General features: G+C 39.2%; 3 long non-coding RNA genes and 1 pseudogene across 4 annotated transcripts; 2 read left to right on the forward strand and 2 right to left on the reverse strand.

Annotated features, from left to right (window-relative positions):
- The first annotated feature begins 15,901 nt into the window (after positions 1 to 15,901).
- Positions 15,902 to 223,698, forward strand: LOC145528820 (uncharacterized). Of its 2 annotated transcripts, XR_014070730.1 has the most exons (3): positions 15,902 to 16,248; positions 28,939 to 29,134; positions 222,581 to 223,698. It is a non-coding gene; the product is annotated as an uncharacterized LOC145528820 (long non-coding RNA). The 2 variants fall into 2 exon arrangements; XR_014070732.1 differs by lacking the exons at positions 15,902 to 16,248; positions 28,939 to 29,134 and adding an exon at positions 29,139 to 29,250.
- LOC145528997 (uncharacterized) lies at positions 29,194 to 36,619 on the reverse strand. The gene is made up of 3 exons (XR_014070832.1): positions 33,091 to 36,619; positions 30,322 to 30,587; positions 29,194 to 29,338 (listed from the first exon to the last, which is right to left on the reverse strand). It is a non-coding gene; the product is annotated as an uncharacterized LOC145528997 (long non-coding RNA).
- Positions 223,699 to 234,528: 10,830 nt separating the features above from the next.
- On the forward strand, positions 234,529 to 237,244 carry LOC145528934 (uncharacterized). The gene is made up of 2 exons (XR_014070808.1): positions 234,529 to 234,887; positions 235,033 to 237,244. It is a non-coding gene; the product is annotated as an uncharacterized LOC145528934 (long non-coding RNA).
- Positions 237,245 to 274,386: 37,142 nt separating this feature from the next.
- Positions 274,387 to 275,040, reverse strand: LOC145528778 (large ribosomal subunit protein uL1 pseudogene; annotated as a pseudogene).
- Positions 275,041 to 288,358: the final 13,318 nt, after the last annotated feature.

Genomic DNA, 288,358 nt, shown 5'->3' on the forward strand with positions numbered 1-288,358 from the left:
AGATGACTGCCTTCTGATGCCTTGGTGGTTTGATCCATGTTAAAACTGCGGGATCAGGCAAACAAGTACTATATTAAAATCCTCTTATACAACAATTAAGAATGATTCACTCTTTATAATTGAAGGGCACTGCAGTAGGCAACGGGGTTGCAAATAATAATAATGATCATCATCATCATTGTGATAATAGTAACAAAAATAGCTCGCACTCCCATAGAGCTTACTTGTATGGTGTATATTATATGCCAGATTCTTCCCTAAGGGCTTCACATATAGTAACTCCTTGCAACAACTCTGTGGGGGTGCTTCCATTCTCTTATTTATTTACTTTTTTGTTTTTCAGGTGCTACTGTTCTTACCATCTTACGCATGATGAATCAGAAATACAAAGAGGTGAAGCACTTTGCTTAGTGTCACTCAGCAGGTAAGAAGCAGAGCCACAATTTAAATCCCAGGAAGTATGGATTCAGGATCTGCAATAAACTGCCTTCAAATAAGGTGCTGTTAGATGGAGAGGCAGGAAATATCCATAACCATATAAATGACCATAAAACTCATTTTGTCCTAAATACTAAATTAATGCTACACACAGTGGATGCCTCAGAGGTCTGGAGCTGGGAGCCGATGTTGTGGGTGCCTACTTGTATAAGTTATAGAACATCCAGGAGTCAAATACCAAACCCAGACTTTCAGAAACAAAAGGGGTTCACTAGTGACATAATTTAAAAACCCCAGAGTTTTGGCACGACTGTCATAGAATGCAAATGATGTTATCAAAATATTCTCTCCCTTATTTTGGATTTTTTTTCTTCTTTCAGCTTAATCTCAGCAAAGTCCTCTTCATGTGGGCCAGATTGCTCCTAGCAACTTCAGAATTACATTCTGCCTGTTTACCAGTAAGGATGTTGTCCTCTTCTGTGTTTCTAGAAACATTTCCAGGATTGATACAGATTCTAATTTCCATGGCTTTAGTGATGTATCTGCTTCCTGAACCAATTACTGTACATGGTCTGGGTTATTTATTCATTCCTTACACCAGAAGTGTGCTCCTCTGAAACTCTATGGATTAATTGCCTAGGAGAGATGGTTTCCCAAAGGAAAATCTAAGTGCAGTTGCTGAAGGAAAGGGAAATGATGAACTTTGGAAGAAAATAGAGCAAAACAACAGATCCCTTGTCCCTATATTAACATGGGGTGTATTGACTAAGCAGGTTAAGTACACAGATAACTATAGAGAAGGTAAAGCTGAAAATTTTTATTTTGGCTAGATTATGGAGAGACTAAGATATATGTAGATTTTATTTTTTGGCAATGGATAGATAACCATTGCACATATTTCTGTAGAGAAGTAAGTAAATCCAACACTAATATAAGAGAATTAATCTAGAAGAGATAGCTAGGCAATGACGGGTTCCCAAATCATTTACTAATTTCATGAGATTTTTAGAGGAAATCACATAATATATCAGATTGATATATTGATAAATTCATGTTCATCAAACTCAAGTGGATACACAACACTGCTCTGAAAATCTTATTTCACTGTCTTGAGCAATGGTCACTTTCTGAGATGGGTATTTCATACCATTCTCTCCATTGTCTAAACTCTAATCCTTTCTCTTGCCCTTCAGGCCTTTCTGAAGGCCTCCATCCTCACTGCCACCACATCAATTCAAATTCCCTTTCACTTCCACTTGAACTATTGCAGTATCTCATTAGAGGCTGATGCAACCCTTGCTTTGTTATGGCCCCATTCCATGGCTGTAGCCCATGGTGATGGGTACTAGGTCCTAGGGGTGATGTGGTGGAGTCAGTCATTAAAAAATCATTTAATGAAGTCCCACAGTAGAGGAAAGGAAAGGAACAAAAAGATGAATGAGGGACTATTGAGCTTGTTTTTCTGGCTGAAGAGAGGAAACCAGTAGAGAGAATTATGACGCATAGAAAAAGAAGGGGAATAATTAATGGATCAAGGCCCCAGAGTGTAGAAATGTGTTTCAATAAAGACATCTTCTTACTCTGAAACAGGTGAGAGGTAACAAGGGCTTATTGAGTGTTGTATTGACAAATCGATGCACTTACCTGTTCTGCTGGCTTCCTACCCTGAACTCAAATCTGAAGATGCTATGGGGGTGAGTAGGTACTAGACAAATTTATTCAGTACTTTGTTTAATCACTTCCTAAGCCTTTCTATGCCTATTGGAATTTGACTATGACCCAATGAATGTGAATCATTGTAGAATGTATATTGTATTAGAAACTGAAAGACTAAAGGAAATTTAAGTCAAAACCACAATGAGTTATTACATCTGTCAGAATGGCTGTCATCATAAAAAACACATAACAAATATTAGGGAGGATGGGGAGGAAAGGGAACCCTCTCTCGCTGTTTGTAGGGATGTGAATTGGTGTAGTCACTGTGTAAAACAGTAGAGAGGTTTCTCAAAAAAACTAAAAATAGGACTACCACGTGATCCAGCAACTCCACTCCTGGGTATATATCTGAAAAATGCAAAAAGAATAACTAAAAAAGATACATATACCCCAGTGTTCATAGCAGTATTATTTACAATTGCAATGAAGTGGAAGCAAACTAAGTGTGTATCAACAGATGAGTAGATAAAGAAGATGTAATATGACAATGGAATACTACTCAGTCATACAAAGGAATGAAATCTTACCATTTGCATCAACATGGATGAACTTAGAGTTCATTATTCTAAAAGAAATGTCAGACAGAGAAGAACAAATACTGTATGATATTGCTTATATGTAGAATCTAAAAAATACAACAAACTACCCTTATTAACTTGATGGCTTATTGTTTATGCTTGAACCATTGCAAAGCCCCAATCCCACAGATTCAGTTCATCTTTGGGCAGGGTTCTTGGTGTACTGTTTTTTGTAAACAACATGCATGAACCTTTAGTTTTGGAGTAAAAGTTGTAATGCTTAAATGGTGCTGAATTTCAGCTTAGTTTGGGAGTACTGAACATCAGAACCAGGCAAAGAGATTGGGATCAACAGCAACATTGCATATAAAAGGACAGTAGAGTTGTAAATCCACTCTACTTCAGTTTCAAAAACAACAGATAGTATATTAGTACATGTTTCTTAGAAACTTATTGATCAAGCAGACATTAGCAAGTTAGAATGTTTGAATAACATAGTTAATATACCCAGGATAATAGATTTATACAGAAATAGAAATGTAAAATATGCGTAGAAAATTTTTAGTATTGTTAAATCTTCATAAACCATTAACAAAACTGTATAAATACTATGTGACAAAGAAATTTCAATAAATAAAAGAATACCACACAAAATAATTCAATCAGATTAGAAATCAATAGCAAAAGGAAAAATAGAAAATTCACACATGTTTAGAAACTAAAATCATACCATTCAACATCCTTGTGTAGATATTTCATAATTAGAATAATTATGAAGTATCATTCATAAATTATTAGTACTAATAATTTCATAATCAGAAAAAATATATGAAATTGTTACATGATAAAATTTATGGTATGTAGTTACAGGTAGTATTCAGTAGAAAATTTAGAGCTTTAAAACATTTACTACAGTAAAAACAAAAGTCGAATGAACTGATTGGTCTTCTATAAAAAGAATTAACAATGAATGAAAGAGTTAAGCCTGAGTAAGAAGTAAACAAGAAAATTAAAATTATGACAATAATTTTTATATGTAGCATTTATTGACCCATTTTAATGTTTTACTCACTTGAGTCACAAAAATAAAGACAAATGCAGAAATTAATGAGATTGAGTAAAAATGATAGAGAACATTAATCAAACCAAAAGTTTAGCCATTTAAAAATATAAATGAATTTAAATTGAATAAAATCATTTTTCTGTTGAGTTTAATCAAATTATCAAGGAAAAGATAATTCCTACCCTACTAATTTTTTTTAGAAAGCAGATATATACCCAATTCATAGTATAACTGGCTAGAAAAACCATTCTTCCAAACATGAAGATGATATGAAAAAGAAAATTTTAGGCCCCTTGAACTTAGAAATGTAAGTGCTAAAATGTAATAAGATACTAATTAAATCTAACAATGTAACATATCATGATTAAGTAGAATTTATTCTAGGAATTCGAATGTGATTTGATAACAGAGTTTCTACGCTAATGGATTAAAGAAAAAATCACATTAATTGAAATAAAAATGTTATAGAAAATGTATTTGATAGCATCCAGTTACTGTTTGTGATTTAAAAAGTCTGGACAACTAGATATAAATGGAAAATTATATAACTCAATAAAAATCAATAAACATTACTTATTGGTGTTTAGTAATACAAAATTCCCCACTTCCATCATTGCTCTTCATCACTGTATTGGAAGTGCTGACCAATGCCCAAGATAAGATAAACAAGTAAGAGCCATGTCAATCAGGATAGGTTAGATTATTCTGGAAGTCATAATAACTAAACATTTTAGTTGCTTAAAAGCCACAAGAGTTTATTTCTTGCTCATGCTAAATGTTCTTTACGGGTTGGCAGAAAGTCTGGACTCATTGATGCTCAAAGAGGCAGACTGGTGGGATAGCTATCATCTTAAACATTGCTAGTCATTGTATCTGAGGGAACAGGGCAACTTGGGAGAGTCTGGTGAAAGTATTAGTCACTCAGTCGTGTCCGACTCTTTGCAATCCCATGGACTATAGCCCACTAGGCTCCTCTGTCCATGAAAAGGTCTGGTATCCACAGGTAAATGTTTTGATTACAAACTGATAATATGTCACCTGCCTCAGAACTCAGTTGGCCAGAAATAGTCATATGGTTCCACTCAAGAAGGCCCAGAGAGGTAAGATGTGGAAATATTGGTGGATATTACTAATAACTACCACAGAAGCATATTAATTGAAAAAGAAGACAAAAAACTGTCTTTTTTTTTTTTTTGTAGATTTAAGAGTGTTTACATAAACCAACAAGAAATACAAGGAAATTGACAGTCCAATTATCATAACTAATAAGATCTTGCAGCAATGTTGCTGAAAATACATGATCAGTTTACAAAAGCAAATAGTAGTGCTAAATATCACCTGTGCATAGGTCCATTGCCTTTTCTTCACTAACTGTGGATGAATATTTATGTTTCATGGCCACTTTAGAGCCAAATTCTAATTTCTCTCACTTATTCAAACAGATTACAACTCTCTATTTTTACTCATTCTGGAATATTTCCAGAACTCAAACATTCTACAAGTTCTTGCAAATTTTAAAATAATCAGCAAACTTCTCAAACATTCTACAAATGCTCGCATCTTAAGAATAATCCTCTGTTTGTTGATTGCACATTCACCTCTAACTCCCTTCCCATTTTACTGTTATTGCTGCTGCTGCTAAGTCGCTTCAGTAGTGTCTGACTCTGGGTGACTCCATAGACAGCAGCCCACCAGGCTCTTTGGGAGTATACCAGGATCATTCCTTGGACCTCTTTTTTCTCCTTTTCTCTGTTCCTTGGTGATTTACTATGGTCTTTTAAGTTACATGGTAATGTTACTCAAATTTATATCTTAGAGACAGATCTTACCTCTGAACTCCAGACTCACATATACAACTGTCTATTCCAGTCTCACTTGAGTGTTTAATGACATCTAAAATGATCTTTTAGATCCTTTTTTAAAAAGACATCTAAAAGATGAAAGGAATTTTTCTCCCTTAATTTGTTCTTTAAGTAGTCTTCCATTCTGTACATGGAAACTCGATTCTGTAAGTCATTCAGGATAAAAACTTTGAGATCATCAATGATCCTTCTTTCTCTCCCATACTCCACTGATGAGTTGTCAATGAATCCAGAATCTGACCCCTTCTCTCCTCTTCCATTTCTACTAAATCATCCAGATCACCGTCATCTCTTATTTACCGTGTTGAAATGTCCCTGCTGCTAAGTTACGTCAGTCGTGTCTAACTCTGTGCGATCCCAAAGACATCAGCCCACCAGGCTCCCCGTCCCTGGGATTCTCCAGGCAAGAACACTGGAGTGGGTTGCCATTTCCTTCTCCAATTGAAACGTCCCTAACTGGTCTCTTTTTTTCTACCCTTGCCCCACTTACAGCTTAATTTCAACACAAAGTAAATCTGATAGGTTGGTCAGTCGTAGTTCTTCTCCTATGTCCCAGCCCACTCAAAGGCAGTACAGGGCAGTGTGTAAGAGCAGAGGCTCTAGAATTAGACTGTTGGGTTGGAATCCCAGTTCTGTCACTCACCTGCTGCGTGACCTCAGGCAAATTCCTTAAGCTATGAATGTATGTGCGTGGTTTCTTCACCTGTAAAGTAGGGAATAATAGTAGTTAAGTATCTCACAGTGTTGTTGAGGGGATTCAGTTCAGTTCAGTTGCTCAGTTGTGTCCAACTCTTTGCGACCCCATGGACTGCAGCACGCCAGGCTTCCCTGTCCATCACCAACTCCCGGAGCCTACTCAGACTCATGTCCATTATGTTGGTGATGCCATCCAATGATCTCATCCTCTGTCATCCCCTTCTCCTCCAGCCTTCAATCTTTCCCAGCATCAGGGTCTTTTCAAATGAGTCAGTTCTTCTCATCAGGTGGCCAAAGTATTGGAGTTTCAGCTTCGACATCAGTCCTTCCAATGAATATTCATTTATTTCACTGATCTCCTTTATGATGGACTGGTTGTATCTCCGTGCAGTCCAAGGGGCTCTCAAGAGTTTTCTCCAACACCACAGTTCAAAAGCATCAATTCTTCAGCACTCAGCTTTCTTTATAGTCCAACTCTCACATCTATACATGACTGGAAAAGCCATAGCTCTGACTAGATGGACCTTTGTTGGTAAAGTAATGTCTCTGCCTTTTTAATATGTTGAGGGGATTAAATAAATTAAAATGTTTAAAACCCTTAGAATAATGCCTGGCAAACAATACAGGATATGTGTTAGCTGTTACTGCTATTTTAATAAATACTTATATTGACTTTTAAGACTTAATACCATCTACCCATCCTAAGATAAGCTCTGTGGTAGTCAGAAACTTTTGTCTGTTTTCCCAGTACACAAAATAATGTCTGGATAATAAAAGGTGCTCAATAAATATTTGCTAAGTGAATTAATGGGTAATAGAAGAAATGAATTCAAAAGAGCCAGTTCAATATAATGGAGATTCCAGAATCTAGTCCTTATTAAATGCTATAAATTGCACCATGAATCACAGGAAACAGAAGGACCTTTTAATTAATATTGTTGAAGGCATTGGCTTTTCATGTAGAAAAAAATGAACATTGGTATTTTTAAAACCTACACCAAATAGAAAGCTAAATTTAAAAACTGTGATTTTTTTAGATAACCCCCTAAATCACAAACCCTAACAATCAAAAGTGGGTTTGGCAAAACTAGCAAAAGTAAGAAAATAATGATTAAAGCATAAATAAATAGAGAATAGAAAATGGCAGGAAAAAATAGCAGTGAAACCAAGACTGGTTCTGTGAGAAAATCAGCAAAACTGACATTGAGTAAAGTCACTGAGGAATCTCGGGGCAGGAGACCTAAGAAGGAAAATTGTATGTTCTGTTGGTGTTAGTTGCTCAGTTGTGTCCGACTCTTTATGACCCTGGTCTGTAGCCCATCAGACTCCTCTGTTCATGAAATTCTCCAGGCAAGAATATTGGCGTAGGTAGCCATCCCCTTCTCCAGGGGATCTTCCTGGCCCAGGGATTGAACCTGGGTCTCCTGCATTGTAGCAGATTTCTGTCTGAGCCACTGAATAGGATGGGGGTTATTATAATTTGAGCAATAAAAGAAAATGATTTTTTATATCCAAACTGATGAAGGAATACTGTTACTGATCTTGTGAGTCATTTTATATAAATAAGATCATAATATGCATACTGTTTTATAACTTACTTTTTTTCTTTAACAATATGTTGTGAACATATTTCCATGAAGTAAATATATATAACTGTGAAAAAATTAAGGATCTCAGAAAAAAAGTAGGTTGGATTGACTACATTTAAATTTAAGAGCTTTGTTTGTCAGTGAAGGACATTGAAGGTAGCAGGCAACTGACAAATTGGGAGCTGAGAACCATAATCAGAACACTGGAAACCAAGGGACTATTATCTAGAACATAATAGAAATATCTGAGTATCTGTGATCTGCAGTTAAAATAAAATGGAAAATAATTCACAAACAAGGAAATCTGAATGTTTTATAAGAGATTCTTACCCTCATTAATAATCAGAGAAATATAAGTTAAAAATGACATAATCCTTTATACTTTTCAGATTGGTGATATAATACTGATACCATCATTAAAATTCCTCAGATTGGTAATTAGACATTAGGATACTAGCAAACACTGGTGGTGGTAATGAAATGGGAACCCTCATATTCTGCTGGAGAAAGTATTCAGTTCAGTTCTGTTGCTCAGTCGTGTCTGACTCTTTGCGACCCCATGGACTTCAGCGTGGGATCCATGGGGAAAGTATAAACTGGTAGAAACCTTGAGAGGAGAGAAATCTGACAGTAGCTCATGAAATAATATATGTGTATCCTCTAAAACTCCCACAACCCTGTTCTTGGTTACAGACTCCTCTTCAACATGTCTAAGGATGTTGCCTGCATCAGTCACTATTTGTGGTGGAAACAGGAGGAAATTGTCACTGGAGAAATAACAGGTAAAATGAGGCTGATGCACACAGGGATCTGTTGTGTAGCATTTAGGAGCAATAATTAAGTAGCTATCGATGTATCTATCTATACATATACACACATATATAATATACATTTAACTGTGTGTTATAGTTATTTGTATATATCTATGTATTTTGAAAGCATATTATTGAGTGGAAAATTATAGAGAGAACCAGATTCAATGCAATTTATTTAAAGTAAAACCATATATTCACATGAAATAATCCCTATTATCTTATAAAAATATATACATATCCAAGGTAACATGTTAGAGATGCAGAGACCAGAGAAAGGAGAAGGAATGTGGTGAAGGGGAAATTCCCAAGTTGAGAAAGCCCTTTGGAGATCTATGGTGATGGCAGGGTGATTCCTACTCTGGAGGAATGAAAGGCGAAAATGAAGATCATCTCATGGCAATAATTCTCCTGATTCTTCTTCAGTGATTTTTCACTGACTACTTCCCTGTGTGTGTGTGTGTGTGTGTGTGTGTGTGTGAGAGAGAGAGAGAGAGAGAGAGAGAAAGAGAGAAGAGGGAGGGGGAGAGAGAGAGAGAAAATGGTGCCTCCAACACTAGACCAGGCTGCAAGGCCAGTGCTGTATCTGATGTGCTTATTATGGCTGGAGACATGAAGACCATTGAGAAGACCTCTGCCCATCAGTGTAAATAACACACCTGGATCCTCCAAATGTCTTAGTTTGGAATTCCTTCAGGAATGAGGATAAGAAGTACAGATTCACAAGAAATCACATTTCGGGCCAGAAAAGAAATTGAAAGCATAAGGAAAAAAGACCTCTACCTTTTCATGTAAGTAATTAAAAAGGGCAACAATTTCAAATCTTTACAAAGTTCAATATCTAAAAATACCACCACCATGTCTTAGATTTTTCACATCAGACATTAACCACAGTTTTGGACTTTATCATTCTTAAGATATAGCCACTATTGCTTAAGTTCTTACTATACTCTGGGATACACAAGCTAAAAGCCATCCCTTCTGCCCATATTTCAATAAAATCAATGTAAACAGTTCATAAATTGCCTAGAATACCTGTCAGAACACATCTTTGCCAGCTTGACCTGTGATTGGGCTTGTGTTTAAAAATTTGAGGCCCTAGTATTATAGGCAACCCCCAAATATTAAATCAATTTTATTTCAAAATTTATTTTATGACCTTATTGTTTTGAAATGAGATTGTCTTATCACATAAAAGGATTGTTATAAATGGTGTAACCCACTTTCCTTGGCACTGGGCCTGCTCTGAGCAGAATTCTGAAAGTATGAATCTTGGCAGTTCCCCTGCAATAGTCACAGGTGATGCTTCACGTGCTTGGCACACCCATCCATGCACACACCTACCCAAGGGGAAATCACACTGATGCTTCAGCTAAAGAGCTGTTCCAGAGGAATTGCAGGTGAAGAATTGGGATGTACTGTTTTTCTAGATCTCTGGATCTCAACCCTGCTTTTCAAAAGAGGAGATGAGAATCCTGGCAGGTGGGTGTTAGGTGCAGAAGCTGCCCAGGTGATTCAGGGTCCCACCGTGTTGCCAACTAGCACCATAGTCGTTCACCACTGTTCTCTCTCCTCCACACCTGTGGTGTCCACCTGGGCTGTAGGAGTAGCAGGCAGCTCAGGGGACCTCTGGCCTGAAACCCAGTATGCAAGGGAATTTAAGACCTGACCCTTACTGGCTGTGGAATCTGTCATGTGTCCAGAATGACAAACTCTTATCCACAACTTTACCCTCACTTTATTGTCTAGTATAACACTGAGGTTCTCAGAACACGACACCTTCTCTGGTTTTAGAAATAGGTGATCAGGATGTGACTTTTGTTTCTTTTTCTTAGTTTTTTATTGGAATATAATTGCTTTACAATGTTGTAAAACATATATATCCCCTCCCTCTTAAACTACCTCCTTCCCACTCCACTTTCCCACCCCTCTGGGTTATCACTGCAGGTTCCCACAAGAAATCTATTTTATGCATGGTATTGTATTTATGCTAATCCTAATCTCTCAATTCATCCCATATTCCCCTTCCCCTTGCCCCCATGTCCACAAGTCCATTCTCTACATCTTCTCTATTCCTACCCTGCAAGTAGGTTCATCTGTACCATTTCTCTAGATCCCACATATATGTGTTAATATATCATAGTTGTTTTTCTCTCTCTGACTTACTTCACTCTGTATGACAGACTCTAGGTCCATCATAGAGTCTGACCTTTGATTCTGATGAACAGAAAAAAGAAAAGTCAGACCACATTGTCTGAAATGAGAGGGAAGGGGTCAAATTCTGATACGGGCTCCCAGTGGACAGCCAGGTCACCATTTGTGCGTTCATTTATGCAGTCTGTCAACAAGCCATGAGATAAACAAAAAGTGCTCTGGCCAGACATTTCTCTAAGTTCTGGCACTATGGAGGGGAGCAAAGCAGATGCAAGTCTGCTTATAAGCAGGTAAAATACGTAAAATATATATCAGGCAGCACTAAGTGATAAACAGAAAAATAAGAAAGGCCCCCAGGAATTTCCCATGTTGGGGGGAGTGATAAAGAAGGCCTTGCAAGAGGGTGACATTTGTGTAAAGACTTAAGAGGGTGAAAGTGAACCATGTTGCAAAGGCAGGTGGCATGTCTGATATAGGGGAGGGACATCAAGGAACCTGGAGTGGCCTGAGTGGGAGCGAGTGAGGAAGAATCTGAATAGAAATAATGAGAAAGGAAGTTTATTTGATTCTGAAAAAAAAAACCTGCCGTGACAGCGAAAGGACACGATCCCCTTTCTCTTGCTGCTATCTTGAGTTCTGGAGCTTTTGCAGCAAGATGGTCTGCATCCCTATTTCCCCATCCCCTGAAAATGCACTGTATTAGTTTTTACCAGGACTCAAACTTTCTTCCTCCAATACCCCCATATCCCCAAATATGTTCTCTTCACATTAAACAATATTCCTTGCTTCCATGAAGATGAAAACAGCTATGTGTTAGAAGAAACCAGTAAAATAGAGTTCTTACTTATGAGCTTGTCAGTAAGAGTAAATCTCTAATTGATGTACCATCCAGCACCAGGAGGAACAGAGTCCCTGACCCATTGCCTTCACCTGTGAGTTGTTTCTGAATCAGGGGCTATAACTGGTGGTTCGGTATATTTTCCTGTTGTTTACTCTGGAACCCCCAGGCTCATCAGGAACCCTGCTTGATGTCTTTTGGAAGTGATGGCGCGCATTTTGTGGCAGGAAGGGGCAAAGATGACAGGGCTTGGACAAAAAAGGAAGCTCACCTGTCAGTTGGCATTTGCAGTTTGCTGTCTGCTGTGCTTGCCAAGCTAAAGGCAGGGCCTAGGGGAATTCAGGGCCCCATGCGCCTCCTGAGAGCAGACTTCCCAGAAGGAATGCCCTGGACCTTTACTGTTACGGTGATGAGTCAGGGAGCAGGAGGTGGGGGGCACAGCTGGGGTGAAAGCAGAGAGGATAAATTAGTCTAGGAAACAGCAGGCCAAGGTTTCCAGAGGAGCTGCTACTGCTGCTACCTACTGCTTTGAAGTGAAAGAAGGCCGACGAGAGTCAGATGGGTTGAAGGGACCCAGAGGTGAGAGAAGAAACATTCTCAGGAGCCTCAGCACCAAAATAGTTTCATTCAGGATGACCCAACCCAGATTTAGAGTCAGCCAGGTCACACCTACCCCTGCCACACACACACACACACACACACACACCCCTCACTCTTTTCCTCTCTTCTATTATCTATCAGTTATCTCTCTGTCTGTCTGTCTACCTACCTACCTACCTACTTAGCTACCTATCTATCAAGCTATGAAAAGACATAGTCAAACCTACATTGTCAAACCTAGAATGAGGAGAAATAGGTCAAATCCTGAAATCTGTTCCTTTGGCATCTAGACTGGAATTAAGAGATTCATTATTATGTCAACAAATATTTATTAAGTGACTAATGCATGTCAGTAAACACACACACAAAGATGTATCATTTTTCAGTATGATATCAGTGGAACACACACACATTTATAAAGACTCAAGGTCAAGAATCCGCCTGCAATGTGGGAGACCTGGGTTTGATCCCTGAGTTGGGAAGATCCCGTGGAGAAGGGAAAGGCTATCCACTCCAGTATTCTGGCCTGGAGAATCCCATGGACTGTATAGTCCATGGGGTTGCAAAAAGTCAAACACGACTGAGTGACTTTCACTCACTCAAGGTCACTTTTGAGCCTCAAGTGAAGAGCTGTTTTCCTAAATTGGATTTTAAACTCAAGGCTTTAGCCAGGTTAAGCAGAGGGCTGGAGGGACACTGCATGCAGGAATGAAGACATTTCAGAGCCTTATCTCCTGGGGGTGTTGTGAATTATTAGCAGGAAATACACTTGGGGTTTGTGATCTAAGATAATTTGGGGAAAATATACGAAGTGTATGGAAGGACTTTTGATAATGAGAGAAAAAATATGTTGGAAGATCATGAGTAAACATGCTGAATAGTTGTTTTCACAATAGTAAAGGACTGGAGAAGGCAATGGCACCCCACTCCAGTACTCTTGCCTGGAAAACCCCATGGATGGAGGAGCCTGGTAGGCCACAGTCCGTGGGGTCACTAAGAGTCAGACACGACTGAGCGACTTCACTTTCACTTTTCCCTTTCATGCACTGGAGAAGGAAATGGCAACCCACTCCAGTATTCTTGCCTGGAGAATCCCAGGGACGGCGGAGCCTGGTGGGCTGCTGTCTATGGGGTCGCACAGAGTCGGACACGACTGAAGTGACTTAGCAGCAGCAGCAGCAGTTATGCATAAAAACTTTAGATTATTCACCATACTTAATAACAGATTTGAGGTAAGAAACTTGGTTTAATTGAGTTCCTTAATATTCCCTCCTCCAACATACTCCTTATCCAGAATTCCATACTTTGAATAGAATCTCTGAACTTAACCTAAAAATACAACCTCAACTCAGCAGTCAGGCAGTGAAAGTGAGGGAGGGGACAGGTGTGCAGGCTAGAAAGCTAGTGACCCTCATGTGCTGTGGCAAAGAGTGGGCATAATAACTTCCTTGTGATACCTTGGAAAACTGACCACAGTCGGACTAAGCCTGCAGGTTTAGGGAAAAGGAAAACATTCAGAATTATGGTGTGTGTTCTTGTTGGTCATTTCAGCGAAGACCTACCAGAGCAATGCACTGAGGCCAGAGCACAGAGCGGGGAGAGCAGAGCTCAGGGAGGAAGGAGGTTTTCCTCCCGCAGATTAAATCCTCAGTGACAGAATTAAGTCATGTGAGGTGCAGCCGAGTTCCACACCTCAAAAGAAACAGTTAACAGTTGGCTCTGAAGAGTTTACTGAGCAGAATTGGGGTCCCTAACCTTTTCCCCAAACCTCTTGTTAAAATCTCTGGAAGGCCAGATGAGACAAGCTTGCAGCAAACATCAGATTTAGGAAGCTTCCTTTTCTATCAAGCCTAATTTTTCACATAGCCTTTGGGTGCTTAGTTGTTATGGCCTTTGGGTACTCACATGAAAAGCCAAAGGGTCAGAGAACAGGCAGATCTTAGAGTCTAGCAAATCAAAGGGCAGCACTATCCCTGGTGGCTCAGAGGGTAAAAGCTCTGCCTACAATGCGGGAGATCAGGGTTTGATCCCTGGGTTGGAAAGACCTCCTGGAGAAGGAAATGGCAACCCACTCCAGTACTCTTGCCTCGAAAATCCCATGGACGGAGGAGCCTGGTAGGCAACAGTCCATGGGGTTACAAAGAGTCGGACACGACTGAGCGACTTCACTTTCACTTTCAATCCTAATACGTTGTGAAGATACAGGTGGCTATGAGAGGGGGGTTTAATCCACTTTGAAATTCAGGAATGTCCTGACGCTCCATCCTGTTTCCATGTTTAACTTCTTGATGAATTAATGCTTGAGCTGAAACCCGAAAGACAAGTTATTAATAGAAATTAGCCAAGGGAAAAGTAGGAAGAAGGCTTTCCTGGCGAAGGACACACTGCAAAGAGGGGCACACCTAAGACCAGAGACCTGCTCCAGCATATCGGATTTTCTTGTTGGCTCTGGTTCTAAGGCTGGCTGTGGTATAGTGCATCACCCTGGCCTTGAGAGTGCTCCCGCTCCTGGAAGACTGGAAATGGCACAAGGATTTCAGATAATTATGACCATTGGCCAAGGTCATAATTTTCACTTCAATATCATCTGTCAAATGGAATAGTAATAACTACCTTGTGAGATTTAAGGGAAATTACATGAAGGGTGCAGAAAAGTGGAAGGTTCAAAGCAGCTGCTCAGTAACTGTTCGTATCTTTTTTTTTTTGCTGTGCTGGGTCTTGGTTGTTGCGAGAGCTTTCTTTAGTTGCAGCGAGTGGGGGCTACTCTCTAGTTGTGGTGTGCGGGCTTCTCACTACGATGGCTTCTCTTGTTGCAGAGCACAGGTTATAGGCACACAGGCTTCAGTAGCTGTGGCACATGGACTTAGTTGCCCCACGCTATGTGGGATCTTCCCAGACCAAGGATTGAACCAATGTCCCCTGCATTACAAGGTGGATTCTTAACTAAACCACTAGGGAAGCCCAGTAAGTGTTAATATCTTCATAATATCACCCATCCCTACCCATTTTTCACAGCCAAGGTGAACCTTACTGCTTTCATAAATCCTTCCTTCTCTGATAATTCCAACTCCTTCCTCCCAACCCCTTCTTTAAACTCCTGTATTCCCTTATCTTATTGTCAACAAATTTCATTTTTATTCATACTTTTTCTTTTTCATTAAAAAAAGCTGATATAGAAGTTTGAGATGTGCAACATAGTGATTCAGTGTTCTTATACTCTATTTAAAGTTATTGTAAAATAATGGCTTTATTCCCTGTGTTGTATAGCTTTTTAACATTAGCCTTTATTCACCAACATGATTGTAACCCTCTAAGAAAAACTTGTCATAAACTCCAGGGTACCTAGAAAGTTTATGAGCACAGAGTGAGTGATTTATAAGTTTTCAGGGCTAGAAATACCCATAACAGTATGGTTGTTGAATTACCATAAATGCTGAACTTCATGGTTTTCATATAACTCTCAACCAGAGTACCTGGAAAATGGACCAGAAACACACTCAGAGAATGCATTCCCACAGAAAATATTTTGGTGTGAACATGTATGCATGCCCGCTCAGTTGCTAAGTTGCATCTGATTCTTTGTGACCTCATGGACTGTAGCTTGCCAGGACCCTCTGTCCCTGGGATTTTCCAGGCAAAAAATATTGGAGTGGTTTGCTATTTCCTCCTCCAGGGCATCTTCCCAACCCACGGATCCAACCTGCATCTCCTGCATTGCCAGGCAGATTCTTTACCACTGAGCCACCTGGGAAGCCCCGTGAACACATATGTGCACGTGTTCATGCTTAGTCACTTCAGCTGTGTATGACTCTTTGGGACCCTATGGACTGTAGCCCTCCAGGCTCCTCTGTCCATGGGATTCTCCAGGCAAGAATACTGGAGTGGGTTGCCATTTCCTCCTCCAAGGGATCTTCCTGACCCTGGGATCGAACTGGCATCGCTTATGTCTCTTGCACTGTCAGGTAGGTTCTTTACCACTAGCGCCACCTGGGAAGTCCTGTGAACATGTATACATAGATGCTAAATGCTACAGACATTTAATAAATTTGGGTGGAGAGGAAGAATAATGTTATCCATTCAAACATATGGCACACAGGTAACAGTGGACTCTCTACACTGAGGGGGTCTGCTTATCTGATCTGCCCCTCTGGGAATGAGAACCCAGCTGCCATGATCAGGTGGGTTAGTTCATTTCACGTGCACATCTCAATAACACCCCAAATGGTGGTTTGCTTGGTACCTTATAAAGACAGCAAGGATTAGTTGAGAAAGAAACTGTATTTACTGAATAAATAAATGAATCATAGCAAGTACTCTAGCACATACCTGTTCTCAGGATGGTTTACTTCTAGGAACTGGTAAAACCCTTAATAGATGTGGCTAAGGGCGGTGTTTCTATTCTGATTGTTGCTTGGGCTCTCAGACATAATTTGTTTCTGCATCATTCACTACTTCAGGGTATTGTATTTGGATCCAGGTGTATTTGTGTTTGAATTCTGGCCTGCTTTTTACTAGAAATTAAGTTTTGAGCAAGTTTATCCACCATTTTTGAATTGTTGTTTCTTTCAGTCAAAGTGGGAGAAATATATCTACCTTATGGGATGATTGTGGGAATTAGTGATAAGAAATACACAGCTACAGTGATGTGTATGATACAAAGATCATGTTTATACAAAGATCTCACGAATGATGCTGTTGTTTATTATCATTGTGGTTGTTCCTTTCCTCTTCATCCTTTTCTGTGGCCCACCTACTCCCTGGTAGATCAGTCAGGTCCTGATAGACAGGAAAGTAGCCTGTCTAAAGGTAAATCACAGCCTGATTTACTCACATTTCCAACTCTTAACCACAGAGTCATCATCAGCCCTATTTCCCCATCTTGGCTCTTGTATTTCTTGTCCATTAACTACCGTGATGTTGACACTAGAGGAAAACCAATATTTTTTTAAATGTGTTCCCTACTGCAATCAGGAAATTATTTCTCTCTGTGCTTTCTGGTAGTAGTTGTGTGAGAGGGAATTTTATAGAACACTGTAAGACAGGAAAGGGAAAAAAATCAAGGTTGCATGCTACCTCGAAATTTCTCCCATTAATCAAAAACTGACTTATTATTTATTTCAGTATCACACTTCCTTTTATACCTGTCAGCTGAACCTCTTGGGATTTTGTGTTTTAAACATCTCATTTTCTTATAAGTCAGAGACATGGTGAAGTATAACAACAACAAAAACAGTAAGTTACACAGATGAACACCATACAGAAATAGCAAATGCAGTATGGTTCCAGAAAGTACAATCTCCAGTGGTCAGTTCACATGAAAAGTGATTGTTTGACTTGTGGACACAGTGGGGGAAGGAAAGGGTGGGACGAACTGAGAGAGTAGCGTTGGAACATATACATTATAATACCATATGTAAAATAGATAGCCAGTGCGAATTTGCTGTATGACTCGGGGAACACAAACCAGGGCTCCATGACAACCTAGAGGGGTAGAATGGGGTGGGAGGGAGGTTCAAGAGGGAGGGGACAAATCTCTATCTATGGCTAGTTCATGTTAATGTATGGCAGAAACCAATACAACATTGTAAATCAATTATCCTCCAATTAAAAATAAATTTATAAAAAGTGACTGTTTCCTTACAAGGACCTTTAAATATAAATAGCTCTCTCTCCCAATGTATTAAATTCCTGATATTTCAATAGTTTATTCCAAAGGATTTTGCTCATATATAATTTTTATGGACCAATGGAGACTTTTAGGTAAAATACTCTATTGTATTCAATCTCATTTCGTAAATATATATGTTGTGAAACCCTACTAAATTCAGAGGGACTAGCTTAAACCCCTACAGGGCTCCAAAGATTTCCTGTTCATAAACAACTTATTTGGTTTCTTCTCTACATGAAATACAGTCTATTTTACATATAAATAGAAGTTTCTTTTAATTATGGCACATCCAAATTGCAATCATAGCTCTTTTTATTTTATACAGCATGTATTTCCCAGGGTGAATAAAATACATCATAAATCAGAGTAGAAGTATATACTCAATTACGCAAGATGCTACTTTTCCAAAAATGCAAGCAGTTGAATTTTAAATATTTTACTACAATTTTTACATATATTAAATAAGTATATTTTAGCACCTACTATGTGTCAGACACTTTGATAGTATTTGGATTATGAATAAAACAAAATCCTTACTCTCTAAGGACTCAAAATCCATTAAACATACAAATTACAGTTGGCTTAGATAGTAAAGAATCTTCCTATAATGCAGGAGACCTGGGTTTGATACCTGGGTCAGGAAGATCCCCTGGAGAAGGGATTGGCTACCTACTCCAGTATTCTTGCCTTGAGAATTCAATGGACAGAGAAGCCTAATGGGCTACAGTCCATGGGGCCACAAAAAGTCGGCCACAATTGAGCGACTAACACTTTCATATGGTATATACAGTAACAAAGTTGTGTTTAAAGTGTGGAGGAGGCTACTGCTGATATAGAAGAGAGAGTTGGGGAGGGATCTCTTGATTTCCTGCTGCATCTTCTCCAAACAACCTATTACTCCAGTTGGTGAAGCCAAAAATCTAGGCATCATCTGTGAATCAGTCCTTTCCTTGATCTCCCACATTTAGTCCACCAGATGGTCCAACCAAACCTTCCCCTAAGCTGTATTTTAAACCTGCCAAGATTTCTCTCTCCCGACTGTTTTATCCCTCAAATGTAAGCTCCCATCCAATCTCCTCTGGTTCTCTTCAATAGCCAGTTTCCCTGGACTCCCTGCTTCCATTTTTGCCATCGTACAAAGCATTCTCTACACAGCAGCAAACATATAAATCAAATGATGTCATTCGATTGCCTAAAGTTCTTCAGTGGCTTCCTGTCACACTTAAAATTCAACCCAACATCAGACTTTGGCCTGCAAGACCCAACGCGATTTGTCCTGAGCCTTCTTTTCCTTCTTCATCTCCTTTCCTTTCCCACTCAGTTCCACTTTGTAATAGCTGTGAAATTTACAATTAGTGCACCATCTTGATTGCTACAAGATATATTAATTACTATATTATTTTCATATATTAATGTAGCTGTGTACATCAACCTTCTTTCTGTTTTTGAATACATCGAGCTTGCTCTCACTTCCAACTTTCTGAATGAAACTCTCTTCCCCAGATATGCCCATGGAGGGATCCTTGTTTTTTTTTGCAGATCTTAGCTCAGAAGTCACCTCCTCACTCTCCCTCAACTCACTCTTTTCAATTCTCTGCAACACTTTTTTTATCTGAAATTATCTTAGTCTATCATTTCTTTATCTTTTCTTCCCAACCCCTCCTTACCCTTACCTTCTACATATACACTCAAATATGATTCACAAGATCAAGGACCTCTATCCACCCAGTGCTTAGCATTAGATATTTATTGAATGAATAAATGAATGATTTCATAGGGAAGATGACATTAGAACTAGATAAGATTTTGTTATCTAAAGGAAACCAGTCCTGAATATTCATTGGAAGAACTGATGTTGAAGCTGAAGCTCCAATACTTTGGCCACCTGATGCGAAGAACTGACTCATTGGAAAAGACCCTGATGCTGGGAAAGATTGAGGGCAGGAGGAGAGGGGACAACAGAAGATGAAATGATTGGATGGCATCACTGACTCGATAGACATGAGTTTGAGCAAGCTCCAGGAGTTGGGTGATGGACACGGAAGAAGCCTGGCATGCTGCAGTCCATGGGGTCGCAAAGAGTTGGACATGACAGTGACTGAACTAAACTGAAGATTTTGCCAGACCAAGAAGGTGGAGTAATCGAAAACTATGAACTGTTGTTTGTTCCCAAATTGCCTCATGAGAGAGAAATGTAAAGATAAGGAACTGGCAGTACCATGGCTAATATTCCAATTGGGAATAATTTCCTGATCAGTAGGCATAGTATTGATTGAAATATGCTTCACTCTTAGCCAGACTAAGAGTGCTAACACTTAGAACATGTTTCCATTTTTTAAAAATTTAGGGTGTTAGAACTGGAGTTTATACTCAGTAGTTATCACATGGTTTATATTTTTCCAATGATACAGTCACTCTCTGGTATTTTTTTAAAGTAAAATTGTAATTTAAATACTTTTGTGGGGGTTGTGTGTGTGTATGTGTGTTTGTGATTGAGAAAAGGGGTCATGAGCATTCACTGGCAAATCTGGTATCAATGGAACATACTCAATGACAAGATCACAAATTGTTTGCAAGAGTCTCAGAAATAAAATCTCATTTAATTTTCTGTCACTAAAGCTTTTAACATAGGGAGACTTGAGCTAACAGTGAAAAGAATCTGCAAAAAAAAAACCCTATCACCTTCATTACATTTTCAGGGAGCCATTCCTATTCTTAATTGAATCTTTCAAGTTTTCTTATGATTTATGGGGCTTTTGGAAATAAATCAGTTTCCATCTTCTCATTGCCTTTATGGGGAGTTTACCAGTTTCCCAGGAATTGTGAGAATTTGTCAGGTAATTATGGAATCTGACCTCTTCCAAGTCCAAAGTGTTGACCTCTCTAGAAATCACAAAATTAGAATGTGGACAACTTAATGAAGAGATTTTTTTCCCCCTTCAAATTAGCATTTACATTTACCCAAGAAATTTATAACCATAATAAGTGTCTGATGTTAATGGATGGCATAGACATTCTTATCATCTGAATTCTAATTATTCTATTTTCTTGTTTCTAGTAGATAATTAGTTATTGCTAGCTTTTAAATGTTTTCTGAGAGCTTGGGTTTGTCTTTGCATCCCCTCATCCATAGAGCTCATCCGTTTTCAGAGCTACACAATCACTTCTGTCTCAATGACATTCTCAATTTTTAGGCCAGACTTCTTACCCAAGCACCAGACTTTAAATGACCTAGACATTTTCATGCAAAAGCTCAACTGCTGTGTAAAATTCAACAAACCCAACTTAACCAAAACTCCTCTGCCATTCTCTTGTGTTTATCTTTCACACCTTCATCCCCCACACTCCCTCGCCTACATTACCTTCCATAATTCCCTCATCCCTTCTGTTCAGATTGTGGCTCTGTCTTACATATTATCTCTTGGATTTGTTTTTTCTAGTCCTATTGGGTACACACATGTACAGACATCATCACACCTAAATCAAGTCATTAATGTCCCCATCTGTCTCCCTGCCTCTTATTCCTTTGCCCTTCAAATCCAGATACATTTTCAAAAATAACATTTGCAGCATAAAAATGATAGAAAAGGATCCAAGAAGTCTTTCACTTACCACAAAAAGGAGAACTTTGCATTATCTGTCAAAATAATTTTTAACAACTTATTATAGCACTTAAGGCCCTCCTCCCTTGTTTTTGGCAAGCTTGCAATCTAGACAATCAGGTCTCTTTGGCATCCTCTCCCCAACCTTCTCAGGCAATCTTGTGCCATTTTTCACCTTGGATGACCTCTCTCTCCTAATTACTTTTCCAAATTTACTTTTCCCTCAAGTCACTTTTCAAACCTCATCTTTACAAAGAGTCTTCCCTGGACACTCAACTCTGTCATCTTTTCTTTTTTGACAATGTATTCTCACATGTTTTTTGTGTGCCTCGATCTTATCTCCCGCCTAAGAACATGGGTTCTGCAAGGCAGAGATGTTACTTTTTGCAATCTCTGTGTCTTTCACAGTGCTGGGCATTTTGTTAAACCTTAGTAAATACAGCAACAAAGAGTTAGTCTAGTATGGACTTTCCATGAGTACTGGCGTCATGCCTGCTCTGTTCCCAGATGTGTATCCTGTAGATAACACAATGCCTGGTCCATAACAGGTGTCCAATATATATTTTTTCAATTGAGAGAATGAATGAATAAGAGCTGAGAGTGAGAATCACAAGTCGCTGTGAAAACCTTCCTATGTCAATTTTTACCCATAAAAATTGTAAGGGTAATTAAGAGGAATAAACAAGTAAGGGTAATTAACAGAAAGAACACCCAGGATAGAATCTCAAATTCAAGGCTATGTATCCATGGGTTAAAATAGAAGCCACAACACATACATAACGGTTAAAAAACTACCATAGGAGGATGACTCAACACAGTCAGAATCCAGTCACTTCAGTTCAGTTCAGTTCAGTCGCTCAGTCGTGTCCGACTCTTTGCGACCCCATGAACTGCAGCACGCCAGGCCTCTCTGTCCATCACCAACTCCCAGAGTCTACCCAAACCCATGTTCATTGAGTCGGTGATGCCATCCAACCATCTCATCCTCTGTCGTCCCCTTCTCCTCCTGCCCCCAATCCTACCCAGCATTAGGGTCTTTTCCAATAAGTCAACCCTTCGCATGAGGTGGCCAAAGGATTGGAGTTTCAGCTTCAACATCAGACCTTCCAATGAACACCCAGGATTGATCTCTTTTAGGATGGATTGATTGGATCTCCTTGCAGTCCAAGGGACTCTCAAGAGTCTTCTCCAACACCACAGTTCAAAAGCATCAATTCTGCGGAGCTCAGCTTTCTTCACCGTCCAACTCTCACATCCATACATGACCACTGGAAAAACCATAGCCTGGACTAGACGGACTTTTGTTGGCAAAGTAATGTCTCTGCTTTTAAATATGCTATCTAGGTCGGCCATAACCTTCCTTCCAAGGAGTAAGTGTCTTTTAATTTCATGGCTGCAGTCACCATCAGCAGTGATTCTGGAGCCCAGAAAAATAAAGTCTGACACTGTTTCCACTGTTTCCCCATCTATTTCCCATGGAGTGATGGGACCAGATGCCATGATCTTAGTTTTCTGAATGTTGAGCTTTAAGCCAACTTTTTCACTCTCCTCCTTCACCTTCATCAAGAGGCTCTTTAGTTCTTCTTCACTCTCTGTCATAAGGGTGGTGTCATCCGCATATCTGAGGTTATTGATATTTCTTCCAGCAATCTTGATTCCAGCTTGTGTTTCTTCCAGCCCAGCGTTTCTCATGATGTACTCTGCATATAAGTTAAATAAGCTGGGTGACAATATACAGCCTTGACGTACTCCTTTTCCTATTTGGAACCAGTCTGTTGTTCCATGTCCAGTTCTAATTGTTGCTTCCTGACCTGCATACAGGTTTCTCAAGAGACAGGTCAGGTGGTCTGGTATTCCCATCTCTTTCAGAATTGTCCACAGTTTATTGTGATCCACACAGTCAAAGGCTTTGGCATAGTCAATAAAGCAGAAATAGATGTTTTTCTGGAACTCTCTTGCTTTTTCGATGATCCAGAGGATATTGGCAATTTGATCTCTGGTTCCTCTGCCTTTTCTAAAACCAGCTTGAACATCTGGAAGTTCACGGTTCACGTATTGCTGAAGCCTGGCTTGGAGAATTTTGAGCATTATTTTACTAGCATGTGAGATGAGTGCAATTGTGCGGTAGTTTGAGCATTCTTTGGCATTGCCTTTCTTTGGGATTGGAACGAAAACTGAGCTTTTCTAGTCCTGTGGCCACTGCTGAGTTTTCCAAATTTGCTGGCATATTGAGTGTAGCACTTTCACAGCATCACCTTTGAGGATTTGAAATAGCTCAACTGGGATTCCATCACCTCCACTAGCTTTGTTCATAGTGATGCTTCCTAAGGCCCACTTGACTTCACATTCCAGGATGTCTGGATCTAGGTGAGTGATCACACCATCGTGATTATCTGGGTCATGAAGATCTTTTTTGTACAGTTCTTCTGTGTATTCTTGCCACCTCCTCTTAATATCTTCTGCTTCTGTTAGGTCCATACCATTTCTGTCCTTTATCGAGCCCATCTTTGCATGAAATGTTCCTTTGGTATCTCTAATTTTCTTGAAGAGATCTCTAGTCTTTCCCAATCTGTTGTTTTCCTCTATTTCTTTGCACTGATCACTGAGGAAGGCTTTCTTATCTCTCCTTGCTATTCTTTGGAACTCTGCGTTCAGATGGGAATATCTTTCCTTTTCTCGTTTGCTTTTCACTTCTCTTCTCTTCCCAGCTATCTGTAAGGCCTCCTCAGACAGCCATTTTGCTTTTTTGCATTTTCTTTTCCATGGGGATTTTCTTGATCCCTGTCTCTTGTACAATGTCATGAACCTCTGTCCATAGTTCATCAGGCACTCTGTCTATCAGGTCTAGTCCCTTAAATCTATTTGTCACTTCCACTGTATACTCATAAGGGATTTGATCTAGGTCATACCTGAATGGTCTAGTGGTTTTCCCTACTTTCTTCAATTTAAGTCTGAATTTGGCAATAAGCAGTTCATGATCTGAGCCACAGTCTGCTCCTGGTCTTGTTTTTGCTGACTGTATAGAGCTTCTCCATCTTTGGCTGCAAAGAATATAATCAATCTGATTTCGGTGTTGACCGCCTGGTGATGTCCACGTGTAGAGTCTTCTCTTGTGTTGTTGGAATAGGGTGTTTGCTATTACCAGTGCGTTCTCGTGGCAAAACTCTGTTAGCCTTTGCCCTGCTTCATTCTGTACTCCAAGGCCAAACTTGCCTGTTACGCCAGGTGTTTCTTGACTTCCTACTTTTGCATTCCAGTCCCCTATAATGAAAAGGACATCTTTTTTGGATGTTATTTCTAGAAGGTCTTGTAGGTCTTCATAGAACCGTTCAACTTCAGCTTCTTCGGCGTTACTGGTCGGGGCATAGACTTGGATTACCGTGATATTGAATGGTTTGCCTTGGAAACGAACAGAGATCATTCTGTCGTTTTTGAGATTGCATCCAAGTACTGCATTTTGGACTCTTTTGTTGACCATGATGGCTACTCCATTTCTTCGAAGGGATTCTTGCCCACAGTAGTAGATATAATGGTCATCTGAGTTAAATTCACCCATTTCAGTCCATCTTAGTTCGCTGATTCCTAGAATGTCGACGTTCACTCTTGCCATCTCCTGTTTGACCACTTCCAACTTGCCTTAATTCATGGACCTAACATTCCAGGTTCCTATGCAATATTGCTCTTTACAGCATCGGACTTTGCGTCTATCACCAGTCATATCCACAGCTGGGTATCGTTTTTGCTTTGGCTCCATCCCATCATTCTTTCTGGAGTTATTTCTCCACTGATCTCCATTAGCATATTGGGCACCTACTGACCTGGGGAGTTCATCTTTCAGTGTCCTATCCTTTTGTCTTTTCATACTGTTCATGGGGTTCTCAAGGCAAGAATACTGAAGTGGTTTGCCATGCCCTTCTCCAGTGGACCACAATCTGTCAAACCTCTCCACCATGACCCATCTGTCTTGGGTGGCCCCACACGGCATGGCTTAGTTTCATTGAGATAGACAAGGCTGTGGTCCGTGTGATCAGATTAGCTAGTTTTCTGTAATTTTAGTTTTAGTGTGTCTGCCCTTTGATGCCCTCTTGCAACATTTAGGCCTTGGGTAATTTCTCTTGCCCCAGCCCCCTGCCGGGCCTAGGCCCTGTCAGCCGCCATCCCGTGCACGCGGCCCGGCCTAGCCCCTCTCGGCCGCCGCCCCCGGCCCCTGGCCCGGCCTAGCCCCTCTCGGCCGCCACCACCAGCCCCCGGCCCCCGGCCCGGCCTAGCCCCTCTCGGCCACCGCCCCCGGCCCCCGGCCTGGCCTAGCCCCTCTCAGCTGCCGTCACTTCAGCAAGCTCCAAAACTTTGAGATTTCTGTTACTTTTGGTCTGTCATGGAGGACAAAATGTCACAGAACAAGAATGTACAGTTGCTTCAGGCAGTTGGAAACCAAGGGGTAGGGGAACTAGTTCTCACTGTCAGGAAGCAGGCAGGTCTTCCCACAGAGCAATCTCTGCAATATGTTCTTAACAAAGATGATATTTGAATTTTCTTCTTCTCAGTCTTAGTGTTAGGTCCCCATGTTAGTAGCTGTCATTTCATACTATGTTCTACATTTGTTACAAATATAATAAGATGATTTATTTGTGTGTGTGCTGTTTCTTTAATATCTGTTATTTCTGCAAAGTGCAAGCTTCAAGAAGGCTTCTCGTGTTTCACATGCCTGGACTAGAGCTCACAGCATAACAGGTACTCAGTGTAGATCTGTTAAATGAATGAGGAACTCTACGTCTGTACTCAAATGAGTGCGCATATGTGTGTATGTACACTCATGCATGTGAGAGACATATAGACAGATATTAAGGTGCTGGATAATTAAGAGGATAGACTTGAAAACTGTGGGATAGTCTCAAAGAAAAACACTGAAATCCATTAAGGGAATGGAAAAGAGGTGTTAAGAGAAGAAAATGTCACGTTGAAGTTGCAAAATTTAGAGATAAGAATGTTTATTAATAGAGTGAGGCAGCTCTGTGACATGACACAACTCTTAGCTATCTTATTTCATTTATATTTATAAAATGGGGATGATAGCCATTTTTTCTTACATTAGAGTTAATTGGGGTTATGTATGTGAGGCATTAACCCAGTCCCTGGTTCCTACACAAGAAATTACTCACCCTCTGGACAATTTTTCTTTAAACTGAAGTAGAGTTGATTTACAATATTATGTAAGTTTCAGGTATACAGCACAGTGATTCATATATATTCATATATATATATATTCATATATATATACATATATACACACACATATATATTCTTTTCAGATTCTTTTCCCTTATCTGTTATTATAAAATATTGAGTATAGTTTTCTGTTCTACACAGTAGGTACTTGTTTATTATCTATTTTATACATAGTTGTGTTTATATGTTAATCCCAGCCTCCTAATTTATCCTTTTCCCCAGCCCCCTTTTCCTTTTGCTAACCATGAATTTGTTTTCTATGTCTGTGAGTATCTTTCAGATTTGGAAATAAGTTCATTTTTGTCATTTTTTTTTCAGAGTCCAAATATAAGCAATGTCATATGATATTTGTCTTTGATTTATTTCATTTAGTATGATAATCTCTAGGTCCATTCGCGTTGCTGTAAATGGCATTATTTCATTCTTTTTTGTGGCTCAGTAATACTCCATCGTATATATGTCCTGTATCTTCTTTATCTGTTCCTCTATCGATGGACTTTTAGGTTACTTCTGTGTCTTGGCTATTATAAACAGTGTTGTTATGAACACTGGAGTGCACGTATCTTTTCAAATTATGGTTTTCTCCAGAGGTATGCCCAGGAGTGGGATTGCAGGATCATATGGTAGTTCTATTTTCAGTTTTTTAAAGAACTTAAAATGGCAACTCACTCCAGTCCTCTTGCCTGGAAAATCCCGTGGATGGAGGAGCCTGGTAGGCTGCAGTCCATGGGGTCGCTGGGAGTCGGACACGACTGAGTGATTTCACTTTCACTTTTCACTTTCATGCATTGGAGAAGGAAATGGCAACCCACTCCTGTACTCTTGCCTGGAGAATCCCAGGGACGGGGGAGCCTGGTGGGTGGCCGTCTCTGGGGTCGCACAGAGTCGGACACGACTGAAGCGACTTAGCAGCAGCAGCACATACTGTTCTCCATAGTGGCTACACCAATGTACATTCCCATCAACAGTGCAGGAGGGTCCCTTTTTCCTTCACACCCTCTCCAGCAATTATTGTTTGCAGTCTTTTTAATGATGGCCATTCTGACTACTGTGAGGTGATACCTCATTGCAGTTTTGATTTGCATTTCTCTGATAGTTAGCAGTGTTGAGCATTTTTTCATGTGCATTTTGGCTGTCTGTGAGTCTTTCTTTGAGAAATGTCTATTTAGGTCTTCTCCCCACTTTTTGATTGGGTTGTTTGTTTGTTTGTTTTTTGATATTGAGCTGTATGAGATGTTTGTATATTTTGGAAATTAAACCCTTGTCAGTTGCATCGTTTGTAAATATTTTCTTTCATTCTGTAGGTAGTCTTGTCATTTTGTTGATACTTTTCTCTTAATTCATAAACTCATAGGCTATTCTTTTTAAAAAATTATTTATTACTTATTTTCATTTTTGTCTGTACTGGGTCTTCTTTGCTATATGGGCTTTTCACTAGTTGTGGTGAGCAGGGACTATACTCCAGTTACAGTACATGGGCTTCTCATTGTGGGGGTTTCTCTTATAGTGGAGCACAGGCTCCAGGGTGCATGGGTTCAGCAGTTGTGAGGTACGGGCCTAGCTGCCTCACAGCATGTGGGATCTTCCTGGACCAGAGATTGAACCCATGTACCCTGCCCTGCAAGACAGACTCCCAACAACTAGATCACCAGGGAAACCCCCATAGTCTATTGTTTAAGAGAATATGATGAAACAAACCTGAGAAAAACAAAAAAGCAGGAAATACAAAACATAGTGTAACTGAATTGATTGTACATATTTAAAAATCATTCAAAGCCTGCAAAAGAAACGAGAAAATGTTTCTTCTGATGTCATTGCAGCCTAAATACCATATCTGTGTGTGCTTATGTATCTCTATCTATTTCTCCATTTATATCTCAGACAGCATGTGCCCATATCGGTTCATGTATTTTAATTAGGAGTAGAATTTTTAGCAACTGACATGGTAAATAAGTAAAAATCAACATTTTGTGAAAAATTTGAAATCTCTTCCTTCTCTTCCTCCTCATTCATAGTTTTTTTTGAAATGATCAGATATCAAAACAGATTTTTCCTGTAGCTTTGGAATTGCTTATACTGTGTTGATGAATTTAAAATTTACCTTTAGGTACTAAGGGCCATGATGAAGTTTTTATTTTTATTTTATTTTTTTTGAGGTTTTAATTTTGGAATCAGCAGTACATAAATATAACGGACAGGCAGACTGCAGAAAAGAATGAAAGGAAGAATCTGAGTAAGGATAATGTCTGGGGGAGTTGATGTCAAGAAGTCCTAGGGAGGATTCAACCAGAGAATCCTAGAGAATTCTAACCAGTGACATCAGAACTGTCAAATGGTGGAAAGTCCAGTAAGGTAAGACCTAGAAAAGAGTCTCTTGGTAACAACTAGAATGCTGCCAGCCACCTAACTTAGAGCACATGATGAAGTTTTTAAACTGCCAAGGTAACTTCTGCAGACTTTGACATCTGGTAAGTGCTAGGTATTTTCCTTTACTCTTCATAAAGATATTCCTCTATGACCCAAGTGGCCAGAGTGATGGTGTGAAACATCAGGTAACTGTTGAACAGCCACCTTCCAACAGGGAGTCAACCAGAACTTGTGCTGGGATCTTTTCCTTAAGTGTATAGGTAGGGACTTGAAATCTCCCTCTTAAAATTAAAATCATTGAATAAATGTTGGGATTTAAAAAATATCTCAGTGGTAAAACTGACTGTATCAATTCAAAGCTCCTTTCTACCAAGATCCCAAATGAAGCTCCTCTGTGCTATCAAAACAACAATGGTTAGAGTTCAATATTAGGAGAGGGTAAAATGTGAGCAAAACTTATAAAATAAGAACATTTCCCTTCTAATAGCTTCTATTAGATTTTGTTATATAACAATAAGGTAACAATATTTATTGCACATATAACATGAGTTAGGAATTTTGGATATTATTTAACCTTTGCATCAACTTTATGAAGTCTTATCTTTCTTATTGGTCTTTTACAGATGAGCAGACTAGGGCACTGTGAGGTCAAGAAACAGTCTCATGTAAGGCCAGTAAGTGGTTAAGCCAGGTTTTAAGCCCAGGTAAATGGGTTCCTCAGGCCATGAGCTATGCAGGGTGCCATTGCTGTTTCATCTCGTTAACAAAATCTCTCCTTAGGACAGGGGTTACCAGTAGACTGATTATACATAAATGGGAGATTTAAATTTTTTTTTATATTTATTTTTACTTTTTTTCTTCTAGTTTTATTGAGATATCATTGACATACAGCACTGTATAAGTTTAGGTTGTACCTATGACCCTGCTATTCCACTCCTGGATATTTATCTGAAGAAAATAAAAACACTAATTGTAAAGATACGTGTACCTCTATGTTCACAGAAGCATTATTTACAATAGCAAAGACATGAAAGCAACCAAAGTGGCCATCAACAGATGAATGGAGAAAGAAGATTCTATTCTAATAGAATCTATTAGAAGGGAAATGTTCTTATTTTACAAGTTTTGCTCACATTTCAACCTCTCCTAAAATGCTGGAATGGATGAAGTACAAGCTGGAATCAAAATTGCCGGGAGAAATATCAAAAACCTCAAATATGTAGATGACATCACACTTATGGCAGAAGGTGAAGAAGAACTAAAGAGCCTCTTGATGAAAGTGAAAAAAGAGAGTGAAAAAGTTAGCTTAAAACTCAACATTCAGAAAACTAAGATCATGGCACCTGGTCCCATCACTTCATGGTAAATAGATGGGAAAACAATGGAAACAGTGAGACACTTTAGTTTTTTTGGGCTCCAAAATCACTGCAGATAGTGACTGCAGCCATGAAATTAAAAGACACTTGCTCCTTGGAAGAAAAGTTACGATCAACCTAGACAGCATATTAAAAAGCAGAGACATTACTTTGCCAACAAAGGTCTGTCTAGTCAAAGCTATGGGTTTTCCAACAGTCATGTATGGATGTGAGAGTTGGACTATAATGAAAGCTGAGCACCAAAAATTTGATGCTTTTGAACTGTAGTGTTGGAGAAGACTTGGACAGCAAGGAGATCCAATCAGTTCATCCAAAAGGAAATCAGTCCTGAATATTCATTGGAATGACTGATGCTGAAGCTGAAACTCCAATACTTTGGCCCCCTGATGAGAAGAACTGACTCATTTGAAAAGACCCTATGCTGGGAATGATTGAAGGTGGGAGGAGAAGGGGATGACAGAGGATGAGATGGTTGGATGGCATCACTGATTCAATGGACATGAGTTTGAGTAAGCTCTGGGAGTTGGTGATGGACAGGGAAGCCTGGCGTGCTGCAGTCCATGGGGTCACAAAGGGTAGGACACGACTGAGTGACTGGAGAGAAGTGAACTGAAAATTGACCTCTAACCATTGTTGTTTTGATAATACAATGGAGCTTTATTTGGGATCTTGGTTGAATGGAGTTTTGAACTGATTCAGTCAACTTTTCCATTCATCTGTTGATTGCCACATTGGTTGATACACACACACACACACACACACACAATAGGATATCATTCAGCCTTAAAAATAGTGAAATCTTTCCATTTGTGACAACATGAATGCACCAAAAGGGTATTATGCTTAGTGAAATGTCAGGCAGAGAAAGACAAATAATGTGTGACTTCACTTATGTGTAGAATCTAAAAAACAAAACAAATTCACAAACAAAAGAAAACTGTAACAGAATCATAGATACAGAGAACAAACAGGTGGTTGTCAAAGGGAAAGGAGATATGGGGAGGAGAGAAATAGGTGAGGGGGATTAAGAGGTACAAAATTTCAGTTGCAAAATAAATGAGTCATGGGCATGAAATGTACAGTGTGGACAATATAATAATAATGTGTGGGGAATATAGTAATAATTACTATGTAATATCTTTGTATGGTGACAGATGGTTACTAGACTTGTGATGATTGTGAAATGTATGGAAATATTGAATCACTATGTTGTGTAACAGGAACTATCATAGTGTTGTGGGTCGACTGTGTGATTTCTTTTGCGATCCAGACAGATGACTGACATGTCTTTATTCACTTCTGATGGAAAACAAGTGTGTTTTATACTGAAGAATGAAGAACCTCAACCTCACCAAAGGCTTTGCTACCTGATGTGGCCTGTGTGATAATTTACTTTATTTGCACTTTCCTTGTCACTGACCTACAGTAATAGCACCTGGTTTTGCTTACCAAAAAGCAACAATTCATGATTAACTGACTTTGACTGTTCTTTTCCCAAAGTCATCTGCATCTGTGGTGCTTTGCAACTGAAATTTCCAAAAAGTAGCCCCTCTTGACATGGAAGTCAGGTTTCATGCAAACAGGAGTTCCACCTCCAGAAAGAAAATGAGTGGAGGGTGAGGGTGTAATAATTTAGTGCTAGATGTTCAAGGAAGCAGGACCCCAAATATCACGTAGACTGAATCTGTTTAGGTCACATACCTAAAACAGTATTTTGTCAGATGAAATGACTTTCCTTTTCTGGTTTCCCTGAACATGTGACATTACTGACAACCCTGTTAGAGTGCATTTGAGAATGTGGGAGTGATCTAATAGAAATCAGTAAGACCTTCCCAGAGGGTTTTTGATGGAAGAGGACTTGTCATGGCTAAAATGTGAGAGGGGTGATGTGCTTTTAGGCAGAGGGAGAACATGAGAAAAAAAGATAAAGATATTGGAAGAAATAAAGTTTTTGAAGGCTGGAATGCCAACTATGAGAGGTGGAGTATCTAGTCAGGTAACTCAGAGGCAGCTTGGAAAATCATATGCACTACACGAAGAAGACTAACTTCATTCTTCAGTCAAAAGGAAACCATGAAAAATGTTAAGTAGAGTAGTAACATGATTAGTTTCAGATTTTAGAAAGCTCACTAGAATTATGGTAGCCATTGGATTAGAAAGAAGTAAGAATGGAATAAGGGAGGGCTAGAAATGGCAACCTACTCCAGTGTTCTTGCCTGGAGAATTCCAGGGACGGGGGAGCCTTGGTGGGCTGCCGTCTATGGGGTCGCACAGAGTCGTACACGACTGAAGCAACTTAGCAACAACAGCAGTCAAGAGGTTATTGGAATAATTCTTGTAAGAGAGAATGCTGGCTTGAATTGAGGCTGCTGCTGCTGCTAAGTCGCTTCAGTCGTGTCCGAGTCTGTACGACCCCATAGACGGCAGCCCACCAGGCTCCGCCGTCCCTGGGATTCTCCAGGAAAGAACACTGGAGTGGGTTGCCATTTCTTTCTCCAGTGCATGAAAGTGAAAAGTGAAAGTGAAGTCGCTCAGTCGTGTCCGACTCTTAGCGACCCCATGGACTGCAGTCTACCAGGCTCCTCCGTCCATGGGATTGTCCAGGCAAGAGTAATGGAGTGGGGTGCCATTGCCTTCTCTGAGTAGCAATGAATTAGACAAAGGAGTAGATATAAGAGGTCTTCAAATCTATAAATATGATGACTGATTGTGTGTGGAAGTAGAAGAGCTCGTGATAACTATTAGGTTTCTGACTTGGATACCAGAAGAGAGACTTGCATCTGTTTGTCTGCTAATAGAGCAAATAACCAGGTGTGGCGAAAATGTTGGATAGACAGGACAGATGGAGGCTGATGTCTTGAGGTCCTGGAGAAGTAAATGGAAGGAGAAATACCCCTTCCATTGAGGATGGAAAACGGAAGATAAAGAAAGAGGATGCGGGTAAGTTTGTGCTGGCTTAGCAGATAGGGTAGCAGTGCTCAAAAGGTTGAGAGACTAACAGACAAGATTTTTGGACCAACATGTTTGATAACAGACTTGGAGAGAGTGAAGATGTGAACTGTTGGCACACAAGAAAGGAATGTTGCCAAGGAAGAGACAGAGAGTGGCTCTGAAAGGGCCAAAGGAAACCATAAACTGGCAGTGGTATCATTCTGCTCAGTTGATGATGCATAACTTGATCCTATAGTGTGTTATAACTATTATCTTTAGGGCCGCAATGATGGCAGGGACCATGTTTCATTTAACCTGAAGACTCTCCAGTGTTCAGAAAGGGCATGATCCATATTAAATGCTCAATATACTTTTGTTGACTTGAAATCTGTAGAGCTATGGAGCAGTAGACATGAAATATTATTAGCAAACAGAACTTTTTTTTTCCAAGCGGATTAAATGGCAGTACCTTGGAGAACACTAAAAGTAGAAGAGTCAATATTTTAGGATGGTTCTCCCAGGAGTGATGGTTCTTTGTGTGAACAGGTGTATCTGGAAAGACCAATTTGCTGCCAATAGTCACTTTCCTGCTACAGACTCCGGGTTTAATGATTTAAGGTGAGAAAGAACACCTGGCCATTATTTACAGCACTCTTTCTTCACAGTGACAATCTCAAAGAGTCTATAGCGATTTCAGAGAGAAAAGTGAAGCGAATTGGAAAAATAGTGATGCAAAGGGATAATGAAGGAGAAGAGTGAGCTGAGGTCAAGTGCCAAGTGGAACATTGCTGCCTGACACTTAGTATATGTTTTAAGGCAAGAGCACAAAGCTGGACTTGAAAAAAGGAAAACATCTAGACTCTCGTTTGAGCTCAACCTCTAACTAATCAAATCACCTATGATCTTTTATCAGTTTTCTGCGACTCAAGGTTTTTTGTTATCCAAGGGAAGTCACATTTTTTGGATCAGATGACTCCTTTAATAAATATTCTGTAAACTGCCCAGCATTCTACACATGTGTAGAAGGCTACAGAGGAGAAACCTGATGCAAAGCTGACTTTTATATTGCATGCATGGGATCTTTGCCTCATCGCTTTAACTTTGCTTCTGGCCACCTCAGCCTAAGTTGTCTATTTTTCTTTCTTAAATCTCTTCAGAATTTTATCTCCAGAAAATCCTTATGTACAAGGAGGATTTATGCTGCAACTTAAACCTAATACAGTGTTTACTCCCCAAGGTATCCTTTTCAGTGTACCCAGTATGTTTATTGACATCATTCTTCCAGTCTCTAAGTATTTGCAAATATGAGTTCATTTGTCAATGCAATTCAATGAGTGCTTATTGAGTAGCTATTACATGCCAAGCCTTGTATTAGGTTCAGGGAATTCAGGGATGAGGTACAATAGAGGAGATGCTCTTACTGATTCTACTCAAATGGATGCTAAATGTTCATATTAATGTAGATTAATAGAGACACAGAAGAGAAATTGACAAGTTTTATCTGGGCAGTTTAGAGAAAGCTTTCTAAAAGCTGTGATATTTGACCTTGGCCATGAAGAATGAACATTATCAACACAATTTCACCAGATAGAGAAGGAGGGAAAAGACAATTCAGGTAGAAAAAGCAGCCTAGTTGAAGCCTAGAGTTGGAAAAGGATGCTGTGTGTTGGGTGAATGACAAGTGGCCCAGCCCTGGGCCACTCATTCTCCAACAGGAAATTCTTTGCTGTTCAGTCGCCCAATCATGTCCAACTCTTTGCAACCCTATGGACTGCAGCATACCAGGCCTCTCTGTCCCTCACCATCTCTTGGAGGTTGCCCAAGTTTACATCCATTGAAATTCTTACCAGAAGTTACAAATCAGATATGGACACAGTGACCTCAAAAAATGGTTATTCCCATTGCTTTTGGAGAGTTTTGGCTTTCCAGAGACTTTGGAACTATGGTACAGAAGGGTAGTGATAATTGCTATTAAACATATAAAAAGAGCTGTCACTTGGGAGAGCAGAGATTGTGAAGGGCAGTGTTAATAACTTATGAACATATAATCAGAGTCATCCCACCAGCAGATGTTAACTTGACTCCTTATGGAGACCATTTCTCAGTATATGCAAATATAGGATCATTATGTTGTACACCTGAAACTAATATAATGTTACATGTCAATTATATCTCAATTTTTTAAAAAGTAGCATTGCACAAGACCAGTGGACTAATTAGTTCCATGTTTTGTGGAGCAACCAAAGATAGCTGAAGATTTGCCATGATTTAGGAAATGACTAACAAAGGAGAAGAAGGCATACGAGTTGATGTTTTACAGACAGCACACGTAAATTCCTAATCACTTGAGATGTTCAGATACCGGCAAGGTGCATGAAGCCCTCTTCTTCCACCTAAATCTCATGTCTATTGATTACATAGCTATAACTTGTTTATAAGAGTCAGAAGGAAGCTGGATTAATCACAGCCTATGCTACTTGGTCTATGTGGAAACTTGGCCAAAGTATTTGATATCTATAAATACTATAAATCTCAGTTGGTTCATCTGTTTGAAAAGGTGAGAATAAGAATACTTATTTCATGAGTTGACAGGATTTACAAGGATGTACGTAAGGCAACCTGTAGAATGCCTTGAATTTGCAACATATGCATGATGAATGGTTTCCATTGTTACTTTTGTCTTAATTCTATTGCCTTTTCTCTATATTTAAGTATTGCGATGGTTTAATTTAGCAAATTTCACCACCAGATCTCAAACTGTATTTTAAGTGCTGTTATTCCCACCTAACTGGCCTTGTCGGAGCCAGGCCTCCTGAATAGAAATTGATGTGGGTAATAATTTTCTTGTGAGAAGATAGATGAAGAGTTGTGCTTTACCTATTTTATATGTGCCCACATTGAGGCAGAAACCTTGGATGTGTCCCAAGAAATTCAGACTCTGAACTAAAACTATAATTAAATGCCTTTATCTCCAAGCCTGCAGAGTCAGTCATTTGCTTCTGCAGTCTTGTCCATACGACCGTAAGTCATCAGAGTGCTGAAAGAAACAACTCTCATAAAGCTGTCTGGGCACCAGACAGCACTGCCATGGCTAGCATGTCACAAAGATCGAGTCCCTTAGAAAAATCCAATTTGATAGGAGGAAGAAAAATAACAAAACAAAGGATTGTAATTTAATCATATCAAATCAAAGATATATATATATATATATGCAGATATATATGCATGCATTATATGGTAATGGCAAAAGGAAAAAGTAATTCATTTTTGTGGTTCTAAAATTGGATTTTTCCCAAAGATCAAAATAGAGCTCAATTTTTTGGACTTGGGTTAACGATGCTGTCACTAACAGAGAATGCTGGGAGCAAAAGCTGAAACCATTGCATGTTGAATAGCTTCCCTAAAATTGATTGTCCCATTTATGCATTTGAAAATCTGAATTGTAAAAGAAATGATATATGTCTCAGTTAGGTATGGCCTTATGGAAGATTTTTCATTTTAGAAATTTATTAATATTCCTTAGGCAATTCTTCCTTTATGAGAAAGGCAGCAGTAGCATGGCATTTAATAAGTTTGCGGCAACATTAAGCTCTATTGATCTGAATTAGTATATCTACCTTTTGCTTTGATAGTTTATTATTGTGACTCACAGGTAGAGAAATGTACAGTCACCCAGTTTCTTTCAACTATGCTAGAAAATGTATTGCATGCCACTGACTATATTGCAAGTCTTTGGGATAATTTACACAGTGTATTTTGTTTTTGTATATTAAATTTTTTGTCCTGGCATTAATATCAGTACATAGACATGTAAAACGATGCTGTGAACATTGAGTGAGTGAATGATTGAGTTAATAGCTTGTATGACATCAAAGAAAGTAAATGGTGGATTCAACATTCAAGTTTTAAGCTTGAGAACATTCAAGTCTTCTGGCTAAGGAGAATGAGGTGGATTGGTTAGGCCAGAATTAAGCCCAGCAGCTCACAACTCAGATGTTGATGTACTCATTTTGGCTGTATCTCTTAATTAGTTGTTCTAAGTTGGGAGGCTGATGGAGTGGATTTGAGTCAGATTCTCTGAGGCAGCATTAAGAGCTAGAGAGCAAAATGATAGAACATGATCCTCAATAAGAAACTGGACTTATGAACTGGGACCATGGTGCAACCGATTTAGAATGGCTTAATCTAGGAGGGTTCCAGGAAATTGCTGTTTTCAGGGGTGTGTGTTGTAGTTTATGCTTCTTAATATATGTACATGGGTGGCAGAGCATGAGATGGTTGGATGGTATAAACTTGAGCAAACTCTGGGAAATAGTGGAGGACAGGGAAGCTTGCCATATTGCAGTCCATGGAGTTACAAAGAATCAGACACAACTTAGCAACTGAACAACAACATATGTACATAGTTATATTCTGTTGGCTGAAAGTTTATCAGGTTGCAATGGACTGAAAATGTTTTAGAATTTAGTTTAAACAAATGATGATAATGGTGATTGCTATATACCAGGAAGAGTTCTAGGCTTTTACATAGATTATCTTACTTAAACCTGGTATTTTTACCCTCATTTTATAAATGGAGCATTGAGGCCTAGAGATTTTAGGTATCATACACAAACTAAGGAAAGTTATAGACTCAGGACTTTTATCTTTGGAACCTGATGCTAAAGTCTGGGCTCTAAAGAAGCAGTCTACAAAAGTAGGGTGTACCATGGCCTCCTTATTACAAAATTCAAACTTAAAGAAAATAGGAAAACCATTAGGCCATTCAGATATGACCTAAATCAAATCCTTTATGATTATACAGTGGAAGTGACAAATAGATTCAAGGGATTAGATCTGATAGAGTGCCTGAAGAACTATGGATGGAGTTTTGTGACATTTTATAAGAGGCAGTGATCAAGACCATCCCTAGGAAAAAGAAATGCAAAAAGGCAAAATGGTTGTCTAAGGAGGCCTTACAAATAGCTGAGAAGAAGAGAAGCAAAAGGCAAAAGAGAAAAGGAAAGATACATCCATCAGAATGCAGAGTTCCAAAGAATAGTAAGGAGAGATAAGAAAGCCTTCCTAAGTGAACAATGCAAAGAAACAGAGGAAAACAACGGAATGGGAAAGACTAGTGATCTCTTCAAGAAAATTAGAGATACCCAGGGAACATTTCATGCAAAGATGGGAACAATAAAGGACAGAAATGGTATGGACCTAACAGAAGCAGAAGGTATTAAGAAGAGGTGACAAGAATACACAGAAGAACTATACAAAAGAGATCTTCATGACCCAGATAACCATGATGGTGTGATTACTCACTCACCTAGAGCCAGACATCCTGGAGTGTGAAGTCAAATGGCCCTTAAGAAGCATCACTACAAACAAAGCTAGTGGAGGTGATGGAATTCCAGCTGAGCTATCTCAAATCCTAAAAGATGATGCTGTGAAAGTGCTGCAGTCAACATGCCAGCAAATTTGGAAAACTCAGCAGTGGCCACAGGACTAGAAAAGGTCAGTTTCCATTCCAATCCCAAAGAAAGGCTATGTCAAAGAATGCTCAAACTACCTCACAATTGCACTCATTTCACATGCTAGCAAGATCATGCCCATAATTCTCCAAGCTAGGCTTCAACATACATAAACTGAGAACTTCCAGATATACAAGCTGGATTTAGAAAAGGCAGAGGAACCAGAAATCAAATTGCCAACATCCATTGGATCATAGAAAAAGCAAGGGAATTTCAGAAAAACATCTGCTTCACTGACTACGCCAAAGCCTTGACTGTGTAGATCACAAAATCTGTGGAAAATTCTTCAAGAGATGGGAATACCAGACCACATTACCTGCCTCCAGAGAAACCTGTATTCAGGTCAAGAAGCAACAGTTAGAATCCAACACGGAACAACAGACTGGCTCAAAATTGGGAAAGGAGTATGCCATGGCTGTATATTGTCACTCTGTTTATTTAATTTATATGTAGAGTACGTCATGCGAAAAGCCAGGCTAGATGAAGTACAAGCTGGAATCAAGATTCCCAGGAGAAATATCAGTAACCTCAGATATGCAGATGATGCCACCGTTATGGCAGAAAGTGAAGAAGAACTAAAGAGCCTCTTGATGAAAGTTAAAGAGGAGAGTGAAAAAGTTGGCTTAAAGCTCAACATTTTTAAAACAAAGATCATGGCATCCAATCCCATCATTTCATGGCATATAGATGGGGAAACAATGGAAACAGAGACAGATTGTTTTCTTGGGCTCCAAAATCATTGTGGACAGTGACTGCAGCCATGAAATTAAAAGATGCTTGCTCCTTGGAAGAAAAGCTGTGACAAAGCTAGACAGTGTATTAAAAAGCAGAGACATTACTTTTCCAACAAAGGTCCATGAAGTCAAAGCTATGGTTTTTCCAGTAGTCATGTATGGATGTGCGAGTTGGACCATAAAGAAAGCTGAGCACCAAAAAATTGATGCTTTTGAACTGGTGCTGGAGAAGACTCCTGAGAGTCCCTTAGACTGAAAGGAGATCAAACCAGTCAATCTTAAGGGAAATCAACCCTGAATATTCATTGGAAGAACTGATGCTAAAGCTCCAATAATTTGGCCACTTGAAGCTAAGAGCTGGCTCATTGGGAAAGACCCTGATGCTAGGAAAGGCAGGAGGCAGAGGAGAAGAGGATGACAAAGAATGAGATGGTTGGATGGTATCACCGACTCAATGGATGCCAGCTTGTGCAAGGTCCAGGAGATAGTGAAGGACAGGGAAGCCTGGCATGCTGCAGTTCATGGGGTCACAAAGAGTTAGACACAGCTGAGTGACTTTTACTTTTACTTTTCCTTCTCTCACCAACACTGTCCCACCCCCTAAATATTCTGACTTTCTCTTCCTCTGAGATGTTGAAGCCTAGGACTATCTTAGACCTTGGAGCTACAGGTTGGAGGTTTTTGGTAAAAAGTACATTAACTCAGAATGAAAATACTGATGACCTGTTGCTAAATGCAGTCTCTGATGGTATTTACTTGGATCTGCAATTAATAAAAATAATGAATGATTACTTTGCAAATATAATATAGAGGACTAAATATTTCAAAACCTGTCTTCTTTGAAGGGAATACCCATCAATCAGATGAGGGCAGCTTCCATTTCAGTTTACAAGGTTTATTACCGTTCTCTTTCTTTAATCACTGCAGCTTTTGTCTTCAGTTGGTGCTGGCTATTTGTCTGCCAAGTCATGGAATCAGAATAAAAGCTAGCACTGGCAACAAGATAGTCATAACAGGGTCACTTCTCTGTTGAGTTTGGGTTGACAATCCAGGAGAAGAGATTTTTCCTTTGCAGAAACTTTTATTCCAAACCTAGCCTTCCTGACACAGGTTTGTTCAGCTGCAGGCAGTTGTCAAGTACCAGCAAAGCCTCTGAAGAATGCTGACATGGACCCTGTTCAGGACCATCAACACTTAGTGTCGAGCAGATTAAAATGGATTTTTTTTTAATGTGTGCAGTTAGGCAGCAACTTTACTGATTGTCAAAGCTGAGTTTTAGTTATTCATAAACTCTTCTGTGAATAAATAGAGTGCATGTGTGTAGTATTTTGGGTTTGAATCTCTGATGAAATCTTGTATTAGAGCCACTCAGGATAAAATGGAGAGCTTCCTGTCTCAGATGTGGTTGACAAGATGGATATCATGGTTGATGGAAAGGAGAGATATTGGAGTCAGGCAAAAACTGACTTCAAAGGACAGACCATGTTTTAGACCTACCTGCTTTGTGACCATGCGCAAATTGCTTAAATAAACTGCAGTTCCCTGATTTCTAAGAATCAGTATTGCAATACCTCCCACCCTGTAGTCTTCTTAGAAAGAATAAGTGAGAGTAGATACGAGTAACAAGGTAAAAAAAAACATGAACTCATCCAAGGCTCTTAATTTATGATTGAGAAAACTGCAGCTGACTTGTTTATAACGTGCAAACCCAGGACTCCATCTTCCTGTGTTTAACTCGGAGCACAGTAGTCTTTCTGCTGCAACATGCTCAAGCAAAGGAAACACTTATAAAGAGCACATGTTATATAACGTAACTATATATAACTGTGCTCAAAAGAACCCACGTTATCTATATAATTCTGACTATATGAAGCTGGATTCCAACAGGCTAAAAGGATGTAGGATGTGACCACAGCCAGCTGGGTTTCTAAATGATGCATCATGGACATGGGATGAGATAGTGGTTTGAGTCGTGGCCTCCAAAAAGATGTCTATGACCAATCCCCAGAACAAGTGAGTGCAACCTTATTTGGAAATGGCTCTTTGAAGATGTAATTAAGATAAGGATCTTGAGATAAAGAGATCATCCTAGATTATCCAAGTCCTAAATCTAATGACAAGTATCTTAATAAGAGACAGAGGAATGACATAAGAAGAAAAGGAGGAGGCAGTGTGACCGTGGAGGCAGAGACTGGAGTCATGCAATCCCCAAGCCCAGAAATGCCACGGCCGCCACCAGAAGTTAAAAGAAGCAAGGAGCAGAAAGTTCCCTAGATCCTTTGGGGGGACCTCAGCCCTGCCAGCATTTTGATTTCAGTCCTGTTATATGGATTTCAGACATCAGGCCTCCAGAACTCAGAGAGAGTCGATTTCTGTTAAGTCACCAAGACGGTTTGAATTTTGCAATACATTATAGCAGTTCTAGAAAACTAATGCAAGTGGTTAAAAATCTGAGACAAAGAATTGAAAACAAGTTGTGTGCCAGCTAGGATGTAATTCACATGCAGATGCTGGCATGTGGAGAGGATGAAAATGCCCTGCTTTTTAAATCTCTCCTTGTTTACACTCACCAAGTTGTTGTATGCTTTATCAGAACTCTGTATTGGTGCATTAATTCAATCACTATTTGAGAAATACAGGATGCTTGCCTCCATGTAACTTAAGTCGTTGATGAGTGAACAAACCAACCAACAAATAAGTTGTAGGACCATGTGCTGAGGCCCCCAGAGAGTGGTTAGGTGAATGCTGTGGGTCTCATAGAGGAGGGATGCTCAGACTCTGTTTAGGGCAGGGCAGCCCCCAGGACAGACTTCTGACGGGCATGGCTGTCTGAGCTGGACCTCCCCTTGGTTTGGAGACAGGGAAATTTTGCTGACAAAAGGAGCAAGAGTGCTATTTTCCCCACCCCTGAGGTGGAAGTCATGAAGGCTAGAATTCTATTATTATCGTGTCTGCTTTCCTCTTCTCCGTGACCTGGCGTGTATATATACAGAATGCTGTAGGTGCTGGCTGAGTTAAGATAAATGTTAGACAAGGAAGTGTGTGGTTAACCCATGTGAGCCAGGTGTTCTGGAAAGATAAGCTCAGAAGTTGGTAAGGACAATGTGGTTGGGATGCAGGACTTCCCACTTTCGTGGGCCAGGTGGGAGCATGTCCAGCTCTGAAGTCATCAGCTCTGCCTGTGGCTTAATTATTCCTGCCTCAGAGGCTACCCCTGGCCCCCGCCACAACTCACCTCTGACTGCCCTTCAATTCATCACCCTAATTCCCGACAAGGAGCCGAGTAGGAGAAAGGGAACAAACCTCTTTTTATATATGACAAGCACTGTGCTAATTTCTTTACATATGTGATCTGATTTAGCCCTGGCCATATTCCACTGGGAAACGTATTGCTATTCCCATTTTTCATAAGAGGAAACCACTCCTGTTAGGTGAAGTCACTTTCCTGGAGCTGAAAGGCATAAAGACCTTTGAAGACCTGGCTTTTGCTTACTTCTCCATCTTCAACACCAGTCATTCTCTGTCTCCAGAGTGACCCTCTGACTACACTAACCTGCTTCAAGCTCTTCCTTCCATGTTTAATGTGATGGCTCTCAACTGGGGGCAAATTCGTTCTCCAGGGAATTTGAGATTTGACAATGTCTGGAGACATATATGTTTGTCACAGGAGAGGGAGGGGATGCTACTGTCACGTACTGAATAGAAGCCAGGGATGCTGCTGCTAAAACTGAACTGGACAGGACAGCCCCTCCCCCAACCAGAAAAGAATTATCTGCCCCCAAAATGTCAGTGATGCTGAGCCTGAGAAATCTTGCCTCGGTGTTTATCATTCCCTCGCCTGAGCTTTTCTTATTTCCTTCCTCTCTTGGCTGGAGTTCTCCTACTCATTTATGACCTAGCCAGGGTGTCATCTCCTCTAGGAAGCCCTTTCTGATTTCTCCAGGGTGGGCCAGGTGCTACCCTTCTGTCCTCCCACAGGCATCCTACCTGCTATTGTACCTGTTATTTATTCTCTGCTGTCCTGTTCATGAACCTGAGGCTCCTCCTGGGCAAGGAACCACATCCCATCTAACTTTATAGCCCTGGAAGATAGTGCAGATCCTGGTAGGTCTTAAAGGATATTGCTGCATGAATGAAGTGGTGATTTGAGATTTATACACTATATGGAAAGGGAAATGAGGAGAATTGAGATTGTTGTTCTCGGTGCATAGTGACTGGCAGGAATTTCTGCTGCAGAGATGGAGACGTATTTCTTATTGATTTTAGCTCTGTTTTCCTGAGTCAGAACAGAAAGAGTCTCAAAACTCCAAGAAAGAGACAGAGGGCTTCTCAGAGAAAGGAAATAGTAGCCAAATATAAAGATGCAAGTCCTTTTCTTCTTAAAATCCACTTCCTCCCCCAAGTTGTGAGAATTAAAATAATGATAAAAACAACTTAACTTGAACTGAACAAAAATTAGGCCTGGCTGTTGTAGCTTGAACAGCTCTCAGATCCAGTGGAGGGAGCATGGGGAATGACAGTGTTTGTGCAAGGTCACGGATGCAAGAAAACCTAGTTGGCCTTTCCTTGCTTCCCTCAGAGAAATTCAAGTGACAATAGCACTTACGCTGGCTGCCAAAGGAATTGGCTGAAAGCAGGAGATGTTTGAGGCACTTGACATGCTATTTTTTCTAAAAGGGAGTGTCCCTGACAACCTTCCAACTCCTTAGCTTTCTTCAGCACTCAGAAGCAATGGCAATCAAAGAAAAGTTGAGGACAAATCCTCACTGCTTTTTATCTGCACAGTCTTAGGATTTAGAATAGCACATGCATGGATAAAAAAGGTGGCTGCAACTGCCTTAGTTAAGCTCTTCTACCTGTAGCAGAAGAGACTCCAAAGATAAAACAGGACTTGCTTAAACATAAACACCCAGGAGTCTCCGCAGGTGCAGACTAAATTGAAATCTGGATCTAGGAATTCTTACAGTATTTTAAATGTAGGAATCTTTGGATATTATCTTTTATATTTTAAATTCATTGCTATTTCTAAACAGGAGCTTAAATGAGGAACATAAAGCGATCATTGAAAACTCTTAATTTAGTGTCAGAGCAGCCTGATGGAAAAGATAGATGAAAATGTGTATCTTTTCTCCCATACCGATTTTTCCCTTTGATTCCAAATATACCATTTTCCAATATTCTTTTTCTTCCTGAAGCAAAAACCTCATAGGGAAATTATTATGAGACTAGCCAAAACAATTCTTTCATAGACAGTATGCTACATGGAGCAGGCGCTGCCCAGCAGTCCTGAGAAGGAAATGATTATACAGTATGACTTTGAGTGCCTTCTGTCAGGGAGGATGTTGAACAGTGTTGAGTGGGCAGTGCGTGCTGTCCATCTCCTATACAGTGGACCATCTGTCTTTATCATATAGCCAGCCCTGAACTGATTACTTCTGGGAGGACAGCATTTGACAGTCTGCTCCCTCCTGTGGCACTGACAGAGAGGCCAGATCAGTGGGGCATGGGCTGAATGCAGATACAGCTAAGTACAAGTCAAAGGGCAAAACCAGAGTTTAACGGTTTAATAAAAGATTAAAATTTTAATGTGGTTAACGTTTCAAAATCTTCTTTAGGATATGCACTTAAAAAATCCCTCCGTATCCCAAGGTTATGAGAATATTTTCCTGTATTTTCATCTAAATGTTTTGAAATTTTGTGTTATCTGTATTTTTAATTTACTGGAAAAGGGATAGGCTACCCACTCCAGTATTCTTGGGCTTCCCTGGTAGCTCAGCTGGTAAAGAATCTGCCTGCAATGTGGGAGACCTGCGTTCAATCCCTGGGTTGAGAAGATCCTCCAGAGAAGGGAAAAGCTACCCACTCCAGTATTCTGGCCTGGAGAATTTCATGGACTGTATAGTCCATGGGGTTGCAAAGAGTCAGACATGACTGAGTGACTTTCACTTCACTTTAATTTACTGGAGTTTGGGGGGTATTTTGGTAGTGGTGATATAGTCATTTATTTATTGATATATAGTTGATTTACAATGTTGTGTCAATTTCAGGTATATAGCACGATGTTTCAGCTATATATATATGTACATACATACACACACACATATATATATATTCTTTTCCAGATTCTTTTCCCTTATAGGTTGTTACAAAATATTGACTAGAGTTCCCCTTGCTATACAGTAGGTTCTTGGCTATGTTATATATAGTAGTGTATACATAGTAAGCCATCTATCCCTGTGCTGGTATCAAACTGCCTCAATTACTGTAACTTAGTAATGATGCTTTGAATGATTGCCAAACCAAGAACAGAGAAATGTACTCATACTCCCATACCCCCCTCCTCCATGGCTAGTTTGGAGTAAGCAATAAAATTTTACTGTGTTCAAATGAGACTTTTTAAAAAGTTTCTTACTGCAGAATAAATTAGCCTGTTTGTTAATACAATCAATGAACATGTCTCCATTGGATTATTCTTATTGGACTGATCATGTAGTCATTAATATTGTTCTTCCACGAAATACCCTTTATTTTGGCCTCTGAATATCCTCTAGCCCATTTCTCTGTTCAATGAACAGTTTTGTGAGTCTTCTTCACTCAGTCTCTGTTTCCATTCTCTTCCATTAACTCCCAACCTAGTGGTCATTTCTCTGTCTTATTTAATTCTAATTCCTAGCAGCATTTTTAATGGTTGACCATGCTCTTTTCTTTATTTTTCTTCTTACTGTATTGACCAGTTCTTCTTTATCTCCCATGCTGGCTTTATCCCTTCATCAGATATCAAGATACGGATGTGACCCAGAGCTTCTACTCTTGGCTATCAAAGTCATGTGATCTCATCCATGTCTGTGCCTCTAGAGCATGCCATATTTGTGCTAGTAGAATCCAAACCTATAGATTTAGTCTAAAATTCTAACCTGAGCACAAGATTCATACATTCAACTGTTTATTTAATATCTCTATGTGGAGGCCTAAGTGGTATCTCAAACTTAACCTGAACAAGACAGAACTATTAATAGCCCTTTCCATCATATCTGTTTTCCATCTCTGTAAATGGTATTGCTATTCTCAGCCCCTAAACCTAGGATTTCTCTTTGACTTTACTATAATTTATCTTTTCCTTATATCCCTTGGTCAATTAACAATTTATCCTCACCATCATCCCTAACCAAACTATAATTCAAGCCACCCTCATCCTTTGATTTGAAAATGCTTCATAACTGGTCTTGTTGCTTTCTTTGCAATTTCCGTAGAGCAGCCAGTGGGATCTTTTGGAAAGAGAAGACATATAATGTCACCCTCTTGCTAAAGGTCTCTAGGATTCTCTGATTGTAACTAGAATAAAATCCAGATTCTTTACTTCACCTCACAGTGTCCTGCATATACTACCCCTTCCTTGACTTTCCACTCTCATCGTCCCCTATTACCCCCCACACACTAAAGTTTAGTCTGACTATTCTTATTGTTGCCCAGTCATGTCAAATTCACTCCTACCTCAGGGCCTTTGCACTTCCTTTTTCTTCTTGGTGGAATGATTTTCTTTTGGATCTTTTTATGGCTTCATCCTTCTCATTATTCTGGTCTTTACTCAAATGTCCTTGTCCTAGAGAAGCAAACAGACAATCCTTGAGTCATTTTCTATGCTTTTAACTAGTTCTGTTTTCTTTATAACATGAATCTGGATATGAAATTATTATTTTTTTCTTTATGTGTGACTGATTCTCTCTAAGGAGGTTTGGCTATATTTTAATAAGTGATACATTTCCAGTATTTTAAACTATTATATTAATATTTATAAACAAGTAAAAGAAACTGGATATTTAGCTTTTCTGCTAGGAAATGTCATGCAGGAGCTAAATATAATGAATGTAGCAGGAATTGAAAAGAGGTGCTGGCTTTTGTGTGGAGAAACTTATTAAAACCATTGGTTCAAATCATTACTTAATTATAGCATGCCAGAGTTAGAATGGCCCCTGATTATGTCTCCATTTCAGTTTACCACCAAGATTCTGGTACAATTAGCATTTTGAAATGCCATTGCAGCATTGCCTGCTGGAGTATCTTATTCTTGGTGAAAAAAATTTTTTTTTCCTTTCTGGTTGCTTGAGCACCACTTTCATTAAATTGCAATCAAGTCTTTGCCCTACACTGCGTCTATTTTCAGAACCGGTCCCACCCTTTAAACATCCATCCTCTGCTTGGTAGAACACACTTTCTCTCTCTTTAAAGAGACTTATGCAGCCTGTCTGTGATGGAGCTGTTAGGTCTGACTTAAGTGCCCACTCTCCTTTGTAGACCTCCCCATTGGCAGCTCTTCCTTTTATTCCTATTCCTGCTTTTGTCCCCCACCCCAAGTCCTAATGAACATGTGACTCAGTTTTCTCAGCTGCAGCCCTCTCTTGCTGGCCAGGTACTTCCAAGGGTATAGCATGAGTCTAGTCACCAAGCTCCTCTTTGTCACAACCCTGGCACCTCTTATTCTTAGATGCCAATTCTCGAGCAGTTCCTACTGAACACACCCTGGAGGGTTAGGCTCAGAAATGGTCTGATTTTCAGCATCATGTCCTCCAACCCAAAGTCTGGGGACCTCATGATGATAAGAGAAATGAAAGTCTTTGGTGGCTTACCAGAGGACTGTTACATATTCTTTCTACAGAGCTCAATCCATTCATGAGAAAACTTACTCCTGCTGGTTAGGAAGCTTTCAAAGATGTCAACTGGGCCCCAACTCCCAAAGAACTACTTTGCTTCTAGACTTCTTCCCATTTGACCAACCTACTTGGTGAAAGTCCTGGGTGTCTAATCCAAATTAGCACTTACTATCCTTTTGAGTAGACCAAAATCTTCTAACTTTTAAATTTGAATAATAAGTAGATCCACCTGAAGAATTCTTTTTATTCTTGAGAATGATATCTGTATTTAGTTTGCTTGGGTTGCCATCACGAAGTACCACAGATCAACTTAAACTACAGAAATGTATTTTCTCACCATTCTGGAGGCTTGAAGTTCAAGATCAAAGTGTTGGACTGAGTTTATTTCTTCTGAGGGCTATGAGGTAAGGATCTATTCTAGGCCTCTCTCCTTGGCCTGTCTCCTCTGTCTTTCCATTGTCTTCCCTCTGTACGTGTGTACATGTCTGAGTCCAAATTTTCAGTCATATTGGATTAGGGTCCACCCTAATAACTTCATTTTAACTCAGTTATCCCTGTGAAAATTCTATATCCAAATATAAGCACATTCTGAAGTACTGGAAGTTAGGCTTTCATCATACAAACAGGGTATATGTGCAGAATCCATTCCACAGTAAGAATTTTAGCCTTTTGAGAAACACTCCATCAAAAGTTACATTCTGTCCCATGATCACCTATAACTAAATGAGTGAAGGAGTACGAACACCTTAGTTTATTCCTGCTTAAGAGTGTTTCATTGGCCTTTTCCCTCACCTAGAAAGTTCTTCTCTACACAGCTATGTAGCTTGCTTCATCACTCTACTTAGGCCTTTGATTAAATATCACTAAAATAGAGAGGCCCACCCAGGTCACCAAGTAGAGCTCTTATCATACCTCCATTGCCTTCCACTGTTTTGTTCATGAGAAATATAATACTTAGTACTTGAGTACTTAGTACTAAGAAATATAGTACTTAGTACTACATGAAGTTTAGAACTTTTGTTTACTCTAAAGAATAAAGGATAGCAATAAGAAAAACTATACCTAACATTCATTGAGTCTTTACCAAATGTTATACCCCTCTAAGTACTTTTCATTAACTTTCATAGCAAACCTGTCAGATTGTCATGATTTTTAACACTTTTGCAAATGAGGAAATGTGCTTATTGCCTTACTTACCATGCTAGGAATTACATAATTTGTTGTGTGAATAAATTCATGATTACAAATACAAAGCTGAAATAAATAGAAAAGAACAAATTCAGCTAGCAGGGTGTGGTTATCCAGATCAAGAATTAACTTAAAGAGTAATTTTTAAAAATTTTTATTGAAGTGAGACTACAACCTTTAAATTTTCTGGGTATCTCCAAGGATATCTGAGAAGGTGTACATGAACTCCAATGTAACAGGATTACTAAATTATGTGATCAGATTTTTTTTAAATTGAAGTATATTTTATTTAAAGTTCTATGTTAGTTTCAGATGTACAATGAAGTGATTCAGCTTCAGATTTTTTTTCTTTTTCAGATTTTTTCCCATTTTTCCATTATAGGTTATTACAAGATATTGACTATTTTTTCCTATGCTATACAGTAGATCCTTGTTGTTTATCTATTTTATATATAGTAGTATGTATCTGTTAATCCCAAACTCCTAATTTATCCCTCCTCACCTTTCTTCTTGGTAACTGTAAATTTTTCTGTGTCTGTCAGTCTATTTCTGTTTTGTAAATTGTGTCACTATCATATTTTTTAGATCCCACTTATAAGTGATATCAGTAGTTCTTTTTTTTTATTGCCAATTTCTTTTTTTTAATTAGTTTATTTATCTATTTTTTAGCTTTACAATATTGTATTTGTTTTGCCATACATTGACATGAATCCACCATGGGTGTACATGATTTCCCCTTCCAGAACCCCCCTCCCACCTCCCTCCTTGATGGAGAGTGTGCATTGGAATCAACTGAAGAACTTTTGAAAACTCGACCTGCCTAGCTCCCAGGCCCATTGCTTAGAATCCTTTGAGGAAAGGTCCAAGCATGTAAGTTTTGAATTCTAGACTAACACTTCAAACTAAACCTAGGAGTAGAGGAACAAACTTTACCTCCTTGGAGATCAGGGTGATCATAATTATTTCTTGTTATGCAGAACATAGAGTAGTATATCAGTACAAGCATGGATTTTGAAAGTCATTCAGACCAGGGTTCAAATCCTAGCTTTGTCCTTATTTATGATGTAAATAGAGGCTTCCCAGGTGGCACTAGTGGTAAAGACCCGCCTGCCAATGCAGGAGACATGAGAGATGCATGTTCTATCCCTGGGTCAGGAAGATCTCCTGGAGGAGGGCATGGCAAACCACTCCAGTACTCTTGCCTGGAGAATCCCATGGACAGAGGAGCCTGTTGGGCTATAGTCCATAGCGTCAAAAATAATCAGACACAACTGAAGTGACTTAGCATGTGTGTGTGAAGTAAAATAACTTAAACTCTCTAAGCCAAAGATTCCTTAAATGTAACACAAATACAATGATTCCTATTTCATAATATTATTTTGAAGATTAAATGAAATTAAATACAGTTCAGTACAGTGTCTGGCCCAGAAGTAAGTCCTCAATAAAGAACCTCTAAATAGAAAGCCCTTGGGAGAGTTAAGAATGGTATAACTTTTTTTTTTTTTGTAAATGCATTAAACCCAGAGATATTCAAAAGAAATTTCTGTGTCAGAATTTGGTACTCTAAGCATATCACATCCTTCATGATGTCCTCAATACTGGTATCACCTGACTGGAGTTTTCAGCTATGGAATTATCTTTCTGGTCATTATTAATGGAATCTCAAATCTCACAAGAAGTCAGGAGTGATTTTTGTTCTAATTCAGAGATTCTTTTTCTTTCCACTAGCAAAAGCCAGTATCTCCCCTTTAGTTAACAAGGACCAATGGTGGTTTCAGCCACAGTTGCAAGGTGATTACAACCACTTTTTTCATTTGGTCCAAGTTGAATAATTTGAGAAAGATCATCAAGTATTATTTTATCATCCGAATATCCCAGCAGAGGAAAAAGCCGTCCATGAGGTAGATTCCAGGGAGGAACTCCTAGCAGCCGTATTGGTTCTCCATCATGTGAGTGATCTGACAGGGCTCCATCCTCAGGATACTGTCATTCTAGAAGCCTGCAGAAAATCTGACCTTGTCAGCCTTGGCTTTCCTGGAGCTCTGTAAATGTGAAGGTGATTAACAAGCAATTTGAATTGCTTACTCTTTCTGTTGCTCACTGGGCAGAGTTTAAATGGGTATCATTTGCATAACTGAATTTTCCCTTCTTCCGTGTTGTGGAGGGAGCTTCTCCTTGTGAGTTACTCCATAAGGTGAATTATCTTAATGGATTCAGTGTGTGAAAATTAACAGATGTTTGTGGAAGTCTAAATCTATTTTGCTTTGTTTAAAGATGTGATTTAAACTCATCTGTCTTCAAATAGCTCCTAAATGATTCAAATAACTATCAACTATAAAGCATGTTACTAACAGAAGGCTCTGCCCTGAGAAATGTATGCCAAATTGTATTTTAATTTTTCAAGGAAATGGATGACTTTTATTGTTTGAGGTGTTTACCATTTCTAAGGGAAGGCTTGAGCCTGTTCCCATCCTTTTCTGTAGCTTCTAGAAAATTGAGAAAATGAATTTGCCAGCAGGAGCAGTGTTCTATATTAAGAAACACACAAGTTGGCAGATTGTCAAGGGAGTGCTACCTGGGTGCTGACAGCCATTTAGGACTATTCAAATTTAAATTTCCAATTGGAGCTGAACACAGTTGAGCAATAAACCTATTTGTTGCATTTAAGCTTGGCTGAAGTTAGAGGAAACGAGATACTGGTAATATCTAGTTATGGACATACACGTTTGTAAATGGGTCATTGTTTGAAAGTACTTGTATAGTAATGAAAGTGTAATCTTGTACTGAAAAACTTAATGCAGATAATAATAATAATGTTTGTGTGTGTGTGTTCAGTCACTCAGTCATGTCTGACTCTTTGCAACCATATTGACTGTGGCCTTCCAGGCTCCTCTGTCGGTGGGGTTCTCCAGACAAGAATACTGGAGTGGGTTGCCATGACCTCCTCCAGGGAATGTCCTGACCCAGGGATTGAAACTGCCTTTCCTGAATTGAAGGCAAATTCTTTACCACTGAGCCACATGGGAAGCCCAATAATAATAGTGTTTATCATACTTCTATTGCAGGATATTTATTGTGTGGTCGGTGTAACTTGGAAACAGGGTTATATAATCTAGGAAATTGTTTCACAATATTTTATACATCTCCATGGTTGTACTGGCCTAGGAAATATATGCTGAGCACTTTTAGATCTATAGAAATGAACAACCTACTTTTCTTTGAAAGCACATTTCTATTAGTCAGTCTATAAAAACTTCTGAAGCAAGCAGTTTAAAAATGGAATAGTTAGCTATTTTTTAAACCTTCCGAAATTCAAAAAAAGGTTTTTAAGGCAATTCGACTGTATGTAACTAGGCAGTATATCTTGGACTTTTTGCCAATAATAGACAAATAGGCAATTGTGAAATTCACATTTAATCAAATAAGATAGCAATTTTTCATTTACCTCCTTCTCTGAACTAAACTGAAACATTTTCTCTGCTGTTTAGAGTTTATTAGCAATTTTGTTAATATACTTAGTATTGTGGGATAAAGGAAATTCAACATGTAGTTAGATTATAACTAAATTTAAATCCTTGCTTCAGAAACACAAACATTATTGGAGCTGAAAGGAAACTTAACAGCTTTCTAGTTCAACTTCATCTTAGACAGGTAAAGATAAAGAGTGAATCACAGAAGGTCAAATCACTGATTAATGGCAGAACCAGAAGACAGATCTAGGAGAGCCCAGATTAATTAGGATAATTAAACTTAACAGCAAAAACAAGGCCTATCAATAATTTTCCTGACAATATTTCATTCTATCAGCTTTCTTTTCTTACACAAGTTTTATTGAAAAGCAAAATTACAAATGAGATCATCACAATGTCCATTGTAAAATCATGTGTAATTATATGAATGTGTTGAACTAACTAGAATTCCTGAATAAATAAGGCTTTCTTAAGATATACACAAAAGCACTGTATTGAAGTGACATGGTTTCCTGATGTAGCTTTCTGGGGACTTCCTTCTAGGCTTTTTTTCTCAAGGTGAGCACAACATACTGAACAGCATCTTCAGGGAATAAGAGCCTGAGCTTGCCTAAAAGTTGGAAGGTTTGTATAGCACTATGGACTCTTGATAGGCATAAATAAGGAAGATGGACTCGGAGCTAGTTATGTCTGTATGTGTGCATGTTTGTGTGTTTCTTCCTTTTTCAAGGGTGAATATGGTAAGTCTCCAGCCAAAGGTATGATCACGCTCTTAGAATCCCAAAGTATACATATTCAAGCTCATACAGTAACTCAGTCTCTGTACCCTCCACCAGTAACACTTTTTAAATCAGATTTTTCTCTATGTGACTATTTTAATATTATTCCACTCAGGATATATTTAGGATGTATGTGTACATCTTTTACTTCATACATGATTTGAAGAGCAGCCAAAAGATTAATATTTGTAATGATTAAAGCTTCCTGATGGACTGATCCTTTTATAATGATGAACTTTCTTTGTCTCTAGAAATAATTTTTATCTTAAAGTCTGTTTTGTCTGATATTAATATGGTCATTTGACTCTCTTTTGGTAATTGTTTGCATGCTATTCTTTTACTTACAACCTATTTCTGTCTTTCAATTTAAAGTGTATCCCTTATAGAAAGTCAATAGTTGGATAATATTTTTGTATCCATTCTGTCAAAGCCTGCCTTTTGGTTATTTATTCTATTTGAGTTCAGTTCAGTCGCTCAGTCGTGTCCAGCTCTTTGTGAACCCATGAATTGCAGCACACCAGGCTTCCCTGTCCACCATCAACTCCCGGAGTCCACCCAAACCCATGTCCATTGAGTCAGTGATACCATCCATCCATCTCATGCTCTGTCGTCCCCTTCTCCTCCTGTCCTCAATCTTTCCCAACATCAGGGTCTTTTCAAATGAGTCAGCACTTCGCATCAGGTGGCCAAAGTATTGGAGATTCAGCTTCAACATCAGTCCTTCCAGTGAACACCCAGGACTGATCTCCTTTAGGATGGACTGGTTGGATCTCCTTGCAGTCCAAGGGACTCTCAAGAGTCTTCTTCAACACCACAGTTCAAAAGCATCAATTCTTCGGTGCTCAGCTTTCTTCACAGTCCAACTCTCACATGCATACATGACTACTGGAAAAACCATAGCCTTGACTAGATGGACCTTTGCTGACAAAGTAATGTCTCTGCTTTTTAATATGCTGTCTAGATTGGTCATAACATTCCTTCCAAGGAGTAAACGTCTTTTAATTTCATGGTTGCAATCACCATCTGCAGTGATTTTGGAGCCCAGAAAAATAAAGTCAGCCACTGTTTCCACTGTTTCCCCATCTATTTGCTATGAAATGATGGGACCAGATGCCATGATCTTAGTTTTCTGAATGTTGAGCTTTAAGCCAACTTTTTCACTCTCCTCTTTCACTTTCATCAAGAGGCTCTTTAGGTCTTCTTTACTTTCTGCCATAAGGGTGGTGTCATCTGCATATCTGAGGTTATTGATATTTCTCCCGGCAATCTTGATTCCAGCTTGTGCTTCCTCCAGCCAAGCATTTCTCATGATGTACTCTGCATAGAAGTTAAATAAGCAGGGTGACAATATACAGCCTTGACATACCCCTTTTCCTGTTTGGAACCAGTTTGTTGTTCCATGTCCAGTTCTAACTGTTGCTTCCTGACCTGCATACAGGTTTCTCAAGAGACTGGTCAGGTGGTCTGGTATTCCCATCTCTTTCAGAATTTTCCACAGTTTATTGTGATCCACACAGTCAAAGGCTTTGGCATAGTCAATAAAGCAGAAATAGATGTTTTTCTGGAACTCTCTTGGTTTTTTGATGATCCAGAGAACATTGGCAATTTGATCTCTGGTTCCTCTGCCTTTTCTAAAACCAGCTTGAACATCTGGAAGTTCCTGGTTCACGTATAGCTGAAGCCTGGCTTGGAGACTTTTGAGCATTACTTTACTAGCGTGTGAGATGAGTGCAATTTGCGGTAGTTTGAGCATTCCTTGCCATTGCCTTTCTTTGGGATTGGAATGAAAACTGACCTTTTCCAGTCCTGTGGCCACTGCTGAGTTTTCCAAATTTGCTGGCATATGGAGTGTAGCACTTTCACAGCATCATCTTTCAGGGTTTGAAATAGCTCAACTGGAATTCCATCACCTCCACTAGCTTTGTTTGTCGTGATGCTTCCTAAGGCCAACTTGACTTCACATTCCAGGATGTCTGGCTCTAGGTGAGTGATCACACCGTCGTGATTATCTGTGTCATGAAGATCTTTTTTATACAGTTCTTCTGTGTATTCTTGCCACCTCTTCTTAATATCTTCTGCTTCTGTTAGGTCCCTTCCATTTCTGTCCTTTATTGAGCCCGTCTTTGCATGAAATGTTCCCTTGGTATCTCCAATTTTCTTGAAGAGATCTCTACTCTTTCCCATTCTGTTGTTTTCCTCTATTCCTTTGCACTGATTGCTGAGGAAGGCTTTCTTGTCTTGCTATTCTTTGGAACTCTGCATTCAAATGGGAATATCTTTCCTTTTCTCCTTTGCTTTTCGCTTCCCTTATTTTCACAGTTATTTGTAAGGCCTCCTCAGACAGCCATTTTGCTTTTTTGTATTTCTTTTTCTTGGGAATGGTCTTGATTCCTGTCTCCTGTACAATATCATGAACCTCCTTCCATAGTTCATCAGACACTCTGTCTGTCAGATCTAGTCCCTTAAATCTATTTCTCACTTCCACTGTATAGTCATAAGGGATTTGATTTTGGTCATACCTGAATGGTCTGGTGGTTTTCTCCACTTTCTTCAGTATAAGTCTGTATTTGGCAGTAAGGAGTTCATGATCTGAGCCACAGTCAGCCCCCAGTCTTGTTTTTGCTGACTGTATAGAGCTTCTCCATCTTTGGCTGCAAAGAATATAATCAATATGATTTCAGTGTTGGCCATCTGGTGATGTTCATGTGTAAAGTCTTCTCTTGTGTTGTTGGAAGAAGGTGTTTGCTATCACCAGTGCGTTCTCTTGGGAAAACTCTACTAGCCTTTGCCCTGCTTCATTCTGTACTCCAAGGTCAAATTTGCCTGTTACTCCAGGTGTTTCTTGAATTCCTACTTTTGCATTCCAGTCCCCTATAATGAAAAGGACATCTTTTTTGGATGTTATTTCTAGAAGGTCTTGTAGGTCTTCATAGAACTGTTCAACTTCAGCCTCTTCAGTATTACTAGTCGGGGCATAGACTTGGATTACCGTGATATTGAATGGTTTGCCTTAGAAACAAACAGAGATCATTCTGTCATTTTTGAGATTGCAATTTAATATTATTTCTATTTCAATTTAATTATTTATTTCACTTTAATTATTATTTCTATTTCAATTTAATGTTATTACTGTTAAGGTAGGGTTTACATTTTCCATTTTATTTCTTTTCTATATGATTTATATTTCATTTCTCTATGTTGCCATTATCTTCTTCTTCTTCTTTTTGAACACTCCATTGCCATAAGGTAGAACTTTATTAAAGCATTATAAGGTGAAATGGTTCCTTTAAAACTGTAAATTCTTAGATAATTGCACAGTTAGAGAAAATTTACTTGGTCAAGTATGATAGTATTTTTCAGTGTTTTATAATACATTTACATTTTAGTTCCATTATCTTTTATTGTGTCAAATAGATATTTTCTAGTAATGACTTTAATTGTGATTTTTCTGTATATTTATTGAGTTCTTGTCTTATTGGTACCTTTGGAAATCTGGTACTTCCCCTACCTAGAGTTTGTTGTTTAATTCCTTTTCTGAAATAATTTTGTTAATGTCTGTATCATTTGTTGTATGTGCTCATTAAAGTCTTTGCCCAGTCAGCCTAGGGGACAAGTCATCACTGGATAGAGATTTCCTTAAACACCTTTAGCAATAATTCTCCGTCTCTTTAGGTTGCTATAGTATGTCTTCAGCACTTTGGCAATTTATGACTTATTTCTCACTTACTGCTTGCAAAGAACCCCAAGATTAGCCAGGGGTGAGAGCTTAGGTTTTCTCAGTTCTATATTGGCATGCACATGGCAGTTGTAGATCCCCAGGAATATGTGACAACATTTCAAAGCCTTCTGTAGACATTTCATTCCCTAGAATTTCCTCTTATATTCTTTGGGAAGCCTCTTATTTCCCAACTTACATCCGTGGCTCAGGCAGCTGTGATGTTAAAAAATTGCTGCTGATTGCTTTTGCAAATGCTCTGGGGTTAGGAATTTTCCCTTACTGCAGGGTTGCCTGAAGATAAATCCTGTGAATGGGCTCTTATAGGGAGCTGCCAGAGAAGACAAACAGTGACAGTTCTCCAGGATGGGGCTTTTTGCGGTACTTCACATTCTGCTTCCTCCAGGGTCCACTAGGCTGCTGTGTTTCACAACTACCTTGGTAGTCAGAGTGTTATTAAAATTTTTAAGGCTGCTGCAGAGCTAATGCGGAGAAGGCAATGGCACCCCACTCCAGTACTCTTGCCTGGAAAATCCCATGGACGGAGGAGCCTGGTAGGCTACAGTCCATGGGGTCGCTAAGAGTTGGACACGACTGAGCGACTTCACTTTCACTTTTCCCTTTCATGCACTGGAGAAGGAAATGGCAACCCACTCCAGTATTCTTGCCTGGAGAATCCTAGGGACGGAGGAGCCTGGTGAGCTGCCGTCTATGGGGTCGCACAGAGTCGGACACGACTGAAGCGACTTAGCAGCAGCAGCAGCAGCAGCAGAGCTAATGAGAGGCAGATGGGAGTACATAAGCCCAGCAAATCTCACTGTTGTTACTGATACCCCGTTTCTGAACCCTCATTACATCCAGGCTATATCTTTGCCTAGCACTTGCCATATTATGGTGAAACTATATGTTTACCTGTTTCTGGTTTTCTCTCATTAGTCTGTAAATTCTTCTTGAACAGGGACAGTGTCTCATTACTCTTCGTGGCCCTGACTCCTTTTGCCATGTCTGACTCATTTAATTTTTTCATTTGTGTTCTCTCCTTTAGGCATATGGTATCTTCCCTGATTCTAAAATCATTCAAAGCAAATAAGAACATAATGGTGAAGGTTAAAATAGATGTTTGAGGGGTCTTAAAACTAGGGAAATAAATTTAGGGCTAAGATTCATACTCTATATGGCTGCCTACACTTATTAGGTTTAGAATAAAAGTTGGCCTTGAGATTCCTAGCTATGACCTTCTGAAAATCTCTCTTTCTGGTTTTGAATGTGGGGTTATAAGTATAAAACACAAAGATTTGAAAAGTATTATAACATATCTCAGATATCTGTTATTGTTTTTCATGGTCACTTTAGGAGCTGGACTTATTTTCAGTAATATTTTCCAAGCTCAGATCTCCCTTGGGAACCAGCTCTTGCCAATATATTCTCATTATAAAAGTCCCCTGCATCATCAGCCTTGGTTCAGATTGATTTTTCCCAGTTTCCTGTGCTCAGTCCTTCCCTTCAAAGGATGAAGATTTACTTATGTCAGAGAGTTAAGGGTGAAATACATGTCACCCTGGATGAAATCTGTGGTCAAAGAGCCTCATGGGGGACAGTCCTCTAAGCTGCTCTTGGGGGCCTCTGCTCTGCTTTAAGTTGGGAATCAGGAAGCTTTTTCTACTCAGAGTGATATGCCCAAAACTGCTAAATATCTTTATCTTAAATTGGTGACACTAAATGGATTGCAAAGACATTAAGACAAAGTGAAACAAATGGGAAAAGGCACTTGCAGGAAGACTTAATTTCCTATTCTCACACGAAACTGCATACTTATCTACACAGGAAGGCTACAGTGGTATTTTAATGGGCATAAAACCCTTTGAGATGCTGATGAAAGGATGTGTAATATGATCTGTCTTTATTTTGTGCAACCCTGTTCCTGAGCTCAGCAATTCAGAACCTAGAGTCTGTCTTTTATGGAAAAATGGAAAGAATATAAATTAACCCTTTCCTTCTTTAGAAGAAAATTGAAAGGCTGGTGACTCAGAGTCAAGAGATTTTTCCATTTAATAAAGATGACTACCTGGCCACCTGCTATTCCATATCTCTTTAATGAAACAGCTAGTTTTTAGGAAGAATTCATGAGATGAGCATACAATCCCTTTGAATTTTCCTTTAAAAATGAATAGTACATAAACATAATGCTATACTTAATTTCCATTTCTTTTAAAATCAAATTTTCTTAAAAAGTTATTACATCTCAAGCAGAATTCTCCATCCTCACTTTGAAACTATAATGAAACTGCCCTTGGGGTGAAGGATTAAGGAAATGCTTTTCTTATTAATAACAGCAACTGACAGGTATTGGGGAGTTTTAAGACTCTTTCCCATAGCTAATGGTAAGTGAGTGAGGTGAAGCAGGTCAGATCCAGCTAAATTTAGAACTTTGTCTCTAATTTCTGTAAAACAGGATTAAAAAATGGAATAGTTTTATGTCTGGAACATTCTGAATATTTTTCTCTTTTTTACAGAAAAGGCTTGGTATGTTTGATTGACTGGAAATGCTTTTTTCCTTGGTATATAGCCCAAGGCATAAAACAAAGAAATGTTAAGCAGTAAACAATCTCTTTTGAATTTAGTAAGATCTAGGAATAAGACAGAGGACCAAGAAGAAAGGAGCAAGAAATCCAATGAGAAAGAAGAACATACAGCCAATTAAAATAGTCTTGTTTTCTCTCACATGAAAGATGATTATGTGGTGACATTTCTGCAGTTCAGAGTTCACATTGTATCTGAACCAAATTCCAATGATGCTCTCTATATCTAGTAATAATCCACAAATATTGGCAAATGGCAAACTCGAGTAAATTGAATAGTTGAACTAGCTCATTAATCCATGGTATCTCATTTTTCAAAAAGATTGTGGCAAGAAATTGTCACTTGTAGAGACAGGAGCTCAAAAAGAAGTGCTGTGACTGTTTCAGATTTGGCCATAGCTGTGTCCTTCCTTGAATTCCTAAATGCTTGGGTACAGAGGAGTGATGAAGGGAGTCTATTTGTCTTAAGAGCAGGAGCACCTCCTGTGTAGAATTGTGATGAAGGAAAGAACGCATGAGAAGTACTAGCTTGACTCAAGAATCATACCTTAGAATTAGAAAGGAGGGAGATTTGGGGTGCAATGTATTTTTCTCAAGTTCTCTTCCAGCCCAGTGTCATGGACTCATATCTGAGTGTTCTGAATAAAGGGCTACACATAAGGGTCAGAAGAACAAGCCCATCAAAGCCTCACTAAGAAGTAGGGGCACTAGAAGCCCAGTATCAAGACCGACAGAGCTAGCAGAGTGTGACACGAAGCTGGTGAGAGCCAACCCTCCCTTCATAACGGAGGTGACAGCTGACGGCACTCTCATCTAAGACTGATGTCCCATAATAATAACATGTACTAGGTAAAAAGAAAACAATGGGGACAATTTTCAAACAGAAAAATAGCTGAACTACTCTAAGAAGGTGGCAGCAGAGGCCAGAGAACCAAAGGCCAGAGAACTTGTAATTTAGCAGCATCTTCCATATTTGTTTTAGGTCACTCTGTTCTCCTAGAGAGGTGACCCTAATAGTGGTGACAGCTTTGTGGGCCTCGGAGGCTTGGGAGATGACCAGAGAGGGGAAGAGCAAGAATAACCGCAGTAAAAGCAACCTACTGTCTGAAGGGACTAAAATGGTGAGCAGACAGGTAACACCTCCGAGAACCCCCCAGGAGTTGATAAAGAGTTGATATCCAATAAGGGGAAATGGGAGTCTTATAACCTCAGGCAGAGGCAGAATCAGAAGACACATTATGAAGCTCTGAATACAACCGTCCTTTTTTTTTTTTTTAAGAAAAACAAAATATTTATTTTTTATTTGGCTGCACCTGGGCTTAGTTGTGGGCACATGGGATCTTTGATCTTCGTTGTAGCATGCAAACTTCTTAGTTGCAGCATGTGGGATCCAGTTCCCCAACTGGGGTTTGAACCCAGGCCCTCTGCATTGGGAGCTCCATTCTTAGCCACTGGACCCCCAGGGAACTCCCGCAGTCCATCCGCTGTTTATCATCAGTATGACGCAGCCAGCGGAAACTGCAGAACTTAAGAAATTGCTGTGCCTAAATCCCTACAGACCTTAAGCTTAAGGACGAGTAAGAACTGGAAAAAAATACCCGTTACTTATGAGTGGGGATAACTTTCACATTTAAAAAATATTGTATTGGAGTATAGTTGATTTACAATGCTGTGCTGGTCGCAGGTGAACAGCAAGTCGGAAAAGACAAATATCCTATGATATTGCTTATATGTGAAATCTTAAAGAGTACACATGAACTTATCTACAAAGCAGAAATAGAGTTACAGATGTAGAAAACAAACCTATGGTTACCAGGGGGTAAGGTGGGAGCGGTGGATAAATTGGGAGATTGGGACTGAGATAGGCACAGTACTATATATAAAATATACAACTAATAAGAACCTACTGTATAGCACAGGGCACTCTATTTGATACCCTATAACGGCCTATATGGGAAAAGAATCTTAAAAAGAATATATATATATATACATATATATGTGTGTGTGTGTATGTATAACTGATTCACTTCACTTATGTTTTGAAGCATCCTTCACTAAGGGTGGTTTTAGAGAACTTATTATTATCATCACTGTTTAAATAAAGGAGATGGGCCTCAGTTGCCTCAAGGTCTTAGGATTTCAAAGCTTACGAGTGGGAGAGTTTGCATCAGCCTTCAAGGTTAATGAGTCTTCTCTGAGACACTCTGTTCTGGTAAATCCTTTGAGTCTTCAGTACTGTCTCATCTGCAAGAGGGCAGGTGCCATTTGCTAGCCTGGGGCTTCAGGTTAGGGAGGAGTCTAAAATTTTCAAGAAGAAAGGAATAATGACAAAATCAGATTCTATTAAATTGTGCATGATATTCTTTAAAAAGACCTAGGTCGGGAAGATGTGCTGGAGAAGGGATAGGCTACCCACTCCAGTATTCTTGGGCCTCCCTTGTGGCTCAGCTGGTAAAGAATCTGCCTGCAATGTGGGAGACCTGGGTCCAATCCCTGGGTCCAGTATTCTGGCCTGGAGAATTCCATGTACTGTATAGTCCATGGGGTTGCACAGAGTCGGACACAACTGAGCAACTTTCACTTTATCACCCACTTCCCATCTCTGAAGTTTGGAAGCAGAACCTGTGGGAACAGTGGGCATGCCTGCTGGCCCCTGGCAGCCCCTACAGCACAGGTGAGATAAGATGGGCAGTGCTAGGAACTGTTGTTGTGTAGTCTCTAAGTCATGTCTGACTCTTCTGTGACCCCATAAACTATAGCTCTCCAGGCTCCTCTGTCCAGGGGATTTCCCAGGCAAGAATACTGGAATGAGTTGCCATTTTCTTCTCCAGGGGATCTTTCCGACCCAGGGATTGAAACTTTGTCTCTTGCATCACAGACAGATTCTTTACCACTGAGCCACCTGGGAAGTCCGTGGTGGAAATAGCCTGGATTAAAAATTATCTGTTGGAAACAGAATCCTCACTCCAGGTATTTGTATCCACCCTGGAGTCACCAGCATGACATATAGAGATTGAGAAATTTTAAAGAAATATCAGGTCAGCATTTTGTTTATTTCTGCTTTTGTGCTGGCGGCTGGCTCAGATGAAGGCGAGTCAGTACTGCATTGGTGATCCACCTCTTCAGGAGTTCTGAAAAGCCAAATAAAGCCCACATCCCTTTCTGCCCTGTGTTGATGTCTAGGCCAGCTCAGCTTTGGCTGCTGTTTCTCACGGGGCTGTGGCTCCCTAGTGTTGTGGACTGCAGCTGGGCCACTAGGACGGCTTCACTCACACGTGGTAGGCAGCAAACTATCAGCTGACACACCTCTGTTCTCTTCACGGACTCATCCTTCAGAAGTCTAGCTCAGCTTCACATCTCCAAGTGCAGCAAGAGGCGGAAAACTAGGAGCAAGTGCTTTTAAGCACTTCTAACCCTCTATTTGCTAACCATTTGCTTACTGAACCTTGCCAAATCCTATTTCTCAAACATCAACAAGTCCCATAATATACGCTGATGGAATTAATTTTTTAGAACTCTTACTATGAAATTTTCAAACCTAAACAAATAGAGAAAGTAGTATAATGAACTTCCGGGTATGTGTGATCCAGCTTCAATAATTATTTACAGTCTGTGTTAGTGCTAAATGATTATTTTAAACTAAATGCTGTGGCACAGACTGCTAGTTTTCCCACAAATCTGTTCACCTCTTCTTCTATAACAATAGAAGCCCAGATTTGTAGTCCAAAATAGAGACTGTGTTTCCAATTCTAACTTGTAGCTAGGTGTGACTATGTGATTCATTTCTAAGGAGGCGTGAGTAGCCAGGGTAGCAGGTGTCACTCTCAGGTGTGTCCTTTATTGGGAGGAACATGGCACCTTCTTCCCTTTTCCCCATCCACTTGTCTTTTCTGTGGACAAGGAAAGGAAGCTGTGCTAAATCAGAGCCAAAGTTGTGCCTTGATGGGAAAGAAGCAAAATAGAAAGTGTCTAGTTCTCTGAAGATTTGCAGAATTGAACTGTGACACCAGGTGGGATGTTATGTGAGAGAGCAACAGACATCTGTCTATTTTATGATGTTTGGCCCTCTAGTTTAAACCATACTTTACCGGAGTCTCTGTTACCAGCACAAAAATGAATGTCCTAACCAATAATCTTAATAAACTATCGTATAAGGTTTGGAGAGTAAAAATCTGATCACATATATTAATACCACATCCTTGACATGGTGGTGTCTATTACATTTGAGCTCAGTAGTCGTATTACAGACAATTTCTCCTGCTCTTGTTTAACAAATATTTCCCTAGTGATCTCTCGCTTGAAAACTAGCTGTATTTGCTCATTATCACAGCATTTCTTTTTCTATCTTGTTCAACTCTAAATATCGTCCCTACAAAGCAACCCTTTCCATAGTCCTTGGGCAAATGCACATTGTTTTGGAAGAGTAGCGTGGCTGGTACTATGGAAGCAAAATCTGATTTGATGATCTGATGGGTGAGTTTGAAGCCAGACGAGGTGGCAACAGTGAAGAGATGAAGTACATGAAAGAAGAGCAGGAAGTGAGGCATCATGGAACCAGAGGTTTTTGGATGTGGGCAGTGAGCGGGGTCAGATGCCAGCAGCCTCTTACTAGTACCAGCATTTTGTGGTGGGTAGGATTTCTTGCTCAGAAGAATGGTGATACTTAGGGAGGGTGAAAGCATCAAGGAGATAACTTGGGAATTCTTTGTATAAAATGTTCAAGTTAGATCTTGTGGAGAGAGAAACATAAAACAGACTGACAATAGTTCACATACTTGTAATCATGTGGGTGAGAGGAGATGAGAGTACAGAACGATTGACCAAAGTGAGGGGAAGGGCTTGGCCAAAGCTCCCCTGTAGCCTTGGCTTTAAGAGACATGAGCTGATTATAATAGCACTATAATGAGAAAAATGTCTGCAAGGGACGTAAAGAGTAATTAGAAGTAGGGCCACCTGTTCTTGTTAGTTTTTCCCCTGAGGGAAGGTCTAGAAAAGAGTTTGAAAGAAACCTCACTATCAGGGAAAAGGGAGGAATTTGAGTTGGTATTACGGGCTTTGGGTGCTGAGTTCTGGAGAGAGCTGACTTTTCACTTCTGCTGACTTTGACTGGAGCCTGTGCCGGGAACAAGCAAGGTAGCGGCACGTCCGTGTTCTGTTGCGTGGTCCACTGTGGCAATGCTGCTTGGAGGGAACCCTGAACCGTGGGCTATAAAAGGTGCATCTGCCCTCCTGGCAGCTCGGAATCCTGTCGCTGCCCTAATGGATTGGACTTGTCAAGAGGGAGCAGCAGAAGAGGGAGGCAACTACAGAATGTAAAGACAGGGTGAGTCAATCAAAGGAGGGATGAAAATAGGTGATAGGAAAGGGAAAATCTCCCCATGTTTTCTACCCATCTTGCTCTATACCTTGTGTCTGCCCTAAGTGCTGTTTGAGTACAAGGCTGAGGCTGTCGAGCTCAACAGAACGGAGTAGCGCGTGTGGCTGATTAGTCCGATCTGCTGTGAGCGTTCCAGGGAGGCTGTCTGTATGGACATATTTGCCGTCTCTGCTCTAACTTATTTATGTTTTAATAATAGAGACTGAAATATTTCAGATAAATTTTCCTTTTATAATTGAACATAGAAAGGGCTTCCCAGATGGCGCTAGTGGTAAAGAATCTGCCTGCCAATATAGGCGACAAAAGAGAGATGGGTTCAAGCCCTGGGTCTGGAAGATCCCCTGGAGAAGAAAATGGCAACCCACTGCAGTATTGTTGCCTGGAAAATTCCATGGACAGAGGAGCCTGGCAGGTTACAGTCCATGGGGTCACAAAGAGACACAATGGAAAGACTGAACACACAACACACACACAAAGATTGAACATACTTTAAATTTAAGAACAGTGGAATTCTGTCCAAAGAAAAGATTGGATATACCAATATCAAAAAGTATATATATGTAATTTAGAGAAAGGATTTAATTATTTTATTTACAAATTTCATCCAGTAACCTTTTCCTTAAATTCACTGAAATTGTGATTCAGTTTTTATCAAATAGGAGCAAATGAAATAACATCTTTATATAAAATTATTAGGGTGAGAACTCTAGGGCAATGAGTATGCCTCCTCAGAACCAGAAGCAAGAATATTCTTTGTAGTTTTAAAATGTGTAATTGAATTATAACATATATAGGGAAAGTGTGGAATTTAGATAAGTGGAATCAAAGAGCAGGGACCCATCTGTGTCTGATCACTTTCGCCCATTATTATGTCAGTGAGATACATCAACACTGTTATGTGTTATTTGTATTTCTTTTATTCTCACTTGCTATGTATTGTAGTTTTCTGTGGTGTGATTATTCTACAGTTTAATGAAGCACTCTTTCATTGATGGACACTTTGGTTTTTTGTTTTTGTAAACATATACATCAAATTTTGTTGGCATATACACCAAATTTAATGGAATTTCTGGGTCATACAATAAACTTTAGCTTAATAGATACTGTCAAACATTTTATCCAGCGTATTTGTACAGACTTACTTTACAGTCTCAATTGTGACAATTCATTTTTTTCCCACATTTTACTAACATTTGATATTGTCTGCTTTTTAAAAATTTAGTCACTCTGTTTGGTGTATAGTAATTTTGCACTGTGGTTTTGATTTACATTTTTCTGCAAATTAATAAAATTGACTCCCATTTTTAAAAAAGTGTGTATAGCAAGTTTGATTTCCTAAATACGAGGCAAAATAATTTCATTGTGTTACAAGTGAAGATATGACATTGAGATTTCAGTCTATTACATTGAGATTTCAGCTAGTACATTGATTTCAGTACAATTTCAGACTCATGGGTGAATCTGAGGTCTGAAGATGAGGTGATTTGCCCTACGAGGTCACATTTTCTCTGTGCCAGTAGAGGTCAAAGGTAATCACTTAAAGGGAAATATAGAAGAGATTCCAGTGGTGTTTGTTCTTCAAATCCATTTCAATGCCTAGTTCAATTGTCTCTTTAAAATGTAAACCTGCTGTTTCATTTTTCTTAAAATCACAATTTATTTTAATGTCGTCTTGATTTTTTTAAGGTCATGGTCACATAAGCAGATATTCATTTTAATGGCTCAATATTCATTTTAGTGGCTCAATAAAGCCTGAATTAGTAAAAAAAAATGATTCAACTTAGAGAAAGCTTATAATAGTAAAACACGTTACATGCATATATGGCAGAAATAATGAAAATGGTTCATGAACGTTCTTGTAATATTTAAAGAGAAATGAAACCTTCAAGGGCTCTGTTAATGTTGCAAATGCTGCTGCTGCTGCTGCTAAGTTGCTTCAGTCGTGTCCGACTCTGTGTGACCCCATAGACGGCAGCCCACCAGGCTCCGCAGTCCCTGGGATTCTCCAGGCAAGAATACTGGAGTGGGTTGCCATTTCCTTCTCCAGTGCATGAAAGGGAAAAGTGAAAGTGAAGTCGCTCAGTCATGTCCGACTCTTAGCGACTCCATGGACTGCAGCCTACCAGGCTCCTCCATCCATGGGATTTTCCTGGCAAGAGTACTGGAGTGGGGTGCCATTGCCTTCTCCGAATGTTGCAAATGAGGAACCCTTTATAGCATATAAAGGGCATTATACCTCTTTCTAGGGCCTAAAGTTCTTTAACTGATGCTATACCTTCATTTAGTGTTAAAAACTGCTCATTGGTGATTGTGGTTATGATTCATGAAACTTTGGAGACTGTATTAAATGCTGTTCAGATGCTACATCAAATAAATGCTGCTTCCTGAGGAAAAATTTAGTTTTATTTCAATTTGCTTCCAAGTCAAAATTCAGGTAGCTTTTGATCTAAGTGAAAGCTCTGCTTAGGTGCTTGCCTCTGTTTTCAGCCTTAACTCCTTTTACATGATTTTTACATAATATAAAGCCTCCCACCAAATGAAAATGAATTGTGCCAAAGGTGCTGTGCTAAACATGCTTCACCTATTATTTGATGTAATCCCATGAGAGCCCAATGATAGAGGTATTGCTTTTATCTCATTTCACAGATAGAGAAACCGAGGCACCTGGAATGTAGATTACTTACCCAAAGTCATATAGCTAGAAGATTTTGAAGCAGAGATTTGAATTCAGTCTTGGCTGGCTCTGACAAGTACTAACTTGTACTTGGGTTTCTTGGGTTCGTTAATTTAATTATCTTGGTCTCTGTTTCTTCATCTGAAGAAATGAGATAATATTGACAACACTGGATTTTTGTGAAAATGATTACAGACGAAGATAGCTCTAAAGGGCTTAATATGTGCATGTGAGCACTGTACAAGAACTCTACTCATTATTATTGTTATTATTACTATTTACTATTAGTAGTATTATTACTATTATCATCAGTTATCATTATGGATCAGGTAAATTTCCAGGTGCTCACTAGGACTCAACAAGGAAGTTGTTACTTGCCCATTGTCTTATCAATTAGTTAGTGTGAAACCATTCTCTCCCAGAACTGGCTTACTCAAAAGGTTTCTCCTTCTTATACCCAATGTTGTAACCCTGTCTCTTCATTTACTAGCTATTTATTAACTCAACTGAAGATGTCTCCAGCCAGAAACTAAGAGAATCTTTGTATTCCAAGGCAGATGGGAGTCCACTTTGAGCTCTCTGTTTCCCAGCTCCAAACAGAGGTCCTCCTGAAAGAAGATGTACCTGGGGGCTGGATGAGTGGAGCCCGCATTCCGTCTCCCCTCCCAGGCAGTCTGCATTCTGTCATTCTATCTGGTGGGACCACCAGGACACGACACACCTGACATTAGCTTTTTTAGGCTTTTGGGAATTGCTGTCCCTGTATCACTGTGTGGCTTTCAAAGATCTATGAAGATCCCTTCAAGACCTTTTGAAATTTATCATCGCTTTTGTTTCTGAGAACATGTCCCTCCAAAGCACTTGGTGTCCTTTTATAGAGTCCTACTCGAGACAGTTTTTCTGGGAAAAACTTTGCTTGTGCTAAGGAACTGGTAAGTCTCCTTCTTTCTCATACTAAGAATTTTGTAATTGCTTGTCTTATGCTTTTCAATAACGAAGCTTAGAATCACATTTCAAGCTAAACTATGACCATTATCTTAGAATATTAGGTTATAAGTGTTCTTGTAACAGGCTGCTGGAGAAGGAGGTAAACAAAGACAGTAGAACTTCGTGAAAGCTTTCTTGAGCATAAACTTTTGCTTGGGATGTTATGTTATGATATTTTATCTTATGTTACTTTGTTTTTTTATCTTATGTTACTTTGTTGTTTGGGGCTATCTTATGTTGCTCTGTGCAACTTGTGAGTCTTAGTTCCCCAACCAGAGATTGAACCTGGGCCCTTGGCAATGAGAGTGTGGAGTCCTAACCACTGAACTGCCAAGGAATTCCCTGGAATAAATTTATTTGTATGGAAGTTTCAAAGATCACATGACCTGCACAATAAGACCTTGTGTCATAGTTCACCCTGCTGCACTGTGTGGTATGTTGTATTCCAACATGTGTGATAGTTCCCTCTATCACATGGTATGTAGTTCACATGATACCATTGTGTAGAGTAAGTGGCTTACCGTACATATGACTGCTCTGTGTGTTAGCTCGATATTGTGTACAGTTTATATTATGTGTAACTCACACAGCTACACTGGGTATTAGTTTATACCATGTGCAGTTCACAAAACTACATTGTGTAGTGATTTTCACAGTACATAGTTGAGAGGTGCTGGATTTAGCACTATTATATGTGGCAGAGTCAAGAGCAGACAGAGCTCTTAAACAAACTGATTGTAGGAAAAAGAGAGCCTTTCCAGTTTATACCTTGAAGAGGCTTGTGGACAGAACAGTTATTTTTAGCATTTATATAGTTTTTTCTGCCAAATCCGTAAGTCACAATTTCAAAATACAACTAAGCACCAGGCATTCTTCAGGGAGCTCCCAGGTGAAAGCTTCTAGGTTAAATCATCCGTGTATGGCCTAGGAGAAGCTGTTGTGTAGAACCTCACTGAGGGACAAGGAAGGGAACCATTATTTTTGAATTTGTGATCATCCAAGGCTTATTCATAGGGTTTTAGGGGTCCATCCGCAACACAAGGTCTGAATTTGGCTCTGACTATGTTGACTGCATAAGCTATGGCCGAAGCTTTGTACTTCTGGCACCCAAACCATGGCCTCACCCACAAGGGCTGGAATATTTGGTTACTAGCCATCCCAACAATTTGGGATGGAAAATAGAATACAAAATGGGTACAGAGAGGTCTATGGGTTAGTTTTATTAGTACATTAAGATTCACTGAAAGACCTTCCAGGGGCAAAGTCTGAAGTGTCCTAGAGGTGCACGAGGAGACATTCAAAGAAGCAGAGGTTGGTGCTGAATTTGGTCCTGTTTCCTTACCCTATCTGTTCAGTGCAATGAGGCTGCATAAGGTTGCCTTTTCTGCAGCTTGAACCTCATGGCAGCTGTAGCAAGGCAGCCTATTGTTGCTATGCACCTAACCCCATACTCCAGGCCAGCTTTTAAATCAGTCTCCATCTACCTGAATCCTCTGTGTCTTGCAAAGATTCAGTTTCAGATATTGAGGATATGGCTTTAAGGTATTGGCTTTCTAAAGTTCCAGGGCTTCATGTAGCTTACTGTAGTTTTAATTTTGACCTATATATGGCTTGAGTATAATTAATATCTGTTTTCCTGATTAGTAAATAAGTTCCATGGGGAGTGAGGTGATGAGCACACATGTGTTTTGATTCCCAGTGCCTGGCCCAATGTTACAAGAGTACACATACAATTTGTCAAAGAAAATGAGTCAGTAAGTCTTAGAAACCCTTGTCTTCTCTTTGGACTTGGCTTCCTTCGCCTCTCTTGGAGTCCTCTTGCCAAGGTTTGTCGAGTTCCCTTGACCACTCCACCAAAGTAACCAACTCTGAATCAGTCCTTCAACCAAGATTTCTAACCCCAGTAAAGCCAACCACACATCACAGCGTCCCCACCTGAGTAAATGTAGCCCTGTGTAACTGCATCCCATTCCAAGAAAAGCCCTGAGTTTTCCTATTTTTTCCCCTTGACTCCTCACTTCGTGCTTTGTGATTGTGTCTTTATTGCAAAATCTGGCTGTGAGCTTGTTTCTCCCAAATACCCTTAGCATGCCTTCATAAACAAACTTATATGCATTTTTAAAAAAGCATTTATTTTATATTGGGATATAGTTGATTTATAATGTGTTGCTTTCAGGTATACAGCAGTGATTCAGTTATAATTTACATATATCCATTCTATTTCAGACTTTTTCCCATATAGGTTATTACAGAATATTTAGTAGTGTTCCCCTGTGCCATATAGTAGGTCCTTGTTGATTATCTACTTTATATATAGTAGTGTATATATGTTAACCCCAAGCTCCTGATTTAACCTCTCCCTTCCATCTTTCCCCTTTAGTAACCATAAGATTGTTTTCTATGTCTGTGAGTCTGTTTCTGTTTTGTAAATAAGTTCGTTTGTATAATTATTTTAGATTCCACATATCAGTGATATCATATGACAGTTGTCTTTCTCAATCTGACTTCCTTCATTTGGTATGGCAATCTCTAGGTGTGTCCACATTGCTGCAAATGACATTATTTCATTCTTTTTTATGGCTAAGTAATACTGTATTGCATACATGTACCACACTTTCTTTATCCATTCATCAGTCAATGGACATTTAGGTTGCTTCCATGTCTTGTCTATGGTAAATAGTGCTGCAATGAACACTGAGGTGTAGGTATCTTTTCAAATTATGGTTTTCTCTGGATATATGCCCAGGAGTGGGATTACTGGGTCATATGGTAGCTCTGTTTTTAGTTTTTTAAGGCACCTCCATACTATTCTCCATAGTGACTGCACCAACTTAGATTCCCACCAAGAGTGTAGGAGGCTACATGCTTTCTCTATCACTAGATGTCCCAGGAAAGTCCTGGGGCCTGAGACTGAATTGCAGGGGTCATGGGCTGATATTCTCTTTCCCTCACTCCTCTTCCTTATTTTTCTTGGTATGCTGTTTCTTCAAAGCAATACACCAATATTGGTGTCACAGAACACCTGGAATCACATTACACTGAATCTTGGATGCTCTGGTCCTCTCACCTTCTTGGTTTAGGAAAGCTTTCTCACAGCACACTGGTGAACATCATCTTATTTAGAGAGATTGAACTGGGGGCTCAGTGGAAGTTGGAACCAGTCTCTAGCACAGGTCAGTGAAGGAAGTTTTGTTCGTAGATTTTTTTGGAGGGTGGTGGGAGTAGGAGGTAGGGGAAGAAAATGTTTACTGATAAAAGAAATTTTCACCTGTTGAGGTCTAGGGAAGTCATTCTGGCTTATACATGAGATAACTTGAATATTATGCATATTATGCTAGCTGAACTAACCTATTTGTGGTCCATCAAACATACATTGTACATCTGCTCTAATCATTAAGGAAAAGGGCACATTGACCTAAAGTAAAAAATGTTCGAGTTGAAAATAAAAATTAAATGCCTCCCTTCCTGGGACGCCCATGTTGGCCCTCCTTTGATGATAAGACTTATCAGGTGAAAGGCCATGAAGAAAGGCATCCCTGCCTTGTTTAATGGTCTTTGTTCTGACAAGATAAAACTGTGCTGAAGACCAGGCTTCTCTGGAGCAATTTCTCAGAGTAATCTAGGAAGCTGGCTTCTGGGCTGTAGTCCACCAACTATAGAAAGCTATTTTCTATTCTTAGTATAGGTGGTTTATTGATTATTTTTGTTGACATTACAAAAGGGAAACAAAAGGGTTGCCTTGCCTTTTTTGCAACTATTGCTTTTCCCATTTTAAATACAAGATAATATTCCCTCTCTCTCTTGGCTGGATTTTTCTGGGCTTTCTTACTTCATCTTGACACGTTATTTTCTTTGGGTTTATCACTGGGGCTCCTCCCCCTGCTAACTATTTTATGGGAGGCAGGCAAAGTCAGCACAAAGGAAACAGAACCCAGTGGTCTGTGAGAGGCCTTCTGGTGCTGGCCACCTGCCGGAGGCATTGAGGCTGAGCCCAGTGACACTTCCTTTGAAACAGAGCGATGTGCCTGCAATCCGAATCAAAGGTGCTTATAAAAAGAATTCCCTCTTTTGGGTCTAGGGTTTTTTTTTTCTCCCAGCTTCAGGTCCTGCTGTCTTCCTGCTGTCACAAGGGAAGGACCCACAGTCTTGTTCCTGCTTTGAATGGCAAAAGCTTTAAATGGTAGTACCTGTTCCTGCTCATCTCACTAAAGCCAGTTCTGTGTGTGGCTACAAAATCTGGCCTGGAGCTGTTACCTACAACTTTCTTTCCTGTTTTACTTTCTTTTCAGATACAGTGTTTTCTCCTCCACAATAAAAGTAATACCTGTTTCCTATAAGAAGTCACTAATATATACAGGCTGAGAGGAAAAACAACCACTTCTGGTGCCGCCCCGTAAAGACAAACAATTGTAAGCAAGATAGTACATTTCTCTCTACATGTTTTTCTTATCTTTAGGAAGATTCCTTGCCTATGTCCATTATTTTCTTATTTATCAGATATTGAGGATTCCCAAGTAGGATTTTATTTTTTGGTAAGAATGTTCTAAGGGAGCGAGAAAGGGAGAAAAACGTCAGATAGCGAAGCAGCATAAACCCAAGTACCCATTGATGAACAGTGATTCATCTTCATAAACTCCCAGATTGGTGGTTCATTACAATATTTCCTATTTAGATTCATCTAATAATTAAGGAGAGAAGTGATGAGTCAGCAACCTCTTGAGGGCTCACAATTTTTCCTTCTGAGATAAACAGCTTTTCAGCGCCTTTAGCTACTCTTCTGAATACTCCAGTGTCCAAGAGCCTGGAAATGGTTCATTTCTAGACATTAGGGTTCTCCAAGGAGAACTAGTTAAAAAAGAGCTGGCAGGCGGTTTAATAAGGTGCATAATGGACAACAGCGCCCCCTCTAGGCATGCACAGGCTGGTGCAGGTAGGTGCACAGTGTGAAGAGCTCAGTATGGCTGGAGTCCAGCCTCTCCCCAATTGTCCTTTTTACACCTCTGGGTAGGGCACAGCCATCTATGTTGGCTGGTTTCATGGGATGGGGAGTTAGAGAAACACAGTTTGAGATTCACTTTTGCCTTTGGCCAGTCTCTGTCTCTTTGTAGGTTGGCTTGTTCCCTAGTGGCTTCCCTGGTGGCTCAGATGGTAAAGAACCCACCTATAACGCAAGAGACCCAGGTCGTATCCCTGGGTGGGGAAGATCGCTTGGACAAGGGAATGGCTACCTGCTCCAGTATTCTTGCCTGGAGAATTCCATGGTCAGAGGAACCTGGCAAGCTCTAGTCCATGAGGTTTCAAACAGTCTGACGTGACTGAGTGACTGACACTTTCATACTGTTACTAGTACAGTTCAGCTCAGTTCAGTCACTCAGTCGTGTCCGACTCTTTGCGATCCCATGAATCGCAGCACTCCAGGCCTCCAACTCCCTAAGTCCACCCAAACCCATGTCCATTGAGTCGGTGATGCCATCCAACCATCTCATCCTCTGTCGTCCCCTTCTCCTCGTGCCCCCAATCCTTCCCAGCATTAGGGTCTTTTCCAATGAGTCAACTCTTTGCATGAGGTGGCCAAAGGATTGGAGTTTCAGCTTCAACATCAGTCCTTCCAATGAACACCCAGGAATGATCTCCTTTAGGATGGACTGATTGGATCTCCTTGCAGTCCAAGGGACTCTCAAGAGTCTTCTCCAACACCACAGTTCAAAAGCATCAATTCTTTGGTGCTCAGCTTTCTTCACAGTCCAACTCTCACATCCATACATGACTACTGGAAAAACCATAGCCTTGACTAGACGGACCTTTGTTGGCAAAGTAATGTCTCTGCTTTTTAATATGCTATCTAGGTTGGTCATAACTTTCCTTCTAAGGAATAAGCGTCTTTTAATTTCATGGCTGCAATCACCATCAGCAGTGATTTTGGAGCCCCAAAATTAAAATCTGACACTGTTTCCACTGTTTCCCCATCTATTTCCCATGAAGTGGTGGGACCAGATGCCATGATCTTAGTTTTCTGAACATTGAGCTTTAAGCCAACTTTTTCACTCTCCTCTTTCATTTTCATCAAGAGGCTCTTTAGTTCTTCACTTTCTGCCATAAGGATGGTGTCATCTGCATATCTGAGGTTATCGATATTTCTCCTGGCAATCTTGATTCCAGCTTGTGTTTCTTCCAGCCCAGCATTTCTCATAACGTACTCTGCATATAAGTTAAATAAGCAGGGTGACAATATACAGCCTTGACGTACTCCTTTTCCTATTTGGAACCAGTCTGTTGTTCCATGTCCAGTTCTAACTGTTGCTTCCTGACCTGCATACAGGCTTCTCAAGAGACAGGTCAGATGGTCTGGTATTCCCATCTCTTTCAGAATTTTCCACAGTTTATTGTGATCCACACAGTCAAAGGCTTTGTCATAGTCAATAAAGCAGAAATAGATGTTTTTCTGAACTCGCTTGCTTTTTGAATGATCCAGCAGAGTTGTTCCCTACTACAATGATGGTACAAAATGAAATGATCTCTAAGATCTAGGTTGCACATTCCAGGTACAGAGAAAAATCTCAGCCACAGATGGCATAGACATACACTAACCCGTTTTCACATTGCAACTGAGGTCTCACACGCTAGAGTTTGCAGTCAGTTGGGATCCTGAACCTGTTTGTACTAAATTTGAGTGAATTTGGAGACGTTATTCAATTTCTAAATGTCCCTTTACTCGTTTGTAAAAAGCAAATAATGATGTGTATAACTTTAAGATTATCATGAGGATGCAATGGGGAAAAAAGAATTAATAATTAATTAATCCAAGAAATATTCGTTTGAGCACCCACCATCTGCTGGGCACAGTTCCAGGCACTGTGTTCAAGCAGTGAGCCAGCAGCAGAAAGTCTCATCCTGGGGAGCTGCCATTCTAGTCGGGGATGAGGGAGACAGGAAATAAACAGCTAAATATATCAGTGCTGTGCAGACAGGTAAAATGGGGTGATGTGACAGAAAGTGACGAGGTGGCCACTTCAGTTTGAGTCGTCAGGGAGGTGACATCTGGGCTGAGACATGACTGACAGGAGGGAGCCAGGCACACGCAGTGGCTGGGAGAAGAGCATGGCAGGAGGAGGGAACAGTGCACAGAAGGAAGGCAATGGGCTGGGCATGTTTAGGACCCGAAAGGAAACAATATGGCTGGAATATGGAAGGATAGGAGAGTGAAGGTTTGAGAAGCAGGAAAGGCCAGGTCACCGAGGGCTTGATAAATCACGAAGGCAAATTGGACAAGGCAGAGCCTACACAGCTCCTGGCCCTGAGGTATACCTGAGTGAGTGACTTGTCTAAAAATGAGAAGAAAAGCATGTGCTGGAGAAACCCGTTTCCTCCATCCCTCAAACATGAAGGGGAAAGCGTTATCAAACGTGACTGTGCCAGATGGTTTCCCTCACAGAGTGTGTCTGCCTACGTCAAACAGAAGCCCTGGGGAGAGACGGGCCCTCCCTGTCCACAGAGGAGACCAGTCAGCCCCTGAGAGTGGGGAAGTGACTACAGAGAGCCATTAGGTTCACAAAGAAACCTTAAAATAGATTCAGTTAGAGATGCAAATTCAGTTCAGAGCCAGTCTCCTGAAGTCCTGAAGCTTCAAAGATTCCTCCAGGAGGACAGAGCAGATGGCTTGATGAACAGAAGAGGAACACTTCAGGCTGCTCCAGGAAAGGAAGTCTTAATTAAGGGGAAAAAGCCCCAAGTAGCAGACTTGTTTGCCTTCCATTATTAACAGTATTATTCTTTTACTCATGAGCTGCTAACAGATCCATCCCAGGCCTTTCAGGTCTGAGAGGAAGAGAACCTTGCCCCTCTTCTTATTTACAAAGTCCCCCGGAGCTGCCCCTCGGTCATCTCCTAGGATTTAAAGGAAGGCTAATGTTCCAGATGATAAGTAATTACAGCTCTTGGTGTCCCCTTGTCCTAGTGACAGCTCAGATGGTTAATTGGCCCTGCTGTCTCGGCCTCTTTGCCTGAGGCTTTCTAAAGCTTCCTGCTCCCCCTGCTCCAGTGAGAGGCAAGGGGAATTTTCACAGTCCAGCAAGCTCTGCATATTTAGGTTGTCTTGAAAGGTGGGTTAACCATCAGGCAACAATTGATTTCCAAGCCTCTGCAGCTACTTCAGCTGGTTGTTTGAGGAGTGAAAGAGGGCCAGGTGTTCGCTAGTATCTGTGACACTTTCAAGGGCCTCAAGGAGGCCCATATGAAGGCCTCAGGCTCCAGTGAGGGGAATTATTCTGCACCCCAGGAAGCGATCAGGGAAATGTCCCTGGTTCACTGAGGCTCTAGTTAAGACCAAAGGAGCATCATATTTGTTCCAAGATGTTAATAGTATTACTTGAAAAGAGAAGTCCTGAAAGCTTGGAAAATAATATTTTCAAGATATTTTATATTGAAATGTAAGTCGGAGAAGGAGAAATATCCTTACATGCAGAATCTAAAAAGTAATAATACAAATGAACCTATTTACAAAACAGAAACAGACTCATAGACTTAGAAAACGAACTTATGATTGCCGGGGGAAAGGATAGTTATGGAGTTTGGGATGGACAAGTACACACTGCTCTATTGGGTAACCAACAGGGACCTACTGCATCGCACAGGGAACCCTGCTCAATGTTATATGGCAGCCTGGATGGGAGGGGAGTTTGGGGGGGAATGGATACATGCATAGGTATGGCTGAGTTCCTTTGATGTTTGCCTGAAACTGTGTGAACACTGTTAATTGGCTATTCAGTTCAGTTCAGTTCAGTCGCTCAGTCGTGTCTGACTCTTTGCAACCCCGTGAATTGCAGCACACCAGGCCTCCCTGTCCATCGCCAACTCCCGGAGTTTACACAAATCCATGTCCATCGAGTCAGTGATGCCATCCAACCATCTCATCCTCTGTCATCCCCTTCTCCTCCTGCCCCCAATCCTTCCCAGCATCACGGTCTTTTCCAATGAGTCAGCTCTTCTCACGAGGTGGCCAAAGTATTGGAGTTTCAGCTTCAACATCAGTCCTTCCAATGAACACACAGGACTAATCTCCTTTAGGATGGATTGATTGGATCTCCTTGCAGTCCAAGGGACTCTCAAGAGTCTTCTCCAACACCACAGTTCAAAAGCATCAATTCTGTGGAGCTCAGCTTTCTTCACCGTCCAACTCTCACATCCATACATGACCACTGGAAAAGCCATAGCCTTGACTAGATGGACTTTTGTTGGCAAAGTAATGTCTCTGCTTTTTAATATGCTATCTAGGTTGGCCATAACCTTCCTTCCAAGGAGTAAGTGTCTTTTAATTTCATGGCTGCAATCACCATCTGCAGTGATTTTGGAGCCCAGAAAAATAAAGTCAGCCACTGTTTCCACTGTTTCCCCATCTATTTCCCATGAAGAGGTGGGACCAGATGCCATGATCTTAGTTTTCTGAACGTTGAGCTTAAAGCCAACTTTTTCACTCTCCTCTTTCACTTTCATCAAGAGGCTCTTTAGTTCTTCTTCACTTTCTGCCATAAGGGTGGTATCATCTGTATATCTGAGATTATTGATATTTCTCCCAGAAATCTTGATTCCAGCTTGTGTTTCTTACTCCAATATAAAATAAAAAGTTAAAAAAAATCACTTTATATTGGAGAATTTCAAACACATACACACACATTAAAGAGTAACGTTACAAGGAAATTCCATGTGCTCCTTGGTTAGTCTCAATAATTATTAACATTTTGCCAATCTTCTTCATCTATTTCCTGCTACCCCTTTTTTTGCTTTGCAATTGTAAGACGTAATTAGGGAAAACCATTAGACCATTCAGGTATGACCTAAATCAAATCCCTTCTGGCTATACAGTGGAAGTGAGAAATAGATCTAAGGGACTAGATCTGATAGACAGAGTGCCTGATGAACTATGGACGGAGGTTCGTGACATTGTACAGGAGACAGGGATCAAGATCATCCACATGGAAAAGAAATGCAAAAAAGCAAAGTGGCTGTCTGAGGAGGCCTTAAAAATAGCTGTGAAAAGAAGAGAACTGAAAAGCAAAGGAGAAAAGGAAAGATATTCCCATCTGAATGCAGAGTTCCAAAGAATAGCAAGGAGAGATAAGAAAGCCTTCCTCAGCGATCAGTGCAAAGAAATAGAGGAAAACAACAGAATGGCAAAGACTAAAGATCTCTTCAAGAAAATTGGAGATACCAAGGGAATATTTCATGCAAAGATGGGCTCAATAAAGGACAGAAATGGAAGGGATCTAACAGAAGCAGAAGATATTAAGAAGAGGTGGCAAGAATACACAAAAGGACTGTGTAAAAAAGATCTTCATGACCCAGATAATCACAACGGTGTGATCACTCACCTAGAGCCAGACATCCTGGAATGTGAAGTCAAGTGGGCCTTAGGAAGCATCATTACGAACAAAGCTAGTGGAGGTGATAGAATTCCAGTCGAGCTATTTCAAATCCTGAAAGATGATGCTGTGAAAGTGCTACACTCCATATGCCAGCAAATTTGGAAAACTCAGCAGTGGCCACAGGACTGGAAAAGGTCAGTTTTCATTTCAATCCCAAAGAAAGGCAATGCCAAAGAATGCTCAAACTACTGCACAATTGCACTCATCTCACATGCTAGTAAAGTAATGCTCAAAATTCTCCAAGCCAGGCTTCAGCTATACGTGAACCAGGAACTTCCAGATGTTCAAGCTGGTTTTAGAAAAGGCAGAAGAACCAGAGATCAAATTGCCAATATCTGCTGGATCATCGAAAAAGCAAGAGAGTTCCAGAAAAACATCTATTTCTGCTTTATTGACTATGCCAAAGCCTTTGACTGTGTGGATCACAATAAACTGTGGAAAATTCTGAAAGAGATGGGAATACCAGACCACCTGACCTGTCTCTTGAGAAATCTGTATGCAGGTCAGGAAGCAACAGTTAGAACTGGACATGGAACAACAGACTGGTTCCAAATAAGAAAAAGGAGTGAGTCAAGGCTGTATATTGTCACCCTGCTTATTTAACTTCTATGCAGAGTACATCATGAGAAACACTGGGCTGGAGGAAGCACAAGCTGGAATCAAGATTTCTGGGAGAAATATCAATAACCTCAGATATGCAGATGATACCACCCTTATGGCAGAAAGTGAAGAGGAACTAAAAAGCCTCTTGATGAAAGTGAAAGAGGAGAATGAAAAAATTGGCTTAAAGCTCAACATTCAGAAAACTAAGATCATGGCATCTGGTCCCACCACTTCATGGGAAATAGATGGAGAAACAATGGAAACAGTGTCAGACTTTATATTTTTGGGCTCCAAAATCACTGCTGATGGTGATTACAGCCATGAAATGAAAAGACGCTTACTCCTTGGAAGGAAAGTTATGACCAACCTCGATAGCATATTAAAAAGCAGAGACATTACTTTGCCAACAAAGATCTGTCTAGTCAAGGCTATGGTTTTTCCAGTAGTCATGTATGGATGTGAGAGTTGGACTATGAAGAAAGCTGAGCCCTGATGAATTGATGCTTTTGAACTGTGGTGTTGAAGAAGACTCTTGAGAGTCCCTCTCACTGCAAGGAGATCCAACCAGTCCATCCTAAAGGAGATCAGTCCTGGGTGTTCATTGGAAGGACTGATGTTGAAGCTGAAACTCCAATCCTTTTGCCACCTCATGCGAAGAGTTGACTCATTGAAAAAGACCCTGATGCTGGGAAGGATTGGGGGCACGAGGAGAAGGGGATGACAGAGGATCAGATTGCTGGATGGCATCACTGCTTCGATGGACATGAGTTTGGGTAAACTCCTGGAGTTGGTGATGGACAGGGAGGCCTGGTGTGCTGCAATTCACGGGGTCACAAAGAGCTGGACATAACTGAGCGACTGAGCGACTGAACTGAACTGAACTTATCCTCTCATTCTTAAATCTTCAGGGCATATCTGCAATAGATAGAAAGTTTACCCTGTGACATTGATGCAGGTTGGGTTCACTAGAAAGCAAACTCTGAGATGAGAAGTAGTGGGCAGAAAGTTTGTTAGAAGTTGCAGGCTTTGCATTTGTAGGAAGAAAGGAGAGGGTGTGAATTGGGCCGTTAGGCAGGATCTATGAAGCACTTGGCTGGGCCCATGGAAAGCTGCAAAGCAGAGCACTTCTTTGTTGGCCAGAGTCTGGGGGAAGGCTGGGCCTTTATATTCCCGTAATTCTCCCATGTTGACCAGGCTGTTTGTGGAAAGCAGGTATAACCTTGGAGTAGGTGTCTCTCTTCAGTCTTCGGCAATTTGAAGGCAGTTTCTGGGTGAATAATAGGTGTGTTAGCTGGCTGTGCTCCCAACAGCACAGGAGATGATCTGTAATTTCTGAAGGGGTGTGAGGGTGGCCCATCCCAGGACCCATGAAGACATTGTTACCCCTAACAAACTGAACAGTAATTGTTTACTGTTATCTAATATTATCTAAGCAATGTCCACAAAGGGAAGAAGAGTTATGTTAAATTTATTTTTTATTATTTTTTTTAAATAAATTTATTTATTTTAGTTGGGGGCTAATTACTTTACAATATTGTAATAGTTTTTGCCATACATTGACATGAATCAGCCATGGGTTTACATGTGTTCCCCATCCTGAACCCCCCTCCCACCTCCCTCCCCATCCCATCCCTCTGGGTCATCCCATTGCCCCGGTCCTGAGCCCTTGTCTCATGCATCGAACATGGAATGGTGTTCTGTTTCACATATGATAATATACATGTTTCAATGCTATTCTCCCAGAACAGGAGAATAAAGATTCCTTTAAAACAGTTCCCCTAGAGACGGAAATGGCAACCCACTCCAGTATTCTTGCCTGGAGAATCCCAGGGACAGAGGAGCCTGGCAGGCTACAGTCTATGGGGTCGCAAGAGTTGGACACAACTGAGCGACAACTAGACTAGAGATTATGAGTTTTAAATATGCAAATAGACACCATGACTCCCCTAAGAGGGTTCTTAAACATGCAACATTTCCAAAATTTCTTTCGTCACCTAATAAATTTTGGTTTTGCTTTCATTATTAGTATTTGGAACCTATCTCAACAAACAACGCCCTGGAAATTTTAATAAACAGGGAAGTAGCACTTTCTACTTTACAGTGTTGAAGAATAGCTAAGGCCAAGACAATCTTGCAAGGGGAAGAAGATGACTGGAGTGAAACCACCGTAAGAATGACAGGAGCAAAGGCTGCCTGATGCTGCAGTCCCTACTATGACAGCCACACATTACACGAACATCCAGAGATACTTGCAGTTCAAACAGGATGTGTGCCAAAAATAATGTGTATTTTATCACATCGACAGCCTTTCACTAACAGCTTTTTGATATGGTTAGTTCTGCTCAGCAAAATGGTGGCAGAAAATGTTGTAACTATCGAGTCTCCCTGTGTATACTTTTTTAGGTTGTTACAAAGCCTCATTTATAAATGCTACCTCATTTTTAAGAGGCTGGTGTTGGAGACCAAGGAATTAGAAAGAAGTCCAGGGTTTTTAGTGAAAGCTTCATAAATCGATAGATTCCAGTTGTGCATACAACATGAGTCCAGGCACTGGAACTGATAAAGGAAATATCAATTCCTAAGAAAGGAGTTGCTTCCGTAGGAATTTTTTTAACTTTTTATTTTATATTAGAGTATAGTTAACAATGTTGTGTTAGTTTCAAGTGTACAGCATAGTGATTTAGTTAAACATTTATCTTTTTTCTCAAATTCTTTTCCCATTTGTGTTGTTACATAATATCTCGCAGAGTTCCCTGTGCAACACACTGGGTCCTAGTTGGTTTTTCATTTTAAACATAGCAGTGTGTACATGTTCATTCCAAGTTCCCTAACTATCCCTTTCTCTCTCTTTCTACCCTAATAACCATAAGTTCATTTTCTAAGTCTGTGAGTCTCTTTCTATCTTGTAAATAACTTCGTTTGCATCATTTTCTATTTTAGATTCCTCATATAAGTGATATCATAGGATATTTGTCTTTCTGTGTCTGACTTACTTCACATAGTATGACAATCTCTAGGTCCACCCATGTTTCTGCAAAAGGCATTATTTCATTCTTTTTTTATGACTGTGTAGTATTCCATTGTATATATGTATCACATCTTCTTTATCTGCTCATCTGTCAATGGCCATTTAAATTGTTTCCATGTCCTGGCTATTGTAAATAGTGCTGCTATGAACATTGGGGATGCATGAATTTATACCATAATGATGAAGGGAAAGATGTGGTTAATACAGTGGAACAATACAAGTAAACATATATATAATTCCCATTTTGTTGTATAGTTTTATTGATAACTTTTTTTTAGGACTACTTTTAAGTTGTAGCCCTACTTACTAGCAGCGTGTCTTTGTGCATTACATTCAGAACTCTAGTTTTCTGATCTGTGAAATGGATGTAACAAGGCCTGCATCCTTGTAGGGATTAAATGATGTGTTGTTTAGGATAGTGCCTAGGATGAGCTTGATACCAGGTAGATATTCAGTAAATATAAATTTTCTTCCCTTTGTATTTTTGTTCAGTTGCTAAGTTGTGTCCAACTCTCTGTGACCCCATGGACTGCAGCACGCCAGGCTTCCCTGTCCTTTACCATCTCCCAGAGTTTGCTCAAACTCACGTCCATTGAAGTGGTGATGCCATCTAACCATCTCATCCTCTGTCACCCCCTATTCCTCCTGCCCTCAGTCTTTCCCAGCATCAGTGTCTTTTCCAAAGAGTTGGCTCTTTGCATCAGGTGGCCAAAGTATTGGAGCTTCGGCTTCAGCATCAGTCCTTCTAATGCATATTCAGTGTTGATTTCCTTTAGTATTGACTGGTTCTTTCCTTTATCCATCGTTAAATCATTTCTCTTTAACAGAAGAACTTTTCAGTGTCAGAAACATTGAATGAATAGTCTTTCCAATAAAGCCTAGAATTTCTTCCCCTCTCCCATCCCATTTCCAGGGAATCCATGCAATCTGCACTTGTAAAGGTCAGTGCTGTGCATACTGAATTATATATTCTATATATTGGTAGATGAGTCTCTGAAAGGTTCATATTTTTCTGCCTTATCTCATTCAAAGCCTCTTATTCAATAGTGAATAATAATAATAGAAGCTACAATTTCCTGGGTGCTTACTATGTGCCAGTAAAGTACATGACAGACAGTAATAACTTTATGAAATTGATTCTGTTGTTATTCCCATTATATCGATGATACTTTTGAATCTTGGGTTGAGTAATTTGCCCCAGATCATAGAGCTCATAAATGATGGAACAGGTCTTCAAACCAGAGGTTTGTGATAGCAAAATATGAGAGATAGAACCTTTGAATGACAAAAACTTGTGACTTGGACTCAAGATCCTAGAGGGCTAAAATCACTTTAGTTCAGTTCAGTCACTCAGTCATGTCTGACTCTTTGCAACCCCATGGACTGTAGCATGCTAGGCCTCCCTGTCCATCACCAACTCCCAGAGTTTAGTCAAACTCACATCCATTGAGTTGGTGATGCCATCCAACTATGTCATCCTCTGTCATCTCCTTCTCCTCCTGCTTTCAATCTTTCCCAGCATCACTTGGGTGTAGTGAAGAGAGAGTTGGCTATTGGAGACCTGGATTTGAGTCTTATCTAAGTATACTCTGGCCAGACCCCTTGGACAGTAATCCAGCTCAGGTTTGCTTTATCAAATAAATAAAATTTACTGACTTTAATCTTTCTATCTAACTCTGCTTCTGTTGGTCAGCCCTTTTCTCATATTGAAGATATTGTCATAACCTAGGAAATTTGCCAGAAATAGCTTTGGTTTAACTTTCCCTTAAGCTTGTGATCACAGAGAAAGAGGATGTATTTCCATAAGACCCACCAATTTTGGGTTTCCAAGCTAGCTGGACAGGAGAATGAGGACTCTCATTTGCTTGGTCATGTCATGTTCCTATAACACTCTATTGAGTAGAATGGAGGGTAGGTTAAATCCCATTGAAAATACATGGAATGGGACATGAAAGGAAGAGACACTGAGCAGAAAAAAACCTCTTTTCCTTAATATTGTGTTATTTAAAACTTGTCTAAGCTTAAGTGTTGGTTTATACCCTCAGAAGTTCCCTGGGTAAATTTAGAAATTGGGCCCCGGGCACAGAGGCAAGAAGAGATGGAAGAAATAGGCAGCCACTCTGAATTGGCAGGTGGCAGACTTAATAAACAAGGGGACTCACATACAACGCTTGTACTGGGTGGCCCTGAGATGAGTAAATCTTTGCACCCACTACTGGAATTTTAAAGTTTATATAGTCACATATACCATCCAGATGGTCTCAACAACACATATTCTTTCAAGGCTGCCTTCTTGAAAACAGCTCCCATGTGGGCAAGGTGGGTAGAGTGTAATTACCAAGGGGAGGGGAGAGGGTGAGGCCTGCATTTGTCCAGGTTCCACTCATGGGTCAGCTAGTGGTCATGTCCTCTCAAGGACCTTCTCCAACCTCATATAAGTCATTTATCTCTAAATTCCAGGCTTTTCATCTGTACAATAAGAGCAGTATTTTTCTTTGTAAAGTTGTGAGGGAGAAATGAAATAATAGATTAGAAGGGAGGTCCTTTGTAAACTTTACAGGCCTGTAGAAACATGACTGCAAACTAGAACCTCTGAAAACCTGCTGTTTCTCTAGAAACCTTTGCGTTGACACATGATTTAGTTTTAGGAGCTTTCTTGCCATTCAGTGACAGCAAGTCGTAAACCACACTAAATTAATGCAAATGTATATATCACCATTGAGATACATATACTCACAGTCTTTAGCCTGAAGAAACATAAAAATGGGAGCATTGAAAAATCTGGCATACTCTTATTTCTATCTCATTCCTGCCATATTTGCCACCAATAGACAGTGTAATTTCAGGTTTACCTTAAAACGTCTCTGCTAGAAGGCAAAAGCTGGGGAACAAGCTGATGGATAAAAATAAACAGAGGGTTTGTACAAAATGAAAATACAAAGCAAGAATAATAAGCTCAGGGTCACGTGGGTGAGAACTGAGCCATGGGTGGCTTGTGTGCTTGAAGGTAAGTCGGAACTTTGCCAAAGGTATGAACCAAGGAGAGAAAGCGGTGCTTTTTTCTTACACGAGTAAAACTTAACATTGTCTTTTATACAATACTGCAGCTAATCTGAGTAAATCTTCAGTGCTTGGCCTCACAATCAAGAAGGAAATCTTGAATTTCTGTAGCTATAACTTCCTCTTCTAAGTGAAGAATTCTGAAACCCATCTATGAGAAAGCCATCTTCAGAGAATTCCTCAGTTGATGAATTATTTTCCCTGGCTCTATACTTCTGAAAATATATTAAATTCACATAGGAAACTGTATGTATCTTTACATTGTAGCCTTGTTTTTTTGTTGTTAATCAGTCACTAAGTCATGACCGACTCTTTGCAACCACATAGACTGTAGCATGGCAGGCTTCCCTGTCCTTCACTATCTCCTGGAGTTTGCTCAAACTCATGTCCATTGAATCAGTGATGCCATCCAACCATCTCATCCTCTGTAGCCCCCTTCTTCTCCTGCCCTTAATCTTTCCCAGCATCAGGGTCTTTTCCAATGAGTCAGCTCTTTGCATCAGGTAGCCAAAGTATTGAAGCTTCAGCTTCAGCATCAGTCCTTCTGATGAATATTTAGGGTTGATTTCCTCTAGGATTTACTAGTCTGAGTTCCTTGCTATCCAAGGGACTCTCAAGAGTTTTCTCCAGCACTATAGTTTGAAAGCATCAGTTTTTTGGTGCTCAGTCTTCTTTATGTCCAAATCTCATATCTGTGCATGACTACTGGGAAAACCATAGCTTTGACTATATGAACCTTTTTTGGCACCTAGAATTTTCTAGGTCCTTTAATGTTAATGGAAAGAGTGAACAATTGAAGAAGAAAAAAATGACCAAGTACTGGGGATAAGGAGACCTACATTCTAACTCTCATTCAGTCAATATTCACTCAAAGAATAAGTATTTGAGCATCAGGCTCCATCCTGAGTGCCAGGAATACTTTTGAACCAAATATCATTCTTGCCTTCAAGAAGCTCATGCTTATGTGAGGGAGATGCATAATAAAGATAGTATCACATGAGTGGCAGTTATATGATGAAAAACCAGGTAGGGTAAGAGAATTAAAAGGGGTGTTGAGTACTCCTTTAGGGGGTGATCAAAGAAGAGGTGTCTAAGGGGTTAGTAACTGAAATAAATCTTGAAGAAACTGAGAGAACAAAACTTGAGAATTTGTTGGAAGGATGTTTTCAGAAGTGAGGCTAGTGTGTGCAAAGGCTCTGAGGCAGGAGAGTATTTGACTTATTTGAAGAACCAAATAGAAGCCAGAAAGGTTAGAGAGAATTAATCTAGGACACTAGGAATGATAGATAAGAAACAAATTGGAGAGCAAGCTAGAGGCTCTATTACATGGGGCCCTATAGGCCTTGGTAAAATTTTCTTTTCATTGCTGTGTAATGAAAAACCATTGGGGAGGCTTAAACAGAGGAATGACACAATGCGGGTAGCTGTTATATGGACCACAGATAGTAAAGAGTAAAGTTAGCAGCAGGGAGATCAGCAGATGGCTGTTATAATAATTTAGAATGTGTACAGTTGTGGGGAGAATGGTTTTACTTGATATATTTGATGTGGGTAGGGCCAAAGGATTGATCTAGTTTGTGTGAGTGTGTTGTGGAACTATAGTCATATGTGTGACTTGATAAAATATAGTGGACATTATTTTAAAAGTTTTCAGACATACACTAAAGTGAATAATATGTGAACTGTGGATCCACCACTCAGATTTAACATTTACTAAGATTTTACCAATCTTGTTTCGCCTGTTTCTTTCCAACTCTCTTTTTTCTCTTTCTGGGCTAAAATAAACCCTGGACATCATATCATTTTACCCCTTAATATTTTAGTATGCATCTTCAACAAATAAGAACTTAAAAAAAACCCATAATATCATATATAAAACCCCCATAATATTAACCTATCAAAGTTAATTATTTATTGCCATCTAAAATCAATGTGTGTTCGAGTTTTCCCAAAGTCTAAGAAAATGTATTTTTACAGTTGGTTTGATTAAATTACATTCCAAAGAAGGTCCACCTATTGCAATTTGTCTCATAAATCTCTTTAATTTATAATCACCTACACTATCCCACACATTTATTTATTTATAATTTTTTGGTTTTATTTTATCTTTTTAATATGACTGTATTTTTTTAAAAAGCATTTTTAGTTTTACAGCAAGATTGAGAGGAAGGTACAGAGATTTCTTGTAAACCCTCTGCTCCAGCATAGCCTTCCCTATTATCAACATCACCCACCAGATGGATACATTTGTTATAACTGATGAATTTACATTGACACATCATAATCACTCAAGGTCATAGGTTACCTTGCAGTTCATTCTTGGCATTGTACCCATTCTGTGGATTTGGACAAATATGTAATGACATGCATCTATCATTATGATGTCACAGAGCATATTTTCATTATCCTAAACACCCTCTGTGATCTTCCTTTCCATCCCCTCTGCCCTTCCCCAGCCTCTCACAACCACCATCTTTTTACTATCTCCCTAGTTTGCTTTTCCCAGAATGTCATATAGTTGGAATCAAATAGTTTGTAGCTTTTTCAGATTGGTTCCTTTTAGTTAGTAATGTGCACTTAAAGTTCTTCCATGTCTGTTCATGCCTCGAAAGCTTCTGTAATTTTAGTTCTGAATAATATTTCATTGTCTGGATGTATCACAGCTTATTTATCTATTTAACCTAATGAAGAATATCTTGGTTGCTTCCAAGTTTTGGAAGTTGTGAATCAAGCTGCTAGAAATATTCATGTGAAGGCTTTTGTATGGATATACATTTTCAGCTGCTGATCATATGGTAAGAATGTGTCTAGTTTTGTAAGAAAGCACCAAACTGTCTTCTAAAGTGGCTGTATCATTGTGATTCCCCATTAGTGATAAATGAGAATTCCTGTCGCTCTATATGCTCACTGGTATTTGGTATTGTCAGTGTTCTAGATCTGGGCCATGCTTTTGTTTTTGTCTGCCATTTTTTGGTTGGGAATCCTGAGTTTTTTGCCCTTTTAGAATTTCTCACATACTAGATTTGGCTAGTAACACCACATGGCATTGAAAATATTATTTATCCTTCTAATTTACTGCAAAACCGTTAGCTAAATCTGGAGGCTTGATTTTCTCTATATATGGCCATATATATATGGTTTCCATGTGGCGCAGAGGTAAAGAATCCACCTGCTAATGCAGGAGACGCAGGTTCGATCCCTGGGTCGGGAAGATCCCCTGGAGGAGGAAATGGCAACTCACCCCATTATTCTTGTGACAGAGTTCCCTGGGAGGCTACAGTCCATAAGGTCACAAAGAGTCAGACGTGACAGAGCACGCCTATGTATGTGTATGTATGTATATATATATATATATATATATATATATAGAGAGAGAGAGAGAGAGAGAGAGAGAGAGAGAGAGAGAGAGACAAGGACAGAATAATTTATAGTTGGCACCGTGTACTGGTGTATCATTGCATCGTCAACTTAGATAAAGAGGTAAACTAAGGCAAGTCAGTCGTGTCTGACGCTTTGCGACCCCATTACAGTCCATGGAATTTTCCAGGCCAGAATACTGGAGTGGGTATTCTCCATTCCAGGGGATCTTCCCAACCCAGGGATTGAACCCATGTCTCGCTGCATTGTGGGAGGATTCTTTACCAGCTGAGCCACAAAGGAAGCCCAAGAATACTGGCGTGGGTAGCCTATCCCTTCTCCAGCGGATCTTTCCGACCCAGGAATGGAACCGGGGTCTCCTGCACTGCAAGCAGAGTCTTTACCAACTGAGCGATCAGGGAAGGCCGTTTTTATGGAAGGAGAGCCCTGTCTCTTCAAAGATATCCAAACCCTCATCCTGGAACCTGGGAATATGTTACCAATGGGACAAAAGGGACTCTGTATCATAGATGTAATTTTACCGACCTTCAGCTGGAAGAGAGAAGCTAGGGTTGCCCAGGTGGATTCTATCAAGACAAATGAGCCTTTAAAGGTCAGAGCGCTTTCCCAGCAGAACGAAGAAGCGGAGAATGGCTGTAGGAGCCGAGTCGGAGAGCTGCGAGCTTGACCGAAGTGCGCTGAGCTGTGGCTGCCAGTGAGAGGAGGAGGGACTGAGTAAGGCCTGAGTAAGGCCTCCAGGAGCTCAGGGTGGTACCCAACTGCCAGCCAGCAGGAAACCCAACTTCAGGCCTTCCACTCCAAGAAACTTTATTCGGCCAACAGCCCGAGGAACTTGTGAGCAGATTCTTCCAGGGCCTCCCAACTACAACCCAGGCTGGCTAACGCCTTGGATCTGGCCTAAAACCTGCAGCAGAGACCAGTCAAGCTGACCCAGACTCTTCACCTACAGAATGGTGAGATATATTTATGTTTTTTTTTTTTAAAGCTGCTAATTTTGAGGTATTTGGTACAGTAGCAGTAGATGACTCTTCAAGTGGATGCAGGTGTTGTGAGCCTAGTCCCTCTTAAGTTCTCCATGAATCTTTCTCCTCCTAGTTTCAGCAACTGTTGATAATTGTTATTTAGAGCTGTTGTCCTTAATAGTTACCAGATGGTGATTTTTAAAATTCTATCAGTCCTCTGCATTTATTAGCTGTAATTCTCTAAAGGAGAACCTTTCTTTATAAATAATTTAGGTTCCCTGAAAAAAGATTTTATATGAAAAATGGATCAATGCCTTGTATTTTCTCTTTATTAGTTTTCAGAATACTGAGGTGATGGTTTTACTATAATTTGAAGTGACCAATTCATTGTTTCATTTTTTGTTTTGTATTGTTATGAATTTCTGGAGTGTTACATATTGGTGTGTTTCGACTGCATAGTGTTGTTAATTACTTTTTAATGCTCAAATGGTCCCCTTTTGGCCAATGGAAGTCCTTTCAAGTTCAACCCTGTGTCTTTTTGTAAAGGCCTCATCGTTTGTGGTAGCATTCTTACTTTCTGACACTACAAATTCTCCTTTATCTTGTTTATCTCATACATTTTATGCCCCAGACTGTTTCCCCAAGAGCCGTTTATGTTTTTGTGTTTAGAATCTACAAGCTGGGCCCTTAGGGGTACTTTTGTTACTGCTTTAAGGCCATCTTGGAAGACAGGACATGTTGTTTAGAAAATTAATAAGTTGGTATTAAATTTCCAAATCAAAGCTTACAATATACAGTTTATACGTTGATTTTTATGCTTGAATCTCTGCTAAAAATTTTAGTTTCAGACACTTTTTTGCTCTCTTATCTTACAGTGTAAATATTATTATACCTACTAGGATTGCTGCATATGGTTTGATTTCTCTGCAGGTTGTTGTGGTTGTTAGAATTTATCCCTTTAGGGAAATACAGTGAAAATACTGTACTTTAAAGTATCAAAGTATTCTTCACTGAGTGGTTATGTGGTTATGCCATCAATTTCCTATTCATTTTTTTAAAAAAATTTGGGTTGTGGGTATTTTTTAAAATTTTACTCAAATGTGTAAATATCTGTAATTTTAGATTAAAAAATATAATGAAACCAGGGGCATTCTGGGAGTTCTAGCTTCTTGTCTCCTTCCCTGCTTTCACTGTCTTTTCTCTGTAGGTAGACTTCTGAGTAGTTCTTTGTTTTAGATCCATCAGTTTTTAAATCAGAAAATTATGATTAAATACATGTATTTGCATGTATACATATGTGTCTATACATATAATCACAGTTTTCTTACCTAAATAAAAATGAGCCTTTTTTAGAACACCATTTACCTTGCTTTTTTTTTTTTAACTTAACCTATCCTGGAGATCACTTCATGGCAGTATAGAGAAGTTTTTCTCATTATTTTTTCATAGCTATATGATGTTTCATAACTTACAATAGGTTTATTCAGCCTTCCCCCTTTTGTTGGACCCTTGATTTGTCTCCAGACTTTTGTTATTATAAATAATGCTGTAATGGGTTCTGTGTGTTCCCCTATTTACTTGGGTATACTCAGTATATATTTATAGAAATGGGGTTGCTGGGCCAAAGTGTAAATGTACCCTTTTCAATGAAAAAGAAATCATAGCTACTTTTGATTATAACAATTGAAAGCAGAACCGAAAAAGTATTATTTTGGTCGATTTCCCCAAATTCCTCTTCATAGACGTCATGCGTTTTGCAGTCCACAACAGTTATTAAGAGTTTGCCAGCTATTCATGGAGATTTCCTTGTAATTATTGCCTCAGAACCATTCACACTCTGAGTGCTGATTCTTCGTGTGTAAATTATGGGTAACAATTCCTTTCTTGAACAGTAGGAGGATAATCTAAGAAGTACAAAAAACAAAAAAAGTGCCTGATACAGAGCAGGCACTCTGTATCTGCCTGTTCAGTAGATATAAGCTTGCTTCCCTCCCTTCTTTCTTGGGCACATCATTCCAGTAGTTCATTTAATAAATGTGCTAGAATCTTGCAGGAACTAAAGATCAGTAATAAACAGACTAATAAGCTCTTCCTCAGAAAAACTACACGAGACAGAATTTGGTTAGCAGATAAAAAAAGATGCATTCTAGCAGTGCTTTGATGCAGAAACACAAAGAAAATAATGAGAGAGAAAGGGAGAGTGGAGGTTGTCACGGGCAATTTTGTACCTCGATCTTCTCATTTTTAAGAAAATACATACTGTTTATGTCACAACGATACTTGGAAACTGAAATAAATTTCTGGGTATTTAAGTGTTTTAAAAAAGTTGTTTAGCACTTTTTTATTCTTGAGGAAAGGAACAAAAAGAAAGATGCTCTGTCAGTTTCCTAGGGCTGTCATGGCCAAGTGCCACAAACCAGGTGGCTTGAAACAACGTAAGTGTATTTTCTTTCAGTTCTGGAGGCTACAACTCTGAAATCAAGGTGGCAGGAGGGCCATGCTCTCTTTTGAAATCTGGAGAGGAATCCTCCCTTGCCTCTTCCCACCTGTGCATGGTTGGTGGGCAGCTTTGGCATTCATTGCTTACAACTGCATCACTCTAATCTCTGCCTCCATTGTTAATGGCGTTTTCCCTGGACATCTTTGTGTCTTCACATGTTTTCTGTTGTTGACATGCTTTATGGTATTGATGGGGCTTCCCTGGTGGCTCAGTGATAAAGAACCCACCCGCCAATGCAGAGGACATGGATTCGATCCCTGGGTTGGGAAGATCCTTTGGAGAAAGAAATGGCAACCCATTCCAATATTCTTGCCTGGAGAACCCTATGGACAGAGGAGCGTGGTAGGCTACAGCCCATGGGGTCACAAAGAGTTGGTCACGACTGAGCGATTAAACAACAACAACATTGCATTGATAGCTTGGGGTCCATTTGACTCCAGTATGACTTCACCTTAAATAATACATCTCAGTGTATTTGCAAAAAAGTTCAGGTAGCAAGGTGCTGGTGATTTGTAGTTTAACATGTATTTTTTTGGGGTGAGTGGGGAGTGCACAATTCAACCCATAACAGATGCTAATATGCAAAATTCAGCACTCAAAATAAGCTCCAACTCTGTCCTGGCAAAGTAACAGGGATATAGATGAACGAAGTGGGAGGAAATTCTGACTCTTCTTTGTAAGAGTTATGAGTGAGGAGCTTCCCAACAGAACTACTATTACTGTGTCATTTCAGTGCCCAAGTGACTGGCCATTTGCCTGGTTCTTCTTCCTTCACAACCAGATCTTTAAATCCGCCTGGGTTTCTTTTTTCCTACACAAACCTGAGATTTTTAGGGAATTAGTTGGTTTTTCTTGTGAACTTATCAGCAGATAAAGCCCAAACAATTAAAATTTGCTTGCTCTCTCTTCTTAGAGTAAAAAAAAATATGTGGTTTTTGGTTATAACAATAGTAAGGCAGAGCAGAAAAATATAAAGAGACCACCAAACACTTGGGACAGAGTTGAAGACTGTTAACACTTTGAAGATGCTTCAGTACCTGCCTTGTGTGTCAGCGTGTGCCTCTGTGTTACTGTGTGTGTGTGTGTATTTTGTATCAATTAGGAATGCATCTGTCTGAAAGTAGTAGAAAGCCAAACTAGGGTGGGTTTAATAAATAGGGGTTTACTTGTCTCATACTTTAAAAACTCTTATTGTTGTTCAGTCACCCAGTTCTGTCTCTAGAGGTAGGTAATTTCTGAAGCTGGATCAGGGATTCAGTGGTGTCAGACTGAGACTCAGCTATTCTCTTATATATTTATAGCATATTCTCTTATTCCTTCCCATTGTGGTCTCACAGTGGCTGCCACAGCTCTTGATATTACTGGTAATCCAGAAAAGTAGAAAAAGAAAACTGTCATCCCTCCTCTTTTGTTAGGAAAGCAATAGCTTTTCCTGAAACCGTCCTGTGCCTCTCTCCCACCTTTAGCCATTAGAGTCACCCGTGTCATTGTTGATGAATCACATGACTGTTTCTTATTGTATGGGACACTGAGAATGTGAGGAGCAGGATTGCTTAGACCAGGGATTGGCCAACTATGTTTCATGGGCCAATTCTGCCTGTTTTTGTAAATAAAGTTTTATTGGAACAAAGCCACACCCATTCATTTTACCTGTTTTCTACAGCTACACATAGAAACATCATAGCAACACAATTGATTACCTGTGACAGCAAACACACGGCTCAAAATTCTGATATTATTTATTATTTGGTCCTGGACAGAAAAGCTTACCAACACCTAGGTTAGATAAAGTAATAATCCATGGACCAAGGCTGGAAACATGTTGTTCTAAAGAAAAATGGGTTTTATTCAGTTCAGTCGCTCAGTCGTGTCCGACTCTTTGCGACCCCATGAATTGCAGCACGCCAGGCCTCTCTGTCCATCACCAACTCCGGGAGTCTACCAAAACCCATGTCCATCGAGTCGGTGATGCCATCCAACTGTCTCATCCTCTGTCGTCCCCTTCTCCTCCCGCCTCCAATCCTACCCAGCATTAGGGTCTTTTCCAATGAGTCAACCCTTCGCATGAGGTGGCCAAAGTATTGGAGTTTCAGCTTCAACATCAGACCTTCCAATGAACACCCAGGATTGATCTCTTTTAGGATGGATTGATTGGATCTCCTTGCAGTCCAAGGGACTCTCAAGAGTCTTCTCCAACACCACAGTTCAAAACCATCAATTCTTCGGCACTCAGCTTTCTTCACCGTCCAATTCTCACATCCATACATGACCACTGGAAAAACTATAGCCTGGACTAGATGGACTTTTGTTGGCAAAGTAATGTCTCTGCTTTTAAATATGCTATCTAGGTCGGCCATAACCTTCCTTCCAAGGAGTAAGCGTCTTTTAATTTCATGGCTGCAGTCACCATCAGCAGTGATTCTGGAGCCCAAAAAAATAAAGTCTGACACTGTTTCCACTGTTTCCCCATCTATTTTCCATGGAGTGATGGGAACAGATGCCATGATCTTAGTTTTCTGAACGTTGAGCTTTAAGCCAACTTTTTCACTCTCCTCCTTCACCTTCATCAAGAGGCTCTTTAGTTCTTCTTCACTCTCTGCCATAAGGGTGGTGTCATCCGCATATCTGAGGTTATTGATATTTCTCCCAGAAATCTTGATTCCAGCTTGTGCTTCCTCCAGCCCAGCGTTTCTCATGATGTTCTCTGCATATAAGTTAAATAAGCAGGGTGACAATATACAGCCTTGACATACTCCTTTTCCTATTTGGAACCAGTCTGTTGTTCCATGTCCAGTTCTAACTGTTGCTTCCTGACCTGCATACAGGTTTCTCAAGAGACAGGTCAGATGGTCTGGTATTCCCATCTCTTTCAGAATTTTCCACAGTTTATTGTGATCCACACAGTCAAAGGCCTTGGAATAGTCAATAAAGCAGAAATAGATGTTTTTCTGGAACTCTCTTGGTTTTTTGATGATCCAGCGGATGTTGGCAATTTGATCTCTGGTTCCTCTGCCTTTTCTAAAACCAGCTTGAACATCTGGAAGTTCACAGTTCACGTATTGCTGAAGCCTGGCTTGGAGAATTTTGAGCATTACTTTACTAGCGTGTGAGATGAGTGCAATTGTGCAGTAGTTTGAGCATTCTTTGGCATTGCCTTTCTTTGGGATTGGAACGAAAACTGACCTTTTCCAGTCCTGTGGCCACTGGTGAGTTTTCCAAATTTGCTGGCATATTGAGTGTAGCACTTGCACAGCATCCCCTTTGAGGATTTGAAATAGCTCAACTGGAATTCCATCACCTCCACTAGCTTTGTTCGTAGTGATGCTTTCTAAGGCCCACTTGACTTCACATTCTAGGATGTCTGGCTCTAGGTGAGTGATCACACCATCGTGACTATCTGTGTCATGAAGACCTTTTTTGTACAGTTCTTCTGTGTATTCTTGCCACCTCTTCTTAATATCTTCTGCTTCTGTTAGGTCCATACCATTTCTGTCCTTTATCGAGCCCATCTTTGCATGAAATGTTCCTTTGGTATCTCTAATTTTCTTGAAGAGATCTCTAGTCTTTCCCAATCTGTTGTTTTCCTCTATTTCTTTTCACTGATTGCTGAGGAAGGCTTTCTTATGTCTCCTTGCTATTCTTTGGAACTCTGCATTCAGATGGGAATATCTCCTTTTCTCCTTTGCTTTTCACTTCTCTTCTCTTCCCAGCTATCTGTAAGGCCTCCTCAGACAGCCATTTTGCTTTTTTGCATTTCTTTTCCATGGGGATTTTCTTGATCCCTGTCTCCTGTACAATGTCACGAACCTCTGTCCATAGTTCATCAGGCACTCTGTCTATCAGGTCTAGTCCCTTAAATCTATTTGTCACTTCCACTGTATACTCATAAGGGATTTGATCTAGGTCATACCTGAATGGTCTCATGGTTTTCCCTACTTTCTTCAATTTAAGTCTGAATTTGGCAATAAGCAGTTCATTAGCAAGGGAAAAAATAGGAATGGATGTTGGGTGGGCAATTAAGTGTCTATCTTAATGGTATTGGGGCTGAAAAGACCAGGTAAAACTAATCTTTATATGAACTAAAATTCTTAGTCATGTGTTCCTTCAATAGTTTCTTCCACTTGTAGCCTTTTTTTCTTAGGTATCATCCTTTAACCCACTCCTTCAGTGGCAAGCAACTCTTCCACCATCTCTGAATATCTTAAGTTTGTCAAAAGGTTCTGATTTCTCTTATGTGTACAAGGACAAGTTGAAGGAAATATATCCTTTTCCATGAAGCATGTATATGGTAAGCCTTCATCTTACAGGGAAAGTAGACTGACCAATGAAGAAGAATTTCAGGCTCAAGTATGTATGTAGAAGTCTTCCTTCTCCATCCCTTCTTTTCTTCCACAGATATTTAATAAGCTTCTACATATTTTAGGCTTTGTTCTAGATTCTGAGAATACAAAAGAGAAGACAGGCAAAGTCCTTGCCCTCGAAAAACTTAACATCAGTTATACTGGTAAATATGGAGTGTAAATAAACCATAAATAAATATAATAAAGTATCAAATGAGTACTTAGAAAACTTAAAGGCCTAGAGAGTGACAAGTGACCAGGAAAGGCTTTTCTCAGGAGGAGACTCTCCAGCCTGGGGAAAGTCATGCAGGAAACTCTGCATATAGCTGAAGAAAGGATTCCAGACAAAGAGAAGTATCAGTGCATAGGCCTTGAGATAGAGCTTTGATTGGAACTGTCATGACCAGCAAGGATACCAGTGCTCAATTAACAATGAACAAGAGGAGTGCTCCAACATGAGACTGAGGTTCCAGCCAGATGTCACATCACATAGGACTTGTAAGTCATGGAGAGGACTTGAGTGTTTGTTCTAACTGTGGTAGCCAGTCATTAGAAGATTTTGATCAGGAACATAAAGTGCTCTGACTGATACTTTAAAAGATCCCCTTGGAGTACTCTGGACAGAAAGCTTACATTTCCAGTTGATTTGTACAAAAATAGATAATTTGTTGAATTATAAAAGTTCTTTGTAAACAGTGAGTTTCTAGTCATTTTAATAAGTAAAAAATTAACAACTATACTGTGGGCACCTTTTAAGCTTTCAGGATACAATGATGAATGAGACATAATCCCTAACCTTGTAGAAAATATAATCTAGTGGTTGAGCTTTAGAAGTAAAGAGATAAGTGTAAATACTGTAGTAAGTTCTATAAAAATGAAGAACATAGTGGGACATTAAGTCCAGTGGAGAAGCCACACAAACTTAGTTGTACCAAGAAGGAAGGAAGATGTGTTCATTTAAGCTCTGTCCTTGAGGATGGGCCAGTAGGGAGGAAGGTGGCAAAGGCTGCCATATAAAATACAGGATGACCAGTTAAATTTGAACTTTATGCAAACAATGGATTTTTTTAAAAAGATAAGTGTGTCCTAAATATTGCATTTCTTGTTGTTCGGTCGCTCAGTTGTGTCTGACTCTTTACACACACCAGGCTTCCCTGTCCTTTGCCATCTCCCAAAACTTGCTCAAATTCACGTCCATGGAGTCGGTGATACCATCCAAGTATCTCATCCTCTGTCATCCCCTTCTCCTCCTGCCTTCAGTCTTTCCCAGCATCAGGGTCTTTTCCAATGAGTTGGTTCTTCGCATCAGGTGGCCAAAGTATTGGAGTTTCAGCTTCAGCATCAGTCCTTCCAATGAATACTCAGGACTGATTTCCTTTAGGATTGACTGGTTGGATCAGTCTTCTCCAACCCCACAGTTCAAAAGCATCAGTTCTTCAGTACTCAGCCTTCTTTATGGTAAAGCTCTCTCATCCATACATGACTGCTGGAAAAAACATAGCTTTGACTTTATGGCAAACGGCAACTTTGTTGGCAAAGTAATGTCTCTGCTTTTTAATATGCTGTCTAGGTTGGTCATAGCTTTTCTTTCAAGATGCAAGCGCCTTTTAAATTCATAGCTACAGTCATCATCTGCAGTCATTTTGGAGCCCAAGAAAATAAAGTCTGTCACTGTTTCTATTGTTTCTCCATCTATTTGCCATGAAGTGATGGGACCGGATACCATGGTCTTTAGTTTTTTGAATGTTGAGTTTTAAGCCAGCTTTTTCACTCTCCTCTTTCACCTTCATCAAGAGGCTCTTTAGTTCTTCTTTGCTTTCTGCCATAAGGGTGGTGTCATCTGCATATCTGAGGTTATTGATATTTCTCCCTGCAGTCTTGATTCCAGCTTGTGCTTCATCCAGCCTGGCATTTTGCATGATGTACTCTGTATGTAAGTTAAATAAGCAGGGTGACAATATACAGCCTTGATGTACTTTCCCAATTTTGAACCAATCCATTGTTCCATGTCCAGTTCTAACTGTTGCTTCTTGACCTGCATACAGGTTTCTCAGGAGGCAGGTTAAGTGGTCTGGTTAAAAAGATGTTCAGCTGAAATTCAGATTTAACTTGGCATCATGTATTTTAATTTCTTACATCTGGCAAACCTGGAGGATATCCTTTGGGGGCATTGCAAGTGGGTGGATAAGCATGGAGTCCAGAGTTGAAAACAGAAGTGCTGAGAGGTAAGTAGGTGGGGCTAAACTGCATCCTGCTGTCAGAATAAAGTCCAGAGGACGGCCAGCAAAGAGTTTTAAATAGGAAAGTGACAGGTTTGGGTTTCAAATTTAGGAGAAAGCACAATATTCTGGATCTGAAGTGCAGAAGATAAAATGAGAGCTGTCTTAGTAGCCTGAAGAGAAGAGGCAGTATAAAGGTCATTTTTAGGCATTAGCTTTCATTTTTATAACCTGAAGCTTTACTTTAAAAATATTCTGAAATTTGAATTTTTCAAGAATCGCCATCTGCTTTCCTTTCACACACGTTTGGTCCTAATAGGCCCTTTGTGTGCGTGTGTTCAGTCGCTCAGTTGTGTCTGACTCTCTCAGACTCCATGGACTGTAGCCTGCCAGGCTCCTCTGTCCATGGAACTTTCCAGGCAAGAATACTGGAGTGGGTTGCCATTTCCTACTTCATAGGTGTTAGCTTTTGAATTTCATTTTTTTAAAACTGCTTGTGTATTCCTCTGAGCAAGGGTTTGATATTCTTTCTCATTAGTCCATACTGTTTTTAATCCTAAACCAGCAGAAAAGAATCTGGGAGAGAAAAGTCCTTAAGAAATACAGTCAGATTTTCATAAAGTGAGCACTTCTTTACAAAACTCCCAGACTGTGTTCACAGGCTTTATCTCGTGCACCCTCAGGATCACTCCTCACTGTCCATGTTAGGGGTGAGGCAGGGATGTGTCAGAGCTTCATCTTTTGACTTGCTCATTCTAACCTCAAGCAAGGATCCCTGAGGGCTTCTCTGACAAGCAGGACGCTAAGATGTTCTTATGAGGCTGAGAGGACAGAGCTCTGGGGAAAGGCCATGCTCTCTCTCCAGTTGGTGGGAAGAGATGGGCCTTATCTCTTCAACAACAGCCCAAAATCAAAGTTCAGTCTGACTTTGAAACAGATTCTAGAAGGCAGGATGAAATTTCTTCAGAAAGAAAATGCAAAAGGGAGTTTCTGGTCAAACACCACAGGCCACAGTAATTCTGAAGCATGCTTCTCTTCTTCTAATTTTACATCTATATTATCTTCCTGTTAGAATTTGTTGGCTTATAGAACTTTTTTTTTTCTTAATCCAAATGTTGTTCTCTCTTCTCTGCTTCCAGCTATTCTTGGTCATCCACCTCATCCTCCCAGTTCTTCTGGTTTGTTCTTTAGACATTCATCCCTCATTTATTCATTATGTATTACTGAGTATCTACAATGAATTCCTATTTTTGCATTTCAATCCCCTATATGGAAAGAACATCTTTTTTTGGTGGTAGTTCTAGAAGGTCTTGTAGGTCTTCATAGAACTAGTCAACTTAAGCTTCTTTGGTGTCAGTGATTGGACCAGACTTGGTTAACTGTGATGTTGAATGGTTTCCCTTGGAAACAAACCGAGATCATTCTGTCATTTTTGAGACTGCACCCAAGTACTGCATTTCAGGTGCTTCTGTTGACTATGAGGGCTACTCCATTTCTTCTAAGGGATTTTTGCCCAACGGTAGTAGATATAATTGTCATCTGAATTAAATTTTCCCATTCCTGTCCATTTTAGTTCACAGATTCCTAAGATGTCAGTTTTTACTTTTGCCATCTCCTGCTTGGCCATGTCCAATTTATCTTGATTCATGGACCTAACGTTTCAGGTTCCTCTACCATATTGTTCTTTACAGCATAGGACTTTATTTTCACCACCAGATTCATCCATGACTGGACGTCATGTTTCTGCTTTGGCCAAGCCATTTCATTCTTTCTGGGTCTATTAGTAATTACCCTCTGCTCTTCCCCAGTAGCATATTGGACATGTTCAGACCTGGGGAACTCATCTTCTAGTGTCATATCTTTTTGCCTTTTCATACTGTTCATGGGGTTCTGGCTGCAAGAATACTGGAGTGGTTTACCGTTTCCCCCTCCAGTGGACCGCATTTTCTCAGAACTCTCCACTATGACTCATCTGTCTTGGGTGGCCTTGCTCAGCATGGCTCATACTTTCATTAAATTACTCAAGCCCCTTCATCATGACAAGGCTGTGATCCATGAAGGATGAGATGTTTAGATAGCATCACCAATGCAACGGACATGAATTTGAGCAAAGTGCGGGAGACAGCAAAGGACAAGAAAGCATGGCATGCTGCAGTCCATGGGGTTGCAAAGAATTGGACATGACTTAATGACTGAACAACAATAATCTACAATGAAGCTTATTTCATTGGAGTTGCTAAAGAATGATTAGATGGACCAAAGACTGTCTTTTTCCAAAACATACTTACAGTATTTGAGAAGAGGGAAAGTGGGGGGGAAAGTAACAATATTGTAAAATATTAGAGTAGTAATCTAATTAGAAGTAATGATAATGGTAACAATGCAGTAAATTCTTGCTAGATGCTGAGTTCTTCAAGAACTTTATACATGTTTACTTATCCAATAGTAACAAAAGTTCCATGAGAAAATTATGATTACTGTCTCCATTTTGTAAGAAAACCAAGATGCAGTTTTCATTCATTTGCTTGCTGTCTCCAGGTTAGTCGAAGAGCTGGGCAGAGATCAGAAGTCTGCCTCTAGAGTTTGTGTTCCTAACAGTGTTAAGTTTGTACTGTTTATTATATATAGACAAGTGTATTTTATATAATTTATATAATTTGAATTGATTAAAGACCATTTTCAATGGTATGAATCCCCATTGGGTAAGTACAGGGATAGATGTAGCCTGATATATTCTTGGCAGTAGACCATCTACTTCAGGTATGACCTGGTTCAACTGCATCTGCTGGCCTGAAGTTATAATGAAGTTTTTGACTGAATATTCAGATTAGGGAGTCTTCTCTAATAGGAATTTAAAACAATGGAATAAACAGGGTCAAGCAGAAGGAATATGTTTTGAGCATGATGAGAATAAAACCCTCAACTTTTGGAGGGTGGGCAGAAGAAGGACCACTAGTAGTAAAGAGAAGAAAGAGTGAGAGGCAGGAGGAGAACAGGGAGAGAAGGCAGGGAAGACTGAGTGATGGAGTTCCGAGGATGGAATCATCGGTGTCAGTTGCAGCACTTGATTTCCTTCACTGCCTGAGTCGGTACCACTTGACAAGCCGAGTCCCAGGGCCTCCGGCAGCTGGCCAAAGATGACACACGCTCTCCCATCCGGGGCTGGTGCTCTTTTCCTCCACTGTGTCCGGCTCTTCTCTTTCTCGAAGCGCTTTCATGTGGCTGGAGGCCACATGGCCTCCACCTGCTCCATCCTGTCTGGATTAGTCCCCTGAACAAAAAAAGGCACACCTGGGCCTTTGATTTTGCTTCTGTTTTGAGCTCACTTTTGATGGAGAAAATGAGATTAAATGACTCAGCCCTAGAGAGAGGATGGACTGCACTGAACTCCTGTTAAGGAAATAAAAAAGGGAGAAGATGGAAGTCTCAGGAGGAATGACACTGTTTAAAAAGGAAACAATGTTTCAAATAAAGCTGAGGAAAGAGTCAATGTTTGAGGAAGTGCTGGAAGGTGACAGTTCCAATCTTAGCCCTTTGAAGTCACCACCACATTTCTCTAAAAATTCTCAGGGAGGCTGATTTTATTATTTACTTTTCTTCTAATTCTACCAAGTACCCTTCGGGTATAGTGAGGCAAGAAGAGCTTCAAGAAGAATGAGTCACCATTATATCCTTCTCCTGATAGCAGGGGCTAGGTAGGGTGAGGGGGACGCTAAATTTACTTCAGGAATAAAGATGGCAGAAAGTAGACCAGGCTCCCAGTGATTGTTTCAGAAGGGGGTCCAAGCCTCTAGATGAAAGAGTAGCTTCTAGGTATTTGTGAAATTCACGAAACAATGTACCTTCCCACCTCTGTTATTTTGGTTTTCCTTTGTATATTCCTCCCAGTGATTAGCAATAGAAGCTTTCAATCATAAAGACTCATGTCCTTGCTTTGAGAAAGGAAGTGTGATGACGGCAAAGAAAAGAGGTACTGTATCTGACTCCATGGCCAATTTTTAGGGGAGAAGAAACCCAACAGGTACAGATAGCAGCAATTTAATTTATTTATCTTTAAATTTTTTATTGAAGTATAGTAAATTTACAGTGTTTCAAGTGTACAGTCAAGTGATTGTTATGTATGTGCTGAGTCATGTCTGACTCTTTGCGACCCCCATGGACTGTACCCACCAGCAACTGAGGCAAGAATACTGGAGTGGGTTGTCATTTCCTACTCCAGGGGATCTTCCCAACTCAGGCATCAAACCCGCATCTTCTGCAGCTCCTGCATTGACAGACAGATTCTTTACCACTGGGCTACCTAGGAAGTGTGTATAAATAGATGTTTTTGCTTTATTGATGAGGAATATGTGTTGGAGATACAGGGTTATACAGTAGAGGGAGCAGGTCTCTGGGGCTTGTCCTGACCTTTCAAGAAGCTGTATGTATGCTTCTGGGCACTCCCTTCCTCTGGCTGTAGCCTAATTTCTCTACTCTTTAATTAAGGAGTATATAAAGCTGCTTTCAACTCTGGTATCTCATAGCCTAGAATTAAGAGGACAGTAGGGAAGCAGGATAGAGAGATGCAACTTTCCCCGAGAAATTCCTGTTGAGAGCAGCTTCTCCTCGTGGTTTCATTCAGTGGGTCCAGCTTGTCTGAGTCTGAAATTGGGTTGGGAGTTTGAACAGACCTCTCACCCATGGAGAAACATAACTCATCTATGAGAAGACGTACAGGTGGGAAAAGGCTTTAAAGTGTTTCTGGCCCTAAAACTGGAGATGTTTTTGTCCTGAAAGCTGCTGAACAAAGTGCAGATTGTATAAAACCATGGGGCTTCAGAAACATCTTTATGAAGATTTTTCCAGTAATGAAATTACTTTGGATAATGCATTTGTTGGATATGTTTTTGGTAAGAAGGGGAAAATAAACTTGTGCCAATTAAAAAACAAAAATGAACTAGATGAACTGAAGCTATTAAACATTTAAAAGGTCTAAGCAATGATAACACTTTATTTTTGTTTTGTCTTAACAGAAATAATAAAGATGTTTAATAAAGTGTTAACATAAATGTGTGAACATTTCTGCAAATATGTAATTTATTAAGGCAGTTTGCATTAGGGTAGATTCACTTCGTTTTGCTGCTTAGAAGTTTGTTTGTTGGGGTATGTGTGTGTGTGTGTATGTGTGTCCAAATGCCATGTCTAGGTTTACTTCATTGATAGCTTCCAAAACATGATGGATGCCAAGTAATATGCTTGCAAATGTCAACTTGTGACATAATCTTTAATTCTGCTTTTCCGTAAGTGACTTATAATATCTGGTGGTGGTGGTGGTATAGTTGCTAAGTTGTGTCTGACTCTGCGACCCCATGGACTTTAGATGGATTGAAGCCCACTAGGCTCTTCGGTCCATGGGACTTTCCAGGCAAGAATACTGGAGTGGGTTGCCATTTCCTTCTCCAAGGGATCTCCCAAACCAGGGATTGAACCTGGGTTTCCCACATTGCAGGCTCCCAACTGAGCCACCAGAGAAAACCCTAGAATATCTGGGACAGATAATAATAAAAGCAACCACAGTAATGTTTATTGAGTGTTTATTTTCTGGCAGGCACTGTCCTGAGCATTTCTTATTTAGGTCTTCCAAGATCCTTTATGGTGTAGGTATTATTATCATCACTGTTGTCTCACAGAGGAGGAACTGGAGGATCAGAAACATTAAGGTCACGTGGCTGCTAAGAGCCAGCAGAGCCAGGGTTTGACTCCGCCTCAGTCAGAATCTAGAGCACAGGTTCTTACCCACCAGACAACACTAGCATCCCCGGGTGTCCTTTTGGTCCTGTGTTATTTGTTGCACTGATCTTAGGGTCATGCTCTGTTTCTATTCTGAAATGTGCGATTTTTCTTTCTTGTACATAATTGTATCAGCTGCCTGCTGTCCATGAAACCAAGTATTATAGACTGAATGTTTGTGTCCCCTACGCCCATCTCATATGTTGAAGCCTTAACCCTCAAGGTGATGTATTTAGAGGTGGGATCTTTTGTAGGTAGTTTGGTTTTGATGAGGTTGTGGTGATGAAACTAGTGTCTTTAGAAGGAGAGGAAGAGCAGGAAAAACTATCTCTCTGTGACATGTGGGGACACAAAGAGAAGTTGGCAAGCCAGGCAGAGGGACCCCCACCAGGAATTGGATCTTCTGACACCTTGACTTTAGACTTCTCAGCCTCCAAAACGGAGAGAAATAAAAGTCTGTTGTTTATTTGTGATAATTTGTTACAGCAGCTCAAGCATAGATCCCAGGGCTTGTGCTGTCTCAAGCACGAGCTTTATGATGAGAATGTCTCAGCTTGGTGCACCTGGTCCCACATTTGCTTCCTCTCCAACTCAGCAGACCCCTCTTTGGCAGTGCCTGATGCCAGCTCTGTGCTAGCTTCTGGAACTCCTTACACCAACCCAAGGCCTTCACTGCATCATACCTTTTGGCCTGGACCCTTTCCCCTCCCATCTTCATGCCTGGTAAACTGCTATGATCGCTCCTCTTCAGGAAGGCCTCCTTGATCTCCCAGGTAGAGCCTCGTGCTCCCTCCATTGGCCTGATGCTCCAGCCTGTACGTTGAGTGTTTCTCTAACAGTGCTATCCTGTTTTGTTGCTGTTATGTCTTATATTTTATTGTAGCAAAACCCCCCACATCACATGAAATCACCCTCCCAAGTTTCCAAGTGTACAGCACAGAATTGTCAACCACAGGCACGTCATTGTGCCACGGACCCCCAAGGAACCCCAATGCTGTGTGACTGAAACACCATACACATATAACAACTCCCTGCTTCCCTTCCCCCTGCCCCTGGAAACCACCACTTTATTGTCTGTTTCTATGAGTTTAACTACTTTGAATACCTAGGTAAGTGGAATCCTGCAGTATATGAGTGTCTGTCATTTTGTGACTGGCTTTTTTAACTTAGCATAATAGCCTCAAGATTCATCCATGTTATGACATATGACACGGTTGTCTTTATTTTAAGGCTGAATAATATTCTATTGTATGTATATCCCCTATTTTTCTTTGTCCATTCATTCACCCATCCATGGGTATATTTTTATTTTAGGTAAGCATTTTAAGTATGTAATTAATTCATAATTATTGAGATATAATTGAAATATAACATTATAAGTTAGTGTTAATTTGGTACATTTTTTTATATCACAATACGATGCTCACTGTAGCATTAGCTAACAGCTCTATTGTGTCACATAATTATTTCTTTTTCGTGGTGAGAACTATTAAGATCTAGTTTCTAATTTTTGAACTTAAAATTATTTATCACAATTTGCTTAGAACTAGTTATTTTTTTACCCCCAACAAACTGTGAATTTTTGGAGAGCAGGGATGGTATTTTTTAATCTTTGCATGCTATCAGTGAATTAAACTTTGTTGTGCAACACTTTCTGATACATTTTAATGACAAGTGAGCTCAGGCATTTTTTATCACCTATCTATGATCTATTTGTCATGTAAAATATATTTCGCTATTGTTGAGGACAGTTATTTAAAACATTAAAACAGTGGTTTAAAGATTTTTTAAAAAGATCTGGTTTCTTAGCATCTTTGACATTTATAACACAGTACTGCTGGTTGTAATTACTATGCCATATATGAGATCTTCAGGACTTATTTATTGACTAGTTGCAACCTAGTTTAAACAAACTCTTCCCATTTCCCCTGCCTCTAGCCCCTGGTAATCACCATTCTACTCTGTTTTTATGAGTTTGGCTTTTTAAGATCCTCTATGTAAGTGATACTGTATAGAGCTTGTCTTTCTCTGTTTTATTTCATTTAGCATAATAGCGTTTAGGACATCTATGGACCTTAGGGTAAGATTTCCTTCTTTTTCATGGTCTAATTCATTCATAATTCATGGCTGAATTATATAAATATATATATATATGTTAGACATATAAATATGTCTAACATCTTTATCCATTGATCTGACTCACTTAGATTGTTTCTGTATCTTGATTATTATTCACAATGCTGCAGTGAACGTGGGAGTCCAGGTGTCTCTTCCACACATGCATGGGTCTATTGCAATTCACTTTGATGTGGGCCATCTGACTTATTAAATCCATTGATGAGAAAAACCATTTCCTATTCCACCTTGAATTCCAAGTTCCTAGCAGTTTTTTGCCATATAAGAGAGGCTTGATAAATATTTAGAAGAATTAATTTCAATTTGAACAAACACAGAATAAATGTTTGGAAAGAGGAGGAACATACTTCCAACTGAAGGAAGCACAGATTTTCTTTAAGTAGCAGAGTAGGAATTTGAAGAGGAACCTGAAACAACAATCAAACATTAATTTTACATTTTGCTAAGCTTTAAAATCATCTCCCAAACCACAATGATGTAACTTCTTTTCATAAATTCATTAATATACTCTGGACTACTGTCTCCTGTCTGAAGGAGATTCTGTTGCCAAATTGAGAATTATTCTTAAGCCCCCGTGTTCCCTGCTTCCCTCACTTTAAAAGGTTTGTACACAATTCCAGATAGAAGAAAGTAGTCCTTTCAGCCCATCTTCTTTCACTATTATTTTAATGAATGCTGGAACCCATTCAGCCCTTAGAATTTAAGTGTTCTTAGAGTGTCTGGTCAGCATTTTTAAAGATCTCTTTTGGATATAAGTAATTCATATTAAAAACCCAAACATGATTTTTTATTCAGAAAAAGATGAACCCTATAAAATTTGCTTCTCCCCAAAGATAAAATGTCAGCATTGAGAAATTAAATGTCCAGTGCTATTTGAGATTGCCAAAACCTTATGTCTTACTTTTTAAGTCATAAAGATGGATCTGCTTCCATCAGGTCTCGAATTTTCATCCTCTGTGGCTAGGACTATATATTTTGTTAGAAACCTGGTTGGTCTCAAGATCTCACTGGTGTTTCAGGAAGGCAAAGGGAGGGAAACTGAGAATTCATTTGTGTCAGGGGAACAACCCCTCTTGTGCAGTAGATATTGTGTTCCCATTCTATAGATTAGAGCAAACAAAGGAAAACCCAAACCATAGCCCAAACCACTCAAAACAACAACAACGCATGTGTAAGGGAATCCATGACTTAGCCCTGGGGTAGCAATCCTCAGAGTAACTGAACTGAGTTATTCTGCAAGGAGCAAAGCCATATTTCTCTTCTTTTTAAGAAGAGGGAAGTTCTTAAAGATTGCACTGTTTTATGGGGAGAGGAATATAAACGAAACTCTTTGAGCAAAAGTTTCCACAGGATCCTCTCCGGTCAGTTTCAGTGTGAGGCATTCTTAGGAAATTTTCTTTTGTTCCTTGCTTTATATACATTTTTCCCAGGAGCTCTGACCATAAGGGTCCATGGACTCCCAAAGGATTTTTAGAGAGAATGCTGAGGTTGGACGTGAATAGGGAAAAAATTGCATCTTGAATTTCATTAATCTCTAACTACAATTTAGCATGTCTCTCATTATGAATTTAGACCACATCCTTCAGTAATATTAGCAGTACTGTGCCCTTGTCATCGATAGAAAGCACAGATACTTTCATGTTACATTAGCGTCATTGCTGATGTGTTGAAATGTCCCGTCTCTCACTACTTATGAAACTGTCATACCTAGCACTGTATATTGCTGTTTTTTAAATTAATTTTTTAATTGGAGGATAATTACGTTACAGTGATACGTTGGTTTCTGCTGTACAATAATGCAAATCAGTCATAATTATATATGACTCCCTTTTGAGCCTTTCTCCCCAACCCGATCCCTCCCCTCTAGGTTGTCACAGAGTGCCAGGCTGGACTCCCTATGTAATATAGCAACTTCCCACTAACTATCTGTTTTTACACACGATAGTATATATGTCAATGTTGCTTTCTCAATTCGTCCCACACTCTCCTTCCCTTGCTGTGACCTCAATATTGTCATTTAATGGAATAATAGAGACGTGTATGCTTTGTATCACAAATTGGTTGCTTTAATATTGGGCAACTGTATTTACAATATAATTAGCTTCTTTTATAATCTTATGTGTGTTATTTTGTGCATTGAAAAATATTCTAAGAAAGGGTCTATAGTCTTCCAGAGAGTGCATGGCAGAAAAAAGATAGGTCTCCTAAATCTTTGCTGTGTGTTTCATCCTCAGTCTCTGTCACCATCATTTCTTTTCTCTTACTTTCATTGCTTTTCTCTCCATTTTCCTTTCATCTTTTTGTTTCTTCTTATACCTGCTTATGCTAAACGTGGGGATTCTACCCAGGATTCTATTTGTTCTGATAAGTAGTGGTGTGCATTCTCCTTGACTCCAGTTTTTCCGTCTGACCCTCTCAACCTCCTCCTCTGAGATACAGTGCACTGTCCTTTGTTTACCTTAATCTGAAGCATTTGGAGGGAGTGGGGAATGCAGTTAAGTCTGTGTGCCACCTTTGTGACTGAACTCAGTTCTGCTTTCTCTTCTGAGATTTGGCTAAATGTCCACATCATTTAAGGTTTATGCCTTATTTGTACAGGAGTATTTCCTCCACAAGCTAGTGGGGTGGGGAATCCATACTTGATACTATCTTCCCAATTCAGCAACAACTGGTAGCTTCCGTCAGAAGGAGTGAGAGTGAAAATCCTGGTCATCAGAAGGAGTGAGAGTGAAAATCCTGGTCACGAATGTTTTGCCTTCTTGCTAATAATCTGGGGGAAGAGGGTGTGGAAAGAACTTCTGGTTTTCTGTGTGCCTCTTTCCTGTAAATCCAGACTTCACAAAGATACGTCTTTTTCATTTTCCTCCATGTTATCTGTGTTTCTGTTTAAGTTCTGTTACTTTCCTGCGTTTTTTTTCAGCCCAGAGGGTTCAAATGTTACCCCGTCCCGGTGACTTCAGGGAATGATTTTTAAAGCTCATAAAACGTGAGTTAGAGGCATATAATTCTGTGTTTCCATGGGGTTTAACTCAAGGTAGCTCATTTCAAAAGCAGCGTCCTACAACTCTCACTACAGGTCAGTACTGATAATGTTTTCTGGTTTTTATTTTGGCTATTCAGTGGCATGGTCCTCATTCTTTTATCTGTGTGCAAAAAAATGGAGACTTAGATTATTTAAAATCTGTTATTTTCAAGGCTGGAATTAGGCATGGGAGTGTGATCTGCTCTCAGAACACAAATTACGGAGCAAAGAAAGGCATGAAAGACATAAGAGAGACAGAGTCTTACTCAACCTGGGGTGAGTGGTAAAAGCTGAGTAAAAGATAAAACTTAGAGGGATCTAGATGCAACACCAGGATTCTGACCAGAGGACAGGCGGCAGAGCTTGAACAGAAGTCTTGAAACACAGGGACTCAATAGTGACCACTTCTATAGGTGTTTGACCTTTTCCAAGGCTAGGGGGGAAAAAGCTACCCAGGACATTTGGAAATTTTCTCCTCCTCTAACTTTTATGTTCTAATGAATGATCACATTCTTTTGTATCTCTGTTCTTTTATTTAGGAAGGGGTTCTTGTGATGATACTAGAATAGAGGAGCTTCCTTGCATGTTTGAGGATCAGTGAAGATGCCTGTGCTGCAGTGATAGAAAGAGGGAGAGTGGTAGGGGATAAGGATGGAAGGAGGGGTGGCCTGATTACATCAAATATTGTGGTTCTCCTGATAAAGACATTGAGTTTACTCCGAGTATGTTGGTGAGCTACCTGAGGATTTTAAGCAGAGGCGTAATGTAGTACAATTGGCATTTTGGAAGAGTTTCTTTAGCTGCCGTACTGAAAAAAGTTATAGGAGTTAGGAGTGTGAAAATAAAAGCAGAGATCATTTTGGAGTTAGTGTAGTCATCCAGGTGGGAGATGATGGTTGACTTGGACTACAGTGGGATGGAAGATGTGGTGAGAAGTCTCACTAATTGGACTTGCTGATGGGTTAAATCTAGGATGTGGCAGAAAATAATGTTATGGGTAACACTGGGGATTTGGACCTGAGGAACACATAGAATAAGTTTGCTATTGACTTGAGTAGGGAAGCTCCTGAAGAAACATTTGGGGGAAAGGATAAATCTAAAGCTTCCTAAGCAGTGACACGGTTACCTTGCTCGTCATCTGAACATGGTGGGTTCTCTGCAATTGCTACGTAGGAGGAATCAAGAGGCAGTGCTCATGCATTCTGGGGATGGAGTGAAGCTTGGAACTAGTTTTGCATGCCACTTTGTGTGAAATTAAGAGAACTGAAGTATACATATTGTAGAGTAAGGTGCAATCGGAGAGTTTGCCTAACCGATACCAGCACTGCACAGAGGGAAATTTGAAGCTCTAGTCTGAGTCATCTGTCCTTCCTGGAAGTAACACCTACTCTGACTTTTGAGGGTTTTCCCAATGATTGCAGTGGGTCTCACACCAGAAGTAGAGATCTGAAAAATGTTTGTATCATGGAGTTCAGTGACTCTTTTTGAGGCCTTTCACAAAAAAAGAATCACCAGCATATCTTCCTTTATCAGGGAGATTCTGCCTGCCATTCACAAGAAATCATGCCAAGTAATTTAATAAAAGGAATCTATTACTTATATTTAAGAAAATATTAGGAAGTGCAACCAGAAGGCGAGGGAACCTCAAAAATTGCCACTGTGGGAAGCTGCTACCAACCCGAGGGTTGGAGGGATAGAGAGGGGAGCTGGTCCACCAGGGGACATGGGGAACACATAGGTCTGCTTGGTGGGATCTGGGGCCACATAGGCGAGCCAGAGAGAGATGTAACCTCGCAGGAGATGGTGCCTGCTGCAGGGGAGTGGGGTGGGGGGAGAAGTCACTGGCTTTCTTTTTCTCTTTCTCTTGCCCTTCAGTCTCCTCCTTGCTTCCCACCTGGAGGCAGGAAGCAAGGGGACCCAGAAACATGGCTGGCAGGGGTTTCCAAGTGCAATTCCTGTGCAATTCCAAGTAGACTAGGGAAAAAGTGGGGCATAGTTCTGAGGACAGATAAGCAAATGATTGATAAACATCCTCATAAAAAACTGAAAGTTATGAAGTTGGTGAATTCATACCTCAGAGATCAAAGGAAAGAAAGGAATTGTGTGGGGCTTCAGGTACTGTCAGCACATAGAGTCGGGTCTTAGTGAATAGAGATTAATTTTATTGAGAACTTTGTTAGATTTAGAAACTTTGGAATATCCCTATGTTGATTTTTATTTTCCTCATGGTAGTAGATACTTTAAACAAGGAGACTGCAAGAAAGGGAGACCCACGAAAACTACATGCTGTTTTGCAGACACTTTTTTTTGTTTGTTTGTTTTGCAGACACTCTTGAGGGAAGAAAATCTCATATGATGCAGTTGGCAAGGGAAGATTTTAAGAGGAGAGAGAATAGGCAATCATGTGGAATTCTTAAGGCAAAATAAAAATAAAATAGAAGTGAAGCAATAATCTTTGAATAGCACTCATTCTCAAGTTCAGCTTTCCTTTCTGATATCTTAGACTGTGGTTGAAAGTTCTCACTTTAAAAACTATTTTTTTCCATCACCCTTTGTTATTATTAGAGTGATGGTAGCAAACTTCTTTAATCTATTTCTCTTCCATGTTAAAGTCCTTGCTCTTGCATCTAAAGTAATACCTACTCTTGGTGATGTCAGTAATATTATTTCCCTGCAAGCATCATAACCTTGGAAGATTTGTAGGGTACAATCAATATGGAGTCTGACATTCAGAGATTGAAAAGTTATATTTTGTAAAATTATTTTTTTTAGAACAGGACTTTGAGACACTAAAGTCCAAACCTTGGTAATTCAGAATTCGGCTCCACGATTTGTAATTTTTGTAGATAAGCCAGATTTGACTTTGCTGTCTCTAAGTCTAAAGTTTATAATGCACGTAATCTGATTTTCTTTCTCTAGAGATATTTTATCTGATAGTCTTTTTTTTAGCTTAAGCAATGAAAACTTTCCATAAAAGTTATTGTAAAGATTCCCTTTACTTTTAAAGAGAATCTTAGTAACTGTTGCTAATTTTAAGAAACACTTCTAGAATTTATACTTGAAGTCCAGTAAGGTGTGATAGCTGGACTTCAAGTATAAATTCTAGTAGTTTCTTATTCTGGATTTTAATCTTTATTGTACTTATTTGCTTTCCTTGATATCCTCTGACATGTCATTGATATTTACCATGTTCAATTATTGATTCATCAAGCTGAAAGCCATTTTCATATATTGAAATTTGTATTTGAAACATATTTATGTCTTCAAATATCAACTGACTGATTATTTCAATAAATAAAACTCTATCGATTGCTAAGTATTATTAATAATAATCTCCTAAGGTAGTAAGTGCTTTACACTTTTCCCATTTTACTTTTGTCCTGTTATCTCAATAGCCCTACTGGATGGTTCAGGAGATTTCCTCATTTGGAGGTGAGAATATTTGGTTCAGAGGGGGATGTGTGGCAGCTGTGACTATAATACTGTGGACCTGTCATAGGTCAGTTAATGTGAAGTCTCTGTCTCTTTTAATAGTGTTCTTACGTCTTGTGCCTAGGAGAGTGAGTGGCATGGCAGAGATTTAGGAAATATTTGCCTTACTCTATTTACTGCTCTTTTCTTGGCCTGTTGTCTGATTCTAGAAAAAAAAAAAAATAGGAAATTGCCTCTCCTGTCTTTCATGTATAGATAATATAATAGCTTACAAAGCAGCAGATGAACCCACCGACATTATGCCTATCCTGTTAATCCTGAAGGCTATCATTTATGCAGATGAGGTTTATAAATTTTTTTTAATTTATTTATTTTAGTTGGAGGCTAATTATTTTACAATATTGTAGTGGTTTTTGCCATACATTGATATGGATCAGCCGTGGGTTTACATGTGTTGCCCATCCTGAACCCCCCTCCCACCTCCCTCCCCATCCCTCTAGGTCATCCCAGTGCACCATCCCTGAGCACCTGTCTCATGCATAGAACCTGGACTAGTGGTCTGTTTCACATATGATAATATACATGTTTCAATGCTATTCTGAAGATGAGGTTTATAAATTTATGAAATAATAGAATACATAAAGTATAAGAAGCCTATGTGCTTTAAATAGTGATTTAATCTGAAAAGCCAATAACATCCTGCTTCCTTAGAACTGGCACTTCATTAGGAGGACTAGTGAATACTTAGAAATGTTTCTATCATTAGGGTGAATTAGGGTGAAGTCTAGTTCTCCACAGATGCAATAGATGTCCTGTTAGGATTTTTATAAAAGAATTGCTTTCTCTTTCCTCCCCTTCCTCAAGCCCCTCCATTTAACGCTGTCATTCACAGCAAAATTGTACTTTCTTGTTGGTACAGCCTATAAATATGTATTGACATCTAATTCTGGGTCAGGCACCATGCATGGGAATATCAAAGAAGAGGATACATTCCCTGACCTTGGAAATTCAGATTATTCCTCAGTGGAATTCAATAGTTCAGCCATTATCGCAAAATTGCTTTTATATCCATCAGCTCATGAATTTTTCACCAGCATCTTTGAGGATACTGTTAGTATTTTAATGAGGTTAAACATGCTTAATGTCTCTCAGAGATGAAGTGGAACCTAAAAGGGCGTATTCTAGCTCTTTTTCCCAAGGTGGCGGTGGTGGTGCTCTATAGGATTTATAGAAAGCCATCCTCTCCTTTGGGTCATCTCTCTCTTCCCTTGCCTTCAAGTCTTCCACAATCTCTACCCCAAAGGAAATAAGGCTTCATTTCCTTCCGGTTCTCCTGAGACAACCTGATATGATGAGATGAGTGTGGTGCCTGTGGGGAGTGTGTGCTCTGGTCTACTGCAGAGGTTGGAGAGGTAAAAGAGGAACCCTGCATTTCCTAGGCTCCTTTGCATCTGTGGTTCTGAATATAATTTATTTTCACTAATGTCATGCACTCACCTGAGATTTGGAAGGTAGAGTGAGGCAGAGGACCTCTTTCCATGGCTGCTATCTTCTGTCAATGAGCATGGTCATGGGACTGGCCTTCCCCTAGCTGTGTTCTGATACAGAGCTACTAGGGTTGAAGGGGTGATGGGAAGAAGCAGGGTGTGGGGCACAACAAGATCTCAGTGCTGGGGCACTGGCGGCCTCTCTCTGGATCATAGCTTCGGTTTGTTGCTAGAGCAGAAAGTTCCAGTAGGTGTCCTCTGATTTCTGCCTCTCAGATTTCTGCACAACAGCCGAAAGGGTAGATACTATATTGTTTCCATATCATAGATAAGGAAACTAACACAAAGAAGTCAAGTAAACTGCTCAATTCACACAGCTAATAAATGGTCGATGCAGGTTTTAATTGCCTGGTTTTATGTCTGCCCTTTTATCTTGCTCTGCTGACTTTTTAAATATTATTTTGTGTTTAGTTCTCATATAAGTTATATATCCACAGAGGCCTTCTATGAAAGGAGGAATAATGCAAGGCACTACTCAATAAATGCCAAGTAGCTAAGCAACGTTTTACAAACAAGGAATTTAGGGCCCAGATGGTGCAGAACTACGTCAAAACTTTAACAGATATTTGGGGCTGAACTGCCAGCATGTGTTCTGATTCTGTGTATGTTGTTCTTTTCAGTATCTTACAAAAATCTGATGAAGATTTTAGACGCTTTAATTAAAAAAACCAAACACATGAAAAAAACCCCAAAACACGAAATCAGATTGATCATATTCTTTGCAGCCAAAGATGGAGAAGCTATATACAGTCAGCAAAAACAAGACCAGGAGCTGACTGTGGCTCAGATCATGAAATCCTTGTTGCCAAATTCAGACTTAAATTGAAGAAAGTGGGGAAAACCACTAGACCATTCAGGTATGACCTGAATCAAATCCCTTATGATTATACAGTGGAAGTGACAAATAGATTTAAGGGACTAGACCTGATAGAGTGCGTGATGAACTATAGACAGAGGATCGTGACACTGTACAGGAGACAGGGACCAAGACCATCCCCAAGAAAAAGAAATGTAAAAAAGCAAAATGGCTGTCTGAGGAGGCCTTACAAATAGCTGTGAAAAGAAGGGAAGTGAAAAGCAAAGGAGAAAAGGAAAGATATACCCATTTGAATGCAGAGTTCCAAAGAATAGCAAGAAGAGATAAGAAAGCCTTCCTCAGTGATCAGTGAAAAGAAATAGAGGAAAACAACAAGCTGGGAAAGACTAGAGATCTCTTCAAGAAAATTAGACATACCAAGGGAACATTTTATGCAAAGATGGGTGCAATAAAGGACCGAAATGGTATGGACCTAACAGAAGCAGAAGATATTAAGAAGAGGTGGCAAGAATACACAGAAGAACTATACAAAAAAGATCTGCATGGCCCAGATAATCACTATAGTGTGATCACTCACACTCACCTAGAGCCAGACATCCTGGAATGTGAAGTTAAGTGGGCCTTAGGCAGCATCACTATGAACAAAGCTAGTGGAGGTGATGGAATTCCAATTGAGCTATTTCAAATCCTAAAAGATGGTGCTGTGAAAGTGCTACACTCAATATGCCAGCAAATTTGGAAAACTCAGCAGTGGCCACAGGACTGGAAAAGGTCAGTTTTCATTCAAATCCCAAAGAAAGGCAATGCCAAAGAATGCTCAAACTACCGCACAGTTGCACTCATCTCACACGCTAGTAAAGTAATGCTCAAAATTTTCCAAGCCAAGCTTCAACAGTACGTGAACCATGAACTTTCAGATGTTCAAGCTGGTTTTAGAAAAGGCAGAGGAACCAGAGATCAAATTGCCAACATCCGCTGGATCATCAAAAAAGCGAGAGAGTTCCAGAAAAACATCTATTTCTGCTTTATTGACTATGCGAAAGCCTTTGACTGTGTGGATCACAATAAACTGTGGAAAATTCTGAAAAAGATGGGAATACTAGACTACCTGACCTGTCTCTTGAGAAACCTGTATGCAGATCAGGAAGCAACAGTTAGAACTGGACATGGAACAACAGACTGGTTCCAAATAGGAAAAGGAGTACGTCAAGGCTGTATATTGTCACCCTGCTTATTTAACTTATATGCAGAGAACATCATGAGAAACGCTGGGCTGGAGGAAGCACAAGCTGGAATCAAGATTGCCAGGGGAAATATCAATAACCTCAGATATGCAGATGAATGAAAAAGTTGGCTTAAAACTCAACATTCAGAAAACTAAGATCATGGCATCTTGTCCCATAACTTCATGGCAAATAGAGGAGGAAACAGTGGAAACAGTGGCTGACTGTATTTTTTTGGGCTCCAAAATCACTGCAGATCGTAACTGTAGCCATGAATTTAAAAGACACTTACTCGTTGGAAGGAAAGTTATGACCAACCTAGACAGCATATTAAAAAGCAGAGACATTATTTTGTCAAAAAAGGTCCGTCTAGTCAAGGCTATGGTTTTTCCAGCAGTTATGTATGGATGTGCGAGTTGGACCATAAAGAAAGCTGAGCACCAAAGAATTGATGCTTTTGAACTGTGGTGTTGGAGAAGACTCTTGAGAGTCCCTTGGACTGCAAGGAGATCCACCCAGTCCATCCTAAAGGAGATCAGTCCTTAGTGTTCATTGGAAGGACTGATGTTGAAGCTGAAACTCCAATACTTTGGCCACCTCGTGCGAAGAGTTGACTCACTGGAAAAGACCCTGAGGCTGGGAAAGATTGAGGGCAGGAGGAGAAGGGGACGACAGAGGATGAGATGGTTGGATGGCATCACCGACTCAATGGACATGAGTTTGGGTAGACTCTGGGAGTTGGTAATGGACAGGGAGGCCTGGCATGCTGTGGTTCATGTGGTCGCAAGGAGTCAGACACGACTGAGTGACTGAACTGAACTTAAACCTCCTTTTGGCAATTTGGATTCCTTTTGGAAAGTTCCTCTCTCCACTGCATGCAGCCTTGGTGAGGGTAGGAATCTGCTTTGATGATCTCAGCATCTTTTCCCTCCCTGTGTCCATGTCCTTTGCCATGTGACTTCGCAGTTACTCTCATAGAAGCAATGGAGTATATCTTCCCTAATACTTCCTTGGGCTTCCCAGGTGGTTCAGTGGAAAAGAATCCACCTGCTAATGCAGGAGACTCAAGAGACGCAGGTTCAGTCCCTGGGTTTGGAAGATTCCCTGGAGTAGGAAATGGGGTATCCAGTATTCTTGCCTGGAATATTTAGTGGACAGACGAGCCTGGTGGCTCCAATCCATGGGTGACAAAGAGCTGTACATGACTGAATACACACATTATTATATCTCTTAGTTATGAGTGTCCTCCAGGATGAGGTAGGGGTGAAAGTATGCCAGTCTTGGCATTAAACTAAAGAGACTTTGAGTATGCTTGCCCTTTCTCTTGTGTCTCTGACTTTACCACTAGAACATGGTTGATCTAGCCTGATAGAAGAAGAGAGAGATGGTGGAGCGGGTACATGTAAAGCAGAGGCCATCTTAGTTCATCTAACCACCAGCTGATGCTAGACAGGTGAACAACTGCAACTAAGATTAAATATCTCCCTTGACATTATATACTACTATATATAAAAGGTAAATAAGAACCTACTGTAGAGCACATGGAACTCTACTTGGTCTCATGACCCAAATAGGAATGGAGTGTGGAGGAGAGTGGATATGTGTATCAATATATATATGGCTAGTTCACTTGGCTGTACTGCAGAAACTAACACAATATTGTAAATCAACTGTGCTCTAATAAAAAAATGATTTAAAAAAATTAATTATTTTTAGCTGACCCTGAGCTAACCCTGGATACATGTGCAATAAAGACTTGGAGCTGTATGCCACTGAGGTTTCATGATTGTTTATTAATATTACTATAGTGCATTTTGATGACAGTAGGTAACTGAGACAGTGAAATTACAAATAGAAACGCTTTGTCCTTTTCCTCTCCAAATTGTTGACAGTAACCAAAAGCTAGGCCAATTGAGGACTTAATCTTGGGTAGATGTGGGGGAAGAGGTCATGTTTTAAAAACCACTCTATTCTGTCCATTTTTCATAAATGATTTTTATACTTCCTCTGGCAAAATATGCTCACTTCTTTCCATACCTCTCTCTAGGGCATAAGGCTTAAGGTTCCAGGTCAAGGATTTAAAAAAATCTACATTTCAGATGTGGCTAAGACTCTGTGGATTTATTTCCTTGTTGTTCAGTTGCTCAGTCATGTCCAACTCTTTGTGACCCCATGGACTGCAGCACCCTAGGCTTCCCTGTCCTTCACTATATCCTGGAGTTTGCTCAAACTCATGTCCATTGAGTCAGTGATGCCATCTGACTATCTCATCCTCTGTCACCCCCTTTCCTCCTGCCCTCAATCTTTCCCAACATCAGAGTCTTTGCCAATGAGTCGGCTCTTCTCATCAGGTGGCCAAGTATTGGAGTTTCAGCTTCAGCATCAGTCCTTCCAAAGTTTGTTTCCTTGGTCAGTTTCTTTTCATTTGAAACTCTTGGAACTAAGGGCAAGTTATTCTTCTCTGACATACTCAATATATAATGATGATACTGGGATATGATATTTGCAATAAATCCTTTAATTCCAAAAAGGTGATATAGGAAGCACCTTGTATTCCCTGCTCCATAGTAACTCTGGGGTCTCGGTGGGCACGTGCCATCCGTGTGATGAGGGCTGTGTTCTGCCCCGAAAACACAACTAATATTACTGCAATGAAAGCCGTTGATTGGGAATTTATTTCATAATGAAGAATAGACATAATCTTTTTTAAAAAATTATAATTTTTCACTCTCCTTTTTTCTTAAAAATATACCTATATCCTGAAAAAAAGTTGAAAAAGATCTAAATTGCAATAATACCAATTTTGTTTAGTTTGTTTCTATGAGATGGTAAGATTATAAATGTAAGTTTTTTAAATAGCAATATGCAGGCATCTTTGATATTTATTTGATTTTGATTTTTTCATAAGAATAAGAGCTAAAACCCCCAATTTACAGAGGCATACAAGGCAAACTGAATATTCATTTTCATATTTTCTTTGTTATCTGAGGGTAGTTGGTCTCATGAAATGCTTGGAAATCATGAAAGATATCCAAGAATCTTTCCTTTGGAGTTGAATTCATGATTTCATTTTCCTTGTCCTCAAAACAATGAGGGTATCTTTCCAGAAGTTTCATCATTGGCCCTATGGATGTTTTCAGGAAAAGAATTGTGAATCCCTTTTCCATCTCAGCAGAAGTAATTTTCATCAGACTTTTATAGTATTTCAGAGTATGTGCAGACTTCTGACAAGCTGACTAGATACTATCATTTCCAACTTCAGCCTGCTGAAACACTTCCTGCAGCATCAGAAAGTTTTTCACAAATTGTAGATTGTAATCTCTTCTCCCAACGTGGCAAGTTGGCTGGTGGAATCTACAGATGTCCAGAGCAGCATTTATAAAGGTGACTGCAGAGCTTCCAGTGAGATGATTTACCTCATTCTTAAGTACCCAGATAGCTGCCAGCTGAGCCAAGACATAAATGAACTCCACCCCTTCTGACTATTCTGGGAATATGATTTACTTTTCTCATAAAAACATGCAATTTCTGCCCAAATTTCAATCAAGCTCTTCAAGACTCATGCTCTTGTAAGCCAGGGGACATCTGTGCCGAGGACATCTTTGTAATCAGCCTGCTGCTACTGCTGCTAAGTTGCTTCAGTCGTGTCCGACTCTGCGCGACCCCATAGACGGCAGCTCACAGGCTCCTCCATCCCTAGGATTCTCCAGGCAAGAAGACTGGAGTGGGTTGCCATTTCCTTCTCCAGTGCATGAAAGGGAAAAGTGAAAGTGAAGTCGCTCAGTCGTGTCCGACTCTTCGCGACCCCATGGACTGTAGCCTACCAGGCTCCTCCATCCATGGGATTTTCCAGGCAAGAGTACTGGAGTGGGGTGCCATTGCCTTCTCCGTGTAATCAGCCTACTCCGAAACAAAACCTAGTTTAGATGAGGGAGCCCATTTTCAGGGCAGCAGATGACACTCCCAGGGCTGTTGGCTATCTGATTTCAAGACAGAGCAAAGAAACCTCATGATACACACAGCTTCTTTCTTTCTTAGAGCAGAGCAAGTTGTCATGCGTGACAGGTAAAACATCTGCAGAGAGCACCAAGAATTTGTGTGCCAAGGTTATAACTGGCAAATAAACTCTCCTTTTTGAGGGTATCATTTGTATCTATAACTTCAAAAAGGGCATTTTTCATAGATGTGTTATCTAGGAAATAAGTTTAGGTACTGGCACCAGGGAGTGATAGTGGTATCCTACCCACTACTGTAAGAGAACAAGGTGCATTACTCTCTGAAACATTCTTGAAAAGATACTCAACAGTTTTGAGGAAGATGCTATTACTGATAAGTGCAGTACTTCAGTTTTTTGAATTTGGCCTTTTCTAGCTTGTGGGATATTACGGACTAAACTGTGTGCCCCCCTAATTTTTATTTTGAAGTTCTCACCCCTAGTAGCTCAGAATGTGGCTGTATTTGGAGATAGGGTCTTTAAGATATAATTAAGTTAAAATGAGGTCATAATGATGAGTCCTAATCCAATATGACTGATGTCCATATAAGAAGGGGCCATGAGAATACAAACATGTACAGAGAGAAGACCATATGAAGACACAGGAAGGTGACCATCTACAAGACATGGAAAGAGGCTTCAGAATGGAAATCACCCCTGACGACTCCAGGAATAAATTTCTATTGTTTGAGCCACCCAATCTGTGGTATGTTATTATGGCAGCCCCTGCAACTAATACATACAAATTCTCAACGATCTTAACAATTACGGGCAGCCTTTTTTTTTTTTTTTTGGCTTGGCAATATGGTAAGTGTTCTTGAAGGGCATTTCAAAATTGTTCCAGTTAAGAAAAATCCAAGTTTTGATACAGTTAGTCTTTTCAAAACAAATCTCCTTCACATGAAAAGATCTACAGTTTCTGTTGTCTTGACATGATGACCACTGAATATATTTGTCTAATTGTGTTGACTTCAAAACTTGCCCTAGCACACACATGAACAAAATGGCTTTGGTGCCGGAACTCTGGAAGAGAGCAAAGCCAAAAGATACCTAAGTTTTATTTCATTGGCTATTTCCGGTTGACGGTAATCCCAGTGAAAACTCAGAAGTTTCTCTAATTGTAATGGGAAAGTGTATTTTCACTAATTCTTTTCTGTGATAAGTTACGAACTAGTCACTTGGTCACAGCAATATGTGAAAAGGCTTGAGAATGTCTTGGAGTGCATAGCTTCTTTCCAGTCATAGCTCAAGTATCCTATCGCATGTAGGATACTTCATGCTGTGGTATGGGAAAGGGTGAGAGAATTTGAATGAAGAGCTGGCAGCCTCTGCCAAAATAGCTAACACCTATTTAGTACTCCCTGTGTGCTAAACACTGCTCTAAGCCCTTACGTATTGTATGCCATTTAATCCTCACAATTCATCAAGATCCATTACAACTCCTAAAATATAGACAACAAATTGAGACAGAAATTAAATCAGCTGGTTATACTCACACAGCTAGAAATGAGGAATCAGGATTTCAACCCAACTCAAGTAATTAATTATTGTCTATAAAGGCAACAGTAAGGTCATGAAATAGTGGAAGAAGTGTGACTGTGTGGAAAAGACAATGAAGGGTATTTTCTCAGGAAGACAAGTCTGCTAATATCATCTCTGCCTTCTTTCTAGCTAAGCAGAGTATTCCTAATTTTCCAAGATTTAAGTAAATCTATGTCTTGGTCTGTTCAGACTGCTATAACAAAGATAGCATAGACTGGTGGTTGACAAACAACAGTTATTTATTTTTCATGGTTCTGGAGGCTGAAAAGTTCAAGATCAAGGAGTCAGTAGGTTTGTTGTCTGGTGGAGACCCACTTCCTAGTTCCTAGATGGCAATCTTTTCCCTATGTCTTCCCTTAGTAGAAGAAGGGAAGAGAGTTGCCTGTCATACGTAGTTTCCTTACCCCTCTAGACTGTAAGAATGTTTTCCTCCATCTAACTCTCATAGCACTCTGCATCATGCATTTGGTTGCTTTGCAGATTTATTTATTAATTTGCTTATTGATTTGTTCATCCTCCATTAGCAATCTTTTAAGCATTTATGATGTTCCAGTTACAGTGTTAGGTACTAGTGAAATACCGAAGAGAATATGAATTGTAATGTCAAAGTTTTATAGTACAAAACAATATTATATGGGGAATAGACATTGAATAGCTTATATTGCTGTGAAATTCTTTTATGTGCTGTGTTTCACCAGTGAATTTTTGGATTATAATGTCTGTCACTCCTCTCTCTCATTATACCTAGTGCAGTCATAGTCACATAATGGGAGCTTGAAAATGCCTGTCCTTCTAAACATGCAAATTTAATTATTTTAAGTAACTTCACATGTATATTTAACTCACATGTATTTTAGAATAATATTTTAGCACTGGTGTAAAAATACACCACAGAATGATCAGATACTCCATCAGAAAATAGGGAAAATTGAGTTTAGTAGCATGGTCAACATTTCATGTACCATAAAACTGCCTCCAGGCCTGGCCAATTTCTGCAGATTGTGTGAAATTTGAAATTTGGAATTGGACTATTGACACTGAGAGGGAAGGTGTCAGATGATGCCCAACCAATTTCTAACTCAAATAAAATGTCACATTTGCTCACCTTTGACTGAGCTCAAAATAACTTATATATTGTACTTAAGAATCGATTCCAACTTACCTTTTTGTGAGAAGACTAGTATAAAGTATTGTACATTTATACAAGTATATGCAACACAAACACACATGATTAGAGGTAAGAACAACTGTTCAATGATACATTTGAATGAAAATCTCAAAATACATTCTTACTCAGAGTTTGGGAACTCTTAATAATTAGTCTATAATACAGCAAATGGTGAGAAGAAAGCTAGTTGTCCTGTAAGCTGTAACAGTGAATTCAAGAAGTGAGAAAAACTCAATTAGCCAACTAGTTTGTGTTCAATGCAAAATAATTTATCTGATTTTTCCATTGGAAATGAAAATTATGGCAACAGCCTCAAACTTCAGCTTTTATTCTCTGGGTTTTTAGGGTTTTTTTCTTTTTTTTTTTTTTTTAAGAAATAAGATTACTCTATTGAGTTTGACTAATCACTTTCTTTTTTTTTTTTTTTTTGAGTTTGACTAATCACTTTCATAACGAATGTCTCTTTTGGTAAAGTGTAGGGAAATTTTGATTCATTGATTGGTACAATTTGGAGAAGTAATCTTTTATCCTTACATACCTTAATTATTAAGACAAATGAATATTTTGTTCAAATTAATGGAATGATTAATTATCCTAATCTTCACCTTAATTTTCCTGTAGTGATTTTTCTTGTTAATGCTCTTACTAGAATAAGTTCATCTCATAGAATGATTGTAGTTGCCAATTTGGGGAAATAGTCTTCCATCAAATACACACTTTATGGATTTTCACAGTATTTACTCATGCATTTTTTTGACTCTTCATTCCCTGGCCCAAAACGGACTGAAAAAGAAAATCAAGTATTTGTCCAACAAAATTTCTCTTGCCGGTAGGATATCTCAGGAGAATCCTCACCCTCAAAATTGAAGCCTCCTTGTATTGTTTCCAGGTAACACAGTTTTGCTTTCATAAGAAGCAGGTGAAGTGATGAAATTATGCCTCTTGTCTGTTTTTAAGCAAAGTGTGGTAGGCAGCCTCCAAGATGGCCCCCAAAGGTCCCCTCTTGGTGCTCATGTTCCTGTTTAATGCCCTCTTCTCTAATTTACTGCCCAGCCTCTAGCAAATGGAACATGGCCCAGAGGTGGAATTCACTCCTGAGACTAGGTTCTAAAAGATGCTACTTGGACTCTAGAATTTTTAACATTTTCCATCCTGTATGTGATAGAATGAATCGTTTCCCTTCATTGAAGGCCATGTGTTTCCAGATGAATAGGGCCCACTGTATGCCTAGCAGAATGCATGGAGAAAACCCACACCAAGGGCTATCATCAGAGATATGCAGAACATCAGCAATGCAATGAGAATTCTAAAACTTCCAGATAGACAGGGGACAAAAAAGCAGGTCACACATGATCAGGAGTGATAATGACATCAAAATTCTCAATAGCATGACAACAGAGAAATGTTTCCTGTCCTGAGCAAAATGACTTCTAACTGGAATTACCTTCTCAGCCAGACAATCAATCAAGTGCGAGGGTGGAGTAAGAACGTTTTCAGACATGCAGTGTGGCATGAATTCATTGCCACAGCCTCACTCGGTGAATAGGGGCAAATAAAAGAATAAATGATAAGGCGTGAGATCCAGAAAACAGAGGGTTCCCAAGAGCAGCTGCTGCTGCTGCTGCTAAGTCGCTTCAGTCGTGTCCGACTCTGTGCGACCCAGTAGATGGCAGCCCACCAGGCTCCGCCATCCCTGGGATTCTCCAGGCAAGAATACTGGAGTGGGTTGCCATTTCCTTCTCCAGTGCATGAAAGGGAAAAGTGAAAGTGAAGTTGCTCAGTCGTGTCCAACTCTTTGCGACCCCATGGACTGTAGCCTACCAGGCTCCTCTATCCATGGGATTTTTCAGGCAACCCAAGAGCAGAGAGAAGGGAAAAAGAAAAGAAGGCTCATTACCTCTGCCATGCAGCGCGTCAACAGGGACCCAGCCCACATTGCAGCATGTGACTTGGGCTCCATGAGCGATGTCCCCAGGGAAAAAAGTAGATAAAAGTGTGGATGTGTTTGACCTTGTTGGAAAGTGATTTGCAGCTCTGACAGAGTTTGGGGAGGCAGCGATGGTCAGCACAGAGGACACGGAGCAGACAGAAACCTTGCCTTACTTAGAAGGAGGAAATGAAGATAATGTCTGTAACTGCAGAATCACAAAATTGCCAAACCGATAGCTTATGCAGAAATTAGATAGTAAACATCAGAAGAAACAGCTAAAGAAGTTGAAAATGATTACCCTGAAAACTGGGAAGTGAGAGCAAGAAAGGACAGAAGCAGACTGCTTAAAAAGATAGTTGCATTCTTGACTCCTAGAATTATGCACTGATAACTTAAAATCATTAAAATGCCTCATCTTACTATTTCTTACTCCCCGTGTTACCCTCCCCTTTGCACTCTGGAGACCCTTGAGCTATTACATTCTTACTGATGCGTCCTGTTCACAGAGACCCCAGAAGTTTCCATCCCCCTAGTCCTGTGTCTTCATCTCCCTGTCTCACCATCCTTTTCCCCTTGCCCCTCCTTCCCACTCTGTATCAGCAAGGCTCTCAGGGACAGGAGTTTGCATAAGCATGACCTTCTCTCTCTTCCTCTCCTTCTCTAGAATTTCAGTCAGCCTCTGGCAGAGACACAGCATCCGTTGGGGTCATGAAGAGGTCTCGCTAATGATTTTTCCTCTCCTCCACCTTTGTAATGGTTTGGAAACAATAGATCTCCCATCGAGTCAGCCTGGTTCTTAGAGCACCTCAGGAGTTTTTCTCGCTTATGTTCCTTCTCAGCCAAGTCTCTACTCTGGAAATTGAATTGTCTCTTTGCTCATTTAGACTTTTTAGTGAAATTTCATCCCGTTAAGATGTGCTAAGGTGTGCTTGTCTGTCATTGATTTCTATGTGAATTCTGGAGAGTCAGGCTGTTAAACAAACATTGCTCACCGAGGTCCTTTTTTGAATGCACTCCCAGGAGGGAAGTCGACAAACTCCTCTGAAGGTCACTATCACAGCAGTTCTGGCTAGCCACTGGGATGGGGGCAGGGAGAATGTATGCAGGGACTTTCGACCATAGATTTCCTTGCTCATTCTGAATTTCAGATACTGAATCTGATCCAATTCTTCAGTCAAATTCTGGTTTGAATTAACAAAGGAACAGTCTTCCCTTCTTTTCCTCTGTATCTTAAGTGACTAATCTGGTCACTCTGCATATATTTTTCTTTAACAATCTTGAGAAAGTCTGGATAATAAATTATTATTATTATTAATATTACCTTGTTAGTAGCTGCAGAGGTGAGATTTGAACTCAAAAACCTCATTGAGAAACCAGGAGCTTGTGAAATACAGTAGATTACCCAAATCTCTTTTCTACCATATCAGATTTCTTAACCTCATTCTGCTTTGTATGGGGCAAAATATATATATCCCATAGAGTTGTTGGGAAAATTAAATAATATAACATAGGGACAGTGTCTAGTCTAGGGCTGGCTTGCAGTGCATGCTTAATAAATGATAGTTATTATCATTTCCTGGTTCCTGGGTTCAGTATCATTTCTCCTCTGCTGCAGTATGTGAAGAGTCATCTATTAGAAACAATGCAAGACAGTAGGCGATTAAAGGTTGAGCTTGCTGTCGGGACTAGAAGCCTTGTTAGAGCACAGGGGTGATTTTCATGATGCTGTTCATATACCTTGGTGGTCTCTACCTGCTTCTTCCATTTTGCAGAGAGGATTGAAACAACATAGGTTATTTCTGTGTCCAGATTCTTGATAGGATTGCTTTACAGACCCATGTTTTTCAACAAATCCTTTCTCTCTGATTTATTCAGCCTGAATACACTGACTGGAGGGAAAGCAGAGGTGCCAGCATGGAAATCCTGGCTTTCTTTACTTTCTAGCTATATTATGTTGGAGGCATTGCTGAAACTGTCAGTGCTTCAGTTTCCCTGCCCATAAAATGAGAATAAGACTAGTACCTACTCAGGTGGTTGAAAGGATTAAATAAATTAATCCATGTAAATTGCCTTTGAAAGTGCCTGGAACAAAGTCAGGTTCAGTGTTTATTGAGCATTTACTACATGTCAGGTTCTATTTTAAGTGCCAGAATCTATCAGTAACCGAGACAGTCTCTTAATGTGAACTAATAAGTACGGTGAGGATACTGAAATTAAATTTGTAATATGAGGTGGTGTTTTGATGCTGCTTGATGAGACTGAAACAAAAGTATTTCTGGCATTCCTTTGGGATTGCTAATTATTCAGAACCTTGGTGATATTTCCTTCAGCTTGTGGGCAAGGCTTTAATATTTTCTCAGGAATGACTTCCCATAAACTGGTACTTGTGGCTTCACAACAGGTAACTTCTTTGTAAGAACCATTATGTGGAGGACAGATAAAGAAAATTGTGTGCTATAAGCCCAACAATTAAAGCTGTCTTGTTTTGAGTTTAGTTTTAACATATGGGGATGAGTTACCTGCTTAAGTTAGGACCTAAGATTAGAAGGACCTAATCTTTGTGTCAGAATTTGCAATATGCTGAATATAATTGAGACTCTGTTCTTGACATAGAGACGTGATATAGTTTCTAATATTTTGATAATCCAGATATAAATGTCTTCGTTGTTTCTCCTGTAGGTTTCTGTTTTTAAATAACAAATGCAATCTACTTTTAACTGCTGTACTTTTCTGACCTGGAGAAGTCCTTTCCATTGAGTTGCAGCCAGAAATTTGGCAGCAGTGAACTGACTATAAGTTATCCAATAAAATTCTGCTTCTGAAATTGAGCTGTCAACTGTCTACACAGAATGAGCTCCTCTATGACTTAGGATGATCAAGTTATCTGTGAGTTTGTTAATTTTTGTGTGACTGAAGGAAATACATAACTATGGTTGAGTTTGTAAGTCAGAATCCCAATAACAGAAGAACTTGAAAAATTGCTGTGCCTGAACATTTGTTTTTTCAAACCAAATATTTAGGGACTGGCTAACATGTGCAAGTCCTGACCTTATTTTAGACATTGTTTTGAGATGTACATTAGCCCAGATAAATAGACCCTGTGTGATACTTACACTCATTATCTCCATTTTATAGGTGAGAAAAGTAAAACAGATGAATTAAAATTTATACACCTAGGAGACAGTGGACCTGAAATTCAAACTCAGTTCCCTGGCTTGAGAGCTCATGACCATAACCACCACCAGAGTGAGCCTCAAAATGAAACAGAGATTGGGATTAATATTGGTCTTTATTTGAAAGATAAACTATTTGAAGGCATATTTTATGTACTCTAACTTTTCATCTCTCACTCAACTGAGCCTACAAATTGCTTTGGGGTGTTAGCTGCATGTGTTCTAGAGCATTATCTAAACCCAACTCACCTATGAAAGTTAATTATTGCATCTGTTGTTTGATTCATGGAAGCTTTTTATACAGGAAGTTACTCACTAGTTCACTGAGCTATCAGTATGAGCTCTTCTATGTCTTTCTTTAGCCTTATTTACATTTCTCATCACTGGTAGCAATTCGTGTTCCATGGAAGAGAACACTAGTTAGAGACAGGGAAGTTCTGGGACAATGTCTTTGTTCATTTGGCATGTTTTATGTTAGGTGTGATCCAGAATGAATCTGGATTGGAGTAACCTGGATTCTAAGGTTGACTTTGTGAAGAACTTTCTATCTAGTTCTTAGTTTTTTCATTTGACGATTTTCCTGTGCTAGATTATGCAGTGCACTTACCACCCTGAGTCCCTTTATCTATGTCAATATATTAAACAGGGAGTTCTGTATTAGTTTTCCATTTATGCATAAGAAATTACCACCGAAGTAGTACATTATGACAGTGTCCATTTCTCAGCTCACAGTTCTGTGAGTCAGAAGTCTGAGCAGGGATCTGTTGGGTTTTTTTCTGAGTGTCTCAGAAGACTACATCTGGGTTCTCATCTGGGGTTCAAAGTCTTCTTTCAAGCTCCCTTGTTGCTGGCAGAATCTAGTGTCTTATCGTTATAGGAGTGAGGTTTCCACACTCTGAGGTGGTCAGCTAGGGCCATTCTCTGCTCTTGGAGGCTGCCCTCTGTCCCTGCCACACAGCTTTTTCCACAACATGGCAGTTAACTCTTTTAAGGCCATCAGAAGGACCTTTTTTCATTTTGCATAAGTCTGCCTTCTTTTATTCACCCAACTAAGTGAAGCCCACCGAGTATAATCTCTTTTAGTTAACTCAGAGTCAACTGATTAGGGATTTTAATTACATTTGCAAAATTCTTTCTGCTGTATAACATGACACCATAATGGAAATGATACCTGCAGTTACCACTGCCAGGCGCCATCACAACAGTGAAGAGGGACAGCACTAGGCCATCCAGGTTTTGAGTAGCCAAATAACAGCAAAGAACACAGAAAATGGAAGCTTCTAGTACATTCATCATAACACCTAATTCTCCCCCAATAAAAGCATTGTTTATCAGGTAGGCCTCTTTAAGCAAGTTCTAATCTAGTAAGACACTTGAGAGTCATTTGGTCATATAGAGATAGGATAATTAATTTTGGAAATACGTAGATCATATAAAAATGAAATTTGACTGCTGTGCCCCATACTGAGTCTGAGGGTCAGGGTGGTTGATGTTGGTCTCTCTGATGCCAAGACAGCAAATGTTATACTAATTCCAAAAGAAATTGAAAAGACACGGTTGTTCAGTGAGTCAAATCCGAGAAATAATCAAGACAATTTCCTAGCTCTTGCATGCTCCCAAACCTAAGTCTTCTAATTTGCTGAGCTTTTATGCTTCAAAACCCGAACGGAATTAATAAAATAGGAGTTATGTCTTTATCTTAATTGTGATTCAAATCTGAGACATATTTTATTTCATTGAAATAGTATTCCAAATTAGATTTTGAACACCTACCAAGGTAGGTAAATTTTACCTTTTCATCTTTTGCTAGGGTTTTGGTAAATTTAGCAGGGTTGCCAAATTTCTTTTCGAACTACAGACCTTTCAAAAAGCGCAGCAGGGTGACCAAAGACAATGAAGTTGATCTCAAGACCTTAACTGATAACAGTTTCCTATTTCTTATTTTTCATGCCCAGCTTGATGTGATACTACTGGAAACTTGTTAACTCAGCAGCATTTATCACAATTCTGCTTTGTCGTACAAGGACAATAGATTTTTTTCTTTTAATCAATAAAAGGAGTGCAGTAGAGGAGAGAGGAATCTGATAAGATTAATGATTTCTGGCTTATGGGAAAATCCAGCTAGAATATTACACTCACAAGTCTTCTGGGGTATTTCCAGATAGTTCACAGCATTGCTCTTGTACATCACAGCTGCTATTTCACTTCTGCACCAACAGAAGACACAGGAAGCATTTCATCCCATTGAGGTCTGCATTAATTAGAAGATAGACTTCTGTCAGGTGGGGTGAATGCAGATTTCAAGAGGTGGGTTTGCAGAAGAAGTAGGAGAGGAAGGGACGTATTGGAGGCCTATTTATTCATCCAGATATCAAAGGGACATTATTTAATTTACTCTCACTCATAAATGAAGGGTGTGCTAACCTCATTTCACAGATAAGAAAAGGCCTTTGTATTCATTGGTTTAGAAACCTTGAGTAATAGACTCAGATTCCTGAGTCGGAAGATGCCAAATGTGGTTACAAGCTAAGTTATAAAATCTATGTGACTCGGAAAGTCTAGTCTTTCTTCTTTATCTTTTTCCTCCAGAGACCACAATTCTCTTTCTGAGGATTTGTATCTACAGTAAGGGGTGTGTTTGCTGTCACAGTCTATATTGATTATGTGAGTGGGAATTTTCCCACAGAATGGAACGTTACATCATTTGTTTGATGTCTCCTCTCAGCCTTCTTTCTCTGCAGCAAAAGAAGACTTGAGGAGATAAAGACTTGACTAATAAAGAGCTACCATATAGCGTAGCAAACTCTACTTAATACTCTGTAATGACCTATATGGGAAAAGAATCTAAAAGACAGTGAGTATATGTATAACTGAAACACTTTGCTCTACATCTGAAACTAACACAACATTGTAAATCAGCTGTACTCCAATAAAATTTGTTAAATAAATAAAGTGAGGTGTGCAGTATAAGAAATACCAAATTGTATTTGGTATGAAGTAAATGTGAAGAGGAAATGATCTGAGTTCAAGAGGAAATGATCTGAGTTCTGGTGAAGCTCAGAGTCCCATGATACCTTGTGGTTCCTTCTTGTGTGTCCTGAGACATCCCCAGAGCCAGATGAGAGGTGAAGTGATGAACTGGACAGAGCAGAGCTTTGGAGACAGAAAGACTTGAGTTGAGTCAGGACCAACCCTGCCTAGCTCCCTGTGTCATTGACTTAATTTCTCTGCACTTCAGTCTCTATTTGTCACACAGACATGATGATACCTACTTAGTGGGGCTGTTGTGAAGATGAAATACAAGACTGTATTTAGAAAACATTGTGCCTGGTACATGGTCAGCCCTCAGTAAAAATGTGAGATCCCCATGTTCAACTGAAATGCTTATTGATAAATGAAATAGGGACCTCCCTTGCAATCCAGTGGTTAAGACTTTGCCTTCCAATGCCCGGGATGTGAATTTGATCCCTGGTCAGGGAGCTAAGATCCCGCATTCCTCATGACCAAAAAACTGAAATGTCAAACAGCAATATTGTAACAAATTCAATAAAGCCTTTAAAAATGGTCGACATCCAAAAATATTTAAAATATAAAGGAAATACACATTTAGAAAATGGTAGAGGGAGGGACTTGAAAAAAAAAAATGATGTGAACCAAATGACTCATGCACACATTTATATAGTTACAATTGCATTCTACCAGACATGATTTATCCAATCCTTGGAAGGCCTGTGATCTAATGTTTTGGGAGCAGGGGATCTGAAAAATCCATCGTCATATTTCTTTTGGCTCTTGCAGGATTTTGTGGTTGTTTTTCGATCAGTCACTAGGTCATGTCACTCTTTGGGACTTCACGGACTGCAGCACGCCAGGCTCCTCTGCCCTCCACTATCTCCTGGAGTTTGCTCAAATCCATGTCCATTCAGTCAGTGATGCTGTCTAACCATCTCATCCTCTGCTGCACCCTTCCCCTTTTGTCTTTAATTTTTTCCCATCATCTGGGTCTTTTCCAATGAGTTGGCTCTTCATATCAGGTGGCCAAAGTACTGGAGTTTCAGCTTCAGCATCAGTCCTTCCAAAGAATATTCAGGACTGATTTCCTTTAGGATGGACTGGTTGGATCTCCTTGCAGTCCAAGGGGCTCTCAAGAGTCTTCTCAAACACCACACTTCCAAAGCATCAATTCTTCAGTGCTCAGTCTTATTTATGGTTCAACTCTCACATCCATACATGACTACTGGACTATACTGGATGTAGTTTAACTATATAGACTTTTATCAGCGAAGTAACGTCTCTGCTTTTTAATACACTGTCTAGCTTTCCTTCCAAGAAGCAAGTGTCTTTTAAAAAATTTCATGGCTACATTCACCATCCTTAGTAACTTTGGAGCCCAAGAAAATAAAATCTGTCACTACTTCCACTTTTTCTCCTTTTTGCCTTGAAGTGATGGGACTAAATGCCATGGTTGCGGTTTTTTGTTTTTTTTTTTAATATTGAGTTTCAAGTTCGCTTTTTCACTCTTCTCTTTCACCCTCATCAAAAGACTCTTTAGTTCCTCTTCTGTTTATGCCATTAGAGTGGTGTCACCTGCATATCTGAGGTTGTTGATACATCTCTCAGCAGTCTTGATTCCTTGATTCCAGCTTGTGATTCACCCAGCCTGGCATTTCACTAGATGTACCCTGCATATAAAGTAAATAAGCAGAGTAACAATATACAGCCTTGTCGTACTTCTTTCTCAATTGTGAACCAGTCGAGTGTTCCACGTTCAATTCTAACTGTTGCTTCTTGACCTGCGTATAGGTTTCTCAGGAGGCAGGTAAGGTGGTCAGCTACTCCCATCTCTTTAAGAATCTCCCACAGTTTGTTGTGATCCACACAGTCAAAGGCTTTAGTGTAGTCAATGAAGTAGAAGTAGATGTTTTCCTGGAATTCCCTTGCTTTCTGCATGATCCAATGGATGTTGGCAATTTGAACTCTGATTCCTCTGCCTTTTCTAAATCCAGCTTGTACATCTGGAAGTTCTCAGTTCATGTACTGTTGAAGCCAAGCTTGAAGGATTTTGAGCATAACCTTGCTTGCATGTGAAATAAACACAATTGTATGGTGGTTTGAACATTCTTCGGCTTTGCCCTTCTTTGGGAATGGGATGACATTTTCCAGTCCTGTGACCAATGCTGAGTTTTCCAAATTTGCTGGCATATTGCGTGCAGCACTTTAACACCATTATCTTTTAGGATTTGAAATAGCTCAGGCGGAACTCCATCACCTCTACTAGCTTTGTTCATACTAATGCTTCCTAAGGCCCACTTGACTTAGCATTCCAGGTTGTCTGGCTCTAGGTGAGTGATCACACCATCATGGTTATCTGGGTCATTAAGATCTTTTTTGTGTAGTTCTTCTGTATATTCTTGCCACATCTTTTTAATATCTTCTGCTTCTGTCTAGGTCCATAGCGTTTCTGTCCTTTATTGTGCCCATCTTTGCATGAAATGTTCCCTTGGTATCTCCAATTTTCTTGAAGATATCTCTAGTCTTTTACAGTCTATTGTTTTTCTCTATTTCTTTGCATTGTTCATTTAAGAAGGCTTTCTTACCTCTGCTTGCTATTCTCTGGAACCCTGCATTCAGTTGGGTATATCTTTTCCTTTCTCCCTTGTCTTTCACTTCTCTTCTTTCCTCAGCTATTTGTAAAGCCCCCTCAGGCAACCACTTTGCCTTCTGCATTTCTTTTTCTTTGGGATGCTTTTGGTTGTTGCCTCCTATACAGTGTTACAGACCTCCATCCATAGTTCTTCAGACACTCTACCAGATCTAATTCCTTGAGTCTATATAATCATAAAGGATTTGATTTAGGTCATACCTGAATGGCCTAGTGTTTTTCTCTACTTTCTTCGATTTAATCCTGACTTTTGCAATAAGGAGCTCATGATCTGAGCCACAGTCAGCTCCTGGTCTTTTTTTTCTGTTGACTTACACCACTTCTCCATCTTTGGCTGTAAATAATATAATCAATCTGATTGTGGTATTGACCATCTGGTGGTGTCCATGTGTAGAGTCATCACTCAGGTTGTTGGAAAAGGGTGTTTGCTATGATAAGTATAGTCTCTTGACAAAACTCTGTTAACCTTTGTCCTGCTTCATTTTGTTCTCCAAGACCAAAATCTCCTGTTATTCCAGGTATGTCTTGACTTCCTACTTTTGCATTCCAATTCCATATGATGAAGGGACATCTTTTTTAGTGTTTGTTCTACAAGGTGTTATAGGTCTTCATAAAACCATTCAACTTCAGCTTCTTGGCATTGGTGATTGGGCATAGACTTGGATTACTGTGATGTTGAATGGTTTGCCTTGGAAGTGAACTGAGATGATTGTGTTTTTGAAGTTGCACCCAAGTACTGCATTTTGGACTCTTTTGTTAACTATGAGGGCTACTCCATTTCTTCTAAGAGATTCTTGCCCACAGTAGTAGATATAATTGGTCATCTGATTTAATTCATCCATTCCCATCCATTTTAGTTCACTGATTCCTAAGATGTTGCTGTTCACTCTTGCCATCTCCTGCTTGACCATGTCTGATTTACCTTGATTTATGCACCTAACATCCCAGGTCCCTATTCAATGTTGTTCTTTACAGGAACAGACTTGACTTTCAATACCAGATATGTCTATAACTGGGTGTCATTTCTGCTTTGGCTGAGTGGCTTCATTCTTTCTGGAGTTATTAGTAATTGCCCTCTACTCTTCCCCCATTAGCTTACTGGACAGCTTCTGACCTGGGCGACTCACTTCCATCGTCATAGTTTTGCCTTTTCATACTATCCATGGGGTTCTGGAGGCAAGAGTACTGGAGCGAGATGCCATTTCCTCCTCCAGTGGACCATGTTTTGTCAGAAGTCTTCACTATGACCCATCTGTCTTGGGTTTCCCTGCACAACATGACTCATAGCTTTACTGAGATATGCAAGCCCTTTCACTACAACAAGGCTTTGATCCATGAAAGCACAAAGGCTTTTCAATTCAGTTCAGTTGCTCAGATGTGTCTGACTCTCTGCAACCCCATGGACTGCAGCATGCCAGGCCTCCCTGTCCGTCACCAACTCCCAGAGATTACCCAAACTCATGTCCTTTGAGTCAGTGATGCCATCCAACCATCTCATCCTCTGTCGTCCCCTTCTCCTCCTGCATTCAATCTTGCCCAGCATCAGGGTCCTTTCCAATGAGTCACTTCTTTGCATCAGGTGGCCAAAGTATTTGAGTTTCAGCTTCAACATCAGTCCTTCCAATGAACACTCAGGACTGATCTCCTTTAGGATGGACTGGTTGGATCTCCTTGCAGTCCAAGGGACTCTCAAGAGTCTTCTCCAACACCACAGTTCAAAAGCATCAATTCTTTGGTGCTCAGCTTTCTTTATAGTCCAACTCTCACATCCATACATGACTACTGGAAAAACCATACTCTTGACTAGATGGAGCTTTGTTGACAAAGTAATGTCTCTGCTTTTTAATGTGCTGTCTAGGTTGGTCATAGCTTTTCTTCCAAGGAGTAAGTGTCTTTTAATTTCATGGCTGCAGTCACCATCTGCAATGATTTTGGAGCCCCAAAAAATAAAATCAGCCACTGTTTCCACTATTTCCCCATCAATTTTTCATGAAGTGATGGGACCAGATGCCATGATCTTAGTTTTCTGAATGTTGAGCTTTAAGCCAACCTTTTTACTCTCCTCTTTCACTTTCATCAAGAGGCTCTTTAGTTCTTCTTCACTTTCTGCCATAAGGGTGGTGTCATCTGCATATCTGAGGTTATTGATATTTCTCCGGGCAATCTTGATTCCAGCTGTGCTTAATCCAGCCTGGCATTTCTCATGATGTACTCTGCATAGAAGTTAAATAAGCAGGGTGACAATATACAGCCTTGACGTACTCCTTTTCCTATTTGGAACCAGTCTGTTGTTCCATGTCCAGTTCTAACTGTTGCTTTCTGACCTGCATACAGGTTTCTCAAGAGACAGGTCAGGTGGTCTAGCATTCCTATCTCTTTCAGAATTTTCCACAGTTTATTGTGATCCACACAGTCAAAGGCTTTGGCATAGACAATAAGGCAGAAATAGATGTTTTTCTGGAACTCTCTTGCTTTTTCGATGATCCAACGGATGTTGGCAATTTGATCTCTGGTTCCTCTGCCTTTTTTAAAACCAGCTTGAACATCTGGAAATTCATGGTTCTCATATTGCTGAAGCCTGGCTTGGAGAATTTTGAGCATTTTTAGCGTGTGAGATGAGTGCAATTGTGCGGTAGTTTGAGCATTCTTTGGCATTGCTTTTCTTTGCAATTGGAATGAAAACTGACCTTTTCCAGTCCTGTGGCCACCACAGAATTTTCCAAATTGCTGGCATATTGAGTGTAGCACTTTCACAGCATCATCTTTTAGTATTTGAAATAGCTCAACTGGAATTCCATCACCTCCACTAGCTTTGTTCATAGTGAAGCTTCCTAAGGCCCACTTGATTTCACATTCAGGATGTCTGGCTCTAGGTGAGTGATCACACCATTGTGTCATTAAGATCTTTTTTGTACAGTTCTTCTGTGTATTCTTGCCACCTCTTCTTAATATCTTCTGCTTCTGTTAGGTCTATACCATTTCTGTCCTTTATTGAGCCCATCTTTGCATGAAATGTTCCCTTGGTATCTCTAATTTTCTTGAAGAGATCTCTAGTCTTTCCCATTGTCTTCTTTTCCTCTATTTCTTTGCACTGATCACCGAGGGAGGCTTTCTTATCTCTCCTTGCTATTCTTTGGAACTCTGCACTCAAACGGGTATATCTTTCCTTTTCTCCTTTGTTTTTCGCTTCTCTTCTTTTCACAGCTATTTGTAAGGCCTTCTTTTCACAGCTATTTGTAAGGCCTCCTCAGACAGCCATTTTGGTTTTTTGCATTTATTTTTCTTGGGGATGGTCTTGATCCCTGTCTCCTGTACAGTGTCACGATCCTCTGTCTATAGTTCTTCAGGCACTCTGTTGATCAGATCTAGTCCTTTAAATCTGTTTCTCACTTCCACTGTATAGTCATAAAGGATTTGATTTAGGTCCTACCTGAATGGTCTAGTGGTTTTCCCTACTTTCTTCAATTTAAGTCTGAATTTGGCAATAAGGAGTTCATGATCTGAGCCACTGTCAACTCCCGGTCTTGTTTTTGCTGACAGTATACAGCTTCTCCATCTTTGGCTGCAAAGAATATAACCAGTCTGATTGCAGTGTTGACCATGTGGTGATGTGCAGAGTTGTCTCTTGTGTTGTTGGAAGAGAGTGTTTGCTATGACCAGTGTGTTCTCTTGGCAAAGCTCTGTTAGCCTTTGCCTTGCTTCATTCTGTACTCCAAGGCCAAATTTGCCTGTTACTCCAGGTTTTTCTTGACTTTCTACTCTTGCATTCCAGTCCCCTATAATGAAAAGGACATCTTTTTGGGTGTTATTTCTAGAAGGTCTTGTAGACCTTCATAGAACCATTCAACTTCAGCTTCTTCAGCATTCCTGGTCTGGGCATAGTCTTGTGGATTACTGTGATATTGAATGGTTTGCCTTGGGAATGAACAGAGATCATTCTGTCATTTTTGAGATCACATCCAAGTACTGCATTTCAAACTCTTCTGTTGACCATGATGGCCACTCCATTTCTTCTAAGGGATTCCTGCCCACAATAGTAGATATAATGGTCATCTGAGTTAAATTCATCCATTCCAGTCCATTTTAGTTCGCTGATTCCTAAAATATCGATGTTCATTCTTGCCATCTCCTGTTTGACCACTTCCAATTTACCTTGATTCATGGATCTAACATTCCAGGTTCCTATGCAATATTGCTCTTTACAGAAGCTCTTACAGCTGCTTCCATCACCAGTTACATCCACAACTGGGTGGTGTTTTTGCTTTTTCTCCATCTGTTCATTCTTTCTGGAGTTATTTCTCCACTGATCTCCAGTAGCATATTGGGCACCTACTGACCTGGGGAGTTCATCTTTCAATGTCCTATCTTTTTGCCTTTTCATACTGTTCAAGGCAAGAATACTGAAGGAGTTTGCCATTCCCTTCTCCAGTGGATCTCATTTTGTCAGAACTTTCCACTATGACCCGTTTGTCTTGGGTGGCCCTACATGGCATGGCTCATAGTTTCATTGAATTAGACAAGGCTATGGTCCATGTGATTAGATTGGTTACTTTTCTGTGATTGTGGTTTCAGTCTTTCTGCCCTCTGATGCCCTCTCCCAGCACCTACCATCTTACTGGGGTTTCTCTGACCTTGGACTTAGAGTATGTCCTCACAGCTGACGCTCCTGACCTTGGTCATGGGGTATCTCCTCTTGGCCATTTGCTGCTCCAGCACCATACAGCCACCGCTCGCCATTAGGGTGGTGTCATCTGTACATCTGTCAACTCCCGGTCTTGTTTTTGCTGACAATATTGATTGATATGAGGCTCTTAGGAAATGGCATTTTAGGAGGAGAGGATTTTAAGGAAACTAGGGGCAGGAAGGTGGACCCACAAGAAACTGAATTTCACCTGCGTCACCATCTGCTGAGACCGGCTTTGCTCCAGAAATCCCATAATGATGCCCATTGGAACCTGTAGGATGACTGAGCTTAGACATACACGTGATTTCATTTCTAGAAATGGCCATTTAGGGCAAGTGAGTCAAGAAAGTTACTACTCCAAAGGGCCTGAGCCAAGGCTTTCTTTTTGCTGTCACACACCATCTCTCCCCTGGCAGTCATTTCCAGAGCAGATTTTTACATTCAAATGCTTTTCTGTCTCCTGCTTTCCTTGGGACAAGATATGAAATCATTCCAGGAGGGAGAGCCCCTTCTGGGAGGAAATTAACCTGACATCTGATAGAAAGAAATGGAATTTAATGGCATGACATAAAACCTGACTGTTTCTAGCAATGAGCTGGGTTTTCTGTGGCTATTCAGGACCTTCCAAGTGTGCTGCCCAAGCAGTTACTCTCTCACTTAGTGTGGACACCTGGAAAGTTCAGCCCAAATATCATTATGATGAATTGGTTCAAATATCAATATGATGAAAATTATATTATAATTTTCCAGGCTGTGGGGTTCGCTCTGACTCAACTGACACAAAATCTACCTTATTTCTCTCACTTTGGTCATGACTAGCACACACGCTGAACTTGAGAGGGTTATTATGCTGTTTCTCCAAGGAAGAAAGTAAGATTATTATCATCATATGGGGTCCATTCTGCATGATACATTTGCCTCAACAACAAAAGGCCACTGGTACACCTTCAGGTAGAAATGCTTGTTAAGTATTGCATATACAGGTCCTCAGAAGCATCGTATTAATTCTTCAGATTCATTGTTAGGTACCTATTCTCTAGTGTTTGGAACCCATGTCAAAACTCGTAAAAAATAAATCATTTGAATGGAGACTAATAAAGTTCTCCATAAAACAGAAGGACATGGCTGGAAATCATTGTGCTGTTAGTCTTAAATTTAAGAAGTACGTCTGTATTGCCTCCTAGACATGAGCATATGTCATATGATAAAATAATATTTTTCAGGTATGTTCACGCTGTGCCTGGCATTTCAAGAGATTTAAAAACAGCTGGTTGAAAGCAAAGGATTCTCTATTTTGAAAATGAACCAGTTAAATTCAAATAACCAGTTTTCAACTAGTCATTAGCCAAAATAAGACTCTAAATTAATTGAGTCACTCATTGGCATATTCATAATGATTATAGAGATCAGGAAAAAAATTTAAGTATTTGATATGATAATATTGTGTTGTATCACTTATTTTCAACTATTTCATTTTACCCAAAGCTTGGCATAGTGGTTTACATAGTAGGTGTTGAATAACTCTTTTTTGAAAGAATGAATGATGAAAAAAGGAGAGAAAATATATTATTTTGAAAACAAGGCAGTGATATGAGCCTCTTGATCTTGAAGGAAGGCAAAATTCCTGTTAGGAAGGATAACTTTTGTTAGAGCAAATACCACAATAATTGATTTTTGATAATGGAAGGAATTGTCCCCTGGCTAAGGTGTGTTCTGAAAGTTAGATCCTGTAAAATCAAGTCTCAGGAAGTTGGTTCTTACTCACAGCAGCTCTGTTGAAGGGGAATGGGAGAATGAGGGTCTAGGAAGGGTGAAAAAAGCGAGAGATTGGAGTTAGGAGAAAGAGCCTGAGAAATTTGGCAGGAGACAGGATCCTACATAGTGAACAACTTTTTTTTTGTCTATGTTGGGAATAGATTTGAAACTTTAGGGAAGTAAAGTCTAGTCTTCAAACTTGTATTCGTCATCACTGTGCCTTGCTATAAGCTCCATGTTACCCCAAACTGTAATCAAAAGGCTAGTATGCTCAGGAATACTGGGATAATGTTTATTTTAAGAAAATGAAGGAATCTTTGTGGTTTTCAGTGTGAGGCTAACTGGTAGGATTATGGTGAAAATAAAAAAGGGTGAGAGTGGCAGAGGAGGTGGTACAAGGTAGACTCATAAACCAATGGAAACAGAAAATTTGAGCAAACCCAGAGGAACCTAAATCTACTTTGAACCTTTGATATTTAGGACCTGAATGGCCTAGGGGGATGGAGGAGGTGTTGGCACATGCTTTTCTCCCCACCACAACTATCCACCCGTGTCTGTGCATTTTGTCTTTATTGACTGCTTGTAATCATCCCTTCCTGGGAAGATCTAATGAAAAGTACCTTGGTCAATACAGTTAATCACTGCCAAGGATTCCAGTCTTCTGGCAGCAAAGTATATTTTCATTTGATTTCCATTTAATTAACTAGTAGCTGATGAATATATTTTGTTGTAGTTGCCTTGAAGTAGGAGTTCTAAGTGTCCTGATGATCTGATTAATTTTGGCTAATGCATCCCTTATATCTTATTTGAATATGATTATTAACTAACTCCTAAATTCTGAGAGTTTATCACCTTAGGATCTATGTAAAAAATGCTCTGTTTCTTTTGGTCACTGCTGTATGCTGAAAGCGTTTCAGTATTTAAATCTATGTCTCAAGCTTGTGTCTAATTCCTAGAAATAAGCTGAGAAAACATATTTTATAGAAACTGCTCGTCCCTGGCTAAAGTTAGGAAAGATGACAGAGATGGGATTTGTGTGTCTGTGTGTGTATACACATATATATTTGTGTGTGTGTATTGGATCTGTGTAGGTTTTCACATTTTATTCTAAAAGTTAAGTGTTTAGGTGGTAGACAGGCTCTGCAGTGGTGGGAACCATGAATCCAGGTTTCGTTCTTTTGTTTCACACTGAATCTAGCACAGAGTACAGTGCTCAAATGTCTGCTGACTTAAAAGAGGCAGTGTTTTCAGGATATATGAGGTCACTGTTTCTTTTTTTGTAGAGAAATCCACACAGAACCTCGCTTACCTACCATAATCATTTGAGCCTGGTAGCTAGGTTGACATTTTTCAATAACTATAAATTCTATAGGAAACACTCATTTGACTGTCTCTTAAATCTCTTTCTACAGAGAGTAATTCTTCAAACATGGTAGTGTGGCCAGTGGGCAGCTCTTGATAGCACAGAGTAGACAAGTCTTTATTTTTTTCTAGCTTTCTTTCTCTGCCTTGATTCTAAACTGATTTTCCTTCTGATTCATCATTCTAGTGGGAGGAAGAGCTTAAAACCTAAGTTTTTCGGGTGCCATTAAAAAGTTTTCTTCTACCAATAGACTAGGTCAGGGATGTTCTTTATAGAATTTTGAGTAATTTAGCTCTAATTATGGATATCTTATTCAACTGGGATGGAGTTCAGAGAGCTGTTCTTACCCCTAAGTGGGTAAAACCATGATGCTCTGAATATGTAAGACTTTGTAATGAGCATCTTGCCTTGGAATACAGTGGCCTTCTTGTTCTACTGCAAAGCAATTTCTAAAAGCGGGGGGAGTGGAAGATGTGGGGATATGGCTCAAAAAATGTAAAATCAGATTTTTACAATTATATTCTTTACACATTTTTGAAGACAATCAGAAACCTTGGTTGGTCAGACTGCCACATGCAAATTTTTGCAGTAATATTCTCTTGAGTTTCAAATTCAGTATTCACCATGGGCACTTATAATTGCAGATTTTGTACTGCATTATCGGCTCAGTACATGAGGGTAATAGCGAGATAATGGAAAACAGACTCTGTAAATGAATGGTGGATGTTAATTGGAATTCCCATTCAAATTATGCTTTATTCGATTGTTGAACATCAAACTGTGTTATTAAGAGGCTCATAAGAATACATGTGGGAAACGGGGGAGAAGTAAGACAAAACTATAACTTGCCAACCAGGAGAAACTAAGAAGAAATGAAGACCTTTTGTAGTTAAATCTTTTTTAATTTCTTAAAATTTTATAGGCAGTTATATAACAAATCTAATATTCACTATTTTTTTCCTAGCAAAAAGATGATGTTGGTGTGATTCCTTTTATATCAGATGGCAGGCCTGGTATATTGTAGCTATCTAGATGCTTGCCAGTTCATTATTTTAATTATCAGAGCTCCTTTTTATGCTCTCAAATACCATCACCTTATAATACTAAAGCAAAAGAATAGTAACAAAAGTGCTTAAGGAAAAAAAAATCTAAGTTGACTGATTTTTATACCTCCCAAGGAGTTGCCTGGGCTAGAAATGAATCCAGAATATCTTAAGAATTGAGTCAAAAGACTCAAAGATTTAAAAAAATGGGACATTTTGAGAATTTTAATTCTTGACTAATTAATTATACCCCCCATGAAAGGGAGACATATACAGAACTATGTCCTTTGCCCATATTGCTAAAGATTTTAGAGAGAAAATAATTAAGATGATAAGAAAATCGTATCTGTGTATAGATTCGTATATGTAGGTGTATATATATATATATAAAGTATGTGTATATGTAGAGAATTTCCTTCACTTTGTTTTGTGCTACTCTTCCTTCTTTAAAGTGAAGATGCCCAGTGGCATTTGCCATCATGAAATTGATTTATTTTCACCGCCCTGAAAGTACCCAGATGACCTCACTTCGGCATATCTGCGTGTGTGTGTATATGCATGCTCAGTCATGTCCAGCCCCATTGGCTGTAGCCCACTAGGCTCTTCTGTCCATGAGATTCTCAAGGCAAGAATACTAGAGTGGGTTGCCATTTCCTACTCCAGGAGATCTTCCTCACCCAGGGATTGAACCTGAGTCTCTTGCATCTCTTGCACTGGCAGGTGGATTCTTGTTATTTTTTTTTAGTTGAAGGGCAGTCACTTCACAACACTGTGGTGGCCCCTGCTGTACATTGACACGAATCAGCCATGGGTGCAGATGTGCCCCCCCATCATAAACCCCCTCCCACCTCCCTCCCCACCCCATCCCTCTGGGTTGTCCTAGAGCACCAGCTTTGAGTGCCCTGTTTCAGGCATCGAACTTGCACTGGTCCTCTATTTTAGATATGGTAATATCAATGTTTCAGTGCTATTCTCTCATATCATCTCACTCTTGCCTTCTCCTGCATAGTCCAATAGTCTGTTCTTTACATCTGCGTCTCTTTTGCTGCCTTGCATATAGGATCATTGTTATCATCTTTCTAAATTCCATATATATGCGTTAGTATACTGTATTGCTGTTTCTGACTTACTTCACTCTGTGTAATAGGCTCCAGTTTCATCTGTCTCATTAGAAATAATTCAAATGCATTCTTGATTAATATTCCATTGTGTATATGTACCCTAACTTCCTTATCCATTTATGGCAGGTGGATTCTTTAACACTGTGCCACGTGGGAAGCCTGACAGATCATCACTAAATGGTCCCAGGACTATCAGGAATCCTCTGAGCCTCTTAAGAGGACAGGTCTCTCTAGGCATGGATCCAGTGGAGATCTAACCACAAGCACTCTTACTTTTTTAAGCAAAATATCTTTCATTGAAACCATCTGGCACACACTTTTAAGTGCATTCTGGTAAAGGAGATAATATAATATATAATAAGATACTCATTTTAAGTGAAGAAAGAAGGAATATCCAGCCTGACAATATATCCAAACTCCTTTCTCGTCTTCAGTTTCTTTTTCAACTTAAGTCTTATAAAATTCTGCCCCCATCTTTGTATCTTCTAAGTTAGACACTCTTATGATTTAAAGAGCCTCAGCAGATGCTTGAAGTTTTGGTGGCACAGGGCCTTGAGAACTTTCTCTGACTCTTTGAGTCTTAGGGACATGATATTTTTCCAGGCTTTTAGTAATTCTGCTGACTTCCATCTCAGCATCCCTTGTCTGTTCTGGCAGGCAGCAGATTTCATTAAGTTCTGAATCCACCATCTCAGGTATCTGACTGTATTTGCCCTGTCCTCCTATCAGTCCCCTCTGCTGATCATGCTTTTCTCAAAATCAAAAGAGGTAGAAAAACCAATTAAAAGTCTTCTCTAAGTGAGCCTGACTTAAGCCCCTACTTGTCTTCATGTGACCCAGTGATTCGGATAATGTCTCTGGTTCTACATTCTTGTCTCAGCTCCTAATCTTATTTTCGCAGGTCAGCCTCAGACATTTTATGTTGAGAGAGGTTTCTATATCCTGGTTGTTTCCTATTTCCTCCAGGAAGCCATTCATAGTTCTCCCCACCCCAGCCTCTGATCTCGGTTAGGGCACCTAGGCTTTTTGCTACTATCACTCAATATTCTAACTATTGACACTGTAAAGTAATTGCCTGTTTCATGGTCTGTCATTCCTAAAAGGCAGGATTTTTTTAAGAGCAGGAACTATACCACATTTTGTTGTACCCTCAGTTCTTAGAACAGTTCCAGAAGATAGCAGGCACTCAGCTGAACTCAATTTCATTAAGCCTGGCCTTCCCAAACATTTCTGACATTTAACAAGATGCCATGGTTTTCTACCAGAAGGAACATTGCCACTTTTTGTTGTTGTTGTTATTGTTGTTTGTTTGTTTTTTAATGAAAACTTTGAAGTTATGTTATGTCAAGAGCCAGCCAAGCACACAAACAAATAAGCCAGTTGTTTCAGAATTATAAGGCCGTGGTCTCTCTATTTTTGACTGGATAGCAGACAGTTCTAAGAGTAGGGAGGAGAGGGGTTGGGCTAACCTCACAAGGGGGCACCAAAGTGAGGCTCTGAGGAAGCTGAGGTGGGGGCAGGCCAGCATTTCCCTCTTTTGCCAAGTGTTCTGGTTCTGTGGTCTTGCATACAGACTAGACTTTTTTAAGAGGCCAATTTTAAAAGGAGTACAGAAGACAAATCAATAAGGAGGAGGGAACCAAGGTATCAACTTTTTAATCAAGTGAAGGAAGATGCCAGGAGAGTGCCGTGCCATTTGTTATAGCAGCCATAGGGACACCCATTAGACAGACTGTGACTCCTCCAAGAAACAGCAAGAGTTGACTTCTTTTTTCTTCATTGTTATTCTTTGTTGGAGTATAGTTACTTTACAATGTTGTGTTAGTTTCTGTTATACAGCAAAGTGAAACAGCTGTATGTTTACATATATCCTGTCTTATTTGGATTTCTTTCCTATTTAGGTCACCACAGAGTATTGAGTGGAGTTCCCTGTGCTAGACACTAGGTTCTCATTGTGTGTGCTGTGCTTAGTCACTCAGTCGTGTCTGACTCTGCAACCCCATGGACTGTAGCCCACCAGGCTCCTCTGCCCTTGGGGATTCTCCAGGCAAGAATACTGGAATGGGTTGCCATGCTCTCCTCCAGGGGATCTTCCCTACCCAGGGATCGAACCCAGGTCTCCTGCATTGAAGGCAGATTCTTTACCATCTGAGCCACCAGGGAAGTGCAGGTTCTCATTAGTCATCTATTTTATACATAGATACAATAGTGTATATATGCCAATCCCAATCTCCCAATTGATCTTACCCCTCCTTCCTGCTTTGGTATCCATATGTTCATTTCTACATCTAAGAACTGACTTCTTTTTAAAGTTAGTAGATATTATCATTCTTTGCAGGACCACTCTCATCTTGGAATTCACATCTGTCTTGCCTGTGTCTTCTCCACTGAGACGAAAACAACTTCAAAAAATATAGAGTCATCCTGAGTTCTAGAACTATTGCCTAGACCTGCTGAGGTTGGAGGCTCCTGGAATGCTTTTACTTGCTGACTTAAAGTCATTACTCAGTCTTCATTACGTCCTTGCCTATAACTCAGTGGTCCCTTCCCAGACCTCCTTGAGTGTCACCTAAATGGGTCACACACAGACTGTCAGTATGAAAGGCATGATGTAAAATGCTGTGCTCACTCTTTGCATGTTATTGTGGTAGTAATTCTTATTACTATAATAATAATAGCAATATTACTTTAGCCCTTACTGTGTCGCAGACCTAGTGACATATGCTTTTATATGTCCCAGTTAATTCTCATGACAGCCTTTTTTTGTTAAGTGCCTTTACCCATTTTATAAAAATTGAGCAAGTTGTGAAGATGGGATCATCATTCATCTTACTCTACAATTTGTGTTGTTCTTACTCATTTATTATACTGTGAGCTTGTGGCATTTACCCTCAACTGAAAAAATGGGTATAATTCTAGAATGGGTCTCCTGCTCTATAATCAGATAGTCTTATAACAGTTTTTCTTCATATCTCATTACCTTGCTATAGCTTGTCTGGGACATTGTTTAAATCATGTCCCTTCTAGCTCCTTTTTCCCCCTCTTAATCTGAGAGACATGGATTTGCTGACAAGGAAGCCAAGCAAAGATCAGAAATACAAAAATATTCCAAAGTCAAACCACAAAGTTTAGTCTTTAGTTGTATATAAAAGAATCACTTTTGCGTCCCTCCACAATTTGCAAGTATGTTAAATAATGTGCCATTGCATAGTCTGGTGGTCTTGTTGAAAGACAAAATATGCAGTATTAGTTTCATTGTGGAGATGAATATAGTTCAAAGTTTATTTACCAAAAGTATTATATCTATATTTTCAAAACTATGTATGAAATGCTTACTCTCAGAATCTCTACTCTATGAAATTTTCATGCAAGTGAATGGAGATAAAAAGTAAGGAAAGAAATGGGATAAGTAGAGTCAGATGATGATGACAAAAATGGGACAGATTCCATGACAAATTTCCTCCATGACCTTAGATTTGAACCTCAGGACATTATTCTAATTGAAATAAGTCAGAGAAAGAGAAAATAACTGATCTCACTTATATGTGAAAAGAAAGAAATGAAGGAAGGAAGCGAGAGAGAACCAAACAAATGAATTCATAGAAAACAGGTTGGTTGCCTGAAGGCAAGCTAGGGGAGAGGGCATCTTGGCGAAACAGGTGAAGGGGGATAAAAGGAACAAATTTCCATCCCCATTCCATTACATGAGGATGTAATGTACAGCAGTGGGTTCTACAGTTAGTAATACTGTATTGCATATTTGAAAGTTGCTGAGAGTAAATCTTAAAAGTTCTCACCTCAAAAAAAAAAAAAAAATAGGACAGAGAAGGATGGTATTTTCAGCTGAAATCTGAAAGCTCAGAAGGAGCCTGCTGTGTGAAATCTTGGGGAATGGTGATGAGAGCAGAAGAAAGAGCAAGTTCAAAGGCCCCAAGACTGAACTAGTAGTACTGGCCAGTTTGAGAACTAAAGATGTAATGGGAGTTTGGTAGTTAGGAAGAAAAGTAACAGGAGTTGCTATGAAGAGTGCAGGGCACTATTTGATCCTAAAAGCTCTTGGAGGACAAACACTTTATTCTACATGTAATAGGACCACAAGAAGACTTTAATCATAACATCAATAGAAGAAGAAAAAGTCTGTTTCTCCCAATGATATCTTAAGCACATCAGGCTAGGTGCCTGAATCCAGTGGAAACCAAAGCTTTTAGTTCTGTAAATTTCTCTTTTTTGTTCACTAAGGACACTGGGGTGCAAAACTTATTCAGCTCTAGCTGCCCTGGCCCCTTTTCCATTTCTCAAATATGCCAGGTTCATTCTGGACTCAGGGCTTTTGAATAAGTCCTATGGAATGCTGAAATATCATTCCTTTTCTCTGGCCTAACTCCTGCGATATGCCAGCAAATCTGGAAAACTCAGCAGTGGCCACAGGACTGGAAAAGGTCAGTTTTCATTCCAATCCCAAAGAAAGGCAATGCCAAAGAATGCTCAAACTACCACACAATTGCACTCATCTCACACGCTAGTAAAGTAATGCTCAAAATTCTCCAAGCCAGGCTTCAGCAATACGTGAACCATGAACTTCCAGATGTTCAAGCTGGTTTTAGAAAAGGCAGAGGAATCAGAGATCAAATTGCCAGTATCTGCTGGATCATGGAAAAAGCAAGAGAGTTCCAGAAAAACATCTATTTCTGCTTTATTGACTACGCCAAAGCCTTTTACTGTGTGGATCACAATAAACTGTTGAAAATTCTGAAAGAGATGGGCATACCAGATCATCTGACCTGTCTCTTGAGAAACCTGTATGCAGGTCAGGAAGCAACAGTTAGAACTGGACATGAAACAACAGACTGGTTCCAAATAGGAAAAGGAGTATGTCAAGGCTGTATATTGTCACCCTGCTTATTCAACTTCTATACAGAGTACATCATGAGAAACATTGGGCTGGAAGAAGCACAAGCTGGAATCAAGATAGCCAGGAGAAATATCAATAACCTCAGATATGCAGATGACACCACCCTTATGGCAGAAAGTGAAGAAGAACTAAAGAGCCTCTTGATGAAAGTGAAAGAGGAGAGTGAAAAAGTTGGCTTAAAGCTCAACGTTCAGAAAACTAAGATCATGGATGGCATCTGGTTCCATCACTTCATGGGAAATAGATGGGGAAACAGTGTCAGATTTTATCTTTTTGGGCTCCAAAATCACTGCTGATGGTAATTGCAGCCATGAAATTAAAAGATGCTTACTCCTTGGAAGGAAGGTTATGACCAACCTAGATAGCATATTGAAAAGCAGAGACATTACTTTGCCAACAAAGGTCTGTCTAGTCAAGGCTATGGTTTTTCCAGTGGTCATGTATGGATGTGAGAGTTGGATGGTGAAGAAAGCTGAGCGCCGCAGAATTGATGCTTTTGAACTGTGGTGTTGAAGAAGACTCTTGAGAGTCCCTTGGACTGCAAGGATATCCAACCAGTCCATCCTAAAGGAGATCAGTCCTGGGTGTTCATTGGAAGGACTGATGTTGAAGCTGAAACTCCAATACTTTGGCCACCTGATGCGAAGAGTTGACTCATTGGGAAAGACCTTAATGCTGGGAAGGATTGGGGGCAGGAGGAGAAGGCAATGACAGAGGATGAGATGGTTGGATGGCATCACCGACTTGATGGACATGGGTTTGTGTAAACTCCGGGCATTGGTGATGGACAGGGAGGCCTGGCGTGCTGCGATTCATGGGGTCACAAAGAGTTGGACACGACTGAGCAACTGAACTGAACTGAACTCCTGCTCACTTATTAGGTCTCTGTTGGACCTTTGTAGGGAAGACTCTGTGATCCCTAGATTAGTCTAACACCTCTGTACTCATCATATAGTTGTTATTTACATCATGTGTAGTTTTCTATTCATTATCTATCTCTTCCACTAAACTCTGAGTTCCCAGTGATGGTTAATTTGATGTGTCAGCTTGCTGGGTTATCATCCTAAGTTACTTCCTCAAATACTACTCCAGGTGTTGCCATGAAGGTCGTTTGTGGATGTGGTTAACATCTATAGTTAGTTTGTAGAGGAAAAGAAAGAAAAGAAAGTGAAGTCGCTCAGTTGTGTCCAACTCTTTGTGACCACATGGACTGTAGCCTACCAGACTCCTCTGTCCGTGAGATTTTCCAGGCAAGAATACTGGCGTGGGGTGCCATTTCCTTCTCCAGGGGATCTTCCTGACCTAGGGGTCGAACATGGTTCTCTCACATTGTAGGCAGATGCTTTACCGTCAGAGCCACCAGGGAAGTTTGTAGAGGATTGGGTCTCAATAGGGGAATGGGTCTCATACATTTAGTTGAAAGATTTTAAGAACAAAACTGATATTTCCCTGAGGAAGAGGGAGTTTTACCTCAGAAATGTTCCAGCTCCCTACCTAAGAATTTCCAGTCTGTTCTGTGGCTTTTGGTCTTGGCTGACCACACAAATCACATGAGACAATTCCTTAGAATAAATCTCTGTCTGTGAGAGAGGGGGAGGGAGAGAGATTTAAATAAGAGAAAGAAGAAACTTTGGGGGCTGCTGTATGATAAAACCCGAAGCATTCATATTAGTTTCAATCCAAAACAGAAGTCTTTAACATTTGAGAGTCATGGTTTCAGTTTATATAACATGGTTCCCTTTTGTAAAAGTATCCCAGATCAAAGGACTGCAGGGATGAAATGGGGGCCGGGTTCTGTCACCTCTTTTAATGCCTTTTTTTCTGTTCCCACCTTTCAGATTTAATTTAGTTACTTGTGCTACAAAACTGTGTAACATTTTCCTTTTAGGCAAGGAGTATCTGCTTATGATCACTGGCACTGTCTGAAAGGCTTGTAGATAAACATAGGTCCTAAGCAAAGTTTCTAGTTTTGCAGAAATCAAAAGACATTCATTAGAAGGAAAAATTAAGCTAAAAACTTATAGAGTATCAGGCCATGTCTTATCAATCACGATATTGATATTATCCTAAAGCTGCTTATAGATATGGAGGAAAAGTTATTTGAACACAAATGAAAAATTTAAATTATTTACCAGGTTTTCTCTCTCCTTTTTTTTTTTTTTTTTAAACATTCTTTACTCTGGGAGAGCCACAGTTTTTTGACAAAGGAGAACAGCTCTAGTACTGTGATTCTGGGCTGTGAGAAATGATGAATCCATGATTATTTGGGCTGTCACCATCCAGCCATGCTGCTGAAAATCATTTAGCCAAAAATAAGAATTATTGTAATTTATGGTTTTGTTTTTACAACGGGGACAAGGAAAGAATTGATCATGTAGCAGTCTATCAGTCTTGCTCAAAGCCTTGCTGTTTTTCCCATTTAAATTAAAATGAAAACCATGGATAATATTGATCAAAAAATCTTCCAAATTTTATTTAACTTCCAACTCCATCTCTGAAACTGTGACTTCTTTTGAAGGTGAAATTTGCTGCTTATTAGCTGCTTTCCTGAGTCTGTTTCATATTTTACTTCCCCTCATTATCTCTGCTTGACCATCCAGGTAAATTGTGTTGGTTCTCCTGTTCGTGCCAGTCCAGCTTGGGCCTTGTTGGAAATAAACAAGTATTTATTCATTTATTAATAAACAAGCTACGTAGGTATCTTGGTGTACCTACCGTTGGGGTACATCTGTTGCAAGACACATAGAAGAGACTAAAAGTCTCTGCCTCTGTTAACTTGCACTTGAAGGGTATAGATATGTCTGTATTTAAAAATTCAAATCACAAATGGAGAAATGACTGTGGCATCTCAAGATCCGGATCTTAGTCTTGACTGTTTCTCTAAGTATAGCCTTGAGTAGGCTACTGGACCTCTCTGGGCCTTGGTTTACTCATATCATTCCTCTGACTCCTAGGTGAGCATAGTATGTTAGGGCAGATGTTACAAGAGCCAGTGCAGGAAGGCACTGTAGCAGTAAAGGTCATGTTGCTTGGGAGAAGCTGGCCAGAGTTACATAAATGTTGAGCACCTACTGTTTGCAAAGTACTGTGTATATCACTGAAGCAATAACTAGATATGTAGAAACATACCATCCCTGTCCCAAAAGGATCACAGGATAGTGCTGACGATGGGTAACAAACTGGGAGCCAAGGCTAAGGATCTGACCTCTGGAGCCTAACTGTATTTGAATCTTTACTTGGTCAATAACTGACCAAGAGTGGATAAGGTAGTTAATGATCCTTTTAGAATAATCCTTTTAGAGTTCCTACTTCAAGGCCTTATTGAAATGATTAAATAACTTAATTTATTCAATGAAAAAATGTTTGCTGAGTGCCTTCTCTATGCTAAGGCTTCCCTGGTGGCTCAGATGGTAAAGAATCTGCCTGCAATGCTGGAGACCCGGGTTAGATCCCTGGGTCAGGAAGATCACCTGAGGAGGGAGTGGCAACCCACTCCAGTATTCTTGCCTGGAGAATTCCATGGACAGATAGGCTGGCAGGCTGCAGTCCATGGGGTCGAAAAGAGTTGGACATGATAGAGTGACTAACACTTTCACTTTTCTCTATGCTAAAAACTAATACATATGCTTGGTATATATTGGTGAATTAAATAGACAAAGATATATGAACTCATAAGATCAGTTTCCAGAGAAAGAAGATTAAAACTAAACAATAGACATAATAAAGAAATGAATTGTGTCATACATGATAAGCTGATGAATGATACGGGAGGAAAAAGAGCAGGGCAGAGGGAATTTGGAAAGAGGGACTGGGGAGAGAGGTACAATTTTAAATACAGGAATCAGAACAGGATTCACAGAGAAAGTTCCATTTGAGCAAAGGAGGTAAGGAGGAGTGCCAGTGTATGTTTTGGAAAGAGCTGTTCAGGGACAGAGGACAGCCAATAAAAAGCCATGAGGCAGGAGCAGGGTTGACATGTTGCAAAAATACAGGCTCAAATGAACATAACATTGTAAATCAACTATATTCCAATAAAATTAATGTAAAAAGAAAGTCAACAAGATAAGTTATAAGTGGTATGTGAAAGAGAACACAAGTTAAGGACAACCCATGGCCTTTATCCTGAGTAAAAGAAAGTTATTAAGCAGAGAAAGCATGTTAAAGCTTTGAAAATACTCAACACAGTGTTTGGTGCACAGTACATACTCAGTTAAGAAATTAAGGTAATTTCCTTAAGAAATCAAGGTAATTAAGGTTCTAAATAACATTTAGAACTAACTCACCTGTCTGCCTAACTCTTTTCATCTTTGAAATGTTAGTTTAGGTACCACTGACCCAGAAAATTTTTCCTGACTCTCTCTCTCTGAGTGAAGTGCCCTTTCTAATCCCGTAGGTCTCTCCAAGTCCTCTGCGTTATCAACTCTTACTTATCTTATGATTTATATAAAGCACCTTTAGAGTCTTCACATTTGCTCTGGGAGATCAGGAAGTGCTTTCATGGAAGAAGCAACATTTGAGATGAGACTTGAAAGAAAGGTTCAGATACGTGGCCTAAGTTGAGGGAATAAAGTTAACAGGGTAAATTTTCACGCTCTCTGATCGGAGAAATCTGTAGGAGTGTCTATCTCATATTTCAGGTTGCTATTGGTGGCAAGCAATCAAGAAAACCAATTCCTAACTTGAAGTTTCTGTACTGTATCCTTTGATCTGGCTAAAGAAGGTCACCAGAAGGTGCCAGATGGAGTGCTGGCACGCTTCCATCCTGTGAATACACATTGAATGTTATGCCTGTTGCTGGTGTTATGAACAGGTTAACGATGATCCTGCTCATAGGTGTTTTACATGTGTGTGAGTGTGAGTGCAGTGGAGATAACACTAAAATGTGTTTTCCCACTATTCCTTATTGACTTTTTCAGATATTCCATATGACTCTGGGGCAAAGTATGGGAATAAGAGGAAATTAGGATTATATCTGCATATCACAAAAGATATTCAAACCCTAAAATAAGAACACTGCATAGAGTTAGCTAATATGTGTGTAGGTACCTACGCCTTACCTTCTCTGTGGCTATCTTAAGGATTAATGAGGTCTACATCTTGTATGTAGCTGTATTCCACAGAAAACTTTGCTAATAGGTAGACCCAATAAAGGCACAAGTCTTCACTGATTTATGATGCAGTATTATAAATATTGCACTATTAAAGTAGGGAAAGAAAATGCAAATGTATGCTTTTATTTCCAAAATATGTACCATCAAGCAAAATATAACCTCTCTTGTATCTTTTATCATTGAAGGATATTTTTTTCTTACATGGAATAGACAGGTGCTATTTTTTTATATATAAAATGTGAGATCATTAAAAGTGAATTTCTTTTTCTGATAACTCACTTGCAGCAAGCAAAGATAGTCTTCACTGTAACAACAAAGAATTTCAAGCTGTGTTGAAATTAAGTTAGTCTGTCTTGTAAATTTTTATTCTGTGTTCAATATGTATGACTATCTCTGATGTGACTGAAGGTGTAAAATGAATTTGGCTGTTGCAAAGATTTTTATGACTTAAATCTTTTTTTAAAAAATGTGAATGTAATCGAAGTACTTGGAGATGGCCTGTAGGAAGCCTGCTGCTGCTGCTGCTGCTGCTGCTGCTGCATTGCTTCAGTCGTGTCCGACTCTGTGCGACCCCATAGACGGCAGACCACCAGGCTCCCCCGTCCCTGGGATTCTCCAGGCAAGAACACTTATCAGTAAATGGAGCACAGTGACATTGATTTCAGGGTGGGTGACGTTGAGAAGTACAGAGAAATAATTGACATCAGAAGATTTTGTTCACCATTCCATGGTGGATACCGACAAAGGAATGGGGTCCAGAGGCAAACCTTCAGTTCCTAGGAGGGGAAAGTTTAAGTAAGATAGGAAGCTCATTTTGTAGGAAACTGAGATCCCAAGGTATTTATCAGAGCAGGGACCAAGGATGCTTATCGGGTCAGAGCTTATATAGGGCATAAGATGGAGTTGGCCTGGCAGGAAAGGTTATCTGTATCACAGGTCAAGAATGATGCTCTGAAGGAGTCTTGGAAGCCTCCAACCTCTAGTCTGGACTTTTCCTGGAAATTGGGAAAGATGGAGATCTGCAGGTGGCCCCAACAATAATAGAGGAGGAAAGGCTAATGAGGAACCTGAGACTGCAATAAGTTCCAGGAATGTAAAGCCTGTTACTCTCCTAGGCTGCTGGTGGGAATGCAAATTTGTATAACCATTCTAGGGAAAATGTTACTATTTAGCTTGGATTAAAAGATAAAAATTGTGCATACCTTTCACCTCAAATATTTAATTGTAGGAGTTTTATTATGAGTAAACCATGCAAGTAGAAACAGATGAAATATTTAAATATACTGTTATTTAAAATAGTAAATAGGTAAGTAAAAGAAAGGAGGAATAAAGGAAACAATCTAAATGAAGTATAGGATTTTGGTCAATCATATTTTCCTTAGCTTGAAAAAAAAAAACTGACCTCTACTCTCACTCATCAATATGTTTCTTTTCATTTTTCAGATAGTTGCAGTATCACTTTTATTGTACACTTTTCCTGACTCCTTCAAGGCTGGGTGAAGTGCCTCTTCTGCACACTCCTACAACTCTCCTTAATTTCTCCTTCATTTCACTTTTTACTTTACTGTATACTAAATGCCTGGTTTATTTTTCTAATACTGTAAAAAAGGGCAATATAGTATAGAAGCTTTTCAAATAAACACAAGCAGAGCAATTTTATCAATATAGGATAGCACATAATAAATATTAAAGGAAGTGTTTTGCACTAAAGAAAAATGATACCAGATGGAAACACAGATAAACATAAAAGAAATATCGTTGAAATAGCAAATGTGTGGATAAATATATCAGACTGCCCCTCCCCTTTTTTTCAGACTGCCTTTTTTCCCTCTTAATTTCAGAGCCAATTTGCTATTTAGAGCAAATTAATAGTAATAGATTTGTGGATATTACAGCATTAAACAAAAGTAAAACCTATGACAATGGATCAAGAAAGAAAAAGGGAGGTATATTCGTAAGACCCTTATATTACACATGAAGTAGCATACTATACTTTTAAAACTTTAAAACAGACTCTGGAAAATTAAGAATGCATGACACCCCCCCCCCCCACCCCAGTACTCTTGCCTGGAAAATCCCATGGACGGAGGAGCCTGGTAGGCTGCAGTCCATGGGGTCGCGAAGAGTCGGACACGACGGAGTGACTTCACTTTCACTTTTCACTTTCATGCATTGGGGAGGGAAATGGCAACCCACTCCAGTGTTCTTGCCTGGAGAATCCCAGGGACGGGAGAGCCTGGTGGGCTGCCGTCTGTGGGGTCACACAGAGTCAGACACGACTGAAGTGACTTAGCAGCAGCAGCATTATAATCCCTAAAGCAATACTGAACACCTTTACCAATAAAAAATAGGAGAAAAACTAAAAAGCTAATAGTGTAGATAAAAACAAATATTTAAATAAAATGGACCGATTTATCCAAATGAAGATAGGAAACGGAAAAATGATAAGAACAGATGGGAGAAATAGGAAACCAATGGCAGGATGGTAGCTAAAAACTGTATCAATAATTGTATTAAGTATAAAAGGAGTAAACACTCTAACTGGCAGAGATTGACAATAGGGAATTAAAAGCAAAATATAATTACATGCTATTATAAGAGATTCATTTCAAATATGGGAAACAGATTGGCTGAACGTAAAAGAATAGAAAAAGGTAACCCTATTGAATACTACTCAAAAGATACTTAGAATGATCATATTAACATATTCACAAAGTACATTTCAGGATTTTAAATATAGCAATAGATACAGAGATTTTTAAAATGAAATTAAGAGTCAGTTCATCATGAAAATATAATTGTAAAAGTATGGATGCACCTAAAACAGAGCTTAGAGTATACATAACTACAGTTATGGTTTGTGATTTTTAATAGTCCTTATCATTAATTGATAGAACAATTAGACAAAAAATTTGGTAAGAATATAGAAGAATTAATACTGTCAGAGATGCTAATCATACTTACGTATGTGGACTGCTGCTTTCCCAAGCTGCAGAATATAAATTATTTTGAAGTGCATAGGAAACATTTATAAAGATAGATCATATGCTGGACTGTAAAAATGTCTGAGTAAGTTTCAAATAATTTATGTTCTCTGACCAAAATTAGAAATCATTACGAAGATGTCTAGAAAATTCTCAAATACTTGGAAATTAACACACTTCCAAGTATATCATAAAATCATAGGGATATTTAAAATATTTCAAACTGAGTGATAAGGAAAAAGTTATATATCAAGAAGTGTGAATATAACTAAAGAATTTCTGTAATTTTAAATGCTTATATAAGGAAATAAAAAAGTTTAGAATTAATCCATTTTGGGAAATTAGAAAAAATGAGTAAGTTAAGCCCAAAATAAATAGAAAAAATTTAGATTAGAAATAAATAAAATGAATAGAAATGGAGGTAACTAATAAAATTTAAAGTGATTTCTTTGAAAAGTTTAATAAAATTAATAACCCCCAGATGAAATAGTCAAAAAAATAGGAAGCAGAATTATCAATATCAGTAATGATGGACTTTACTGTAAATCCTACATGTGTTTAGAAGATCCTGAAGGAATAATATGAATAATGTAAATACATTCTGACAATAAATTTGATTATTTAAATTAAATGAACTAATTCCTTGAGGGACACACATTTTAAGATCAGAGACAAAGAAAAACATTTTTGAATAGCCCTATATTTGTTAAATAATTTAAATTCATAATTAGAGACCTTCCCAGAAATGAAACACCATATCCATATGTAATCAATTATGTAAGGAGGAAACTTTCACAGACACTTTCAGAAAATAAGGTAGCACCAATCTGACCGAACCTTATAAGAGAGTCTGTGTTTATGAGATACCAATATATGGTAGACTGTAAATTTGATAGACTATATATTAGCAAAAGAAATCAGCAATGTGTGAAAAGGATAATGCAACCTGGTGAAGTGGAGTTTATTTCAAAAATGTGAGATTGTTTCAATATTCAGAACTCAATGTAATTTTTCAAATGAATAGAATAAAAGAGAAAAATTATATGATCATTTTAATAGATGCAGGAAAACTCTAGTTCAACACATTTATGGTAACAGACTGTCAGCAAACTAGAAATTAGGGGGGACTTCCTCACTTGGATAAAGGATGTCTTAAAAAAAAAAAATCTCAGCTGACATGATAATGGTAAATCTTTAAGCGCTTAATTTTCAATTCCGGAAGAGTGCAAGGATCCTACTCTCATTCATCAGCTATTCTCATTATTCAACATTTACTGCTGTTCCTAACCAGTGAAAGGAAAAAAATGACCACAAATCATACAGATCAGAAAGGAAAAAATAACACGGCTTTATCTTCAAATGATAGGATTTTCTATGTAGAATATTCCAAGGAATCTACAAATATAGTAAACCACAAAATAACTCAGTAAGTGAATTTAGGTATGTTACAGTATACAAAAATTAATTGTATTTCTATTTATTACCAATAAATAATTGGAAAATATAATGTTTAAAATAGTACCGTTTTCAATAATATGAAAACACAAAATACTTATAAATAAATGTAATGATGGATATGGAAGACTTATAAGCTAAAAATTACAAGATAATTCTGAGCAAAGAACTAAATACGAAGAGAACTATATCATAATATTAGACTGGAAGATCCAATAGTGTATTAGTATATTATTATCTGGAGGAGGGATGAATTGGGAATTTGGGAGTAGCAGATGGGCAAACTATTATATATAGAATGGATAAACAACAAGGTCAAATTATATAGCACAGGGAATTATATTCAATATCCTGTGATAAACTATAATGGAAAAGAATATGAAAGGATGTATATGTGTGTATATATATGTATGTAACTGAATTATACATTATATATTCATATTTATATATGTAAACTGAATCACTTTGCTGCACAGCAGAAATTAACACAGCATTATAATCAACTATACTTCAATAAAATAAACTCTAAAAATGAAAAGCAAGATAAAAATGGATACTATTGTTCCCCAAGTGTTGTATAAATTCCATGCAACCTCAATCAAAATCTTAGCAAGCTTTTTGATAGAAATTGACAAAGTGATTCTAAGAAATTATATGCAAGTACAAAGGACTTAGAATAACCAAGATTATTTTGTAAAAGAAAGAAATTTGATGATGTATGCTACCTAATTCCCAGACTTACTTATAAGCCTGTAATAATCTAGAAAGTATAATTCCGGCATAAGTGTAGACAAAAAGAATGATGAAGACAGATCTGCATGTACACATTCACTTGATTGATCATGGAGGTGCCAAAACAATTCTGTAAAAAGAAATTCTGTTCACCAATCAGTGCCGTAACAACTGGATATGCACATGAAAAAATAGCTTTGACTCCTACCACACGTCTTACACAAAAAATTAATTCAATCTGAATCATATATATAAACATAAAAGCTAGAGCTGTTAAGCTTCTTGGGGAAAAAAAGAAAAAACAGAATGTATTTGTGATCTTGGAGTAGGCATAGAATTTTTGGACAGGACCCAGAAATTAGTAAGTATACACTAAATGATAAATTGAACTTCATGAAAAGTAAAAACTTCCATTCATCCAAATGTACAAATGCAAACAAATATGCAAGCCAAAGAGAGAATGTTTACTATATATATATACATATAATATGTATATATATACACAAAAGATTTACCCAGATGATAAAGGAGTTATGAACAACTCAATTTAAAAATAAACGAAATACTTAATTCAGACTCTTCCTAAGGGAAAATACACAAGTGGCCAATAATAAAATGAAAATGTGGTCAATATTGTAATAATCAGGGAAATGCAAATTAAAGCTAGAATAACATATCACTATACTCTGTCTAGAATGGCTAAAATTAAAAGGTACTGAGAAAGCCAAAGGTTGGTGAGGATATGAATCAATTGGAAGTTCAGGACATTATTGGTGAAGTTGTAAAATGGTACATCTATTTTGGAAAACAGTTTGTAAGTTTCTTCTAATCTTAAACATTCATCTACTCTATGTGCCAGCAATTCCACTCTTAGGTATTTAATGAAGAGAAATGAAAACTTATGTCAGTAGAAAGCCTTGTAAAGAAATATTTGTGGCAACTTTATTTATAACACCCAAGGAATGAATACAGCTCAAATGTCTATCAATAGGAGAATGGATCTGCAAACCGTGCCATATTCATACAACTAATCAATAAAACTGATACACACCAAAACATGGATGAATCACAAAAACATTATCTTAAAGTGTAGGAGTCAGACACTGATGCACTGATGTGCACTTGCTGTGAAATTCTATTTATGAGAAGTTTTAGAACAGGCAAAACTGATTTATTGCAGTAGAGATAAATGGTGGTATCCTCTGGAGGGGAGGATTTACTTTGAAGGGCATGTAGCAACTTACTGGAGTGATTGGAAACCTTTCATTTCTGGATAATGATGTAGATTACACAGTTGTAGATGTTTGTCAAAACTCATGGAACCATTCACCCTAGTTCTACAATTTTACCGTATCAACATTCTGTCTCAATTTTTTTCAAGAAAAAAAAGAATTCTATAACTATGTTTGTGATATATAATTAAGCAGAAACATAAAATTTCTAAAATTAAAATAATCATTTTATGTAAGCAAGTATTTTATTGGTCAGGATTCATGATTATAAATTAACAGGAAAATCTAGCTAGAGCTTTGCTTAAAAAGTGCTTAGTAGCATACCAAATATTCAGGAAGGTCAGGGAGTTATACTTGCCTCCTCATTGTGGTGAACAAAACAGAATCAGCCGGCCACACTACAGGACTGTTCTGGATGAACTCCCACTGCCACCATCGTCTGCTGCTTACCCTTGGGGTGCCAGAGTAGAACCTCCTTCAGAGCTACCCCAGGGAACCAGATATCTTCACCACCATAGTTTCAGGGAGGTCTTGTTTCCCTATGTGAGTTTGCCATCTCATGTTGCTCACTTCCCTCTCGCAAGACTTGTTCAGTATAATCTGCTGAGTAGAACCCTCATTCCAGAAGACCTGGGCGATACGTTATCCTGTTTCTAAAGATCAGGAAGCTACAGTACAAGATCTGGTATGATCCTAAAACAAAGTGCGAGTGGGCGACAAATGAGCTACTCTGATTTGTCTGCCACTTCAGTGTGCTTTGTACACGTTCTTTTCTGAGTGAGAAATTCCACACAACACCAGTATCACAGTGTGCTGCTTTTTCACATGTGGAGACATCCTTTACAAAAACAAAGTTGCACCTGCTGTATCTTCTCCAAAGGGGAGGTACAGAGTCTTGTCAGTTAGGACATTTACCTCTGGGTGTGTTTTTTCTTACCTTAGCTGAATCACAGTCTTGCCTTATATTTTATAACTCATGGATTAAGTGATAAATCCAACCACCATTTAGATACTACAAAAATATTGAGCTAAGAAGAATCTCAGTTCTGTACTTGTTCATGTGGCCTTTGGTGTTATAATTCCCTTTCTCTGTTATGCATTTCATGTTTCTTTCTCTCTCTCTCTCTTTTGTTTTTTTTTCAAGTACCTTGACTGGTTGGGATTTTTCACCTGACAGGATGAACTAAGCTTACAATTCTGAGATATTTGAGCCTCTGATGGACTTTCCTATATAGGTTGTTTTAGTCTTAGATGAACATTTTATAGTGGATTTGAAGACACTAAAAGGTACTCAAAATGATTCTCAGTGGTCTAGAATGTTCCTCTTTGCCCTCATTATATAGCAGTAGTTTTCCATTGGTAATTATGGTTAATAACCCTGTCTGTCTCATAACATAAGGATCCCCAAATGGCCATGTGGTGTGGCAGTTTTAAGTGCAATAGAAGAATTACTCTCTTGGGCACTTGGACCTATAAATAAGCAGAGCCTGGAGTACAGTAATTTTCTTTTTTTGTAAGTAGGTCAAGTGGTGTAACATGCAAGGTGCCACACTGTCTTTCATCCTTTGGTTTTGACTATGGAAGAAATAGCACAATATATTGATTGCTTTTCAGAGTATACTCGTATCCTTAGCTTCTCAAAGTGATGTTTCCAAGATTGTGCTTAACTGAGTCTTTGATAGGTCACTTCATTATTCTTTAAGGTTACTTCATTATTCTTTATGGTTTTCTTTTCTTAGGCAATCTAAAGATGGTATTGCTAACCATCTTTAGAAGTATGACTAAAGGAAAGCCGTCTATCTTTCTAATGCTCTCTGCTACGAGGTAGCAGGCTCAGCACCCTAGAATGTGATACTATGTCAAGAAGTCATCTTGACAGAAGTCATCATTGTTATTGACAAGAATGAGACTTAGCTGTTTTAATGGCCAGGCTAGATGTGGTGAGAGGAAGTTCATGTTTTACACATGAACATTTTCTGTTTTTGCCAGCATGGCCACTTTGTCCACGGCAACCACTGCCATGGCAGGGTAGGAGGTGAAATGACATCCATAGAGGAGACAATTTTTATGAACCTTATCAGTGAAAGTCTCTTCTGCTCCTCTGCCACCACGGGGACCCTAAAGTAAGCCTTTATATGGTCATACATAATCTTACACACCGAACTCATTAAGAGTGATTCATCCACATATTTCTTTCACACAGCTTTTTACCAAAGTTAAAACTTGTTCATTCTGGTTCTGCTGCCAGGTATAGGGGAATCAACTTTGCCACCCCAAAATGTCTCTTTTGCATGTAGATTGTTTTGAGCTGGAAACAGTCCATGTCTAAGAGACTTAGGAAGAATCTTTGACCTTCCTCCTAACTGCCTGAAAGAAGGTAGATAGCTCCCTTTCTGGAACAGGTCTTATATCTCCATAGATAAGTATGTTGTTGCATTAGTCACTCAGTCATGTCCAACTCTTGGTAACCCCACCAAGCTCCTCTGTCCATGGGATTACCCAGGCAAGAATATTGGAGTAGGTAGCCATTTCCTCCTCTAGGGGATCTTCTGGACCCAGGGATGAAACCCAGGTCTCCCATGTTACAGGCAGATTCTTTACCCTTTGAGCCACTAGGGACAATTGTTAAGGTTAGTAAACTCATAGATAAGTATAATACGATTTAAACATGGTAGATGAGAGGAAACTAGTAACATCTGTTAAAACGCCTCTCTGTGTCCCATTGTCTCTTCAGGGCCCAGAAAATATTTATTTACCAGACATAATATTTTCTTTTCCATCTCCATGTGAATTGCCTTCCTCCTCATTTGATGTCCCAAACCCCTTCCTCCAACATCCTCTTTTGTCTTTAGCTGAAGATGGGTGAAGATAGGTGAAGGTTTTGGCCATTTTGGTGAGAGATTCAGTTTTCCTGGGCCTCCCCCAAATCATGTCTGGCTTTTTGCAACCCCATGGACTGTAGCACACAAAGCTCCTCTGTCCTCCACTACCTCCCAGAGTTTGCTCAAATTCATGTCCATTGAGTCAGTGATGCTATCTAACCATCTCATCCTGTTATTAAACTTCTGTTTGATTTTTTTCCTGTTAATATCTCATGTCAATTTATTTCTTAGACCAGCCAGAAGAACCTAGAAGGGTAGAGGAGACTTTCTTCTTCTTGGATACAGCCAATTCATGCAGCCATTACCCCATGGATTGATGCAGAGATTCATCTCAGTCCTTCATTCTTTCCATGTGCAGGGGACTGGGAGATGTACTTCTTGTAATTTTTCCAACTAGGAGCCTTTCCTACTGAACTGTTCTTCAGACCTTAACTAAATAAGGCTATAATACCACAGGGTTCTCCTTTCAGGTCAGCATATTATGGAGAGTCTTCTGTAAGTCAGTTTTTTCCTTAGTAAGTTGGTTGATTATTGGGAATTCTTCATGAGGGCATAGGAATGGATTGAGGAATCCATGACAGGACCTGGTGCGGGAGTTAGGGGTAGGCCATTGGTAGTGAGAGCAAATTATGCAAATTGTTTGTCTCCAAAGACTTTCTTGAACTCAGTCTTCCACTTGATCATGGGTACTGCTGGGAACACGTAACTAAATTTCTTTTAGGGTGTACAGTTCCCTACTCTTTCATGGTGATGTGTTCAGTCTCTACAGTGGTCCAAAAGCAATGAAGAACTGTTTTTCATAAGAAGCATAGCTATCCACCGAAAGGAGCATGAACGTGCCTCCAAACCCACTGTGATTCTCTTTCTGAGGCTTGTCATAGGCTCCATAGAGCATCCATACAGCCACACACGTTTCTGGTGTCTCTGGATCTACAGAGTTGTACAGGTCAAATGGCAGAGTTGGAATTCCTAAATTCCTTTCCACCCAGTACCCATACAGGATAATTAAATAAATGGAAGTAGGACATCCATAGGATATGTGTGATGTTCCAAAATTGAAATAAAACTATTAAAATACTGCCTTTTTTAGTAGATAGCTTGAAGTGCAATGATTTTTCTTTCTATTTAGAGAGAATATACTCTCATGATCTAGAGTACTGTTTATGAACGAAGATATGGAAATTAAATGAGGAGCCTTCATGTGTTTAGCATATTAGAGTTTTAATTGTGTGTGGAACATGGATGAACTGGAATCTTAGTGGGCTACCATATACCAGTCCCTGGGGATGAGACTGTTTTTTGCACAACTCCAGGGAGTACTATGCACCCGGTAACAGGCACAATATCAGCCAAAGATCCCTTCGGGTCAAGTTATCCTCTTTTATTTTTTATTTTTTTAAATTTGGCTGCATCAGGTCCCAGTCACAGCACACAGGCTCTTTATTGCATCATGTGTGATCTTTCACTCTAGCATGCAGACTCTCTAGTTGTGGCATGCAGGCTCAGTAGATGTGGCCCTCTGGTTTAGTTACTTTATAGCATATTACATCTTAGTTCCCTGAGCAGGGATTGAATCTGTGTCCCCTGGATTGCAAGGCAGATTCTTAACCCCTGGACCACCAGGGAAGTCCCTCAAGCTATCGTCTTTTCCATGCTAGCCATGCTGCAAATTATTGCCACCTGCCCCATCGTACAGCTGGTAGGGAAGTCGCCACCATGGGATCTCATCGTTCTCATTGTAATAAAGGAGTCCATTCAGTGGCAGTGCTTCCTGCCTTTATCCAAAGTACATTTACTTTTCGAAGAGGATGGTCCTCTGCTCCTCAGTGTGTTTCTCAGTGTTGTAAGGAAGGCAATGTTCTCTTGGAACTTTGGGGGGAAGTAAGGAGTGGTTACAGAGAAGGCAATGGCAACCAAATCCAGTACTCTTGCCTGGAAAATCCCATGGATGGAGGAGCCTGGTAGGCTACAGTCCATGGGGTCGCTAGGAGTCAGACATGACTGAGCGACTTCACTTTCATGCATTAGAGAAGGAAATGGCAACCCACTCCAGTATTCTTGCCTGGAGAATCCCAGGGACAGGGACAGGGACAGGGACAGGGGAGCCTGGTGGGCCCCTGTCTATGGGGTCGCACAGAGTCGGACACAACTGAAGCGACTTAGCAGCAGCAGCAGCAGCAAGGAGTGGTTAAGTGACTCATCCATGGTAGATATACTGTACAAATGCAATGAAAGGAAACAGAATTAGGATTCAAATTCAGCCCTACCTATTCCTAAAGGCTGTGTTATTTCCACTATACAGAGCTGCTTCTGCATAGGTCTCAAAGTCCCCTTTGAATCTCCAGTTTCTCTTACAACGATTTCCTTACAATGAAGTTGGTATATACTATGTATCTCAGGCAAAGTGGCACGTGCAATTGGTCATTAGTTTTTCTGATGACATCTGGCTGTAGGTAGGGTCTAATGACCTGAGAAGATTTTCCAGGTGAAACAAACAATTGTGATATCTTCTAGCATTTCATGGCTGGCATAAAAACAGTAAAGGTGACTTTACCCAGATAAAGCGATTCTGCCTGCACTCCTCTAAAGTGATTTAATGTCTAGTAATTCTGTGTGCCATTAAGGAGCAATTAAAAGCAAGCACATTAAGTTTCAATTCTCTAAACATTTCAGCACTCAGTCACAGATCTTGATCCCCATTTCTTTTGTTTTTTAGCAGCAAGGCAATCAGGGCCCAGACCTTTCTTATTTCTTTTCCTGTTCCTCGTCCTTCATATCCCTCTTGCCATTTAAGGGACATTGTCCCTGTGACAACCCTTCAGAAACAAAGCAATAGAGTTCTTCCAAATGGTGCAGTGATTGAGGTGGCATTGGAAATAATGACAGAAAATTCCAGAGGCCCTGATTTCCAAAATGGTGCCCTCATCTGAGGTCCCTCTTGTTTGGCTCCTTGACCACACCTGACTGAACTAGCCTTTTATTACACTGGATGAAAGGGCTAAAGCAGAAAAATGGTCCGGGCAGAGGAAAACTTACTGATGGGAGCATAAATTGCACCTGAAAGTGAAAGTGAAAGTCACTCAGTCGTGTCCGACTCTTTGCGACCCCACGGACTGTACAGTCCATGGAATTCTCCAGGCCAGAATACTGGAGTGAGTAGCCTTTCTCTTCTCCAGGGGATCTTCCCAACCCAGGGATCAAACCCAGGTCTCCCACATTGCAGGCGGATTTTTCACCAGCTGAGCCACAAGGGAAGCCCTAAATGGTGCCTAGGACCAGATTTTTTTTTTCCCTGAGAGCAAGTTTTATTAGGGGGAAAGAGGAGGAATGGAGCTCACAGCTTTAAATGCCTCTCTGCTCCTACCAGCACTGGGATAAACTCTTGAGATATTTAATCTTCATGAGACTCCTGTGAGCTACCTATTTACCATCTGGATCTTACAGTTGACGAAATCAAGGAGGTTCGATTAGTTGCCTAAAGGCATACAGTTGGAGAGATTCTGAAGCAGGATTCAACCTTGACTTTAAAAACTGATCTCTGTCTTTGAAGGTCATCACACTTACAGTTAACGTTTATAAATAAGCACTTATTGAGCAGAGCACTGTTTTTGGTATTGGAGACATGAAAAAACAACAAACAAAACCCCACTTAGATATGAATGGTGCTCTCTGTTGGAAATGGGAAACTTTTCCTCCTTTGTGTCTTGTTGTCATTTGGAAGGACTCTTTTTTTTTTTTTTTAATTTTAGTTGGGAGCTAATTACTTTACAATATTGTAATAGTTTTTTTTTTTTTTTGTAATAGTTTTTGCCATACATTGACATGAATCAGCCATGGGTTTACATGTGTTCCCCTTCCTGGACCCCCCACACACCTCCCTCCCCATCCCATCCCTCTGGGTCATCCCATTGCCCCGGCCCTGAGCCCTTGTCTCATGTATCAAACAAGGAATGGTGTTCTGTTTCACATATGATAATATACATGTTTCAATGCTATTCTCCCAGAACGTCCCACCCTCACCTTCTCCCTCAGAGTCCATAAAATTGTTCTATGCATCTGTGTCTCTTATTCTGTCTCACATATAGGGTTATCGTTACCATCTTTCAAATTCCATATATATGCATTAGTATACTGTATTGTTGTTTTTCTTTCTGGCTTACTTCACTCTGTATAATGGGCTCCAGTTTCATCCATCTCAGTAGAACCGATTCAAATGGAAGGACTCTTTAATAGAGTAACACTGGCTACCTGCAGGATCCCTTGCTCTTCTAGGCAGGGGCAGGGGCTTGGGCATTATGACTAGTGAGAGAAGAAAGTATTGAGCACAATTCAGCCCCCTCCCTTCTGTTTTGGGAACTGCCTCCTGACAGAAGTGATGTATCTTTTCTCATCAGCTCTCATCCATCTGGTAATGTTAGACTTCAAAGCCCTGCCTGTGAGTGAGGCTGGGCTTTCCAGTTTGCCACTGAAGGGTGAGTAAGCTAACCTCTAGGATGTATTACTAATAAGCAAGTCAATTCAACCTTTCCTTGTGCCCTGATGTTTTTTAGTATTAACCTGGATGATAAGTCACTAATTCCAATCTTTCTCTGACTGTTGCTTTGTCTTTCAATTAGTATCAAAACTAGTTGCAATCCCCAAATCCTCAATGGATTCACAGTCTCGTAGGAGGACCCAAGTGTATCCCATGCTAGGTAACGTGGCATCTGTCATTAGCACGTGATAATTTTTGTAGGAAAAACCACATACACGGGTCTGGCTTCATGGGCTTTGATAAAATAGTCTCTAAATTGAATAACTGTTTTGGTTTTTAATGAAAAAAAGTGTTAGCAGTAAACTCTAGAATGTGTCAACATGAAGGATTCTAATGAAGGGAAAAGTCAGAGGGGTCAACTATTTCTCAGCATCTAGGGAAACATATTTTCCTTCTTTCAACCAGAAACTTTGGCCTCCAGCAGACGTTGTCTTTCTTCTGACCACCTGTGACCACCATTATCTAACAAGAGGGCAGGTTGCCAGTGTGAAAGCAGCAAAATCAACCGTATTCATTGTAAATCCAGCAACACATTTAGATGATTGACATTTTCCAATGGCTATCCTGATGTTTTGGTGATTTGGTAGTGTGGCCATCTTTCAAACAAGTATTTTTTTAAGCTGTCACTCTGAGCATCACATACACATAGATTAGCAATATTGGGCTGTTATCTAAACATTTTGGCAGATATATTTAGTAGATAGCATAAGTGAGTCTTTTTCTCTAATAATCTGGGTCATTCAGAAAATCTTAAGATTATTTTTTAGCCTCAAGTACTCAAGAAAACTTCTATTGTCTAGATATCACCTAGTTCTTATTACTGTGAACTTTTTTGCCCATGTTTGGAAGGTGGTTTTAAAAATAACCAAAAGCTCAAAAGAAAGATAGATGACTGAAATCATAAGTAGATATTTAGATATATCAGAATTGAGTCATCTGTTTCCTTTTATCTGCCTTTTAAGTGGAAGCTTTGATGCTATATCTGTTGCCTCTTCAAAAGGCAGGCATTAAAGGAAATACTTTACAATCAGAATTTAATTCTCATGTACTTTACCTAGTGAGTTACCTAGGTAACTGCTGATTTCCAGTGGTCCTTAAAACTTACATTTTTATCTGGGAAGGGAAATGGATTATATAAGCTTGGAGGATTTATAAAGGATGCTATAATATCTAAAGAGAGTCTGCAGTAATCTTTTGGTTTGCGCATAACCTGTACTATGTGAATGAATTACTCGTACATAAATTGAGCCTCTACTATGGTCCAGCACTAGCCTGGGCATTGAAATAGATAATCATAACATACTATATTGATCATTTCCTCATGATTTAGAATTAATGTATATTATGTATATATTACAGAAGAATTATTTGTATACACAGTGTACTCAGAGTATTTCATCTGCATTTTCACCAAAATGTTTCTTGGTCATTCTCACTACTACCTCTTTTCCAAAGGCATTTATGCCTTCTAGGAATGTCCTCTTCATTGTCTTGTGCCTGTCTTAACTCCATCTTTCTTTCAAGGAAGATCAGCCACCATTCCTTCTTACAAACATTTCTGATTATTCTTCGCCAAAATGATGTTTCCCTAATATGGACACTAACACCTCATCACTTAATATGTATGATACTGGCTGATACTATTTGTCTTTTTCTCTTCTAGAGACTGTGGTTAATAATGTAATAAGGCTTTTCAGTAGCTTTATTATACAACTGCGTTTACAATTTCATAGTCTGGTGTAGTCTTATCTCTTCATGTATATTTTATTCCTCTTCTAGGATAGAAACACAGTCTTACACATTTTTGCTTCCATATATCACCAAGCACAGTACCTGGTACAGGGTAGTCTCTCTATAGGTATTTTTTTTTTTTAATTTATTGTGGCAACAGGTATAGTAGAAATGGTACTGGACTGAAAATCAAGAGACTTGGATTTGACTCTTATGGTTGTGTCCTGCTGAGAAAATCACTCACCTATTTCTGGGCTTGTTTCATCAAGGGTATAACAGAGACCTGATGACTTGATCTTTAAATCCCATTTCAACAATAACAACATGTGATTGGCTTGGTAATAAAAGTCTTATTTCTCCTTCCTGCTCAACAAATGCTGGAGTTAGTAGAATTTTGTATAGATGCATAAAATTTATAAGGGATTGATTTTTCTCATGTAGCAAGGGAAACAGACTTTGTACTCCAGACCTGGCTCAGGCTCTTTTTCTCTTTTTTGCTTTCCATCTTTATCATTTTAAGGTTTTCTCTTTCTGTCACAAGATGGCTGCTGTGCCTCCAAGCCATCATTCATGCTCTCTTGCAAGGAGGAAAGGGAGGGGAGGAAGGGAAAAATGTGTCAACTGAATGTCCCCGTTTATCATCAAAACAATAGTATTCCCAGGAGCCCCATCTGTAAGACTTCCTTTCTCTATTCCCAGCCAACTGTATGGTATGTGGTTACCCCTGGTTAAAAGAGAGTTAAGGAAATAAAATGTGTAGTTAGGCATGGTCATCTAAGTAAAGTATCTCAATCTCTCCTCCTTCTTTCTTTCCCATGCCCAATCAGTGAGGGAGAAATGGAGGATAAATTAATAAGATCATTAATAATGCCATTGCATAAATGTTTATATCTTCACATATTTACATTTTATTAATTATTGCAATGAAACCTATAGTCTATAAGCAACTAAAAGCTAGTAGAACATTTAGAGGAGGAGAGTTAAAAGAATGTAAACAATTTAATTTGCTGATGTACTACAAAGTGTCTCCTGATCTTTGGATTTCCTTGTCCAGAAGGTTCTGTTGTATTTTTTTAAATGGTAACTTTGTTGAGGTATGTATGTATGTAATAACCCATATTTATTTAAAGTGTACAATTTGATGAGTTTTGACTGATGTATATACAAATGAAACTACTACCAAAACACAATACCAAACATTTGCGTCACTGTCTCCCAACCCAAATTTCTCCTGCCCCTTTGCAACCTGCACCATTCTTCATTCCCTACCTGGAAAACCAGCCATCTGCTTTATTCCACTCTACTTTCATGTGCAGTTCTAAGTTTTTACATGAAGAGAATTGTTCAGGATCTAGTCTCTTCTCTGGCTCCTTTCTCTTGGCATAATGGTTTTGAGATTCATCCATGCTATTGCATGTGTTAATAGTTCAGTTCTTTTTATGGTAAATAATATTCCATTGTATGGGTATACCAGATTATTTTTTCATTCACTTGTTGCTGGATTTTTGTTTCTAATTTTTGACTGTTATGAATAGTGTGCTATGAACATTCATGTACAAGTCTTTGTATGAATATATGTTTTCATGACTTCCTGGCTAAATACCTGGGGATGGGATATATGAATTGTCTAGCAGTGTAAATCTCATGTTTAGGAATCTGCCGAATTGTTTCCAAAGTGCTTGTGTCATTTTCATTCCTATAAGCATTTCCTAAGAATTTGAGTTGCTCTGCATCTTGTTACGGAGAAGGCAATGGCACCCCACTCCAGTACTCTTGCCTGGAAAATCCCATGAACGAAGGAGCCTTGTGGGCTGCAGCCCATGGGGTCGCTAAGAGTCGGACACGACTGAGCGACTTCACTTTCATTTTTCCCTTTCATGCACTGGAGAAGGAAATGGCAACCCACTCCAGTATTCTTGCCTGGAGAATCCCAGGGACGGCGGAGCCTGGTGGGCTGCCGTCTATGGGGTCGCACAGAGTCGGACACGACTGAAGCGACTTAGCAGCAGCATCTTGTTAATACTTGGTGTGCTCAGTCTTCAATTTTAGTCATTTTGGTGGGAGTAGACCATCGATTTTTTTTATATTCATTTTGGTCTGTTCATGTCGCTTGCCTTTATTTTTAGTGATATATTTCTATTAAGTTGATTATCTTAGATATTTGAAATAGACAACTGATATTATCTGAAAATAATGATAAGTTTATTCCTTGTTTTGAACTATAGAACTCATTTAAAAATGTTACATCTTTATGTAGTAGTGTTTAGACTCCCAGACTTATATTAAATAATATTAATTATAAATGCTCACTATTTGCTCATATATATTTGTTCAGTTCAGTTCAGTCACTCAGTCATGTCTGACTCTTTGCAACCCTATGGACTGTAGCACGCCAGGCCTCTCTGACCATCGCCAACTCCCAGAGTTTACTCAAACTCATATCCACTGAGTCAGTGATGCCATCCAACCATCTCATCCTGTGCCTTCCTCTTTTCCTCCTGCCTTCAATTTTTCCCAGCATCAGTGTCTTTTCCAGTGAGTCAGTTCTTTGTATCAGGTGGCCAAAGTATTGGAGATTCAGCTTCAGCATCAGTCCTTCCAATGAATATTCAGGACTGATTTCCTTCTGGACTGGTTGGATCTCCTTGCAGTCCAAGCGACTCTCAAGAGTCTTCTCCAACACCACAGTTCAAAAGCATCAATTCTTCGGTTCAGCTTTCTTTATAGTCCAACTCTCACATCCATACATGACTACAGGAAAAACCATAGCTTTGACTAAATGAACCTTTGTTGATAAAGTAATGTCTCTGCTTTTAAATATGCTATCTAGGTTGGTCATAACTTTCCTTCCAAGGAGCAAGCGTCTTTTAATTTCATGGCTGCAATCACCATCTGCAGTGATTTTGGAGCCCCCAAAAAGAAAGTCTCTCACTGTTTCCACTGGTTTCCCATCTATTTCCCATGAAGTGATGGGACCAGATCTTAGTTTTCTGAATGTTGAGTTTTATGCCAACTTTTTCACTCTCCTCTTTCACTTTCAACAAGAGGCTCTTTAGTTCTTCTTCACTGTTTGCCATAGGGTGACATCATCTGCATATCTGAGGTTATTGATATTTCTCTTGGCAATCTTGATTCCAGCTTGTGCTTCATCCAGCCCAGCATTTTGCATGATGTACTCTGCATAGAAGTTAAATAAGCAGGGTGACAATATACAGCCTTGACATACCCCTCTCTCGATTTGGAACCAGTCTGTTGTTCCATGTCTAGTTCTAACTGTTGCTTCCTGACCTGCATACAGATTTCTCAAGAGGCAGGTCAGGTGGTCTGATATTCCCATCTCTTAAGAAGTTTCCAGAGTTTGTTGTCATCCACACAGTCAAAGGCTTTGGCATAGTCAGTAAAGCAGAAGTAGATGTTTTTCTGGAACTTTCTTGCTCTTTCAGTGACCCAACAGATATTGTCAATTTGATCTCTGATTCCTCTGCCTTTTCTAAAACCAGCTTGAACATCTGAAAGTTCATGGTTACTGTTGAAGCCTGGCTTGGAGAATTTTGAGCATTACTTTACTAGCATGTGAGATGAGTGCAATTGTGCGGTAGTTTAAGCATTCTTTGGTATTGCCTTTCTTTGGGATTGGGATGAAAACTGACCTTTTCCAGTCCTATGGGCACTGCTGAGTTTTACAAATTTGCTGGCCTATTGGGTGTAGCACTTTCACAGCATCATCTTTTAGGATTTGAAATAGCTCAACTGGACTTCCATCACCTCCACTAGCTTTGTTCATAGTGATGCTTCCTAAGGCCCACTTGACTTAGCATTCCAGGATGTCTGGCTCCAGACACCATAGTGATTGTCTGGGTCGTGAAGATTTTTTATTGTATAGTTCTTCTGTGTATTCTTGCCACCTCTTCTTAATATCTTCTGCTTCTGTTAGGTCCATACCATTTCTGTCCTTTATCGAACCCATCTTTGCATGAAATGTTCCCTTGGTATCTGTGATTTTCTTGAAGAGACCTCTAGACTTTCCATTCTGTTGTTTTCCTCTATTTCTCTTCATTGATCACTGAGGAAGGCTTTCTTATCTCTCCTTGCTGTTCTTTGGAACTCTGCATTCAAATGGGTATATCTTTCCTTTTCTCCTTTGCCTTTTGCTTTTCTTCTATTCACAGCTATTTGTAAGGCCCCCTCAGACAACCATTTTGCCTTTTTTCATTTCTTTTCCTTGGGGATGGTCTTGATCCCTGCCTGCTGTACAATGTCACGAACCTCTGTCCATAGTTCTTCAGCCACTCTATCAGATCTAATCCCTTGAGTCTATTTGTCACATATTTGTTATTCCTCCCCTAATGAAAATTTCTTTAGTGATTCAGCACTAAACTATGCTGAAAAAAGTACCATTTGGGATAGGTGTGTTTTTTCATCATATTAAAAAATTAGCTTTTGAAAATTATTGACAAAGTGGCTTTTTTTTTTAAAATTATAGCTGCATGATGAATTTTTAAAAATAACTTTTTGGCATCTAGTGCCATTCAAATCCCTTAGATGAAGTCTTCTTGAGTACATATTATCACAGGTTTTCATTTGTTAGTATTTCATTTATAATTTTGTCATTAAAAATTGGCAGGTTTATTGATCTCTATTTGCTACGTTTTCATATTTGCATTGTACTATCTTTATAGAAATCAATATGGAATCTTTCCAGCTGCATTCATGCTCTGAAGTAACTTATACAGCACTGATAGATTGTTTCTTAACTCTTTGAAAAAACTCATCATATGAATTTACATATGCTTTTGAAAGAAAATCTCCAAAAACCTTTTGCAATGTATTCTATAGTTATTAAGCTATTAACATTTCCCACTTCATGAGTCTGTATTAACTTTAACCACTGCCTGGTCCCTCTGCAAACAATCATTATTTCATTGTATAGTTAATTTCATTAGCTCAAGACCTAATTTATATGCTTGGCAATTTTTAAAAATCCCTGTATTCATTGTTTGGCTGTTCCCTAGTTTCTGCATATTATTAGATTATTGATTTATTATTTATTAGATTTTCTTAGTTTTGCCAAAATACTGTTGGATGTGTTTATTCATTTAATACATTTTTAAAAAATAAGTTAATGGGTTTTGACTTTCCTTTCTATACCTACTTGCAAGTAGCATCTACTGTAGTCTAGAGTTACTTTTCTTATCTCTACTCATAAGAGAATGGGGCTTAGAGAATATATCACTCCAATCCTTCCAGTCTTGTTCTGTCTGGTTTTGGGGCTTGATTCATGTGTTTTCTCTGGTCAATTCCATGTTTCCTACTATTTTACTTCTAATTATTCATTTATTCACTCATCAGATATTTTAAAAGCATTTTTGAGCCATAGTCACTGTAGCACTTGGAATCGAGGCTTAAACTAAAATGTATGAATTCTCTGCTTTCACAAAATTCATAGTCCTATAAGGAAGAAAGGTAATCAACAAGAGATAAAGTGTAATGCAAGGTTTCATTAGGAAAATGCAGTGTGCTATGGGAGCAAACCAAGAAAATGTAACCTAGATCTGGTAAAATCTTTTTTTTTTTTTCTGATTTTGTTCTAACCATTTGTTTCCCATTATGGCCAGGAAGAAGCCACCCACTGGGTTTTATGAGGTTCTCTGAAACCATGCAAGATTAAGTTTTGTTTCTCATCCACAGGTTATTTCAATTTAAGCCACTTGGTGTGGGAGGAAGAGCTGAATCAATAATATCAATAAATCAGTAATGTTTGTGCTTCAGGTCTAAATTGCTAACAAATCCTTGAACAGAATTAAAAATAAATGTAACAGTAGTAAGATTATAATTGCAGGGAGATGAAATAAAAAATGGAATAAAAATACTAAGAATGACTACATGACCATTGGACTTGTGTTCAAACATAATTCATGAGAGACTGTTAGTCTTTAAATGGACAAAAATCGGTTTGACTGTGTGGGTGGGATGAGAGAGAAAGGAAGAACAACTCATCCTCTTTCTCCCCAGTGTCACTGTAGCTACAGAGGTATTGAGAAGCTTAGCATTTCTCAGAAAGCAGGAGTCCAACAGCTACTGCTAAAGGTAGGAGCAGCATCTATTGGTGAAGGGAGCAACCTGTCATTAAGTGAAATATATCAAATGTGGTAGCTGCAGCCAAAAAACATGGAAAATAAGTTTCAACAGGATAATCAGGTTACAGAACTGAGTGTTTAGTATTGATAGGATTTTCAGTGAGTGCAAACACTCACTCCCCTTTCTTCCATATTCTGAACCCATAGAGAAATACCTACAGTAGCCAGGTGAGATGGAAAGTACAGTATTTTTCTTTGCTGATAAAGTGAAATTAGAGAAGTCAGTTGGAATTGGGACCTCTAACATCCTGAGATTCTTGACTTTGTGACTTAATGAGGGTGATGAGTAGGAAGGGGAGTTTCTTGCTTAGACCACGGTGTTAGACCATGCTTCCTAGGGCTCTGTTGAGTCTGAGAGTCCCAGGGTGAGAGCTCATTTTTCCATAACAACCTTTAAGGACATGAATCTTCCCTCATGGAGAAAAATGGAAGGAAGACTGTCAGGCTTTCATTATGTCAGCAACCAGATGACTCCCTCACCATGGAGTGTGTGCATAGAAAGAGTGGGAATTACTTCCCCCAGTGCTTCTCTGAGAAGATGGAGATTTGGGGAGTTTTTTTTTTTTTTTATTGTATGGGCTTCCCTGGTGGCTCAGCTGATAAAGAATCCACCTGCATTGTGGGAGACCTGGGTTCGATCCCTGGGTTGGGAAGATCTCCTGGAGAAGGGAAAGGCTACCCACTCCAGTATTCTGGCCTGGAGAATTCCATGGACTGTATAGTCCATGGAGTCACAAATAGTTGGACATGACTGAGCGACTTTCACTTTCTTTCACTTTTATTGTATGAGTTACTGCGGGAAAGAAAAGGACTGGTTGTCTCCAAGATACGTAAAAAAAAAAAAAAGGATAAACGTATAGTATAAACACGTAATTCCTTAAAAATATACCAGGATGAAAAGTCATCAAAATTTTGAAATAAATATCTTAGTTAAATGAGATTATGAGTGATTTTTATTTCTATACTTTCAAATTATTCTCCAAAGATCATAAGTCTCTCATAATTATGAAAAGGGTGACACCATTTATCTTTAAACTATATTCATAGTGATAGATTGTATTTTGAACTTTCCCATAATAAAGTGGTTCCTGAAAGCCCTTTACTTGGCAAGCAAAAGATTATAAATTTCCAAAAGGACAGGAATTTGGTGTAAACAGCAAATCAGTGAATAGACAGTTATTTGATACCTCCCACATACCAGACATCATTTTATGGGTTGCAAATGCTCTGATGAACAAGACAAAGTCTCATCCTTCTAAAAGCTTTTGTTCTAGTAGGGGTTATTGTTGTTTAATCACTAAGTAGTATCCAACTCTTTGTAACCCCATGGACTGTAGCCCACCAGGCTCCTCTGTCCATGGGATTTCCCAGGCAAGAATACTGGAATTGGGTTGCCGTTTCCTTCTCCAGGGGATCTTCCTGACCCCGGGATCAAATTTGCCATCTCCTACATTGCAGGTGGATTCTTTACCACTGAGTCTCCAGGGAAGCCCTCTAGTAGGGGTACACACAGCAAAAATATGAACAAAAAATGTGAATCTGGTACTGTTAAGTGTTAAGATGAAAATAAAGTAAAATTAGGTTACTACTTGGAGGAGTGATTTTTTCCATCCAGAAGGAATTGAAAATAAAGGGTCTGACAGTTGGAATTTTAAAACCAAATAATCGTGGGGAAAAGAACAGATAAAATGAGGAAATATGGAGCAGTGGGAACTCTGATGATCTGGAGAGTGTAGGTCCTATATGAAGGAGCTGAGTATCAGAAATGTAAGCTTAATGTTATTGGATATTTTGATTTTTCTCTGGGAAACCAGAAACCCATATTCTTAAGATGTCTCCCAAATGTTTACAATCATTTTACGGTATTTTGAGCCAACAACAAGAGCACAGAAAAATGTCTGAATTGAATCAGTGGGCTTCTAGTTCCTAACTTCTATAGACCATAGAGTTTAAAGGATCTTAGAGATCATGCGTGCGTGTTAAGTTGCTTCGGTTGTGTCGGACTCTTTGAGACCCCATGGATTGTAGCCCATCAGGCTCCTCTGTCCATAGAATTTTCCAGGCAAGAATACTGCAGTGGGTTGCCATTCTCTCCTCCAGGGGATCTTCCCAACCCAGGGATCAAAAACCATGTCTCTTGTGTCTCCTGCATTGGCAAACAGGTTCTTTACCACTAGCACCACCTAGGAAGCCACTTAGAGGTTGTAAATTTCACCTAAGCAGTAAATATGTGAGAAAGTTGAGGCCCAGATAGATAGTGATATAACTATCGATCTACAGCTGAGGAAGTTGTTCAGCTGGGATTCATATGTGCTACTCAGAGCTCTTCCTGTTATATGGGAGTATCTAATACATGTCTTATTTTCTCTGACTCAGTCCACAGATTATTTTCCTACTGTACTGTTGTGATTTATTTTGTTTCCTTTCCACATAGAGATATCTGAGGGGACAAACCAAATGAGCACATCTCAATTATGTTTAATAATCACAGCAATTACTGGCATAATGGAGGGGATATTTGATGTGAGATCAGCATTTGAAAGAGACAAAACAAAGGGTGTAGGTGTGAGAGTACTACAGCACCTAGATAGTAATTGAGTCCATTCAAAAATGAGTCAAAAGCAAGGAAATCACCCACTTTGGTGTTGGACACTTCAAGGTATGCTTTTCCTTAGAGGAGGGCTACAAGGGAATGCCTTGTAGGGTTCAGAGTAGCTGGTAGAGAGATTTGAAATAAATATAGCCTCACTTTTCCTCTGCATTGTTTTCATGAATGGTGGTGTTCCCATTCTCATGTGTTTTTTTATTATAATGTTTTATGGCAGAGAGAGGTAACATAATAACTGATGAAATAGCAGAGAGAATTAGAGAGAGCGCTCAGCCTGGACAAAAAGCACTCTGAATTTCCTTTTTGTAGTCATTTTGCCATTGTGTTTGTAAATCATTAAGGTAAATGTTGGCTTCCTAGGAAATTCCCTTTCTGTCTGGTTTTGGCCATGTCTTATATATGGAATGAATGAAAGAATGAAAACACAGAGGATAATATTTAGCATAATGTGTAACTTGGGCCAAAGAAAAATTGGTCTGAAAATTATTTAGCATTTCAATACCCTGGAGGGAAGTAACTACTTAGTGCTGAGCAGGAAACAAAGACACATCAGTAGAATTGGAGTGGGCAATTTCTTTGGGACATCAAGGGGCCCCATTTTGTATTCCAGAGATTAGTTCTATTATGGAAAGTCAGAAGGCAGTGAGGCTTGTAATTTAGGAGACCTATGTAAGTGCTGGGTCTATGGATGCTAAGTTTTGGTTTAGTTCTTAAATTTTCTGTATCTGTTCTCTCATCTATCAGAGCCAATAACAGTGTGCAATGTGATACCAGACCAAAAGCTTTAAGGATAGAATGTGCTGAACCAATGCCTAGGTACTGAAGAATCTCAATTAATATGAAGAGTTTTGGATGAAATGGTTCGTTGAAGTTGGTTCTGTCAGTCAGCTACCTAATTTTTTTATTCTTAAGGTATGTTCCGGGTTCTTATGTGCAGCTAAGAACTGTCACCTATGTTAAGGGAGGCAATTTAATTCGAAAGCACTCCCATGAGTACACTGACATATACATATGTATTATATATGTGTGTGATGTGTGTGTGTGTGTATCTCAGGGTTGTGTGTGTGTGTGTGTGTGCTGGTTTAGCTAATTGAAGAGAAAAGCTGTCAGGTTACTGTGTTCATAGCTTCCCAATTGAGTCTTAACTTGGTGGAATTTCTTTAGGTCCGTGTGACCCATCTTTCTTCCTCCCTCCCTCCCTCCCATCCATCGTATATCGGTAATGGACTAGATCTATGAGATTGATTTATATTAACTAAGCTCTCAAGAATTTACATAAAACCAGTTTGGTATTCACTCATTGTTGATTAGCTTACTCATGTACCATTTATAACCCCCTTCTCCCTAACCACTCTTTCAGTTAGGATGGCTGTTGTCACAGTTCTGGCTAATAGATGTAAACAGAAGTCTCTAGCATATGTTTTCTAGGAAGTTTCTTCCTTTTGGATTAAAAGGTACAGATACAATAGATACCCCTGTTGCCTTTCATTCCTTATCTATCTTCTTTTTTCTGCTTGGAATGAGGATATGATGCTTAGAGGTACAGCAGCTATCTTGTGACCATGAGATTGCTGATCTGATAACAAAAGCCAAAAGAAATATATAAAGAACCTGGCTTCCTTAAGATGATGTCTTTCAAACTGTGATCAAGATCATTTAAAAAAAATCTAGTCTATTGTGGACTGATTAAAATACAGTATAATAAATAGAAAATGAAATGAAAAATATTTACAAAATATAAATGCAAATATTTTATTATATTAAAAATGCAAGAAATAATTCTGTCAAATTGTTATCCAAGTTTCTAAATGTTTACTCTGATTTTCTTTGCTTATCTATGTTCACTAGCTAGGTGGCCATAACAGAATACCACAGACTGGGTGGCGTAAACAACAGAAATTTATTTTTTCACAGTTCTGGAGGCTGGAAGTCCAAGATCAAGGTGTTGGCAGATGGGTTTTTCCTGAAGCCTCTCTCCTCAGCTTGCAGATGGCCATCTTCTCGCTGTGTGCTTACTGTGACTATTTCTCTGTATGTCCCTGGTATCTCGTCATCTTTTTATAAAAGACAAAATCATACTAGATTAGAGCCCCCTCTTATGACCTCATTTCACCTCAGTTACCTCTTCAAAGGCTCTTTCTCCAAATATAATCACACTGTAGGTTAGGGCTTTGATATATGAGCACTGGGGAACGTATGTCTGTCTATAACATTATCACTTACCAATAACATGACAGCCAGCAGCTCTTGGGCCACACTTTAAGATCAGCTGCCCTAAGATGCAAATAGTTACTGCACCAGTCCTGGATTGATACCTCTGGAATTCTTGTTCAGTGAGAAAAACACATTTCTATTTGTTGAAGCCACTGCCTGTCAGGTTTCTCTTATTACAAATGAACGATTCTAAATGGGAATCACCAGGAAGCACATTTTTAAAATTTTCATTAGGAAACATAGCTGATGTGGGAACTAAGCCAGTTACATCCATTGGAGAGTTTTTCATTGTTTACTTTGCATTGTCAGCATCTATTCTTCCCTCTTTTGGCAACAGATCTTTACTTTACTCGAGGAACTCTTCTCATACACTGCATACAGTTTTCATAGGACTGTCAGTCAATGTGCTTTGCCCTCCTGGGGACAAAAGACTCAAATCAGTTCCCGCCTGTTCTATGAACTTTAACTTGAAAACAGACAACCCTGCTAGTAGAGTAGGCTAATTCAGAAGACTAAATGAGGACTACAAAGTTTGTTTCAGGAACATGTAATCTCAAGAAATGGAGGTACTTGAAGCATCGGCCCAAACGCTGAATCTTCTGAGAAGCATCTCTAGCTGATTCCAATACTTGAGATGCTTTGTCCTCTGTTTCTATAATGGTTCACACAGATTTTCCCCAGAGTGATTATTTATTACATTATTTAGCAAATGTATGTTTGCATTGCTCCTGTCAACTTAGCATCCTCCATAGGAGAAGACCTGGGTCTTTTAATCTTTGTGTTTCTGGTACCCAGAATAGTTGAGATGCATGTTGTTGTGTTAGTCACTCAGTCATGTCTGACTCTTTGCAACCCCTTAGACTGTAGCCCACTAGCCTCTTCTGTTCATAGAATTCTCTAGGCAAGAACACTGGAGTGGGATGCCATTCCCTTCTCCAGTGATCTTCCTGACCCAGGGATTGAACGCTGGTCTCTTGTACTGCAGGCAGATTCTCTACCATCTGAGCCATCAGGAAAGCCCTGTAGAGATGGATGCATAATCGGGACTTAATAAATAATTGCTGAATTGATGAACTGATTATTTAAATGTATTTATTGATAAGTTCAGTTAAGAAAAATGGTTTAGTATCTAGTATGCAGTGTGGAGGCAGTGTTAGGAATGTGAGGTTGAATATGAAATGAACCTGACTCAAGAGCTTTATCATCCACGGAATAGAAAGGTACAGTAGAATAGCAGACCCCAGAATACTTACTCATTCATCCATACAAGTATTATCTGTGTAGTATTATATCCAAGTTAGTCATCGTGAGCAAATATACACTAGCTGTGATGCAAACTTACTTCCAAAGCACCTCATGGAAAGGTCAGAGAAAGCTCATTTGAGAAGGTAACACCTGAGAAGAACCATAAAGAATGAGGACTTAATTTCAAATAGTTACTGAAGCTGATGTAAGTTAGTTGAGGACACAAAGAGATCCCATTGGATATATTTTAGGTCCCAGATGATGTTTGAGACAGTAATTTGTGGTAGTGTCTAAGTGTATGACTGATTTTCTTTAATGTTCAGCTATAGAGTCTTAGAAGCCAAGAATGTAGATGGATTTTAACAGTAACCCAACATTAGGGATTTAGTGGACAATGGCATTGACTGTGGTAATGAGACAGTGGTTCACATAATCAACCTTTAGGTCCAGCCTGGGTATGGAAGGACAACCAGGAAGTGGGGGGCCAGAGATGAAGGGGACCAAAGATGGAGGCTCCACTGATTCAGAGAGCTGATCAAGCTACAAATGTATGTATGTACTTTACATGTATCATCTCACATCGTTCTTACAACAGCCTTAGGAGATCATTTTATTGCCTAAATATTTTTAGGGGAAAAGAAATTGAGGTAGAGAAGTCGAGTCACTTAATTGAGACCATATATTCAGTAAGTGTAGAGAAGATATTAGGATAGGATCCAGCATGCAGTTTTCATAGGACTGTCAGTCAATGTGCTCTCACCCCAGAGCCTGAATTTTAAACTCTTATGCAGAAAGTAGATTCGTTCCCAAAATAGAAAAAATAAAAATATTTCTTAAAGGATAGTAGTATAGAATCAACACATGTTCTCCCAGAAGTAATGCTATATAGGCATTGGCATATCTTTCCTTTTACAGAGCTTGCTTTTCTCAGCTATGAGATTGAAGTATTTGACGTTACTGAAATTTCACCACTTCTGGCCACTAAAAACATCATTTAATATGGTTCAACATAACACTGCAATGTTATGGCATTGTATTCTTGGTACTCCTGGTGTAAATAGCATTAACTTCTTATTAGGCACATGATGATATGCTTGGCCCGGTGACAGTGTCCTTTGTCCATTGAGTTCTATTGTTTATGAAGATCTGTTTGCTTTGGACACCCTTTAAAAACAATGCAGAAGCAAGCTCCTTCCAGTGTGTTCCTTTGAATGAGAACTTAACGAATCCTTGGCATCTTGTGTGCAATTGAGAGTCTGTTATATAATTATGAGTCCTTTCTCCTCCATGCCAAGTGCAATAAGAGAGTTTAGGTGAATAAGAATTAGAATAAGTCCTGGACAACATGTGTCTTGTAACTGATTATTCTATTTTGGTTATTTAATATCTGACAGTGATGTTTTAAAGTTATATGAACACAACATTAACTGAGGCTTGGAATATTGCTTTGCAATGACCTGAGACAGTGTGATAAATAAAAACAGCAGAGGGAGAACATTTTCCTTGGAATATGTTATGTAGAAATCATTTGACTTGATGCAAACAAGTATTGAAAATGAAACCCTCGATTGTTGTTTGTCCTTCATTTACAATTTATAAGTAACATAGCAATAGAAAGCCATCAAATAATTGTGAAAACAATCTCAGAAAATCACACTTATTCCCTCTGCAAAATAGCTTACTTCACTCTGTCACCTATTGTAGCCCTGTCATCAAGAGATATTGCCCTAGTTCTGTCTTCTCTCTCTTTTGTCACCCCTGCTAGAGAGAGGTAGGGGAGAAGAACATTTACTGTATTAATTAAACTTATTCTTTGTCCCCTGAACACCAAAAGAATACTTTTCTCTATTACATTTGATTATATAATTATCCATTATTGCCGTTACTAAAATCTTTTCTCCCAGTTGTGCAAGATTTTTGATATAGGCAATCAAAGTATGCCCAAGCTGCTATTTAAATTAAAAAAAAGCAATTTTGTTAATCCTTAAAATCTTCTTGGCTACAAAAACTTGTGATAGTGAACTTTGAAATATGTGGTACATCTTCTTTGAAGATATAATAGACTGTCAAATACTATAAAAATTGACCCTGTTTCTCTACTGCAAGATAGTCATGTGTTGGGGTCCTTCCTATCTTTTTATACTTATGGGATGAATTTTTTTTCCCCAGAAGTATTTTTATTGCTTTGCCTGGAAGTAGTCTTCTAAAGGCAGCTGTTAGAGCTAATTAGGCAACCAAATCATTTAAAGCAAATATTTACTGGGATGTTATTTTCTTATATCTAAGACAAGAAAGTATGGAAGTACTTTTCTTAAGAGATGGTTTTCCTTTCCACAGTTGGGGAGAAGGGATCATATAATCCATGGACATGTTTGAGTTGATATGGTTTTGATAGGTGGAGGAATGGTGGCTTAGCAACATTCAGGGAATACTCAAGTTTGCCCAGCTGGTAAATGGAAAAGACAGATAAAATCCAGACCTTTTGGCTCTGAATCCAGTTGTCTTCTTGGTGTTCATTATGGATGTAGTTATTTTTGAAGTATGTTACCTTTGCTGTCTCCCTATTGAGAGAAACTGCCAAAGAAGGGTCGCCAGTACCCTTAGATTCACATTGTGCAGTGCTTAGTCACTCTGTCATGTCCGACTCTAGGTGACCCCATGGACTGTAGCCCACCAGGTTCCTCTGTACATGGGGATTCTCCAGGCAAGAATATTGGAGTGGGTTGTCATGCCCTCCTCCAGGGGATCTTCCCAACCCAGGGATCAAACCCAGGTCTCCCACACTGCAGGAGGATTCTTAACTATCTGAGCCACCAGGAAAGCCCAAGAATACGGCAATGGGTAGCCTGTCCATTCTCCAGGGGGACTTCCCAACCCAAGAATCAAACTGGGGTCTCCTGCATTGCAGGTGGATTCTTTACCAACTGAGCTACCAGGGGTTATATGAAGATAAAAAGTAAGAACTCTCCTGCCCCATGTGAAGGATCTTCCAATGAATGCCCGTGACAACTGGGATTCTGCGTCTGTCACTGTCAGGAGGCTTAATGCTCTGTGATCTTGAAGCTGTGACTGCACATCAAGAGCTCTTACCAGGTGTGCCTCGCCCTCAGAACCAGGTCCTCTTCCCCACACCCCCCACAGCAGGAAACAGTAGAGTGAGCTCTAGAAGACCCCCAGGTGATCTTTCTGGTTTTTGTTTACAGTGTTACCCTTGATTCTGTTTGACGAGTTGGAAGGGTTTTGTTTAAGGGTTTCCTGTATGATATGATTCCTGCTAATCAATTTCTTCTTAGTTTCCCCTCTCCTGTCAACCTAACTTCCTCTGCAGATGAATCAGTAAATCAGTTAACAAATATTTATTAAGCATCTGTCCGTGAGATTTCACTGGGAAAAATATAACTTCTATGTTCGACAGAATCATAACTCAGCAATTCCAAAAGTGTGTTCAGAATGATATTAACCAAAGAGAGATACGTAGACAAATATATTTATAAAAATCTAGATTAAATAAAGGTGAACTGAATTCTTTACTGCAGGAATTTTCAAGACTTCCGGTATGCTAAATATGGATTATAGTCCTTCCCAGGGGAACATATAATGAAACATTTTCCAAATGTAATGAATCATTTGAAATTACTTTTTATGAGATAACTCAAAGGATGAGCTTTGTTTTGAAGACATTCAAATAATTTGAGGTGATGTATTCAATACAGTGAAACATTATCAAAATCTTCCTTCACATAGCTTAAATTCTATTCATTTCCTGGTGAAAACTGATTATGTCTGAAGTAATCTAGAATAATCCAGGGGCATGCAGATTCCTGGGATATATGGCATTTTCCAAGGGATATCTGAAGAAATGGATATCTTTTGTCACATGTTATTTCTATTTTTTTCCCCACAAATTTACCTGGGAGAGAATGAGCCTGGTTTTGAAGAATCCTGCTTCTTTTCATACTTTCTCTCACCTTACAAAAAATTCCCAGATCTCATCCATCTAGATAGTCTTCACAACCATAGAGTGAAATCCTTATTCTAAACCAAAACCAAGATACAGGTGGGATAGTTGGTGGATTGTTGAAAAGTTCAGTTCAGTTGCTCAGTCATGTCTGACTCTTTACAGTCCCATAGATTGCAGCATGCCAGGCCTCGCTGTCCATCACCAATCCCCGGAGCCTACTCAGATTCATGTCCATCGCATCAGTGATGCCATCCAACCATCTCATCTTCTGTCATCCCCTTGTCCTCCTGCCATCAATCTTTCCCAGCATCAGGGTATTTTCCAATGAGTCGGTTCTTCCTATCAGGTGGCCAAAGTACTGGAGTTTCAACTTCACTATCAGTCCTTCCAATGAATATTCAGGACTGATTTCCTTTAGGATGGACTGGTTGGATCTCCTTGCAGTCCAAGGGACTCTCAAGAGTCTACTCCAATACCACAGTTCAAAAACATCAATTCTTTGGCGCTCAGCTTTCTTTATGGTCTAACTCTCACATCCATACTTGACTACTGGAAAAAATCATAGCTTTGATTATAGGGACCTTTGTTGGCAAAGTAATGTCTCTGTTTTTTAATATGCTGTCTAGGTTGGTCATAGCTTATCTTTCAGGGAACAAGGGTCTTTTAATTTCATGGCTGCAGTCACCATCTGAGGTGATTTTGGAGCCCAAGAAAATACAGTCTGTCACTGTTTCCATTGTTTCCCCATCTATTTGCCATGAAGTGATGGGATGGGGTCCATGATGTTAGTTTGCTGAATGTTGAGTTTTAAGCCAACTTTTAACTCTTCTCTTTCACTTTCATCAAGAGGCTCTTTAGTTCTTCTTCCCTTTCTGCCATAAGGGTGACATCATCTGCATATCTGAGGTTGTTGATATTTCTTCTGGAAATCTTGATTCCAGTTTATGCTTCATCTAGCCCTGCATTTTACATGATGTACTCTGCATATAAGTTAAATAAGCAGAGTGACAATATTTAGCCTTGACATACTTCTTTCCCGATTTGAAACCAGTCTTGTGTTCCATGTCCAGTCCTTGTTGTCCTTGTCGAAAAGGGAATGGCTTTAATGCCTAGGTAAAATTTTCTCTTGCAAGACAGATGTTTTCAATTCAGTAATACTGAAAGAAGTATCTAATTGACTAGTCATCTGATGAATCATTGAAAATAGTTTTGATATGGTCAATGTGTGAGATTTTGGGAAGCTGTTCAATGCATGAAAAGAATTGGAGAATTGAATGCCTGATAAAATTAAACTCCTTCCATACCCATTCATTTGTTTAGATGAATAGCATTTCCTTGAGCTTAAATCTATAGAAAATAAAAACAAGAAATGGAATTAGGGATGAACCTTGTCTTCTTATTATAATATTTATAGTAATGGTAATATGAAGTATTCATCTTGGATTATGAACTATATATGGGAAAGCTGCAGCCCTATCCACTCAATTAAGAGGTTATTACCACTAATAGTTTACTTATTGTGCTAATAATTATTTATGTTTAAAAATTGAGCCCTATAATATTTATAATCATAACTCAATACAGAAATACTTTTTAATACTTCAAAGCCTTCTGGTCACTCTATGTTTAAAAATAATTTAACTTTCAATTTACACACATATTTTCATTGCACTGAGTATAATTCAGGGAAAATTAAAGACTCTCAAGCACAAAATGTCCTTTTTCAGGATACAATTCTGTGGGGAATTGAAATGAAAGTACTTTAAAGGGAATAAAGAATGATGTGAAATTTTAGTCTGGATGAGTATGCTTTAATTTATTAAATAGTGGTTGTTCTCAACTTGCTGTTGTGTTTGGATTACTGTGGCTGCATTTTACAGAGTAATCTAATAGTGTAATTTAAAAAGTGTCATTATTTGTGATTTGCCAGAAATTATACCTTTTGCAATTAGTTACGAGCTAAAGAGGAAAATTTTGTTCATTTATTTAGGTAACACTGGTTTATAACATTATATAAGTTTCATGTGTACAACACTGTGTTTGTACTTCTGTGTACACTCCAGTGTGCTCACCACCACAAGCTTAGTTTCCATCCATCACCATATACTTGACTCTACCCAACCTGCTCTCCACTTGACTCCTTCCCCATTGGTAATCACTACTCTGTTTTCTGTGTCTATATTTGTTTTTCTTTATTTTGTTCATTTTTTTTTATTTTTTAAGTATCAAGTCATGTTTTAAAATTTATTTATTTTTGGCTGTGCTGGGTCTTTGTTGCTGCTCAGTCTTTTCTCTAATTGCAGCAGGTGGGGGCCACTCTGTAGTTGTGGTGTGAGGGTTTCTCATTGCAGTGGCTTCTCTTGTTGCAGGGCATGGGCTCGAGAGCACTGGCTCAGTAATTGTGGCACACGGATTTAGTTGCTCCACAGTGTGGGATCTTCCAGATAAGGGATTGAACCCATGTCTCCTGCATCAGCAGGCAGATTATTTACTACTAAGCCACCAGGGACGTCCTGTTCATTTATTTAAATGTTTTAAAATTAGATTTATGAGTGAAATCATGGTATTTGTCTCTCTTCACCTAACGTATTTCACTTAATACCCTCAAGGGCCATCCTTATTGTCATAATGGCAAGATTTCATCTTTTCTTACGGCTGAATAGCATTCCACTCTATATGCATATACCACATCTTCCTTATCCATTCATTCATTGGTGGGCATTTAGGTTGTTTCCTTATCTTGGCTATTGGAATGAGTATAGGGATGCATGTACCTTTTCAAATTAGTGTTTTTTGTATTCTTGGGATAAAAGGAGGATAGTTGGATCATATGGTAGTTCTATTCCTATTTTCTGAGGACTCTCCACATTGTTTTTCATAGTGGCTGCACCAGTTTACGTTCCCACAGTACAGGAGGGTGGGAGAAGCAGGAGGGTTCCTGCTTCTCCACACCCTCATCAACACTTCTTATTTCTTGCTTTGTTGATAGTAGCCATTCTAACACGCATGAGGTAATGGTCAAATTTTAGATGTCAAATTACAGATGCACAAGTTTTTCTTAAAATCTTTTTCATGGAAACAGGAGCAAAAAATGTCTAAAGACCACTGATTTAAGCCACAGCGCATGATTACTAATTAGTCTGCCATTGTAATCCCCTCATTTACTATGACTTTGCAGTTTGCTCTGTGAATTTTCATTGTTTTTGGCTTGTTTTGAATGATGATCTGTGTTCTTCAATATATAATTGTGATCTGGATACCTCCACACATAACCACTTCTTAGGATATTCTTCCTTAAACTGGTATTAACGTGCTTTTCAGCACAAAGTTTTGATCTCTTTCATCTAGTGCATGGTAGACATGTGCTGTTTTTACCATCGTCCCTTGTCTCTGAAGAAGATGTGAAGTGTGAAGAGCTGGCTTATGCAAATAGCTTCAGGTTTTTAGAGAACTGTGGGTGAAGTAGATGTGGTATCAGAGAGTGAGCACCAGTGTTTGGAGACTTGGATTCAAGGTCTATACCACCTTTGATAAGTGATGTTCCTCCTCACAGCTTTAACAGTTGAATTTATCAGTAAGAGCCTTTTTAGCACTAAGATTACTTATCTTTTATATTAATTTTTTTCTGATTTTTGGTAAGAACACTTAACTGAGACCTACCATTTAACAAATTATTAAAATTTTAAACTTCTCATTTTGATATAATTTCAGACTTAAAATGTTACAGGATCAATATATTGAATTTTTGTATACTTTTCATGTAGCTTCCCCCTATGTTACCATCTTACATAACAGTATGTTTATAAAAATCAAGAAATTAGGTTAGAAGGTAGTATTGTATCAGTGTTAGAGACCCTATTCAAATTTCACCAATTGTCCTGTTAACATCTTTGTTTCCTAGTCCAAGAGCCAATCTAATCTCTTGTTGCATTAAGTTGTCATGTCTCCTTAACCTGGAACAGTTGTTGAATCTTCTAAAAATCTGAGATAGTTCCTAAGTCTTATTTTTCTCTCTTTCTCTCTTTCACTGCCTTGACCCTTTAAAAGAATACTGACAATGATTCTTTTCTTGAACAACTTTAGTCAGGCTCCTGAGCCTTCTCTCAGTTCTGTCTGTGGACTTCCTTATAAAATATAGTTTTAGCAAGAACCCTGCTAAGTCACCGTAGCAAGAATCACCCATCTTCTATGTCAGATCAGGTTCCCCATCCCTCACCTTTCTCCAGGTAATGTCTGATCACCCTAGCTTGTCTTCAGCAAAAATCCTGTGAGGTCAATTTCCTCCTAGCAGTTTTCCATCCACTGGCCTCTACCTTGCTCCTTGGCTATAAATTCCCACTGGCCCATGATGTACTCAGAATTGAACCCGAACTTTCTCCACTTCCTGCAAAATCTCATTGCTGCTGCTGCTAAGTCGCTTCAGTTGTGTTCGACTCTGTGCGACCCCATAGACGGCAGCCCACCAGGTTCTGCCATCCCTGGGATTCTCCAGGCAAGAATACTGGAGTAGGTTGCCATTTCCTTCTCCAGTGCATGAAAGGGAAAAGTGAAAGTGAAGTCGCTCAGTCATGTCTGACTCTTAGCAACTCCATGGACTGTAGCCTACCTGGCTCCTCCGTCCACGGGATTTTCCAGGCAAGAGTACTGGAGTGGGGTGCCATTGCCTTCTCTGAATCGCATTGCAATGGTGTCTAAATCTATGGCTAAGGTGCTGAATAAAGGCTGATTCACCATCTTTAAAAGTGTCATAAACATTTTTTTCTTTGAAAGTGCACACCAGTTATTTTATAGTGTGCATTGGCTGATTTTTCTTCATGACCAAATTCAGGTTATGCATTTTTGGACAGAATGTCACAGAAGACATTGTATCCTTCTCAGGACAGCCTATAAGGAGGCATCTGATATCAATTTGTCTCATTACTTGAGAGGTTAACTTTGGTCACTTGGTTAAGGTCTTCTCTGTCGGATTTTTCAATGAAAAGATGAATTTTGAGTTCTTTACTAGCATAATTTTCCTTTACAAATAAAAGTCTGGCATGGGACTTTCCAATATTTCTCTCTTTTTTAAACATCAAAAATGTATAGAATCTTGACTTATGGTAGTTTGTGTTCATCTGTGACTTCACATTTCTTTATAAAGAATTGTAACATAGAACTTTATTTAGACTTTTCATGGTGAATCTGTGCCAAACTACAGACATAAAATTATAGCATGACATTTTAAAGAATTTATTTGGAAAAAAATACATAATTCTATGTTAAAATAGCTAATCTTATTCCATCATCCAATTCAGTATTTTTTAAAAAGTGGTTTTTGAATCAGAAAGCCTAGGATTAAGTTCTTACTCTGGTTTATGAACTTTCTGTGTTTTTGCTTTCCAATTTCCTCTTTTATGAACTGAAAATATTTACTTAAACTTACATGAGTTAATCTTATGGAGCTCTTATCACATTCAGAAATGATAACCATGTAAGTGATGTGTGCCCTTTTGGGTGTCTGCATGTCTGCAGCAGGAAGATGGAAGAGAACTGCTCAAATGCCCTGTACCCCATGCAATCAGAACCTACCCAGTGTGGTCAACAAATTTAGTTTCAACAGTAGTGGAAGTAAGTTTTTAGAATGACCTTAAATGGAGTAGTCAGTAATATTGTAGATTTTCTTACACACACACACACACACACACACACACACACACTACAGATATAATCAGTCATTGAAAACAAACACCTGGTATTTAAAACATGATGCTGGTATTGAAAACAAACACCTCTCCATTAGATATCAGTGGTTAAAGGAAATACCCGTACCTGCTTTAATGACCTAGACTGAGTCATATCAGCTTACGTTGGACTTACTTCCTTATTATGGCAATTTCTCTGACTCTAGGGGACCAGTGTTTGAATTTAAAGGGTCAGCAGCTGAATTTGTACAACTCAATTGTCTTCTATTTTTTACTGAACAGCTCCATGTAAACACACCAACACCAGTACCTATGGCTCTGCATTTTACAAAGTGGTTATCAAGCCTTCCTAGGGCTGTCCAGGAATCCCCCCCCTCCACGTCTCCACTGCTGTCATATGCTGCTGCATTTTGTTTAGGAGATTGACTTTTACAAATAACTAAGATATTATCTTAAAAAGTACCTTCCTCTTATTCCCTCCAAGTTATTTCCTCTTTAGTTATCTCCTATACTGTTCATTCCTTTATTAATCACTCAGTAAAATTTCTTGAGCTCTTCATGTGAGTCAAGCAATGTTGTAGGAGGTAGTGGCCTCAAGATCTCCTGGACGTTATAGTCAGTTTCAACAGATAAACGTAAAACTCTCTCCTGACTTTCTGTGACTTTGCTTTTTGACAATTTGATGCCCATTTCCATGTACATTGTAAAGTAAGTGTTGCAAACTGCAGTGTTATAAAAATGGATTATAGTTATTGATGTTGCCTTCGCTGTATGGTTACTATTGATAAGATACTTGATCCAGGTGACACACAGTCAGGCAGTCAGCAAGTAGAAACACAAATGTACCTCCCGAGTGGCTGTGTTATATCTCCTGCCTCTGCTTATACTCCCTGATTATTATCTTTAGTCTTCACGAAGCATTTACATGCCCCTCCCTCTTCGCCATCGGGAGCAATTTAACAAAGCCTCAGCAGCACATGTCAGTGTGGAGGACATCCAGACCTCCTCCTCTGTATGTTCGTCTTGGCTCCTAGAGGTTGATGGGTCCTCTGGTACTTCCCCTCTGGGCTCACTCCTTGGGTGTTTACCCAAAGGTCCCCTGGCCTCAGAAGTCATAGAACATCTTAGATTCGGATTCAGTGGCACTGGAGTGAAATTTGGGAATCAGCATTTTTAATGAAGGCTGGGGGTAATTCTGTTATAATTGGTCAGTTTCAATAAATTGTAACTTGGCAAAACAGTGCCATAAACCACGTCTTCTTTTTTTAAAGTTTTTGGTGGTTTTTTTCCCTATAATAGTATCTAGAGTTTTCCACTATTTAAATGGCTGACATTACAGGATACAGTTTGAGACATGGACATAAACTGTTTTAGACATACAGTTTATGTCCGTACCTCTCAGGTGCTCAAGAAAGAAAACTAAAGTTATCTTGGGAACATGACTTCTGATCAATTACTCAAATCAAGATGTTTGTCATCTGGCATTGGTTTTCAAAAAACCATATTATTTTAAATGGAAAAAAAGATGGAAATTTTGAAGCAGTCATTTACTTTTTGATAGAAAAGTACTAACACCATGTTCTACCAATTCTGTTTTACTGACAATAAAGGCTTTATTTGAGTAGCACAGGACTAAGATGAGATTCACTTACCAAGAAGAAACTGAAAGAGTTAGTTGATGGTCATTGCATCTAGATTTGTGTTGGACTATCATACGTGTTTTGCTTTTGCACTTTCCAATATCATGTTGTTTATATCACCTGAAACACTAATAACAGGAGTTCTAGTTGGCAAAAAAATCATTGTTGCTATTTTTGTATCTGGAACCAAAATCTAATAGACTTAAGTGGGCATAAGTTAAGTTATTTAAGCATGTTGACTTCGGGTGTGTGTCTGTACAGAATGTGGCGGTTGCCATGGTATCTCCGTGCATGATTTCTGTGAAGGTAGTGTTGACTGAATCTATAAAAAGATGAGCACAGAAAAATATGTTTGTAAAAACCACTTTCTGATGAAATTATTAAAGTGATGCCAATCTCTGTGTTTTGTTTCAATCCACAGTTCATTATTTATTTATTTATTTTTTATAAATTTATTTATTTTAGTTGGGGGCTAATTACTTTACAATATTGTAATAGTTTCTGCCATACATTGACATGAATCAGCCATGGGTTTACATGTGTTCCCCTTCCTGGACCCCCCTCCCACCTCCCTCCCCATCCCATCCCTCTGGGTCATCCCATTGGCCCGGCCCTGAGCCCTTGTCTCATGCATTGAACATGGAATGGTGTTCTGTTTCACATATGATAATATACATGTTTCAATGCTATTCTCCCAGAACGTCCCACCCTCACCTTCTCCCTCAGAGTCCATAAAATTGTTCTATGCATCTGTGTCTCTTATTCTGTCTCGCATATAGGGTTATCGTTACCATCTTTCAAATTCCATATATATGCATTAGTATACTGTATTGTTGTTTTTCTTTCTGGCTTACTTCACTCTGTATAATGGGCTCCAGTTTCATCCATCTCAGTAGAACCGATTCAAATGTATTTTTTTTAATGGCTGAGTAATATTCCATTGTGTATATGTACCACAGCTTCCTTATCCATTCGTCCGCTGATGGACATCTAGGTTGCTTCCATGTCCTGGCTATTGTAAACAGTGCTGCGATGAACATTGGGGTATATGCGTCTCTTTCAATTCTGGTTTCCTCGGTGTGTATGCCCAGCAGTGGGATTGCTGGGTCATATGGCAGTTCTATTCCCAGTTTTTTAAGGAATCTCCACACTCTTCTCCATAGTGGCTGTACTAGTTTGCATTCCCACCAACAGTGTAGGAGGGTTCCCTTTTCTCCACACCCTCTCCAGCATTTATTGCTTGTGGACTTTTGGATAGCAGCCATTCTGACTGGTGTGAAATGATACCTCATTGTGGTTTTGACTTGCATTTGTCTAATAATGAGTGATGTTGAGCATCTTTTCATGTGTTAGCCATCTGTATTTCTTCTTTGGAGAAATGTCTGTTTAGTTCTTTGGCCCATTTTTTGATTGGGTCGTTTATTTTTCTGGAATTCAGCTGCAGAAATTGCTTGTGTATTTTTGAGATTAATTGTTTGTCTGTTGCTTCGTTTGCTATTATTTTCTCCCATTCTGAAGGCTGTCTTTTCACCTTGCTTATAGTTTCCTTTGTTGTGCAAAAGCTTTTAATTTTAATTAGGTCCCCATTTGTTTATTTTTGCTTTTATTTCCAATATTCTGGGAGGTGGGTCATGGAGGATCCTGCTGTGATTTATGTCGGAGAGTGTTTTGCCTATGTTTTCCTCTAGGAGTTTTGTAGTTTCTGGTCTTACGTTTAGATCTTTAATCCATTTTGAGTTTATTTTTGTGTATGGTGTTAGGAAATGTTCTAGTTTCATTCTTTTACAAGTGGTTGACCAGTTTTCCCAGCACCACTTGTTAAAGAGATTATCTTTTCTCCATTGTATATTCTTGCCTCCTTTGTTGAAGATAAGGTGTCCATATGTGCGTGGGTTTATCTCTGGGCTTTCTATTTTGTTCCATTGATCTATATTTCTATCTTTGTGCCAGTACCATACTGTCTTGATGACTGTGGCTTTGTAGTAGAGCCTGAAGTCAGGCAGGTTGATTCGTCCAGTTCCATTCTTCTTCCTCAAGATTGCTTTGGCTATTCGAGGTTTCTTATATTTCCATACAAATTGTGAGATGATTTGTTCTAGTTCTGTGAAAAATACCATTGGTAGCTTGATAGGGATTGCATTGAATCTATAGATTGCTTTGGGTAGTATACTCATTTTCACTATATTAATTCTTCCAATCCATGAACACGGTATATTTCTCCATCTGTTTGTGTCCTCTTTGATTTCTTTCATCAGTGTTTTATAGTTTTCTATATATAAGTCTTTTGTTTCTTTAGGTAGATATATTCCTAAGTATTTTATTCTTTTTGTTGCAATGGTGAATGGTATTGTTTCCTTAATTTCTCTTTCTGTTTTCTCATTATTGGAGTATAGGAATGCAAGGGATTTCTGTGTGTTAATTTTATATCCTGCAACTTTACTATATTCATTGATTAACTCTAGTAATTTTATGGTAGAATCTTTAGGGTTTTCTATGTAGAGGATCATGTCATCTGCAAACAGTGAGAGTTTTACTTCTTTTCCTATCTGTATTCCTTTTATTTCTTTTTCAGCTCTGATTGCTGTGGCCAAAACTTCCAAAACTATGTTGAATAGTAGTGGTGAAAGTGGGCATCCTTGCCTTGTTCCTGACTTTAGGGGAAATGCTTTCAATTTTTCACCATTGAGGATAATGTTCGCTGTGGGTTTGTCATATATAGCTTTTATTATGTTGAGGTATGTCCCTTCTATTCCTGCTTTCTGGAGGGTTTTTATCATAAATGGATGCTGAATTTTGTCAAAGGCTTTTTCTGCATCTATTGAGATAACCATATGTTTTTTTCTTTCAATTTGTTAATTCCACAGTTCATTATTAAATGTTTCTCCGAATTGTAGATATTTAAATTGTTGGATGGTTGGCTGAGTCTCTTCCTGATGATTTATTAAATTGTAATCCTCACTGATGTGAGCTGAGACTGAAAGGTAGTTATTTATACAGTCTGGTTTACTTGTATTCTTAGCTTTTATGCATGTGCTATGTCTCTGAAAAGGTGGGTTTAATCGAATTTTTACAAATCAAATGAGACATCTGGCAATCTAAAACAAATCTATTATAATTTCATACATGAATGATTCTTTTTTTTTGCAGGATAAAACTAATAATTACTCTTCCTGTCCCCTACCATGAGTCTGAATGACAGGCTGAGTCTGAATTATTTTAAGTTTAGTTTTTGAAAGTTAGAGATTGGACTAAATTCTACCACTACCTATGGGATCTGAGGCCAATCGCTTCTTCACTCTGGACCTCCGTTTCTTCTGCTCTAACACTGACGTGATCAGCTTGGATAACTAGATTCCTTTCAGCAGTTAAATATGAATGTGTGTGCCCATGCATATGTGCATGTATGTATGTGGCAAACATATATTGTTACACGCCAAATTTGTTTAAAAGAAGGGCCACTTTTGTTAAAAAGCTGATAGTTCATACCGAATGTGTTTTAACATATCATATTTTGTTGAAATTAAGAAAATGGCATTTGGTTTCCTTTCCTGTTCACAGATTTGTTACTAATTTTAGGGTAAGATGCAGTAGGAAGAGGAATGACGCTGAAGTCAGACAAAATGGACCTGAAACTAAGCTCTCCTAATGATGCTCTGAGTATGTGGGAGAGAAGAAATGATGGGACATGCTACACATGGTTTTCTCTCAAATGAGTTGTAGAGGCTGAAAAATTTGAGAAAGGTGTTCAGAAAAAGAGACGTATTCACAAGGAGGGGGTTCTCAGATACTTGGGACATAGATTTAGAGTCAGTCATTCATGAGCCAAGTTTCATTTCCACTGGAAAGGAAGCATATTAATACTTTTGGTCACATGGAAGCGAGTGGGTCAAAAATTCATCAGAGCCTTTACATATCTATTGAAAATAATGGCTTATTGTCTTGGATTGGGTTCCTGAGCAGCAGACTTGGCCATGGAGAATTGTGCAGGGAAATTTTAATGGGGCGTACTCAGGGAGAGACATACCTGTGTAGGAGGTAGGAAATGGGAAGACAGGATGGGGCAGAGAGATGCAGACCTATTTTGTGGATGCAACTGAGTGCTTAGGTGCTCCTACAGGTTCTGGAACTTGGAGGTCTCTTTAGATTTGTCTCAAATTGAAAAGAGGGAGGAGTCTTTATATTCTGTCATCAGCCCATCAGGTCAGCCTCTGGGAGGCAATTCCCTGGAGCTGAGGGCAATAGCCCAGTGAGGAGCACAGTTGGGTGCACTTGGCCACAACATTTTCAGAGCTGTAGATGAGTGGGTTGGCCCTGAGGCAGATCAGTGGGGAGCACATTGTATCCATTAGACTTATTCATGTCCACACAAAGCAAAGTGCTTTATTAAATGGTCCTCAGAGATGAATTTTCTATTAAAGTAAATCGGGAAAACATGTTCCCCTAGAGAACCATATACCATGTTATTATGCTAAAAGTTATACTGTGCTTAGTTGTCAGTCATGTCTGATTTTTTGTGAGCCCATGGACTATAGCCTGCCAGGCTCCTCTGTCCATGGGGATTCTCCAGGCCAGAATACTGGAGTAGATTCCCATGCCTTCCGTCAGGGGATCTCCCCAATCCAGACATCGAACCTAGGTCTCCCGCATTGCAGGAGTATTCTTTACTGTCTGAGCCACCAGGGAAGCCCAAGAATACTGAGTGGGTAGCCTATCCCTTCTCCAGGGGATCTTCCTGACCCATGAATTGAAACAGGGTCTCCTGCATTGCAGGTAGATTCTTTACCAGCTGAGTTACCAGGGAAGCAAAAGTTCTACTAAGACCTATCAAAACCTAAAACTTGCATTACTGTATGTTCCTCATCTTATTTCACCACAGGAGTCTATTTTGGCACAGTATCAAGTAAATATACAAAATTAGATTCTATAAAACATTCTTTGAAAAATGTTGATTTACTAATAAATTACTAGAGTGACATCTGTTTATTAATAATAGTGTCAGTACTTAGAAAATATTTTATCATTCCAACCACTCTTAAGAATTAAATATTAAACACACATACACAGGCGCACACACATGTGTATTTATGATTCTGCCTCTCTAATGAGTTGGATTACTTGGGCTGGTGGAAGAAAGACCAAAGTTAACTCTCTGTATTCTAGCTTAGTTAGCTTTATTCTATAAAAACTTACCTAGCTCTTCATACATTTTGTTGTTTACTCAACCATCCATTTATTCAAACATTTACTGTGGTCTCAATGGCTACTATGGAAGCGAGAAAATAAGCTCCATGGAAGCAGGACTTCTTCTGTCTTGGTAACCATTTCTATCCTTAGAGTCATGCATAGGGATTAGCCCCACACAACTGTTTGCACCGCAGAAGCCTGTATCTAGTGAGAGTCTTTGTAACAATGAAAGATTTAGGATGGAACTTATTATGTACATTATTTTTTAAAATATTTGATAATTCAGAAGATTCCCACACAAATAAAATATGCATTAGATAATTCCCTTCTCATGCATATATAATACTCGAGGCCTTAGAGTAATAATCCATGGATGATGTTGTTTCAGTATCATGTTTTAAGGCTGCTAGGAAATGGGATTGCAGGATGGGAAGGAAAGAGGTGGTTGGTAAGAATTGGCAAATAGTGGTGGTAAAGTGACAACGTTCTTAGTGCTGGTTGACATTCTTTCTGGTTATTTGGACATGTAGTTAACTGTGCTGAGAGAATTTAGGGAGAATGAAGTATAAGATTTGGAATCTATCCTAACCCATAAGTTGATAATGTAATTCTTACTGTATTTTTCCAACCCTCTGAATAGTTCTAGAGCCAGTGCACGCCAGCACATCTGCCAGCAGTGTCTTTCAAAGCTGCTGACCTGATCTCTTCTATGCTGTGGATCTTTTCAAAAAGATAATCTCCCTCCCCAATTCCAGGATCTTGGCTTTGGGTTGTCAGCAGCCAACACATTCAAAAACAGATGGCATAGGATTTAAGGGAATAAACACCTGTAGTATGGCCAAGACCAGAAAACAGTCAAAGGTAAAAGTGAGAAGATGGTTTGGCAATAGATCCTTGTATATGAAGAAAGGAAACGAAGTAAAAGTGATGATATTTGGTCTGATTCAGTATTGTCTACATTGGAGAAGGCAATGGCACCCCACTCCAGTACTGTTGCCTGGAAAATCCCATGGACGGAGGAGCCTGGTAGGCCGCAGTCCATGGGGTCGCTAAGAGTTGGACACGACTGAGCGACTTCACTTTCACTTTTCCCTTTCATGCACTGGAGAAGGAAATGGCAACCCACTCCAGTATTCTTGCCTGGAGAATCGCAGGGACAGGGGAGCCTGGTGGGCTGCCGTCTGTGGGGTCGCACAGAGTCGGACATGACTGAGGTGACTTAGCAGCATCAGCAGTATTGTCTACATATTCTCAGTTGGAAATTTATGTACTATGTTAGAAACCTAAAATCTAAGTTGTCAGTCTCTTTTGTTATTTCTGCTTTTTATTAGATCAGGATGTCAGTTTTCTTCAGGCTATCTGATACTCTGTCTAAGTCATAAAAATGTTGATGATAAAATTTGGACATAGGAAGTAATAGATTAGCAAGCTTTATCTTTCAGATTCATTTTTCACTTTTCTTATTGCCTTCAGTTCAGTCGCTCAGTAGTGTCTGACTCTTTGCGACCCCATGAACCGCAGCACTCCAGGCCTCCCTGTCCATCACCAACTCCCAGAGTTTACCCAAACTCATGTCCATTGAGTCAGTGATGCCATCCAACCATCTCATCCTCTGTCATTCCCTTCTCCTCCCACCTTCTATCTTTCCCAGCATCAGGGTCTTTTCAAATGAGTCAGTTCTTCGCATCAGGTGGCCAGAGTATTGGAGCTTCAGCTTCAGCATCAGTCGTTCCAATGAGTATTCAGGACTGATTTCCTTTAGGATGGACTGGTTGGATCTCCTTGCAGTCCAAGGGACTCTCAAGAGTCTTCTCCAGTACCACGGTTCAAAAGCATCAATTCTTCGGTGCTCAACTTTCTTTATAGTCCAACTCTCACATCTATACATGACCACTGGAAAAACCATAGCCTTGACTAGATGGTATTATTGAAAACTTTTTTCTTGTTAATAAAATTTCTAATTTTTGTCCTCTGTTTTTTCATTGTTTTTATTTATTTATTTTTCAGTAATAAAGATATATCTGTGTCACTAAGATAACTTCTTTCTCTAAAACAGACTCGAAATTGGACAGCCCAGAATTGAAATTGGACAGTCCAATTGACTACTTCTTTATTCTAAATCTCAAACCTCCTGAGAGAACTTTTGAATCAGTGAGGATTACTGAGTCTTAACCTTTCCACACATTTGAATGCACTTAAAAATTCTGATTCAGGATGAAGTAGCTAAATAGAACGTAGAATAGAAGTCAGAGAAATAGTGTTGCCTGGGTACAAATAAGAACGTTTGGCTAACTGAACTATATTCAACACAGCAACATTTAGTCTTGGGATGAGAATTTACTTAGGCTTTGCTACTGTGTGCTTTCCCAGCTCCTTCAGAAGGTGGATGGCTAACTCCCAAAAGCTGACACCCTAATTTTCCCTCTGGCTGGCTGTATAAATTGTCTTTGAATAAGCTCTAACTTAAAAAAAAAATCAGTAAAACAGGACTTCTGCAGCCATTAAAAAAATCTACAGTCAATTTTTCTATTCAGTCTTGGATGTCATTTTGCTTTAGCCAATCTGTGGAAGTGACAGCCTTCCTACACTAGTCCTCATTTATCTCCCTCAGTAAAAGTAGTTCCAAATTCCAATCTGTGCTCTTCCTCCAATCTCATCTTGCCATATAACTTTTCCTGAGTTATCATAGAAGGAAAAATAAAACAAAGTTCATGAATTCTTTTCCCTCTTGTGTTTGTGACTTAAGAACTAAGTACCTTCTGATCTGAGAACAAGTGCTTAACTGACAAAGTGGAATTTCTAAACACTTTTCTCAGGGTGTCTTACTAGCTCATATTACTTTCCTTCCTAATCAATAGCTAATTAAAATGGTGAGACTTATTGTTAAAATGATAGATGCCCTGCAGTTTTAGACCATCTTGAAAACTGATTATCAGCTACATTTCCCTAAAACAAACAGTAATTCTCAATGTATTTTTAACCAAGAGAGCAACTTAGAAACAGTAGTAGAAGATTGTACAGACCCATAATTGTCTATCTATAAATATATTTGTAAAGGAACAGAGTTGAGGGTAAAGTGAAATCATTATCTACCATTTAAAAATATCTCATCTTATCTAACACTGTAATATTGAATAAGCACAACAAAATGAATAAAAGACTAAAAGCAGTTCTACTTGATCTAAAGATGGTCCATGGGGCAGTGTGTGGAGCTTCAGTGAGTCCTGTCTTCCTGGGAGGCAACTCATGTGGATAAAGAGCACAGACTTTGCAACCCACCAGCCTTGGTTCACATACTTACTCTGCTGCTTTTTAGCTGTGTGACCTTGGGCAAATTACTTAGTCTCTCTGTGCCACTTTTTGAGAATGGAGATACTCATAGCACCAGCCTCATAGGGTTGTGAGCCTTGCATTTGCTGTTACATGCAATGCCCTAAGAAACACATTTGACATGTGTTAAGTGCTCTGTATGTGCCCCTCTATATCAGATTTATTTTAAAAATGTAGAAACAGTCTATTAGGAGATAGGAGCACTCTGTAATTGAAATCTAGTAAGTCAGCTTTAAACTGTATCCAATATTAACTGTTTTCTTCCTGTTAACTCTGCTATTTCTGGGCTTCATTTTTCTCTTGGAATTTAGGATGGAAGCACATCACGTAGTGCCAGGCAGGGAGCAGTAACTTTTCCCTTTGGCCCTGTTTCTTCCATTTTACACAGAAGATAAGGCTTAGTTTAAGCTGATGCCTCTCAAGGGAGTCCTGGGCTGCAACTAAAGCTCAGTTGCTATTTGCAGGGTGACCTAGGATGGTTCTTAGTCTGTGTGGATTTTAAGAGCCTGGGAGGTCTAGATCTGCTTTCAAATAAAAGAGAAGCAGGGGGTGATGGATCAGGTTCACTGTAAATATGCTTTCCCATTCTCCTTTTCCCATTGTATTCCTTCAGTGCCCAAGCTCTAAAGCTAGGTCACTTGGTTTATATTTGGAAGTTTTGCATATGATTTTAAAAAGATCAAGTACCGAAAGTGCTGAAAACATCTTACCTATAACACAGATTTAGACAAGCTCATACAAGTAAACTTTGGTAGCAGTTGTTTCAGATGATGATAATGGGGATGATACTAATAATATCAGTAGCTGCTATTTATTGGCTAGACAATGTACTAGATGTACGGCATTATCTCAATTTTATTATTGTTGTTATTCTGTTGCTAAGTCACGTCCAACTCTTTGTGAACCCATGAATTGCAGCAAGCCAGGCCCCCCTGCCCCCCACTGTCTCCAAGAGTTTGCTCAAATTCACATCCATTGAGGCGGTGATGCTATCTTAACCATCTCATCCTCTGCCACCCACTTCTCCCTTTGCCTTCAGTCTTTCCCAGCATCAGGGTCTTTTCCAGTAAGTCAGCTCTTCCCATCAGGTGGCCTAAGCATTGGAGCTTCATAAAGGAAAATAAAATCAAAGAGGCTAGTAGTTTTCACAAGGTGACACAGCCAGTGGATGTTTACCAGTCACTAAAGCCCAGCCTCCTTCACCTATAGTAGCATCATTTTATTGCCCATCAACCATCCACTTACAAATTTCTGCTTGGAAATGGCTTCACCCCTCTCGAAATCGAGATACCTTGTCATCTCCTTTATGTGCCTTTCTCTACTTCTCGCTAGTCAATTCATGTTTATATAAATTGCCTTTGTTGACTTCTGTGTATTAGGTTACTTGCTGTTGTTATTCTAATTTATGCCCTTTCAAGATGCAGCCACAGAAGAAGAAAGACCTTGCAAAGCTCATGCATTTCCAGATGAGTTTATAAATAGAAACAACATCATCCAGTTTCTTGAAATAGACACCAGGAGAGAGGCCATTTTCAGGCCTCTTTCGCCTTGACCGGTCACTTCTTATTGTGGCCTCATTGACGAGTTGAAAATAATTGATTCCCACTGTCTTTTGATGGTTTACTGGGTGCTGTTTGCTATAAAGAGAAGCAACAGAATCCTGTTAGCTTCTGCCCATTCATCTCTTTTTAGTTGCCAAATAAAGCCATACTAACAGTTTGCAAAAAGACTGTGGAATGGATTTAGTCTGGTTTTATTTAAATCAACAAACATAAGCAAATAATTAGTTTGTTTTTAAGTGTAAAATACCATAGAGCACATTTATAGCTTGAGGTCATATTTAACTCAACTGTAGTGATAATAGTAATTCAGAGCAGTCTTAGACTGAGTCATTCTATAACGGATAAAATGTACACTTAAAAACTAGCAATCGAAATCCCTTGCATTCCTATACTCCAATAATGAGAAAACAGAAAGAGAAATTAAGGAAACAATACCATTCACCATTGCATCAAAAAGAATAAAATACTTAGGAATATATCTACCTAAAGAAACAAAAGACTTATATATAGAAAACTATAAAACACCGATGAAAGAAATCAAAGAGGACACAAACAGATGGAGAAATATACCGTGTTCATGGATTGGAAGAATTAATATAGTGAAAATGAGTATTCTACCCAAAGCAATCTACAGATTCAATGCAATCCCTATCAAGCTACCAATGGTATTTTTCACAGAACTAGAACAAATCATCTCACAATTTGTATGGAAATATAAGAAACCTCGAATAGCCAAAGCAATCTTGAGGAAGAAGAATGGAACTGGAGGAATCAACCTGCCTGACTTCAGGCTCTACTACAAAGCCACAGTCATCAAGACAGTATGGTACTGGCACAAAGATAGAAATATAGATCAATGGAACAAAATAGAAAGCCCAGAGATAAACCCACGCACATATGGACACCTTATCTTCGACAAAGGAGGCAAGAATATACAATGGAGAAAAGACAATCTCTTTAACAAGTGGTGCTGGGAAAACTGGTCAACCACTTGTAAAAGAATGACACTAGAACACTTCCTAACACCGTACACAAAAATAAACTCAAAATGGATTAAAGATCTAAACGTAAGACCAGAAACAATAAAACTCCTAGAGGAAAACATAGGCAAAACACTCTCCGACATAAATCACAGCAGGATCCTCCATGACCCACCTCCCAGAATATTGGAAATAAAAGCAAAAATAAACAAATGGGACCTAATTAAAATTAAAAGCTTTTGCACAACAAAGGAAACTATAAACAAGGTGAAAAGACAGCCTTCAGAATGGGAGAAAATAATAGCAAATGAAGCAACAGACAAACAATTAATCTCAAAAATATACAAGCAACTTCTGCAGCTGAATTCCCGAAAAATAAACGACACAATCAAAAAATGGGCCAAAGAACTAAACAGACATTTCTCCAAAGAAGACATACAGATGGCTAACAAACACATGAAAAGATGCTCAACATCACTCATTATTAGAGAAATGCAAATCAAAACCACAATGAGGTATCATTTCACACCAGTCAGAATGGCTGCTATCCAAAAGTCTACAAGCAATAAATGCTGGAGAGGGTGTGGAGAAAAGGGAACCCTCTTACACTGTTGGTGGGAATGCAAACTAGTACAGCCACTATGGAGAAGAGTGTGGAGATTCCTTAAAAAACTGGGAATAGAACTGCCATATGACCCAGCAATCCCACTGCTGGGCATATACACCGAGGAAACCAGAATTGAAAGAGACGCATGTACCCCAATGTTCATCGCAGCACTGTTTACAATAGCCAGGACATGGAAGCAACCTAGATGTCCATCAGCAGATGAATGGATAAGGAAGCTGTGGTACATATACACAATGGAATATTACTCAGCCATTAAAAAAAATACATTTGAACCGGTTCTACTGAGATGGATGAAACTGGAGCCCATTATACAGAGTGAAGTAAGCCAGAAAGAAAAACAACAATACAGTATACTAATGCATATATATGGAATCTGAAAGATGGTAACGATAACCCTATATGCGAGACAGAATAAGAGACACAGATGCATGGAACAATTTTATGGACTCTGAGGGAGAAGGTGAGGGTGGGACGTTCTGGGAGAATGGCATTGAGACATGTGTATTTTCATATGTGAAACAGAACACCATTCCATGTTCGATGCATGTGACAAGGGCTCAGGGCCGGGGCAATGGGATGATCCAGAAGGATGAGAGGGGGAGGGAGGTGGGTGGGGGGTCCGGGAAGGGGAACACATGTAAACCCATGGCTGATTCTTGTCAATGTATGGCAAAAACTATTACAATATTGTAAAGTAATTAGCCCCCAACTAAAATAAATAAATTTATAAAAAAAAAAAAAAAAACTAGCAATCATTAAGTCCCAACTACTTTTTAAAAAAGTCAAAACAAGACATTTTCTAGCATTTCCTGGCTTCTTCTCCATCTGCAACTTGAGCAGTGTATATTCTTTTACCCCCTTCCACTCAAAAGTTATGGTTGGGAATTCATGTGAGGAAGATAAATGAATTTTCAGTCTTCTGATTGGGTGCCTTACTGACCTTGATGCATTATATTAATGGGACCATGGCAGCAGAAAAATAAGGGCTTTGGTGGTAAATAGACTTGAGTTGGATTGCTAGTCCATATCTTACTGTTCCTTTATCTCTAAAAAATAGACGTAAGAATTCCAACCTTTTGTGGTTATTGTAAGGGTTAAGTGGGATGATATATGTAATAGTCTAGACCAGCGTGTGTGTGTGTGTATGGCACCCTATGTATATATATGTTGCTTGTTATAGATGCCATCTTTCATTTCCCCATATGAAAGATGACACCTATATCACTGCTCACCTTTCCTGGTTCTAAAGAAGCTTGAGTCTCATAGTCATATGAGAATAGAGATTCCATAGTCAGAGTCCAGACTTCAAGTTCTATGTCTACTGCTTACTTGCTTTTTCAGCCTAGAGCAAGTGTTTTGAGTCTCCAACTTTTTGTATCTGTAAACTAATGATACTAATAATGCCTGTTCTTCAAGGTTGATTTTATATGAGATGATAAATATAAAAGTTCTAACACATAAGAAACACTTAATGCAAGTTTAAAATTAACATTACTAATGGGAAAGATAATATTCAAAATGACCCAATCTTATAATAACAAACAATGGCCTCTCATGTGACAAGTACAATTCCAAATTTGTTGGCATATTGAATGTAGGACTTTAACAATGTCATCTTTTAGGATTTGATAGCTTAGCTGAAATTCCACCATCTCCACTAGCTTTGTTCATAATAATGTTTCCTAAGGCCCACTTGACTTCACAGTCTAGGATGTCGGGCTCTAGGTGAATTATCACACCATCATGGTTATCCTGGACATTAAGACCTTTTCTATATAGTTCATCTGTGTATTCTTCCCACCTCTTCCTCATCTCTTCTGCTTCTGTTTTGTCCATACCATTTCTGTTTTTTATTGTGCCCACTTTTGCATGAAATATTCCCTTGGTATCTCTAATTTTCTTGAAGAGATCTCTAGATTTTATTGTTTTTCTCTATCTCTTTGCATTGTTCTTGCATTAAATCATACAGCTCCCTCAATAACCTGATGAGGTAGGTGGTGGTATTTATAAACATGCCCATTTTCAAGATGAAAAAATTGAGGCCGACAGAGAGTAACTTTCCCAAAGGCTCAACAGCTAGGAAGTGATAGAGCTGGCATGTGAATTCTGGCTGCTGTGTTTCAGGGTCCATATGCCTAATCATTTGCTGTATTGTATCTACCTCACATGTTATTTTGTAACAGCTCAGTGTGGTAGGTAGGTAGGTAGGTAGGGAATGTATGTATCATTGTTTCTTATTTTGTAATGAAGAAACCAAGTATCCAGTGGATCAAGCTTGGTGAAACTGCTCCTCTCAATCTATGAAACAAAAAAGCCAAATCTTCCTTTGAGGTCCCCAAAGACCACTAAGAATTCCTAACCCCCTATTTTCTGAGCATATGGGGAAGAAGGGGGAAAAAAATGCCTTAACTGAACGTCTTATTTTAAAAATTAACCTAGATGAGCATTTTACTCTATAATGTAATGTTTGTTTGAATATAAAAAATATACTTAAAATTTCTTTGTACTTGAGTATAATGGAAACTCCAGGAAGATGTGTCATGTTTTTCCAAGGAATTTTGTGTCTCCTGGTTTGAGAAGTTAGCTTTAAATATAACGATAGGGATGCCAAATCATAAAAAACTCTTGGGCATTAGTAAGACTCTGTATAACTTAAGGTCAGCATTGGGGACCTCTTTTTTATGCTATAAAGATGTCACCTAATGGTGTGTGTAACAGAAGAGCCAAGATAAGCAAATTTTCCTGGCAGCTATCCTGGTGAAGAAAGACCTCTTTCACTGAACTCTTGAATCCATACATTGATTGCTGAGAAGAACAACTACCAGCACAAGTGGAGTCATTGCTCAAGGCATCACTCATGGTAAGTGAAAGAGCTCAGGAACCGGTGAGCACACTCTGCCATCATATCTGCTCCTGCCTGCATCCTGGATGTTTTAGTTGTGCCAGATAATTTTGTTCCTTTGAGTGCTGTGTGCTTCTTCATACTTGCCGCCTTTGCACCTATTAGCCCCTTACTTTGCAGTATCTTTGCCAACTTCGGAATCCAGAATATATTAATACAGACTTTTTAACCCCAAAACATTGAGTAAATCCAAATGATTCCTAGTGGAGAAGAGCATGATGGTGGTGATTTAATAAGTCAGTGTAACAAATGTCTATTGACTATTTGTTGTGTCAAACATTATAGAGGGAACATCATAGACATTATAGATCTGGAGCCTATAAGCTTTAAATTCAGTTTAATAAATAACTATTCAGTGTATGTTGAATCAGTGAGTTCATTAGGTGTTAGGAAAACAAACATGAGCAAGATGTTTTCCCTTACTTGGAAAACCTTACAGATTGTCAAGGGAACCCAACATACCAACAGAACCCACATTAAAGTGATAAGTGTTAATACCAGATAAAGGCATGATAAGCTCTGTATGGTTGGATAGCATCACCGACTCGATGGACATGAATTTGAGCAGACTCCAGAAGATAGTGAAGAACAGGAAAGCCTGGCATGCTGTAGTTCATGGGGTCACAAAGAATCAGACACAATTTAGCAACTGAAAAACCACCACCACAACAAAAGCTCTGTATGGGGCAGAGTGGATGAAAGGCCTAAGAAAACTTGATCGTAGGCAGATATAAGGACTGGACCCCCGAAGAGAAAATACACGTTTGCCACGCAGAAGTGATGAAGATGACATCCCAGAGAGAAAAAAGAGCATGAGCATCCTGCAGTTCGGTGCAGGACTCAGGAAAGGGTTTTGTCAGGAATTATACAAAACGGTTGGAAAGGAGTTGGAAGAGTGCAGCTCATGACTTTTGGTTTTGTGATTATCCCTCCACGTCTGTGGTTACTGTGGTTACTGCTTCATCTTCAAGGTTAGACACTGGACTACAGTGGATGGAGTACAACTGCTATAAATAGTCATATCTACAGAGCTTACTTGTCCACTGTGCCTCTGTTCTTCATTTACTTTTGAGTCGTGCATTTCTAATTCTTACTGTCAGAACCTCCACTGTATGTACAGCCATAGCCACAGATAATATAACTGGTGTGCAGAGGACGTGATATATTGTTTTTAGCTTTCTGTCTCCTCCAACACAGGGCAAGAAGAACATAAAAAGAGGTGGAAATGGATGCTAAGACTCAATACATAATATCTCACTCATAGAATATACAAAATCTCTTTATACAAAGGAAGTGCCTTTTATGCATCAGGCACAAAGGACTGAGAATATTAAGATGAATAACTTGTGGACCCTGGGTTCAGGCTGTTCCCTTTGTCAGCATAGGAAAAGATGGTTTGAAAGACCATGGTGCTAAATGAGGATGGAAATTGAAAAGCTTTATTTACAGAAAATAATTCAAACAAAGGAACTGATTTGGAGGTCACTAGTAGAATTTACCCTTCCATCATCAGCGCACCAACAAAACCCCTCCTCTGTCTTCAAGAATCAGAGATCTAAACACATCCGTGGCCAGAGAAGCTCTAGGTCATAAAAAGCAAAAGTATTAGAAAGTGTAATCAGGGAGTACTTAATATAATTTAAACGGAACTCTACAGCTACTTGCAGAGAAATGTTCTGTTTCATGCCAGGAAGCCTGTTTGGCAGATTGTAATGTCGCAAGTAGTGAGAAAATATAAGTCACCTTGAGAACCAATTGAATATAATCAATGATTAATGGCAAATTTGTGGTCCCTTTAATGACCAGAGCTAAATCAAATCAGATTGAACCATAAATTTGGATGCTCTCTGAAATTGGGTCATGTAAAAGTAAGCTTTATGAAGACGAAAAATCAATTTTGTGATACTACTACAAGCAGAGTCATAACTCACAGCTTGGAGTTTTTTATTTGAGGAGTTTTGACTATCCATTTTACATATTAGCATATATTTAATTGGAATGGCAAAGCTGTTTAAATGTAATCTCAAAGGGTTTTAGTCAACAGCCATACATTTTCTTTTGGTTGATTTTATTTCAGCCACATGCACTAAAATCAGCATGGATTCAATACTTAAGAGTAGAGATGCTTTAATTATCATTTTAATGAAAGAGATAAGGAAGTAGACTAGCTTAGTTTGCAGTACTCAGGCCTGCTTGAAATTGGTTGAATGGTTTAAGGTCCTCCAGAAGTCTGATGACGTCTCTCATCAGGGTGAACTGAGCAAAACTGTAATCATGTTTTGAAAAGTATGTGATTGATCTCAGGATTTATTACCTGTATTGATAGTATCTTTGAGGCTGTGGTGTCTATTTTTAGCCAAAATATAGGAGTAAACATAAATGGCCCTTTATTGTATCATCAGCCAGTTTGGAAGAGAGTGGGGTTGCTGGATTTGGGGATATAGGAATTTGTAGCAAATGCACCCCTCTGCTGCATGATTTGATTTCCCCCAGAACAGTTGTAGTACTCCTGGTCTCACTAACTCCCATGTGCACCCTAAAATGTTTTTCTGGAGACTGCCATAGGCACAAACAGCAGAGAAAAAGGACAGATTACCTGTCTGTTCTCTTCTGGGTTCGGCACCAAGAATCAGAGGCTAAGAGAAGAGTCAGCACAAGGATTAGGCCATGAAGAGCAAACTGGAGATGAAGAAGGGGGACCTTGGGTGGGTGAGGGCAGACATATCCAAGATGCAGTCATTCTTCACCTGTCTTTGTAGCAAATGATGTTGAGAAAAACTTACCCCCTTTCAATCAATCAAAAGTGATACCAGTGACTGACATTTGATTGAAATCTTAAGGTTGTGGTCTTAGGACCACTATAATCAAAGCTCATTCAGTAGAGGGAGAATGGGATTGTAAGGCATCTTTGAAACAGCAAAGATAGTTATTATAGAGAAAACAGTCTTCAGCTTTCCAAGCTAAATAATGGCAGCCCTGCAGATGAGGTGCCATAGCACGAGATACCAGCATTCACCAGATTGCTCTCACCCCCAAAACTAGACTCATTCTTGGCACTTTTCTTCTTCCCACACTCGTCATCTGTCATTACCATCCTTTGGAGGCACCCTTCAGCTTGTTTCACCAATGCTGTCCTTCTGTTGCATTGTTATCAACCTCATCCTAGACAGTGGACTGCTGTCACTTGTCTCTCTTTTTGCACCGAAACCAAAACTTAAAGTAAAAATCTGATAGTGTTCCTTCTAGACTAAATCCCCTCCAAAGATTTCCAGTCTCCAGTAAAATAAAATCAAAGACTTCAGCATGCCTGTATGCTTCCCATGACTTATCCCGCTTACCTCTTCCAATGCCAATTCCTATTTCTCTCCACCTCATATAGATTCCTTCCCATTCATTCATTGAGCATGACCAGTATGTTCCCCACTCAGAGCCCTTGCACTTGTTTGTCCCTCTTCTTGAAATATTGTCACTCCAATAATGTTATATCATCCATGTCTCTGCTCAGAAGTGATCTCCCCAGAGAAGCCTTCCCTGATCTCCTGTTCAGTCCCCCACCCCACTACACTCAGAATTATTTCCTTACTCTGCTGTTATTAAACCTTATTACATGTAAATAACTGATTAGGCACTGTATCTTTTTTATTTAGCACTTTTGCTTATCACTCATAATCTCCTTGGGAATAATGACTTTATCTTCATCACCTAGAATAGTATGTGTCACACAGTAAAAAATAAATGTTTATGGAGTAATTTTGAATAAAGAAATGTATGAATTTTCACTTAAAATGAAGCCTGTTTCACTGTTGCATGTTAACTGCCAGGATCTCATAGGCAATCAAGTTTCAGAACCATGACTTAGATAATATAGCAAGAAGCACAATGTATTACATAATCTACCAACATAATTTAATCATTCTGGTTGTTCCAGTTGTACTGAAGAGGCTCTTGTATTTTGACTTCACCATGGAGATTTACAATAGCTAGTTTATGTTCATGAAGACACAGAACATTATCCACACATAGACATGCTTTGATCCACTTTGGTCTATTTTAAAAAATTATATATTTTGTATTTTCCAGAATTGTCTTTTATTTTTTTCCAACTCCAAATATGAGAGATTCTGTAATTCCAGGTCCAATATTGACTACAGTATTAAATCTTTCCTTCCTTTCTTCTTGGAGTAGTACCTTAAGTGTTCTTTCTGTTGTAGATAGCTTAAAATAGAGTTACACAGAAGATCACAGCAGCAATAAACTTGAAAAGGATTCTAACCATGGCATAAAAGGGAAAGCACAGTTCAGAGGAAAATTGCCAGAACATGGAAGAGAATTTACTTTCTACAGAGATATTTTTGGAACTTTCTATGGCAGTGTTTGGGAGATCTGACTGCCTGGCAAAATCCATCACGCCACAGAAAATTTATCATTCTCAGAGATAGAAGACAAAGATACTTGCATGAGGTGATTTTAAGATTCTATACATCCTTTGTTAGTTATTATTTTTTCTTAAAAATTATTTTCACTTTCTATTTAGGCAGTAAATACCAGAACCAACATTTCAATACAATGTTGGTGGGAGGAAAGGAATGCTGGAAATTAAACTAGAAACCCTAAAGTTAAATGATTTGCTCTTCTGCTTAAAGCTACACAAACTAAACTATTCAATATGGTAAAGAGAGATGCTTGTTTGTCACCATACTGTTTGCCCCTTCTTCCTGGGAACACAGCCCTTAGTAGCTTGTTCTAATGGCCATGTGACCACAGTTTTTGCTATATTAATTTTCTAGTGCTGGTAACACAGTACCACAGACTGGGTGGCTTAAGCAACAGAAATTTATTTTCCTACAATTCTGAAGTCTAGAAGTTCAAGATCAACGTGTTGTCAAGTTTGGTTTTTATAAAACCCCTCTCCTTGGCTTATAGAAAGTCATCTTTCCCCTTCCTGTGCCTTCATGTCATCTTTCCTAAATGTGTCTCTTTGTCCAGATTTCCTCTTCCTGTAAGTTTATTAGTCATATTGGGTTAGGGTGCATCCTAATGACCTTGTTGTAATTTAAAGTCACATTCTGGCTGCTATCAAAAAGTCTACAAACAATAAATGCTGGAGACAGTGTGGAGAAAAAGGAACCCTCTTATACTCTTGGTGGGAATGCAAACTAGTACAGCCACTATGGAGAACAGTGTGGAGATTCCTTAAAAAACTGGAAATGGAACTGCCATATGACCCAGAAATCCCACTGCAGGGCATACACACTGAGGAAACCAGAATTGAAAGAGACACATGTACCCCAATGTTCATCGCAGCACTGTTTACAATAGCCAGGACATGGAAGCAACCTAGATGTCCATCGGCAGACGAATGGATAAGAAAGCTGTAGTACATATACACAATGGAATGTTACTCAGCTATTAAAAAGAACGCATTTGAATCAGTTCTAATGAGGTGGATGAAACTGGAGCCTATTATACAGAGCAAAGTAAGTCAGAAAGAAAAACACCAATACAGTATATTAACGTATATATATGGAATTTAGAAAGATGGTAACGATGACCCTATATGCGAGACAGCAAAAGAGACACAGATATAAAGAACAGACTTTGGACTCTGTGGGAGAAGGCAAGGTGGGATGATTTGAGAGAATAGCATTGAAACATGTATATTATCATATGTGAAATAGATGGCCAGTCCAGGTTCGATGCATGAGACAGGGTGCTCAGGGCTGGTGCACTGGGATGACTCTGAGGGATGGGATGGGGAGGGAGGTGGGAAGGAGGGTCAGGATGGGGAACACATGTACACCCATGGCTGATTCATGTGAATGTATGGCAAAAACCACCACAATAGTGTAAAGTAATTAGCTTCCAATTAAAATTAAAAAAATAAAGTCACATTCTGAGATACTGAGGTTAGGACTTCAGAGCACATGAATTTTGGGAGGGATGCAGTTCAGCCCATAATATTCACCAATGATAAGCAGAAGAAATTTCATCTCACCCACATAAAAGATGCTTGCCCTAGACTTGCTTTCTCTTTTCCCTTCACTGTCAAGAAACAGTCTTGTATAAGATCACCTTAAAGGCCCACTTGGGTTGGGGACTTGGTTACAGGAATTGCTGAAATGTCTTCCTCAGGTAGAGCCTGCATTCTCACTTTGTAAAATGCTGGAAAGAGAAATAGTCTTGAATTATCTGACATCATCCCACTGATGTCTGTTGTTATAGTAACTCATTGTTGACTCTAACATATTTAACTGTTTTGTCTAAGCCCAGCTTTTCTCATCTCAAAAGATGGGAATAAGGAACTTGCTCAGACTGTTGTGATAAGAGGTAAAGTCTATGTATGAAAGTACCCAACATTGCAATGAAGCTAAAATTATAGTGGGAATGATTTTCTGCATTCTACTTGGAGAAAATCCCCATTGTGTTTAATGGTTGTAAAATTGCTTTATAAGTTAAAAATCATCTTTCAGATTTAAGGATTTAATTTTATTAACCCATTCATCTCTAAACTCTGATTATTGAATTTAGCAACAGGCTTCAAGAGGTCTTTGAAAGCTGAATTTTTTTTTTTTTTTAATAAATTTATTTATTTTAGTTGGGGGCTAATTACTTTACAATATTGTAGTAGTTTTTGCCATACATTGACATGAATCAGCCATGGGTTTACATGTGTTCCCCTTCCTGGACCACCCTCCCACCTCCCTCCCCATCCCATCCCTCTGGGTCATCCCATTGCCCCAGCCCTGAGCATTTGTCTCATGCATCGAACATGGAATGGTGTTCTGTTTCACATATGATAATATACATGTTTCAATGCTACTCTCCCAGAACGTCCTACCCTCACCTTCTCCCTCAGGGTCCGTAAGACTGTTCCATGCATCTGTGTCTCTTATTCTGTCTCGCATATAGGGTTATCGTTACCATTTTTCAAATTCCATATATATGCGTTAGTATACTGTATTGGTGTTTTTCTTTCTGGCTTACTTCACTCTGTATTATGGGCTCCAGTTTCATCCATCTCAATAGAACCAATTCAAATGTATTTTTTTTAATGGCTGAGTAATATTCCGTTGTGTATATGTACCACAGCTTCCTTATCCATTCGTCTGTTGATGGACATCTAGGTTGCTTCCATGTCCTGGCTATTGTAAACAGTGCTGCGATGAACATTGGGGTACACGCGTTTCTTTCAATTCTGGTTTCCTCGGTGTGTATGCCCAGCAGTGGGATTGCTGGGTCATATGGCAGTTCTATTCCCAGTTTTTTAAGGAATCTCCACACTGTTCTCCATAGTGGCTGTACTAGTTTGCATTCCCACCAACAGTGTAAGAGGGTTCCCTTTTCTCCACACCCTCTCCAGCATTTATTGCTTGTGGACTTTTGGATAGCAGCCATTCTGACTGGTGTGAAATGATACCTCATTGTGGTTTTGATTTGCATTTGTCTAATAATGAGTGATGTTGAGCATCTTTTCATGTGTTTGTTAGCCATCTGTATGTCTTCTTTGGAGAAATGTCTGTTTAGTTCTTTGGCCCATTTTTTGATTGGGTCGTTTATTTTTCTGGAATTCAGCTGCAGAAGTTGCTTGTATATTTTTGAGATTAATTGTTTGTCTGTTGCTTTGTTTGCCATTATTTTCTCCCATTCTGAAGGCTGTCTTTTCACCTTGCTTATAGTTTCCTTTGTTGTGCAAAAGCTTTTAATTTTAATTAGGTCCCCATTTGTTTATTTTTGCTTTTATTTCCAATATTCTGGGAGGTGGGTCATGGAGCATCCTGCTGTGATTTATGTCGGAGAGTGTTTTGCCTATGTTTTCCTCTAGGAGTTTTATAGTTTCTGGTCTTACATTTAGATCTTTAATCCATTTTGAGTTTATTTTTGTGTATGGTGTTAGGAAGTGTTCTAGTTTCATTCTTTTACAAGTGGTTGACCAGTTTTCCCAGCACCACTTGTTAAAGAGATTGTCTTTTCTCCATTGTATATTCTTGCCTCCTTTGTCAAAGATAAAGTGTCCATAGGTGCGTGGATTTATCTCTGGGCTTTCTATTTTGTTCCATTGATCTATATTTCTATCTTTGTGCAAGTACCATACTGTCTTGATGACTGTGGCTTTGTAGTAGAGCCTGAAGTCAAGCAGATTGATTCCTCCAGTTCCATTCTTCTTTCTAAATATTGCTTTGGCTATTCGAGGTTTCTTATATTTTCATACAAATTGTGAAATGATTTGTTCTAGTTCTGTGAAAAATACCATTGGTAGCTTGATAGGGATTGCATTGAATCTATAGATTGCTTTGGGTAGTATATTCATTTTCACTATATTAATTCTTTCAATCCATGAACATGGTATATTTCTCCATCTGTTTGTGTCCTCTTTGATTTCTTTCATCAGTGTTTTATAGTTTTCTATATATATAAGTCTTTTGTATCTTTAGGTAGATATATTCCTAAGTATTTTATTCTTTTTGTTGCAATGGTGAATGGTATTGTTTCCTTAATTTCTCTTTCTGTTTTCTCATTATTGGAGTATAGGAATGCAAGGGATTTCTGTGTGTTAATTTTATATCCTGCAACTTTACTATATTCATTGATTAGCTCTAGTAATTTTCTGGTAGAATCTTTATTGAAAGCTGAATTTTTAGCATGTGTGGTTTTCTTCTTCAGATGGTTCATTGGCTTCATAAGATTCTCCAAAGCATTTCTGATTAACAGTCTCTGAGTGGTGTATCTTATCAGCGTGGATAAAATCCAGGGTCTCGGAGGGATTGGCCCAAAGGTGGTGCTAGCAGATAATAATATAACCGTAGAGAACCAGAATGAAAGGACCAGTACTGGAAGGGGATGATAGGAGTTGAGAGAAAGCCTCACAAAATCATTAGGATCCTAAAAACAGAGGTTAGGAAAGGAGGAAAGTGCAGATGGAGGCATGGATAGATTCTGGGGAAACTGCTGTGACTTCCCATCTTTGCCTCAGGGTTTACCTGTCCCAATGACCCTTAGTCTGGCCTCCCCTCATTCATGTGCTGGGTATCATCAAAAAGATGCTATGAAAGGAATCTAGAGATTTTCTAGTTCAACATCCCCTTGTGTAGGCTGAGACCTATAGAGCTGAGACCATAGGAAAACACAAAAAAGTTGTAGCTAAGATCACACAGTTAGTCAACATAACTAGGCTAGAATCTGGCTCAGCTATGCTTGGTCCACCATGCTACATCCATTTCAATGTTACTCCCAAAGGGATGAACAATCCACTGGGTCCCTCCAATAGGAGAACAACAGAACTCTACCTCTCACTTTCTCCTCTTCTACATCCTCCTGTACTTCCTCCATCTTTATTTTCTGTTTTTACCAAAGTTAAACATGTCTAGAATTTGAAGAGTCAACCAGTGCTACACAAGGTTGGTGACAAACCATGGCAGCTCCCTACCTTCCTTTACTCCATTCCTCTTTCTATAACAGAAACCACTTCCTCTTTTAGCTGATTATTTTGGTATTATTATTCAGTTCTCTCAGAACCAAATTACTTCTTTTTTCCCCAATTTTGGGCATCATCTGTTGACTTCCCTTTTGAAAGTGAGGTTTCAGCACTCTCTTTCACACTCTTCACACTCTTCTTCCCTATCTTCCCAATACACTGGAATATTTGTTATATCAATATACCATAATTGCTCTATTATAGCTTGAGCTATAAAGTGTGGCAATCAAGAGCATGGAATCTGGAGCCAAATGCCTGTGTTCAAAATCCACCTTATATCATTTATTAGCTATGTGACCTTGGACAAGTGACTGAATTCTGTGTGCTGGAGTTGCCTTTGCTGTACAATGGGGAAATATCAATGCTGGTACTCAGTTTACAAGTTTGATATGAGAATTCAGTGAATTAACATAGGCAGTTTTTAAAATCATGATTGCACTTGAAAGTAATATGTAAATATTTTCTTCAGAACTGAGCCTTGTAACATATGATTACTTTTTTCCCTGCAGATTGTTTCCCCTGTAGTTAATATTTGTCTTTTTTCATATGAGTAATTTAACCCCAGATCGTCAAAGTTGTCTACATCTTCCCTTAAGGTGTTCAGATGCATCTCGTAGGCTGTTGATTTCATCATCCTTAGAAGTCTACTTGGGAATTCTGGTACTACTCCAATATGGGCTGGTCACTCTCTATGCCTATATCACAGCTGTCATTTTGGGATCCCATTTCACTTTTGTCCTGGGGATTCTTTTAGCTTCTGTCAGTTTGGACTGCTTGTTTGCTGTATACCATGTCTTTTAACTTTCTCTTTAAGGAGAGTACATATGAGAGAACCTTAGGAGCATTTATGTCATGTGTGCTAAGTTGCTTCAGTCATGTCCAACTCTCTATGACCCTGTGGACTGCAGCCTACCAGACTCCTCTGTCCATGAGGTTCTCCAGGCAAGAATACTGGAGTGGGTTGCCATTTCCTACTCCAGGGATCTTCCTGATCCAGGAATTGAACCTGTGTCTCTTATGTCTCCTGCATTGGCAGGCAGGTTCTTTACCACTGGCACCACCTGGGAAGTCATTCATGTCATAAAATGTTTTAATTCTAATCTCATTCTTTTTTTTTTTAATAAATTTATTTATTTTAGTTGGGGGCTAATTACTTTACAATATTGTAGTGGTTTTTGCCATACATTGACATCTTGATAGATAGTTTGGCACACTTAGATTCTGTATTGAAAATAATTTCCAGCCAGAATTTTGAAGACATTCCTTAATTGCTTTCTAAGTACCACTTTTGAGAAATCAGTCTTATGATTCTCATAGTTTTGTGTGTGTGTGTGTGAGAGAGATCTACTTATTTTGTCCAGAATCTTACAGGATTTTTTTTCCCCAGGTATTTTAAAATATGATAATGTGCTCGTGCTTGGTGTAAGTTTCCTATTTTAATCCATTGTTCTGGGAACTGATAGATGCTTTCAGTGTATAAACCCAAATATTTCCTTCAGTTCTAAGAAATAATCTTGATGTATGTATATACATATGTATGAATGTGCTTGTTTTGATGATTTTATTTCCTCTGTTTTCTCTGTTCTCTCTTCCTGAAAATCCAGTTATTCAGACATGGGATCACTTGTCCTCTAATTTTCTAAATTTTTTGGCTTATTTTTTTGGGAGTCTTTTGACTTTATAAATATTATTTATTCAAACCATCATATTTTAAATTTCCAAGTACTCTTTTGGCCCCTGTTGCTCTTTGTTTCATTAAATTCTGTTCTTGGTTCCTGGGTACAGTATTATTTGTTCCTCATGGACAGACTGGGTTCCACAAAGCCACATTTATCAAAGCCAAATTCATCACATTTCACTTGAAGGATGAAAGGCTGACTGCTGCTAAGTCACTTCAGTCATGTCCGACTCTGTGCGACCCCATAGACGGCAGCCCACCAGGCTCCACCGTCCGTGAGATTCTCCAGGCAAGAGCACTGCAGTGGGTTGCCATTTCCTTCTCCAATGCATGAAAGTGAAAAGTGAAAGTGAAGTTGCTCGGTCGTGTCCGACTCTTCATGACCCCTTGGACTGCAGCCTACCAGGCTCCTCCGTCCATGGGATTTTCCAGGCAAGAGTCCTGGAGTGGATTGCCATTGCCTTCTCCAGAAAGGCTGACTGCAAGCATTCCAATAGCTGAGAGGAAGGAATAGAAAAGGGATTCATCATCCACTGTGCACAACAAATCCATGTGGTCCTCCTGTTTTCATGGCGGTACCTGGAACTTCATTTTTCCCTGATATCATCCACTCTAGGGATTTCTTTTTTTGTCATCTCCAAAAAAAAAAAAACCCTCCAGACTTTGCTGAGGTGGGGTGGGGAGATACCTAGCAGCCCAGATTGGAGAAAGAGATCTGATAGCTTCATAATTGTATTTTACATCAGCTTTCTTTTTTTCATCCCATGATTCATTCCCACATTTGGAGGTAATTGATGGTGCCAGTTCGTGGCCCTGTGGGAGCTGTTTTGTGATTGTTGTCTTATTTCCCACCTGTTTTTCTCATCTGTAGATGAGAAACACTTAGGTGTTAGTTTTTTCTTTCCTGTTGTTAGAGTGGAGCTTTAGGAGAAAGCAAAAGTGAGTATGAAACTACTTCCTTGGAATGGAAAACTGTGATCATCCTTTGTGAGTAAATTTACCTGTATAGAGGGGTCAGAATCATTTCTACCTAGATTTACCCAGAGGTCAGGCATTCACTCTTTATGTGACTTAGTGAATGTTTTTTTTCCAGCTTTTCTTTCCTTATATATAGTAGTGGATAATATCCATATATTAGGATATCTGAGAAGATCAAATGAGGTAGGGTATGCCAAGTTCTTAGCAGTGTCTGGTCCATATTAGTCACTCAACAAACATTAACTTCTTCAAATCCTTTAGAATGAAACCACAAAACAATTTTTAAAGGACAGAGGTTAGTTCCTCTTCCCCTTTTCTAATGCTAACCTTAAGGATTTATTTCCTGTCGGGGGCATTTGTAATTTTCTTGGTTCTGTTTCATCACAACAAAAATTTGAAGCGACGGACCAGTGTTACAGCTCCGTATTACAGCTCAGTTTTGTTTAGAAAGTAAAGGAAAATATATCCTCCAGACGTGAGGGCATGCTGACCCAGACCCAAGAGACGTGAAGGGAAGAGAGGCCCCCAGCCCAATTTTGGCTCCTCTTTTTATATGTTTTTTTCTCTTCCCCCTGGGTCTCCTCTATGTAAATTGGGCGAGCCAGGAGTGCTGTTTGTTTTGCCTGAGGTCCTCACTCTAGTCCTCAGACCTTCCTTTGTTCTATTTTCATGGGCTTTTCCCTTTTTTGTTTTTTAGCCACTGCCATTTTGAAGTCCTTTTTCCTATTCTAACTACCTAACATTTGCCAAAGCTGCCAGAATTACTAAGTTTATAGTGTGCTTCCATATTCAATTCAGTGTCAGGACAACTTTTTTATTTATACCTGTTTTGTACATATTAAGATTCTCACTATTTGTAGTGCAGCAAGGCTAAGTAAGGGCTCCCCAGGTGGCACTAGTGGTAGAGAACCTGCCTGCTAATGCAGGAGATGAGGGTTCGATCCCTGGGTCTGGAAGATCCCCCAGAGAAGGGAATGGCTACCCACTCCTGTATTCTTGCCTGGAGAATCCCATGGACAGGGGAGCCTGGCAGGCTACAGTCCAGAGGGTCACATAGAGCCAGACTCAACTGAAACAACTTAACATGCATGCGTGCAATTCTAAGTAAAATGCAGGCACAACCTCAGAGACCTCATAACAGAAAGCCTGAAATGGAGAGTTTATTGTTTGGAACAGGCTTTTTCAAATTCCAAATGGGCTAATAAAGACTCTATTAGGAAAACATAGACTCCCTCCTGGGAAACAAGAGGCTGTGAAGCGGCCTGTATTTACATGCTGTTGGAGAGTTGGTACATTTGTTTTGACTTTCTCTAATTAAATTGTAAAGATTTTCTTCAGGTGAAGGATTCTATTTCCTTTCCTCTGTTTTACACATTCTGAGTGGTGGAGGGATTTTGAATATCCTTGTTTCCCATCGTCGTGTTAGTCACTTAGTCATGTCTGACTCTTTGTGACCCCATGGACTGTAGCCTGCCCAGCTCCTCTGTCCATGGGATTCTCCAGGCAGGAATATTGGAGTGGGTTGCCATGTTTCCTCCAGGGGATCTTCCCAACCCAGGGATTGAACGTGGGTCTCGCACATTGCAGGCAGATTCTTTACCATCTGAGCCACCAGGGAAGCACGTCATAGGTCCAACAAGATGCCAAGAGCCAAGGTTCAGATCTGTTATCTGAAATTCCCAACTGCCATCATCCTGTCTGAAGCACTATCTCTGCCCAGCTCTTCACTTGTGTTCTTCTAGTGCCCCTCACCTCTTTTGACCTTGATAAAAATGATGCTTTTTTCTTTTTCCCTCAGCTGGATGCCTCGGAGTTCCTCCAGTGAGTACATTCATGTGACCATGACATAGAGAATATCTTTGTGAATCCAGAGGACCAACTGACCAGGTAAGAATCAAGTCCTCCCCACCAGACCCTGAGTACATTTTATTGACGAACTTGAATTTTTGACACCAGAAATCATGTTCACACATGTTTATACTTAAGAGTGTGAACTCCTGTTTAGCTGCAACTGTATAATAGTAAAGTGGCACACTCAGAATTTTCCAAGCTGAGTCCGGTAGATTGGATTATTGGGCTTGACTTCCCCTCTCCCCATTGTGTAATAGCTGTATTGTGCATCCATGTGCCTTCCTAGGCCTCATGGTAGGTGGCATGTATGTCCCTAAACTTTGTTTGGGCTTGGCCACAGGAATATTAGAGGATGTATAAAATTCCATGGATGGAGGAGCCTTGTAGGCTACAGTCCATGAGGTCTCTGAGAGTTGGACATGACTGAGTGACTTCACTTTTTTCACTTCATATGATATAGTCAGGATCTGGCAATCTGCTACACAGTTGGCTTAGTCTCCTGGGTTTCTGCTCTTCCCATGAGGAGGAGGTATTGCAGGAAACTCTCCTTTTATCCTGGGCTTAGTCACTCTGGTTGACATGCAGACTCCAAGACTGACATGAAAGCAGTTCAGCTGACTTGCGGATGCATAAGTGAGAAATCGATGTTTGTTATTATAAATTTTTGAGTTTTGTGTTATTGTAATTTCTGTGATGCATCATTATTGAAAACATTGCAGGCTAAGGCTAATAAACTTCTCTAATAATATGTATTTTCAGTTGCTAGCATGGCTGATAATGTGGATTTATCCCTCGAAAGGTCTCTGTGTTACATGCGATCAAAGTACTGTGGCTTTCCCCAACATTGTTTTTGAATGATGACCATATTGAATGCCTTTCTTATTAATGTATTCTTTCTCTACGAACTCTAAGTTCTATGAAGTCAACAATTATATCTGATTTATTTCTTATTATACCCCAGTGACTGTCATGATACCTAACACACAGAAAGTACTCACTTAATATTAATTAAATGAATGAGTAAATAAAAATGTAGGAAAGCTATGTATTCCCCCATCAGAAAAATGAACATAAAAATGTACATGAAAACTGGCCTGGAATATGTAAGGGCACATAAGATTTTATGAGCGATTACTAGGCTGAAACTTCAGAACTCATGATCAAGATAATGTAGAAGCATTTCAGACAGCAGAGGCTGAAAAGCCCCTACATTTTGCTATGGTATTTTAGGAATAGATGTCTATACACATTGGCAAGACTCAGGAATTTTCCAGGGGACAGGTGATTTGGCCAGATGAGTCACTTTTCTGGTCATGCTGTGTATCCTTCTGTGTGTTATTTCATCTTTCAGTCACTAAGTCAGCTAAGGGATAGAACAGGAATAAAAGGCAAAGGACTCAAAGGTCACTTTTCTAGGACCTAGAAGAAGGGATAAAATATGACCGGATAAAGTTAACAGTATCTACCAGCGGTCAGCCATGTAGATGATGTAATGCATTATATATGGTGATTGTGAAGCTGAGGGCCAGGAACAGAAGGAAGAAGAGTAACAGGCAGGTCATTCTTTGAGGATATTTGTGTCTATAGAGAAAATGGCAGAATGTCCTCATTCTTAATTTTCAGGGTGTGCCTCTTCGAAGCAGGCTCTTCCCAGTCACATTGGGAATACAGAGGCAGCTCAGCAGACTGACTGGGATTTATGCTAGAACCATTTGTGAGAATTAAATCCATTTAAACTTGGATGGAGGTGATTTCATATGCTGCTGGCCCCATGGAAATGGAGAGATAATTTTAAGCGTGGGTGGGATGGGGTTGGTGGTGGGAATTCACTGGGAAGATGAGTGAGCTGCAGGCCAATGAGTGCTTTCTTTCTGAAGTCATCTTTTAATTATGCAATTTGTGGTGAGTCATTTGCTTTTTTGTTTTACGAGTCTCAGAATGAGCTGGCTGGTGGTTTGATTTTGACTTCTATGGTTGGGAGTCTTATCATTTCTCCACTTATAGGTTCTTCATTTTTGCTCTCTGGGTGACTTGTGTGAAGTGAACAAAAGAGCTAGGGCAGAGGTAAAATAGATGCACACACTGAAACAGGAAGATATGGTCTGCTCCTCCCGGTGTGATTTTAGACAAGATACTTGTTTTCTCCAGGCAGTGCCTTTCCCATCCCTTGAGATTATAGCCCTTATTACTTATATACTTTGTTCTGGTTGAGATGATTCTTGCCACCACAGGTCCATGGGAACCCAGCCATTTGTTGAATGGTGGTGACTGAGATGTTCAAGCTCATTTATAATTTTAAACTCTTAGCAAGCCAAAAAAAAAAAACCCTTTCTTTTTATCTCAAAGAGTGAGAAAATTTATGGTATTGGCTGATATTCCAGCAGTCTGTAGGCTTCAGTGTTGTATTTCATTATGAACAATGGAGTAAAAGTGATATTAAAAACAGTGTTTAATACTGGACCCAAGCTCCCAACTCCACAAGCTTACCCACATTTTGTTAAGTTTATAAAATATTTGTATTTATCACTGGAAAAATTCCCCAAATGTTTTACATAATAACATCTCATTTAAATTCAGTGCTTGACCTTAGCAGGAGGAAAAATTATAAATTTTCCATTAGTCAGTTTTCCAGATACTAAGGAATATATTGTAGTACTAATTTAAAAAAATCATGGAAATCTTTTAAAACTTCTTCAAATGCATTTTTGCCTTATTGGACAGAGTGTTGGAATACAAGTTATTCTTTCCTTAACAACCTATCATTATTCTTATGTTCATAATTATCATAATGGACAGTAAAAGAGCATGGTTTTCTTCTACCTTTATTGCTGATTATCAGCTCTAATGTTTTTCTTCCTATGTAAACTTTTGTAGATAGTTTCCTATATTTCGGGAAGGTCAGATGAACAAGTTGTTAGAGTGGTATGTAAATTAAGAGTTAATAGGGTATGAACTGATTTATAATAGGAACTTTAGAATGCTTCTCATTATCTGTTAGAACTTTGCTATTTATATTTTGATTTTCCAAAGTCATGTTATTGGTATATGAAGTTTGCATTGTATATGCATATGTATATATTCCAATGTATGTACGTACATACAAGTGTGTGTGTGCTTATGTGTGTGCCTGTGTGTTAGGATCCAACATGGCATATGGTCATTTTATTAACAAACAGACCTTGACCGAATCCTGATAGTACTCCATTATAACTGTGTGACTTTGGGCAAGTTTCTTGTTCTCAACCTCACTTTCCTCAATGTTTAAATGGGAATAGGGATATTTATAGCACCTAGCACAATATTGGAGACATGGAGTTGTAAAAATATTAATTCCTTTTCTGCTCTTCTTTATAAGAATAGATGGTCTAGTCTTTTCATTGTGTATCTGTTGTCAAAGTCAGTGTTACTAAAAATATTGAACTTGTTTGCTAGTATAATTTAAAGTGGCATAGTGATTTCTTTAATTCAGTAATTTTCTGCCAATTTGTTTGGAAAGCTTTGTCCAAGAATTGTAAATACATGGTGTATATGCCACCTTTTTCCTCCCATAATTGATAATGGTTCTGTTTTCCACTGAACCTCAAAGTCTTTCTCAACACAGTGCCAGTTTATACAACCAGTCCACCAGAACTGGCACATAGGATGAATACTAAATCCTTAATTTAGTCACTAGATTGATGATTTCCAAAATCATAATAATTTTCACTGGTAAAAAAAAGCAAGTGAATTGAAAAGTAGAAGAACTTCCCCTGATGTGTTAGTGTGTAGTGACTAGAGAAAACTCAGGACCTGTTTTGGAAGAGAAATACTTAACAGCAGAGAGAGGACATGAAGGTCTGAACATTTCTCATTACTCCAGTCAGCATCCTCAGTCACAATGCCAAGAAAATAAGCTTGCTCAGCTCTGGTGTTGGTAGCCAAGTCCATCAACTATTCTTATCAGCCCTTCATCTGAAAGGTAGTCCTGTTTTCACATTCATCTCACAACTTAGATGTCTTTTGTTTTTTGGGGGGGATTCTGTTATTTCAGAGATAATATTTTTCATCTTTCAATCCAATCTAGTGAGCACGTATTAAACACCTACTATGTGTCAAATCATTCTGTATCCTTGAGGTTATCTCAGCACTGGAGGTGCTAAAATGCAGGTGGAGATGTGTACCTGCTGGCACATTGACCCTGTCCATTTTGATATTTCCGTGAAAGAGGAAGAGCAGTCATCCTTCCCAGAATTTATTATCTTGTCTTTTTACCCTGTTTCTACTATCAAACTAATTACTGCTAGAAATATTGAACTTATTTGCTATTATAATTAAAAATAGTGAAGTGATTTATTTAATTATTTTCTGCCAGTTTATTTGTTGGTACTGCTGAGTACAAGAATTGTAACATACAAGGTGTATATGCCACCTTTTTTTTTTCTCTCTTTCTGTTTTGAGTTAATAACCATCTAGATGGTTGACTTCCTAATGAGAGTGAATGGAAAAGGCTAACTCTTAGATGTGACAAAATGTTTGCTGACTTACACCATCTTCATGAGCACTGCCCCCTTTAAAGTGTCAATCAGCTCCAGAACCTAAGCAGACTCTCTTGGATCAGCAGTGTGCCCTTGCAGAAATGAGTTCTGTAGCTCCTTCTTTTGGACTGATTTTCAAATTTATTTGGAAAGCCTGTTATTTCCAAGGAGTGCGCTAAGCACTGGGATACAGAGGAAAATGAGATCTCGGACTGCCTGAGCAGCTTACAGGCCAGGGAGGGTCCCGACATGTAAATGAGTAATTAGCATAAAAGGGAGGCACCAGGAGGCCACAGTTTCTGAATTGACACTGGATGGATGATCTGACAGCTCATCAAGTAAAGACAGAAATGGGATAAGGGCATTCCAGGGGGAGGGATTTCAGAAGGAGACAGCAAGTCAGTAAGCATCAAGAGCAATTTGTAAAGTAACAGGGACACAAATTATCTGCTGTGCTGGTACTTGCGGGGTCCGAGGAGGGAAGGTGGAGGAATGAGTCAGAATGGAATTGGAACTGAGGTTCAAGTCATGAGATGTGTTGAGATTCATGTCAGAGCATTTTCATTTCAACCGTAACTAAGGAAGCTGCTCCAAAAATCAGTCTGGGAATAACATGATATTAATGGTCAGCATTTGAGCATATCTGTATCATTTCAGCTAAATGATGTTAAGCTGGTTCTTCTATCATCCCCATTTTACAGGTTATAAAACTAAACCTTAATTTAGAAAGATTCAGTTCAGTTCAGTTGCTCAATTGTGTCTGACTCTCTGTGATCCCATGGACTGCAGCATTCCAGGCTTCCCTGTCCATCACCAACTCCTGGAGCCTACTCAAACCCATGTCCATCGAGTCAGTGATGTGATCCAACCATCTCATCCTCTGTTGTCCCCTTCTCCTCCTGCCTTCCATCTTTCCCAGCATCAGGGTCTTTTCCAATGAGTCAGTTCTTTGCATCGATTGGCCAAGTATTGGAGCTTCAGCATTAGTCCTTCAAATTAATATTCAGGGTTGACTTCCTTTAGGATTGACTCATTGGATCTCCTTGCTAGTCCAGGGAACTCTCAAGAGTCTTCTCCAACACCACAGTTCAAAAGCATCAATTCTTTGGTGCTCAGGTTTCTTTATGGTCCAACTCTCACATCCATATGTGACTACTGGAAAAACCATAGCTTTGACTAGACGGACCTTTGTTGGTAAAGTAATGTCTCTGTTTTTTAATATGCTGTCTAGGTTTGCCATAGTTTTTCTTCCAAGGAGCAAGCATCTTAGAAAGTGAAAGTGAAAGTTGCTCAGTCATCTCCAACTCTTTGTGACCCCATGGACTATACAGTCTGTGGAATTCTCTAGGCCAGGATGTTGGAGTGGGTAGCCATTCCCTTCTCCAGGGGATCTTTCCAACCCAGGGATCAAACCCAGATCTCCTGCACTGCAGGCAGATTCTTTACCAGCTGAGCCACAAGGGAAGCCTAAGAATACTGGAGTGGGTAGCCTATCCCTTCTCCAGGGGATCCTCCCCACCCAGGAATCAAACCGGGGTCTCCTGCATTGCAGGCAGATTCTTTACCAACTGAGCTATCGATTACGTAATTGTTTTAGGTTATAAAACTAGTGAATGTCATATCCAGAATATGAAAAATTTTGTTTGTGGGCTCTGAACCTATGAAATGGGAAAAGACTAGAAACAAGATATTTTAAATGGAAATTTTGTTCAGTCGCTAAGTCGTGTCTGACTCTTTGCAACCCCATGGATTGCAGCATGCCAAGCTCCTCTGTCGTTGACAGAGTTTGTCCAGAGTTTATTCAGATTCATGGCCATTGAGTTGGTGATGCCATTCAACCATCTCATCCTCTGCACACCCTTCTCCTTCTCCCTTCAGTCTTTTCCAGTATCAGGGTCTTTTCCAGTGAGTCATCTGTTTGCATCAGGTGGCTGAAATATTGGTGCTTCAGCTTCAGCATCAGTCCTTCCAGTGAATATTCAGTGTTGATTTCCTTTAAGATTGACTGGTTTGATCTCCTTGGAGTCCAAGGGACTCTCAAGAGCCTTCTCCAGCACTAATTGCAGTATAGTATTTCAAGCAGAAGATGAAGACAGCTGACACCAGTGCAGTGGTGATGTGATGAGATAAAGGCTCTGGTGTGGTATATTTCAAGGGTGGATACTCCTCTGCCATTCTAGAAAGCCTAAGGAATCATATTCCTATTATTTTAAACTCATTCCTGTTTAAACTTTAAAGCCCTGTTATCAACTTTGACCATCTTTTTTGCTATTTGGAAATAGAACATTCAAGAATAAAAATTCATTAAAGAAAGTAAAAATATTAGAGTTAAATTCTAATGCAGAGTACCAAAATGTTCCGAGCAATCTCAGTGTCACTGAAATGATCTATGGTTTGTTAAGTACAGTAATTGTCTCAGTTTTTTCATTCAGCGGTCACTTACTGAGAACCCACTTTATTTCAAGTCCTGTGTAAGGTTATGGGTATGAAGTTATGGGATATAATTTAGCAAGGGAGAATCTTATGTCTCAGCATGTAAGCTCTCCACATTCCTTGGAAAATAATAGTAAAGTAGCAGTAAAGTAGTAGTAGTAGTGTAGGTGTGATGTTTTTGTTAAAATTAAAAAAAAAATCATTCTCATAGCACCTTCATTCACAACTCATATGTCAGGCAATGTTATTACTAGAAGAAAGGTCCTCATGATGTATTTTGCACATTTATCAAAGAACAGATTGTAGCAAAAGACTCTGTTTCTGTGACAATAGGTTTGATTAACACCTATCAAAATAGAACCATCATTTGCTCACTTCAGCATTTGTTAAATAACCCAATCTGCTACTGAATTAGAAGCCAGATGCCTCCATCTCCACACGTGCTGAGAGGGCAGTTGACACCTCCCTCTCATGCCCCCAGTCATTTATGGCCCTTGCCTACAGGATGTCGCAGTCCTGTTCCAGCTCAAGGTTCTAAGATTCTATACAGCTCAGTGTTTTGTTTTGTTTTTTCCCAAAATGGCCTGTGGTCTTTCAACTGTGTTGTTCCATGAATCAACTCAAAGATCCTGTAATGGTACCTACCAGATTTGTACCCACTAGGAGTGATGCCATACTCTGGTAAGCCTTCATAACCCAGGCTAACTACTATGTCATCTGCAAAGCAGAGTGAGAATTTGGATCAGCAGGTCATATAGATGGAAAGGACTAACATCACAGAATCTTGTATAAGGGGTGCTCAGTCTGTGACTAGCTGCATGGCTAGAACTCGATATTCATTTTTAGAAGAGCCTTCATTGTTAGGATCAGCTTTATTATACTTGGTTTAGATCTGCTTGTAATTTTCATTCTGATTTTGCTCTCTGAAGCCAAACAGAGTTAAGTTCATCACAGCCCTCTCCCATCTGTATCAGGTCTTCTTTTTCCTCAGTTAAGCAGCTAGACTTCCTGCTGTTCGTCAAGTGACACGAGGTCCAGAGCCCCTCATTATCCTGAATACTTTCTTCTTTATATGCTCTAATAATTCATGTACCGGGAACTGAATTTAGCACAGCATCCTAAAGGAAATCTGACCTGTAAAAATTATAGGGCAACATTGATTCCTTACTGTTCTGTTTCTGAAATCTAAACTCCCCTTTGTTTTTATCTGACAGCCACATTGACAACTTTTCATACAGAACACACTTGCTTCAGGGTGTTTGCCCTTGCTGTCCCCTCTGTCAGGAACGCTCTTTCCTCTGATAACTCACGTGGCTCTCTCCTCACTTCATTCTGTTCAGGTATCTCCACCTCAGTCACCCCAATGGAAGCAAGGTTCCCCTTTCACTCTCTTGCCCCTAACATGGCTTTATTTTTTTCATATAGTTATCATAACCTAATACAAAATTATTTTGTGTATGAACTGTCTGTCTCCTTCACAAAATGTATGCTTTGCATCAGAGGACTGTTTTGTTCTCTGCTGCATCCTTCAGTACATGAAATACAGAAAGTACTCAGTTAATATTTGTTGACTAAATGAAAATTGGGCATATGATCAACTACACTTTCTAGAACCTTGTCTCATGAAAAGCTATCAGATTAAGACTTCATTTTTCACTTGGCAAGTAACTTGCTTTTCTAATTAAGAAATAGTACATATTTATTGCATATATTTAGAGAACATAGATCAGCAAAATAAAATCTACTCAAATTCTCTAGTATCCACACAGCATTTTAATATATAATTTTCTAGACTTTTCAGTCATATGTATATATATTACTAAAATCAGATAGTTGTTTAGATATTTTAACCTGAATTATTTTTACTGTATATTTTGCCTCATCAGAAATATTTTTATTAAGTAAATGTGTATAATATTTTACTATGGAGGTATATAATAATTTAACACAATTTACTTAGCCAGTCATTAATTATTAGAGATGTAGATTATTTCCAATTTATTGTAAAGTTAATAGTACCACATAAACAGTGTTGTAGCTAAATTTATGGGACATTCATAATTATTCCTGTAACAAGAAGAACTTTTGACATCAAAGAGTGTAAAATATACAGTGCTACTGTTCAGTTATTGTAAATAGAAACATTTAAAATTTCAAACCTAGTAATTATTTTTTTTTGAGGTAGGCAGAAGGCATTCATATTACACATGAACCACATACCACTCATATAGTCAAAGTATAACTGACATAGTGTTTCTGAATAATGATTTAATTATACCTACCAAGCAAGGTAAACCACAAAAAGTTACCTGTTCTATCTTTTGTCTGTCAAATGTTTAGTTTTTTTTTCCCTTGGCCTGAAGGAAAGATTGAAAACATTTTTAGAAAGTTTTGTTTCTTCTGTCCTGTTGAAATCATTGATTTATTTTGAATCCTGGATCTGTATGCAACAAAGGAGCTACTACTCTTAATTTTGCACAGTTGATATATAAATCTGTCTTCATTGACAGTAAATCATAAAGATAGACCAAAACCAAAACGACATGAACTATTAGATGTATTGTTAAAGGTTTCATTGCTTTTTTATTTTGTTTTAATGAAGATTGATGGGAAGAAATGAAGTGACTTTTAGTAGAGAACTGCAAAAAAATAAAATGAAGAGTGTGTAGAGGAATTCAAAACAAAGTGAAGTGTTTAGAAAGGCTAAGTAGCTAACAATGATCTATCCCAATGAGGAGGAGTTCCAAGTATGGCTCAGTGTTCGAGCCCCTTCCTAATATTGCTAAAACATGCCTCTGCCTACCGAAGGAAGGACTTCTGTAAGGCAAATACTGATCCGTATCTCCACTGAGGATAGAAGGCGACACTGGAAGCTCAAAGTTTTGGTAAGCAAGTACTCCTTAAGAGCACGGAAGTTCAAATATTGGGATATTCTACTAGTGAGGATTATATAATTCTTAAATTATCTTTAATTAAATTGGTTTATTGTAACAGAACCTATATATAACCATCTTGACAGTGGGCAACATCGGCTAAAAATATATCCAGTATAAATAAATACAGGATTCCACAGTGGGTGAAAGAGAACCAGAAAAGTAGTGTATTTGGAAAAGCCACGGAGATAGTTGTTAACTAAACACATATTTTTATTTTCCAATACTGATGCAAAAACAAACCAGTAATATTCCTGGAAAAGTATGTGTATGGAATAAAAAAGATATTCCTTTCCTCTCTGCTGGGATTTAGTTAAGGGATGCGTCAGTTTAACTAGATCACACGATCATTGTTAGTCAGGAGTTTATGAGACTGGAGGATTGTTGGTCTAATGAGAGGAGATAGAAAAGTAATTTATCAGGTCCTCTGGAATGCAAAAGGACTGCTTTAAAGTTGCCTCAGTCTTATAGCTGCACTTGTGACTATTTATGCAGTAAGCCGAGCCTCCTCTTCCTCCTCCTTATCTCTCTCCTGGGTGTCATAAGGATAATTAAAATGTGCTCATTACTTTCTGTTAGCCCTGGAAAAATCCTATGTGGGAGTCAAGTCAGTTAATATTTATTATTCCCATTTTACAGTTGAGGAAATGGAGGATGAGGTGAGATCAAGTGACTTGATCAAGGTATATAGCTAGTTAGTTCAGTTCAGTTGCTCAGTCGTGTCCGACTCTTTGTGACCACATGAATTGCAGCAACGCCAGGCCTCTCTGTCCATCACCAACTCCCAGAGTCTACCCAAACCCATGTCCATCGAGTCAGTGATGCCATCCAGCCAGCTCATCCTTGGTCATCCCCTTCTCCTCCTGCCCCCAATCCTCCTCAGCATTAGGGTCTTTTCCAGTGAGTCAACTCTTCACATGAGGTGGCCAAAGTATTGGAGTTTCAGCTTCCACATCAGTCCTTCCAATGAACACCCAGGATTGATCTCCTTTAGGATGGATTGATTGGATGGATATTGATGGATTGATTGGATAGCTAGTTAGAGCACTTCTGAAATTCTAGCTCATGGCTTTCCTTCCTACAGCGTTCTATCTCTAGACAGATTCAGGGTCACCATCATCCCATTCTTTCCACATGATTGGCTTTCTAAGGGATGAAAGTGGGGGTTCAGATTCCGTAATCAAGAGATCATGGAATAAACATATTGGAAAAAAGAAAAACAAGATCAAGAGTAGGAAATTTTATAAGAATTGAAAATAGGTGGTCTGAGAGCCAGATGTATTTCCATATTTGACACCTTCATTTGATCTGGACAGTGTTTTGAAGCTTTATTTGGTAGATACTTGGTCACAACATAGGCAGACTAGCACCTATGGGGTAATACTTACCCTTTGTGTGCCTTGTGTTGCTTATGTGGCTATTTGATGTTGTAATTCTGAATCTGAATTTAAATTAAGGAATTCAGTAAAATTGCATTTTAGAAAGTGGATCAAGAAGAAGATCCTTTCAGAAGAAGAATCCTTTCAGGTAGGTTGGTTTTTGTGACGGCTGGTCAGGTGATCTGAATGGAACGGAAACCAGCTCCTGAGTAAGGAAGCCCTGGATGTGCACAGTGAGGCTGAAACCGCCTCCTGAGCCTGAGCAGAGCAGCTGCTGTGCCAGAGTGAGGTCAGCATGGTGTCGGGTGCTCCCACTTCCCTCGAGACATCAGAGTTGTTGTTGCGACATGGTATGTTCTCTGAAAACTGGCTCTGGAAGGAAAAACTGTCATCCTGATTATGTCACAGAAATCGGGGACTGTGCTTGATGACCAAGGCTAGTAATGAACACTCAGTAACATTCAGTGATGGACTGGATTTGATCACGTTTTCATCTCAGCTTTGGTTATTCTTTGGTTACTTGAGATGACCCTTCACCTAATTCCAGGAAACACAGGGAATAAATGTATCCCTTTTGGCTAAGGGAAAAAGAAAGCCTTCCTGCTGTTAATCACCTGCATTTTCTAGACTCTGTTTCAACATATTTCAGAGCAGTTTCGTAGATATTTTGCAAAAATAGTAATTGGATTCACTACAATCAACCAAATTTGTATTGATCTACAGACTTTACATTGGACGTCATCCTCTTCTAAGTCATGGATATTTTCCACCCCTCCTAATCACTTTATTTCCCTTACAGTTCTTCAAAATATTTAGCTAAGACCATTTATGTCATAATAAACGTATGTTGACTTTCCTTTAACTTAGTTTCCCATAGTGATCTGAGAAATTAGAAAACTGACAGGAGAAGCTGGTAGAAAGAAATTATTCTACTCCCAGTGATGAATGGTAAGAACTAGCCCTTATATCGGAGAAGGCAATGGCACCCCACTCCAGTACTCTTGCCTGGAAAATCCCATGGGTGGAGGAGCCTGGTAGGCTGCAGACCCATGGGGTCGCTAGGAGTGGGACATGACTGAGCGACGTCACTTTCACTTTTCCCTTTCATGCACTGGAGAAGGAAATGGCAACCCACTTCAGTATTCTTGCCTGGAGAATCCCAGGGACGGCGGAACCTGGTGGGCTGCCATCTATGGGGTCGCACAGAGTTGGACACGACTGAAGCGACTTAGCAGTAGCAGCCCTTATATAGAACTTACTGTGTACCCAAGTATGTATATACAATGAAATATACTTCCCCGTTAAAAGAATGAAATAATGCCATTTGCAGTGACATGGATGTTATCATACTGAGTGTAGTAAGTTCGAGAAGAAAAATAGCATATACTATCACTTATATGTGGAATCTAAAAAAAATTGATACAAATGAACTTACAGAAACAGACTCATAGACTTGGAGAAGGAATTTATAGTTACCAGGCAGGAAAGGCGGCAGGGGAGGGATAGACTGGGGGTTTGCGATTGGCATGTACACACTTCTATATTTAAAATAAAATGCCTTTCCATGAAAAGAAAAAAATGTGGTGGTTTACATACATTGACTACCTCAATCCTCTGAACAATTCTATCCCTAGTTTATTACTATTGTCCCTGTTTTATAGGAAGCTGAAGCATAGAGAGATGAGGTGAGGTAGCCAAGGCAATAAGTGCCAAGACTGTACCGACAGTAAGTGACCAGGCTGGGGTTTGAACCTGCACTGTCTGTCTTCTGAGCTTCTGGTCTTGGCCATTGTGCTATTATTTTTCCCTTGGGGAACTGGACAAGTCATCCACACATTTTTGCTCAGTGTCTTTGCTCAGGATTTCTTATTCCTAAAAGTCCTCCTCAGAGTCTTTGCCTGCCAAGATTAAGTTCAATTATCACCTCCTCTCTAAAGCCTTACCTAATTCCTCCTTGCTTCACGGTTCTTTTGTCTCCCCTTAGTCATGACATTTATCACTTGTTGTTATTGTCACTAGATACTCATCTGTTTCATCTGAAGTATAGCCACTCCTTGAGAAAGGACATATTGTAATTTTTTAATATTTGTGTATCCATGGTGACTGGAGAAGGCATGGTACCCAGTAAGGACTCTTATTGTACTGGACGTGTATGAATGAAGATGTTTGGAGATTCTTGTACATAAGTAAGAGTAGATTTTAAGTTGCTTTTAATACTATATTATTTAGTGTCAATCTCTGGTCCAATAGGTAGTATTTTTATTGGATACTCACTAGATACTTCATATACAGATACTTTATATCTGGGTCCCAGTTCATTTTAAAGCATTGTTGGAATGAGAGACTGGATAACCTTGACTTAGATAAATTTAAGAAACTCCCTGATAGCTCAGTTTGTAAAGAATCCACCTGTAATGCAGGAGACCCCAGTTTGACTCCTGGGCTGGGAAGATCTGCTGGAGAAGGGATAGGCTACCCACTCTAGTATTCTTGGGCTTTCCTTGTTGCTCAGCTGGTAAAGAATTCCCCTGCAAAGCAGGAGACCTGGATTCAATTCCTGGGTTGGGAAGATCCCCTGGAAAAAGGAAAGGCTACCCACTCCAGTATTCTGGCCTAGAGAATTCCATGGACTGTATAGTCCATGGGGTCACAAAGAGTTGGACATGACTGAGCAACTTTCACTTTCACTTTGATCTTGAGCCTGTTGTTTCTGAATCTTAATTAGCTACATTTCTCAGTGAATCAGCAGTGGCCCATGGGTTATTAAATGGTAAAATAAATGGTTTGGTGTAGCTCCTTTAAGAATGTGACAGACTGTCTACATTTCTCATGTTTCATTAGACAACATTATATTCTAGTAATTGCTTAATCTGAAATAATGACATTATGTGCAAATTATGTGAAACTCCATCCATTGATGTTTCTCTGAACACTTAGGCTATTAGGCTTCTTTTAATTATTTTCTCTGCACCAGAGTCCTCACTGTTTTCTCCGCTACTGCTCTGGGTATTCATGACTGAACAAATCAATTATTAAAATAGAAGCATGCTCCTTTTTGTGTATTGCTTGGATGTCTTAACAATCTCATTATTTGATGAGTGACTTGTAGAAATATTTAGCTCATCCTGTTTGACAGATGTCACATGCTCAACATGAATAATGGAAGTACTCTCTGGTACTGAGAGGACTGTGTTCTCAATGGTTTTACTCTGATTGTAGTACTGCCAGGGGTGAAAAGGTTCTGTTTTAATCAAAGCTGTGTTTTGGCTCAAAAGTATTGAATTATTTGACCTTGATAACCAGTTCCACAGAATACATTTACAAGGTTAAGAAAAATGAAAAAAAAAAGAAAGATTCACATCAGGTCAAGGTTAATTGTAGTTGATATTTGCCTAACAATTCGTCTCCTATCATTCTAGCTTATGATACAATAAATGAACCATTTGGTGGAGGAAAGATCAATGCTGTATTCAGTTTCCTGCTGCAGGTCAGCTTCCAGCTGGGGACTTAATTTAAAGAGGATTTTAATAAAGAGAGGTACTTTATAAACTTCCAGGTCAACATAGCACATTGAAGGAATTACTCCTGTCTGTGACGTTCATTTATGTTCAAAAAAGAAAACTTCAGACATGGGCTCAATGACCATGTTGAGAGGTTTGGGCTTCCTATGAATTCTTGACTTCTGAATTGTATTTTTATAATCTGGATTTCCAAAAGCCTCTCAAGCATGGGCATCTCTCAGGGTTCTCATGATACTCTGCAGCCAGTATAATCATTGTGTGCTTCACACCTTGTTTGAATGGCCTTTTTCTTATACACCCTCCTGGAAGGACTTTTGGGACAGATATTGTATCCTGCTAACACTGTATTTGTAGCACCTAGCACAGTCCATGGGCCATTGTAGTCCTTAGAAAGGGGCTACTGAATTGCGTTGTTATTGATTACTAATACTCTGCTTAGTTGCTCAGTCGTGTCTGGCTCTTTGCAACTCCATGGACTGTAGACCGCCAGGCTCCTTTGTCCATGGGGATTCTTCAGGCAAGAATCCTGGAGTGGGTTGCCATGCCCTTTGCAAGGGATCTTCCCAACCCAGGGACTGAACCCAGGTCTCCCGCATTGCAGACGGACTCTTTACCGCCTGAGCCACCAGGGAAGCCCATTGATTAATAATAATGAAGCAGATCTTATTGACTCATTCATTTCCACAAAATACAAGAATTCCAGCTCATTTCAAATTCAAACACATTGTTTCTTGGGATGACCTGGGGATATTGCATTTAAGCTCCTAATCATTTAATTTTTCTTCTCCATGGTCTCTCCATGACTCAGCTGATGTCCAAGTCAACAGCATGTTTTCAATTCCCTGCAAAGTCACAAACCGTCTAAGTAGTAATGTAGGGCTGTGTTTCTGAGGATATTAACAGTGCTTAAGACTTGCCACATCTCTTTGGAAGTGGAGAGAATATCTCTTTGCTCCACTTTGCCATCCTGCAATTAAAGATAAACCAAAACATCTCACATCTTTCACAAAGTATCATCACATCTCACAAAATTCCCCCAAAAAACAGCTCTTCATCCACCTGAAGTTCTTATCCCTATCCTTGTAGGATATGTGTTCATGGTGCTGGGCTGGATCCTAATGTCTGGTTCCAATCCCAGGCTCTGTTCTCTGTTATTGTTCTGACCTCACCCCATGCATCAGCTTAAATATGTCCCTTTTTCTTCAGCCTAAAATATAATTTTATTTCCTTTGCAACTTTCATTCATGCTGTCATTTATTTACCAGGTAGCTATTAGATAAATATTATCTACTAACAACTATAATAAATTCTGGGCATAAACTGAAGACAAAATAAATGAAATTTATATCTCCATGGAGTTTATAGTGCTATTCAGTTGGATGCCCAGATATGTGCTAATCCCACTTAAGACCTGATTTGGATAGAGGTGCTAGGTTCTGAAGCATGACACATGTTCCTGTCTTTCTTGCTAGACCTTAGCACCCAGAAAACCTCTTACCTATGTTTTACTTAATTAGGACAAGGCACAGATTATGCAATTTGAGGATTTGTGAACACATTAGGAAGAGACACAGTGAGAAAGAATGAAGCTTATTAGAAGGACCTTATTTTAGGCAAAGGAAACAAGAAAAAATGAATGTGTAGGGAGATAAGAAAGACACTATTTGATTTTCTGATTAGCAATAATGGTCTCCTGAAAATACCCAACCAATATGGGAAACAGAGGTAGTCTGAATCCAGCACCAAGGAGACAGTGAGGGAGTGGTATTTGGGGGAAAAAAAATAACTGAAAGGATTGGACTTCAGCTATCAACTCCAAGGTAAAATCAGTCTCTGTGGAATGACTGGTTTAATCTGTCCAAGATCTTACATATCTGGATGAGCTGTCTGAGGAAGAAGATACATCTAATAGAATGAATTTTAATTTTCTGCAGGCAAAGCCCAAATTCCTGAAATATTTTGTCTAAAAAAAGCCCAGTGCTTGAAAGCAAGGTGACCTTTTTGCCAACTGCCCCAGTCAGTTATGGAGAGACACCATTTTTGAAGAGGGACTCGTCAGGGAGAAAGGTGATAAATAGCTGTAAACAATAAATAGGAAAGATGCTCACATGTGAGCTGGCAGTGTTCCCCAGGAACTAAAGTAGGAGATCCAAGGGGAGGAACTTCTTTTAAAATGTCCTGTTATAACTGCTAACGTTTTCCTCTCTTGAAAGCCTGTTGCTTATAAGGCAAGATGGAAAGATCAATCAACTGAAATGCAGGAGACCTGAATGACACCAAGGGTTGAATATTTCCTACAGTTGACTCTTGGAAGCTGCTCAGCTCACTGAACACTCTAAGAAGTAGGCCATAGCCCAAGGCTGTGAGCCATCAGTCAAACTTCCTAATGGCCATGTCACTGAAGGGAAGCATTATGTGGAACTCAGTGCCAAGAATATTCTTTATGCAAATAAAATATATAATCAAGGATAGTCACTTACCGGAAAGATCTCAGGATAATATTCACCCCAGATAAATTTTTGTTGGTGCTGTTAAAGAAGATACTTTAAAACAGTATTTTGGTCTAACATTAATCTTTAAATTTTTCATTTTTGAAGAAGAAATACATTATAGAGTAGAGTGCCTTAACAGATCAGGTACTAGAGAGAATATAACACAAATAAATCTTGGGACCCCACATGACTCAATGCATGTAATTACAGTAAAGCAACAAATCTCAACTACCTAATGGTAATAGAAACTTTTCACTGACTTGGCTAAACATGTTAAGATGTCAACAAAGCAGTTTTATTCTTTCTTCCATTGTTTCGTATTTGTTCTATGGGCTGTTATCTTTCTTTCCCTGTCCAGGAATGAAAACTTAGACACATTTCAGAGCTTTTCATCCTCTTTAGTTCTAAGAACAACCTTGTTTCAGTAAGTAAAGTGTTAGTCATCCATATATTAATCAGAACTCTGATCTAGTAACACACACACAGCTACTCACCTCCCACCAGCACGCGCTGCTTCAGGTCTAGAAGCCTTACTGTGGAGAAGACATGCAGTTGGCTTCTTCATCTCTGATTATATCCTTGCCTTCTCTGTAGCTGGGTTCAGGGAGAGAGATGAGGAGGAGAGAAGCATCACAGCCTTTTGTGGCTGGATGGTCACCATCTGTCATTAGCTTTTCTTCATTTCAGGGAGATTAGAATTGACTCATTCTTTCAGCACCTGTACTGTACTGTGCTTCTCAGAGAATCTTCCTGTGGCATAATAAAAAATAAATATATGGGCTTCCCAGGTGGCTCAGATGATAAAGATTCTGCCTGCAATGCAGAAGATCCAGGTTTTATCCCTGGATTGGGAAGATCCCCTGGAGGAGGAAATGGAAAACCACTTCAGTATTCTTACCTGGGAACATTCCACGCACAGAAGAACCTGGCAGGCTACAGTCCATGGGGTTGCAAAGAATCAGATACGACATAGCAAATAAATCACGTCTTCCCAGTTTCTGACACACAACTTCTGAAACCCTTGGAATCTCTGACATGAGTGTCTTTTCTATGCTAATAAGATGATATGTTGGGGACCCATAGATAGCTTTAGATTGAGACTGGTTGTCAGACAGTCCAAATTGTAATTAGAGACTTGGAATTTTTAGCTCTGAGATTGAGTTCAGACACCATTGGTCAATGATTCAGTCAGTCATGTTTACTAATGACACCTTTGTACAGGTGCCTGAACAACAGAGTTCAGAGAACTCATAGGTTCGTGAGAACCGTCTCTTCCATTGGACTCTTCCTGAGTTGTGTTCTTTATAATGAAAAGGTGGCAATAAATAAAGTGCTTTCCTGAGTACTGTATCATTCTAGTGAATGATCAAACCTGAGGAGGGTAGTAGGAACCTTTGAATTTGTAGTCGGCTAGGCACGTATGTGGGCAGCATACCCCATTTGTGTTGATATCTGAAGTGGGAGCAGTTTTGGGGGGACTGAGACTTTAAAAGTGTGGAGTCTGAGACACTTGCTTGTGCAGTCTTGCTCAATCCAGGACAGGGCCATATGTGGAATGAGATGAAGATAAGCTGTGGACCAGGACTGGCCTACTCTTCCCTCTTCTACTCTATTCTGGGATAGAACTTCCAGGAGCCAAGAATTCTAATTATAACCCAGCCATCCTGTTTTATACTTGTCAAATTAGGAAAATAGGATATGTTTTATTTATTTGTTTTATGGCTTGATTTATACTCCAGTGGGGCTTCCCAGGTGATACTAGTGGTGAAGAAGCTGCCTGCCAATGCAGGAGATGTAAGACATGCGGTTCGATCCCTGGGTCAGGAAGACCCTGTGGAAAAGGGCATGAAAACTGACTCCAGTATTCTTGTGTAGAGAATCCCATGGACAGAGGAGCCTGGAGGGCTATGGTCCATAGGGTCACAAAGAGTCACACAGGACTGAAGCGACTTTGCACAAATAATCCAATACTTTGGCCACCTGATGTGAAGAGCCAACTCAATGGAAAAGACCCTGATGCTGGTAAAGGTTGAGGGCATGAGGAAAAAGGGGCAACAGAGGATGAGAAAGTTGGATGACATCACTGACGCAATGGACTTGAGTTTGAGCAAACTACGGGAGTTGGTAAAGGACAGGGAAGCCTGGCATGCTGTAGTTCATGGTGACTCAGAGTCAGACATGCCTTAGTGACTGAACAACAACAACAAATACATTTTAAATTGAGACCATGGGCTTTCCATGTGACTATCACCCCAGGGGCACACAAGTTTGGGATGAGCCTGGCAGTGAATTCTGTTTTCTTATTTAGTTTGGCCTTAAAGGATCTTCTGTGAAAGAGCCTTACAGAAACTGGACACCAATTTCACAAAGCTATTTTCCCTTGCTCCTTTTTTTATGTAAATAGATTATAGCAGGCATCACTTTATAGCCTTTTTTTCTGTAGCACCTTATTTAATAATAACACCTAATATGGCATATGATATATTTATGTATTATGTTTATTTTTTATTGCTTGTCTTCCTATCCCCGGTTCACTGCCCTGTATTATCTCTACTTCCATTAGAATCTGACTTCTGTGAGGATGTCCCAAGAATCAGAACAGTGCTTGGAGCATAGTAGGCACAAAACAAATATTTATGGAATAAAGGAATATGTATACACATATATATGAACAGAAATAAAGTAAAATGAATGTTAGGTACTTACTCTTTAGCTGATAAGATTTGGTGATTTTCATTTATCAATTGTAATTTTACATATTTTATAATTTTCTATAGTAAATCTGTCTACTGTAATAATAAAGTAATATAGTGAGTATGTTAAATTACAATGAATCTTCCTTATCTTTAACCACTTATATTTCTTGAATGATGAATATTGTTATGTACATGTAGTAGCAGATGATAAAATGAATCTATGATTCTAACAGCTTCAGTTGTGAATGATTTGGTGTTTCTCACAATTCTCCCTGGGGCCTTTGTAGCTGATGCCATCATGAGTGTTCCCCACATAAGACAGGTATTTGTGTCCTACTCACTACCTCCCTTTTACTTTTGTGTTTGTACCTTAGTTGCAGCTATTCTGGCTGGTTTCCTTGTATGCCAGCACATACAGTACAGAACACACCTGTTTTGTTCTCAGAACATAGGCAGAGGTAATAATCAAACCAAATCAAATCAAATTTCTTGTCAAATACTTAATCTGTGCTCAGTTCACACTATGAAAAGATGGTGCTCTTTTCAAAGTATACAAGCCAATTGAGGTGTCAATTTTTAAAAGTCGCCTTAAAATATAAGGGTGATAGAATGGACAACTGCATATAATGTACTTAAAAATAACCGTGTCTTTGGTGATATGAAAGCATCTAAATGAATATATTGCTCACAGCTAGAAAGCTGTGATTCTGTGTGTGCACTGGGGGTGGGCAAACTCATGATCTTGTTTATTTTTGAATGTCAAGTACTGGGCTCTTTTGAAACACCCTAAATTTTGGTGCTGTTTGAAATAAACGAGCATGGATCCGAGTCCAGGCCATCTGTCTGAGATGGTCACCTGTTTTTTTGACCATCATAAGCTAGTAGGTATTTATGACCAGCACAACAGTTATTTTACTTTAACTATAGTGTTATATGACGCTTTCCTGGTAGCTCAGATGGTGAAGAATCGGCTTTCAACACAGGAAACATGGGTTCAATTCTTGGGTCGGGAAGATCTCCTGGAGAAGGGAATGGCAACCCACTTCAGTATTCTTGCCTGGAGAATCCCATGGACAGAGGAGTCTGGAATGCTACAGTCCCTGGGGTTACAGAGTCGGACACACCTGAGTGACAACAACAATGATGTTATGTAGAGGTGAAACCAAATTTACATTGTTTTTGTCTTAGAAACATATTGCAGACACACCATTATTATTTAAACTCTTCTGCATTTTTTTATCCATTGCTGTCTCAAGAAACAAACATATGTTTCCATGTGCTTTCTAGGATATTTCCTAGTAAGTGGGTGAAAATTTTTATGTTTTAGAAATCTCAGTTCCAATTTTAATGGAAACACGTAATTCAAACTGAATTGAAAACCAAAGCTCTAACATTTTACTCATGTGAGGATATTATTCAACCTCATGTCATTCTAGAAAAGTTATGAGATTAAAAAGTTTGTATGCCTAGCCCACAAATCATCTCCTTTATGAAACTGACTGTTGTACATGTACATGTAGTAGTTTCCTCATGTGAAAGAAGCATGTCTTTTTAAAATCTCTGTAACGTGACCAGATCTTTAGTAGATGCTCCACGTAGAGTAAAAAGTAAACAGACCAATTTCCGTTCTCCAAGAGCTTGTGTGCAGAGTCACTAAACACACACATACAAATACATATATTTTTCTACTACAAAGTGGATGAGTGTTATGAAAAGACTGGCAGATGGCATAATTAAAATATTGACCCCTCTAGGGAGGAGTCTTGGGGCAGGTGGAGAAGGTGGGCCTGGTGGAGCTACATTTGAGGCTGATAGAACCACATTCAAGGCTGAGGCTCTGAGTTCTTGAGGCCTACACTGCTTGGCTGGTTTGAAATTTTGAGAGAAGTTCAGTGTGGCTGCTCCATCCAAGAGAGTAGTTTAGATTTTGTGGAGTGGATCTTTTCCGAGAATTCCAGGGGTAAATCTGTCAAATGCTGTATGGAGAAACACTGGGGCAGAGAATTGAGCTGTGTTTTCCTTGGGAGTGTGCTGATTGCATTTCTGTAACTGGATTTTGTCATGGTCCATATAGCAGGAATAGGGGTGGCTGGAGGTTGATTCAGATCTTTGCAAATGTGTTCTGTGATTCAGTCACACTGATGAATGTTTTTTTTCAGTGCCTATTATGTGCTTGATGCTGCTGAAGCCCTAATAATATTAATATTAACAATAACAATGATGGCTAACAATTATACAGTTTTACTGTGTACTATAATAAGTCATTGATATTTGTGTAGTTTTACTAGGTGCTAGAAATAGTTCTTAGTATTACATTCTATTTTTTCTATATTCTCTCTCTTTTTTATTTTTTCTGCTGCACATCTTGCAGGATATTAGTTCCCCAACCAGGCACTGAACCAGGACCCATGGCAGTGACAGTGCTGAGTCCCAACCATTGGATTGCCATGGAATTCATAAAATTACATTTATTAACTCTTTTGATCTTATATCAAACTTATGAGGCAAGTACCGTTATTATTCCCTTTTATAGATGAAGAAAATGAGACAGAGAGTTTAAGTAATTTCCCCAAGTTCACACAACCTTAGAAAGCAGCAAAGTTGAATCTGAACTCACGTGTTCTCTTTCCTGTGGCCGGGCTTTTATCTGCTATGCTGTGTGGCACTGCGATTTATATTTCCAGCACTAGAGAGTGGAAGACACTAACAAAACTGACTATATGTAAAGAAGAATAAAGTGCCATTAATTCTGATTTTGGAGAGGTGGAGGGTTGGCAGGAGGCTTGGGGTGATAGGAAAGGAATCTGATCATGTTGTTCAGTCGCTGTCATGTCCCACCCTTTGCAACCTCATAGATTGCAGCACACCAGTCTTCCCTGTCCTTCACTGTGTCTCAGTATTTGCTCAAACTCATGTCTGTTGGGTCAGTGATGCCATCCAACCATCTCATCCTCTGTCGCCCCCTTCTCCTCCTGCCCTCAACTGATAATACTTGGTCTATATAAATTATAGTTAGCTCCAATTAAAGGGAATTTAAGAAGTGGGCTCAACTGAGGACTAGGAAGTGTTCTAAATCAAGGTCAGAGCTTGTGGTCAGGGTCATACAGCCCTAGTGTGCTACATGGACACTGAGGACAGAGTTCATGCCTACCACAAGGTATACACAGAGTAAGGGGTGTTGGATAACTGGCAGGAACCAAGACTCCCCCTTCCTTGTTAAGTAGTTGGATAACAACCTTGGCACTTTGTCCTGCATGTTGATTGCTGCTGATGACCAGTGATGACCAAATACATGCCAGCATCTGTGCTGAGGCCTGGTATCAATTATTAACAATATCTTCAGCATCCGCTATAATGATCCCCACAACCAGCTTCCACATAGCAGTTTATACATTATTGAAAAAAGTTTCCTATATATTATATCATTTTAGTGCCTAAAAATTGATTGATTTTGCCCTCATTTTTGTAAAACCTATTTTGCTTTTGCCAGAAATAATGTATGTTTACAGTTTAAAAAGTGGTACTATTAAGTTTATAATGAAAAATAAGTGTCTTCACTCCCTCCTTCCAATTTCCACCTCTATAGAAGTAATTAGTTTTAACTTATTTTTAGCTGTTGCTTTTGGCACATAGCCCCATATATCTAAGTAATCTGCTTACATTGCTATTTCTTGATTTTTCCATTTTAAATATTATCCACTGACTTCTTATAGGAGAAGATGAGCATTTAACTTTTTAACCCTCTCCTTCCTCCCTTCTCACACATTCTCACGTGTACACTTCCACCCTCCCTAGACTGCCAATTCAGTTAAATTATACCTTTTTGTTATATCAATATTTTTATTTTATTACTATGAAATTTAAATATAATTCACAAAATTTTAATTTATTATACCATGCATATTATTATGTATCACTTCTTTCCTTGTACAATTCTGCTTGGAGGAAATTTTACTTTTTACTTAATTTTCTCTGAATCTATCACTCATTAATTTCTGAACTTTTGAACAAACTTGAAAGTTGTTGTTAATACAATCATACTTATTAAGCAGTAAATATTTTTTTATACCCTGGAGGGACTCATTCCTGCAACCTCTTATCCTCTTTTTACACTGTCAACTGGCTGATACTGTAGACTTACTGCATCTGGGATCCTACTGGTGTTCTCTCCTGAGAACTCCCTCTCTTCCGAGTTGGCTCCTTGGGTTCTTATATCTCACTTTCTGACTTATACCTCTGTTAAGCGCTTCCCTTTGGCTCAGATGGTAGAGAATCTGCCTGCAATGAGGAGACCCAGGTTTGATCCCTGGGTTGGGAAGATCTCCTGGAGAAGGGAATGGGTATCCGCTCGAGTATTCTTGCCTGAAAAATTCCATGGACAGAGGAGCCTGGCAGGCTACACTCCAAGGAGTCACAAAGAGTCAGACGTAACTGAGTGACTTTCACTTTTTAACTCTTTTTGTGGCAGCACATTCTTCAGTAGCTTCCCAAGAAGGACTGCAGGAAATATTTTTGAAGTATTGTTTATTAATCAGGGTAAGCTATTATGGTTTCTCCACTTCAGCACTATTGACACAGTGAGGCCAGATCCTAATTTATTGAGGGAAGCTGTCCTGTGTGTTGTAGAATGCTGAGTATCAGCCCTAGGCTCTACATATTGGATGTCAGTACTGTTGCAGTTGCGGTAAACAAAAGTATTTCAAGACATTGCTAAATGTCCCCTCAGGAGCAATGTCAATTCTAGCTGAGAACCACCAGGCTTTGTAAGCATATTAACACCCATGTCTCAGCTACTTAACCAAAGAAATATGTTTTGCTTGCTCACGGTACATGTGAGGTGGAGGTGGACACGGTACTCTGTTCCTCCTATTTACTTATATAATTGTTCCAGAACCCAAGGTGACAGACATGCTCCCATCTCTTATTGGTATAATAGTTATATTCTAAGATCAGTGTTGCTGAAGGGTTGGAGGATCGGGGTGATTTTCACTATCTCAGCACAGAACTGAAAGACTTCTCTTCTCATAGTTTATTGGTCAGAATTAGTTACACACGCATTTTTAATTTCAAGGAAAAAACATAAAAATAGCATCTATCACATCTTAAAATTCTGAGAATGTCTTCATTTTACCCTTACCTAATTAATGCTTTGATTTGGTTTATAATTCTCCACAAGAAAGTGATTTTGTATAAATATCATGAAGAAATACCATCAGAAAGTTGCAGAAGTAGAAAGTAGTAGAAACTGAGAATGAACCAGTTGCCTGATTTCAAATCAGAGGCAATGCTTTGTGTTCATGGCACCCATCTTATCCTCCTGGGCACACAGATGAACTACATTTGCCAGCTTCCTTCCATTAGATTCGTCTCTGTGACAATTTTGGCCAGTGGAATGAAGCAGAAGTGATAAATGCCTGGACTGCAAAAATGCTCCATGGACAATTCTCTGTTATTCACTTTCTTTCCTCATGGTGAATCCTGAAGCCATAAGTTGAATGGTGGCATCATAAAATGGAAAGAGCTTGATTCTCCAAATGATGTTACAAAGAAGAATCTGCTCCAAACTCACCGGACAGAGAATGAGTAAATAATTAACTTTTACAATGTAAGCCACTGAGGTGTTGAAGTTAATTGTTCTACAAGGTAATGTTATTTCCCCTAATAGAGAAATGGATCCTAAAAGTAGGATACTGTCATAACAAAAATTTGAAATAAATATCTTTGATTTAGTGGCCAAGAAGCAAGTGCCAAGAAACTTCTGGCAGAAGTGAAAAGATGGTGACCCATGTTATATGGCAGAGAAGGCAATGGCACCCTACTCCAGTACTCTTGCCTGGAAAATCCCATGGACGAGGAAGCCTGGTAGGCTGCAGTCATGGGGTCGCTGAGAGTCGGACACGCCTGAGCGACTTCACTTTCACTTTTCACTTTCATGCATTAGAGAAGGAAATGGCAACCCACTCCAGTGTTCTTGCCTGGAGAATCCCAGGGATGGCAGAGCCTGGGGGGCTGCCATCTATGGGGTCGCACAGAGTCGGACACGACTGGAGCGACTTAGCAGCAGCAGCAGCAGCATGTTATATGGTGGCAAGCTGTTTTGTGAAATTGTTTCATGTAATAAGTTGGAAGATAGACAATATACCTCCTATGCCAGAAGTTGTAGGAAAAGTGATTGAAAAGAACTTCTGTATTAGTGTATAAGTTACTGAAGATGAGAATTTGTAGTTTGTCAGCAGGAATGAAAGGATATAAGAGAGACCAGACATGAAATCTTGGAGGATTAGAAAAAATAAGTGCTTCTCTACCACACAGAGCCGAATACATGAGTTGGAGAAATGCTTTGAGCAGTTAAATTACATGAAGATCCATTTGAGGCAAACAATAGGTTGAAGATGTGTTTTAGCCTGATAGCCTCAAGGCAGAAACCATTCTATTAAAGGAGAAGCAGGGAGTGACAAGTCAAAAGACTTGATAGCTAGGTCTAGAAAAGAGCTTTTGGATTAAAACTCCCAACAAATTAGGCATAGAAGGAAGTAACTCAACATAATAACGGTCATGTGTGATAAGTCCACAGCTAACATCATTGAACTATGAAGAGCTAAAAGCTTTCCCTTTAAGAGCAGAAATAAAAGAAGGATGCCCACTCATCACTCCTATTCAATATAGTACTGGAAGTCCTAGTCATAGCAATTGAGCAAGAAAAAGAAAAGGCATCTAAATTGGAAAAGAAGAAATAAAATTGTCTCTATTTGCAAATGACATACATAGAAAACTGAAGACTGCATAAACACACAAAATCATTAGAACTAATGAACAAAGTCAGTAAAGTTACACGGTACATTAACATATAAAAATAAGTTGCATTTCTATAACACTAATAGCAAATTATCCAAAAAAGAAAGCATCAGAATAGTATCACAAAAATAAAATACTTAGAAATAATTTTAACCAAAGAGGTGAGAGATATGTACACTGGAAACCATAAAACACTAATGAAAGAAAGTGAAAAGACATGAATAAATGAAGAAATACCTCTGTATATGAACTGAAAGAATTATACTAAGATGTCCATAGAAATCCCTGCTGCTGCTGCTATTTAGTGCTCAGTTGTGTCTGATCTTTTGTAACCCCATGGTCTGTCTGTGGAATTCTCTAGGCAAGAATACTGGAGTGGGCTGCCTATTTGGTAACAATCCCTATCAAAATTCAAGTGGCATTTTTTACAGAAATAGAAAAAGCAATCCTAAATTTCATGATATTTATAAGATACTCACAAAAAACAACAAATAGCCAAAGCAATCTTGAGCACAAAGAACAAAGTTGAAGTCCTCATACCACCTGATTTCAAAATATCCTATAAAGCTATAGTAGTAAAAGCATCATGGTACTGATATTAAAACAGAAACATAGATCAGAAGTAAGTTCACACATTTATGGTCAATTGATCTTTAATAAAGGTGCCAAGAATACACAATGAGGAAGGATGTTATCTTCAATAAATGTTGTTGGAAAACTTGTTTTCCACACACAGAGGAATAAACTTGGATACTAATTTCACTCTATATACAGAAATGAACTCCAAATGGATTGAAGACCTAAATGTAACCCTGAAATCATGAAAAGGTTAAAAGAAAAAGCTTCTTGACATTGGTCTGGCTAATGATTTTTTTTTTTTTTTTGGAATGAACCCTCAAAGCATAGGCAATAAAAGAAAAAATAGACAAAAAGGACTGTATCAAACTAAAAAGTTTCTGCACAGCAAAGGAAACAGTCCACAGAGTGAAACGACAGCCTATAGGATGAAAAAAATACTTGAAAATCGTCCATGTGATGGGGGGTAATATCCAAAATATATAAGGAATGCAAGTGACTCAATAGCAAGAAAACAAGTAACAATTATAAAATAGGCAAAGGATCTGAATAGATATTTCTCAAAAGATATACAGATGGCCAATAGATATATGCAAAGATACTTAACATCACTCACTGATCACCAGGGAAATGCAAGTGAAAACCACAATGAGATATTACCTTATACCTGTTAGAATGGCTGTCATCAAAAAGAAAAAAAGATAGTGTTAGCAAGGATGTGGATATATGGATATGGCTCATGTACATATGGGATGCCTCATTCACTATCATGATGTGTTACACCTTCTCTTTTATAGCTTACAAAATGGGGCATTGGTTCATATCTTTGAAATTCACTGGCTTTGCAAATATCTAAAGCTAGTGGAGGTGATGGAATTCCAGTTGAGCTATTTCAAATACTGAAAGATGATGCTGTGAAAGTGCTGCACCCAATATGCCAGCAAATATGGAAAACTCAGCAGTAGCCACATGACTGGAAAAGGTCAGTTTTCATTCCGATCCCAAAGAAAGGCAATGCCAAAGAATGCTCAAACTACCGCACAACTGCACTCATCTCACACGCTAGTAAAGTAATGCTCAAAATTCTCTAAGCCAAGCTTCAGCAATACATGAACTGTGAATTTCCAGATGTTCAAGCTGGTTTTAGAAAAGGCAGAGGAATCAGAGATCAAATTGCCAACATCTGATGGATCATCAAAAAAGCAAGAGAGTTCCAGAAAAACATCTATTTCTACTTTATTGACTATGCCAAAGCCTTTAACTGTGTGGATCACGATAAACTGTTGAAAATTCTGAAAGAGATGGGAATACCAGACCACCTGACCTGCCTCTTGAGAAACCTGTATGCAGGTCAGGAAGCAACAGTTAGAACTGGACATGGGACAACAGACTGGTTCCAAATAGGAAAAGGAGTATGTCAAGGCTGTATATTGTCACCCTGCTTATTTAACTTATATGCAGAGTACATCATGAGAAATGCTGGGCTGGAGGAAGCACAAGCTGGATCAAGATTGCTGGAAGAAATATCAATAACCTCAGATATGCAGATGACACCACCCTTATGGCAGAAAGTAAAGAAGACCTAAAGAGCCTCTTGATGAAAGTGAAAGAGGAGAGTGAAAAAGTTGGCTTAAAGCTCGACATTCAGAAAACTAAGATCATGGCATCCGGTCCCATCACTTCATGGCAGATAGATGGGGAAACAGTGGAAATAGTAGCTAACTTTATTTTTGGGTGCTCCAAAATCACTGCAGATGGTGATTGCAGCCGTGAAATTAAAAGACGCTTCCTCCTTGGAAGGAAAGTTATGACCAACCTAGACAGCATATTAAAAAGCAGAGACATTACTTTGCCAACAAAGGTCCATCTAGTCAAGGCTATGGTTTTTCCAGTGGTCATGTATGGATGTGAGAGTTGGACTATAAAGAAAGCTGAGCACCGAAGAATTGATGCTTTTGAACTGTGGTGTTGGAGAAGACTCTTGAGAGTCCCTTGGACTGCAAGGAGATCCAACCAGTCCATCCTAAAGGAGATCAGTCCTGGATGTTCATTGGAAGGACTGATGTTGAAGCTGAAACTCCAAAACTTTGGCCACCTCATGCGAAGAGCTGACTTATTGGAAAAGACCCCGATGCTGGGAAAGATTGGGGGCAGGAGGAGAAGGGGACGACAGAGCATGAGATGGCTGGATGGCATCATTGACTCGATGGACATGGGTTTGGGTGGACTCCAGGAGTTGGTGATGGACAGGGAGGCCTGGTGTGCTGCGATTCATGGAGTCGCAAAGAGTCGGACAAGACTGAGCAACTGAACTGAACTGAATCCCCCAAGAAACAAAAGGTCCCCAGACTGGAGATGTGTCCAGTCCAATGAGATATATTCTTTGAGCTTTTGACCAGTTTGTGATTCTCCTATATCCAGAATATAAAGGTCTTGGGGTTGAAAGAGTAGAAAGAAAATGACCTCTTTTTATTATTATCCCTAATGATCTACTTGTAAAATTGTGCTTCCACCCCTACAGTGCTTGGATCTGCTGGTTACTAGGTCTTAGTGCCTAAAGGAGAAAGTATCTAGCAGGTACACACTAAAGGTTACATTGACTGGAAGTTATGGATATCAGCTAGTCATCTGGATTCTTCACACCAGTGAAATGACAGCTGAGAAAGAGAATTTCTATATTATCTGGGGGGATCAATCCTGATCATCAAGGACACATAAGTTTCTGCTATATAGCAGGTCAGGAGGAGATTTCTGGACCCCAGGGAATTTTATGGGACCCTCTCCCATAAGGGACCCAACCCTTATTTTTCCTTGATGATCAGTATCAGTCACCCCAGATAATATAGTAACTCCCTTCCTTAACTGTCATTTCACTGGTATGAAGAACACAAATGACTAGCTGATATCCTTTTATGAGACCCTCTCTTAGTCCTTACTTCCCTGCTGTCTCAGTTGGTAAAGAAAACATCGGCAATGCAGTAGACCACCTGCCAAGCAAGAGATGAGGCTTTGATCTCTGGGTTGGGAAGATCTGCTGGAGAAGGAAATGGCTATCCATACCAGTATTCTTGCCTGGAGAATCCCATGAACAGAAGAGCCTGGTGGGCTACAGTCCATGAGGTGACAAGAGTCAGACATGGCTTAGCAATTAAAGCACCACACCACCTCTCTTAGTTCTTCAGTGTCTAGGGATCAGAGTTAATGGAAGACTAAGCAGCTCAGCAAGATCAAGACTGTTGATGATCCATTTCCTTAGGAATGGAAATTTGGGTTATTCTGTAAAACCAGGAACCAACACCAGCTGAGATTTGACTGAGCACAAAGGGAGCAGGGGGCCACCAGTTACAGAACTGAGAGCCATAATAGCTATGCATTTTCTTTGTTGAATGTTACATATATCTGTAGTTACCAATTTCTTTTTTTGTTCCTTCTCACTGTACTAAGGGTGTTGGTGGTAGTTTCTTTATAATGTAGTCTAAAGAAGGGAATTGTAATTGATCTATAAAAATAGTGACTATCACACAGAGACAGATAGTTATGAGTTTGGATTTCCTGGTTTGGGGAGAGGAACATGTCATTATTCATGTGAGTGATAATTGGATCATACACAGCAGAACAAAACATTGTTGTCTTACTGTTCTGAAGTTTATGTATATATACATATACATACAAACACACACACACACACGTATATATATATACATATATAGTTAAATTGGAGAAGGAAATGGCAGCCCACTCTAGTATTTTTGCCTGGAGAATTCCATAGACAGAGGAGCCTGGTGGGCTACAGTCCATGGGGTCAGAGAGTTGAACACGACTAAGTGACTAAAACAGACACACACACCTAAGGTTATACATGGATGCTGAGTACTCAAAGGGGCAGACAATGCCATATGTTTTCAGATCTCTGCACCATCCCAACCCATTTAGGCCCTTGCCTAGGTATAGGATCTAGTTTACAGAATAGATTTGGAAGGTGAGAGGGATGTATAAACCACTGTCTTCTGGCAGCAGCTGCTGGCAGGCAGATGGCCAGACAGCAGACATGAAATTTGCAATGGCTTTCTGTGAACTCCTGCATAACACTTGCTTCTGTGCTACAGGCAGTAGAGTCCATTGGTGTCAACTTCCCTGCTTCCCTGCCCTTTCTGAGCACCTAAAAATCAAATATGACTTTACAGTCCCACTTCACAGTATGTTGCTGCTGCCGCCAAGTTGCTTCAGTTATGTCCGACTCTGTGCAACCCCACAGACGGCAGCCCACCAGGCTCCCCCATCCCTGGGACTCTCCAGGCAAGAACACTGGAGTGGGTTGCCATTTCCTTCTCCAATGCATGAAAGTGAAAAGTGAAAGTGAAGTTGCTCAGTCATGTCCGACTCTTAGCGACCACATGGACTGTAGCCTACCAGGCTCCTCCATCCATGGGATCTTCCAGGCAAGAGTACTGGAGTGGGGTGCCATTGCCTTCTCTACTTCACAGTATGACACATAAAATATACTCAAAATATATATTTAAATTGAATTTAGGAAAGTGGACATTCCAGGAAGTGAGTAATATGAGCACCGTAAAAAAGAATTCTGTGAGGAATAAATAAATATGTGGGTAAAACAGGAACAATTAAGTATTCTGAACCCACTTGTTAAACTGAAGTAGGATTAAAAATCCTTTTCATTCATAATCTCCTACAGTTTATTCACTACTGATTCCATTTTATTTAGAAGGCGCTTCCATTCTAGAAATATGCCCATCAGGAAGAGTAATCCCTAAGGTTTGCCAAAATCAATGCCTACTCCAGTTTGGTTGTTCCCGGGATAGATAGCTCTCCTAGCATTCTTAAGCTCTGCTTATGAAACTAATGACTCTTCAGCTGGCCTGCTCATCACAACTTTGCTCCTTCCCATGCATTAAAATGAATCTGCCCTTAAGTAAGTTAGGTTATTTATCCTTTTCTGTATTTTTTATAGTTCTTTCTCTTGGCTACACATATGGTTATTGCTTCTTAAGGAAAAGCAAACTGAATATGAACTCTTCCTGTATTTTCTGTGGTTTTAAGCTATTCCTTTTCAAAAGCGATTTCCTTTTATTAATAGGTGAGTGAATTGAACTGATTTTCGAACTCAATTTCTAACCATTTTACCACACTTCCTTTTTGGTCTCATTTGTACAATGACCTGTTTGAATGAAACTACTTTAAAAAGATGCCATAAGCAAGTAATCAGAATTGTAAACCTCCCAAATCAACATACACTGAAAAATAACTCTCCAGAAAAGATGAGCATCTACCAGAAACACTATGGTAAAAATGAAATCATAAAAAGGAGACAATAGAGTGAAATATGAAAATATAAGTATAAATAAATGTAAACTATAATTTTGCTTTCTGAATATTTTTCCTGTATTTTGTTTTATCTCATACCTATGATGAAATAGAGTTGAATTTTAATGAGGCAGAAAAAGGTTGTGACTAATTTAAATAAAGACTTTTTGTTTTTTACAATGGCATTTTCCTTTGGCCTCAGTTTCATCATCTGTAAAGTGAAGATAGTTATGTGACTGTTTCTTAGGTCAGTTCGCTGATATATGATTTTGTGGGTTTTGTTTTGTTTTATATCAGTCCTTGACATTGTATTGAGATGGGGATATTAACTAAAGAGAAATGAATAGACATGACATTGAAAAATAGAGCCGGTCTAGTGATTTGTTTTTTAATTTTTTTAAAGGACACTAGTTAAGTTTACCTAACTTGGAAAGAAAAGAAACTAGTCTTTGTAAGAATCTACAGAATGATTCATCCTCAAGAATTGCTCTGTAGAGCATGAGACTGCAGAATCGAGAAAGGATCCTGCAAAGATGCTGCTTTAATTTACATTAGTGAGCAATCTCCATAAAGGGTTGCAGTATATCTGCGTGGGCTTGTGGAACCGAGCCTGGGTTATACTGACAAGCCCTAATCAACAGAGGTGTCACCTGTAGCACACATCTTTTACAAAGTCTGACCTTATTTCACTTCAAGCCTTTCTATGACTCACCCCCTGATTCTGTGATTGTTAGGTACCTAGAGATTCATATTATTATTATTTTTCCTACCACTGGGCATCACTTAGTTGAGTTCTGCACTGTTTATTTAGATGGAGGCAATGGGGAGCAGAAAGTCCAATATGCCATGGTCTAGTATCAAATTAAATGGTGAATTCTCTTTTGGATGGAAGGGCATCGGCTCAGCGAAATTGTAAATGGCCACTTACCTCTTGGAAGTGACTCATTGCTAGTCTGTTTTTCCTATGTCTCCCATAATAGAACAGTAAACAATTCAAGGGCAGGGCTATTTGTTCTCTTTTGATTTCTTGGTGCTTCACCTAGCATCTCCCAGCACACACCTACAGGCCTATTTAAATAACAATTATCCCACACTGAGTCAGAGCAAATAATAAAGCTTGCTGCAGATTCATTTCAAACCCCAGGGAATGGGAAGGTCAAACCCTGGGAAATAAAACTAAAAAATAAATAACTCAGCCTCTCTCAAGTTCCCATAACAACTTGTACAGACCAATGGCAGAAATAGTGTCTGAAATACTATTATCACTTCAAACTATTGAATCACTCTTTTGTCTTAATTTAGAGATAGATCTTCGTATGTATTCAGAGTCAACCATTTTATAATGATTAAGGAGAGTTAATAAAGTATTAGACTTATTTCCAAATACTTTAGCTAAACTGATTTACCACAACACTGTGAGGTAGATAATATTATGATCTCTGTTTTACAGATGAGGTAACAGATATGTAAAGGTTATAAACTTGCCCAGAGTCACACAGCTAACAATGAGACTGGGGACATTTGACCCTAGGCTGTTTAGGTTAGAAACCTTAAACTCTTTGGCAACTAGACTCTTCTGACATATACTCATGGAAGTAAAAATTTAAAAAGCATATTTTGAAATGTTCTCCCAATTTTTGTCCCATTGGAATTTTGTGAGAGTTTCTCTATTTCCATGATGGCTTTTCCCCTGTCCCTGAACCTTGTCTAATGTTACATCCTTAGGAACAGAGTGAGAGTAGGTCTAAGAAGTTATGACAGAGAGAGCTCTCCTGGACATGGCAAAAGAAGAGGGAAATCCCATTCTTGTCTCTCTGCAAGATTATGGAGAGATCAAGGAGCCATCAAGCGGGGAAACAGACTTGAGCCACATGTGTCTTAATCTCTCCTTGGATAAACATCTGAGATGAGGAGATAGATAAGATGTGGGTAAAACTAGTAGCGGTGGGAATTTGCCCTACCTCTGAATGTTAGGGTCCCTTGTAACCCTGAGGAAATCACATGGCTAGCTAACTTAGTGTTCTCAAATCCTGGAAGGAACCCTGAAATTCCCAAAGGCTCCCCTGTGGCTCATGTTGAGGCTACTGAAAGTGTGATGAAAGTGACTACCAGAACCAAAAGAGGAAGGTGGATCACCTGAGTCTGGGTCAAATGGCAGGGATAACTGGTCCTTTTGGGGTCTTCAGGAGCAATAAGAATAAAAATGAAACTGAATCAGCATCAGGGACCACCAGGATCTGATCAGGCTGAGCAAGAATGACCAAGAAGTTTACAAATCATAGACGTCAGCAACAAATGCCAGCAGTAATACATCTACAGAGAGAGGCAGGTCATGAAAAACCCCAGGAGCACAGCGTGGTACCAGTGCCACCCATTTTTGCCATTTTTAAAATTAGAACTATTAAGATGAGATTTTTTAAAAGAAGCCTTTAATGTTATGTGCAATTGCTGCCTTGAAGAGAAGTAACTGGAAGAGGGGCTAGATCTGAAAAAAAAGAGTCATTTTAAAGAGGCTCAATTACCTTAAGAGACATTTTAAAGTATTCCATTATATTATGATTGAATTAAATTAAAGTTTTATTTCCTACTACTATTGCAGTGGGACTCATGAGGAAGATCAATGAAAAGCATTAAGTACCTCTTCTTCACCCTGGTAGTCTAGTGTTTTAAATTTTGATTTGTCTGCAAAATTTTCTTTGAAATATGCAAGGTTTTGCATCAGTCTTGATTGTATGGGTAGAAAGCAGTGTAATGTTGCTTTTAAGCTTTTTCTGTCAAGAATGCACAATGGTTTAGAAATTAGTTTCCACTACAAGTGGAAAGGGTAGGGGACTTCCCTGGTGGTTCAGACAGTAAAGAATTTGCTTGCAATGCAGGAGACCTGGGTTGGGAAGATTCCCTGGAGAAGGGAATGGCAACCTACTCCAGTATTCTTGCCTGGACAATTCCATAGACAGAGGAGCCTGGTGGGCTACAGTTGATGGGGTTGCAAAGAGGCGGACATGACTGAATAACTAACACTTTCATTTTCTTTCTTTCACAATTAGAAAGGGTACCATACGTCTTCAGTCCTCTTGAAGAATATTCTTAAAAATTGGCAAAATTCTTTAAATTATTGAGTAAATGCTAAACATCACATTTGATAAAACCTCTAAACATTTAAAGGTTAAATCATTGCTAAAAATTAATTGATCTTATTAAATGTTGTTTTGGTTATCTATTGCTGCCTGTACACTGCTCTGAAACTAATGGTTTAAAATAGGAATGATTTATTTGCTTACGATTCTGCATTTTGAGCTGGGTTTAGAATTTCTGCTGTTCTTGCATGGGCTCATTCACGGGGCTGCAGATATCACTAGTCTCTCTTGCCATTCAGCTTCCAGCTGGATTTGGTCAATGGTAGGAACCAGTTCTGGATGGAAGAGAGGAAAGAAAGTGAGGTAGGGCTTGGTTTTTGGTCTCTAGCTTTCTCCTTGCAGTACTGCTGTGTGATCACAGCTCTTACTGGGCAATCTTATACAATCACAGCTATTATCTTTGGGTTCTGGCTTCTGTCCCTTCCTTGTGTACTTTCAAGCTTAAAGGTGCTAATGATGCTCTGTTATTAGCAGCCCTTCTTCTTTACCTTTCATGTTGCTCACACTTTTATGAATTGTCCCTTGATTAAATTTGTCATAAATAGCCAGCTTGAATGTGCTGTTTCCTGGAAAAACCTTGATGTTTGGTACCTGTCTTAGCACTGGAAAAGTAAAGTTAACCAGAAAGATAAAAACTGTCTTCTGTTCTCTGGGGCTTTAGTCCATACCATGTCATATAAGTCAAATAAAGCAAAGAAGCTTGCATTTTAATGGAGAGTGTGTAACATAAACAGGATAAACAAAATCTATAGCAGTTTAGATAGTGACTTAGTGCTAAGAACAATAAAATAATGAAGAATGAATGGGAGTTAGAAACTGCACAAAGAGGAATTTCAAAACTCCTCCTTAAAATATTTGTACTCGCTAGAACTGGAAATCTTTGAGCAGGGAACTTTTTCCAGCTTAGTGTTGTTTTCCTAGTGACTAGAATAGTGATAGCTTCCCAGGTCTCTCAGTGGTAAAGAACCTGCCTACTAGTGCAGAAGACATAAGAGACATGAGTTTGATCCCTGGGTCAGTAAGATCCCCTAGGGTAGAAAATGGCAACCCACTCCAGTATTCTTACCTGGAAAATCCCATGGACAGAGGAGCCTGGCAGGCTACATTTACAGTCTATGGGGTCACAAAAGAGTCACACACAACTGAGCAGCACCCCCAGAATAGTGACTGATACATAATGGATCCTCAATAAATATTTGTTGATGGAATGAATGAGGGCACATAAAAATGCACTCATTCATTCAAATAATACTTGTTGAATTCCTCCTTTGCTTGATACTCAGGATACTTTAGTCATGGAAAACCCCAAATGAACTTTTTAGTCAACTCAAATAAATGTCAGAAGTCCTTGCCTTTGTCCATCCAACAATACTATAATTTCCTTATAATGGATTTCATTTCTTGAACTTTTTATTCTCAGCACCTGCTGCGGCTCTCTACACGTAATGAAATAAGCAGTAAACTTAGTCAAAACTCTTACAAATAAATGACCCAATTGATTTTAACAATAACATAGATTTATTGTATTGATTCTTAGATAAGACAAATCTAGTTCAGGGTCCAGCTGGAGCCAGGCTCTTAGTAAGCATTAGGTATTGGGTTGTACGCTTAATTTTTAGCTTTTCTTTGTCCACGGGTGGTAGAAATTTGCTCCATGTACAGCCTCAGGCCTACAGTTTACTACTTTGTAAATGTCTGTAGAAAAATATTTCTTGCCTGAGAGTTTTATTAGCACATGTGGTTCAAACCACCTAAATCACTTGGACTTAGAGAAGGCCCTAAGAAAAATTGGATTTGTATTATCAAAAAGAGGAATGGATGCTGGTCAAACAAAGCAAGAGATGTTTCAGATACTCTACTAAAAAGCTTTATACTTTATATATTAATGTTCTAGTTAAAACTCCTAATTTTGACTAGCTGGGAGTGGAAAATTTGGCTAAATTCTTAGCAACAGTTTTTAAAATTTTCTTTGTTTATTTTAAATAAATTTAGTGTAACAGAACAAATTCACTAAACATTACTTCCACTTCTTTGAGGCTAATTGCTATAAAGAATACATGGAAAGTGTCTATAATTATTGTGTCCTTCATTTCTGTAAGAGAAGGGATGTTACTAAAGTATTTGAGAATGATTGAAAATGTAGTTCTTTGAGTGGTTTTAAGCGCTTTACTGCTTTTCTTCTTATAGTATTAATTTACTTAGCCAAGTTATCACAGATTCTGAATTAATGAGGTGTTAGTACATATGCGGATGGCGTTATCTGGTTTGGTTTAGATAATCCTCAAGGCATAGTGTTCCCTCTACCTCTGGGAAAGTTGAGCAAATGTTTGTTGAATCTTTTTAGAGCAAAAACGTTAAAGATTAGCCCACTTATTTATTTAAATCATAGAAATTTAGTTTGAAGCATAGCCATTTTTTTTTTTTTTTTTTTGACTCAAGACAGAGTAGGTCTTATTTATTTTAGATCTCTTCCTTTAACCATAGAATTTCCTTACCGTCACTTGGAACAGTGTATCTCTAAGTGTCATTAAAGTGCAGTCCCTCTACAACCACAAATGTGCGAAAAACCAAGGAAAGAAATTGAGATTATTTAGAAACTTTTATACCAATTAAATACTTTTGCAACATCCAAGTGTATCCAAGTGAATTAATCTTGTTGAAAGTGGTATAGATCAGATCAGGTGGTTCTTGGACTCGTGTAACAAATCACACTGGCTAAGAACTGCATTCTGATAATGCACAATGGACCATATTGTGTCACTGCAATGTTGGACCATGCATCATTTGTAAAGGATTAAAAAAAAAAAGGAAAACTTTGTCTTTCACTTCAGATCATTTGAAAAGAATTGTACCAGAAAAAATTGTTTGAATCAAAAAGCTACCAAGGCAGTGAAGAACTACTCAGCTTTTATGTGCAAGCAGATAGCATTATGGAAGGCCCCGAATAATTCCAGTAACTTTTTACATGCCGTGTTTGGAACCCCCAAAATGTTATACAGGAATATGAGGAACAAGAGAGCGTGATTAAAGATCAAAATAAATGTTAATTAATATACTTAATGACAACCCAGATAACTGATTCCTTGGTTTTGGAATTTAAAATAGCGATGCTCACTACTGTGGGCAGAAATCCCTTAGAAGAAATGGAGTACCGTCATGGTAAACAAAAGAGTCCGAAATGCAGGACTTGGATGCAATCTCAAAAACGACAGAATGATCTCTGTTCGTTTCCAAGGCAAACCATTCAATATCACGGTAATCCAAGTCTATGCCCCGACCAGTAACAGTGAAGAAGCTGAACTTGAACGGTTCAATGAAGACCTACAAGACCTTCTAGAAATAACACCCAAAAAAGATGTCCTTTTCATTATAGGGGACTGGAATGCAAAAGCATTAAGTCAGGAAACACCTGGTGTAACAGGCAAATTTGGCCTTGGAGTACAGAATGAAGCAGGGCAAAGGCTAATAGAGTTTTGCCAAGAGAATGCGCTGGTCATAGCAGACACCCTCTTCCAACAACACAAGAGAAGACTCTACACATGGACATCACCAGATGGCCACCACCAAAATCAGATTGATTATATTCTTCGCAGCCAAAGATGGAGAAGCTCTATACAGTCAGCAAAAACAAGACAGGGAGCAGACTGTGGCTCAGATCATGAACTCCTTATTGCCAAATTCAGACTTAAATTGAAGAAAGTAAGGAAAACCACTAGACCATTCAGGTATGACCTAAATCAAATCCCTTATGCTTATACAGTGGAAGTGACAAATAGATTTAAGGGAGTAGATCTGATAGACAGAATGCCTGATGAACTATGGACAGAGGTTCATGACATTGTACAGGAGACAGGGATCAAGACCATCCCCAAGAAAAAGAAATGCAAAAAGCAAAATGTCTGTCTGAGGAGGCCTTACAAATAGCTGTGAAAAGAAGAGAAGTGAAGAGCAAAGGAGAAAAGGAAAGATATTCCCATCTGAATGCAGAGTTTCAAAGAATAGCAAGGAGAGATAAGAAAGCCTTCCTCAGCAATCAATGCAAAGAAATAGAGGAAAACAACAGAATGGGAAAGACTAGAGATCTCTTCAAGAAAATTAGAGATACCAAGGGAACATTTCATGCAAAGATGGGCTTGATAAAGGACAGAAATGGTATGGACCTAACAGAAGTAGAAGATATTTAGAAGAGGTGGCAAGAATACACAGAAGAACTATACAAAAAAGATCTTCATGATACAATGGTGTGATCACTCATCTAGAGCCAGACATCCTGGAATGTGAAGTCAAGTGGACCTTAGAAAGCATCAGTACAAACAAAGCTAGTGGAGGTGATGGAGTTCCAGTTGAGCTATTTCAAATCCTCAAAGGTGATGCTGTGAAAGTGCTGCACTCATTATGCCAGCAAATCTGGACAACTCAGCAGTGGCCATGGGACTGGAAAAGGTCAGTTTTCATTTCAATCTCAAAGAAAGGCAATGCCAAAGAATGCTCAAAGTACCGCACAATTGCACTCATCTCACACGCTAGTAAAGTAACGCTCAAAATTCTCCAAGCCAGACTTCAGCAATACGTGAACTGTGAACTTCCGGATGTTCAAGCTGGTTTTAGAAAAGGCAGAGGAACCAGAGATCAAATTGCCAACATCCACTGGATCATCGAAAAAGCAAGAGAGTTCCAGAAAAACATCTATTTCTGCTTTATTGACTATGCCAAAGCCTTTGACTGTGTGGATCACAATAAACTGTGGAAAATTCTTCAAGAGATGGGAATACCAGACCATCTGAGCTGTCTCTTGAGAAACCTGTATGCAGGTCAGGAAGCAACAGTTAGAACTGGACATGGAACAACATGCTGGTTCCAAATAGGAAAAGGAGTACGTCAAGGCTGTATACTGTCACCCTGCTTATTTAACTTCTATGCAGAGTACATCATGAGAAACACGGGGCTGGAAGAAACACAAGCTGGAATCAAGATTGCTGGAAGAAATATCAATAACCTCAGATATGCAGATGATACCACCATTATGGCAAAAAGTGAGGAAGAACTAAAGAGCTTCTTGATGAAAGTGAAAGAGGAGAGTGAAAAAGTTGGCTTAAAGCTCAACATTCAGAAAACTAAGATCATGGCACCTGGTCCCATCACTTCACGGGAAATACATGGAGAAACAGTGGAAACAGTGTCAGACCTTATTTTTTTGGGCTCCAAAATTACTGCTGATGGTGATGGCAGCCATGAAATTAAAAGACGCTTCCTCCTTAGAAGGAAGATTATGACCAACCTAGATAGCATATTTAAGAGCAGAGACATTACTTTGTCAACAAAGGTCCATCTAGTCAAGGCTATGGTTTTTCCAGTGGTCATGTATAGATGTGAGAATTGGACGGTGAAGAAAGCTGAGTGCCGAAGAATTGATGCTTTTGAACTGTGGTGTTGGAGAAGACTCTTGAGAGTCCCTTGGACTGCAAGGAGATCCAACCAGTCCATCCTAAAGGAGATGAGTCCTGGGTGTTCATTGGAAGGACTGATGTTGAAGCTGACACTCCAATACTTTGGCCACCTCATGCAAAGAGTTGATTCATTGGAAAAGACCCTGATGCTGGGAAGGATTGGGGGCAGGAGAGGAAGGGGACGACAGAGGATGAGATGGCTGGATGGCATCACCGACTCGATGGACATGGGCTTGGGTAAACTCCGAGAATTGGTGATGGACAGGGAAGCCTGGTGTGCTGCGATTCACGGGGTCGCAAAGAGTCAGACACGACTGAGCGGCTGAACTGAACTGAATATGTTCTAGAAATAAGATAAAATTGGGGATTTTGTCAGAACTGGAACATATTTCATATAAGTACCCAGTGAAAAGCATACAACTGAAAGTTACAACAACTGTAATAAGAATTCAATGGATAGATTTATCAGCAGATTAAACTTAGCTCAGAAAGAAAATTAGTGCAATAGAAACTGGCTCAGATGAAAGTGAGCAGAATGCAGCAAGGAGAGGCAACATGATAGAAAACACACCACACAAAGTATGAAAACATGTGAGATAAAATCACAGTATTGAAGTATGTGTAATTAGTCTCAGAAGGAGGGAGGAGAGATCATGAAGCTGAATTATATGTGAAGATAAAATGGCAGTGAATTTTTCCAAATTGATAAAAGCTTTCCAGCCACAGATTCAAGAGGCACTATGAATCTTAAGCTAGAAAAATATCAAACAAAACTACACTGAGGCACAGCACAGTCAAGTGGCTTAAAATCCCCCAAGTTAAGAAAGGCTTTAAAAGCATCTAGAAAAAAATAAGGTTACCCTCAAAGAGAAATAGCAGGTGTCTCAACAGAAGCAACTGAAGAAAGTGAATGAGATGAAATTTCAAATTGTTAAAAAACAAAAAGCTATCAACCTACAGTTCCATACTCAGAGTAAATAGTTTTCAAAAATAACAATGAAATAGGGTATTTTCAGACAAACAAAAACTAGGAGAATTCATCACCAGTATGTAACCCTAGAGAAAATGAGAATATTCTGCAGGCAAGAGGAAAATCTTCACGGTTAGAAGCTCAGATGCAGGAAGATACGAAAAGCCAAGTACAAGTAAAGATGTGCTTAAGTTGAATAAATATTAATGGTATAAAACAATAGAATTTATTATTGAGTTTGAAATACACAAAGAATTAAAATAGCAACAGGCATGAGTAGAGGGGTAAACAGAGACAAATGTTGAAAGGCCTTTGCATGTCCAGGAAACGGAAAAATTCTTATTTATATTAAAATTTGATGAGTCAGGGCAATAATTCTCAACCAAGGATGATTTTGTCCTCTCAGAAACGTTTGGCAATCTCTACAGATGTTTTTCATTGTCTCAACAACTGAAAGGATGTAATTAACTTTCCACTGGTAGAAGCCAGAAATGCTGTGAAAATCTTATGATGCACAGCAAAGCCTGTCTTGTAACAAAAGGTTATCTGGGCCAAACTGTCAATAGTTCTGAGGCTGAAAAACTCTGATCTAGGGTTATCACTGAAGGATTAATTAGAGCTTGATTCTTAAGCCAATAGAGAGGGAAAAAATTATATAAATAGTAAATTTGTATAGAGGCAAAAAAAAAAAAAAGAGTAAGTGGGATAAATAGAAAGTAAACCAGATAATGGTAAATTTAAAATCAGTTCTATCAATAATTGTATTAAATATAGATGGACAGATTCTCCAACTTGAAATGGTTATATTATTATATAAAATAAGCAAACATGTGCCAGTTACATTAAAGTGAAAGTGTTAGCCACTCAGGTGTGTCTGACTCTTTGCGACTCTATGGACGGTAGCCTGCCAGGCTCCTCTGTCCATGTGATTCCCCAGGCAAGAATACTGGTGGGTTGCCATTTCCTTCTCCAGGGATTCTTCCTGACTCAGGGATTGAACCCAGGTCTCCCGCATTGCTGGCAGATTCTTTACCACCGGAGCCACTAGTGGACCATGAAATAAAATGAACACATAAGACACACAGACTTAAATAATGTTGAATATATTTCTTGCAAAATAAATGAATTAAAAAAAACTGATTTCAGTTGTTTTGTATTGCTTTTTGGAAGCATTTGTGCATAATAATTATTCTCTCTTTCTCCTTATCCAAACATGTTATTCAATGCCTTTTGGGGCCATGCAAGCCAATAGCAACTGTAGATTCAATTTTGTGATAGATTATTGTCTTCATACCTCAATAGACCATGAACTTCATGAGGGCAGAGATTAAGTTTGCTTCTTTATTTTTATGCTCTAAACATAGTATCTGACACAGTGCTTGGCATATTGCAAGTTTTCTCTGTATAGGATGATTGAAAATATTTGTACTATTTCCTTATTCCAATAGTTCTCTGACTTTTGGGTCTCATATCCTTTTACACTATTAAAAATCATTGAGGTTCCAAAGAGCTTGTGTGGTTATATCTATGGAAAATTTTCATATTCGATAGTAAAATTGAGAAATTTAAAAATACCTTTACTGATTAATTTAAAAATAGTAAACCTATTAGGTGTTAACAAGTATTACATATAAAAGTAACTATTTAAAAAATATATAATGAGAATAATACTATTGCTTACTTTTCTACATATCTCTTGAATGTCTGGCTTAGTGGAATTCAGCTGGGTTCTTATAACTACTTAGTTATTGAATCTGTTTCAATACATTATTTTGGTTGACATATATACAGAAAATTCTGTCTTACAAAAACATGTAATTGGAAAAGTGAACAGTACTTTAATAGTCTTTTCAGAAATTGGTGGATGTTATTGTTTGATATTATACCAAAACTTGACAAGTAGTAGTTTCTTAAAGGTTAACTGCATTATGCAGTTGGAAAACATCAACTTCTTGACAACAACAAGCTTCTTCATACTCTGTTACTTTAAAATCTGTGTATCTATTTTGGACTTTGAATGGATCTTTTATCCATGAATTGGTCTCTGGGAAAACAATGATTCATTGAGTTGTTGAAGATCTTTCAAATGTTGATACATTCATTGTACAATACAAAAAAATACATTCGTTAATATAACCAATTTCATCAGGAAATATTGCAACGTGACCAAACTTATGCATGCTTAGTTGCTCAGTCGTTCTTGACTCTTTGTGACCCTATAGACCGTAGTCTGCCAGGCTCCTCTGTCCATGGGATTATCTAGGCAAGAATACTGGAGTGGGTTGCCATTTCCTCCTCCAGAACAAACTTACGATGTTAGGTAAAAGTTTCAATATTCTGATTTTCCTTTGAAAGCTCAAGTTTTATCTTTGCAACAATGGTTGACAATTGTTTCCTTTCAAGTAACAGAATCACTTCATTCCTTTTAAAACAATATCTGCCAGACACTAAAAAGTCTGAATAACCATAGTTTGTAATCTATCAGTCTTTATTTGCAAAGAAGAATGTGTTCTGTGTTATTTTATGAAAATAAAAGAATGTGTTATTTTATAAAAATAAAAAAGCAGATACATCAGCTTGCTACTCAAATAACCACACAGATATTTTTCATGGAGATAATTGTTCTACTTCTGTAGACAGAAGTATTTATGCCTATTTCCCCTTTTGTCAAATGAAAGATTAGAAAGGTATGCACTCAGTGATCAGGATTTCATAATATTAAAAATGTTAACTACTTCTGCAGGAACATTCTTAAAGAAACTGGCTCTCCCACCCCCACCGCCTCGTTTTCTTTTTTCTTCCTGTGAGTATATGTCAGTGAAGAATAGAGTTACTGGCTAATGGTTTGGTGACTTGTCCTTAATTTCTGCTAAGTAATCAACAGTTTTACTCACTGTTGTGTTTGCGCCATTTGTAAAAATGCTGATGCGGTGTAAGAGGTAAATGATTTTCACTTCATGAATTCCTTGAGAGTCTTGGGGGCTCACCAGAGGTCTCATAGACCTCATTTCGAGAACCAATGCTTTGCACATATATATCCAATGTAACCACTGAACTGGCTGGCTACTTGTCTCTGCATTTGGGAACATCTTCGCTAAAAATGCTCCTTTTTTTCAAATAAACTTATCTACAAAACAAAAATAGAGTTACAGGTATAGAAAACAGACTTATTATTACCAGAAGGTAAGGTGGAGGGAGGGATAAATTGAGAGATTGGGATTGACATATACACAGTACTGTATATTGGCTTGGCCAAAAAACGTTCATTTGGAGTTTTCCATTAGATGCTATGGAGAAATCCAAATGAACATTCTGGCCGACCCAATATATAAAATAGATAACTAATAATGACCTACTTAATAGGGAACTCTACTTAATACACTATAATGGCCCATGTGGGGAAATAATCTAAAAAAAAGAGTGGATGTATGTATAACTGACTCATTTTGCTGTACTGAAACTAATACAACATTGTAAATCAACTATACGCCAATAAAAAAAATTTTAAGTGTTCCCAGGTATAGATTCTCAAAAAAATGCAAAAATAAATATCAACTGATAAAAAAACTTCTTTCTCTCACTTCTGCCTTCTTGAACATAGTTTTATCCTCCCCAGGGCATGATGCATTGGTGGACCCCCAAAATAGATGTGGTCACTCCCAATCTGAGTCTTGACACTGTCTTGAACATGTGGTATAATTTCATATCACATAGGCTCTAGTTGTGCCATCACTTTTGTACTCAGAACGTTTTAAAGAGATGATGCTGTGTGCTATTTATCTTTGAAAACTACCTGGTGCCAGAGAAATAGTTCTGGACATACTGTATGCCCCACATAAATATTTGTATGTTGAAATGATTTAAAATGAATGAAATATGATTTCACTGAAACTCCTGGAATTATCTCCAGGGGATTAGATTAATTCTGCACACATGTATTTGTTTTAAGATAGCTACTTTTACCATTTACCCTAAAAAATAGAATTAGGATGATTAAACCCAGTGAACTGGGAGATTTAATCCAAACTTGATGGTTTTGGCAGAGATTGAATATTCATTCCTTCACTTACTCATTATTCCTTCATTAAGTTTATGTCTTTTCCTATTGGGAATAGTGTATATTTTTAAATTATTTTTCTTAATTGGAGTATAATTGCCTTACAATGTTGCTATTTTCTGCTGTACAACAACATGAATTAACTACATGTGTACCTATATATCCCCTCTCTCTTAAGTTTAGTTTTTAAACAGAGATTTATTTAGCACTTACTGTGTGGTAGCCATGAAAAACACAATGGGGAATAAAACACAGAGGCTCATCCAAAAGGCTTGCATTCATTCAGAAACTGTATTATAATCCCCTACTAAGTGTAAGTATTTCTCTAGTTATTTGCTGAAGGAAGTTCTTGCCGTTATAAAGTATATATAGTGTAATTCAAGGGACACGTAAATCAATACATCAAATTACAATGTGTTAGACACTATTACTGAAACAGGAATAATAGACAGTGGCAGTTCTGAAAGGGAGCATACAATTCTATCTGGAGAAGTAAATGAAAGCATCACCATTGAGGTAACATTTGAACTACATTTCAATGACAGGTGAAGAGGGAAACAAGGATAATTCTTGCAGAAACTAATGATAGAAAAATGGAATCGTGATAGATCTTATTATCTTCATGGGATGAGTAAAGTCCGTATGGCCAGTACCAGAGAACATGTGGAAGAAAGAAAGTTGGAATATAATTTGGTTTTAGATTGTTCAAGGCAAAGTTAGTCACACTAAGGAGTTTGAATTTTACGTAAGAGCATCATGAATCCAATGCAAACTTTTAAGAATAATAGTGATGTGAATATCTCTGCTTTTTTTGGTAGATCAATCTGATGACCAAGTGGAAATAGTGAATGTGGGTCAATAATGCAGACAGAAGGCTCCTTAAAGCAACATGGCACAGTTTTAAGTCAGAAATAGTGAAAACTGAAACTGACATATTATCAGCAAAGAATGAGAAAGAGCCAGGGTTCAGAAATATTTCGACACAAATAGAATTGATGTGACCTAGATATTATTTGGATTGTGAGATAGAGGTAAAAGTGGAGGATAACACAAATATTTGTACACTGGGAAATTAGAAAAATAGAGGTGCTATTAATGAAGATCAAACATATAAGAAGTGGAATTGGTTAGCAAGATGGGGAGAAAATGTCCATTTTAGATAGAAGCTAGACCTTAGAAACAAATAGTCCTGTGTCCCAACCCTAGCTGTTCAGACTTTGGTGTATGATATTTTTATTTAATCTATAAAACGGAAATGCTCATTTTGTTCTTACCCAAAGAGAGGTCTGGCTTTTGTTTCTATCCCTGGAAGATAACTTCTTTTTTTTTTTTCTTTTTATTTATTTTTTCTTTTTTATTTTTTTAATAAATTTATTTATTTTAGTTGGGGGCTAATTACTTTACAATATTGTAGTAGTTTTTGCCATACATTGACATAAACTTCTAAACCTTCAGCTCTCAATAGGAATGTTGTTGTTGTTCATGGTGGCCCCCTTGAAATACATCTAATAGTGCATGTTAAGAAGGTAACTCGTGGTCAGTTCTAAATGAGGTGGATAAATCTGGAGCCTATCATACAGAGTGAAGTAAGTCAGAAAGGGAAAGACAAATACTGTATAGTAATGAATATATAAGGAATCTAGAAAGATGGTACTGACTCTCCTACATACAGAGCAGCAAAGGAGACGCAGACATAAAGAAGAGACTTTTGGACTCAGTAGGAGGAGGAGAGGGTGGGATGATTTGAGAGAATAGTATTGAAACATATACATTACCATATGTAAAATAGATGACCAGTGCAAGTTTGATGCATGAAGCAGGGCACCCAAAGCTGGTGCTCTGTGACAACCCAGTGGGAGGAGGTGAGGAGGGAGGTGCGGGATTCACGATGTTCAGGATGGAGGGAACACATGTATACCTATGGCTGATTCATACTGATGTATGGCAAAAACCATCACAATATTGTAATTATCATCCAATTAAATAAATTAAATTATGAAGGTGATTCATGATAGACCCCTTGGACCACTTTGTATATCAGGCAATCAACCATTCTGAGATAATGAGACCCCAATAAAAATACTCGAGAGTGAAGCTCAGGTGATCTTCCCAGACTGACAATATTTCATGCGTATGGTCAAACATGATTGTTAGCAGGGTAAAGCATCTTGAGGATGCTGGGAGTTACAGAAACCCTCTGAGACCCCACTCTATGCCCCTCTTCCTTCGACTGATTCTAGTTGACATCCTTTTTTTTCTGTGATAGTTCATATCTGTGACTGTAATAGCTCTCAGTGAGTTCTGTGAGGCTTCCTAGGTGACCATTAAACCTGAGGTTGATTTTGGGAAACTCCTGAACTTGCAGCTGGTGTCAGGGATGAGAGTAGTTTCTACACGAAATCCTTCCTCTAAATTTGCATGTGGATCCTAACTCCTCATAGTTGAGGTCAGAAGTCTTGGGCAGAGTTGGCAGTCAGAAAGCTGTACACTTAACCTCATAATTGGCTTAACTCTAGGTACTAGCAGTCTTGTGAAGATTAACTCATATATTCCACAAATGTTTGCACAAACTATAGACTAGTCATGGTGTGTGGCATGGGAGTGAAGCAGCCTCTGCCCCCATGGAGTGTAGAACCCAGATCAAGTGATGTCAGGTATGTGTGATGGACTGAATGTCTGTATCCCTCCAAAATTTGTATGTTGAAATCCTAATCCCAAATATGATGGTATGAGGAGGTGGGACCTTTAGGAGGTAATCGGGTCATGAGGATAGAGCCATCATGAATGGAACTCAGAGAACTCTCTCAGCTCCATTCTGCCATGGGAGGATGCCACAAGATAGCACTCTGCAGTCCAGTATAAGGCCCTCACCAAAACTCAACTGTAATGGCACCCTGATCTCAACTTCCAGCCACCAGACTGTGAGAAACAAATTTCTGTTATATATAACCGAACCAGCCTGTGGTACTTTGTTATAGCAACCTCAGTTCAGTCACTCAGTCTTGCCTGACTCTTTGTGACCCCATGGACTGCCAGGCTTCTCTGTTCATCACCAACTACCGAAGCTTGCTCAAACTCATCGAGTTGGTGATGCCATCCAATCATCTCATCCTCTGTTGTCCTCTTCTCCTCCTGCCTTCAATCTTTCCCAGAATCAGGGTTTTTTCCAATGAGTCAGTTCGCATGAGGTGGCCAAAGTATTGGAGTTTCAGCTTCAGCATCAGTCCTTCCAATGAATATTCAGGACTGATTTCCTGTAGGATTGACTGGTTAGATCTCCTTGCAGTCCAAGGGGCTCTCAAGAGTTTTCTCAAACACCACAGTTCAAAAGCATCAACTCTTCAGCGCTCATGTAAATATAAATACTAGTGTCATCATCATCTAGATGGCATTTTGAATTCATGAGTATAATGAATTCGTGTCAAAAGGATTTTTAGACAGAGCTCTTGACTCAAGAAACAAAAGGTCTCTTCAAACTCAAGGGTAAACAAAAGATCCTAGAAGAGAAGAAGTAGATTGTTCCATACCTCCTTCTCACCCGTAATTGACAGTCTATGGCTGAAATACACAGTCTAAAGTCATCCAAATAACAATTTATTCCTCAGCAGCTACGTAACAGAAACCCAAAAATGATGCTTCATCAAAGTATTTGAAGCCAACAGGAGAAACACATGTCCAGAAAGAAAACTCACCACCAAGAGCTAATACGAAGTTATATCTTATTTTTCTCATAAATTATGGCATCACTAGATTAGAATATGTTGCAAGTACAAATACTTCATTGGCCCCAGGGATCTTGGGAGTGAATACAAACTCTGTTTTTTAATATTCATAATGGGCATGTTGGGGCTTCTTGGTGGCTCAGATGGTAAAGAATCCACCTGCAATGAAGGAGACTGGGGTTCAGTTCCTGGGTGGGGAAGATCTCTTGGAGGAGGGAGTGGCTTCCCACTCCAATATTCTTGTCTGGAGAATTCCATGGACAGAGGAGCCTGGTGGACTACAGTCCATGGAGTCACAAAGAGTTGGACACACCTGAGCAACTAACACATTCACTACTTTCACTTTCAAGGGGCATGTTAGCAAGAACACATTTTCTGAATGTCAAATGAGCTCTTCTACTTTGAAAGCACTTTAGCATCCATTTCTGATCAGTTTATAAATGGCATGCACAAAAATAAACTATTATACGTTTCATGCCCAAACACAGTACAATAAAAGGTAAGCCTAGAGAAGGGAAATCATGGGCAAAACTTCAGGTGAAATTGATTTTTGCAGATGGCTTTGTGACTGGGAAGAAATTTAAATCTGTTAATTTAAACAAACCATGTTGTTCATTCTGGTTTCCTAGCACCCATATTGCAAAATCTTATAATAGGCCTTCAGATGTTCTTATGCAATGGAGAGAGCTAGAAACATTTTATTTCTTTAGATAACAAATTTCTTTAGAGGACAAACCATGTTCTCCAAATGACTGCTGTGGAAAATTGACTAGAGAATGTAGAGTTGGTCTTGCCCTTTCCTCCTTGTCTTCGTTTGTTTCTCTATTATTAAATAATATTTCAGCCCCAGTCAACAAATGATCCAAATATGAAAACACTCTCAGATTTTGTCTTATGTGAAAAAACAAAGCACCTCTTCAAAACTTATTCTTTAGAAAAGAAATTGCTGGAGAACAATACTGGGACAATCTATAAATAAGTAGATGAAACATCTTTGTCATTCCAATAGTATTGGAAAATGCAGTGATAACATATTTTTGAAAAGAAAACTGTGCAATGAAAACTAACCACATTTTCAGCAAACTCAAGTATTATATATGCTAATAAAGACAAAACACTTAGCATTTCCCATTGTATTCATCTGTCTCAGTCAGCCCTAAGCATCATAATGAGTACAGGAAGAGTGTAGTGAAATGAAGTTCTCTGCTTTGTTTTATGCCTACTACTAAATTTTTCAATTACAGAAATTGTCTTTGTAGGGTTTTCTCTGCTGTGTAAACTTATACATCTCAATGCACAGATTGGTTCTATTGAAACTGGACTGGATGATAAAAAGTAGGAAAATATTTAACATGCAGAGTATCATTATATTAATATATTTGTTCAATAAACACTTATAACAAGGAATTGTATTAAATTCTACATTAGGAAGACAATTCAAAAGTGGAAACCTTAAGTACCATAGGGTCAAATCCTTACCAGAAGGTGAGTTCTCATGGCCTGATTTCATGCCCATAGTTAGAGAACTAGAATCAAAAGTTGCTCAAAATATCAGTAGTTTCAGCTTGAATAGGTACAGCTCACCATACTGCCAACTCGTATCTTATAAAATTGCTTTTTAGTTTTATTTAAAATATTATAATATCAGAAGTTCATGATTTTCTTCACATTTAAAATTTTTATTTAAACAATATCATTTTAAGGTTTTGTTGTTGTTGTTGTTTTTGAGTATGGTTGAGTACGGTTTATTAAGCTGTGTTTAGTACAGATGCTGGGGCTTGCCCATGGTGCTCTTAATGTACAAGGCCCTGATGTTCTGACAATTTTTCTGAGCAATGACACCAGGAAGTTTACAACTAAGTGGATGTTGTACACGAGCTCATCATCTGCCATCTTCACGTGGCCAACAGCCATCTCCAGACATAGCACCTTCTTCATCTGGAACTTGATCGTGGACTTTACTTCACCAGTTTTGGCCACCATGTTCTCATTGTGGGTCAGCAAGGAAGGCAACTTGCCAGCTTTATTCAGGCCTGGGCCCAGAATTCATGGGATCTGCTTGATCAGAGACTCTAAAACCAAAAAGGCATCATATTTCTTGGCCAGCTTCTTGATCAGTTTCTTACTCTTGTTGAGTTTCTTCGGCATCTCAGTGTCCATGTGGGGGATATCCAGAGCCGTGGCCTCATCACAGTGCTGCTGGTCCCCCAAGACACATACGGAGAACTTGGGGTAGGGAGTGGACTTAAGCCTGACGGTGCCCAAGAAGTGTTTGTCCTTCTGAGGGTCATAGTTCTTCAGGCTGATCTGAAGCTCCACCATCTCCAAAATCTTCCAGCGTTTGTGCTGATTCCTGTGCAGGACTTCCTGCCATGCCTCATAGAGGGTGTTGGCGGGAGACATTGCTGCTCATGGTTCCTCACACTGCAACAACTGGAAAAGAGCATTTTAAGCTTCTTTTATCAGAGTAAGATTCTTTTTTCACACACATCCCTATCCATACCCACATATACCCATAAACAATAGTTTATATGTTTTCGTGGGATATTTTTTGTGAAAGTGTGTTAGTCGCTCAGTCGTGTCCAATTCTTTGTGACCCCATGGACTGTAGCCCAGCAGGCTCCTCTGTCCATGGGGTTTTCCAGGCAAGAATACTGAAGTGGGTTGCCATTTCATTCTCCAGGGGATTTTCCAGACCCAGGGATCAAACCCAGGTCTCCTTCATTGCAGATAAGCACATTGCAATAATCTTTGATGACCAAACTTAAAATGTTATTAAAACTGATTTTTAATAATTTAAGAAAATTTAAAAAGTAATATTGATACACTTAACCATTGTTTCCTTACTTTTGATTAATTACATTTTATTGAAAAGATATATTCAACACTTTATTGACAAGGTTAAAAAAAAAGGAAGAAAACATAAGCAATGGAAAAGGAGGTATTTGTTTTCCCCCAGATCTTTCAGATCTCATATTTACTTTCAGAGGCCACACTATCAATGGTTTATTGTGTCACCAGAAATAGTTATGCTTTAAAAAAATGGATATAATGCATGTGAGGACTTTTTTAAAGTTTTTATTTTGAAATAATTTTAGATTTACTGAAAAGTTTCAGATATAGTACAGAACATCCGTGCATATCTTTTACTATTTTATCTTATGTTAACAACTTACAGAAAAATGTAATTATAACTAAAAATTAATATTTTATTAGTAATAACAATACAAATAAAATGACATATTTAAATTTTAGCTATTCCCTGCCCTCAATGTCTTTTTTTCAGGGATCAGGATACAATTCAAGATCTCATATTGCTTTTAGTTGCTGTATCTCGTTAATCTTCTTCAACCTGGGGGCAGTGTTTTAGTTTTTCTGTTATTGCTTTTGATGAATACAAATCAGTTGTCTTAGAGAATGTATTTCAGTTTGAATTTATCTGATGTTTCTCATGATTAGATTGCACTTATATATTTCGTCAAGTATATCATGTCTGTCTGTGCCATATCAGAGGTACATGATGTGGATTTGCTTTCATATTGATGCTCTGAACTAATGTTATAAAAATTTAGTACAGATTTTAGTATTAGTATTCCTGTTTGGAAAATTCCATGAAAAATTCCATGGACAGTGGAGCCTGGCAGACTACAGTCCATGGGGTCGCAAAGAGCCAGACATGATTGAGCATGCATGCATTAGTATATTACACACATCACTTTGATATTTATTTAAGAGCATTCCATTTCAGCATACCATTTTTCTTGATCTCTACATAGTATTCAGTTGCACTGTAGGTCAGGATTGGTCTAATCAGTCTACTAACTATTGAATGTTCAGGTTATTTCTGGTTTGTCATTTTAATTTTAAGTAACGGTACTATTAATAGAAAGGATATTATTTTAAATGTATTTGTGCATGCTTGTGTATATACATATAACAAATTTATATTAATAGAAATGGAATTTCTGGGTCAAAGTTGGTGTGCATGTTAGTTTAGACGACATTGACTAATTTCCTGACAGTTTGCATTCCCTCCTGAGCCATATAGCAGAAGGTTTATTTTCTCATGTGCTGGTTGACACTCTTGGTCTTTGCCAATAAGAGAAAAGTGGTACTTTATTATGGCTTTCATTTATATTTCTACTATTATGTCTGTTAACAAACTATTGCAATTTTTGTGAGTTTTTTTATCATTGTTATTTGCCCATTTTGCTACTGAGTCATTAGCCTTTTGCATATTAAAGAGCTTTTTAATGATATAATTAACCTCTTGTCATCTAGTTGTCAATGTTTTCCTCAGTATTTCATTTGTGTTTTAAATCTTTGTAGGCCTATACTCATGATGGTTTAGTGATTCTTATAACAGCTAATGAGCAACATGTTTCTCAGTGAAAGATCTGAAATGGTTTTATCAATTTACCCATAGTCATATCATCCCTTTCTTTTAAATCAATAAATGTTTAAAGCCCATCATTGAGTTAAAATGTATAAGATAAATCTAAATGTGTTTTCTGACTTATTTGCTTTAGGTCTGAATAGTCATGGTAGTAGAAAAATGAGCAAAAAGTTAACACCTTTTATCTGTTGAACAATTTCGCCATTAGAGCCACATCCACTTTGGCTTAATTTATTTACTATTGTACTTGGCTCTGGTCTCAAACCTGTGCCTTGGAGTAAAATGGAATAATGATTATGGGTGGCTCAGCTAGTAAAGAATCTGCCTGCCATGCAGGAGACCTGGGTTCGATCCCTGGGATGGGAAAATCCCCTGAAGAAGGGAACGGCTACCCACTCCAGTATTCTGGCCTGGAGAATTCCATGGACCGTATAGTCCATGGGGTTACAAAGAGTCCTACATGACTGAGCAACTTTCACTTTCACATTTATACAATTAAATGTAGAGATATTTATGTATTTTTATTTATATTTAAAAATACAGAAGTCATAATCTGACAAATGTGCTCTTATATGGATATCAGATGTTCCCAGCCTGAAAAAGACCAATAATTTTCTCTTGGAAAATACATACTTAAACTGGACTGCTGGCAATGTTCTCTAAAGTGAAAGTGATGACTACTCAAAAAGGATTAAAATATCTTTGCCTTTTCTTCTTTGCTTGCTTTTTTTGCTTTTCTGAGCTTGTAGACCTTCCTATGTCCTTCATTCATCAGAGCTCATTTACTTTTGACATGACAGGTGCCAGATATGGCTGTACTGGATGGGTTTCTGAACTTCTGCTGGGGGGGCCAGGAAGCATTTGGTTATTGAAAGGAGAGATGTGTTGGAACTGACTAGAGTCATTAGGTTCGACATTGGACAGTGTCTACATGACATGGGAATGTCCAGCCTTCAATCATCACTAGCCTGTACAGCTGGAGTACTTGGCATACTCCTGATAAGAGCGCTGGCCCAGGCTTCAGTATAGATTTGGAGCTCACAGGAGAAAGAGTGCTGTAGCTCTGAATCAGTTGTTTTAAACCTCAGTTGCAAACTTGGGTAAGGGAACTAGTATTTGGTATTAATACTCAAGAGGACAGAGCCTGAAATTTATTCCTTGTATGTAACCCAGAGGGCAGTTGACAGTTCCCAGCCATCTCAGAAATTTGGTTAAACTTGTTTTCATGATAAATGTATGAAATTGTATCTGCTGTGACCTGTGGCAGCAAATACAATTTCCCTGTACCTTCTAGGATTTCATGCAGTTGACATACTCATGCTTCTCTCAGTTCTTACGCTGGTGGTTCTGTCCTTGACCCAGAGGTATGCATATGCAAAGTCCATTCCTTTCACTGGGATCCAAAAGAAACCCACACCAAGCATTTGTTGAGGCTGTGTTTTATATGGGAAGAGGAGTGACATTATGATTGGTTCCATAAAGAGCAATTAACAAAATGATGTACTCATAATAGTCCTATATATATTATGTTTAAAATTTTCATTTTAGAGACAAGAACCTTAGACTCAGAATGGTTAAGTAAACTAAGGTCATAAGATTAGTAAGTGGCAGAGTCAATATTAAGCCCTGATTCTTCTTATTACCTTATATACTGTCTCTTACAAACATGTGTCTATCTCTAATTGCCATGTTTCATCATAATGGGACTGATGAAGAAGATGGGTTTGCTTAGGATCAGCAGAGAATGGGACTCAGCAGAGTCCCATCATAATGGGACTGATACATTTGGAGAAGGGAATGGCAACCCACTCCAGTAGGGAGAATCCCTATGGACAGAGGAGCCTGGTGGTCTACAGTTCATGCGATCACAGAGAGTTGGACACGACTGAGTGGGCAGCGGCCGTGAGGAGCTGCCCCGCACACTAGGCTGGGGGTAGGGACCAAGAGGAGTTACCCCACATCCAAGTAGCGGCACCTGCATAGGCACAGGAGGGCCGAGAGGAGTTACTCAACATTCAAGGTCAGGAGGGGCTGCCGTGAGTAGATACCCCTTGTCCAAGGTAAGGAACAGCGGCTGCACTTTGCTGGAGCAGCCGTGAAGATATACCCCACGTCCAAGGTAACAGAAACCCAAGTAAGACGGTAGGTGTTGTGAGAGGGCACCAGAGGGCAGACACACTGAAACTATAATCACAGAAAACTAGCCAATCTGATCACACGGACCAGAGCTTTGTCTATCTCAATGAAACTAAGCCATTCCATGTGGGGCCACCCAAGACGATGGGTCATGGTGGAGAGGTCTGACAGAATGTGGTCCACTGGAGAAGGGCATGGCAAACCACTTCAGTATTCTTGCCTTGAGAACCCCATGAACAGTATGAAAAGGCAAAAAGATAGGACACTGAAAGATGAACTCCTCAGGTCGGTAGGTGCCCAATATGCTACTGGAGATCAGTGGAGAAATAACTCAAGAAATAATGATGAGATGGAGCCAAAGCAAAAACAATACCCAGTTGTGGATATGACTGGTGATAAAAGCAAAGTCCAATGCTGTAAAGAGCAATATTTCATAGGAACCTGGCATGTTAGGTCCATGAATCAGGGCAAATTGGAAGTGGTCAAACAGGAGATGGCAAGAGTGAACGTCGACATTCTAGAAATCAGTTCAGTTCAGTTCAGTCCCTCAGTCGTGTCCAAATCTTTGTGACCCCATCAATTGCAGCACACCAGGCCTCTCTGTCCATCACCAACTCCCGGAGTCTACCCAAACCCATGTCCATCGAGTCGGTGATGCCATCCAACCATCTCATCCTCTGTCGTCCCCTTCTCCTCCCACCCCCAATCCTACCCAGCATTAGGGTCTTTTCCAATGAGTCAACCCTTCGCATGAAGTGGCCAAAGTATTGGAGCTTCAGCTTCAACATCAGAACTTCCAATGAACACCCAGGACTGATCGCTTTTAGGATGGATTGATCGGATCTCCTTGCAGTCCAAGGGACTCTAAAGAGTCTTCTCCAACACCACAGTTCAGAAGCATCAATTCTTCGGCGCCCAGCTTTCTTCACCATCCAACTCTCATGCCCATACATGACCACTGGAAAAACTGTAGCCTTGACTAGACAGACTTTTGTTGGCAGACTAATGTCTCTGCTTTTAAATATGCTATCTAGGTTGGCCATAACCTTCCTTCCAAGGAGTAAGCGTCTTTTAATTTCATGGCTGCAGTCACCATCACCAGTGATTCTGGAGCCCAAAAAAATAAAGTCTGACACTGTTTCCACTGTTTCCCCATCTATTTCCCATGAAGTGATGGGACCATATGCCATAATCTTAGTTTTCTGAATGTTGAGCCTTAAGTCAACTTTTTCACTCTCCTCTTTCACCTTCATCAAGAGGCTCTTTAGTTCTTCTTCACTTTCTGCCATAAGGGTGGTGTCATCTGCATATCTGAGGTTATTGATATTTCTCCCGGCAATCTTGATTCCAGCTTGTGCTTCCTCCAGCCCAGGGTTTCTCATGATGTACTCTGCATATAAGTTAAATAAGCAGGGTGACAATATACAGCCTTGACGTACTCCTTTTCCTATTTGGAACCAGTCTGTTGTTCCATGTCCAGTTCTAACTGTTGCTTCCTGACCTGCATACAGGTTTCTCAAGAGACAGATCAGATGGTCTGGTATTCCCATCTCTTTCAGAATTTTCCACAGTTTATTGTGATCCACACAGTCAAAGGCGTTGGCATAGTCAATAAAGCAGAATCAGAGAACTAAAATGGACTGGAATGGGTGAATTTAACTCAGATGACAATTATATCTACTACTGTGGGCAGGAATCCCTTAGAACAAATGGAGTAGCCATCATGGTCAACAAAAGAGTCAGAAATGCAGTACTTGGATGCAAACACAAAAATGACAGAATGGTCTCTGTTCGTTTCCAAGGCAAACCATTCAATATCACGGTAATCCAAGTCTATGCCCCGACCAGTAATGCTGAAGAAGCTGAAGTTGAACGGTTCTATGAAGACCTACAAGACCTATTAGACCTAACACCGAAAAAAGATGTCCCTTTCATTATAGGGAACTGAAATGCAAAAGTAGGCAGTCAGGAAACACCTGGCATAACAGGCAAATTTGGCCTTGGAGTACAGAATGAAGCAGGGCAAAGGCTAATAGAGTTTTGCCAAGAGGATGCGCTGGTCATAGCAGACACCCTCTTACAACAACACAAGAGAAGACTCTACACATGGACATCACCAGATGGTCAACACCAAAATCAGATTGATTATATTCTTTGCAGCCAAAGATGGACAAGCTCTATACAGTCAGCAAAAACAAGACCGGGAGCAGACTGTGGCTCAGATCATGAACTCCTTATTGCCAAATTCAGACTTATATTGCAGAAAGTAGGGAAAACCACTAGACCATTCAGGTGTGACCTAAATCAAATCCTTTATGATTATACAGTGGAAGTGACAAATAGATTTAAGGGACTAGATCTGATAGAGTGCCTGATGAACTATGGACAGAGGTTCATGACATTGTACAGGAGACAGGGATCAAGACCATCCCCATGGAAAAGAAATGCAAAAAAGCAAAATGTCTGTCTGAGGAGGCCTTACAAATAGCTGTGAAAAGAAGAGAAGTGAAAAGCAAAGGAGAAAAGGAAAGATATTTCCATCTGAATGCAGAGTTTCAAAGAATAGCAAGGAGAGATAAGAAAGCCTTCCTCTGTGATCAATGCAAAGAAATAGAGGAAAACAACAGAATGAGAAAGACTAGAGATCTCTTCAAGAAAATTAGAGATACCAAGGGAACATTTCATGCAAAGATGGACTCGATAAAGGACAGAAATGGTATGGACCTAACAGAAGCAGAAGATATTAAGAAGAGGTGGCAAGAATACACAGAAGAACTGTACAAAAGAGATCTTCACAACCCAGATAATCAGGATGGTGTGATCACCCACCTAGAGCAAGACATCCTGGAATGTGAAGTCAAGTGGGCCTTAGGAAGCATCACGACAAACAAAGCTAGTTTGACCATCTGACCTGCCTCTTGAGAAACCTGTGTGCAGGTCAGGAAGCAACAGTTTGAACTGGACATGGAACAACAGAATGGTTCCAAATAGGAAAAGGAGTACATCAAGGCTGTATATTGTCACCCTGCTTATTTAACTTATATGCAGAGTACATCATGAGAAACGCTGGGCTGGAGGAAGTAGAAGCTGGAATCAGGATTGCTGGGAGAAATATCAATAATCTCAGATAAGCAGATGACACCACCCTTATGGCAGAAAGCGAGGTGATGGAATTCCAGTGGAGCTATTTCAAATCCTGAAAGATGATGCTGTGAAAGTGCTACACTTAATATGCCAGCAAATCTGGACAACTCAGCAGTGGCCACGGGACTGGAAAAGGTCAGTTTTCATTCCAATCTCAAAGAAAGGCAATGCCAAAGAATGCTCAAACTACCACAAAATTGCACTCATCTCACACGCTAGTAAAGTAATGCTCAAAATTCTCCAAGCCAGATTTCAGCAATACGTGAACCGTGAACTTCCAGATGTTCAAGCTGGTTTTAGAAAAGGCAAAGGAACCAGAGATCAAATTGCCAGTATCCGCTGGATCATTGAAAAAGCAAGAGAGTTCCAGAAAACCATCTATTTCTGCTTTATTGACTATGCCAAAGCCTTTGACTGTGTGGATCACAATAAACTGTGGAAAATTCTGAAAGTGATGGGAATACCAGACCATCTGACCTACCTCTTGAGAAACCTGTATGCAGGTCAGGAAGCAACAGTTAGAACTGGACATGGAACAACAGACTGGTTCCAAATAGGAAAAGGAGTCCGTCAAGGCTGTATATTGTCACCCTGCTTATTTAACTTCTGTGCAGAGTAAGTACATCATGAGAAACGCTGGGCTGGAGGAAGCACAAGCTGGAATCAAGATTGGTGGGAGAACTATCAATAACCTCAGATAAGCAGATGACACCACTCTTATGGCAGAAAGCGAAGAAGAACTAAAGAGCCTCTTGATGAAAGTCAAAGAGGAGAGTGAAAAAGTTGACTTAAGGCTCAACATTCAGAAAACTAAGATTATGGCATCTGGTCCCATCACTTCATGGGAAATAGATGGGGAAACAGTGGAAACAGCGTCAGACTTTATTTTTTTGGGCTCCAAAATCACTGGTGATGGTGATTGCAGCCATGAAATTAAAAGCCACTTACTCCTTGGAAGGAAGGTTATGACCAACCTAGATAGCATATTGAAAAGCAGCGACATTAGTCTGCCAACAAAAGTCCGTCTAGTCAAGGTTATGGTTTTTCCAGTGGTCATGTATGGGCGTGAGAATTGGACGGTGAAGAAAGCTGAGAGCTGAAGAATTGATGCTTTTGAACTGTGGTGTTGGAGAAGACTCTTGAGAGTCCCTTGGACTGCAAGGAGATACAACCAGTCCATCCTAAATTAGATCAGTCCTGGGTGCTCATTGGAAGGTCTGATGTTGAAGCTGAAACTCCAATTCTTTGGCTACCTCATGCGAAGTGTTGACTCAATGGAAAAGACCCTGATGCTGAGAAGGACTGGGGACAGGAGGAGAAGGGGACGACAGAGGAGGCGATGATTGGATGGCGTCACCGACTTGATGGACATGTGTTTGAGTAAACTCCGGGAGTTGATGATGGACAGGGAGGCCTGGCGTGCTGCGGTTCATGGGGTCACAAAGAGTCAGACACGACTGAGCAACTTAACTGACAGAGCAACTAAGCACAGATATACGTTATAAAATTAGTTTTGAATAAATATAGAAATGCAATAAGAATATGATTTGTTTCTGTAAGCAACACTGTAACAAACTCTAATGGAATTCTAAAAGACATCATTTTAAAACTATTAATACATATTCCCTAGGTATGTGTATGATACGTGATAGCTTTGGGGATAGGTTATGTCTTAAAAATGAAAGAGAAAAAAATAAAGATGAACTAGGTCACCATATGAAGAGAGAGATGTTTGAGTAATTTACCAGTCCAAATCCCTTTAATTTATAAAACTTAATATTATTCCAGATTTAGGTAGAAGCTCTGAATATTAAGTAGCTCAATAAAATATGCCTGTGATTGTCTAGCATCATATTGACTCATGCATCTTTCCTTGTTAAAATATTTAGAAATTTCATCAGTTGAGTAATTTATGTAATTTTCCAAACTTTCTGTCCTTAACTTTTTCTTTGATAAAGTGGTTTTCTCTAGTGTTCCCAGGAAAGTGAACTATTTAATGCTGTCAATTGATTAATATTACAAACAAACACAATTTGTGTAGCAGTGCACCAGTAAATGGTTCCTGTGCTCGTCCTTGCATAAACAACATGTTTGTTCTATTAAGGAATTTTACTTTTCTAAGCAGAAGGCTCCCTGGGCAATACACAGCTGTTTCTATAGGATGGCAATTAATGTTTTTTCCCATTAAAAAGAATGCTTTGCATGTTTAAAAAAGAGATTAGCACAAGGATTCATGATACTTCCTAATTTTAAACCAGCTTTACTGAAACACATTAGATACAGATGAAACAATCCAGGAATATCCAGCAGAAAAATATGTGGCTGTAAAGCAGTAGTCTTCATCCTTAGCATGCATCAGAATTACCTAGAATTTCTGTTAAAATATTCAGTCTATAGTTTAGCAGGTTTAATTTACATGTTCAGCAATTTCCCAAGTGATGCTGATGTTGTTGGTCCAGGGACCATACTTTGAAAAACACTGGTCTAAAGTAATAATGCTGTCTTTCATCTAAACATATCATATGTTATGCATCCAAATGAATGCCTTTAAGATCATATACTTCTTCCAGTAATGGTGCCATGCTCAGTAATCTCTGAAAAATTTCTCACTCGAATTGCCTTGAGGGTTAGTTCATGAACTGGACATTAAAGCTGTTTCCTTTGTTTAATAGTCATGCACAGTCTCCTGCTCTGTCCTCCTCCTCCTCCCCATATTTTGAAACACAGAAATATTTCAATGTTATTGAAATATGCATTCCTGATCTTTCTACTCAGTCCTTCCCTCACTCTCCTGCTAGGCCAGCTCAGGTGCTTTGTTTGCTCTCAGTTTGAGCATCTGAGCTTGAAACTAACCAGGCACCTCTTTATTTGAAGCAGAAAGAGTACTCAATCATATTTGGGCTCAGGTAGCATTCTGATGTCCACTTTAGTCATTGGTAAAGCTAATTGTTTTTCATCTAGTTGTAGAACCCTGGAGTGGAACCAGGATGAGAGATTGAATTTAGACATGAAACCTCACCTTGAACCTTGAACCTGGCACTTTGCGTGGTTTAAATAGCATTTTAATGGAAAACAGAAGAATCAACCTTCAGTTTTATTTTTAACTTCCCTTCCCAGTGTCCTATGTCATGCTACCTCTGTACTTTGAGTGAACAATACTTTGAGGTGCCTATGTTCAATACACAAATTACTAATTGAAGTCCTATCATTGTAAGGTACTAAATGAGATTCTTTAAGAGTTACAAAGGTGAATTTAACATACTTTGTGTGTAAAATGCTTATGTTAGATTAGGGAAGAGAATACTAGCAAAAGTAATGCTAAAAACTTATGCTGCTGGCAGTGTGAGCTACAAAATCTGAGGGGAAAAGTGAGATCACTTTATCAACTGATAAGTAAAAGAGAAGGTCTCTGTAAGAAGCAATATTTCAGGTAGGCACTGACTGATGGTAGGTCATTGAAAGGAAGGGGTCTAATGGGATGCCTAATGTTCAGAGGCAATTGTATAAACAAAGGTAAAGTGCATGTGTCGGATATGAAGAAGTGATTTTAAGAGAGAAATTTATGTAAGCCCTGTGTGGAGAACATTTCATACAAAGATGGGCTCGATAAAGGACAGAAATGGTATAGACCGAATAGAAGCAGAAAATATTAAGAAGAGGTGGCAAGAATACACAGAAGAACCATACAAAAAAGATCTTCATGACCCAGATAATCCTGATGGTGTGATCACTCACCTAGAGCCAGACATCCTGGAATGTGAAGTCAAGTGGGCCTAAGGAAGCATCACTACAAACAAAGCTAATGGAGGTGATGGAATTCCAGTGGAGCTATTTCAAATCCTGAAGGATGATGCTGTGAAAGTGCTACACTCAATATGCCAGCAAATTTGGAAAACTCACCACTGGCCACAGGACTGGAAAAGTTCAGTTTTCATTCCAATCCCAAAGAAAGGCAATGCCAAAGAATGCTCAAACTACCGCACAATTGCACTCATCTCACATGCTAGTAAAGTAATGCTCAAAATTCTCCAGCCAGGCTTCAGCAATACGTGAGCCATGAACTTCTAAATGTTCAAGCTGGTTTTAGAAAAGGCAGAGGAACCAGAGATCAAATTGCCAACATCCGCTGGATCATTGAAAAAGCAAGAGAGTTCCAGAAAACCATCTATTTCTGCTTTATTGACTATGCCAAAGCCTTTGACTGTGTGGATCACAATAAACTGTGGAAAATTCTGAAAGAGATGCGAATACCAGACTACCTGACCTGCCTCTTGAGAAACCTGTATGCAGGTCAGGAAGCAACAGTTAGAACTGGACATGGAACAACAGACTGGTTCCAAATAGGAAAAAGAGTACATCAAGGCTGTATATTGTCACCCTGCTTATTTAACTTCTATGCAGAGTACATCATGAGAAATGCTGGGCTGGAAGAAACACAAGCTGGAATCAAGATTGCCGGGAGAAGTATCAATAACCTCAGATATGCAGATGACACCACCCTTATGGCAGAAAGTGAAGAAGAACTAAAGAGCCTCTTGATCAAAGTGAAAGAGGAGAGTGAAAAAGTTGACTTAAGGCTCAACCTTCAGAAACCTAAGATCATGGCATCCGGTCCCATCACTTCATGGCAAACAGATGGGGTTACAGTGGAAGCAGTGGCTGACTTTATATTTCTGGGTTCCAAAATCACTGCTAATGGTGATTGCAGCCATAAAATTAAAAGACGCTTACTCCTTGGAAGGAAAGTTATGACCAACCTAGACAGCATATTAAAAAGCAGAGACATTACTTTCTCAACAAAGTCCATCTAGTCAAGGCTATGGTTTTTCCAGTAGTCATGTACGGAAGTGAGAGTTGGACTATAAAAGAAAGCTGAGCTCCAAATAACTGTTGCTTTTGAACTGTGGTGTTGGAGAAGACTCTTGAGAGTCCCTTAGACTGCAAGGACATCCAACCAGTCCATCCTAAAGGAGATCAGTCCTGGGTGTTCATTGGAAGGACTGATGCTGAAGTTGAAACTCCAATAGTTTGGCCACCTGATGTGAAGAGCTGACTCATTGGAAAAGACCCTGATGCTGGGAAAGATTGAGGGCAGGAGGAGAGGGGACCACAGAGGATGAGCTGGTTGGATGGCGTCACCGACTCAATGGACATGAGTTTGGGTAAATTCCAGGAGTTGGTGATGGACAGGGAGGCCTGGCATGCTGCACTTCATGGGTGTCAAAGATTCAGACAAGACTGAGCAACTGAACTGAACTGAACTGTGTAGACATTAAGGCAAAGTAAGAAAGAATAGTGAAAATGTGGTGATAGACAAGGCAATGCTCCACCCACTGCCAACCTGCATGCCCCTGCTGTGAGGAATTCAGTAAAAAGCCTCCACCTGTCTGCACCTTCAAAGCCTGACTCAGCTTCAGAGAATCACCTTGTCCAGGATGACACTGAGGGCCTACATAAGTGTATGTGTTTGTATGAAAGTGAGATTGTTTAAGCTTTATGAGGGATGCTCTGATGGACAATATTCTCTTGAGAGTTCTCTGCTGAGTTGGCTTTGCTGCTCCACCCTTTGACTCCTTCCTCAGCTCCATCCTCCTTCCTTTTGTTGTTGTTGTTGTTCAGTCACTAAGTCACGTCTGACTCTTTGTGCACCATGGGCTGCAGCATACCAGACTTCCCTGTCCCTCACCATCTCTTGAAGTTTGCCCAAGTTCATGTCCGTTGAATCGGTGATGCCATCCAAATATCTCATCCTCTGTTGCCCTCTTCTCCTCCTGCCTTCAATCTTTCCCAGCATCAGGGTCTTTTCCAATGAGTCAGCTCTTTGTATCAGGTGGCCAAAGTATTGGAGTTTCAGCATCAGTCTTTCCAATGAGTATTCAGGGTTGATTTCCTTTAGCATAGACTGGTTTGATCTCCTTGCTGTCCAAGGGACTCTCAAGAATCTTTTCCAGCCCTACAGTTCAAAAGTATAAATTCTTCAGCTCTCTGCCTTCTTTATGGTCTAACTCTCACATCTGTACATGACTACTGGAAAGACCATAGCTTTGACTGTATG

This window comes from Giraffa tippelskirchi, chromosome 1, assembly GCF_054371585.1.
Source record: "Giraffa tippelskirchi isolate mGirTip1 chromosome 1, T2T-mGirTip1v1.2.pri, whole genome shotgun sequence".
NCBI lineage: Eukaryota > Metazoa > Chordata > Mammalia > Artiodactyla > Giraffidae > Giraffa > Giraffa tippelskirchi.